The sequence below is a fragment of the Cyanistes caeruleus genome, chromosome 11 (assembly GCF_971803275.1).
Source record: "Cyanistes caeruleus chromosome 11, bCyaCae1.hap1.1, whole genome shotgun sequence".
Classification (NCBI taxonomy): domain Eukaryota; kingdom Metazoa; phylum Chordata; class Aves; order Passeriformes; family Paridae; genus Cyanistes; species Cyanistes caeruleus.
In genome coordinates, this window is record NC_141711.1 from 3461505 (window position 1) to 3693197 (window position 231693).

At 44.1% G+C, this 231693-nt stretch overlaps 4 protein-coding genes and 4 long non-coding RNA genes across 18 annotated transcripts in view; 4 read left to right on the forward strand and 4 right to left on the reverse strand.

The window, feature by feature from the left end:
* Positions 1–13574: 13574 nt before the first annotated feature.
* Positions 13575–47310, reverse strand: LOC111934949 (uncharacterized). Of its 2 annotated transcripts, XR_015275184.1 has the most exons (5): positions 47235–47277; positions 33057–33143; positions 18592–18667; positions 17972–18028; positions 13575–14987 (listed from the first exon to the last, which is right to left on the reverse strand). It is a non-coding gene; the product is annotated as an uncharacterized LOC111934949 (long non-coding RNA). The 2 variants fall into 2 exon arrangements; XR_015275183.1 differs by lacking the exons at positions 17972–18028; positions 18592–18667 and having other exon boundaries at positions 47235–47310.
* Positions 47311–51868: 4558 nt separating this feature from the next.
* PPP4R2 (protein phosphatase 4 regulatory subunit 2) lies at positions 51869–81972 on the reverse strand. Its single transcript, XM_023935110.2, has 9 exons — positions 79372–81972; positions 78598–78679; positions 62017–62187; positions 57438–57531; positions 56574–56611; positions 56183–56257; positions 55665–55808; positions 55116–55384; positions 51869–54198 (listed from the first exon to the last, which is right to left on the reverse strand). The coding sequence occupies exons 1-9, from the start codon at positions 79811–79813 to the stop codon at positions 53885–53887; spliced, it is 1629 nt and encodes a 542-aa protein (XP_023790878.2). The 5' UTR covers positions 79814–81972; the 3' UTR covers positions 51869–53884.
* Positions 81973–82109: 137 nt separating this feature from the next.
* Positions 82110–106633, reverse strand: GXYLT2 (glucoside xylosyltransferase 2). 7 transcript variants are annotated; one of them, XM_086846271.1, is made up of 7 exons: positions 106517–106633; positions 97061–97250; positions 96728–96859; positions 90834–91085; positions 89777–89900; positions 87317–87489; positions 82110–86692 (listed from the first exon to the last, which is right to left on the reverse strand). In XM_086846271.1, exons 2-7 carry the CDS (start codon positions 97199–97201, stop codon positions 86510–86512), a joined length of 1005 nt encoding a protein of 334 aa, XP_086702397.1. In that variant the 5' UTR covers positions 97202–97250; positions 106517–106633; the 3' UTR covers positions 82110–86509. The 7 variants fall into 7 exon arrangements, with proteins under 7 accessions (XP_086702397.1, XP_086702396.1, XP_023790880.2 ...); XM_086846270.1 differs by having other exon boundaries at positions 106497–106598; XM_023935112.2 differs by lacking the exon at positions 106517–106633 and adding an exon at positions 103275–103527.
* A 55-nt stretch (positions 106634–106688) lies between these two features.
* SHQ1 (SHQ1, H/ACA ribonucleoprotein assembly factor) lies at positions 106689–145207 on the forward strand. 4 transcript variants are annotated; one of them, XM_086846274.1, is made up of 12 exons: positions 106689–106786; positions 108945–109127; positions 109584–109648; positions 110092–110214; positions 110991–111133; positions 111838–111950; positions 113796–113923; positions 119248–119402; positions 120648–120701; positions 122527–122650; positions 125396–125516; positions 144033–145207. In XM_086846274.1, exons 2-12 carry the CDS (start codon positions 108985–108987, stop codon positions 144679–144681), a joined length of 1818 nt encoding a protein of 605 aa, XP_086702400.1. In that variant the 5' UTR covers positions 106689–106786; positions 108945–108984; the 3' UTR covers positions 144682–145207. The 4 variants fall into 4 exon arrangements, with proteins under 4 accessions (XP_086702400.1, XP_086702401.1, XP_086702402.1 ...); XM_086846275.1 differs by having other exon boundaries at positions 106704–106927; XM_086846276.1 differs by having other exon boundaries at positions 106715–106931.
* Positions 145208–146668: 1461 nt separating this feature from the next.
* Positions 146669–153875, reverse strand: LOC147650945 (uncharacterized). Its single transcript, XR_015275055.1, has 2 exons — positions 151498–153875; positions 146669–151202 (listed from the first exon to the last, which is right to left on the reverse strand). It is a non-coding gene; the product is annotated as an uncharacterized LOC147650945 (long non-coding RNA).
* Positions 151714–154953, forward strand: LOC147650946 (uncharacterized). Its single transcript, XR_015275056.1, has 2 exons — positions 151714–152874; positions 154213–154953. It is a non-coding gene; the product is annotated as an uncharacterized LOC147650946 (long non-coding RNA).
* Positions 154954–188617: 33664 nt separating this feature from the next.
* Positions 188618–194574, forward strand: LOC147650947 (uncharacterized). Its single transcript, XR_015274909.1, has 3 exons — positions 188618–188777; positions 189427–189524; positions 190058–194574. It is a non-coding gene; the product is annotated as an uncharacterized LOC147650947 (long non-coding RNA).
* Positions 194575–230964: 36390 nt separating this feature from the next.
* RYBP (RING1 and YY1 binding protein) overlaps positions 230965–231693 on the forward strand; it is a 5907-nt gene continuing 5178 nt past the window's right edge. The window contains exon 1 of the mRNA XM_086846669.1: positions 230965–230981. Within this exon, the coding sequence (XP_086702795.1) occupies positions 230965–230981 (17 nt within the window). The remainder of the gene's footprint in view (positions 230982–231693) is intronic.

The following is a 231693-nucleotide window of genomic DNA, read 5'->3' on the forward strand; positions in this document are numbered from 1 at the left end:
AAACCAGACAAAATATAAATTAATGCATATAAAAACTAAAGCAAATAAATATACAAATTAAAGGAGATGGTGAAAAAATAACAGAGCTGTCAATAAGATATCACATTCCTCTTTGTGTTTTTTATTTCTGATTAAGAATTCAGATATAAATTGGAATATTCTTCTGGATTAAGTGATGTAGGTTCATAATTAATAGCTCCCAGATTCTCCATCCCCTCTCCCTTTTTCCTTGAAAACTTAATCCCACACCTTCTAAGTTTTCATTCTGGACTTTTCTGTCATAACTCAAATGAGCAAGAATTGCAATCCTAGTGACAGAAGTGCAAAGTTGGAAGGGGAGAGAGATTAACAGCTTCTTGTGCCTATTTTTTCTGTCATGGAGAAGCAAACAGCAGATTTGTCCATGTTTTTTTTCTGCTCCCTCTGTGGACTAGCACTGAATTCCATGGAATGTGTCTGCCACACTCCACAGTGAGCTTCTGTATACCTGGAAATTCCCCTTCAGCCTGTGTAATCTGGCAACCTTGTCAGTAAGCCTCTGCAAATTTATCTTCAAACCATTATTTTCCTTCAGGATAAAGTGCTAGTCCTACTGTAGTCTGTGAGAGGTTTCTCTGTTGACTTTGTCAGAGCTGGGATTTCTCCTGACGTGCACCAGCTGTTACCATCACCAGTGGTACAGTGGGGAAAACATCAGATTTTTTGCACACTTTTTTCAGTGTAAGGCATTTTCCCATCTCTGTCTCAAATCTGCTTCACCCTGAGTCCATGTTCTGTTCATCCCAACTGCAGGTGTGAGAGCCACAGCAAAATCCTGCCCCTCCTCAAGCCCACACACTCAAATGTGCAGAGCTGTGACTAGTGTGCAGCAACAATCCTTAAACCAGGCATGAGAAGACAGCTCAGCCTCCTTTTGTCTGCCTGGAAATATTAGAGTAAGATTTGAAATGTTCTAATGAGGAATAATTATTATCAAGCTGCTCAAAAAAAAAAAAAAAAACCAGACTCCTTTGGAATAACCTCACATGCAGGGGTTCCTTTGGGCACCAGTGACATCAATGCTGAGCATTCTGTGCATTGGGTAGCAGCAGGAATATGTTTGGGAATTCGGTGTGGTATGCAGGAATTATAACAAAGCATCCACAGTATAAAATTTACATTCGTTAAGATGTTGAAATAAAATTATTGGCCAAGAGTTACTCTCACAGCTTTGAGTTTTTCTTCAATAAGTACTTGCTATTTTGGACAGTTAAAAATCACCTCTCTCCTTTAGCACTAGGATTTATTAATTAGCATCAGTTCACAGAATCCACCAGTTATCCTGGAAATCTGAACAAAAGCTTTTGCAAAACACGGATTTTCCTTCTTCAGTTGTCATCCCACTTCTCATTGCCCTATCAAAGAACTTAATGAGGTGTTGAAAAGGGAGATTTGGGGTCTTTTTACTACTTGCAAGGAAACATTGGAAATTACCATAAAATTAATCCAAACCTGACATTACAGAGCAAAGAATCCAGCTAAAAGCAACCCTGGATACTTAAGAGGAGATATTTCATCCAAAAGTTTTTCTAAAAATGACATTGTAGTACATACCCCAGTGCTTAAAAGATAACACTGGAAATTGTGCTGATATCTAAAGGATATCTCCAGAAATCTCCAGGCTGCAGCAGAGGTTTTGTCCCCTGGGTTACCACAGGTTGTTCCCAAAACCCAGCACCCTCCACCAGGGCCACTCCTGTGGGGCAGCGTGGTGGGTTGGTCCTGGTGGACACAGCTTCAGATACTCAGAGTCCTGCAGGGATCAGCACTGGGGGATGTGCTGGGATTCCACTGGGGACGTTCATTCCAAGTGGTTTTTGAAGTTCTTTTAAACCTGGGAGTATAAAACTTCATATCCAGCTGCCTCCTCAGCCTAATCAAGCGTAATCTCAAGCAAAAGTCATCCCAGGATAAATAAGTATGCAGGGAGAGATGCTAAATACACAAGGAGGGAACATGGAATTGCCAAGCTGAGAGGTTCAACCAGAATCCGTGTGTGCAGCTCCTGGAGATTGTCCCACAGCCCTTGCACATTCCTGCTGCTCCTTGTCCCTGCTCCTGCCATGGCAACACCTCGGTCCCCATCCCTGGGCAGCTCCATCCCAGCAGAGGTGACCAGGGGACACCCTGGGTACAGGCTGGTGCAGAATTTGCCTGCCTCTCTGCAATGCAAACAGGCTCTGTGTCAAACTGGGGTCAGCTTCCCTGAATTGCACACTGTCTCCCAGATGTAAAAAATCTATAAAAATGTAAAATACTTATTTGCAAATAGGGTTTAAAGCGGCATGGAATCGCCCGGTTTAGATGTGCACTGAAATGGGAAAGCCCTGAACCAAACCTAACAGCATTTTTTTGTAAATTAAGAGATCTTGCACAGTAGGGATGGCAAATAAAATGAGGTAAGACTACATATTGCCTAGGGACTACTGGTTGGAGAACTAATTAGGATTATAAACTGAAAGTATGTAAATTAACCAAATATAATTATCTGCTAGTGGCCTTTGGAAATAGGTTACCGGATACTTGTTAGCAAAATTGCTCAAATGCCTGGAAGCCATACAAAGCAAGCCATAAGCAATTTAAATTCCTCTCTTTGTTTTATTTTCAATTGTTTTAAAGCAGTTTTTGTATTAAGGATTTATTGGAACATAAACTAATCAGAAAACTCAAAAACCAAAAGTGAGACAGAGACTGACACAGCAGATGCTGCACCTCCATCCCAAGGCCCTTGCTTTTGTTGAATGTGAATTGTTTGATGTGAGAAAATAGCAAAGATTCTGCTTGGGGTTTCACCAGAACAGCTCTGTGAGCTGCCAGCCAGAGTTCAGCTGGGAGAGTGGAGGTTTCTGCACGAGTTCAGCACCTCAGCCACGCGAGGTTTGTGTGGAGATGTGCTCCCTGCTTGAGTGCAAAAGTGCAGAATTATCCTCCCTTTTCTCCAGGTGTCTGTCATGGCACAAAGCAGCAGCTTCAGGGGTTTCTGTGGGGAGATCTCACCACCAGATCATGTCAGGAACACAGGACTGGCGACTGGAGGAGCTGAGGGTGGTGGAGACAGTGCTATGTATTTAACATTATAAAATATAAGGGGTCACATCTAAAGGGGCTGATTTCATGCTGAAGCATGAGGGCTTTAATGCACAGGCCTGCCACAAAGCCCACTTATGTGAGCTGAACGACTCCAAGCAGTCCCAGGGGATTTAAAGCACTCTATTAACTTACACAGTTAATTACCCTGCACTGTGCCAGTGAGGTATGTGAAGGGACAAGCCATCACAGCACTACTGCATTTCCTGCTGCTCACCACACCTCCCACAGACCTTCTAATGGTCACTGCTTTAAAAAACCCATCCTGCAGCCCTGCTAAAATAAAACACTGCCACCCCAACCTGTGCCCTCCTCCAGAAGCTCACGGGGTTCTGTGTCCCAGCTCATGCTGAAAAATGAATTGTGCAGCTGCTACAGGACTGACTGTAGTAGGCTCACAGTCAGCAAGCATTGCTATGTGTTCTTGGGTCTAAAGCTTCTTGCTGGAATCCTGAAATACCCAGAAACATCCTCATTTCTACAGCATAACAAATGCAATTGCCTACTCTGAGAATTTGGTAGAGAACAAAACCCGGATTTAATTTAAAAGCCTGATGTCTGTTCTACTGGAGTCAATCTGCCTGTTTTGGATGCTGGGAATTAAAACTTTACCTGCTTTCTTTTACTTAAATTTGCACATCAGCATCATGGATCTCAGTGCATAATTGCAATGCTTTTTACTCATCAAAATGAGAACAAGGTTCTACCAGTTTCCTATGAAAAACTGTCATCTTCTGACACAGAATGTTTCTTAGAGGAGATTTAATCAAATCAATTAATAATGACTTGGCAACAATGCTCCAATTAGGGTTTTAATTTACAAAAGTATAATGCCAATAGCATATAAAAAAAAAAAATAAAATCAGTGGAGCCAAATCAGCGGAGCCAGTGCCCAAATAAACATCTGGGCTGATATTATTTCTCCCTTCTATGCAAAATCAAAGTAATTTCAAAAAGATAACTACATTTCTCCAAAATCTTCTTCAATCACCTCTAAGACTAATCAAGTTAAAGCAAGCCCAAACAGCCCATTCCTAATTCTCCCAGCAGATGATGCTGGCTTTAGGTCACATTTCCTGCACCCTGCTCACATCTCTCTCCCCCTTCTGGGAAAACTGAGCCAGCTAAGCCAGAAGGGGATCAGAAAGAATAATCCCCACAGTCTTCCAGAGTTGGGTGTGGGCCCAGCTATGACTGGGGATCAATTACATGTGCAGGAAATCACATACATAACACACAGAACAAGTGCCAAGTCTGCCTCTGTTATGCGTTTTGATTTTGTGTTTTGTTCTTCAGGACCAAAAAAGGAGTTGGTCCATCTCATACACGATATGAGAAGCACGTAATATCCCCAAAGGACTGAAAATGTCTTCATTTCCACAGCATGAACAGATTAAATGCTTGCTCTGGAAGCCAGGAGGTTCTGTTATAAAGCACAAGGCTAAAGAAAGGCCCAGCAACAAAGGCTGGGCTGGAGCTGCTGACAAATCCTGACCTGCACAAGTGCAAAGAGGCACCACAGCTTGTGTGGCTGGGCCAGGGACTGCTCCTCTGGCCAGGACACAACACTTGGGCTGTCCTTTCAAATCAGTTTGCCAGGGAGGAGCTTTAAAGGTAATTTCTTTGACAATCCATCCTTTTTATGTGAAGCAACTGCAGGACCATGCTACGGGGAGCCCCATTAGCCGAGAATAAGAACTTCTGTGTAAAAGTGAACTTTTGGTGACCTTCTCTCAAACAAAATACTTTATCATATTGGAGTGTGGGCCTCCCAGGTGTCATGGCGAGGCTCCATTGTCCCGACTCGGAGAGCTAGCTTTGATTTTCCATAATCCATCCTCCAGCTTAGCTGGGCTTTGTTAGCTTTGAATGCCATAAACAAAGGCTCCCCAAAAGGCAAATCCAGCTATAACTATTTAATAAAACTAAATCAAAAGGCTGAAAATTGAAGGCACCCAAGGTTTATCAAGTTCAGAGTAAGCACCCAACATTTATATTCCTTAGGGCTCGAGGGATCAGCCCAAATAAAAGCAATAAGGTCACATCCAAATAATTTCCACAAGAAACACAACTTGTTTACACCATAAGATCCAGCAATATAACAAAAAACAAAATGTAATAAAACACAAAAGCAAGCTTACAAAGCTATTCCAGAAACACCTCTCTGCTCTGCTGCATCTGAACTCACAAACTGAACTCAAGCACTACATGATTGCTTGGTAATGAACTGATGAGCCTTTTTCAGTATTTCCATCCCAAACTGTCTCTAGTGAGGAAAGACTGACCCTTTCTATACCTGCAGCCACAGAGCTTTCTTTCTCCTGTGTCAGTGTTTTCCAGTGAGGCTGAGAGGTTCTGATTCATTTATTCTTTCCAGGAGTCTTTGTAGACTTTGTAGAATGCACATCTGCATTACAGAGTAATTGAGGCTGGGAGGGACCTCTGGAGATCCTCTGGCCCCATTCACCACTCAAACACATTAGGAAGGATTGCTTAACACAAAATAAACAAACAAGGTGCTGCAGGATGCAGCTTCAGGGCAAATCCCAAAGGGACAATGAACCAGACACTAAAAGGGTTTTTTTAACAGTTTCAACACAGGCTCTCTCCTCCACAAGCATTTTCTGCCAGGCACTCCAGCATGTCCTTCTTGTCCTGCTCTTGCAGGGCTTTTCACTTAAGCCTCCTCAATGCCAGCTTTCCTAAACACTGGCAGAAGCTCAGGTTTTAGTCAGGTGGCCCTTGGCATGTGGGACAGGGCAGTGCCTGTATGGACAGAGCCCCTTGGTCCCAGGTCCCTGTCCCCACTGGTGACCCAGGCACAGCTGGTTCACAAGCACAGGAATGGGAACAAGGCTCTAACCCTACCCTGCAAAAAAGGATGTAGCACAGCCCTAGAAGTGGTCAGGTCAGGTGTGAGAAGAGAAGCAGCTGTACCAGGCTCACACTTGATGCACCAGACTGGGCAGGTGGTTTTGTATTTGCCCCTTAAAATCCCTGCACTGGGTGCAGCACACACCCCACATGCCCAGAGGATGCAGAAGGTTATGCCCCTTTGGGCACGTGCACAGCAGCATCCTTTGAATTATTCAGGCTGGGGGAAAACTCACATTATTAAGAAAAAGTAATAACTACCACATAACACATCTGCCTGTGTTTGCAAGTCCTTGTGCCAACTCTTCTCCTTCCTGAGTTCCAGGGCAGTTTCTAAGTCCTTTATCTGAGCATAAATGACACCAGTCCTGCAGTGGAAGCTTTGCTTGATGCTCTGAGAGAAGGAGCCAAGCCTTGAAGAAAAGTAGCTTCACTCAATCAGCATTAATAGCTCATATATCAAACACTCACAAGTCAGGAACAAAACCAAAGCTAGCAAACCCTCTCACCCTGTTCTACAGTAATGCAGCATCTGTCGTTTCCAAAACTAAGTCAGAATAAATGTGGCAATTTCATTTGCCTGCGTGTGGCTGTTGATGAGCGTGGAGAAATATTTCCAGATTAAATGGGTGAACATCCATGTGGCTAAAGTAGTACAAATAGGTCCAGGCACAGCTGGTACTTTGTCTCCTAACATGGAGATTAGTGCCATCAGCAGGGGCACACGAGCCCAAAATGCAGTAATTCTGCTAAATAACAAGTGCCTGCCAAAGAGATTGCGTATTCCCAGCACAGCCCTAAACCTCAAGTCATCACCAACATCTGAGGCAGCAAGGGTGCCTTAACAATGCAGTTCAGGTTTTCATCTTCTCCAGAGGTGGAGGAGAGGACCTGCTTCTGGCTGGGGCTTCCCATGTGCCACACCAGCAAAGAACTCAGAATATTCCCCTGAAACCCTGCCAGAAACCCCTCAAACATCCCTTCCCCTCTCTCTCTTTCCTAGCTGATCGGTTCAGGTGACAACAACCATTTGTTAAAATAACAGGAGGACAGAGCAACAAGCTCAGAGACCAAGCATATCACTCATCTGAAAAAGTACTACTTTTTTTTAAAAAAACTTATTTGCATCAAATTATAAATTTTCACTCCAGCAGCACTCACAGACATAGGCAGCACTTTTCTGTGTAAGCTAAGGCCATTCTCATAGGAGACAGACATCAGGCAGAGCTCGTGTTCCTGAGGCCTTCGGTCATAAATGATTGTGGCAAGTAAAAGGGAACGCTCTGTTCCCAGGGAGAAGCACCCAGTGCCTCTCTGCAGAGGTGGAAGGATTTTCCAAAGCAATCCATGCCCCATGAGCTACCCCACAATGTAGGCTAAAGGGGAATAGACATGAGTGCTGATGGTGAGAAGGGAGTGAGAAACAGTAACTGCAGGGCTCTCACAGACCCTGGATTTCGGGTTGTGAACCTCCCTTGTCTCAGGCCAGCCTGGAGTTTGTCCTGTGGGAGGTCTCACCCAGAGGGACAAATCCTCAGGACTGGCAGATTGTGCTGAGCTGTGGAGGGGGATCCAGGCAGGACAGGGGGTGAGCAGCTGGGAAAACACCAGCACTGAGTACAGCAGCTGTGCCATCAGCTCTGCTCACTGATTGCTCCTCCCTGCACACACAGGAGCAAAAAAATGCTTCTTTACACACTGACACAAAGCCCTCACTCACACAGACCTCTCTCATTCTCCAACTATTATTTGCCAGAACTAACTCATGAGGGCTGGGCACTCCTCTGTAGCTGGTTCCAGAAGCATCTCCTGAAGGGCGTGGGTAGAGAGAAAACTCTGCCTGTCATGGATTCAGGGTTTGTGCCAGGATTGAGTCATCACACCCTGGTGACAAATACAAATGGGACAAATACAAAAGGACCCCACAGTCAGAGAGAGTCTTAAGGTGCTGCTTCAGGTGAGGAAGCAGCAAATGCACATAGAAAGGGAGGTGGGAAATGCAATCACTCCTGGTTCCTCTCTGAGTTACCACAAGCTTTTAGCAGCTCACAAAGAATTACATTTCACTGGAAATAGAAATCAGACTTGTTCTGAAGCTGCTAAAACGTGCTGCTGCTGCTGCTTTGGAGGGAAATACAATTAGATTTGTATGAAGACTTTCTTTGAAGGATGTTTTATTTTATTTGGTAGTCACATGGAATATTGGAGGCTGAAATAAATCCTAAAATTCTCTGACACAGAATTATGCTATTTAAGGATTAGCCTGGATTATTTGCAGAAAGCTGGGAAAACCCAGCAAAAGCAAGTCTCTGCCAACAGCTGACTGGTTCTGAAGGGGGAGATATGAAAGAGCATTGGTACTCTTTGTAAATTTATATTTTGAAATACGGCATGTAAACAGAAATTTAAACCACTACAGAGTATGGAATGCTTGGGAGGCATCAGAAGTTTGTTCAAAACTCGCCAGAGGCAGTGGGGTTTCGATCAGGCCTCTGTGAACAAGGACCTTTCCCACTATGCCTTTCAGGACCTGGCAACACTACAAGAATCAGCAAAGCTCAAACCAGATCAGAATTTCAACTGGAATGCTGCTGGTTACTTCAAACTGAAGGAAGCCAGACATCCTCTACCAGAAGATGAATGATTTATAGCCATGAAGTCACCATCTCCATCATTCCTATACTGACAAGTCTCAACCAAGGCTTTATTTGCTTATTGGCCATCCTTAAGGGATGAGTTGGTTCCATCAGTTCATTGTCTTCCTACCCACTCACTTGGAAAGATGCCAAAGTATTGACAGGAACGAGGCCTCCCAGTGCAGATGAGGAGCTCAAGGGCAGGGCCCCACTGGGGGAATTTGCCAGGCAAAACCAAACACAGAGAAGGAAAAAGCTTCTCTGCAAAGATTTTCCATTGGAGAAAACTTCCACTGACCTCCTAAACACTTGAGCCAGGGGATGTTTATCCCAGCACATGGAGCTGCAAGCAGAGCCTCGAGTCCTCCCTACTCTAATTCCTGCTCCCAGTGATGCCCTGGCTCAGCACAGGAACAGACTTTCTGTGCTGGCCCATCCCAAACCAAACCTGCACCAGCAGTGGCAAACAGAGGGAGGGAGAGAGGGAGGAAGAAGAGAGGGAGGAAGAAGAGAGAAGAAAAATCATCTACCAAGACTAGAGCTGCTGTTACACGACCAGGGAGAAAATGACCAGTTCTTCCTAATAGCTGATCTCAGTCTATGAGGGTTTTTTTTTTCTTTTATGGCTCTCTCTGCTTCATGCCAGCGTGAGCTGCAAACCATAACTTTAATAGCTTCAACCAAAGAGTTATGATAATATCAGACACTGTGGATGATGAGCAAATAACAGCAAAAATGTAATGAAAAGTATATATTTATGTCCTTGCCATTAAACCCAAAGCTATAAACATTGACAGCCCTAAGAGTAGCAGTTTCTGTTGTCATTGATTAACGCTGTGTTTTGAAGAACAAGGAGAAGGTTAAACCAAGAAAGAAACAAAGAGAATTCTTTTTTGCTTCTCTCAGTCTGAAAAATTGGCTATTTTAGGTGAACCTGCATTCCTGAAACATTTTCATAGAAGGCAAAATGCCTCGCAGTGGAAATGCAGTCAGAGCCATCTTCCAGGGCCTTTGAATCACAGCATAATGCACATGTTCAAGCACTAATTAACAAGGAGTGTGCTCACTAATGTGCACATTTCACATTTGTTCTTGGGCCCTCTCCATTAGCATAACTCTCAGCTGACAGGGCAGCCATAACCACCCTTCACTGCAAAACAGGATTTCTTTTAACTCTTCAGCAACTATTGCCTCAAAAGATTTTCAGGACGGTCAGCCCAGCCAAACCAATGCAAATACTTTGTGATTGATGTAATTAATCCTGATGATTACTGACGCAAAAGAAATCTTCTGCCCATAATGGCATCAGGGATGCAGATTATGGCTCAAATCATGGAAGAATCTTCCATGTCTGCCACAACCTAGAAGACAATGTCTCTGCACCTGGCTCCATCCAGGGTATTGTTTTCCCACCTGGATGGGAATTCTGTTTATCCCCACAGATGGTTCTGAATGGAAAAAATAAGGTCACAGGCTCTGAACATTTCTGCAATGCTACCAGCCTCCTCCAACCTGATAAAGAAGTTTCATTTCTGCTGTTCCTGCTCTGATGAAATGTTCATACCAAACATTTGCACAATTCTCCCCTCCAGCACTGCTCCCCCTCTCTCCTCAGCTCCTCTCATAACCTCCTCTCTTTGGCATCCAACACACCTGATCAGCACACAGGAAATCCAGAAGTGCATCCTCTCGAGAGTTCCGGCACAAAAGAGCCTAGAGGTTCTCTTTTTAATCATTTTAAATTAAAAAAAGAAAGAGAGAGAGAGAGAGAGAGAGGGAGAAAGGAAAGAGAGGGAGAAAGGAAAGACTTAATTGAAGCTGTGGAAGATGGCAAGTCTGAGGCTGACCCAGTGCAGAGGTGAATCTGTGCCATTTCCTGGGACAGACCCTGTGCTCCTAAAATCCAGGCCTGGCACAGCCTGAGTGTTACACACAGCTCATTCATCAATCCTCCTGCCAGCACTGACCCTTCCACCATTAAAAAAGCATCAGCTCTTCCCTCTATTGCCATTCCCTCGCTCCAGGCCCCAAGCCTCTCACTTCAGGTGAGGCAAAGCCCCCATAACATCACTCACTGCTCTTCCCCAGGAAACACACCAGGCATAGCCTGCCTCACTGCAATCCCATAAGTTCTCTCAATGCTTGTTCCAAAGAGATTAAAAAAATTTATTTCATTTTCCTACACAGGCAAAGGTTGAAAAGACAACGTTTCCTGTGAAAAGACTCATATTTTTCCTTCCCTGAAAGGAAGGCTATTTTTCCTGAACATCAGAAATGCTCAAAGTGCTGGAAATTGTTATTTATGTGCACTATTCTCACCCTGGGAGCAAAGATACCCAGTCCTGTGCACCTTCACCACAGCTTTGTGCTGCTCCTTAAGGGAACTGGCTGATGCTTTCTCCTTTCTTCCCTTTTTTTAATAACCTGGATGTTATTATTGCTGCTGTTGTTGCTAAAGAGCTCTAGGGGGAGATGTGAAAATAGTCAGGTCCCTTGTGTAATGCCTGAAATCAAAGCAGAATACATCAGGCTGACAGTGCCTGCCTGTTATTGCCTTAAAGCTTGTTATTAAAAACAAACAAAAACAATTGCTGCACCACCCTGTGTTCCACCTCCCCCAGAAGAGAAGGGGAACTGAGTGGTGAAAGACATCCAGGCTTCAGAAGTCCTTTAGAGAGATTCCAGCCAGGCAAACTCACTGTGTGCTTTTATATCCAAACTTCCTTGGGAGAGAGAAGATGTGGAGAGTGCCCAGGCAAAGAGATTCCCCCTCACTCACACAGCTCTTATGGGCACTGCTGCCTCTGGGGAGAGGAATCACTGAGGAATTAACACAGAACAACCCCAGGAAATGTGCAAACACCTTCTTCCACTGGAACCTTTAAAAAAAAGTGAATTCTGAGCTCTGAAACGTGCTTTTGAAAGGCTGTTAAAGTAAAGCTCTCCTGCAGCATCACAAGGAGAGCTGAACCATTTCTGTGTAAGGCACTGTGATCACCTGAGGATGGGTATCTGCAGAGGGGGATGAACAAAGCCAGATTCCAACTCTGCAATTATTTCTGGACTGTTTAGAAAGTGACAGCCTCACCTCCCACAACATGCAGGTTTCAGCACCACCCCTCCCTCACAAAGCAAATGTCACTCACACTCTGCTCTCTGCCCTCCCAGAGCACCTGGAAAACCTGAGCGAGCACCAGTGCAGAGATTTGCATCAAAGAACTCCACAGTTTGGCCTGTTAAAAGAAAAATCTGAACAATTTCTCTTGGGACCTGACAACAGCTGGCGTTTGCATGAGGGTGCTAAAAGTTCTTTACTTTTACAGCTGTTTATGTAAAGAATTCTTTCTCTCCCCTTGGCTCTCTGGTTTGGGAAGAGGAAAGTCTGAAGAGCTGCATTAATCTCTGTGAATCTCTATCTCAGCTGCAACTACTGTTCAATATTCTTAAAACTGTCAGCACTAAAAATATAGGTTTTCTCCACAATAATTGCTTTTTAAAATATCAGTAAGGCCACTCTGGGGAGAGCTGTTATCATGAAATAATTATGCCCCTTTGGGATGTGAACACATGGTTGTGCTTTACGGATTAGAGCAACACCCCCATGAATTACAGCAGAACAAGGCTCCTGTTGTGCTTTTCTCCCAAAGGCAGGAGGTTTCCTGGCCTCCCCCTCCCTCCCTTGTTTTTAGGTGGTTCAGGCACCTTAGCTAAAAACATGCTCCTAAGAATCATAAGAGAGCAAACAGCTGTGACTTCCTTACTCTACAGCCATCTGTGCTCATGTATTTTTAATGCATCATTTTGGCTATTCCCACCAAAGTTGTGTTTGATTTGTGTTTGTGGCTATCAGACAGGCCCTACACTGCTGAGAGGGCCCTGATGTGACATGAGCTGTGTGTGGCAGGTGAGGAGAGGCACCAGGACAAGGCTGCACTACCCTTAAGGTCCCATAGCTCAGACTCACAAAGATGAGGAATTCAGCATCCCAAGGAATGATCAAAAGAGCCTCAAAGGCATTGTCAGCTGTGTGTGAGGAAAGTACAACACCAAAACCTCATTGGCTGCACATCTTCATCCTGTTCATCGTCTCTAGGAGTTCACATTCATATCCACAAGCACAAGAAAGCCCTGATGTGTGTGCACATACAAATTAATGCACCAGTTATTGTTTGTGATGAAGCAAGGGGAGATGCCACAGCACTGAGAAACCCACAGAAAGACTCAGCTAAATGTCAGACAAGGCATTTACAGACTCAGAAAGAGCTGCACAGACACTGAACAGTTCAATGACAGCAACAGAGGTCACATTTAGGGACCGGGGCCAATTCTAAAGCAGCCCATCCCAGGCAGCTGAGGTCACCTGCATCCATCTCCCACTCTGTGCCAATAACACCATAAAAGATGTGAATGTGTCAAGGTTATTGCTTTTTCCCAATGAAAATGAGGAAAGGTTGCAATGTCTGTAAGGTTTTGGACATGCTCCCAAAAAAGCAGTCATCACCTGGTTTGGAAAACAGCCTAAGCTGAAATACCAGGGGCCTATTTACACATAAAGAGACAAAGAAATTCAGGATGGGACTTGCTGAACACAGCTCAGTGAACAAGACCCCATTTCAATCATGATTTCTTCCACAAAAGGAGAGAAGAAAGTGACAAAATCATGAAAACAACAAATGCATCAATGTGATACAGCAAAACATCTCTGCTACTGTAATAACAGCCATGAGTTTATGAACCATTGGATAGAACAACCAACAGAAAAATTAGACCATTTGGCTGTGGCCACTGGAATGTAATAGATGGCTCTTGAGCAGGGATAACTGAGCACATCCTGCAGTGATTAATGTGAAAAGCTGGGTGGTGAATAAAGTGTTTAACACAAGAGAGCAATACGGCATGCAAACCAAACTAAAACCCCCATAAATAATTCAGGCACTCTTGCAAAGATTTACAAAGATTTATTTCACATATAAATCCCCTTTGTTGTAATATCAGAAAAAAAGGATGAGCACTTCCATGCTTATTTACACAGAACATAATGGAAGCCTCACTTCAGAAAGAGGAATGCTCTGAAGGAATCTTCCTTCCTGTGACATAATGGAGCAGCATCTTGGTTAAAGGTCCCCTGAAAACTTTGGCAGTAAAATCACAAGATGGTTTGGGCTGGAAGGGACCTTCAAGATCATCTCATCATGAGCAGAGAACCTTCCACTAGCCCAAGCTGCTCACATTCATCAAGACTACAGAACTATATATAATCATATTACATATAATCATATAACAGATATATATATTACCTGTTATATAATTATAAAACATTTATTAACAGGGCTGAACTTGACAGAGTGGTGTGGGATTAACACCAAACTGGTCACACTCCTGAGGGCAGTGTCAGCATTTATCAGCGTGCCCCCAGTGCAGGTCAGAGTGGGCTCACATGGCAAGCCCTGAGCAGTGCAGGGTTCTCAGAGCCTCTCACATCCCCACCAAGACTGAGCACAGCCCTTCCTGCTCCAGCAAGCCCAGTTCCATCAGCAGACTGGGTCAAGCAAGGAGCTGTTATTTCTTGGCTGTTCAGACCGTGAGCCAGGGCAGAACTTGCCTGCCATTAACATGACAATACCTGTTCCAGCCTAGGACCCAAATAACACAGCTAAACCCTCCTGTCAGTGCCCCAGTGGTTATGGAAATTCCAGTGATTATGTGGAAATTCAGCTGGCAGGTACCTACAGCTGAGTTTATCTTCCAGCCCTGCACAGCACTGCCAAACCCCACCTACTCCTTAGTCTGAGCTCACAAAGCTTTCAAAGCCCTGATGTAGACAAGAGCAGCAAGCCTGTCATTGCTTCCCCTGGGTGCTCTGAGGCTGATCTGCCACAGTCAGGACAAGTTTTGAGAGAATTATCACAGTGCCCCCCATCTCCTGAACACAGAGGGTGAGAATGGTCTGGAGAGCAGAAGGCACAGCAGAGCCCTCTGCACCTTCAGGTCACAGCCTGGAGCACATCCTGCAGCTGCTGCACATCAGGGTGCAGTTAAAACCCACAAAAGCAGCTTCAGCACCACAGTTGGCCACAGTCACAAGAGCTTGGAAGATAGATTTTAATTCTTTATATGATGGTCTTAGACATTTGTCTCCATTCATCCCCACTGCACGTGTTCTGTGTGGAGTTGATCAGGAGCAGATAATGCCTTCAGCCCCAAGGCAGTGGTGTTCCAGGGCTCACATGCATTTGTAAGAGTTCCCAGCTGTCTCTGAAAGCAGAATAAGCCCAAGTCCCATTTGAGTCTCTTTTAAGTCTTGGTTCAGGAGCAGGAAAACAAAGCCTCAAGATTTTATCCTTTTTATTGCTGCAAATGCCAAGAAAAGTTTAAAATTAATAGCAACCAGAAAAAAGGGGAATAAGAAATAAAAGAAACATTTACTGCCTCAGATACAGGCCTGTGCCCCTGACATCTCCATATCAGGGCAGTATTGTCTCTGCTGCAGCAGCAGGGAAGCATAAAACATGCTCTTATTGCAAACACCATGAATTTTTCTGTCCTTTTAAACTTCATTGGGGAAGGCTGCATACTATAAAAACAAAGAGAATGGAAGACTTTCATTCTACATAAGGCAATTACCAGGCCTGCCAGCAAGAGCAAGATTTACTGCATGGAAAGGGTAAAGAGAAAGGAGTGTGCCAAGCAGTTCAGGAAAATATTGGAAGAGACAGGCTTGCAGGATATTTTTCCAGCCCCAGTTTTGGTAGAGGTCATGTAGCTGTAAGAGCAAGCTCCAAAAATCCCAAACACCCCACAGGTCTTTGTACAAGTGATGCCACCAACACCAGAAAACACCCACAGGAGTTCTCTAACACAGGACATGGGACTACAAACCCACATTCCTGCGTGTTCTGAGGTTATCCCAAGTGTTCCTCTGCAAAGCTGGAAGCTGCGATGGAAAATCAGAGCCAAGACACACCCAGATGGTCCAGGCAAAGCAGGTCACCAAGAGCAGGGGCTCTGAGCCAGTGTTAGTGCCCAGGCAGCTCCAAAGGAAACCTTCCAGAGCATCCCTGGTTCTGGAATTCTGGCTGGGAATGGGACAGTGACACCACTTAGGAGCTTTCTCTGCATCAGTCTCAGCTGTGACCATAGTGCTGCTGTGAGAAGTAACTGAACATCCCCTCACCCAAATCTTGCTGTGTTTGGAATTCAGGAGCTGCTGCTGTTATATGGAAATAATGGCCAAGTTGGGAAGATCCCTTATGCTTGTAAAACTCTTGGATGGAGAAGGCATCTCCAACAGAGCTTCTCTGCTGGGTTAAACCTCGAGAGCTGTGCTGGAGAACAGCTGAGGTTCTGCTCAGCAAACTCAGTCTCAGAGATTGACTGCTGCCATTTGCTCCAAAATGGCAAGAGATAAAAAAAAAATAGACTTTCTTCTTTTAAAGTATAAAAACTACAGCTTTGACATAAAAAGACACCCAATCAGCATTACAACTTGGAGAATGTGATGCAAACTAAAGAATAAGTACAGAAACCTTTGGCAAACTCCCAAAGAAAGCAAATGTGTTCGAAGTCTCAGCCAAACTCTCAAAGGAGTTAAAAAAAGGAATAGCAAGGGATTTATTCCATGCAGCATGTGTTGGTGGCTTTGGATTCTTTTCCCAAAGGATCCTCACTCAGCCACAAGGGGAGATCCTGTGGTGCTGGAAGCTGTGAGGAGTTTTAACACCCAATTTTTGGTTACTGCTGCTGGCACCAATAATTTTGGATGCTTAGCTGCCTCGGGAATGAGTGTCCCCTGCAGGCAAATTGTCATCCTCAGTGTAAAACACACCTGGAGCCCATATGGCCAGTGAGGAAATCCACCTTCTGAAGTGCAGAGAGGAGAGCTCAGCTGAAATCTCTTAAATTGTTAAACTGCTGTTCTGAAAGACTGGGCATAAATATTAACACCACTGCTAAGCACTTGTACTTTGCGTTCCTGCTCGAAGCAACTTTTATTGCTGAGTTTTAAGTGCCTGAAATTAACACCTTCTCCTGGAAATGCTGACAGATATTTCATTGCAATAATGCCACGAGGCACAGAGCACAGCTACAGCACCAAAGCCTATTTAAACCAGAAAGCAAAGCAAAGCTCTGGGGCCAGCACCACCCTGGAGCAGCCCTGTAAACCCTCCCTGGGGCATCTCAGCTGCCAAAGGAGAGCCAAGAACCCTCCAGCTGCCAAAGGAGAGCCAAGAACCCTCCAGCTGCCTGTGCTGGAGAAATCCCTGCCCTGGCAGTGGCTCCTGTGCCTGCTGGGCAGGAGGGTCAGGAAAGGCCAGGATTCAGCTGGGTGCCACAGCCAAACCCATCTGCCAGGGACAGCCTGGCTCCCACTGCTTTGGCTTTTCAGGAATGATATCAACAAGAAGTGACAGGGTCATCCTGACCAGGCACTGGCTGATTATTTTTGGAGGTGATAATTTCTTTCTCCTCGTTCCACAATAGATAAGAGGCATCTTCCAACCCAAAGGAAATGGAAAAATAAAGGGGGCTCAGAAGGGGAGGATACATGGGATCCTGAAGTAATTTTGCTTTCCTTCTAGCTCTCACACTCCCTTTCTACACAAGTACACCTGCAAGGAAATATTGATTAATTCCAAAAATTTATTAGTATATCTTTATAAAAATGGCAGCAGAAATGCCTGAAAATTGAAACAAACACACTGCTTTGAATATGTAAAATTCTGCTTTCTGTGATTCTCTCCAGCAATGTTGTTAACAGACAAAATTTTTAGCTTACTCTGCAGCAAGATGCCCCCAAAGCAATCTGAGCCTTTCCTAGTGATCCCAAGTGAAACCCTCTTGCTGGGACACCATTGCCAACCCCAAATTAAGTTAAGATTTGGGTACAAGAACCCCAGCCACACTTTTGACAAACTATGTTTGTCTCACTGAGCCTGTTTGGATGTGGCCCAAGCCACAGGTCCCATGGGATGACCCTTCTGCTCCATCCTTGACACCTCCAGGCAGAGTTCCAGCATCTCTCACCCTCACTGATCAGCAGGTTCACTTTTTCTCTCCCTTTGCAGCAACAAAGAAACCTCATAATGCATTGGCTGCCTGATTCCTCGCCACAAACCACTCACAAACCCCACAGAACTGCAAGATTGCTGCCCAGAGTTTCATTCTATACTCCCAGGCTGGTTATTTACATCTTTTTGGGGCTTGGAAGAGGCAACACCTGGGATAAAGCCCAGCTTTTCCACAATTTCTGTCTGCCTTTCTTTCAGCAAGTAAACAAATCAAAAGACCTGGTAACATTTACTCCCCTGCTCCCAGAGTCAATTAAAATAACTCACAAAAATTGTCCTGGGAGCAGCAATGCACACCAGCACTGGAATAAGTGGGAATATTTCCTGTAGAAAAGAGAGAACCTACCATCACTTTTCAGCAATGCTGTTCTCTAATACTTTACCCAAAAAATCCCAAGTTTCCTGCCTCTCACAGAGCAGAGTTTCCCTTTCCCAGGCTGGATAGAGGCACCCAGAGTCCAGCAGTTTCCAGAAACCACCTGGCTTTGGCCTCACTCTAACCCCCTCCAGCTTCAGCAGGAGCAGTCAGGTCAGCACTGTGAGCTACTTTGATAACCAAGGCCTAAATTAACTCAGCCAGCAGTGGCAAACTCAGAAGGGTCTCAAAAAGCATTAACCTGTGCAGCTTCTTCCAGTCACAGAGTACCAGCATGCAGAAGAGCTCTTTCATTCTGCACAACTCAAGCTCTATCAGATTTTGGAAAATGCTTGGGTTACTCCTCCTCAATTGCTGTGCTCTAATTGCATCCTAAAACACTGTCTTTAACAAACAAACCTCTGTACACACTTATTTGTTTTACAAAGAACACATTTCCTCCTCAGCAGCTCCTAAAGCTGAATTTCTGGTTTTAACAAAGTCCTTTGTATAAACACAACAAAAAGCACACCAGTGATCTGAAGCAGAGATTTTCAGCTGTACACGTCAAGATCTTAGTTTTAGGATCCATCTGATCTTTCCAGCTTCTGAAAGGAGAGAAGGAAGGAAGAGCTTAAAATTTCAATGAAATACATAATCCATCTTTTGCATAAATCCTCCATGTCCTGGCATGCTCACCACCTGCTTGACTTTCACTCCTGCAGCCTGGGCTCAGCAGGAGCAGTCTGCTGCAGGAGCATTTCCAGGAAATTGCAAGGACAACTCCTACAGCTCCATTTTATAGCAAAGAGGGAGAATTTGAAACAAAATCTACTGAGAGTCAGCCCTGCAACCTTTGACAGTGGCTGCATGAACAGGCACTTGGGCATTTGCAGGCACAGCAAGAGCTCAGGGACTTGACTGGTGACACTGGTTGTAACAGAGGCACCAGCATATTTCAATGTATTTCTGCAACCAAAGATTAATTATATATATTATTACTAATTGTTAATTATACATATAATCATTATATATAAGTAAAGTTAGAGAAAATACATATAAATAGATATAAAGTTAAAGATTTATATATAATTATTGTTAATTATATATAGTTATTAGATACCTTATTATACTTTTTAATATATATATTAAAATATATATATAAAATATATAAGAGGACCATCTAGCAGAATGTCCAGAATAAGCTCCATCACAAAGGCTCAGATGTATGGGTAAAGTACCCATTTAAACAGCTCAGTGATCTTGATTTTAGGAAAATCAAAGTGTTCAGATTTTAGGAAATCTAAACAAAAATACCCCACTTCTCCACCCTCAGCCAGTGAAGCCAGCCCTTCTTTGCCCCCTCACATTGCTGTTAAGGAGTGCAACACCACCCAACTCTTGGGCAATATCCTGATGAAAAACAGTAACCACAAAAATGACAGAATAACCCACGAGGATCTGCAGAAGCTGGTATTTACATGGGAAAGGCTCTGCAGGTGCTGACCTTCCCTCGAGTTCCTCCCCACCCCAATGCAGATAATCCTCTCTGTTGTTATTAACAAAGACAATCCTACAAGCCTGATACACTTCAATGATTTATCACCTCCAGCAGGTGAAACTTTTGTGCTGCATCCTAATTTACTACCCACCAGCAACCCTTCTTTTTTATCAGTCAGAGCAGGAGAGATTAGATGATGCATGCAGATTTTATGTTCTGTCATCCAGGAGATTTACAGCCTCAGTCTCACCCACTGCACTCAGGGAGGTGAAGCTGTGTCAGAGTTGTCCTTCTGCAAGGTGTGAAAATGCAGAGCACCCTGAGGAGCACCAGGCAGGTACTCCCTGGGTTTCTGTGAGCTCAGCAGGTGAACAAGAGACACACTGCAGTGCCCAGGCTGGGGCAGAACCTCCCACCACCCTGAGAAGAGCTGGTCAGGAGTTTCCCACCAAAGCAACTCCCACTGTGGGCCATGCTAGGAGTGAAATCAGAATCTGCTTCCCAAGAGCTTCCAGAGTCACAGAACCCTGGGATGGTCTGGGTAGGAAGGAACCTTAAAGCTGATCCCACAGGCAGGGATCCACTGTGCCAGGCTGCTCCAAGCCCCAGCCAGCTGGATTTCCCAAATGGAACTTTCATGTGCAAGTGAACAATTTCCTCTGTGGTCTTATGAGAGCTTCCAAAGCTCCTTATTTTGAGCTCCCATGCCTTCCCCAAAAGGGTTAAGGAAAGCACTGGAGCTTTCTGTAAGGGATGGAGCCAGGAGAACAGGCAGGTGTGATCACAGGTAACATCCTCACTGCTTGCCAAGGCACACCTGAGCTGCCCACAGAGAGGTGAAGGAAGCAGCAACACAGCATCATTCAGAGGGACAAAACTTTGCTTAATGACAAACTCTGCTTTTAACCAAAATTAACCAGATTATGAGCATTATGGCAGTCTAGTGTGGAATATGTGCTATTAACCACACCTCAAATATACTCTGGAATTTACTATTTTAAAAGTAATCAATATCCACCAGCAAGCTTGTTAGAAATTCAATCAAAATAAAAAGCAAATTTGTAGCTTAATGTGGTACATGAATCATTAAGATTGTGAGCAGCACCTGAAGCACCAACAATTTATGCCCATCAAGTATGATTCAATAAGAGCACACCTTTCAAGAGCACAGATATGGTACATCAAAGTGAAATTTCACATCTGCAAAGTAAAGGAAAAAGGAAATAAACCTATTTTTTCACAGCCAGGACCTAAACTTACACAATTACTTCAAAATCGGGAGTATTCGTATTTGATTTGGAAGTCCAGCACCATTCTGCCCAGGACCTCATCCTAAGCTGATTTTTGAGCTCCACTCTTGATGGATATGTTTCTTTAAAGTATTGTCAGCACCCCAGCTGCTCCAGGGGACTAATGATTTTATTTGGTTTCGCTCAGAAGCGAGATTTGTGTCTATCATTGCTCTGACTAGACAGAAATAAATTAACCTAGCAGAGCACCCAGGAGTGCAAAACCAGCTTCTGTAAAGCTGCTGATTCCTCATTCCACACCTTTTCTGTGTGTCCAGCCACGCTGCTGTGCCTCCTGAGGCTCCTTGGTCCATCCCTGTGTCCCCTCCAGCCCTGAGGACACAGCTCTGCACAGGGACCTTCTGCAACCAATATTGCAAAAACATCGCTGCTCTCTGGCTGCTCTGCTTTATTGTGGGCTTGAAGTTAAATTTGGATTGATCAATAATTGTTGCTGCAAAGCAAGTCAGCTTCACACTCCACTGTCTCAAAACATTTTAAATTTTCAGTTTTGTGTGGCCACAAGGATGCTTCAGGAACTGAGTCAGTGAGATGAGAGAAGCTCTAACTCTGGAAGCAGGAATTTCTTTTAAAAACAGGCTCTGGAATACCCACATTTTTGAAACCTCACCTTGTTAAACTGCTTTCTTTGCCTTAATCCCTGCAACTGATCAAAACTCCCTTTATCCTCAATTCTCATAGACTCTCTGACTATGCCAAGGAACTGTCTTGGTTCTTTCTGCATAACTGAGGATTTGGGTTGTTAATTTAAACATCATCTTCTCCAAAGGATTCCTCAAGAAAAGCTGACTGTAGTTCCCAATGATGGAACACGCACACTCAATGTAGATGCAGGCATAAATGCCAAAGGTTCTGCTCAAACCAAACTCTTGATATAACAGATCCTTTTCAAAAGTGCTTCTGAGAAGTTAAAGAACAAAACTGTCACATGAATTAAGTACACCCCTTGGCAAACATCCAAATGTTTCTAAATTCCACAATTTGATCCTGCTATAAAGCATCAAATACTGCACCTCACTATGAGCAACATGAAGCAAACTACCCCTCAAAGGTATCCCACGTGATTCTAATCTGACTTTATTCTATTACACAGGCAATTCCTTATTAAAACTTACTCCTAAAGTGAACTCAGCAGCTGAAGGAGATAAGCATCTTTTTAATACAGAAATCCTTTTACCAATTCTGTATCTGTGCAAGAGCAGCAAGATGAAAATGCCAATGGATACAAAACATCTCACTGAGACTTTCAACTCAGATGCCAGATTATGCTGCTTTTTCTTCCCTGACAATCTATAAAGGACTGAACTAAAGTCATTGGTTTATTGTATAAATATCATGGAAATTGTTCTTTCAGTCATTATCCCCTGGGATCACATCTCAAGTGAGAGGGGAAAAACTCCAAATTCCTTTAACCATTGCCAGAGATACCACAAGCCCTTTTCACACATGGATTTCTGGTGTTATTTACTTTACAACAGTAGAAATATCCCTTTGCATGTTCCAGAAATAAGAAAGGTAAGGGAGTCATCTGTATGGGTGTAAGATAGGATATTGAACTAGATTCCCTGAAGCAGAAGTCACTGGCATAGAGGTAATATTTCAGAAGCTGGAATTGATTTCTAAGCCAGTCCTTCAGCATCCAGCATTCATGAGAGCTCATACTGGACGAAAACAAGTCGATACAAGAGGCATGAGAGATTTAAAAGGCTTTGAGGTACAGTAGGATAACAATGGATAATTTACACATGATGCTTAATAAGCAACTGCAGAAAAGCTTTTACTTCTGCCAGTGCAGGGTAATTTTTCTTTTTTTTTTTTCACAGTTACACAGTAAACTTTATAAGGTGATTTTGACCAGCTTGAGCCAGGCCAGTGGCTCTTACTCTGGGTTTAATGTGACAGAAGGTGTCCAAGGCCTTTTTATTGCTTGCTGTGGTACTCAAGCCTGCCTCTGGTTCTCCTTCAGTAAATCTTGATCAGCACCAATCTATTCCATTTTATCTCAGCCTTTCAGGATTTATATCCAAGGAAAAGAGCTGGTTTTGGCCTTGTGCCAATCTGTCAAAATAATCAAAAGGCCCTTTCTCTCATGAAAATCTAATAGGACTTTCCTGAATAACTCCAGCTAATATTCAGCACACTTGAAATCAAAATCCCAACCTCACCTAAGAAAAGCTTCCCTTCACCTCTTTAAGCAAGCCCATATACTAACAATGCCAAGTACTGTCAGGTTAAAATATGAGACAAATTAACCTTCATTAAGAAAATGCACCTGCAACACAGCCTACCAACTGTGAAAAAGCAACTGTTCCCTGGATTTGCATTTGTATTGTCTTCACCCCTCATTAAACAGCCCTGCTGAACCTTGCTGAGCAGTCACTGCCTGCTCCATGTTCAGCAGGAGCCAGCTCTCTAGAATCATGGCAATTTTACAAAAATCAAGTTATTTACTCAAAAATAAGTCAGCAGAACTTTTAAAAAAATCATCATTCTTTCATCACACCCAAAGAAAGAAAATATTATGTAAGAAAGTCTGCTTGGTGACAAGGAATAGTTTGAGTAACAAGAGTAACTTTTTATTTTTTTGTTGGGGTTTATTTTTTTGAGTCAGGAGAATCAAAAATGCATAAATACTGGATGAAAGTATTGGCACAAGGGGCTGTAAAAGTAAACAAGGCACAGATCTGAGCCCTAGTCCCGACAAATGGTTTCAGGCAGCTCTCACAAAGGCTGATACGGAAGTTTTTGTTGAATTTGTTGAATTAAACTTTTCATTTCCATCAGTTGCTAGGGGCATAAAGGTAGAAATAATAAAAACAATAGTGAAATAGCCTTGGCTTTGCTTCTTATTTAAGAATATAATTTATAATAAGTATATTAAATTTTATTATATAATACTTATAATTAGTTTATATGCATATAATAGTAAATATACTTATAATATAATTCTTATTTCAGTAGCATAAAAGGATATTCAACCATTTAAACACTCCCAGCTGCTGAGACTGATAGACACAGCCAGGAGGGTTCTCACTGTATCCTCAGTCCAAATGAGGTGGCTTGTCCTTTGTGCCTGATGAGGGACCAGGGCGATCAAACACAGCAATCCTACAGAGACCACAGCCAAAATAACAGAGGGGATGCACTCAGACACTCCCCAAGCCTTCAGATCCAGTTTTTGCAGAGCACAACAGTATTGTTCATCTCCAAGAATCCTCAGTGCTGAGATAAAGCTTGTAGGCAATAAGAGCTCTGAAGCCACGGTAGAGTCAGTGATTATGTAAGAAATACAACACTGGGATGCTTAATGACACTGGCTCCATTCCTGCAGCTGACTCTGCCAAAGAGGGATTAAACCACCTGAAAGGTACAAACCCACTCTGAGGACACAGGCTCATCCCTCCATGACTGAATCCCAGATGATTTTCTACCTTAGCTCATCCATGACCTTCCTGCAGACAGGTGCAACGTGACTCTGAGGCAAAGCCTCCTCAGCACCAGCGGGACTTGCACGTCCCACTCAAATTCCCCAGGGTTTCTCTCCCTCCTCAGCTCTAAAAACTCCTGGAAAACACAAATTGGAGCAAGGACTTGATTGGGAATTTTCACTTAATAACCCAATGTCTGGCTGGGAAAGTGCCTACCAAGAGCAGTGCTCACTCTTCCAACACCAAAATCACACCACAACAACGTGGGGTTTAAAAACCTCACAGCTCACAGATGCAAAGCAACATTTCCCCATGCATTGCAGTCCTTGCAGGAGGAGTGAAAGCACCACGTTCTCTTTGCTTCACAGGGAGCTGGGAATTTCACATTCCAGCTTCCCCACATGCTTCACTCACACAGCAGCAGTGGCTCCAGAGCCTCAGGCACTGCCCCAGCTGGGTTTGCACAGAATGGCCTGGGAAATGCTCCACAGGCTTGTAAACCATTACAATAATTCAAACAGGTGTTCAGTGGGGCATTTCATATTATTAGAAGTCCAACTGGATGCAGAATATTACTTGCTCTGGTAATTCACAACCCAAGCATAGCAGTTATGTAATTTTAAAGTAAGTGTGAGGAAAAACTCAGCTATTCACACATCAGTTCACTCCAGCTTCCAGCAAGCAGGGGTTTGGTGCTTTGGGGGGGGTTTCAATATATAAGATATTTCCACAAACCAGCTCTTAATAGCAAAGAGTTTATCGGCAAATTTGTGTAAGTGTACCCAAAGTTTCAGTGCTCAAGGTGAAGCTGAAATGTTCAGAATAGCAGCTATGTCCAATTTGGATAACAATTCCATACAGACCAGAGGGCAGCATAATTACACACAGACACACCCTTAAGGATCTCTATTAAAAGTTAACAACATGAAAGTATCCAGATGTCCATAAACACAGATATTAACAGCAACCAAAGAGCAGCAGCAATTATCCAATATCCCCAAACAGCTCCCTGTGGTGAGGGGGCTCCAAACAGAACTAACTGTGCTCAGTTCTGAAATCCTGGTAATTTTCTGCAAATTCACATTTCTGCACAAGCTTAAACTCATTGCTGTTTGGGAAAGAGCTTAAACATTAAGTTTTGCTTGTTATCCAAGTCATCCTAACATATATTTAAGATTCTGCAATCTCATTCTCAACATTGGCCAAATTCTGCTACATTTCTCCAAGTCAGAATTAAGTTTTTCCTTGTCCCTACTTTATCTTGCTGCAATTAAGAGGAACAGATACAGTGTACAAATCCCATCCAAATGCCCAATAATTCCATTCATTGAATGCTTTTCAAAACCAAGAAGATCCAGCACAATCTCCCTCTATACAGAGGCATCCAAATCACCACATTAATGAATGTTTGAGAAAAGAGTTTAACCTCATCAGTAAAGAACCATTGCAATTTTGGTTTTAAATTCCTCTGGAAGTCCCCATTTCCCCCTTCCAAGACACAGCATTTAGTCAGGAGTTTAATTAATTCCAAGCAAAGCTGCTAAACCAAAAGAAAATAAAGCTTCAGACAAAAGAAGAGAGACCCTTTGGGAAGTGATTGACACCACAGCCCTGCCATTCTTTACCTCTGCAGAGCTCAGCCAGACCCTCCTGGTGCATCCAATCTTTATTTCCCCTGCCAACAGCACATTGGCAATGCCATGGTGCCACCAAGGAAGTGGCCATGGGGCAGAACTGTCCCCATGACGAGGACATGGGAGAAGGAAATGTCTGGGAAATGGGGAAAATGCCTCCTGCCAAACCTGCTCAGCTCACCTGCAATCTCCTGCAGCAACAATTCCAAGAGTGGTTATCTCAAGGCATCAAGTGATGCCTTGATGTTTTCCTTGATTTTTACCTCTCCTGCTTCTCTTGCTCCCATTTTTGCCATTTTTAAGGCATCTCTGTCAAGTACAAAGAAGTCACAAGAGAGATAAGTGGATTTCATAACTTGGAGGGGAAACAACTCCCAGGACAAGATTTAAGAAACTCCAAGCTCACTTTTTCTAGGGAGTTCAACTTCTCAAAGAGGAACCAAATCATCCAGCTGGTGTTAATCTATTAACAGTGCAGTGGGATGCTGACTGCTGGACATTAAAATAGTGAACCTGTGTCCTGCATCCAAGAAGAGGTTTTTTTATTGTTTTACATGCAGGGAAATAAGTGTCATCCATTGTTTACTTTGAAAAAACAAACACTTGCAGACTTTGGAATGGGTGAAATCCCACAGCATTTTCTATAGACTTAAGTTATTGCTCTTTAAAAGGAAATTCAATACGAGCACAGATACCTAATTACTTGTGAATCAGTCCCATACAAATATTAGACTATAAATTAGACTGCTTGAAAGTAATTCCTCTGCTTCTTGGGGCCTACTGAAAAATAAATTATAATAAAATATCTTCGTGCCACAGCATAAAAAGCCTTCATATTTTACCAGAGCTGAGATAATGAAAGATTCAGACGCTTTAAATTCTCCTTAAGATCCAAGATCTTGGGGAAATCCATATATAGACTCATATACAAACTCCTTTATGCTCTGGTAGCAGCCCTGCTGCCTTCAGAGCATGATTTAAGTGAGTTCAGTACTCAAAGGCTCCTAGCAGAGCACAGAGTCTTTCTCCCCAGCTATTATTATTTTCAGGTAGGTGCTAATTTTAGAACTTAGTCCTGACAAGTTCTAAACTGATCAAAATAGGTGCAGGCCTTGGTTTTAGATGTTTTTGATCCTCACTGCTGCAGCATCAGTGACAGATGGGACAGGGTTAGCACCAGCCCTGCCAGGCTCCAGAGGGAGATTTAGCTCCAGACAGGCCCAGGAGCAGCAGGATGATGATGAATCTTCATCCTGTGATGGATGTGGACAGAGCTGGGCATCGGCCCCTCTGCAAAGGCTGGGTGCTCTCACACACAGCTCCCAGTAAAGAAAGAACATCCTAAATAATTAATTGGGGTTTTCAGGATGGCCTTCAAACATTCAACTGCAAAACATTAAGGGCTGATCAGCAAAGCCACCTCGCTGGCAGGTGATGGAGTGAAGGTGCCTGTGGAATTTGGCAGATTCCATAACAAAGATCCTGTGTCAGGCTCAGGCGAGTTCTGCAGGGCCAGCAGCCAAAATCCTGCCCTGTGCCCTCACCCTGCCAGTGCCACCACAACAGAGAAAGGAACAGGTGACACTTCCTAAAGCACTCATACAAATGTCACGTGTAATTTTAAGTTCACAGACACATCTCTGACACGTAGCTAAACCAAATGACAACCTGGCTATTGCTGAATATTTTCTGCACAGCCTGGGGCAGTGGGATGAGATTCTAACTAAAGCTCCTTCAGGGGGAGCTTCTACAGCACTCACAACATCCAGCTGGTAAAAAGATACAGGCCTGGTTCCCACTGACCACAAATCCAGAATTCATTCTACATTTCCCTGTAGGAACTGGGTAAGTCTAGAGTTTGAGTCATCAGCACCCTGAGCTAGATTGTCACAAACCCGTGTGGGGAATTATTCCCCTCACCATTCACACAGAACCAAGCTCATCTCAAAGGCAACTCCTTTGTCTACAAGGGAAAAAAAATCCTGTTCAAACTTCAAATAAAGATTCCTATGATGTCTTCCAAGCTCTGTCCATAAATTAATGCAAGCTGTGATCTTCTTTATTTCATCCTACCCGAAACTGCATATTAAAGCTCCACTGATACTGGATTTGATCTAAGTGTCCTGTTAGAAGAACAAAAGGTTGAGAAGGCAGGTAAACACACCCCTTTATAGCTGCTCATCAAACCACTGCCAGTTGTTTTAATCACAGTTAATGATGTCTGAGATCAGGAGATATTTTATATAAAGTGTTGCCATCAGGATTAGAAGCATAGCAGCAATTTTATGGTCTTGTTTAGGCTACAGGGAAAAACAGTGTGCAAAGAAATTGTTTAAAATGGGAGTTTGCATAATGCCCAACAGCAGAGAAAAGCCCATCACACAACAAATATCCAAGAAAACTATTAACTTTGTCCATCTCAGTGAAAACCACCATTTCTAAATTAATTTAAATGTGTTCTATACAAACAGCCTCAGTCCAATCATCTTGTTTTGGTTTTATGGACATAACAGCTGAAGTCAGGCACAGCAGCATCTGTGTGCCTGCAATCTGAATAAAACCATTGTGGTAGAGGAGAGAGGATTTAATGCATGTCAGTACTTAATGTACATATTCTTAAAGAAAGTCTGGTACAGGAACTCCTTTCCATTAACTAAATACTCTTCCCCCACCCTTTTTTATTATTTTAAGATTCTTCCACCAGGCTTCTTTCCAAAAACTACTTTTATTTCCCTGGGTTGCCAATCAAGATTCCTGGGCAATGATCACTGTCACTGTTACCCAGTGTCAGTCACAGTCTGCCACATCACACTGAGAGGAAAATCCAAAGTGATTGGTGCACCTGGATACAAATGTGGAGCACAGGGTGCAGCTCCTCTGATTGTGCTGTGACAACTGAGCACATATTTACTGATAATCCACCTTTCTTAAAACATTATCATCAGTACTGGCCTAATAGCAACAACCTTGGGGCATATACAAGCACTCAACCTGCTTGGTTCATTATGATATTGAAATGTTATGAATTTTATGAATATTTCCAGCAAAATTACTCATTATAAAGGTAAGAGCATGCAGGTATTTGCAGCATCAGGACACTGGACTGAACTGATTTTTTTAATTAAGTGTATGAACGGCACAATGAAACCTTAATTAAGATCTCTAGAGGCTACAAGCATCCAAGCAATAAAGCCACAGTGGTGTTGTCACTTGCCATGTGCAGTTGGCACATTAGCTCCCAGCACACCAGTTAATTTTGATTTACAAGAACACACATGCTCACTGTTGGGAAGGGTCCTGAGCTGCTCTCACTCAATGCATGTTGGTCTGTGCACTCTAAAGACTGAAAAGATGCAAATCAAATTCCAAGAGAATCATCACAGCTGTATTTTTGTCTGTCTTTTCCCCACCTCCTCCCATGCCTCATTCACCAGAAGTTCTCAAAACTCTGTCTCTGGAGTAGGTCTCTACTGCTCAAATCTGAACTAGGACCAGGCAGAGTTTGTGATAAATTCTAAATTAGCATAACCAACTTTTGCTAAAGCCACAGGCAAGACAATCCTATGGTTTACGAAATTTTGAGTAAATTACAGCAAGCAAAATAATCTGGATCAAATCTGAAATTCCAATGCTAGGTATTCCAATTCTTGGCACAGAACTGAGGTAGAAGCCACCTTTTTAATGCAGCAATTTTCACCAAATTTTAGTTCCTACAAAAACCTTAAACCCCCCAAAAATAAAGAAAATCTGGAACTGTCTCTCTGGGAGCAGTGATCAAGCAAACATCTGAGGACCTGCTTCCACAAAGCCCCATTAACCAGATTAGAGCAGAAAGCAACAGACCCTCACCGGGTAAATTGCTGCTGACAGTTGGAGCTTTTCCAATGAAAATGTCTTATAAGCAATAGGGACATCTCCAGTGAGGAGGATATTGGAAATCCTGCTCTGAAACAGCTGCTATTTCTCATGTTATCACCCCCCAGGGAGCTGATGTCCTTGCACAAAACAGATTTTGCTGGAGGAGGAGCACTGGGAGCTGCTCCAACATCCCCATCTCAGATGTGCCCCATTTGGCTTCCCCTGAAGCCCCCCCTGGCAGCAGGGCAGGGGCAGGACCCTGCCCAGGGGCTGGCACCAAACCCTGCCATCATTCACGAGGAGAGGACAGTCCCTCTGTCCCAGCCCTCGCTGCTGCTTGTGTGGAATCTGGATAACAGCCTTTGGGAAGCAGACAGGATTTTATCCTTCCTCAGGACGTGATCCCCACCACTGCTGGCACCTCCACCATCCTGCCACCAGCTTTCAGACTCAAGTAGGAAGTTTCCTGTGGCTGCCTGAATATTTTATATTTTGTCCTCCAACTGAGCTGATTCTCCCCTGCTTTCCTGCATTAGTAGCCTAGGAAATAGTATATTTAGCTTTTCTTATTGTAGAGGCACAACAGAAGGGATGCCTCAACCCTGTTTCCTTCTCACCCACAGCTTAAACACAATTAACTTTTCATTTGATGCATTCTTCCTGTCTGCACTCATAATGCTCCCCCAGGAAATGAGAGCCAATAAGTCCTAGCCAGGAGTAGGAGAGCAGGGTACTGACCAAATATTGTATAATGCTGTATTATAGGCCTATGGGAAAAAAGTTAATTAAAGACCACTGATATCCTTTGGGAAAATGTTTAATATATTAGCTCTTGCAGCACAACCATGCAGTGCAAACACATCCCTCCTCTTTGGAAAATGTGAATATATTACACATTTGGGAAAAAAACAGCAAAATCCAGCAGTGTTTTTATTGGTCATTGGCCACAAATACATCCACTAAGATACACAAAGAACACACTTAAAGAATATTAACTTCAACAGATGTGATCTCTGCTGTGGCCTATACATCACCTTCCTGAATTGGGAAGCACCTTTGCACAATTCAGGTGCTAATATATGTTTTTTCCAACAGTAATAACAATTAATAAACATTTCCACATCATTCCTTGGGCTTGGTGAGCACAAAAGAAGACTCAAAGACAAACCCAGGCTTCCAAAATACTGCCAGAATAGGAGCCCTGTAAGCCTAAACATTCTTTATCCAAAAACTAGAGTTGAGAGTGTCTCTCTCCCTGCCTCACTCTCCCCATAGGGATGGACAACATTGACATGCTGCAAGGTATTAATTTGGAAAGCCAAAAACTCAATGCTCCAATAGCCAGACATTTTATGCAGTAGGAGAGTGGAGGTTTATTGAATAGCTTTCTCATTAGCACACATTTCCAGAGGAACAAACCCAGTCTCTGAGGCCACATTAAGCAAGCCTCATGGCTACTTTTTCTTTTACTGGTGTTATTAACCCCCCGGAGCAGGTGCCACATTTCAGCACCTGCAACAGGTTCACACAATTGTTAGATTTGCATTTGAATGCAAATAGGGTGTTTCCTTGAAAACGAGCGAATTTTTCCAGCAACAGGCTCCAAGCTGCACGAATCAGGATCTCAGCTTGCACTGACTTTGATGAGGCACAAGCACACTGGTACCCAGATCCCTTGGATGTCGCAGGAGAGCAGCAGGAAATGCTCAGAATTGCTCTGAGCTGGTGGATCACACAGGAGGGAGTCCCTAAGCCTGCAGGCTCTGTGACTGCCACCATGGTTGACAGGCTGAGAAAAAATTATTTAACCAAACCACAAAACAAGGATAACAGGATTTCTAGTAGGATCTGAGACTCTGCCTGGTGGGAGGGAGTCCCCCCTTCCTGCACAGCCCCAGAGCATCACAGGTAGCTGCTGTCCCAGTGAGCAGTGATGTGTCTGACACACAGATGCCAGCCCCAAAGCTGGCAGCACAGCATCTCCCTGTCAGGCTGGGACCTGCTGCAGGCATCTGCTTCCAGCCCTGGGCAGGGCACACAGCTCAGCAGCAGCCCACAGGGCTTGCATTCCACCTTACACTTCAGAATTTAAGGCAGAAGCATTGATGTGGAAGCTGAACTCCAAAGATGTGCACTCAGTGTAAGTGAGGAGCAAACAGGGATGGAAAACAGCTGCAAGCACCGTTGAACCAGACCTTTCTTTTATTTACACTGCTATTTTAGGTCTGTGTGTGACAAGCAGCTTGCTCTTCTTTAAATAGGACCCTGGCACTGGATCTTGCCATGAAAATTGACTTATATGAACGGTTTCCCCCAACCCACTCACACCCACACTGGTTTTCAGCAGTGCATCTCAGAACACTTCATTCCAGAGGAGGAGGAGGAAGGATGACCTGGCCCACCAGGTGCTGCCATAGCTGTCACCTGCCCAAATCATGTCAGAACTGTATCCTGCAGTTACCACTGCCAGCTCCAACAAAGACATCAGCCCCCTCAGTGGGACACTCATGGCACCACCAGCAGCAACAGCGAGATCAGCTCAAAGGAATGTCCTCTTTGCTACTTCTTTTGAGACATTCTTTTGCTTAAAAAATAAACCTACCCACACACAAATTCATTATAATCACACACATGTTCTTTTTCTGGTTCTTAAAAAAGCACATCTGCGACGAGGCCACCCACAAACTGAAATAAGAGTCATTTGTCTAGCAGGGTTTTCTGGTGGAATACACAACAAGAAAGACACAGTCTCTGTGCTAAAATTAAGTGTGTATATTCACCATGCTTTTAGTTTTGACTTTAAGCTTTAACTACAAGGTGCTTCCTAAACAGAGTTATTGTGTCTATGATTTATCAGGCAACATATTGCTCTTTACTTTTCTAATTACAAACACCTTTTCCCAACACTCAAATAATTGTTTCCACAAAAATAACCTCACGTGAAAGGGGTAATAAGAACAAAATGATGTTTCATTAAGACCATTAACGATTTTTTATTAGCAGTTCCATCAGATTTAAATGGCATCTTTAGTCAGTGCATGTGCATATGTATAATCTGTGTCAGATTTGTCAGCTTTTGATGGATGTTTTCACTCTCACTGCTATTATTACTCTTATATAGTAATAGTGGCAACAGGGACCTAGTTTATTAAACCTTACGTTGCATCTGCCACAACGCCCTGGGGCTGGAGTGCAGTCATCTATTCCAAGCACTATTCCTTGCAATTACACTTGATTGTTAACTGTATATGTTCAGGACCACTTACATTTGAGTGCTGCAGTCCTGAGGTTTTCTTCTGATGGGCCCTGCTCAAGCTCCAGGACAGTTAATGGGATTATCCAGATCATTACAACTGAAACACAAAGTGAAAGTACATTAGCATGGCTAACAGTGGATTAAAATATCAGTGATAGCAGACACCATGGCTTTGGAATCTTTGGGCTGTGTGCTGTAGAGGCAGCAGATTTAAAAACAGAGCTGGCACTGAGGACAGGGAGTGCCAACACCCAGCCAGGCTGTGGCATTGCCAGGGCAGCAACCTCTCTGAGCACTCAGGCTGCACACACTGCCCCAGCCAGCATCCTCCTCATCCTACAGACTGCAAGAACCACAGAAAAGCCTCCTGAGGTTTCCAGTGACACACCAGTGACACTTGTGATCCTTTCCCTCCCTTCCAGGCTGAGCCCATCACATCAGTCACTCCCCTCAGGTGGCAAAGCACCCTGAGCACGCCACTGAAGAGGGAATGCAGTGATTGCTTAGCTGCTGCAGCACTGTTTGAGCAGATACCATAAAGCCAACCTCTTCCAGGAGCAAATTACCTCCAACAGCCTCAGGGAGCACAAAACAAGCCTGCCAAATGCTGCATAAGGCACTGAGTGAAAGCTGCACACTGAGGGATCCTACAAGAATGAAGGTGAGTCAAGAACACCCACTGCTCCCCAGAACAGGGAACTTCAAACACCAGAGAAAAGGGAATGACCAGGAAAGGAACACATCCAAGTGTCTGAACTGCCAGGGCTCTGGGTTTGGGAGCTGCTTTGCAGCAGCAAACACAAGGTGCTCACACCCCACCAGACGCAGCAGCTCAGCCTGAAAGGGTGGGAATGAGAGAAATCTTTGTGTGAGCATCTTCTCCCTGCAGGACTGGGAGCAGGTCCCATTCATCTGCAGCAGAGTTCCTGCCAGCTGAACAGCAGAGTGGAACTAAACATCAATATTTGCTTTCATGTCATCAGAAAGCCCTTCAGCATGAGGCAGGTGAGCCCAGACCTCAGGTACAGCAGAGACACAGGACCAGGAGAGACCTGAAAACATCTTAATCACATTATTTTGTCAAGTTCTGCTTAAGGGTTGATTGATGCACTTTAAACATCAAACAACATCCATCTTGGAAGCTTTGAGATCAAGCCATCATTCATCACTTGAAAAATTTCAGATCAACCGCTGAGAGATTAATTAATACAGAAGCTGCCGAGATGTCTGTAATTACCGTTCTGCAACAATTAGGAAGTTTACATTATTTGCTCAGAGAGACAATTGCTAAGCCTGGTACTAATAATGAATCAAGTTCTCCTTTTAACAAATTGTTAAACTTGAATATAGACACTTCCATGAATGCACTTATTGACATTTTTCTGAATATAATTAAACACAAGTTTTTGTTGAACACAAAGTTTGATGTCATATTCAGAAAAATAAAAAGTGTACTTTGTAGCAGTATCAGAAGGATCACAGTGGCCTCCTAAAATAGAATAATTAAATAATTAAAGTCATACCAGCAGACAAGCAAAGATGGTCTAAAAAATACCAAGAGACTGAAGGCATAAATCAGAGTTACAACCCATATAATCTTTGACCTACACACAAGCTACAGGGTTCAAAGGTGGCATTGCATTATGTATTTATTGCCTGCCCAAGCCATTATTCACCAGCCCTCATTTTAAGGGCTAGGTATGATGGGAGTCCCAGACAGGAAAGAATACATCATAAAACCTCCCCTACAAAGGATGGCACAGCTAATTTATCTTGTGCTTCCTCCTCCTCAATTCATGGCGTGGCAGCTCCCTACAAAACAACCCTTGGACACCAGGAGCAGCTTGACCAGTGCTCCCATCAGCACCTGCCAGAGCCAGCACCCCCAAGCCACATCCAGGTTTTTGACCAGAGTTCTGCCCTGCCTTGCTCCCTCCCCTCTGTGTACTCTGGCAGCCCCCAGGGGCTCCAGCAAGGTGGAAATTTCCAATATATTGATAGGGAATCCATGGGCAGAGCAGAGATTTTAACAGCCCTGCGATGGTTTTACAGAAATAAAATGGATCCCAACCACTCCTGTGCCAATACCCAGGTCTTTCCAGTAATTCAAGGATGCACCAGATATCTTAATGCAAAATGGTCACAAAGAAGCTGAAAAACATCACAGCTTATGTGAGAATGTGCATTCAGCTTGTTCTGTATTCAGCTCCAACAGAGGAAGCAATTTCTGTAAAACCCAGTTTTGCTGCCTGGTTTCTGGCACCGTTATCTAAACAAGCCCTCAGGCAGTTATTTGTAGTATTTACATTTTTTACCAACTTATCACGAGAAAATCCAATTGTTCCTAATGACAGTCACACTGTGTCTCTCCCATTCTCATATCCAGCAAAGTGTTTATTATCCATTTGTAGTAATTAAAGCACTGATGTTCTATGGATCCATAAAGCCAACATCATTAGGCAAACAAAGGCACTTTTTTCACCCCCAACTTATTGCTGCAAAAATATTTAAAAATAAACGCTCATTTATAACACATAGCATAGTCTCAAGAACAAACCCATATTGGCTAATCTCAAACATTCTCAGAACTGGAAAAAAAATAAGAGGTCTAAAAAATAATTATTTTTCCAGCATTTGCTAAAGAATAAAGAAAGAAGTAAAATAATTAGCTAGCCAAAACCAGAGAGGTGGTTTTTGACAATGACTGTCCTTCCATATTTGAGCTTTTCTTTTAAAATGGTCAAGTAAACTCCTGAGCAAGTGAGGGTATGGCAGAAAAGCAGAATGGGAATTAAGTGCCTGCATTAAACAAACTTGATTAAGTCCACCACAGCCAGGGAGAGGCACTGCAAGGCAGCACATCTGTGTCTCAAACCCCAGGAGCAGGACACACATCTCTGCCACAACACTTCCTTCAGCCCTTCAGAGGATTATCAGGATTCATCACAGGCTCCTCAGAGAGCCCAGGTGAAATCCCAGAGTCTGTGAAGTCCTCAAGAACACCCACATTAAAATCTGATTTATTCTGCATCTGCACTCCCCACAGCAGCACTGCTCACCACCTCAGCACTTCACAGAAAACGTGAATTTCATTTCAGTACTTCTTACTCCAGTGGAGAACCACAGCCCACCAGCAACCCCCAGAAGAAACAGCTCTTCATCTCTGGAAATGCTATCTTGCTCTACATCACATCTTGCTGGGCTCTCTCTCTTGGCAGTGCTGCAGTTATCCACTGCAGCACGTTAAATTAGGACTGGAACACTTCACAAGTGTTTTCTTCCCCCAGCCACACAGTGAAACAAATTCTGTTCCTCTGCAAATCCCTCCTGTAACTGCACATACACTTCCAAACACAACAGCCACAGTCTTTTTTTTTTTTTCCTTGCAGAGCTGGAGAAAGTGGGAGCTCACATCTTCTCGTGGTATAAAGTTTAAATGAAGTGTTTGAAAAAAGGTGTCTCGTTGGAGCTGCACAGAGTGTCTGTAAAGGTGATCAAATTGTAGCAAGTTGGGGTTTCAGGGCAAGATGTAAAAATTGGACTGCATTTTCTCAAGCCTGCAAATCTTCTTGGCAGATTTGAGCTTTAGCTCAAACAGATCTGGCCTGATTTATATTTTGTTTGAAATGGTGCCCAAAACTATGGTTAAATAAGGTTTCCACCAAGCCCCTCAATTCAGTTTGATGGAGTGGTCTCATTTTTCCTGGAAGATAGGAGCTCTTCCTCCAAAAGGAGACAGATGTGCAGAAAGCTTCTCCACAGAGCATCAAGATGACCAAAAAAAGAAGTTCCAAAGACAATGACATCTAACACAGCACTCAGCAAAACAGCTTTGTGTGTCTCATGATTAATATCCCAACTGAGGAGCAGCTCATGCTTCATCCACTGGATTTCAGCAAAGTACAGTGGGACAAGGGCCTGGCACTGGGGAAGGCAATTCCACAGCAACATTCCTGTTTCATTTTCCCCTTTGATATCTGAGGGAGCAGCACTTAGAAAACCAGATGCTTTTTTTGGAAAGAGTCAATGCAGCAGTGGAGGGAGCACTGACAGAGCCAGAAGTTCTGGGGAGGGTTTTACCCCACCACTGAGCTGGGCCTGGACCTTAAAAACATCTCAGTGCCAGAGTTAAATCCACAGCTGAGGAGAGCAGTGTGGGACCCTCCAGGCTAAGAGAGGATGGAGGAACCCAACACCTCCTGAGCAGATTTTACCTGGCAGCTTTTTGACACCTTTTGTTATCCCCACCTGCAGCAAAATGAATGCAGGTACCACAGGGCACCCTGGCACAAATAAAAATGGCATTCTGCCTTTATGTTCCATTTCAGCATGCAAATTACAGGTAATCACATGGAAAAAGTTTCCCTATAGCCCAAAAGACTTAAAGACCAACCAGAAAAACTTCAGGAGTGATCATACACAAAACTCAGCTTTTATGACCCACTCTAATGATCATAAAAACTTTTTTAGGATGACTAGGTCTATACATTTAGGTCTTACTATTTCTTCATTGCACTGCTTCACAATGTGATGCCAAAAGTCACAGTTCACATTGAATCCTTTTCAAAATCAGATCTGTTTAGCACTTTAATGTCATAATGCACGTTACACAGCAGAAGCTGAATTGCTAATTATCAATTTATGTGAAATTTTACTTCTATGGAAAAGGTCATTTGCATATATATTAAAGACAGTTTGCATTTAAAACTGCAGGGAAAGTTACATATTAATGTCCTATAACAAAGTTGAAATCTGTATTATCAATACATGGGGGAAAAAGAACTAAACTGAATTTCTGCAATATATAAAGTAACAGGTTATTCAATCCTGGCTGAAAATACAATTACTGAACAGTATTTCAACTTGACATTTTAAAGAATTTTGGTGCATTAAGAGCCTTAAGAATAGAGTCACTTCAACAAAAAGTTTCTGTTTGCATTATCACAATATAAAGGCTAAATCTGGAGTGGGGGGTACGCACTGGGAACTTCCAACAAAGTAATTTTCTGGATAGGAAGGTGACTCAGGACTGGAGCACCTTTAACAGCATCTCAGTTTCAATACTAGCAGGAGTCACAATTCCAGACAAGAATTTCAGCAATGCTTAGAATCACAAAATCTGGTCCCTCAGAACCTCATTATCCCCACAGGTAAGCCAAGATTTCAGTACCAAACTGAGCTCATGGCAGAATCAATGTTACCAAAGGTGTGAAGATACAGCCAGTATAGAAATGAGGATTTATTCCTAATTGCTGTGTGCTTCCTACAGAACAGTCCATGGTTCATGTGGGAAAGAGACTAAACAGCCCTAATATCCCACTGGAGGTGCAGCATCTCTAGCTTCCAGCACAATATTCAGGGAAAAACCTGTTATTTCTACCTGCTCAACTCCTCAGTGGGGACATTCCTCCTTGGAAGAGCCCCACAAGTTGACATTCATGTTCAGAGCCCTTTGCCTCACAGCCATTATCCTTTTTCCACCCTGGGCAGGAGCACTGACCTGCTGCTCACAGAAACATCACATCCCTTTGCCCTTGGCAAACAGACAGCTGAGCTCTGGTTGTTTTTTTTTTTAACCACCACTTCAATACATTCATCCTGATCAAGTCACATCCTTATAAATAGGAAAAGTAACGCTCTTCTTAAACCAGAGTTGAAAATCACACCTGCTTTGCCTCAAATGCTCAGCATGGCATTGCCAGTAGCAGCACGTAGGAGCATAACCACTCCAATTATTTGCTATAAAGGTGCCCCACTATAGTTCCCAGGAGGGCTGGAATTGCTGAATGCTGCAGTCTCCACAAGGAAGGAAATGCTACTGTGGTGCTTATGTGAAAATTCACTAAGTTCCTGCCCTCAAGGGAATAGTTTCCCACTGTGATAATGCTAAACATAAAGCACACTGAAATTTAGGACTGGTGAAAATTTAATTGTTGAGAATAAATTATTATTTATATGAAAATGCACAGTCAGGACAGCGACTACATATGTAAAGCCATAAAATTTAAGCATCTCACTTTGTTGTTTTAGCATACTGGGGAAAGCTATTGTCCATCTGTGGCCACACATTCATCCTCATTGTCTACCAGGCTCACTGCCTGAGCACTGCATTCCATTATTTAATGGAAAATGAGGTAAAACTACTTTAGGAGCCAGCTGTGAGTTGTTGGACGAGCACTGAGAAGACCCACTCAGCCCACAGGGATATTGTTTGTTTCCCCTTTGCATTTGAACACCACATTTCCCAGTCTGTACCTGTACTATTACCAAGAATTCAAAACAAATGGAATATGCTCCACCAGCTAATTGCTTTAGCTTAATTTTCCACCACTGCTCCTCTTCTTCCTCACAGTCTCTGCTTCAGATGAAAATTCTTCAGAGGCAGAGGTCGTGGCAGAGATGATGCAGCTGCATGAGGAGATGCCTTTATAAACATGCAATGACAGGCTGTTGCATCAATGTGACACAAAGGCTTAACATTGTTTTTAATAAAGGTTTCTTGTTATTGTCTAGGAAAACAGTATCAATCTAAAAGTCAGAAGTAGAAAGTAAACTAGAATGGGTTAACTCAGAGTCTACAACTGAAATACACTGTAAACCTTCCTTCAAACTGGGAGTCACTACTAGGAAAACACACTTCCCACAGAAGTTTCTGGAAGGGTTAAGATCACCCAGACAGTTGCATGGGTAGAGGTAAAACACCTCTGCCAAGTTTCTTTGCTGGAACCCGATTCAGCCAAGCAGCTCAGCAGATGCTGCTGTTGGGATGCTGGGTGTGAGAAACCAGGCAGGGAGCACAGTGGCTGTGTCAAACCAAATCACAACTTCCTCACACTGGCCTGAGAAATCATGAGGAGGAATCCAAATAGTCCTTGGAGAGGGAAAACACCCTTTGCAGGTGTTGTTTGTCACCTTGTTGTTTACTTGCAGCAAACAGCCAAGGGGTGTTGTTCCTACCTGTCCAGTGATGGTGATCTATTAATGACCAAAGAGAGGTTTACCTTCTCAGAGCTATAAAAGAAGAGCTGGAAGAATAAAACTGGCTCCTTCTGCAACCAGAGCTCAAGAGCTGGTGTGTTACTTTCTCTGTTCCCAATACAGCACAGCACCACTGAGCTTGGCCACAGCAGAGCCCCGAGGTGCCAGCCCTTGGACAGCCTCCCTGCTGAAACTTCTTCTCCTTTTTGGTTCTGCTGCACTGCATTTCTGGATTTCTCAGTCTCCCCTGAGCTGAGCTCTTTGGAACACTTTGGAGAACTCCACTGTGCTCTCTGCTGCAAGGACACACTCAGAGTTCATCTGGGGGAAAAGGCTCACGAGAATTCGTGGTGTGCCACAGTGCTCAGATGAATCAGCCCCAGTATCTGAATTTTTCATTTAAAAAATCCCCCACTGAGACAAACACTGCCTGTGAACTCTGGGCTGCTCAAGCACGCAGAAAAATTCAAACTTTCCCTATCTCTCGCCTTAGTCTAGATAGATTCAGTGTTTGTAGGTCACAGAAATTCTCAGTCTGCTTCCTAAAGAGGAAACAAACAGGGCTGCTGGAAAACCCTCTTTACACTCCTCAAAGCAAGACTTAAAAACCCTGTCTGTTGATCAAGTAGTTAGCTATCAAATCACACATTGTACAGTCTAGAGAGCTGGGATATAAAGAGATACAACAAAACTGCAAGAGGAAATACTAGAGTGACCTACAGCTGGACACTGGCAAGCCAACACCTTTAATTCTTGTTTAAAACCTCAGCTCAGGGGCTCCTGGCCCAGCCCTGGGCACAGGCTGGAGCCTCATTGCCCACCACCAACCCTTAATACCTGTCCAGATACAGCCCCCTCTTTGTGCCACCATTTTAATTGAACACTAAAAAAAATAATAGTTCACTGAATGCAAGATTTACTGTTAGGCATAAAAATAAAATGACAATAAAGTCATACACATAAATTAAGCAGGAAGCCCTCTAATCTGGTCTGTACCACTGCTGTATTTTTGACTCATGTCTGTCTCATTCCTCACCTTCTTTGAGGTACAATAAGTTACCATTATAGGTAAATATTTATACGCAGTTCTGCAGTGTCAAGATACTGACAGTTAAGATAAGTCTTCCAAAAAACATTCCCATCTTCCCAAGACAAGACAAATATTTATCATAGGTGCCTTACTGAAAGCTTATGCCTTTTTGGGGATGAGTTTTAGGATTATCTTTATTCTTGTGTCTCAGCAACTTTTAGCTAAGGAAACTAGAACAAATTAGGACTCTGCAGCCACATACACACTAGCTAAAATCAATAGCTTTAATTTTCACATTTAAACCTACAATTTTCATCTGACAGGCTCAGCAGGTTTATAATGCACACAACAATTTACTTTTACTGTTTTAATTGTTTTTAGTCAATCACTTTTATTGCTTCTCTGCATCTGACTAAACAAATTAATAGAGCTATGTTCATAAATGATTACTTTGTGAAATGGCTTGAGAGATACATTTGCCAGGTTCACCTTCAATTACTGCCAGCGTTAGTAATATTTATACCAAAATACACATTTATCCAGGTTTTATAATTAAGAGAGGAACAGAAGAAAAAAAAATCTATTTCCTGAGTTCCACAGTATCAAAATTCCATATTTCCAAGTCTTTCCCCAGGCCAAAAGAAAACCACCAAGCCCTGCCTGTATAGCTGACTGAAAAAAAAAAAAAAGCCCTTTCTGGATCACAAAGAACCTTGTCCTGCCATGGACCTGATCTTCTGGGGGAGGAAAACACAGATTGTGCAAGGCACTGGTCAGGATGGCACTGTTAGATCTGGATCAAACTCCGTGTCCTGTCCCTTGGAGAGGGGCAGTGGATCCCAGTGGATCCCAGTGGATCCCAGTGGATCCCAGTGGATCCCAGTGGATCCCAGTGGATCCCAGTGGATCCCAGTGGATCCCTGCTCCCCACCCAGCTCTGCTGGCCAGGGGTGAGCCAGGCACAGGAATATTACCTTGGACACACAGCAGAGGTGTGCACAGCCCAGCCTGGAATATTTACCTACTCACTAAGCAAAAACAAGATATCTTGCCCCAATATCAAGGAATTTCTACTTTTGTGGGATGCTCTAAGAGTCCTTTTTCACTGACTGTGAGCTACAAGGACCTTCACCCCAGAGGCCCCAGACCCTCAATTCTCGATCTTCTTTATAAACTCCAATTTTATTTTACCTAATGAGACAAAACACTATAAAACCAGAATTCCAAGGACCCACCAGATCCAGCCTAATTGAATGTTTGGCTCCCCAGACACACTCCCCCAGCAGATAACCAGGGCTTCACCTACAGCTAGCCTGCCAATTCTTCCAGAACTATTTTATCAGCACTCTTGTGGCATCCTGTGGATTTTGGGAGAGCCTGCCCACCCCTCCCAATGCTTCTGAAGCACCTTGCCCTGGGAGTGACTGAGCACCCCAACAAAGCTCTCCTTCCACCTGCACAGAGCTCATCCTCCTTCCCAAGCAGCCACCAGAGAACCAAACCAGCTGCTGCTTTCCTGCAGAAGCTGAAAACAACCCCATGTTGGTCAAAACTGCTGACATCAAGCCACTTTTTCATTGATATTCCTACAAAACATCACTCATATTTGATTTAAGCCCCCACTGAAGACATGCCCTCAGAAGCTGCAGGAAGCTGATAAACTGCAGAGTGGGGTAGAAGGGCTTTTCACTGTTCTTTTAGAAACCTGCACAATATCTCATTTGAAAGAACCCTGATCTCTAGCTGAGGCTGCTAGGTGCTTCATGAATATAAACTGAATATATGAATTGCATTGCTCCTTAAGCCTACACTCAGCTGTAACAAGAAAAATCATGAAACACTTGTAATACAAAAAAAAAATAATTTATAGAAGCTGCAAAGAACAAACTTATTTCCTGAGGTTTGTGGAAAGTTATAATTAGGATTTGTTTAGCATTTCCATATTTCTTGAATCATTTCCCTAGTCTGAATACACATAATTTTTATTTTTGGTTGCTTGTATTAGACACTTGATCCCCCCAGCAGTTCTCACAAACCCATTCCTTGCACCCCTCCCTGCAATGAGGTAACACAGCTGCTCCAAAATCCGCTCATTTTATCATCAGGCAGGACAGCACTCTCCAAAATGCCAAACTGAGCACATCCACCTTGCTGGGATGGCACATCCCAGAGCATCTCCATTCTTCAGGGCTCTTCAATAAAGAGCTAAGGCTGCAAAAAGGCTAAATCAACAAATCTTCTGTCCCAGAGTGCCCAAGCTGCTGCTGCTAAGGACAGAGAGCAGCAGGAAGAACAGACAGAGCCAGAGGTGAAACAGCCTCTCCACCCACAGACAAATATTTTCATTCTTATCAAAGCCACTCTCCCACCACTGTATTCCATCAGGGAGAAGAGATTCACAGAACCACAGTCACAACACAGCCTGGGCACATCTGCATTCCCACAGAAAACAGGATCCTTGCCCTGTGTGGCAGCTCTGCTCATTTCTCATCTTGCCTAGAAATGGGAACAAGCTCCAAAAAGCCACTTGTGTTTGTGCAGCCCAACCTGAGGGCACACAGAGCCCCGTGCAGAGGAGCTGAACTGGTGTCCTATGTGCCCCTGAATGACTCTGAACAAGACACACAGCACTGCACTGACTCATTGCAGGGTTTCACACAGCCCAGCCACAGCAGACTTCATATTTCTGTCAAGCAATGACATCATTTCCTAATCACTGCTAAAGAATTCATTAAGGAGTGTGATTTCAGGGGCCAGGCTCCAACACAGGCAGGGTACCCTCACTGCCCTCATGGGTTGCAGCAGACACTCAGAGCTGATCACATCACTGGAAGCTTCCACACACCACGTTTTGCTATTTCCCTCCACACACACCAGAGCTTGTTGCTCTCTAATAACTCTGGGGCAAAGTCCTTCACTAACAAGGTCTGTTGAGATGCTGCTCAAGCTCACCTGTTCTGCCACAACACCTGAAGACCCTGAGGACACTCAGGCCTCACTACATTAACCTGAGTATGCAGAAAAAGCCCATAGGTGCCACTCAATACAGCCTAAATAAATAGAACAAGCAGGAAGGAGGCAAATAAAAAGATAAATTACTTCATCCCAGGTCACTTAAAGAGTCTGCATCGGAACCAAAGAAGGACCCTTGATCCCCAGTGTCTTCTTGTCATGACCATCATTTCTCACTCTTAAAATGAGGAAAAAAACCACAAGACATCAGCCTGCAGCATTATTATCAAGACTAATTGGTTTTGGAGGAGGAGGAGCTGCACTAAGGAACAACCCAGCACATGTGGTCATGCTGGAGACAAATCAACACAAACTTGCTGAAGGGTATGAGGAGTTCACTGCCTGGCAAAACCCATCCTCCCCTCTCATGTGCCTTAAATGAAAAAGAACCTGATACCAACTCGATACCATGAGCACCCCACACACATTCCCTGGGCTTTACAGGAGTGTTACAGGGTGTATTCCCAGCACATCCATAAATGTAATGGGAATGAATCCTTTTCTGCCCTTCACTGAACTCATTCACAACACACAGTTCACTTTTACAGCCAAAAGAGATGAAAGAATCACATCCAGGCTGTAAATCATAGCAGCCCATCGCAATTAAACACACTGAAATTCTAAATCCAAAAAAAGGCAGACTTGGTGATGATACAGTTGCCAACTACATCTCCCAAACACTCTCTTGCTGCCCTTCAAACGTGCTTCCCATTTATAAGCTCACAGGAGCAACTTTACTGCCAATTCCTCCATTGATGGCACATTTTATTGACAAAATGCAGCTGAGCCACCTAAAGCAATTTCAGCTACAGAATAACATTTCACACAAGAAGTTAACCAGCTCCTCCATCCATTTGCAGTAGATTTAGATTAGCAAACACCACACAGACACACTCAGATCCTTTGAGCAGCCAGCTGATGGCTAAGGACAGGGGAATGTTAAACAGAATTTCATGCTTTGAGCTCCAGGAAGCTTTGCTTCCCATACTCAAAAGTAAAAGGTCTGAATTCCCACTCTGCCACAGACTGTTCCCTCTCCTTTCTCACCCATCTCCAGTTTATCCTTTCCTCTTTTTTACCCTTCTCCTGCATTACAATTTTCTTGTTACACTTCTACAAAGATTATCTTAGTTTAAACAATTCTGATTTAAAAAAAAAACAAAAAAAAGCTGTCCAGTCTTCCCAGAAGCTTAAAAAGCACCAGATGTGCCCAAGTCTATCCAGAGTGCAGCCACTGGCTCTGGGGTGGTGCTTTTAAGAGGCAGCCAGTCAAAGGGAGGCTGTGCAGCCACAACTGACAAGTTCCCCATCACATAAATACTTTCAAAGCATCAGACTCCAACACAGAATTACGCCTCTCTTTCAAATGCAGTTGTATAAAACAGTCACTCTCTTATGACTTATGGAAGAAATCACGAGTCTCCAAATGTGCCAGGATTTGGAACTCCTATTAAAGAAACTTGCAAGGAAGGGAAAGTTTTAAAAGCCACTTTTATTGTCAGGCTTAATTCTGCATTCCTGTGAAGACTGTCTGCAAGTGGGTTTGCCTGATCAAAGATCCCAGGGCTGCCCACCCCGAGTTTGTCCACAGATCACCCCAAGTGTTCACCCAGCACAGCTGCTCTCAACATCTGTCACAGCCTCCTCAGCCCAGCCCAAATAACCCCGGGTGGGTGGGAGAGGGGAGGAATTTGCTGACCCCTCTGTCCCAGAACAAGTCCCAGGCAGCAATTCCTGCAGCTAAGCTGTGCTAGGAATGGAGCTGCAGCTTTTCAGAGAAACTCCAGACATGCACAAGTGCAAATTCCTGAGACAGGCAAGGACCCAGGGCTCAGCTCCAGCCTCAGCACACACCCAGCAACACTGCAGCTCCAAGGCTGGCCCTGGCTGTGGGCAGAGATGCAGCTGAAATGGGGATTTAACCCCTTGCTACACAGGGAAACTATTGGAGCCATGGGAGGCTGGCTGGCTCTGCTCAGACTCTTTAATTACCCCCATGAAAAGGAATTCAGCACTCCCACCTAGGACCCTTTCACAGCTCACAGACCAAACCCAGTTTGCCTTCAGGTGCACACACACAAATTGAAGCTGCTCCAGTCCCAGATGAGTTTTTCAATAGTTAAGTTGGAAAGTGCAAACCCAGTCATTTATTCCTGCAGGTGAGAACTGACCAGAGACAAAGCAACATTAAAATGAAATCAAAGCCAGACCCAACAACCACACACCACAGGGGAACTCAGAATCAATCCCTTATCAGCCAGAAAAGCACACAGGGCAAGAGAAGTCCTTGTGCTCACAGGCATTTTGCACCACCACACCTGATGGCTGGGGCACTTTCTGCTCCTCAGAACACAGCTGCCCCTGAGAGCTCACCTATTCCTCACTCTGCTCTTTTGGAGAGCACAGCTGCACCAGATGGTCTGGGAGAGGCTTCACCTGTCCATCTTCCTGCACTTTTTAACTCACCTCTACAAGATCAAGGTGTTTTTATGCTCCATAGTTCATATTTTGCATGGGTGTTTCACCTCTTCAAAGAGGTCACCAAATACTTTTTTTCTCCCCTGTGCAACCCAGTGGGAACACAAGAACCCTGTTTCAACCCCAAGAAATCACTACAAAAAAAAGATACTTCTGTGGGAAGGTGAGGTGCAATTAGTGCTTTGCTCATTAACAAGAGCTGATTAAAGCTCTCCATACTGCAGCTTCCTAAGAGAAGATGGTGGCTGAAGTCCAAGCAGCCAGTGTTCAACAGGAGTTGAACAAAAAGAGCAAATACTCTTTTCAGCTCTCTTAAAACAAGGCAGAGCAACCTCTGGTCAATCCAGAATTACTCAGCTAGAGAAGCTTTGGGGCTGGACTCCATCCCCCTTCCCTTCAGAGAGGGGCACACCCCACACACTCCTCATTCCACAACCCCCACTGCCCACAGGGCACAGCAAGGCCCCAAAAGTCCCCCTTTGCCAGCAGCTACCTGGCTCTGTGCCCTGAAATATAAACATTTTTACATAAGGCCCTGCCACCTTCCAAAAACCACATCTTTAATTTTGCTATGCCAGTGTCCCAGCCACTTCATAACACACCAGAGCTCAGCATTTCCCTTCTGCTTAAAACAGAATCCATGCCCTTAAAACAACCAGTTGGAGTTCTGCTAAGAAAAAAACACCTTACCTGCAGAGCAACAGCAACTCCACCATCCCCTCACACCCACAAAGGACTCAGCCTCTTCCCCACCTCTTTTTATCCCACTCCACCACCTGGACTGGAGATTTTTAATTGTCCCCAGCTGACACAAATCTTCCCCTAAAACACATCAGGTGTGAGTGCTGGAGATCCCTCTGGACTGGAGATTTTTAGTTGTCCCCAGCTGACACAAATCTTCCCCTAACACACATCAGGTGTGAGTGCTGGAGATCCCTCTCACCTTCCCATGGCAAGGGTTGTTCTCAGCCCTCGGTTTTTCACTGAGGAATTGTTTTTCACTTCATAGTTTTATTTGCCTTATGACTGAAAACTCACAAGTGCCTTTATAAACACCTGAGGTTTATTGCTAAGCACTACCAGAAATGCATCAATACACAGTCCCTCTTACAAAAATGCAAAGATTAGCTTAATGTTTTCCACAAGGTTCCTAAATTGGAAGTTCCTGTTATTATTTTAAAATGCTGTAAGAATTTAAAATTACATAAAGGTGAAATTCCTACTGCAAGCACTTTAAATGATCAGGAAGAGAATATTTATGTTTAGAAGTTGGTTATTTCAAGTAACTTCACTCCAAAGGGTCACACATGGATACACAAGCCAGTCCCCTGCCTGAGGAAAGCCTGGTGAGGATTAAAAGCCTGATAAAGCCAAACCCTTGTGCTTGGAGAACCCTTTAGGATCACACAGTCAGGACCTGTATTTTCTCTGGGGTGTTTTAGCAGACAGAGAGAGATCTGAAGAGGAGGCCTTTGGTGCACACAGCTCCTCCACAAGTCAAAGAGAATGCAGACAGGAATAAATAATCAAAAGACCAGGAGTAGAAAGAAGCTGGTGAGACTCTGAGATGCACAGATCTGTTCTGAGAGTCCAATAGCACCAGGAATACAGGGCATTTCTTTTGCTGTTTAAAGTGAATTTTATTCTAAATTACACAATTACAGAGAGAGAAGAGCCTAATAATAACAGAATTGTTTTTTTGCACATGACTTTATTCCTTGTACAAGAGAAGAGTCAAAATTGTCTCTTTGGCCCAGGAAAACAAAATAAAAAGCAAGTTTGGGCATCACCCTCTAGCCCAGTCACCTTGTCAAGGAAAACATGTGCCAACCTCCTGCTCCCCAAATTGTGGGGGAATTTACATGAATCACTCCTGGAATCAATGGAGAAGTGCAGCAGTCACTGACCAGGGGCTGATTTATGGGGACTCCCCAGCAACAGAACATCCAAAGGCAAGATCCTGGGTGTGGGAACTGAGAGAGGCCCCTGTGGCAGGGGCTGTCACTCCTTGCTGAGATTGCCAGGGTGATAAGTGACGCCAAGTGCAGGCAGGAGTGTCTGTCTCCCACATAATCAGTCATTCAGCTGATGGAGAACAAAGCACCTCCTTAACTAATGTCTTTCCAAATCAGGACAGGAAAAAAGCAAAAAAAAGCCCACTTGTACCTCCCAGCTCTCAGCTGCTGCTCCTGGAGCATCTCTCGTTTTCCCACTGTGTGATGTTTGTCTGTTCTAAAGCTCCATCTCCTGGAGCCACGGAACCAACACAGGAGCTCAGCTCTCACCGAAATCGCGCTGCAAGTTTGAGAGGAAAGTTTGCAAAGCTGTGAACTTTAAGGGGTTAAAGTTTTTTAAAAAATAATTTTACACATCCCTGGTTTCTGAGGTTGCCCGATCTGTGGGTTTGCTCTCCTGGCAGGGATCTGCGGCAGCTCCTCTGATGTCCCATCACATCCCACGTTCCCGAGGCGGCCTCTGCCGGCAGCGTGTCCTGTCCCTGTCCCTGTCCCTGTCCCTGTCCCTGTCCCTGTCCCTGTCCCTGTCCCGTCCCTGTCCTTGTCCTTGTCCCTGTCCCTGTCCCTGTCCCTGTCCCTGTCCCTGTCCCTGTCCCTGTCCCATCCCTGTCCCTGTCCCTGTCCCTGTCCCTGTCCCATCCCTGTCCCTGTCCCTGTCCCTGTCCCTGTCCCTGTCCCTGTCCTTGTCCCGTCCCTATCCCTGTCCCTATCCCGTCCCTGTCCCTGTCCCTGTCCCTGTCCCTGTCCCTGTCCCATCCCTGTCCCTGTTCCTGTCCCTGTCCCTGTCCCTGTCCCTGTCCCTGTCCCTGTCCCTGTCCCCGGCCCTTCCTGCCCTTGGCACACGAAATGTTGTATCCAACCGAGCCCTGAGCTCCGGCAGCACCGGGACACGTTCGTCACCAGGAATGCCTCTGTCCATCCCCGGGAATGCCTCTGTCCCTGTCCCGGGCTCTCTGTGCCTGTCCCGGGCTCTCTGTGCCTGTCCCCGGCTCTCCGTCCCTGTACCCAGCTCTCTGTCCCTGTCCCGGGCTCTCTGTCCCTGTCCCCGGCTCTCTGTCCCTGTCCCGGGCTCTCTGTCCCTGTCCCGGGCTCTCTGTGCCTGTCCCGGGCTCTCTGTCCCTGTCCCGGGCTCTCTGTGCCTGTCCCGGGCTCTCTGTCCCTGTCCCGGGCTCTCTGTGCCTGTCCCGGGCTCTCTGTCCCTGTCCCGGGCTCTCTGTCCCTGTCCCAGGCTCTCTGTCCCTGTCCCCAGCTCTCTGTCCCTGTCCCGGGCTCTCTGTGCCTGTCCCGGGCTCTCTGTCCCTGTCCCGGGCTCTCTGTGCCTGTCCCGGGCTCTCTGTCCCTGTCCCGGGCTCTCTGTCCCTGTCCCGGGCTCTCTGTGCCTGTCCCGGGCTCTCTGTCCCTGTCCCGGGCTCTCTGTGCCCGTGTCCGTGTTAGCCCAGCGCATCCCCCGTGCTGCTCTGCTTTCCCTTGAACCCTTCTCACACCCCTTGTTCTGCTTCCCACAGGATTACAGAACTACTTCGAGGATGAAAAGTTGATTAAAGGAGTTCACAAGTTACACAGGATGGGTCTCCATTGGTAACAGAGGGATGTAGCTGGATGCCAGCAGTAATCCATAACTTGTCACCTGAGACAGACAGAGATGTAAATAACCTTTAAACTCTTCCTAGCAGTGCACTGGACGCATGAAAAATGCCAAAGAGTGCAGAAGGGTGTTCTGTACAGTTGCAGTCAATAGAAGGCATCCATTATAGGAAAAAAATTCTATTTATTTTTAATAAATCACTGTGTTGCCACTTAACTTTGGCAACAGAAAACTCGTAGAACTAACATTCTATCAGGCTTTTGTTCTGGGTTGGGTTTTTTTCCCCTCACATACATTTAACAAAGAAGCTAAAAATAAAAGCTTGATTCTTTCATACCAGACCCAGGACAGTTGTGATGCAGCTTCTCAGTGCTCAAGCAAAGGACAGCACACACATAAAACAACTCACAGGCTGAAGCAGATAACTTTGTAGCCCATTTCCTGCATCTATCAACTGAAACACAATTCCAATTTACTCTTCCAGCTATGAGTATTTCCTGCTGAAATGTTTAAAGACAATATTTGGTGCTGCAGAGATACCCCAGGCTTGGAAACCTGTATTTTTAAATACAGTTAATAATTAATACAAATAATACAATACAATTTGTTGTATTAAAAAAAAGTTCACTTTGTGGGAGTCCATAATAGATCCAAAAGGATTTTTAAAAGAGATCCCAAGCAGTCCTGGAGCTGGCCAGCAATGCAAAAAGCAGCAATAATCCCAAAGCTTTGTGCTGCCTCAGGCAGCCTCAGGCCCGTGGGCTTTGCTGTCCCGAGCTCCGTTCGGGACACACGAGAATTCCAGGCAAAAGGATTCCAGGATTTATTTGTCCTACAGCAAACCTCCCCCACTGGGAGCAATGCCTTTCATGGTCTCTCAGCAGAAGTTGCTGCCCATAAATTAACCCTGAAATCCAGCAACTTCTACTCCATTCACTCAACTTTTCTTGAATGTTTGAAGTCCAAATCCAGTCCCTACAACCCCAAATCCACGCTGGATTAGAAAGCTCTCCCTAGGGAAAGCTTTCAAGTATTCCCTGAGCTTTAAAAATCAAGGCTGACAGAGAACTTGGGTACCACAAGGAAATAAACTTGTAACTTTTTTTTTTTTTAAAATATCAAGAGCAGAATTAAGTGCTGACTTTCACTTGTACTCTGAAGACTAAATTCCATTTCATTTTATATTCTAGTTCCATGTAATTTTTTATAGGAAATCCACCCCCAAACGCTACCAAGCACCTGCTGCTGGTTTTGTGGGGTTTAACCTCACATTTCCCCCAAGCAGCACATCAATCAGCTGTACACCAACACAGGATCACAGAGCGGTTTGGGCTGGGGAGGATCCTAAAGCCCATCCCGCACCTTCCCCTATCCCAGGGAGTTCCCAGCCCTGCCCAGCCTGGCCTTGGGCACTTCCAGGGATCCAGGGCCAGCCCCAGCACCGTCCATCAGGACTTTCTTCCCCTCATCCAATCTAAATTCTCAGTTTGAAGCCATGTGCTCTGGGGTGTGTAATTAGGGAGTTTAAAGCAGATTTCATTAAATGTAGGGTACACATTTAGGATTAAGATCTTTGCTGTGAGGATGAAGCATTATTTCAATTTTTATTAGCCTTTAAAATAGGTTGCAGATACGAAAATGAATCCATGTCTCAAAATCCCTCTGCAGGTTTCTGCAGGAGTGGCACTAATGCTGCTCAAACAAACATCTGGAAAGGTCACAAGTGCTTAAAGAACAAGTTTATTGACAATATCGTCACAAATAAACAATCTAAAGAAAATTTCAGAAATCTCTAAACTTAGAAATTTTAAAACTTTCTCATTGGCAAAATATTTAAAAAAAAAAAAGTGTAAGATGTCACTATATTCTTAAACTTTCCTAATTTCAACATATTGGTTCAGTCCTTTAATTTGATAACACACATCCAACCCTTCTGCACAATGAAAATGAGTCAAAGTACAATTTTCCTTCTGCAAGGGGATCTCGATTGAGATTTTATTTTTTTGTTTTGCAAGCGTCTCCCTGAATCCTGTCTGCTCACAACTTGATAGGCAACACCAGCAAGAAATAACTTCATAAATAGTCCAACTGAGCCAAATTAATTCTGGTATTAATCAAAACCTAAATTTTCCCCCAAACAATACAAAGCAGACCATGTAGTACAAGAAACTATCAGCATGCATTTTAGAGGTCATTTTTGTACTTCAGGTACATGAACTTAAAACCAAAGAGGGACAAGTGTGATAAAAATGTACTCAGATATTTCATAACATTAATATTTATTGCTTTATATGAATACTGTATTGAAAGCCCAAGCATTCAGTTTACACACAGAAATTATACAATTATATACCGTTTCACAATGGCAGTGAGCACTCATTACAATCTACAAAAAATCTACTTTACAGAAATTTAAAAATTCTAAATATCAAAAAGGTACAGTTGAAGAAACAGGTATAAATTTGGCAGCCAGTAATTGTGACTGGGAGGTTGCAGCTTGCATGTCTTTAAATATGGGAACTGGAAAATATTGAGTTTAAAGCAGTAGTTTGTGCTTTGAGCTGGTTTGAAAAAATGTAACACTGGCTGTCAAAGTAGCATGTTCAAAAATATTTAGTTCACTTGCAAAATGTGATACAAATCGTGGTGATTCCTCTGCACCCCTAACCCTTGTAGCTCAGGAACGTGACCAGGGTCACGTCTCCATCCTTCCCATCCAGTGGTGTGATCAGCCCGATGCCACCTGCAAACCTTGGAGGAACTCTCAGACTTCTCTACAATATTCACAAGCTCCAAGAAGCACTCAAAAAGGCAAATACCTGCTCATTTCTTCCAAGGTATTTTTTATTTTCAAACATTTCTTCTACAAAAGTTTAAGCTAATGTTTTGATTACAACGTTCTCAACATAAAGCACATTTTCTCATAAATAAATGAACTCCTTTCACTCAGGCACCTCAGAAGTATACAAAAATGTTGTCATCGGAACAGTTCTCTTGGAATGTGTTTATTCTGGGGTTTTCAACAATGTTAGTACTTCCAGGGTTTCATATGGGCCAGATTTCACGTGTTTTGTTTTTCCAGAGGCAAAGCAAAGTGCCTCGAGAGGTGAACTCAGTCTTTTCCTATAGAAAAAGTATTTGCTGTGTTTATCTTTTTTTAGAAACAGAAAAATATACCCTTTCCCCCTTAGAACAGTGAGGGTACACGGAGGTGTGCATGCTGTGTGGAGATGTGTGTGTGAAATGGAACACATTTGAAACACACGACAGAAGGTTTCTTGGTGTGTATTTAAATAAAAATCCGGAAACCAGCCTGAAACCCCAAATTTCACGTGTCAAATGTTGAAACTGTAACCAAAATATGAAGTAACTGCTAGAGCTGTCAGAAAAAGACAAGACAAAAAGCTTCCTTGCTTACATACAACTAGGTGTGGTGATCTCCAAAAAAGTTGTCAAAATTATAATTACCTTCCAGTTTAAAAACTTTTATTCTAAATAAAAAAAACTATACACAAACCACTGATTTGACCAAACGAAAGTTCAGCGGTAAGCAGGACCTGAAGGAGCTGGTATTCACAGTTCTTATCATGTACAACTCTTTCAAGGTTCAATCCACGGAGAAGTTTATTTTACAACCTGCTTCTTTTTGTAAAACTAAAGGTCCACTTTATTACATAAAATTATTTATACAGTGTAAAACTGGAGCCTTATGGAAAATACTGCCTCTAAGTTTATTTAAATTAGTCTTGCTCCATAGGTTCATCTGCAGCTTCTGTGGCTTCATCACTGTTTTCCATCGGGGTCTCTGAGGAGTTTTCTGGAGTTTCACTAGCATAGGACCCCAGCTCTTCTGTGTCACTGCAGTCAGCTGCACTGGTGGCAGAGGCACTGATGTCGCTGCCAGCCGAGTGTAAATCCTTCTCTGCCCGCGGCTGCTCAGATTCCTCCATCTGATTGTTCTCCTCAGAGCTCTCTTCAGCCACACTCGAGGAGCCACTGTCTTTTTCTTGATCCTTTCTGTCGGGACCAGCGTTTCTGGGAGACATGAAGGACTCTAGGAACAAAGAAAGTACAGTATTACCTAGGGATTTCCCAACATACTTTAAGCCTGTTACTTTCCACTCTGAGCTGTGCTGAGCAAAACTTCCACAGCAAAGCCAAGGACATGAAAAACAGACAAACCCCAATTTTATTAGAAGATGGAAAGAATTAGAGCCACCTTTGTCAGGATATCCAAACTATCCCAAGATTCAATAAAAAAAAAGTTTAACAGGTAGCTTCACTTAATTAAGCTGTATTGAATAAAGACAAAGTTTAAGAAGTAGCTTTTTCTGGCTTCCCCCCATCCTCCATTTAGCAGTTTTTTGGAAATTATGAAACTATGGCTGTTTCAGGTGTACAGCCATCATGATCTACATGAACATTGTATAAATATATGAGCCACAAAAAATTATTGAAAGGAGGAGACTTTGAAGAATATATTAAAAGAAGATCAGTCTCTTAACAGCAGTTATTTAATTTTTTTAACTTAGGTACAGAGCCTGCCTTACACTGAGATAATTTTTACTGTTCTAATAGGATGGGGAGATATTGTTGCTCAGTCTCCTCAGTGAAAGAACATAAACTTGTATCTGCATTTAAATAAATTCCATAATTAATAAAGACAGTCTAACAGAGCTATGACCCATTCCCATTCTGGAGAAGGGAAGAGATCACCTGATTATAATCTAACACAGGGATTCTTGAATTCTTGGTGCACCCTCATCTAATTCATGGCCTCAGAAGATTTTAAGTACCCTTGCATAAGTTTCAAAATGAGCGTAGGACCAAAGATAAAGAAATAACAGAATTGCTTAATTATGCAAAATTGAAGTACAAACAAGCAGCTCTTCTTTAAGCACAACTGGATCCCAGTAGCACCGGTCTCCAGCAAAGAAAATCCCAACTCCTTGGAAGTGAAATCTGAAATACCTTCCTCCTCTTCCTCTGTACAGTGCTGTCTGGCACAGGTACCATCTTTGTCTTTATCCTGAGATGTAGAGGATGCTTCTGTCTCTTCCCCCATGCCTGAAGAGACTTCACTGGAGGCAGTTTGGTTTGGTGCATCTCTGGCTTCCCCTTCCTTGTCAAATTTAAGTCTTTTTACCTCACGTCCTTCTGCTTCTGCAGGATCATCCTCAGAGTGCTTATTTTTCACCGGGCTGCTCTGAGCACCTTCTGATTCAGACGCTGGTGATTCACTAAAAGCAACAAAACCACATGTAGCTTTTACTGAAGAAAAACATTCTGTATCTTGTCACACTTCAAGAAAAAAGTAGCAACTACTTTGATTTAAACACATGAAGTGATAACAATAAAATTTGCTTCACTTACTACATAACAAATCTCAAAGTCATCACTCCTGATTTTAGACTCCATTAGGCATCCCTTAGAGGGCCAGTCTTTTTTCAACTGTTTTTAAAACATAAATAAAAAAACCTAAGAGTAATAAAAGTTCCAAATACACTCCTCCTGACAAACCTGTGTTTCTTCTCCTCTGTTTGCTGCAAGCTGGGCTCTTTATGCTCTGTGCTGTCTGGCAAACCGTTGGTTGTCATGGGAGTTGACAACGAAACCTTCGTCCGACTCACGGGTCTGGGGGTCCCAGGGCCGTTTACATTCGATCTTTAAAAATAACAATGAAAAGTTAATCCAGCCTTTCAACTAAGTAATTTGTTCCTATTTGGCAGAGAGTAGTTATACCCTCCCTTTAAAAGATCAACAAAACTAAACAAATAGATGAGGGGCTTTGCTGTTTTACAGTGAATAAAACATTGCTCACCTACAATGTGCAAATTTGATAAAAAAATTTAAATAAAATAAAAAAAAACAAAAACAAAAAACCTCAACAATGAGGTTAGAGAAAGCAAAATACAGAGTACCTGGCATGCACTTCTGTCCCCACTCCCCAGGATTCCATGTCACACCTTATTTTCAAGGGTACTTATTCCCAGAACTCCATTGCTTTTATCCAGTAAAACCCCCGGAGCTGAACTCACCTGTCAGAGTACCCTGGTGAATTTCCGGGGAACATAACACCATTCATCCGATTTAAACTACTGGAATTGTTTTTCCTAACAAACAAAACAACAAAATGTTATGAATAAAGGAACTTTAAATCATGTTAAGCTTGTTGGCACAGAATTTCCCAATCCCAAATTTACAAAACCCCCACTGTCAGTCCTCAAGGGCTTTTTATTTATACCCAAATTATGCACTTGCAGACACCATCCCTGCTGCTGACTGAACTATTGATAGCAAAATCTGAGCTCTGCATGTCTGGCTTTTAGATGCAACTACTGACAGCAAGACACATACATCAGACACACATACATCCTCCCTGTTACCAACATAAGCTTGAAGTTTCATGGCAAAGAGGATTATACTCACTCAGAAGATGGATATACACAGCTGACAACCATGACATTCTGTAATATACAAACAACAAACACATCAGGAGTTCAGAAACAGAAGCTTCAGCTCTTGACAACATCCCATTTAAGAGTTACAGGATTTTTGTCGTATCTGTTATAATACCTCTGTTCCATCTTACAAGGTCAGGCCATAATTACACTAAAATTCAGAATTTTATGAAGTTTGTTACTGTCTAAAGAGACCAGCACATTAAGCCTCAGGCCCAAGTGTCTGTAATTTCTAACTGAGGGAATCTCTGGAGTATAAAATGTTCAGAAATGCTAAAGCATGCTATTGTGGAGCCACATTTTCAAAGTCTCTCCCTTGCTTCTGAAGGATCCCACATTTTGTTACAGGCTGTAAAATGGCAGTTAAAACACCTGTGTGCTCTTCTGAAGGCACACTCTGCTACACCACAGGATTTAAATAATGAAACAAGAAACTTTTGGAAGGAAGGGGCCTACCTTCTTCTTTACCTCTGAATCTACTCTGAAACCAAATGTGGGAAGAAATTCCTGATCAAAAGATTCAGGGTACTTAATCTGATAATTTCTAATTAGGACTCCATACAAAATCTGCCAATACACCCTCCACAAACTGCACAGCGATCAGGAAACACAGTAGTTGCAGCCCTGAGATTAACTTTTATGTCTGCAGTTATTTTAAAACTGCTTTTTGCTGCTGAAAGATATGACACAAACTCAGACACTTAAGAGCAGCCATTAGCTGTACTCTGGCTCTGAGCCCCCAGGAAAGCAGCAGACCTTTGGGAGCAATTGGGAAGTTATTAAGTGGTGGCTGTGACTGTGGAGCTGTGTTCTCTCTCAGAGAAATACATACCTTTTCCACACCTCTTAGAAATTTGTCTGTTCCTGTGTAATTCCTCCTAGGATCTGTCAGCAACTCACAGAGTCGCTGGATAGTGAAGGGGATGCTGCAATGAAATAGATTTATAACAATTTAATTTTATTTTAATAAGTACAACTGCTAGGAAGCAACATTATTGCTTCCCCCCCTTACTGAGAAGATAGAATAAAACCAGTACTGCAATTTGGTACCATGATCAACACTGGGTGGCACCTCAAGGCTTTATTTTCCCCTATCTCATATAAAGCTGTTTCCTGTGCTTACCACCACAAAACCCGAGTAGAATCCTAAATGCAACATCCACAACTCAAAGGATTCATTTAAACAATGAAAAGGAAATCATATCAGCAACAGTAAACTTTCTGACTGTACTATTCTGATATACAGAGCAGAAATTTTACGGCATTCAAAACAAATTTGAGTCATACACACTAGAGCTAAAAAAGTCTCCACTTGTAGTTTATTTCAGGTTTTACAAAACACAGTTACAGAAAAAGCAGTAAATGTTGGAACTAGTAGAACCATTATACTTCAGCTGTTACAAATAATCTATTTTGCTACAACTGGACAATGTACTCATCTATCAAGGAATGGATATGGAAAAAGTAATAATAACAACAACAAATATTAGATGTATAAGATCAGAAGAACCACATAAACATGTTTTTGTTTTTTGACAATTCTGCACTCAGTTCCATCCCTGCTGAAATGAGAAACTGACCTTTCAGACAAACAACACTTTACAGACAATTCCCAATTACCTGAGGTGTCACACACTTTTAATCCAAGTTCAGTGTTACATTTTAATAAATTTCTGTCAAAAATATTTCAGTAAAATTATCAAGTACCAGGCATTCTTACAGTTAACTATTGGAAGTTGAAGCCATAAGCATTTAAAAAGTTATCTAGGAATATCTGATACAGTACAATATTCATGAACCATTTTGTGGTTGGGAATACAACTGACACCAAATCCAGAGCTGCATCAATCCAGACTGACATGCATGTGTGTGCATATCCCTGTACTGTGAATTTCTGTCCAAATTCCACGTTTATTATTTTCTCAGGAAGTCAGTACATTTTATCTTCAGCCTGTGTAACGAGCTAACTCAGCAGAGATCTCCAGCTTTGCTCATTAGCTAAAAAGCCACATTAGAGATGCCCAGATCTCAGTGCAGAGGTCAGCACAGCTCCAATTCATCATCCCGCATGACACTTCACTTTAACTAAAAGCCGGTAGTACTCAGAAAGTGACTAAGTATCAACAATTTAATTATGTTTTTCAGAACTGCCTGTACATTACGTTACTAAGGAAGTCCTAATCCTCAACAAACCAGAAAAACCACAGGAACAAGTGCTCCTTCTAATTCAATTTATTACATGAAGGCTCTTAAGCTTGACAATAGTTCTGGCATTATTAATTTCCCTTCCCTTGCTCTTCACTGGTCAACCAGCAATCTTTGACAACCAAATTCTTCATAACATCATCAAGCTTAGAAGTGGCCTTTAAGATCAAATCCATATTTACAATATTCGGCTTCTGCACAAAATTCCCACCTTTAACCCAAAAAGAATTTACTTGATCTATTAATCTTTCCATATAGATAAAATATTAAGTTGATCTTACTATTTCTTGTGATGGTAATTTTGGTTTTGTGTTGGAAATTCATAATCAAAGAGATTTTGCTGTTTTTTTAATAGAATAGGCAATTCATTCAAAAATCCATTTATTCAACAGAAATAAAAATACACAGATTTTTAAATTATTCTCCATCAGCCAGATCTGTAAGACATCCTGGGGAATCAATCAGGACCTGGCTAATTTGGGTTTAGCTGTATTTAACTGGTCCCCTGGAATGCTGACATGAAGTGTTTTAGAACATCAACACAGTGCTAATTCCCCACGTAAGACAGAAAACTCAAGAAATGTGCAGCCTCCAACTAACTCCAGAAGGAAAAGCTGTGTTCCTATTTTACTCTCAGCTATAAGTTAAAAAGGCAAAAGCCAACTCATTTCCCTCCAAATTCTTCACAGCAAAGTGAACTTCGTGCATTGAGCAGCAGATGGCACCCGGTGTCATACAATCACCCTCTGCATGGAACTCCTTCAACATTTACAAATGCTTTTAGCTGGCAGAACCCAAAATTAACTTCACCTCAAGAGCTCTTTCTGGTGCAAAACTATCGTTTTAAAATAGCTCAACAACGTGACTTTAAAACAGAAGCAATTTAAAGTGGTGTAAATCTATAAAGGAACACCAATGGAAAGTTTGTGAGCAGTATGAGAACTGATTGTAGATGCTCAGAAATTTAATTAGTTCAGAACATGAGCTGCATGAATAGTCCTGATCTGCCCACTTAAGGTGACCACTTAAAATTCTATACCAACACACTCAAAACTGCACTTCCAGCACTACAAGAATGATGAGCCCAGAGTGAATTACAAATCAAAAATTTATTTGGACAGGACTGAAGAGGGATCTGGGAAAATTACTTAAAACAGCGATATTAAATTGTACAAAAAAACCACCCCATAAATGAAATTTGGATTACAATCCATTTTATTCATGCTGTGAAAACTTCTCTGTCATCAGAGATCCCCACTCACTTACCTTGGAACTTCCTTATTTCACTAACAAAGGATAAAAATATTTTCAAAATATTGGAAGTTCCTACTCCAAAGCAATTGTTTAAGAGAACTGTAGAGAGAATCTGGCTCTGCAAACCTGTGCAGACACCATGTCAAGTAAGATACAAACAGGTTAGAAGAGTCACTTTGCACTTCCTTTAAAAGGCACTTCAGCTAGAAACACCCCAAAACAGGGTCATTCTTAATGTGTTACTTCTTCAACTCAAATTAAAAGTTTTTACAAATTTCCTACTTTGAATGAACTCTTTTCCTCTCTCTTAAACAAACACTAATAAAAATATCCCAATAATAAAGTCACACCAAGAGGTTCCTTTTGTCTGTCCTGGTATACCCTGAAATGACACCCACAGCTCTATAAAGAAGCCTGAATACACAAATCACACAACCCAAAACCTGCTGCTGCTACTTTTTGGACAGATCTCCACATGATTCAGCTTTTACATTCACATCCTCCCTGTGGGGGTTCAGGGATTTACTAAATGAACCACTCTGCAATCCCAGATCTTGAAACATCCCCAGGCATTATTTCCTTTAAGGTAACTAATGGATGTAGTTTGCTTCCTCAAAGCCTGGGAGTTTCATGGCAAAGTATGAGGAAGTTGAGCACCCTGAAGTGTTACAGCAAAGGATGAAAATAGCACAGGCACAGCCTAAGCTCCAGACTCGTCATCCAGAGGTTTGTTCAGTGCACTTGGGAACAACAGCAGATAACAGCAGCCCATTCATTAGCTGTCCCTGGGAGAACATTACCCATTTTGTGGGCAACGAAGCATTAACAAAAAGCTGGGGGAGGCGGGGAGAGAGGCAGACTTGAGCATAAAGGATAGGTTTGTTTTTAAATTCCTGCAGTGAAGCAGCCTGGTATAAATATTGGGGAGCTGAGAACAAGCTGAATTTCACATTCTTAGAAGTCTCCTACATGAGAGCAATTGTGGAGGGAAGACGCTGATTAAGAAGGCTCCTAAACTGCAAATAAATGAAATAGCATGAACAATGAAAGTATAAATTATAAATACAGCATCAAATACAATACTAAGGACATGCCAGTAGCACCTCTGAACCTGAAATTTCAGAGTATCCAAAAGGCAAGATTTAGAACACGCCCATTTATCAACAAGCTGAGAAAAGTGCTGAAAGTCTCTAAAAAAGCACTGAGCACCCCAACCCGGATGACTCAGCTTATGGCATGTATGTAATCCAGTTTAGAAACAGCACAAATACTATGTAAACTAGTAAAAAGGACACACCAAATAAGACAAAAACATCAGGAGCTTTATTTGAAAGGAAAGAAAAACCTCCAAAATTAAATAACCAGCAAAGGGCACAGATACATTTCAGTCTAGAACACTGTCAGCAACAGATCAAATATCCCATGTCCTCCATCACTTCAGCTCTAAATTTCAATCTGGCATAATTTAGAAATTACAACCCAGGTACACCTTTGCCTCCTGGTCACACCCTGTTTCTCACAGCATGATTTCTTCAAAAGCCAGGGAACAAAACAGCCACAAAACAATCTGGAACTGAACACCAGAAGACCTCTTTCCATTTGGTATTTCAAAATGCACTAAAAGAAATCTGACTTTACTGTCTATTTAACCTCTTAAATGCACACAGTAATATGACACTTCTTTGAACTGCACTGTTTAAAAACTAAGTAAATATTGAAAAAACAAAGTCAATGACAGCATGTCACATGTCACACTTTTCAATCAGTGAAACAATAATAAAGTTCAGAAACTACTGTAAGGTATTTCAAGGGTGCATATTTACTTCTGCTTATCTATTCGAGGAAGCAAATAATGAACAGATCAGACTGTATGTACAACAGTACAAACTAATATGTTAAAAACTGGGGAAATATGTTTGCTATCCTGATTTTAGAAAACAAAAGATACATACCCATTAAATCCAGTGACAATTTTCAGGATTCTTTCTTTCATCTCTTCAAAGGGAATATATTCCACATTTGGATTGGGGGGGCCTCTTGGTTCAGGAGCTGAGGTTCTGAAATCATCCATGACTTTCTCCAGTTTGAAAATAAAATAGCCTTTAAACTGAGACCACTGAACCCTGCATAAAATACAAGCATTGAGACATAAGCAAGTTAGTCCTAAACCCAAAGAACAACAGTGTAAGTTTATGTTTGCATAACAACCTTCAGCCGGGTATGCAAGTCCTAAGATAAACGAGGCCAGTAATGCAGCGCTGTTTTCCTTCCTGAATTTAAAGCATGGTAACTATTTCAACAATTACACTGGAACAATGTAACACAAATCAACTGCTACTAACAGCAGGAGAAGCCATTTCCTTAAAGAACCAATATCCACTGACAATGGCAAACCTAAATGTGAAATATACACATGTCTATACAATGTAAAGGGAGCCTACAGTGCTGCCTATAGTTTCCACTAAGCTCATAAGAGGTGGAAGGGGAAAGAAACCAATCAAATAAAACCAACCAAATGACCCTCCCCCACCAAAAAACACCACAATAAAACCCAAAATGTTTCAAGTTTGGAATCCACAGAGCAACTATACACAGCATTATTTGCTTCCCTCACAAAACCTTACCAAAAGCATTTCACTGTGCCTCTTTTGCTCAAAAAGGCAAGTATTTTCTGTATCACAGTTGGCACTTGTTGACAAATAACCAAACAAAACAACTTAGACTCTCGATAAACATTCCCACAGCAGTAAGCTATTAAGATGTTCCCAATCCTGCCTTACAGCTTCAAGTTTCATCATTTATAAAAGTCTAGATTTTGAAATTTTTAAGCAAACAGGTCCCTCTCACTGGGGTACAACAGACAAATGCTGAGACAGCCCTTCCACACCCATAGCCCCAGAGAGCAGCTGCAGGAGACATTCAGGCCTCCTTGGGATCGTGCATGACTGTGACCGTGCACAGGGAACCACGTGAAAGCAACTGATTTAGCTCAGGATCGATTTGCTTATATTCCTGTTGATGCAGGAGCTTGCACAGCTCCAGGATAGAGAAAAAGAAAAAACAGGGAATAACAAACCACCAATAAAGAAAGATAGAAAATGACATTTATCTGTAACACACACAATCTGGTATGAGCAGGCTCAAACCAAACAAGTGCACAGTGTGAGCCCCTGGACAGCCCTTCAGCTCCTGCTCGAAGCAATATTAAACTACATAGAAAACTATTTAGCCAAAGGCTCTATCTCTACAGGCTGCCTTTGGTAGCCCTGACTATTTCTGACCCCACGCAGCAGCTGCTCCTCTGTGGGGCTGACCCAACTATTTGTGCTGTGAACAACGGATGGTGATGTTTGTTTCTTCAGCACCAGCACCACCAAATCCCAAACCAAAGGCCAAGGAAGCTCTATCAGCCTGCTTGTACCAGAAAAACAGGGCCATGTCATCTTTGCCTTAATTTTCTCCTTTGTCTCAAAGAAGTAATTATGGGATGATAAGGGGGGGAAATACAGCTCAGGTTTATCTATAGAGATCCAAACACAAAGCCCCTGTCTTTTACTAGGAATCATAGATTTACAAGAATAGGGAAAGAGGAAAGCAAACCTCTGTTTTCCTTCACAAGAAACCTTTAGGTACCTCACAACAGGAAGAATCACAGGACTTAATGAATAATAATAATAATAATTAATAAATAAACTTCAAGGTCCCAACAGGGAATGGCATAGATTAAAGAGCACCACTGAGTCTTGCTGGATTGCTTCCAATCAGCATTCTACACCCAAAGCAGAATACTATAATGTTCCAATGTACAATATCAAGCATTACTATCAAAAACATTAAATTAAAAAGCTGTACAATTCTGCAGCATTACCACCATGAAAGCAAACTGTTAGTAACAAATCACAGATTTACTACATAAACACACCAAAACCACAGTAAATAACCCCATGACAGTGCAGGATTACTCCCCACAGAACATCCCCAAGAGCTTTACTTGCCTCATGAAAGGGGATTCCACTACTATTCTAAACATTCTTTGACAACCAAATTTGGATATATTTCCACACTTTAAAACTTGAGATGTTCTTTGTTTTCATTGTTACTTACTTCTTGCTAAATAGTAGCACTTATCTTTTCACAGACTATTAACCCATCATTGTTTGAAATAAATCAACATGAGGTTTAAAATGGCAATCTACTCTGAAAGCAGGACCCACCAGCTCCTTTATGTTGCTGAAACTACAGAAAACAACGATTGTAATATTTTGCCCATATCGAGAAGTTGAGAAAACTATCACTTGGATTTTAAACTAAAAATTTTAATTAGTATTTTTCCCATTATAAAAAAGACTAAGAACTTACATTTGCAACACATTGAACTACTGACATAGAAAGCATCTCTCAACCTGCATTCCAAACCACTTGCTAAATCACTGCTCACTAGGTAACACAGGACAGGTCACATACAGAGGCAGGAGAGTTTAAGGATAAACTCATCTTACAATCACAAGAGTGACCATAGTTAACCCAGACACAGCAACACCAGCTTCAATCAACCCAGCAAGCCATTGCTAGAAGCTGTGAAACCACAGCAGAAGGGGCTCAGCACAGCCTTGCTGCTCAGACACTCACTGTGTTTCTCCAGCAGGTTTTCCCAGCACTGTTGGAAAGCTGAACTGCTCAAAGGCCGCTGATACATTCAGCGCAATCTCAGACAGAACTGTAAGTCCAACAATAAACACAGCTGTTCTGTGCAGCTCCTGACATCAGTGTTGTTGAACTCATTTCTGACCAAATAAATCAAACTTGTTTCTGCAGAGACGGTAAGATTTTCTCAGTTCCCATTTACTTAGTGGAATTGATCAAAAGCATCACAAGAGCCAAGCCACCTTTCCTGTTTTACCAGTCTATGAAAGTGACACGTCCAAGCTGGCATCAGTTGAGCTTTACAAACTCACGTGTCTCATCCATAGAGAAAACCAGTTCCTTCATAACAATGGGTTGAACTGCTTGGCAATATAAAATTAAGATTAGAAGTCACATATCTACTAGCTATCAAAGCAGTCTTTATCTACACCTCTAGAAATTTTAAGTTATTCTCACTCACTGAAACACTGGTTACTTAGACAGACAGACAAAGAAGAGACAAACAAGTGCCAAATATCTGTTTTTCAGGAAAAGAAAAATATTCCACATGTATCACAAGCTTCCTGAGATAAGCCTCTATTTTCTCTGCTTTGTTACACAATGTGAGAACCCAAAACCAAAAGAAAAGTTTGGTCAATGCCTTCTATAGTTAGATCAAGAGCCAAACAGAAGCAAAAGAAAATTCTTCTACTCTCTGCTTTATGTACAATCTTATTAAGTTTTATACACTGGAAAATAACTAATAAATATCTTAAGTTCTGTAAGAATAAGAAATTGAAGAAATTCCATGGAGAAAATACTGTTCATACTTTTTTCAGTGCAGCCTTGTTTATAAATACTTGCTCTTCCCACTCAGCATTACACATAATCAGCCTTTTCTTCCAAATCATGCTCTTCCTGTCCACTACACTAGCTTGGGAATTTGTATCAGCAACTTTGAGAGCTTTTAGAGCTACTCAAAGAAAAAAGTTACTGAGAACGCTGCATGATCTGAAACAACACCTTCAAAAATAATACTTAAAAAAAAATTACCTGATCCCAAGATGTTTTAGTTCAGTGTACTTTCATTCTAGAGAATGATGGCTTTGTAGTTGTATACTTTTTCTGTACATCAAGGCACCTTTCACTACAATATCTGGGTCACCCTGTGTAAATGTACCTGTACAAAGAGCTCTCCTGGGCTAATGAGCCTGGAGTTCCACATATGCTTCAAATCCAATTTTTTAGGAAAAAAATGCCAGCTTACCCTAAGAGTCCTCTGCTTCCCTCCCACCAGCTCCTGCACCATCCTTCCCTTTTATCAACCTAAATTATTTCCTCTGGCATACAAAAAATCAAGAGGAAGAAACTGATTTCAAGTAAAAAGCACCTAACAAGAAGAAAACTTGAAGGCAAAGGAATGGCTGAAGAGAAGCAATCAACCACAGCACTTCAGAACTACAGCCTGTATCCATACAGACACCACCCATTGCAAGTGTTCCCAGGACAGACATAAATGCTGGTAGTTTAACTCAAAAATTTAATTGCTTTCTTAAAAAGCAACTTTAAAAGTCAAGCAACAAATGAGAGTATGGAAGATCACACAGAGTCCAACAATTCAGTCCTTCTACCTCACTTCAACATTTTATACATGCTAATAATGTGCTTCAAGCTATGAGATGATGTTTAACACCCTAATATTGTACCCCAGCGCAGTCCCTGACCGTGCAATTTCATTAAACATAAGAGAAAAATGGATGGAAGAGATTTCAGTGTTTGAAGACACCCAGTTGTGTTTTCAAAGTCAATCAGGAAAGCAGACAGCACCTGACCAAACAGCCAATCCTACAAGGAACATCAGCAAGTTCTGAGAAGATTTACATATAATTAGAGAGACAATGTGACAAAAGGCTAGGAGAGGGTGAGGGAAGACATGAGACATGAAATGAGCACGTAGAAATTAAATTAAATTGCAGACTATGCAAAAAAACACTAATGATTTTTTTTTTTTTCAAAAAATCCCACACAGAACTACATAAAACCCCAGAATGGGATCAAAATTAGTAGGTGAAGATAAGAAATGTAAACTCTAAGAGGAAAGCCACAAAGGAGGGATGGGAAACTCAACAGGCGGAACAGTGCAACAGTAACACACTGAGTCACTGAGAGCTGATGAAGCAGCAAAAATATCTCCCCTGCACAGGGAAGAATAATAAAAAACAGCAACAAAAAGAAGAGATTAATTTAGACACAATCTAACATTGTCAGAGCAGAGCCACAGAAGAACACAATCCTAAATAGCTCCGTTCTTTAATAAAAGCAATCAATCTATTTCACACCTGTACTTGAATTACATGATTTGCTCTTGGAACTAATCCATTACTACAGATCAACAGAATTTGCCAAGCAACATCAACCAAGTTTAGAAATGCACTAATTCTACTTGATGAACAGCATCTTCAGCAGGGAACAGGCCACCTCAGACAGAAAGCAGGGCAAGCAATTTGATTCAATGCCTTGATTTCAAAGAATTAGTAGTACAAAGTTGCTTGCAAAGAATGACTTCATCTCTACTATAATGATTTGCATAGGATTCATCCTTCCAAACATGCATATCCAAACAAAATTGCATTTTACATGGAAATAATCTAATCATATCATTCCCAGAGTGTAAAGACATCCCCCCCCCCCCCATTCCCTTATCTCCTGCTTATGCAAAATGCTTGTCCTGGAGAAACTGTGAAAGCAGCTTTCTCATTTACCACAATGTTATAGGAGAGGAGGAGAACCTGCTCAAGTATCTGTACTATTGTGTGTCAGAGAATTAACTGAGATTTTCTTCTGACCATTGGACAAGTTTTTATATCTCACTCCTTTGCCACATGGTATCGTCACTTTGGGAGATAAGGTGTAAACCAGAAGAACAAAAACCATGAAACATTTAACAGTGCTGTTTGGGCAAGACCTGACAAAAATAAAAATCCCTACTAGTTTTAAGGGAAAATTATCCATGTTGAGCAAATTATATGGTTCCCTCTCACATATTTATTTAGCACTGCAAGGCTTTGGTGTAAGAATGCATCACTACACCAACACATGACTTGGACACGAGGGGAGGTTGGGCTGCCAAGTCCCCAGAAGTGCAGAAGACAACTCCACTGACTTACTCATCTCCCTTTTTAAAAACTGTCATAAAACATCAGAAGAACCCTTAGGGAGTACATATGGCTCATACATTTCAGACAAACTCTAAAGATTTTAAGGTTCAAACTCCAGTAAGACCCATTGAAGCAAAGCAGGACAAAACCTAAAATTGACTGAAGAACTGGAGGAAGAATTCAGAGTGCCTGAAACAAGGCTAACTCCTGAAACGAAAGTACTGCAATTATTCTATAAATCTGTCTGGAATTGCCTTACAGATTACAGGTTTAATTAAGAAAAACATTATATTGAAGAGATGTTAAGCTTCCAGAGACCCAGCTATGTACTTAAAACATGAAGAGTCCCAGGAGTCCTGGTGGGATGTCTGTCTTCAGATTTCACAGTGTTTAAGTTCATTACAAAATTACTTGATTTAAATTTTAAGAGGATGCCATCTGTTTTGGAGAGATGCTGAATACCACACAGAACATAAAATGAAACCAAAGTAGATCTACTATTGATTCTGTTCATTGAACAGGCCATAAAAGAAATATCAAAACTTAGTAAAAGGAAGTATTTCCCTCCCCACACTTCTCCTACTATTGGCTCTATGACAAGCAGAAATAACAAAAAAACCCAAACAACAACAACAACAAATAACAAAACAAACCACAAACAAAAATCAAACATAACACCAAATTATTATGTTTAGGATGCAAACACTATGTCCAGCTAAACTGACTTTAAGGCAATGTCTTCAGAACACACAAGGAAAGAACCAGAGGACAATCTCTGAGGGAGTCACATAACATGGAACAAGAGATGTGAGTCACTGGTATTACCTCTGCTCCCCCAGTTTTTGCTGACTTACATGACACTCACACAGAGACCTGCTAGTAGGAAACAGGTGTAGTGAGCTGAAGTAACTTGCCAACTTTAGTAACTGTTTCTTTTCTCTTGTGCCTTGTTCTAGATCTCACTGGAGATGAAGATATACTCTAAGACACAATAATCTCCCCAGGCTGTCAAAGGCAAAATTAAAGTTTCATCCAAAACAAGTTAATTCCTTTTCTATTCTGGTCTATCAATGGGATCTCCAGAACTATTTGGAAGTGAAAAGGCAGAGAAAATGAAGTGCACTCAGCAATCACATACCCAATTCAAACCCCTGGCAAGGCAGCAAATTTTCCAGCATGCCCTTCCACAGCCTCGATACAAAACATATCCAACAGGAATATTGAGAACTAGATGGAATATGCCTGCTCAAATCCAAGGCCCGTGTCTGCTACCAGGGAGCAGGGAACTCATTCCAGGCATGAGGAGCTCCAGGCTCCCTTCCCCCAGGCTGGGCAAAGAGCAACAACAGGAGGCAGTGCCTGGAACCTGCCCAGACTGCCCATCCTGTCCCCCTGCCTGGACTATCTGTCCTGTCCCTGTGCTTGTCCTGGCCCCCCTGCCTGTCCTGTCCCACTCCCTGGCAGTGCCTCAGCACTCAGAACAGCATCCAGGGATCCTCTCCAGCTCCAAGGGAGCTGCAGCTGCACAGGAAACCCAGGAACTGCAGGCCTGTGGGAGAAGGAGACAGAGGCCACGCTCAGCTCTTCCCTCTGATATCTCTGTTCTACTCTCTCCACCTTTTCTGCCATGGTTTTGTATCAATCCTTACCGTATCTAGCACATCCAAATTTGAGATTTATGCAGTGGCTATAAACAAAGATACCTGGACATAACACAGTTATACAGAAAGGGTGCACAAGCTAAAAACCTGAAGAACTGCCTGTAAGACAATTCCCAGCATTTTTGGACCAGCAAATGAAAAAACCCGAACTTGCTGCCATTTGACACGTTAGCTTTCGTACAGGAATTACTGTTTCATTATTTGTGATATAAACAGATTGCTTCTTAAACAGGTGTGCTCAATGGTAAAGAAATGGATTTCAATTTTTTCAGAAAATAACACTGAAAATTTCTGGCATAAAAAACTGCAGCACTGAACTCCCACTAATAGGAAGGTGAGCCATGCTGAGGTTCCCACAGAGATCTCATCCCAGTGTAGAGCAGGAGGGTGCTGGCCCACCACACACTTAACCTTGTCCTTGGTCTACACCAAAAGAGGCAAGCCTGCTCTGCTGCTCCCACACATTCCTGTGATCCCACTCGCAGGGAGGTGAGGCAGATCACTGATCTAACCACAAAATTAATGCTGCAGATAAGGCAGAGTCAGATGTGACTAGTAGAGGGCTGAGCCATTTCTTTAAGCAGCAACACTCACTTATCAGGTAAAAGAACATTTCTCACCTAATTCCACTCTTGTGCCAAATATTCTTTGCATTTTAAACTGATTTTTCTATTTCTTGTGCTTTAGTTTAACAGTATTTTGATGCAATTCATTTTAGTGTCATGATTTTGCACACTGCTGCTATTTTCACCATTCACACAATGCAGATTAGCAAGGGAAATTCCAAACAATGACAACAGATTTGAACAGTAAAATCCCCTGTACACCAATGGAGGCTGGATTCTCACATGCTTCTGGCAAGCAGAAAAACGCCTCGACCTAACATCAAATCAAAGCCTTAAGCAAGTGCTAGATCCTTTATGAGTGTTTCTAAGTGAGCAATCAATTTTAAAAGCTGAGGTGCTCCAGGTGGGGTGAATTTCCTGGAACACTGTGCCTGGCTACAGAGTGTGCCCCTGTTAGGAAAACACTGGCAAAGCACTCGTCCTGGGGGAGCGTCCTGTTTTCTTTCACCTGATAACTCATGTAAAATTAAACACTCTCACATTTTATCTTCAGTAGGATTTTACCTCGTCTTACCTTTCACTTTAATTAAAAGTATATTGAAGAGTTCAAAGGAGGAAAAACTGGTATTTCCTACAAGCACAGGAGGTGTTTTTCCATTTCCACTCGCTGATCGTTGTCAGCCTAAATCCAGTTTTGCTCTCCTTGGGAGCAATGAGCAATGAGCTCATTCCAGAACCAGGGAAATTGTCAGACCTCAGAACTACATCTACTTCAGTAGTGTGAGTGTTCACCTCTGTTGCTTGCAAATTACTACTGCTCTTGCCAGGAACAACAAAGATTAAGACTGAGTTATGGAAACAGGCAGCTGAAGAAGACATTAAAGCACTATCTGTAATCATCAAGGGACTAATTCTGATCTCTGCTGATAAATATTCAGCTGACTCTAACAGAATACAGCTGTCCCACAGAAAAAAAAAAAAAATCAGTCCAAAATCTTCTAGGAAGTACATTTGTGAATACAGTTATCTAAAACCAAACTCAAGTACCTTTCATTTTCTTTGATTTTGAAGTCAAAAACTGACCACAGAACAAAAAAGTACAAGATTACAATATTCTTCATTCAAAAATTAACTTCCTTATAGCAGAGTAAAAAGCAATATAGGACACCAATGTTGCTTCAGGTATTACCAGTATGCCCAGAATAACCAAATCCACACAAGAAATGTGTCAGCTCCTCTAGCAAGTGTGGTTGTCACTGTCAGAGGAGCTGGTCACCTCAGAGGAGCTGCAGGCCACCCTAAGATAATATGATCAGGTGTTTGCTGTATCAAGCAATAAAGCTGGGAAACCAGATTAGGAAAATGCACCCTGTGCAGCTACTCCTGGATCTCTGCTGCAGCGAGTCCCTGTGCTTGCCACCTGATGCAGCGTCCCAAAAACCCAAAGGCCCCTACTCAGGTCTCACAGCAGGACTACTGGAATCAAAGAAATTGCACTTGTTACTGGTTCCTTCCAAAACCAAAAATAAAAGCCACCCAATTGGCTTCTTCACAAGGCAGTTCACCTGACACATGCTAAGCTTGGGATGACAAGGTGTACCCTACCTCATGGACTTAATTCACAGGCATTAGGTATTTGTGCATCATCACATTCCCCTGCTACTTCCAAACCAAGCATCATCAGGTGATGCCATCATGGAAATCTTGTCATTGTCTCCAAGTAGTTTTATTTCTAAGGCTGAGACCTGCCAGACACATATCAGCTCCGTGGAAAAGCAGCATTAGTCTGGTTTATCCATAAATTGATAATCCACCTTCCCCAAGTCAAACAGACTGCTTTGTATTCCTCCTTCTGTGTGCACTATTGCCTTGTTCCTTCCCCCCACGTGCCATCAAGGCTCACCAATTACAAAGTCAAAATGGAAAAACATCCTTGCCTCTGAGAAGTATAATATGGAGTGAACAATACCCAAATGCCTGGGAAAAGTCCTTCAGATGAAATACTAACAAGCACAGCCCCGACAGAACAGAGATTTGAGGCCCACTGGAAAATATCAGAGGTCACACTGAGGCAGCCACTACAGCAACATCACTGAGAGGTGAAGGTACAAACCAAGAGAAACCCTGAGGATAACAACAAATCCTATCAAGCACGGCAGAGAACTGAGCCTGAGGAGAAGGATGACCACAGAATATAAGTAAAAGTGATCATGAGAAACACACGCAACTGTATTAAGTACCATAGAATACAAGGTGGGGAGGTTTTCTGTGCAAAGTGACATGGACTGGCTGCCAAAAAGATTATCAGGAAATAATCACAAGAACGAACTGTGTATATCAACAGGGAAGGAAGCCACACTAACACTGCAAATCTGAAGGTGCAAAGAGCTACATCTCTGATTAAAATAGTCCAGTCACCCCAAAAACCTCAGTGCTGCAATCAGAGTTTGCCTTTTGCCTTTCCTTACATGTGTATTCTATAGAGAAACTAATGTTTATTATGCTCAGCTCATCACACACATTTTATAATGGCAGATAAAGTCTGACCTTTATACTGTAAGCCCCACTCCCAATAGATATGAAGTGGCAGCACTTAAAATAAAACACTACAACAGTGTGTTTCCCAAAGCAGCAGGTGATTTCATCGATATCACCACTGACTGCTCTGAAGTACTACAGCAACACAATTCACAGGTACAGAAGTATTTGTTTATAATAGAGGTAAAAGAGCAAGGAAGCTAAATTAGTGTTGACAAAGGTACATCAGCAAGCTTTTTGACCAAAGATCGCTGTCCCTTTGAGACATTAGTGGATTATGAAACAGAAAACAGTGTCAGTCGAATGGGAATTAGTGGAGAGTAATTCCTGATGCTGAATGGAGCTGTTGAGGAATAACAGTGGACAACGCAAGGAAGTTTATTCACATGTCTTGCTTTACTGAGAACATGGAAGAGGCTTAAACTATCAAAGGCACACAAACTTCTTTCAGAAAATTATGATCCTTCTTATTATGGAAGAAGTTTGAGAATTGTTTTATTTCATGTTTTTAAAAAATCATAAGGAATTACATTCCCCAAATAGGCACTGAGATTTCCAGAAAGTAAGCTGTCTCCAAATCAGAAAAAATGCTAGCACACACATGTCAAGCAAGAAAATGGCTCGTTGAATAAAAGCAGAGAACATACTTTAGGGAAAAAAAGTAGATTTAAATTTAAGCATGTGAAATAAGCCAGAGAACATATGGCTAAAAAAACCTATACATTTGTAACAAGAGAAAGGATATTATACAAGCCTTCAGAGTATAAAACACTTAAACTGAGATGCAAACTTATTCCTGTAGAAGTTCATGGCTACTGTATCTTCACTTAGCTCTCCTACAGCTGACAAATTATTTCACTGCTGTAATAAACAAACTGAAAAGTTAAACTGATTCAAAAAAAACCTTAAAAGTGTAATAAGAAAAAAGCTCACTGCTACATAAGGTACATGAAACAGCATCAAAAGGTCAAAAGTATTTTTGCCATTATCTTTGGTGGAACTGCAGTTATGTAACTTACATTTACAGTTATGTAATTTACCAAAGGCAAATCATCCCTGATCCACCTGACTGACTGCTGAGGAGGGAAGAGCAGAGAACGCTGTAGTTCAACCTGAGCAAGGCACAGCAGCACAGTCTGCCCTTACAAAGCTGCAGCCCCAGTGCAGCATCAGGCTCCGCTGCAGTGCTCCTGGTGCCGGGGATGCTAAGCCCAAGCACACCCAGTCACAAGCGCTGGTGCTCAGAGCCCACAGCAGGGGAAGCTGAGCGCTGGCAGCCCGTGCTGTCACCAAGGCTGCTGTGGAAGCTAAGGCAGCACGGCTGCCCCCGGAACACAGGCTCTGCTGGTGGAATCCAGCTGCTGACTCTCACCAGTGAAGGGCTAATTGCATCCAGGGACATGGAAACAGGTTCTTTTCCAAATGCACAAGTGCAGGTGAGAGGCACTGGACCCAGGATGCTCCAAGGGACATGTTCTTCCCAGCACACAGGGTTAAACAGTGAAACAGGGAGCCAAACTGAGGCTATGCAATTGTCACAACTGGAGATTTTCAGAAATGCTGCACAAAGCTCTAATCAATTTCATTTAACTTTGGAATTAGCTCCCCTTGAGCACAGGGTCTGCCTGGACCACCTCCAGAAGTCATTTCCAACTATTCTATGATGATAGTACTGATATCCAGATCTGCCCTACAATCACATGAATTAAACTTCTCAAGAAACTCTGAAAAAAAACCCACTTATATTGGCCCTCAAGGAAATATGCAAAGAAACAACTTCTGTTTTCAGGCTCAGATGAGGTTTAAATTAACATTTCAGAGCTTCCAAAAGAATTTCATTACAGGAAGAAATAAAATAGGAATGTATTTTAATGGCTGTTTATGCTGCACTAAGGGGAGGAACCGGTGTAACTGCATCACATCCTGGACAGTGTTCTCTACTTAGGCCTAGAAGGATTTTACAATTCATCACTTCTGCCCATGAACTGCACTGCCCCCAGTTTTGGTACTTCACTACTTTCTGGATTCCTTCACTGTCAGTAAGCCTCTGCATTACACTTTCCACTACAGTAAGCCATTAAACCTACACTTTATAGGTTCCCTGCCTCAGGGCAGGAGTGGGGGAAATTCATAAAAAAACAACAACATAAAATTTTTTATTGCTTTAGTTTTCTAAGTTTTATTTTCCACTTCAGAAAAATCTAGTTTTCCTTTCCAGTCCAACACATCGAATTTTCTTGGTAAAGTACCTAAATAAAAGGGTTTAAAACAATTTTGCTATTGAAGGGGCAGAGTGACTCTACACCCAAGAGAATTTCCTAAGAGGCAAGAGAAAACATTTTAAATACAGGACACAAGATCACAATTGAAAAGTGATCTTCATATCTATTTTTAAGAATTCTTCAGAAACAACAAAAAAATTTCACTGTTGCATTTCACTTCTAGTACTGCAGTGCTCTGATTTCCATCCCATTCCTTAAAACTCTTTCTACTTCAGAAAAAAAATACCTTAAAGCTCTTTCTACTTCAGACAAAAAAAATGCTAAGTGTATTTCTTATGAAAAAAAGGGCACAAAACCTCATCCCGCTCCAGAGGTCTTTCAGATACAGTTAAGTACTAGGACTAACAAATTTTCCCTCTCTTCACTTTCCTCAGTGTTCCAAGTCACATTGATCTGCTACAAACTGGAGACAAGGAGGTTATAACAAACTTCCTTGACTGTACTTGGTCTCACTAATGAAATTCCATGTTAGTATCTCAATAAAAAGTCAGGTTAATTGAGGAGTATGCTACTCCTCTTGAAAAGCAAAAAAAAAATCCTAAGATCCAAGACAACTTTAAAAAAGGTTGAACAACGAACTTTATATTGTATTTGACCTAAGGCTAAGTCTTACCATGGCAACTGCTAAGAAACAAAAATATTTCAAAGCAGCCAAGCAGACTTCTGCTTCTGTCCCCTCTAATACAGGAAGTTTAGATTGGCTTTTGTAAACGTAGGCCATAATCTCACCAGCAATTAAGTGAATGGTTAACTTTGCATGAGAGGTAAACTTCAACTTCATAAAGATGAAGTGAACGCACATTATTGTATGATCAGGATTTTACTGCACAGCACTGATAACACAACTAAGCTTAACACTGATATAAAACCAAAATTAGCAATGTTCTTGTTCCATACCTCCCTTGTAAGAGAAAAAGACCTCTAATTACAATAAAGATACTAAGAGCCTTATCACAGCTGCAGTGGTGGCTTTACCACCTCTCACCCTTTGTTCCTCCCCTTCACCGCCTCTCCAGTTGCACTACAGCTGGAAGTACCAGCTACCAGGGACAAAGCACGTGGATCAGGGAGCTGAGCCTTGTCCAGAAGAGCCAGGACTGTGAGAAGCTCCAGCCCCAGCTTCCTACGGAGTTGCAGAAGCAGCTCAACAGCCCAAGTGAAACAGTGACCCACGGGCTTCACCAGGCGAGGCTGCTGCCAGAGAAATCCCAGAAGATCAGAGCCTCACCTAAACCTGCACCTACCTGCTCCAAACTTCCTCAGATGAATAAGCACTTTGGAACAAGTGGGGGCAGGGAGGTACCCAGTGACCTTAGCTGAGCCTGTGCTTTCCACCTGTTGGGAAAGCTACCTGTGCCATGATCAAGCTTTGAGGAGAACCTAAAAACTCACTTTCATTTACTTCATCACTACCTTTCCAAACTAATTTTACTGAGTCACCAAGATCTGCCCCAACTGTGTCTGGAAACACATGGGGGATGAGAACATTTACTGCAGGACACAGACTGCAGTTTATCCTCTAAAAATCAGTATTCATGATGACATTAAAAAGCTGACAGAACCCCTAAGAAGACCGTATAACTCTCCTAGAACTAACAACTGAAAGCAAAAATATTTCACATTCACTCGCCCTGATTTGCCTCAGTACTTTTTGTTTGTTACATTAGGAACAGGCTGTGACTGAGTAAGATCCATTGTTTTTCAATAATCAAGTCTGCAAACCATGGGTGTAATTACCCCTGACTAAACTATCCTCACTGCTTGTTTTTTTTAAACTATAGTCTGACCTTTGTAAAAATCCTATCAAATGTCACTACAAACTAGTATTTTATCTTCTCATTCTAAAGTACCTATTTATTACAGGTTTAGGTTCTATTACACAAAGTTATTTTTACATAAGTGAAAATAAGGACTATCTAGAGCACTTTAAACTTACATGTATTTGGTAGGTTTGCCTATTCCAGAATATTTGTACAATGGTCAAGCTCTACCAGTTTAAAAATACATTAAGTTCTTAAAAGGCACATTATCAATCTTCATGTAAGTGACTTCCAGGAGATTTTAATTTTCACTTTTTTTCCCTGATATTTTGATACATAACCCACCACTGAACACGCAAGCACGTTTGATCAACAAATACAGACTTCTGTAGATAATCTGAAGCAAAATTAATATTATAAAACAGTATTTCCATGATTATCTCTAGATTATATTAGACACTTCTGATGTTCACATCCAACACTTGTTAAAAAACAATTTAATGCAACTGAAAGGTTCAAGAAGGCTGAAAATAGCTATAAATCTCAAAAAAAGCACAAAGAAAACCCTGGAAACATAGAAGGCAGGACCTGTATATAAGATGACAGAATCCCAGTTCAGGTTTAAGTTCGTAAAAATAACATAAAAATAATAAAAAAATAAACCTGGATTTCCTAAATGAAAATAAAAACAGAGAGGAAATAATTTTCCCAATAACTTGTCCTTACAGAATTGCATTTTAAAAATTACTTTGGAACATACATAATTGTGGCAGAAACTGTAAAAACAACCTGAAGAAATATCTCAGAATAGGAAAAATATTTTAAACATATTTTACTATGGGCTTACTGTGGTGTGTTTTTTCTGTATAATAAGCACTACACCAAAATATTAAGCATTACCACTGTGTATGTCTGCTGAGCATGAGCCTTCTATTCAAAGAGCAAAGTACATTTCAGAACTTGTTTTTCTTTCTAAACCATTAATCCAAGCAGCACTAGCAGGCTACAGAAAAGAAAAAAAAAAAAAAAAAAAAAAAAAAGGAAGAAGAAAAAAAAATGAAAATACCAAAACCTCTTACAAGTTCGAGGGACTCCAGAAACTCAAACAAAGCCCCTGTGGTCACTGGTTGGTCACAAAACACTCGTAAAAGCACATCTCCCCAGCTGGAGCCGTAGTCTGGCACTAGGCCTCAAAAACAAGGAGACGCCTGGGCGCCAGAAAGTGAGCAAACTACGGCAGCACAGCCGGGGAAGCCTTTCCCCTTCCTGCCAAATAGTGATCACCAAGGAAGTCACCAGCCCCGATCCCTGGAAGGAGCGCGGCTCCCTCCACCTCGCACCTCCTGGGAAACCCTCCGGGAAAGCCGCACAGGAAGGGCTGCAGAAGGGAAACTCCCGCGCCAGCTGAGAAACGAGGCCAACTCAGAGCAGTTCCCACACATCTCGTCTGCAAAAGCACCTCCGGATTGTCCCCTCTTCACCAGCAGCGCCCAGATACAATCACAGGATGGTTACAGAGCCCAGAATGAAACAATCTGAGCCACTGGTATCTTTATGTAAATAACACAATTAGATACTGCAAACAGTTATACAACAGCGTATAGCAGACATTGCAACAGCAGCTGAACTTGCCACTTACAAAACCTGAATCTCTCTTACAAATCCAGGAAAAGCAACAGGTTTTTTTTATTGTGCTGAGCAGGATCAGTAAGACCTGACAGACACCCCAGAGCAAAACCTATACGAGAAGTCTCTCCTCTTTAGATCAAACTATCAGGAAACTAAATTAATCCACATAAAATTAAATGGGAACTAAGGAAAGCTTATTTAGCCCACTGAAGCAACCTACAAGCAAAACAAAGATTTCTGGTAGAAATTTCACTGAGGTGAAATTCAAGAATTGTTTTAAGTCACAACTGAGGACCACCAAAACAGTCACACTTACATTGTCTCTCCAGTCTTAGCAACATGACAAAGAAACTGATCCAGTATTGGACACACTTCCTTCTTTCCTCTCTTCTCAAAATCTGTTGGCATGAGAACGACATAAAAAGAATGGTAAAAGAAGACGGGACAGAACAAAAATCCACAATAATTAGCGATTTGCTTCAATTATCAGTACAGCCTCCACACGAACACTGTTGTGCTCTCACAATGCTCCGGCTGTTCCCATGAACTCCACCAGCTTCCCAGCTCTGGGAAACACTTATTATTTTTCCTGCGGAGAAACCGCACGCACCAGAGTAGCAAAAGTTGATTTGCAACTTCTTCTGAGCAGCTACGGCACAGAAAGAGGCTGATTTCCTCAAGCTGAGCCCAGAACAGAGAGGGCTGGGGAGGGAGAAGGGGACAGGTCCGGGCTGGGCCGGAATGCGGGGTAAGGGGCCGGGATGCGGGGGAAAGGGGTGGAATGAGGGAGAAAGGGCGGCCAGAGCGGGGAGTCCAGGGCGGCAGCCGGGGCGACCCGAGATCCCCCCTCACGCAGCCCCGAGGGTCGTTGGGTAGGGAGATCAGGGGCTCTGCCCTCCACTTCCACACAACGATCCCCAGGCTCTCCCCACTCTGCGGGCCCACCCAAGCGAGCAGCCCCCTCCCCACAGCGCGGGGACCCGTCGCCCCCAGCGAGGGGCGCTCCCCCCACAGGGTTTGAGGGACCTCAGTCTTCCCCTCAGCGCGGCGACACCGCTCCCCCACCCCCCGCCGTCAGCTTCGCCGCCACCTTTCAGCGCCTCCTGCAGCCTCTCGACGTCCATGATCCGCCCGGGCGATTCCCCCGCGGCTCCGCGCGGTTCCCCCGCCCCAGTCCCGCGCAGACCGGGCCGCGCTCTCAACAAGACCCCGCGCTCAGCGACGCTCCAACATGGCGCCCGCGCCGTGCCCGTGCGCGGCCCCGCGGCCCCGCCCGCCAGGGGCGGGGCCAATGGGCGGTCCCGTGGCAGGGGCGGGGCTAATGGGGTCCCGCGTGAGGGGGCGGGGCCGGGTGGCCGTGAGGGAGGGGCGGGAAAGGCGCGGGAAAAGCGGCGGGAAAGGCTCGGCCGCAGCGTCCTCTCACTGAGCGGCAGGGACGGTCTGAGGGCGGCTCTGGGCTGCTTTTCCGGCCGCGGGTTATCGTCCTCCTCATGCCTGCCCCGCCATGCAGATCCTCGGGATCGCGGAGCCATCCCCTTTCGCACCTCAGCCCCTCAGGGAACTCGAGTACTTTACTCCCCGCTTTCAGGCAGAGAGCAACCGCGCTCCTCCCGGCCACCCCAAATCCCAGTTTGCGCAGGGACGTGCCTGTCTTTTTATTCTCAAGAAGATCACAGAAGATGCTCCATTGGAAGGGGCCCACGATCCAGTCCAGCTGCTGACCCTGCATGGACACCCCAGCAATCCCACCCAGTGCATCCCTGAGAGCATTGTCCAAACACTCCTGGAGCTCTGGCAGTCTTGGGGCGGTGACCATTCCCTGGGGAACCTGGGCAGTGGTTCCACCACCCCACCCAGTTGCTCCACCACCCTCTTGGGGGACGAATCTTTCCTTAATATTTTGCCCAAACCTCCCCGACAACTTCATGCCATTCCCTCGAGTCCTGTCCCTGGTCATGGGAGTGAAGCGATGGGTACCTGTCCCCTCCGCTTCCCCTCATGAGGATGTTGAAGATCCCAGTGAGGTCTCCTCTCAGACTCCTCAAGGAGACTCGTCCCACCTCTCCCACCCTGGCACACATTCCCTGGGCTCCTGGGATGATCCCCTCGCTCATTCTGTGCCAGCACTTGGCTCTGAGGAGAGAAGCCCTGGCAGACCCATCAGCCAAGGTCACGAAGTGAGGCTAAAAGCAGATGAGAGGCTCTAGCACAGCCCCCTCTACTAACTGGGAAAAACTGCAATTCACAGCAAATCACCTCTTCCTTCCATTTGCAAAACTGAAATATCTAAACGTAATCCTAGAACACAAAAAGCTTGTAGGTAGTTTCATCATCAGTTTGTTGTGAGATCTCAGGCAAAGGGGTGAGGCAATCACACCTGAGCTGCTTCATTAATGAAATATAAATGGTAATTACTCCTTGTAAGGTATTTGACACACCTTGTAATAAAAATGTATACAGAGAGGATGATTTCATTTTGTGTCAGTTCCCAGCCTGTTTGTAGATTATTCACTGAGACCCAACAAGAATAATCACCTCGTTGGGGAAGATGTGGTGGTTTAAACACCTAACTAAAGAACAATGAGAAACTGTTTTACAATCCAGGCTGTTTTTTTGGTTTTTTTCTTGCACTCAACTTACACAAAGCCTTGTTAAGATTTACGTTTTAGATTTAAAAACGTATTTTTGAGACTTATAGGCTGTCCAACCCCTGGACACAGATCAATAATTAAAATTACTTGTGGTATATGACCAGCAGCTACTTCTGCTCTCAAAAATGAAGCTTAGATTAGGTATCTAGAGATCCCTGACCCAACTTGACTTAAAGCAGTTTCTCTTCACTGATGTGTGACAGCAATTTGCAAGGTATTTCCACCCAGTTTGAACAAAAATTGATTGTTGTGCTTTGAAACAATCTGTAGCAATTCAATACAGCATTCAAGCAAGGGAGATGCAGCAGAATCCAGTGAAAACAGTAAGAAAATGAGAACAATCTTACACTTCAAGACCCACTTAGGTCTTCAGAAAATATTGTAGATCAATACACATCAAAGGATTTACAAAAGGAGCATAGAGATTTTGTTTGGTTTGTTTAAATTTATAGCTGCAGAAACCTGAGTATGGGTACAATAATTTGACACTAAAAATCATGTCTCTCTGAACCATCCAGAGTAGGAAAATGTTTTTTTCTTTAAAGTATATCACAGCTGCCTCGAGACAAATTATTTTTCTCCTCTGAGAAAATGACTAAAAATCTTTATTGTGCTTTTAAAAAATCTGGAAGACTTGGGAGTATCGAAAGACAAGAACAGCTCACACACAGTGCTTTAAAAAAAGAGGCTGAAAACAGAAAAATGGTATTTGTGGGAGCTGGTGTTTCTTGTGAAAGATTACCCACAGGAGATACAAAAAAACCCCAAGGAATAGCCAGATGTGACAAACATTCCAGGCTTTACCTGGCTCAGCCACTGACCCCAGCAAATCCTCATGGATTGTCTCTGTTAAGCCAAGAGCCCATGGCAAACTGCCTGGCAGTTTTCTTTCCAAGCTGTATTTAACACCTTCCTCACAGTATCTCCCTGGGACAGGAGCTTCCTGACATCACAAACTACAGAACCAGTCAGACTAAAACCAGCCTTGTTTTCTCACCTGGAGCTCAGGTGTGAGGAACCCTGGTGCCCTTTGGAAGTGTTGAGCAGAATGGGAAGATCTTTCCTTGAAAGTGTGAACCCTGAGAAGGCACCTCAAGTGCACAGTTCAACCCTCGCAGGAGGGAATTAACATTTTCACGAGGATTCAGGAAAAGATTTAAAGAACAGGTCTTTAAAATAAAGAGCCATGTCATGTCTGTGTCATTATTTCAGTATTAGTTACCAAAACTATACATACACACTTTTGGGCTATAACGTAGTTTTCACAAAGTAACAGCAGCAGCAATTAAGGTACATTTACAGAAATGTGAGAGTCAAACTAAAATATTTTACCTCAAAAGAAAACATTAACAAAGCGCTTTGTTCATCTTCAATGCTGAGCCTCAATTTGGTGTTTTGTCTGGATTTTCATTTCAAAGGAAGTGTTGACAGTTTGGTTTGTATTCTCATCCAGAATGAAAGCAAAATTTCCCAACATTGCTCTGTCTTCTGAAGCTCAAATAGCAATTCCTTATCTCTTGCCAGCGGGAGGTGCAGGCTGATCCCAGCACACACAAGCACTTGTCCCAAGAGCAGTGGGGGAATGTTTCCAGCCTCTGCAGGGCTCCTGGTATCCTGGTGACTGTCTCATCCCATCTCACCTCTGGAGGGGTGCTCACAATTTCTTACCATCACAATTTATTGTAGCTGATGGAGAGGAGAAAAGGATTCTCTAGCAGTTGATAAAGTGTCAAGATTTATTTTTTTTTTTTCCAGTTGCTTGTACTTCATTCCCAGCTTGGGAAATCTCTCTTCTCCCCACACCAACACTGGCTGGAGCCACATTTGCAAGTGAAAAACCTTGGATCACCGAGCAGTGATTACACTGTGAGTGTGTACCAACCACAGCCTTTCCAGAACTCACCCACAGGCTGGTGTTCTAAGCTGGCCCACCTCTGCCCATCAAGGTCAATGACAGTTTTATCCTTATTTTGACTTCAGCGAGCTGAGGCTGAGCCCAACACCCAGCTGGAAACAGTCAGCACCACCAGGGTTGTGCTGAACAGGCAGCCCAGGAGATTCTGTCACACAGAGATGGCACAAGCAAGGACAGCACAGCAGTGACCATACAAGAATGTCAAAAAATGCATACAAGAAGGAGGGAGGGGAAATGCTGCTAAATTACCTCCAAGGAGTGAAACATAATGGAGAAACAGTAAAAAGATAAAACTCCAGCTTCCTTTGAGAGAAGGTTTTGATCTATGCTCACTGTAACACAACTGGAGCTGCAGCATGACACACGAGCACTTTGGGGGAAGTTAAATGTATTTGTCTCTTTATATCCAATATCAGACTCTTTCACTACAGTAAAACTGCAAAAGAGGAACATTCATTTGTGTTCCCTGCTGTCAAACCCTGTATATGCACACTATAACAGCACACCTACAAAACTCTATCCCAACCAGACCAACACAAAAGCTTGCATTTAAAAGAAACCTAACAAATTACAGAGCTTGCTTAAAATTTCATTTATTTGTATTGTAAGCCAAAGGACCATCCCCAACCTAGAAATGCACTGCTCAGCCTCCTTGGGAGCTGTAACAATCAGTGCACTTGTCAAAGAAAAATCCACAAGCAATTCAGTGGCAGAGAAAAGGGACATTTTTCACACACATGCTCGTGCTGTGCACACACACACACACACACACTGAGCAGTTTCCAGTTTCCCCTGTAAGCAAAATGCTGGTGAGCTCTATCCATTATACCATTGGAAATAACTAAAACACAGGAGAGGAAGGGGAAATGAGGACATAAAGTCTTTGTAAGTATTTACACATCCTATTATTAAGATAAATGAAGGCTAATTAACATGGAATTAGCCACAAGTATGAAATACAAAATGAATTAAAACTGGTTTCTAAGTAAGATGAATATTACAATCAGCTACTGTTAAAGCTAAAATATAACATAGTTTTGGAAGCTGTAGTGAAATATAAATTAATAATTCTAACAACAACAAAAAACAAACTTACATAATTGTTTTAAAACACTTTGGAGAGCTCAAATTATTGCTTTTTTCCTCAGAAAAAGCCCAGCAGGGGGGAACCTCCCCCATTCTTCCTGCCTGCTGACATTACATTAACAAGAGTCTTCATGTTAAAGCAAGTACTTCATATATTTAATAGCTGTTGAGAACATAACTCAGTTCTTCCTAAACAAAATGTAGCACCTCCTGTGAACATAAAAAGCACTGCTTTAATCTCTAATCAGTTCATATGCAATAATGCCTTTGTTTTGTAATGAATTCCTCTCCTGGATTTGAATGTGCCCGCAGTAGCAGGGTTCCGCTGAATCACAGCTTACACAACCACAGCCTCCCAAACTCCAGAGCCTCAGCACTGGGGCTGCAACTGTCTGGGCACCAAGACTTTGCTCTGCAGCTTTCTGTGGCTTGGAGACACCATGGAAATCAGGAATTCTGCCCAGCATGCAGCTCCACCAGCCTCGCTAGACCTCCATCAGCTTTACCCTGATACTTGAAAATAAAGACCAAAAGCAAGCTAATAATTTATACAAGCTCTCAGAATTGCTGGCCTGAAGGTTTATCTGTCATACATTTTTTTAAATTTTTTACATCAGCAGCTTTACCTTCTTTTCTCTGCCTTCTGGTTCTGAAATCTTCAATGCCCTTTTGGGTTACATTTCAAACTCCTCTCAGTAGGCAAAAGTGTACTCTTGTTTAAATTGGCAACTGAAATTTCAGCTGAAATAGAAAATCCTAAGACAAGTTGGAAAGGCACCTCTGCTCAAGTTTAAATGACTTTCTGTGTCCCAAGTTTTCAATCACAACAGTCCAGCTGCCTCTGTGTCCTTCACATGTCAATTTACACTCAGGTGGCAAACACTGTGAGATAAGGGCTGGAGTCAGAACACATTGTTTAATCAAAGTGTGATTACGATTTGCAGCAGAGGTGCAAACAAGGTTTGTGTTCCTGTCATGCTGTGAGGTCGTTCCTGTCATGCTGTGAGGTCCGGCAGCTCTGCTGTCCCTCACTCCAAAACCCCTGTCCCACCACTCCCCCACTCAGCTGCCTGCAGCCCTGCTCTCTGCCAGGCGGTGTCACAGACACTCTCACACTCCAGGGTTTGGGAAAAGACTGCTGGAACTCCATCCCGTGCACAGGCTCTTATCTGTCAGCCTGGGATGGCACCAAGGTCGTGTTTTCCCTCCTCTCAGGAACTGCCAGATGAGGAGAGAGAAATGTGCAAGCTAAAAGGGAGACTTCTGGAGTCTGTTTTCTTATGAAACCCTGCATTAGTCCTGACTGGATAGGGGAGAATGCCCAAAACTGCAATTCCTCAGAAATCTCATTTTAATTTTGTGAATGTATCCTTTCCCTCATCCACAGTCCCCAGGCATTTCTCTCTAACAAATGCATGATACATGCACAGGATATCCCATTTGTGCCAGTTTCCCTTTCATTAGTGGAAGGCTTCATTATCTCACCCTGCTTACCCCACTCCTACTTTGCCTGTTAAATAAAAAAATGAGCAGTTCCAAGTCATGGCTGATGTTTTCTGCTGAACAGACTTGAAAAGTAACATCATTTTCTCTCCTGCTTCCTTGAAGCACTCCTACACACACCTTTGGGGCTTACACCTAGAAAATGCCCTCTGGGAGTCTGCTCTTGGATCACTGCTCTTCAGGAGTGAGTTTGCTCTTGGATCTGCTCTGTAGGAGTGTCCTCACTTCCAGTTCCCCAGGGACTGGTCCCAAGCACCTTTCAGCTACTGCAATTTAAACAAGCTCTTTGTGATTATCACAAGATAATGATCATACTTTGGAAGTTGAAGCTAAATAAAGTATTTTAAATAAACATCAAAACCATCTTGTATCCTCTTCCACTTTAAGGCTATTCATTATGATCCCAGCATAAAGATCCCAACTTTCCCATCCCTGGAAGTGTTCAAGGTCAGGTTGGATGGGGCTGGAGTAACCTGGTCTAGTGGAAGTTGTCCCTGCCCATGGCAGAGGGTGGAACAAGATACCCATAATGGTACCTTACAGCCCAAACCATTCTAGAATTCTCTGGTTCTGTGATCCCAGAAATGGAAGCATAAGGCAGAAATACATTTCCATGCAGGAGAGGGGAGTCAGGGGCAGCACTGGCCATCTCCCAAGGCAGGGATGGAAAACTGTCTGGCAGTAAAATACTGCTGTTACTGTGCAGGGAATAGCACTTGAAGAGGAAAATGGATCAATAGTACCTGGGTTTGTACTCTTCATTGACAATAGTTCTGGACTGTGCCTAATGCAATTCACATTACCAAGCCAGAGAATACACTCTTAACTGTAAGGGACTAGGGAGACAGGCCACAACTGTACTCCACAAATAAAGGATTCCCCCGCTGTTCTCAGCAACAATCTTAGTAGGCTTCTAGGATTTCCTGCATTTTTTAATTTCAAGGGTTATTAGAAAATTGGAAAAAGAAATATTTTAATTCTGAGTTTCAGTAAAAGAGTTCATATTCTTCATTTATATCCTTCATGAAAAAGAGTATAGGACTTGAAACTTCTGTGTAAGAAGAGAGCTACAGTTAGTATCTGTGGTTGGCCCCCAAGTACACAATGACACGATTTTCATACACCTTCTTCATAGTTTTCTCAATTTGCTTCAAAAATACTTGTGGAATTCTCCCACATAAAGTGTGCACTGTATCCAGAAACTTCGACTGAAGAGGGTAGTACAAGGACTGGAAGAGATTGTCTTCAAATGGAAACTAAGGAAAAGAAAAAAAAAATTGTTTTTATTAGTTGTGAAAGGGCATTTTATAAGTTTCTGTAAAAGAAAACTTTCCATAGGTAGGGAATGTCTTGTCCCTCACCTGCCAAGTGTCACCAACCCCATCACTTCACACCCTGCCTGCCTGAGGGTGTGAATTGACAGGAATTTTATTAATATAAGGATACTGTAAGAAAACAGGAATTTTGGCAAGCAGAGCTGCACACACAACATCCCAAATGGACACTTGGAACTTGTCGGTGGACAAGCTTCTGCCCTCCATGTGCCTGGAGGCTTGAGGTGCTCAGGAAGGAAAGCTCTCTCTGGGAATTTATGGACCAGAGCTGCAGCCCCAGCATGATAAACTCCACTCCAGCATCTTTTTTCTACCTTTAGTATTATAAAAAAGCAATTTATCAGCCTTTTTTATTACTTTAATACAAAAGAGAAATGTTTAAACCATCTCAAATGCATGAGAGACCAAAGCAACCGTGTTCATTTGTGTCTGGTGGGTTTTACACAAACACAACCAGCCAGGCTGCTCGCTGGCAGAGCAATCCAAGCGAAGCAGGAATCCCCCCTGGGACAACACAAGGAGTGGCTGTGTGGAGGCAGCACTTACATCCCGGATCACCTCGTAGAGGGCCTTGAAGGTGGGCTGCTTGTCATCGTGGTACACGCCTCTGTTGCCGTGCAGGATGGAGACCCCCTCCTCCTCCGCCCCCCTGCAGTTGCTGCCGTACATGCAGTGGTCGGGCCGGTAGTTCCACTGGCAGGGGAACACGTACAGACACTCTGTCCTCGACAGCAGGGCACAGGGAAGGAGAAGAGACACGTCAGACAAGAGTTACAACAAATTAAACCAGCCTGGGACTGATGATCAGGGAACATTCAGCTATATCTTTTGCAAGTACCCCCACTTCGGTCCCTCATGCGTGACTCCACTCCCCACCTGTTGGTCCTGAACAGACAGAACACAAAATCTGGGACCAAACACAGCCCAAGGGAGCCCCTTAGGAAGCTGGAGTGGAAGAATCAAAGCAGAGGACACAGCAGGTGACATTGTCCAGCACCCTCTGCCATGGGAAGGAGTTTCTGGAGCAACAGGAACAACTGGGGAAGCACACACTGAAGTGAGGGTCACGAAAGATCCGGACTCCTCCTGGAGCCAGCATGGGAAAACTTGCGAAGTGTCTCCAGTGTTTGCTGCTGAAGCTGTCACAGAGGTCATGACAATTTGTTACACAGCAGAGCATAAGGGGTGGTGTATTTTATCCACAGCCCTCCAAAGAGTCATCATCCATTAATTTCACAGGTCTAGGTTATTTAGAGATGAGCCTAATTTCTCAAAAGGCCTCATAACTCGCTTTCTCCTGGTGATTTTTTTTTTAAACTCTGTGCACACAGTGCTTGCAATCTGCTTGTCATAAATCACTTTAGTCCCTGCAACCTTTCTCCCTCGGCTCTGGGGAACAATGAATCATGGCCGGTGCCAGCTGGGCATGGCAGAAGCACTGAAGATTGAATTCTTCCCTTGGCCTTTTCCAGCTTCCCAGGAAGCCTGCAATTGGTCCTGTGTGGTTCTTGAAAAGCAGGAGAAAAACTTTCTGAACTTTTCTTCCCTTAAGGCCTCTCCAGCAGAGTTCTTCAGAAAGGGAGAGCAGTCTTTGGAGATGGGCAAAGGGAGCAGTTCCTCATGCCTGGGTAGCAGAGCTCTCTGTGGTTTTAACTCACATCTATAAAAAAGCACCTGCAGCAGTCTTGGCCAATTCCCTCCCTGGCCAGTCTCAACAACCCAGAGCCTAAGACCCCAGAAAGTCCAGTTTTCTTTGTTAATCTTATCCAGTTCTTTTGTTTTCTTTTCTTGAGCAGTCTGATATGTAATTCATAAAAATATTCTTTACAGTTCTGAGGAAAGGACAGACTGTGGCGCAGAGGAGTCACCACGTGTAGCTTTGATAGAGAACACTTGTCACAATATTGAAGAATTTTTGCAGCCTTTGTTTTTTTCCTGCACACTCCAGTGAACAGCTTGAGTCTGACTTCACAATTAATCTGGCTCCATCTTTTTCTTTCTCCCAGAGACCATACTCCCATAACACTAATTTCTTTTTGGAAATTAATTCCCACTGTATTTTTCCCTAGGACTGGGGATAATCTATGGTGTACCAGGGACACTGATGTTTGACATCTGCCTGCAGCAAACAGATGTTTGCTTTTTGCTTTGCTTCTCCTCACTCCAGCAGTTTGCCTGGATTTGGGTATATCCAATTACCTACCCTGTGACTCCTCAGAGAAAAAGAAAAGGGAGCAGAATAAATAAAGATAATTCCAAACTTGGTTTAACTTAAGGTGGCAAGGTCACATAGGAAACCAGGAGAAGCAGTAGGGATGGATACTCAGCATCCATTTAGAAGCATGAAATAAGGTTCTCAGCTTCTCTGGGAAGCGTGTGTTATGCTCCAATGTTTAAATCCCTGCATTTCTCACCAGCAGGACATCGATGACATCATCTGCTGCCTGCTGAGACTGGGTCACTTGGCTCAGAGGCTGGAAGCTGCTTTAGATGAGATTTTCCAATGGCTGTGTCCACTTTCTGTCTATACTAACTTTGTTACTTATTTGCATAAGCATCACAAATCAGCTGAATTTCAGAAAAACAGGGATTAGCTTTGCAGAAAGTTTGGCACTTTCACATTCAGATAAATATCTGAAACAAAAACATTTTTTCAGCTACACTCTGCTCCAGTGACACCCTTGAAGCACACACACAACACAAACTTCATCCCTTCACTTCATCATTAATTTTATACCTCATTATTTTCTCAAATCCCCAGAAAACAGATTTACATATCCAAGAGAACCAAGTCCAAGCCCCATTACCTGCAGCAATGTCAGAAATATTTTCATAGGTTATAAATCCTTTAAGGATGCAGTTACACAATAATAAATAAATTCAACTAATAAATACCAGAGTATTTATGCATATTATAAATAACAAATAGCAGTTTAAAAAAATATCAAGCTCAAGATATTTTCTTAACACAGACAGATAATGATGACTCTGAGAATCACTCCTTACCTGGGTTAAAGGAAAAAATGATATTTAGCAAATCCTGGTCTCCCCACGTGATGTAATTTTTGTACTTTTGGTACAATGGATATAACATTTCCTCCCAAGTCAAGCCACCTGGTATCAAGCTGTTCTGCAGGGCAGGAAAACAGAAGCAAGGGGTTAATATCATGATCAGTGCTGTGGTATCTGACCCAGAGTCAGCACACACAAATCTCTAAGTTCTGCTAAGCCATGTTGGACAGCCAGGTGAAAAATGAAAAAGTGCCAGGAAATGTTAGACGTGGACAGGGCTGTAACAGCAGAACTCAGTGTTTATCTAAACAGGAAAACAAGGTCTCCTGGGCCCAGCTCTGATGTCAGCTCCTGCTATTCAAAATCTTCCTATTCCAAGTAACAGGAGGGGAAAAAAGTGGAAAAATGCAGGGACAAGGTGAAAACCAAGGTATAAAAGCAAGGAAAATTACACACTTACAGTAGTAAGATCAACGTTTGGGGTTTTTTCCTCTACCTGTTCCTGTAACAATGCGGGAAACCCCTGGCATTGCCTGAGGAACCACTCAGGGTAAGCAAAATTTTAGTGATTACAGGATATGTGCTCAATGACATGGGCTTGTTGTGAAAATGTTCCCTTCTCACTTACACCAGCTCACAGAGTCACTAATCCGCAGTAGGATGCCAAAGTCTATTCACAACAGATGCAAAAATCACCAATTTCTCTGGGTATTCACATAAAGCTTTCCAATTTTAAAAACAAGACAGCGACTGCACTGAAGATCCTCGAGTTTGTTCTTTCATGTATCTTTTCAGGGAAATGTAAGTTGGGGAAGCCATTTTTAACACTGCTACCAGACTGCTTCAGCTGCAAGTTCTCACTGCTCCAGCCTTGAAGAAGTTTCATTTATTTTAATAATCACGTTCACAATACTTTTAGTATCCCATTATATATATTCTATATTTCTCTGATTCTTCGTGTTACGAACTTTATGTAATTTTACACTGAGCTTTCCAAGATGTGAAAAATACACCAACCCTGAGTTTCTGCAACAGCTGCATTTGTTCTCACCTTGAACTGAGTGCTGCGGATCCGTGTCAAATTCATCAGCATCACCCCGGAGTTGACGCCGGTGGTGCCGTAATAGGGGTGACGGGCGAAGCGGCTGTACCAGCCAATCTTGGGGATCTCGTGCTCGGGGGCCATGGCAGCCAGCTGGGTGGAGTTGAATTCTCTCAGGAGGTGCCAGATGTCATCGATGGGCCTCAGGAACAGCACATCAGTGTCCACGTAAAGCAGGGAATCCACATCCTTTAAAATCACCTTTGGGGTTTGAGCAGCGGGATGAAAAACAAATCAGAGAGACAACAAACACAAAGATTATTGGCAAAAGGCACTTTTACTTTAAACTGATCATTTGGAGGTTATTGATTTATCAGCTATATGTAATTACACAGAGGAACAACAGTTATCAGATTATTGGCTTGTTGTTTGCTGGGGTTTTTTTGAACTGCACAATAAAACAGCTAGCAGAGCACTGAGGTTGGATTAACCTTCTTATGAAGCATCAATTCACAGAGCTCCCAAAATACCTGCAAGGACTGCTTAGAACCCGCTCAGAAATTACATGTAAATAAAATATATTTGCAGAGGTATTTCCAACATCTATAACTGGTGAAGCATAGAGTGTTCTCCACTGGCAGAAAGGATAACCCAGGAGATCAGAATATTTAGACTTACCTTGATATATAACTAATATATACCACGGTTTCACATGAATTAAGACAACCCCATTGATCACCAATATATGTGCATCCCACTGAAGAACAAAACTTGGTTGTTAAACAGAAATATCACATTAAAGCATACCAGGTTGTATTCTGAACTGTTACCAGATTCTGTATGAGGAATAACCACAGTAAAGTGGTCAGGTCAGAAGGGTGAAACTGCAGCTTAAAGCCAGGATATTTCAGTGGTTCCTGCTGACCATGTTCCCCCTTGTGGCTGCCCAAATCCTTACACACTCCTTCATTAATATCAATCCTGTGACAAATGACCTGGTGCTCCAAGTCTTTGTAAAGTAATAAACATCCCTACCTACAGCTGGCCACCAGTTCCAACCGCATTTTTGCTGCTCTTCTTCATTATTTGCTAAATCTGTCCAAAATTTCCTGAAGGACTGAAATCTTTTTACTTTGGTCTAGCCAAAAACCCTATTTACTTCTCTCTCTTTGAAAAACAAACCCAAAAGGCTTTGGATTTTCATCATGTGTAACACAACAATCATTATCACCCAACTGCAATGACATTAATGACAAGCTCTCCTATTTATGCAGGTTACAAGAAATTCTACCAAAGAAATTAGGCTTTACATAAATTCTAATGTATTGTGACTGAGGATTACCTGTGAAATAGAGTGAACAACATTAGGATTTTCAACAAGTGGGTGAAAAATATCACCTCTAAGCGTGCTCAACAGGAATCCACTAAGATGCCAAATCCGTGAGTAAAGACTTAAATGAGATTTTTCACCTGACTGAACACTTTGGCATTCAGACTGACATTTAGTCAAGTTTAACAAATCCCTGACCTGTATTTCTGACAGGATAACTACATGTTCTTCCTACAGAACAGGGCAAGCAGGAGAAGGAACTGTCTCTGCATTTTAAACAAAACTTATGCTCACAACAAACTCTAAGTAAACACATCCAACACGATCCAGATCTCTCTGCTGGATGGAAGATTATAGCAATACAGCATTTTCCCACCCAAACCAGCATGTGGAGGTATCAGCAAATAAGTGACAAAAATAGTTCAGAGTAAGTATTTGCAGATGTTAAGTATCCTCAAATCCAGTACTAAAAAACTAAACCAATAAAAAAAAACAGCTGCTGTAAGAGTAAATCAATAGAAGAAAGACAGTCTGAAAGGAAGAAAAATTTTCTTTTTATTGTGTATTAATTATTCTGCAGCACCCAGGAGCCCTGATTCATAGGGACCTGCTATATGAAGGCACATTAAATCAAAATAAATTAAAAAAAGAAAAATCACCCCCAAATTTAGTCTGATACAGGAGGTAACACTGGAATACAAGCAGAGCAGAAGCTATTAGACTTTGCCTGGGGATTCTGAGCACACTGCAGACCATGTAAGATTTTTGTCTAAGGAGGCCCTGATAAAAAGGCAAATTGAGGCATTTTTCAGCAGGAAAAACCCCAGTTCAGGGAGAAGTTTAACAGGGGCCTACAGACCCTCCTCATCCTTCCCAAGCATAAGCAACAGCCTGGACACTGCTTCTTCCAGCAGAAAAACATTCTTTCAGCAGCTTTCAATACACAGAAAAATTTAAATCTGTGGAAGTCCATGGACTGTAATAACTTTCCTACAGATTCAAGCAGGTATTTCAGTTTTTTGTGCAGTGTGTACCAGCACCTGACCCCACCTTGTACTCCTCCTCTCAGGATTCACATGCTCTTTCTGCTGGTTAAAAAATTCTTCTTTCTCCTGTGTCCAAGGTGCTGCCCTGCAGTGACACCCAGCTGGCTAAAAAAAGCTGTGCTACCTCCTTTAAGCCCTTCCCACTTTCACATATTGAGTATTAAGTCTCCTTTAAAACCTGCAGATGTCAGTTTGAATTGCTCACATCTCTCCTGGCTGTGCCTTGGGTAGGGGGGATTTAATTTCACCAACTGTAGGAGTTCCTGACAGAGCAGGAACCTGCAGTGCAGGCTAAAAGTGACACGCTGTGACCTGGAGCAGGAGCTTTGCCAGGCTGTGTCTGGAGGTCTGAACTCACACAAACCATGCAGACACACCTGACAGCCTGGGATTTTGGAAAGGGATGGCCAGAAATATGGTTTGCCCTGCTTGTCTTCCCCTTGCTCTGCAGGCTCTTACAGCTTAAAAGTGTGATTTTTTTCTCTTTTTTTCACAGCTATATAGAGTATTCTTAGTAAATCTGTCAAAAAGTTCTGCACAGAACTGGCTATATTTAGCCTGGAACTTCTCTTAAATACTCAATTATCTGTAATTTGATTTCACAAATTCTGTCTCCATAGATTCTCCCTGTGCTAGCAAGGTTGGCAAGGAATAACACACTCCTGAGTAAACACACACTGGTGTACTGTGAAGCTGGACTACCTTAGGGTTTGTGAGGGCTCATGTGGCAGCTTAGCACAGCTTTATCCAGAATTAGGGACAAATCATTAAGCTTGATGCTAGAGTAACAGTGCCACAAAGTGGAGTTACTAAACCTCATTGTAGTAAGAGATTAACTCAAGTTACAGCAGAGACTTTTGTCTAGATAAGGCCTTGGCTTCTATTCCCACTGGGCTGGATACCTGAGCATCCCTCAAGAGGAAAGCTGTAACACAGGGATATTGCTAATCTATCTTAAAAGCTCTTAAGTAGATTAAGTGTTTTGAGAAGGGCTCTAAATGTTCATCCAAAAATCATCCAAAAATCCCTTAAGCATTTCAGGATCCTTTAGCTGATTGTTTTTGTAGCTCCAGAAGAGCAGCATGGAGACAGCTGCAGCCAGCCCTGAGGGACCAACATCCCTGGGACCAGAGAATGTTCCTCACCTGCTGTCTTAACACCCATGTCAGGAGTACAAACCAGCTCCCAGTGGCTGCTGAGAGCACTGCTCTCCTAGTTTAATGTTAAAGTTTCTTTCTGTGCTTACCAAAAGATCTCCATCTTCCTCCCTGTGTCTCTGCAAATGCCCTGGATGGTTTTATTGCAGCAGAGTGCAGCAAGAGATTGACTTGTGAGATTACACAGAGGCTTCATCTACATCCCCTGCATGTAAGTGGCAAATGTGATCAGCATGCCTCTGAAAAATGCAGGATGCTGCTGAGTCTTCCTCAATAATTTAGCATCCTGGGTAGAGTCAACAAGCTGGGAATGTGCACCTCAACCTGTTGCCCAGGACAGAACAGTTCAGTACTGCAAACTGCAGGGTCACATCCCACAGCTCTACTTTCATCACTGAGTAAAACCACTGAAAGGTTCTTAACCAATTTTTTCCCGGAACACATTCCTCAAACCCTCCTGTCCACTTTCACACGCCTGCTGGTGCTGCAGAGGAGATTTCTTTGCCAGGAGAGGCACTTGTGAATCAAAGACTCACATTCCACTCGGGCTTAGCATTATCAGGAGCAAGACAATTTGCACAACTGAGAGCTAAACAGCTGATAACTATTGCTCTCCTGGGGTCCTCCCTAAATCCAGGCACATTTCATGCTGCTGCAGGGAAAAACGCTCAGTATGGGAAAGGATTAAAAAAAAATACTGATATTCTGGCGGTATTTATTAAAAATAAAAGTAAAACTAGCTCTCTAAACAGTAACACTTTGAACCCTCAATTCCCACTGTGTGCAGACAGTTCAAGTGGGATATCAGAACCTAGCTATAAAACACCAAAAAACCAAAATAATAGCTGGAATTACCCAGAAACAGCCCAAGGTTGTGTCAGCCTGTGAACTTGAGCATGAAAGCTCGAGGGTCCTACAGGACATCTGCCACCTCAGCTATGACTACAGCTTGTTTATTATACCCACACCAACTCCGTGTCAGCTGCATCTCCTCTTGGACTGCCCCTCCTACAAAGCCATAAACCTCAGCCTGACCACACACAGTATTTTCCAACTGCCCCCAGAGAAACAAACATTTACAGTCCAAGCTGTCCCCTCATTCTGCTAACACAACATTCAACAGTCTAATATTCCTTAAAAGAAGTTACTGGAGAACATCAGCAACATCTGAGTGACAAAAAGGCATCAGTGAAAGCATTGCCCAGCATGAATGCATAACCCCTTCCTGTCATCAGAACAGTGAAGAGAAATAAAAGTTAAGTCATTCCTGTGATTAGTCTCCCAAAGTGACAGAAAGTATCACAGAAGAACAGAGATTTCTGTTTACCCAGGACACCCTGACACTGTATGGAATGAGTGAACGCTTAGGGATTATTTTCCAGGTGATACAAAATATTTACTCAGGGGAGAGAGGATCCCTGCTGCAGTTGGAGTTACTTCCAGCCCATCTGGCCTTTGTGCTGTTGATAGTCCACCCCTAAATGGCAGATCAGCAGAACTGCTGACAGCACATATTTTCTCACATATGTATTCACAGGCTATGTATCTGGACATGCAGCTGTCTCCTGATTGTTTCCATCTGAGAGGGGAAAGATTTCTTTGTGTTCAGCCCCCACACTTCTCCTAAGACAGCAATGAAGAAATCTGGATCATGTGAACAGCTTGTCACTTCACTGGAGTCACCCCAATCAATAGCAACCCACAAGATATTTTTGATAGATGTTCTCAGTTCCACAGAAACTGCTTTATGCAAACGTTCTTTCAACTTCTGATATGCAAAATTGGGATCAACACTTCCCTTCTCTCCAAGTTTACGACACTGAGTATAATACAACTTTTTAGTGAACTTGAAGAGTCCAAGATACACCAAGCTCTTGCACAAAATCCAACTTCAAACACACTGGAGTTACTACCTTAAGGGCAATTCTGACAGTCTTGAAGAAAAGAAGTAAAACTCAAGGAAAAGGGAGTCCTGGGAGCATCAGTTTAAGGGCTGACATATGGAAAGGAGGATGGTGGGTAAAGAGGGCATGTTGTAAAGAATGTTATTTACAAAAGGCACGCAGCATCTACTCCAAAAAATCTGCCCTGAGAGAGCTCTCACACTCTCTCTGGAGCCTGGAGAGTGTGGAGAGCCCGAGAGGCTCATGGAACCGGAGACAAATCAGAAACACACATCCTTTGTTAGCCAGGAAAAAGCCAGGCTGGATTTCTGTGTTGTTTTTTACAGTGTCTTAAAGCACAGACTAAAATTATCTTTAAGCAGATGTTTCAGCCTGAAAATGGGTTTAATATTACACCAGCAAAGCTTCCTTTCTGTGGAATTAACCTTTTCCTGAAGCAACCTACTCAGAAATCCAGGTGCCTTACCGGAAGAAACAGGCGCTGGGCAGCACATGGTTTGAATAACTTTTTCCATTCCTGAGCATTTCCTACTGAGAAGGTTATTGGGTAAAAGTTGGACTCAAACTTCTTTGTATATGAGGAAGGCCACTCCTTTAACTGAAAGACATGGTGGGAAGAAATCAGACACTAAATGTTATAGAGCTTTTGTATAAAAAATGCATGCATAAGGAATTTATAACTGCATACAGTAAACAATGTGCTCAGCTGCTACTTGTTGATGTCAACATAATTTTCCTCAGAGGTTTGCAACTTGTAACTAATTCATTTATTTATTTTCCAAATGACAAAGAAACTCACCTTCTTCTCAAATTCAGGCTTAAGGGAATCCTCGGCAAAGATGTGGAAGCAGAGCCTCCTGTTGCTGAAGAGAACTGCGGATTTCAGCATGATCAGCGTCTCCTCCAGCCGGTCCCCACATGCCACCACTGCCAGATGCATGCACTGCAAGGATGAGGGCTCCTTTGGATGTTTCTGCTCTCCAGGCTTCCTGAAAATTCAGGCATAGGCACATAAAAATTACTGAGGTAGACATGAAGAGAATCCCTCCTTAACAGGCATCAGTGTTGTTTTTTCATCATTTTGCAAGAAATCAGTTTTTTTTCTGGTGAGATATTTACAGAACAAGCAAATAGCATGGTAATTTCTGTCCATGGTACAGATCAACAGTGTTACAATTATAGCATAAAGAAAAAGGCTATTTTCTGTTATTCCTACATTTCTGGGTTTGCAAAAATCACTGGACTACAAACACAGATGAAGGCCATTTCACAGCACCACAAACCAGACACCACCTTGCTCTGTGCAAATGACAGCTCTTTACCCAGCCCAGAGGTCAGGAAGCCAGAAGAGAGTCACAACTACCCAGCCAACTTTCTAACACAATGCAGATCACACACCTGCATCCAGCAACTTCATTTCCAAGCCCATAACGGCTAGACTGGAAGAAGACATCCATACTTTAAAAAAAAAAATACCTCAATCCATATGAAAATTGTTCTAACAGTTAATTAATTTTGCTATTATAGATGCATGCCTTAATCCTGGCCTGGAGGTACTGGCAGAATTTCAAAGGACTGCTCTCCATTTCACCCCATTGAATCCATGAGATTTTGCTAAATAGAGATTTCTGAAAACAAATATAGTCACATATCCCAGATGAATCATATTATATTCCAAGGGCCAAACTGTGGGATTTTCACTTAGCACCCACCTGTGTGGGCTTTAAATACATTTCATCCAGATATAGGGAACACAGTCAGAGGCACAATGAAGCTTCCTGCTAGCCAGAAAAACCAGGTTCTCCTGGGGAGTTGAAGACCTTCTGAAAATAGTCTTTTGATTCTGTTGTTTAGCATGGAGGTAAAAATTGCATCCTCCAGGAATGCTTGTACCATGGTGTATCCACATTCCAACACAGATGGCACTTAGCCTCCATCACAGGGGATGGAGCTGACCAAGCAACTAAATCCCAGACACAGTAATCATTCCTGAAGAGTTCAAAAGGCAACTCATAGATCACTGCCTGCTCTGGACATATCTCTGAGCAGAGGACATCAATCCCAGCCCTGCTCAGCACACACAGCTACACACACACACACAATTAATCACTGAAGTTAATGCTACAAACAGAAGCTCTAAATAAAGAGAAAAATGACAGGTTTAAGCTGTTATTATTTTTTCCAGACATTGAAGTGCTGCTCTGTGTAACAGTAGCATTCTACCCTTCAGAGTAACCTACCTCTGTGTAAAGGAACACCAGGCACTGGCACTTCACTGACTATAGAAAGCAACAGGTTTCCTTAAGGGTTTAAAATCTTCTGCTTTAGTCTTAATTAACCCCCAATTTCATCAGTGTATAAATAATGGAATATTACATCTATGTGAAGTGGTATTTACTTTCCAACCTATTAGTGTAAAAGTCACTGAATTATTGACGTGAATAATTAGCTGCTCACACAGATCACCTTTTCCCCCTTCTCCCTATCTGTGTAATGTTTCCTCTTAATTGAGTCTCTAAATCAAGCCATGCACAGGCTGGGAGCTGCTTTGATGTAGTTTCTGGCAATGGAACTCACTGGGAGAGGGACTAAACCCTGCACTTTTATTGCAACATTTCAAAACCCCACACCAAAGCACTGAGCTTTCCTGGGCAATTTTAGCCACAGTGAGCTCTGCATTCTGCAGCTGTTTTGCAGTGAAAAATCCAGTATGTGTAGACAACACTTCCAGAGCACAGACTCAGCAGAAGCAATCCTTGGTGAAAGCAGAATGCCTGGAAAGCCCATGGGAGTAAGGAAAACAACAGACATCCAACATAGACACCATGGAGGAGAAAGCTGAGCCTTGGAGGTGAGGAATTACCAACAGTGCAGGGGGTTCAAGAGCCTGGAGAGGCCTGAATGATAATAAAAATCCCAGAAAAAGGAGCTATTTGAACTACATCTGAGGGCAATAACCAGTGAGAGAAGTAGCAATGAGGAACAGAAGAATTTTGGGACACAGTATTTTGCATCTTCTTTTTAAGTACATAAAGAAACTTAGAGGACAGTGAAAACAAAGGTGAGCTGCAATGGGAGATAAAACAGTGCCACAGCAGGATGCATTTGTCTGTAATTTTAACTTAGCCTTTAAAAAATAACATTTATCCAGAAGCCTGAGAAGGGGCAGGTGTAGAAGAGGCAAAGTTAAACTGTCTGGAGAGCAAACAATCATGGCAAAGAACACCCCAGCTCCCCTTCCCTGCCCTGTTCATGCATGCACCTCATACAGGGCAAGGAGAATGGAAGGGACAGGGAGGAACAGATGGATGGAAGGACATCCCTTAAAGATATGCAGGACACAGCCAAGTCATCCTACTTGGAAAATAGGAACAGTTGTTACAGCTCTAAGAATTTCCTACCTCAAGAGACTCCCAAAAAGAAATATTAAAAAGCCCATAGATCCACAGAGTAATGCAATTATCATCATTAGCCAATTCTTCCTAACATTTACATTCATTCCTTTACAGTTCAACTTGTCTGTTATGAACAGTCTGTAGTTGGATTTTATAACCTAAATTAAATGTTTAAACACATTGAAAGCAATGCAGAGACCAGGGCCCTAAAGTTTAATGTGTTTGACAAGAACAAATACACAAACTAAGATTAAGCACTCCAGAAAGCATCACAAAATACTTGCAGAACACATCCCTGTGGAGTCACTGAAGACTGAACTTGCTAAGATGGAGCACAATAAAATGTTTACAGCAAAGACCTTCCAACAATACAGAGCAACTCCCATCCAGTTGCTCACTCATATTTTATTTACTGAATAAATTTTTTTCAGAAAGGCACTGACACAGCAGGAGCAGCCTGAGTGCTCAGGCACAACACTGTGCATTCCTAGGTCTTAAAGGTAAGATTACATGTAATTTTCTTATTAGTCACAGCCAAAGTGTCTCAAACATAATTAACCTAAAACCTGTCTAAATCAATCCAAATCCATTCAAAATAATGCATTCCCACCTCATTACAGAGCCTGCTAATCTATTCAAAGCTTCAAATTTATTCCTGAAAGATAATGCGTGCAGACGCTTCCAAAATGCAATATAGTTGTTAATTTTTGAAACCTTCTTCCCATTATGATCTCATTTACTTTTGCAGCACAAACAAGGGTAGATTTAGGCGTTGTATCAAAACTGGTGATTCACTGCACAGGCTCCTTCCCTGACAGCCACCCCTGAGTCAACATCCCAACAACAGCTCCATGATGTGAAACACATTTTCTTGCATGCTTTGAAATACAAATGTTTTTAAATCAACCTTTCTCACTTTGCAGCAGCTGCACAAAACCAAGTGTAGCTGCTGCCAATCCAAAAATGCTTGAAGTTTTAACTTTCTCCTAAAGGGAAAAAAGCCACTCAAAACCAGAATGGATGTTTCTCCTTCCTTGTATGAAGTGGGTTCTTTATGAAACAAGCATGGAATACTTGGGGTTTCAGCATGTTATTATCAAACTCAAGCCAAACTTGCATGTGTGTGCACACAGGCTGCACAGAAAGTATCTTGACAGGTTGCCATGCAAGAGATGTTTTTCACTGAAAAAGTTACTTTCAGGGAACTAAATGTGCTGGCAAAGGTTCATTTCCCCAGCCCTGCCATGCTGGTTTAAGAGAGAGCATGGGCACATCTGCCCTCCAAATGTAAAACAATCCTCCTCCTTTTTGATACTTTGCACACATGCATTTAGCATATACATAAAATTCTTTATATAACAAAGTTTTACCGAAGGCATAGGACTTGATACTTTCAACAGGAATGAGCAGTAAAGCCACCATGAAAAATCAGGTTTTCAAAGCTGATCAGAAACTTACCTAGATTTGTCAAAATTATCTAATGACCAAAGATGGACACATGAATGTCATTGCTAACATTCATGACTGGTGAAGCACCAGTCAGCTAATTATGTGTTTATATTAAGCTTTATATATAGCTTCTTATGCTAAAAGAATGATGCACTTCTTAAAACCTGATATCTTCTTATACTATATGACAACAGAAAGCAATACTACAAATCCCAGTCAAAATACAATTTATCTTCCATGCAAGATGCTGATTCTCATGAAGCAAACACAAATCCTAAGTAACACCCTTGTTTCTGAGCCAAGCCCAAAGCTTTCATCTTCTGACAAACCAACTTGACAAAACTGAATTTAAATGTTTTACACTCACACAGACAGAACTTCACTAAAGTTCTGTTAATCAGTTCTGCAGTCTCATACTAGAAGTATGTACACTGTGATCACCTCATAAGATCTTACACAGTCCTTATCAGATTTGTTATCATCCTGAATGAATCAGTTAGATAAGGTGGGATCCCTCACATCAAATAAAAAAATAATGTTCCTTCGCTCATAAGGAGGAATTAAAATAATAATCATGGCCTGTTTCTTACAACCCAAATTCAAGCCCCCCACATTGCTTTCAGTTTAGCTTGGATCAGGCTTTTTAAGCCCAGCAGATCCCACCACCTGATGCCTTTCCAACCAGGCAAGCATCTCCTCCATTTATGTCACACCCTCCCCACCAATTCTTTCTTTATGGATATCCTCACCTGAATAAATTTTAGTAGTAACTAATGTAACACAGAATCTTTCAGGCAAATGGCTGAACAGGACCCACAGAATTAATTGTGTTTCTCACTTATACAAACTGGTGCTGGGGAAGGATGACAAGGGAAAAAAGCCACCACCAAACGCTACAAACAAAATTCTGAAGAAAATGCTCACTTTGAATACTAAATTCCCCCTTTTTCTTTTTGCTGTTGTGTTGCAGACCTTGCAAAAAGGACTTGCAAAGTCAACAAATAATCAAAAAGTTAGATAACGTCAAATTGTGAAACATGAAGATGCCACTAAAAAGTGCATTGAAGTGGAATGGTTGTTTACACTCTCTGGCAGTTCCATACTTTCTGGGCTCCCTCCTTCAGTGTTCTTCTTGATTTCCATGATAATCACAGAGATATGCCTTAAAGAAAAATGACTTCAGGAGGTACAGTTGCTAGTGGAAATAATCCTGCTTTAATACCGGCATTTGAATTCTGTCCGTGGCCCACTCTCAGCCCCAGAAAACATCTCCTGCATTCAGTGGGGTAACAATGCTGGGGAGAAACCAACTGCTTTAATAAGTTAACGAGTAAGAGCTCAAAAAACAGGAATAGTCTTTCATTCAGAACATCACTGTGAAATCATGAATCAGAGACACAAAGACATACCAAGTTAATTAGATATATGAGGTCACACTGACCATAATATAATTGGAATGCAAAGGGGAAAACAAGTCCTCCACCCACTGAAAGCTGCCCTTTTCTCAACTGATTAGTTTTTTAAAAAATACCCTGCCTGTAAGGTGCTGGGAGAGGAAACACACCACACCACGATTTAAAACACCTTTAAAGTTCTGCTAAATTAATTTACATATTGAAAAAAAACCTCCAACACAAAAAGCTCGAAAGCTTAAAATCTGCCAATGCCTCCTCAGTTTGGAGCCCAGTGGCACCACATTGCAAAGACGAGCCGCCTTCCCTTTTCCCTGGAAAACCCGCAAAGCGCAGCTCCCGAGGTGACAGCAGCCCCTGGTTCCAGACAGCGAGCACCAAGCCCGTCAGCTCCGAAACAAGGCCAGGATAAATGGAAAAGCCGCTACTCCACAAGCTGAGGAGGGAACCCCCCGCTCGGGCACAGGGAAAACCCTTCGTGGCATCTCTGGCAACTACGCTGCCAGGGGAAACACGCAGGGAAAAAAGTTCATACTTGAGACCTCAGCAGTTTGCACAAGGCTCTTTCATCAGCGATCACTAGAAGGGGAAGAACATCTGGCAGAGAGAAGTGTCCGACGCACCGGCACCAAAGCGACACTGCCGAGGGACCGCGGGGCGGGCAGGTCACGCGTGGGGCTGGCCACGGGCATAGGAGATCCCTGAGGGCAGGGGATTCCCGAGGGCAGGGGCCGGAGGACAGAGCCGCCCCCGTTACCTGGCGCTGGCGCTGCCGCCGCCCGCAGCGCTCCTCCTCGGGGGGCTCCGGCCGAGGCGCGGCGGGCGGCGGGCGGGCGCGGAGGGCGCGGGCGGCGGGGCCGCGCTGCCCGCCAGCAGATAGAGCAGCAGCAGCACGGCCAGGCACAGCAGGGCCGCCGCCACCTTGCAGGGCCGCCGCATGGCCGGGTCAGCACGGCCGCATGGCCGGGTGAGCACCGCCGCACGGCCGGGCCAGCAGCGCCGCACGGCCGCGTCCCGCCGGCCGCATCGCCGCAGCCCGGCCCGAGCGGGGACGTGGCCGCACAGCCCGGCCCGAGCGGGGCGGGGCGGCCCGGGCCGCGCCTACCGTGCCGCCCGGAGCAGGGCCCGGCCCCGGGGCCGCCCGGCCTCGCAGGAACACCGCGCTGTGGCACGGGACGGCTGCTTGCTAAGGCGGCACAGCGAGGAGTGCCGGGCACGGAGCGCGGATGCTCAGCGGGACATTTGGTTTCACGGGTGGGCAGTGCTGGGAGAACGTGAGTGTGTGCAGCGAGGTGATCAGGAGGAAAAGGGGAAGCTCCTCTCGACAGCGCGTTTCCTCTGCCTGTGCTAACAGGGAAAGCGAGCCTCTCTCCGCCTCGCAGCCCGTTCATCACTTGCAGACAGACAGTACGCGCTCCTCACTCCATCTGCACCGAAGGCAGGCAAAGGGCACCAGCAAGTGCAATACTTGTAGAACCGTGAAGCAACAGGGCGCTCACTCACTTGTGGGTGGTTTTGTCCCCGTGTGACCCATCCTAGCCGCTCTGCTGTGGAACATCAGTAGGAATCACAACACTGAATTTCACAGAAGTAAATCCTGCTCGGGGTGGTCTGATTTACCACCTTGAAATGTACAGAATGACAGAAATACAAATACAAGGATTATTGCTGCCCCATAGAGCTGGAGTAGACGGCTGTGCAAAGAATGGAGACACCAACGTTGGAAAACGGAGGGAAGGGAAAGTGGAGCCTCGCAAATTCAGTACTGGAGGAGCCTCGTGTGTCCCTCATGGAGCCACTGGATGTGACACTGGCATTCACTTGGCAGTGCAGCCTTTTACACTGCTCAGACCACACACCTTCACCAGTGGAATCCCAAAATGTACCTTGCCTTAGCATCAGTCCAAATGCAATGAACAGCTATTGTTTCAAGAGTTTCATCCAGCTCAGATTGTGGCCAGATATGAAAATGTAAATTACTTCATGCTAAGAGAAAATAGCAACACCAAATGAGAAACTACAGAAAAACCACAGTGCATAAACATATGCTCTTTCCTAAGAATACATGCACTATAATAAAACCCTACCAAATTTTATACTTAATGAAAAAGAGTCCCAGTGGCAACCTGATGAGATCCTCGAGCTGTTCAAATGTGTGATTTTTGTATCATCAATACAATCGCTTCCTTCTCTAGATGTGTCAATTAAGCCCTCTTAGTAATTTTGATTTGGACTACCATTTCCAAAATTGCCAGATTTACTGGTTATTATTAGCAATGTAGATCCAATTCTGCTTACCAATTGCAAAGCTTCATGCTTCTATTTCTCCAGCAAAAACAGCAAGTTGTCCTAATTACTTGCCCAAAACGTTGTAGATAATGCATTTTAATTCTGTGCTCCATTAAATATATACCAGCCATGTTCCCTTCATCAGAAAGATGCACTAAAAGATGAAGTCTTTGTGCAATTCCAAATAAAACTTTTTCATTACAGTTCTAAAAAATTTCAGTATGTACTTTACAGAAGAAAGCAGAACACATTCCTTAGAGATGCTACTTCATTCTTTACTTGGATGGAAAAGCAGAATGGCTGATGCACCACTTTCTTCACTAAAATCAATATAAAAATAGTTCTTTTACAAGGAAAGTATTAGCACAAAAAGAAGGAAAAAAAAAAAAAAAAAAGGCTGGGAGTACTTAGGCTCTAAAAAAAATAATTCTGAGCCAGTCTTGGAAAGTGTCAATTAGACAAGAACAAATTCTCAGATCAAACTTCTTTATCTTTCAAAGGCTTGTCCTGCAAATTTGAACTTATCCAGAGAAGATGGTGCCTACTGGTTCATAAATCAGCTCCCTGTCTAATATACTAATTACAGATTACTTTGTAAGGTCCAAAAGTTAATTAGTGCTGAAGTTCTGTGGAAATGCATCAGAAGTTTCTGAGGACATGACTGAGGCCTTAGTGCAAAACAAATCAGCATCTGAAATTAGATATCATTAACTTCTTAAAATGGAAGAAAGTTTTTTATGTGCCATGCATCTTCAATTTCTGCACTGAAAAACTGGGACACAAGGAAGTTTAGGCTGAATATTAAAACCATCCATCAATTTTAAATCAGTGGGGAGAACTTTCTATTTTGAAGCAAATTATTTAATTTTTGTGCAGTACCTGAACTGCTGGTTCAGTTCAGTGCAAGAGTAAAGATGTTTTCTTAAAAGGAGATGTCATATTCAGTGGATTTCCAGGCTGGAGGATTTTTTGTCTACTTTTTTTTTTTTTAAACAAAACTTTATTATGAAAGGTTATATAATTATGCTTTTTCCCTCCAGGAAAATATTTGAATGCATTTCAGAGGGGGCAGTAAGAGGAAGACAGCAGCATTATAAAATGTAGAGACTTACCTAGAACCAGAATACCTCTCATAGTCCAAAGGCAAAATAATTAGAATAATTCTACATTAGGTGATGTATTTAATAGATGACAGCTTTTTAAACCAACTTGTATGCTCTTGGATCCTCCTGCTCTCCTGTATTTGCTCTCATGCTGTATTTGTTTTGACCCATGAGGTTCTGTCCCCTGTCTATGTTTGCATTAATTAAAGTACCTTGGAAGAGCTTTATATATTTGGAATTCCTACTCTGACAGTGCTCATGGGGTCACTCTTCTTTTACTCGTCTTCTACCTTATCTACAGCAAAGGAAAAGACAGGTGAGTGTAAACGTAACAGGAATAGCACATTTGTTCACAGGAATTAACCAGTGGCTTCACAGAAAAGAAAGAAACTGCCTCCCCAACACACTCAAGTTCAATTCCCACACTTCTTTATGAAAAGCAGCTGCTAAAATAAAATATGTTCAGTCTGAGCAAGACGTTTTATGCAATCGCAGATAAGAATTCATTCTTTTTATTTAAAATCCAGATGACGAATTGTGTTTTTCACCCTAAACGACCCAGCATTACATAGCTACACTGCGCTCACCCATACTGCCCGTTACTCACTCCCTTTCCAACAACTCTTGCAAACACCAGGAAACCTCCCCAAATTGACGGGCAGCAAGAATTTACAGCCGATCTTAAATTGCCGCACGTTTCCAGCAAAGGGGCAGAGCTGTAAACAGCGAGCGTGGGGGCAGAGCCCGCGGGGCGGGGCGGGCGGCGCTGAGGGGCGGCCATGAAGGGGGGGAGCGGCCCCGGCCCGAGTGCGCATGCGCGGCTCCGCCTCGGCGCGGGCGGGCGCGGGAAGCGGCGGCGGGAGCGGCGTGGGGCTCAGTGAGTGACGCGGACGGGCACGGCAGGGGCTCTTCCCGGCGCTCTTCCCGGGGTTCTCCCGCTGGCAGCCGCCTTCCCAGAGGGCTCTGTCCCCTTGCAGGGCCCGCTGCTGGGTGGCTAAGGGAGGTTACAAGGCCGCAGGTCGGTGCGTGGCCCGGTGTGGCGGCACTGGTGGGAGGCTGTGTCCAGTTCTGGGCTCCTCAGTGCAGGAAAGTACAGGAGAGAGTCCAACGGAGGGAACGAAGGTTATGAGGGGTCTGGAGCATCGCTCTGATGAGGAAAAATCCCGGGAGCTGGGCCTGGTTAGGCTGGAGAAGAGAAAACTGAGAGGGGCCCTCATTAATGCGCATAAATATGGCCAAGAGGTGTCAGAGGCCGGGACCAGACGCTGTTCAGGGGTGCCCAGCGACAGGACGAGGAGCCGTGGCCGTAAAATGAAGCACAAAAAGCTCGCCTCAACACGAGGAGGAACTTTTTTTTCCACGGCTAGTGGCAGAACACTGAGCAGGCTGCCTGGGGAGTGTGGAGTCTCCTTCTCTGGGGACATTCCGAGCCCACCGGGGGCTCCTGTGTCACCTGCTCCAGGTGACCCTGCCTTGGAGGGTTCCCCAGGCCCCCCAGCCCCAGGGTTTCTGTGTTTTAAGGCCGAGCTTCTCATGCATCAACCCTGTCCCTGCTTAACCCCTCCCTGCCCTGCTCCCTCTGCCTTGTCGTGATGCACAGGAGAGGCTGGGATGTGATTATTTGGGATAGCTGGGGTTCGAGTGTTGTGTCCCAGTGGTTCCTCAGCTGTGAGATATCAGGGATTTGTGTAGGATTCCCCCCCCACCACCCAAAAGAGGGGTTTGGGGTGATTAGTTTGGATTAGGGATGCTCTGAGTGCAGGGCAGGGAGAGCTGGGCCTGGTTGTGGGGCTGCTGTTTATTTATGAACCTCTGACTGGGAAAATAAAAATGCACACTGTCAGGTCATCCCTGAAGAGTCCAAATAAGCTGTTGGGATTTTGGGAGCTCTTAGCTGTGCTTGTGGTGTTGAGAGAAAAATAAAGTCCACAGGAAAGTGCATCAGGTGTACAGGTGCAGGTGTTCAAGAAGCCAGGTGTTTCCTGTTTAGATACAATTCCAAAAAACATCTGGCAGCTTCTCAGCCTAGAATGGGGGGGATGTTGCTCCTGGAATCATGTGATAGGGTGAAATGGGAAGTTCTGTTATTTTTCATACATGCTAGACGAGGCTCATTACCCATATGAGAAAAGGGTGATCTGTTAATTTAGCCTTGTTAATGGTTAATGATTTATGACTGTTCACAAAATGGTCAGAATGGGGATTTGTTAGTAAAAATAACTGACAGTCAGTGAAAAGTAGTTCTTTCCCAAATATTAGTTCTATTCTGGTTTTACTTGTTAAAATATTTTTGGTTTAGAAAGCTAATTTTCAAAACCATGTGACCTTTTGTAAACACAAAACAAACAAACAAAAAAACAACCACAAAAAACTCAGTTCATAACTGGGTTCCAAATTAAACCTGAGATGAAAAGCTATTAAAAGGTCAGACAGTTGTATATATATGTGAATAGTACTATATAAATACCTTTTCTTGTGCTAGATATGTACACTTGCCAGAGTTTATAACTACATAGGGTTCTGAGGGATGTTGTCTAAACTTTCCTTGAATGTCCTGCTCATATTCTGGCTAATATATGTGTGAATTATAAAACACAGCTCTATTTTTAGAAATATTACATGTTTTTAGGATTTTTTAATAGTGGTTTGTGTTCAGTTCACCAGAGAACTGCAAAGGTCTAAAGTCAGCTATGTGTGAAATTATAAATAACTGTTATGAAAAGCTGAAAAATTTTAGGACTGAATTTTAGTGTGTTTTTCATGTAGAATGTAGCAGGTGCTTTCCTGTACTCCAACTCTACATTCAGTTGTTTCATTAAGGTGCAGAGGGGTGGTATTTTTATGTTTTTGATAGCACTTTGATGTTGTTGCTGTTGACATCAGTGTTTTCTTATTGAGCACATGGAGGATAATTATGTGAGAATCTGAAATGTTCTTACAGAGTTTTGAAGAGACACCACTTGCTCTCATACTCTCATAAACTGGAAGCTACAATTTTTTTTAATTACTTTTTTTTTTTTCCCCTGTTTGTCTAGGGCCACATAACCAGTGTTTGCTTTTCCTGCTGGATTCATCATGATAACTCCAGCTTTCGAACTGACCCAGGATCCGGATTTTCTTACAGTAAAAATCAGAGTGCCTTATGCCAGAGCTTCAGAGTTTGATCTTTATTTTGAAGGGGAAGATTTCAAATTTTATGCTAAGCCATACTTTCTCAGGCAAGTAGTGGAAAAAGTTTTCAAAAATTAGTCTTCATAGTAGGAAATAAAGTTAATTTTGATCCCTTCAGAATGTTCTTCATCTGCAGCTTTTATTCTGTTGACTACAGACAGCTCATTTCATGCAAAGATTTGGTTTTTGGGTCTGGCCTCTTTGTTCCTGGGCATTAAATCATGTTAAAGGGAGTTAGAAGAAATACTTTTCTAAATTTACTGTACAATGGCTTTTTAATTGTAAATGGCCAGACAGCTCTCTGGGTATATTTTGTGAGTGTGTCTTTTCCTGGGAGGAATCCAGAGGGATTGAATTGCATGGATTCCATTACTGTGAAGAGGAATCATGTAGTTAAGTCCTTTGTGCTGCTTTTGGAATGTGCCTTACATTTTTATAGGCTGAGACATTAACTTGCATAATTAGTCAGGCTTTCAGTGAGGCATCTCATTTTTTGCCTGCAGATTGACACTTCCTGGAAGAATTGTAGAGGATGGCAGAGAAAAAGCATCTTACAATACAGATGAAGGTATTGGTATCTGTGTCATAAAAAATGTTGCTATTTCAAATAATTTATACTTCAAAAAAAAAAAGCAATAAACCAATAAATTTGCTGCTTGCAGAACCTTTATTACATGACTTAAGACAATAATCAGGTTGGGGAATGTAGCCTCTGTGGATTGTTTGATGGAAGGATTAAAAACTAAATAAAGCTTGCTTTCTTCTGTTGGTTTGTGTTTATACAATGTAAGTCAGAAGACTCCAAGCAGTTAAATATTCTCTTTCATGTTTTATCATTAAAATCCTTAATTGTTATGAAATAAGGTTAAAAACATGCACAGGGATCAGTGCAAAATAAAATGCTACCTACATGTGTCCTACTTCCTCTGAGCCTTTCTCATAGAGGAAAAATGCATGTTTGTCTGTCACAGCTATTTTAATGGAATAATTGTATTCCTTCTTTCTTTTAAGGTACCTTTACAATTCAGTTGCCCAAGGAGGTTCCTGGCCAATATTTTGAGGGACTGGACATGCTGACATCTCTTTTAGCACCAAAGAAATCAAGATCAGCAAAACCTTTGGTAGAAGAAATAGGTATGACAAAATCAGTCTTGTTTATACAAGATGATACATGTGTGTAATGAAGCAATTACAGATCTATAGTGTTACTTATAGAAAAGTACAGCATTTTTATTATTGACTAGTCGAAGGTGTGAGAAGGATATGAATAAATCAAAGTGTGGATAAGAGTAGAAATAAATATGTTGCAGATGATACACATATCAGCTTTAGAGGTTTAGTTATGTTTAATTTTTTTCCAAAATGTGCTTAAAATGTGCTTTAAAAATATGCTAATGCTCTGTAGGTCTTTGTACCCCTCTAGTGGCTGTAGAACACACACACAGTTGAGTCTTCTGTATGAGCTACAACTGGACTATTAGCTCGAGTGAGAAGCTAATTAAAATCATTAGTGCATGTCTTGCTTAACATCAGTATTTAACAGATAAAAATGTTTGTCTGTCTCTGATTTTTTTAAATCCTGCCTTAAATTATTGATAACATCACTTAGGTTCTGTTAGAGTTCTCCTAGCATCAAATGCTGATCTTGTTGAATTCAGTGGAACACGTATTTCAGTCTGAGGGAATGCAGTTAAAATGTAGAGTTCCTGATGTTCATTTCTGGAAGCTGGAGAGTTTGAAGCAGGACCTGTGAGTTACAGATCTGTATGACCAAGTGTTGAGTGTGATTTCTTAAAAGATGCAGTAAAATGAGAAAACCAAACACCAGTAGCACAATAAACCTTTCAAAGAAGTAATATGTATTTTTTCTATGTAACAATTTTCTATTTCTGACCATGCCATAAATACAGCTGCTTCTGCTGAGCTGTCTGAAGAGAATGAAGAAGATTTTGACTGGGAAATGGAACAAATTCCTTATGAAGAAGTCACTCCACCACTGCAGCACCCTTATGGATTTGGGAACTTGCGCTCAGGGGTGTTCCAGAGGCTGCAGGTAGATGCATTTTGTCTTCTGCTGCCTTGGAAGTTCTGGGTAACTTGCTGTATAGGCTCCCTGGCTTACAAGACAACAACTTTTGAAAAGTGCAACTCAGTTATGTAACTCTAACTTACTATTGTATGACTTGTAGTATTCATAGGTCTTGGAGCAGGATTGCTGTTTATGGAGAAAGCATTTACATTCTATTAGAACATGTATGCTGCTTTATTACCATGAGATTTGTGAAGGAGTACATTTCCCATCAGCATTAATGGGATGGGAAATAACTAATTAATGATGTTTAAAAGAGCACTGCAATTGCCTATTAATTAATGTGCAACCACTTCAGAGGGAGAATATTTTCAGAAGTCAAAAGAATGGTATGTGAGTCTTATCTTGTCTTTGTTGGGCTTGTGTGCTTTTGCTTAACATTGCAGATTTATCATAATGCAAAATAACCTCCCTGCCTTATGATAAAATGACCTGAATAGACTTAATAATATAACGTATACTAAGGAGCTTCAAATAATTGCATTTCCTTGGAATTTTGTTGTTTTATTTGCACAGTGAAGCCTGAATTTGGAAGACTTGAAAGGGAGGTTGAAGTTTATCTAGGGACTTCAGTGCAATGCTGATAAGCATCCTTCTTAAATTCTTCCTGAAGGAATCTTGTGTGCCATACCGTTGGCTTAGTCCTGTAATTTTGTTCCCATTGGCAGGATGAGCTCAGTGATGTTATTGACATTAAGGATCCAGACCAAACTCCTGCACAGGAACGTAGGAGGAAACGTTTGGCAGCTGAGGCTGCCAAGTTTGAGCCTGATCATTACCTGTGAGTACTGATTGACTTCACCTGGACAGGTACCTCTGAAACACAAATGATTGGATTTAAGATCACTTCTGGAAAGAGCAGCTTTACTTTTGGTCTGGTTTTGTCTCTCAGAGCAGGCCTTGGTAGGCTTGCTCTTAGTAGGATACTGACATAAGACATTGCTCATCTGTTGGGGTTACTCAACTGTTTCATTATTGCTTTAGTCTGTGTTTAAAGGGGGCTGCTGTCAGCTGTTGCAGAATGTTGTTTCATACTTCATCTCTTCAGCAGCTGAGCAGCCACTCTCTGCTTGGGATTTTGTGTTGACAAAATTTTGTTTTTGCCTTGTGAAGAAACGATTAATAAGACACACTTGTCTAGGAGGGGGGAATTTGAGTTTTGAAGTTAAAAATTTTGTCTTGGCCACGTTTTTTGCCTTCATCACGTGAAACTTGTTTTACAGCAGAATGAGGAAAATGTCCAAACCGAAACTTGGTGTTTCTTTCATGCCTCTTTCCATGTTGTGAAATGTTTCCAGGTGAAATGATTCTTTGTGCCTTTCAGGTTGGAGAATTTTAGGTCAGGTTAAATTCAGATAAAGGAAAATAAAGGAAAGCCATAAGATTTATTAGTATAGATTGATTCCTGCAAGATGGATCTGGTGGGAGAAGAGAATAGTCCCCAGTGGGAAGGATTAGTACTGTGTGTTTTGTGAGGACAGGAAGGCTTAACCTATTTTGAGTTGTTTCAGAAGGTAACTTTGCAAAGCTGGAATTTTTCCACAATTGACTGTTTTCAGAGGCAGCCTCATGTCTTCCTATAACACACAGAAAAATAGAAGAGCTTTCTTGAACTACATTTCACTAGAACTGAAGTAGTTCCTAACCTCTAATGGGATGCAAATTGCAGTAATTTCAAGTTTCAATTTTAGACTCTGTGTTCTGGCCTGGTAGAGCTATACCATTCAGTTTAATGGCTGTGTCTTGGTTGTTTCAGAACCAGCCTTTCTTCAGCAAAAATTGTTTTCCTGAGGAGAGCAGAAACTCTGTAGAAATGGGGGCAAACAGCTGTTCTGGTGGCCTTGAGGAAAATGTACCCTGATAGCTCTAAGTTACTTTGACATTGAAGTGAGGCAACAAAAAAAATCTGTCAGTGTGAGAGGGAAGCAGATTACATTCTGTGTTCAGGTTATGTGTGGTGATTAAGAAGGTATTGAGAAATTTCCTGTGGTTTTGGGTTTTTTTTCAATTCTCAGTATTTATACCATTGTTTGGCTTGAAGAAAACACTCAAATGCTAAGAGGAGGCTTAGAACTTGAATCCTTTAGGATTACTAGATTGAGATTTTTACCACAGCGGCTTTGTGTTGAGATGGAGGTGATCTCTCTTCCAGAATTCATGTACAACTCTTCTTTTTCCATGCTGCTGCATGTCCTGGCTTAAAGTCCATCCCCATCCCTGCTTCACCTTTATCCTTCAGTTGCATGACTTCCCTCCCACAAATGCCCTGGGTCTTAAGTGGGGGAGCTGCCCAATAAAATCAAGTGATTTGTCTGAGAAGCCTTTAGAAAGTTTTCCTTTAGCTGCATCAGGTTGGTTCAGCTTCATGTGATGCTGCAAGCTCGTGAGATCCCTGGAGTTCTGGGTGGCTCAGGAAAGGTGGAGGAAGTAAGGAAGGAATACTTACTGAAAGATAGGAGAATATTGGGGGTTTTAAAATAATTTTCTGCTTTAAAGTGAACATATTTCTAACATGGATAATAACCTGGAGCCAAGTGAGACATATTCTATGGATGTGTTAATATGTACCCACGTATAATATGAATTGAAATAAATAGCATGTGAAAGTTCTTTCTATTTTCCCTAGAGCTGATTTTTTTGAAGATGAAGCTATTAAGCATCTTTTAAAATACAAACCCTGGTGGATTGATGCTCATAAAAAGATGACAGCCTTGCAGGGAGAAAGTCATCAGGAACATGACAGTCCTGCATTTGGTGAGAATATACATATATATAAGTATAGATATGTATATATATATGCACACATCTGTTGCTTGAATGATAATTGCTGTGGTGCCATTTTATAGGTTATTGTTCTTAAAGGAAATTTATTACTCGATTACATTTAATATTTATTACTTTATTGCATTACTTTATGGGTTTTGGAGACCTTTTTTCATAGACAGCTCTTTGTGTCCATTTAGAAACCTAAAGGGATGTTTCCAGGGTGAGTAGGTGACCTTGTAGAAACACTGGTAACAGATAACTGAGGCTGCCTCCCTGCACACAGTGATTACAGAGAGCACTACGAGTTACTGTTGTGCATTTTCTTCTATTCTTCTTTGTTCATTTCCTATGTAGTATGAAAATCTCATATTCCTAAAGTAGATGATGGTAATCCCTTTACCAGAGGTTTTCAGTGCACTGATAATACCTGAACCTCCACATTTTCTCTGGGAGAACAATAGAATTTGAGTAGATGTTGTGTATTTTACTGTGAATGTAATCTGATCTTCTGTAATCTGATCTGGTCTCTTTTCAGCCTCTGAAGCCAGAAATTGTTAATTATGTCCATCATAACCACTTGATTTAAAAAGCATTGGACAAAGGTACAAGAGGCTTGAAAACACAATAATGAGGGGTTCCTTTGTTTGTTTTTATCCATTCACTCCTTAGTAAATGAAATACTACTCCTGCTTGCTTGGTTTAAGGAATATAATTAAAATGAAGAGCTGCTGGATGATTTTATTGATAAGGGATGTTTCTCCTCCAAATTGAGGTACTGAGGAGAAATATGTCTGTTGGATTTTAGGGGCAGCAACAAACTCCTCAAAAGCCTGGCAAGCCTGCTAATGGAAATTACACAGAAAATGAACGTTATAAAGTCCATTTGCTCCAAACCATTTGTTCTAACAGACACCTATTTAAAAAGAATGATAAAAAAAAAATCTTACCTTCATGGGGCTGAGTGGAGAGGCTGATGCAGTTTTGTGAATCTTTAGGAAATTTAAGTAATATAAGAGGTAATCTGGAGTTTGGGTAATGTTAATGACAACAAACCCACCCTTTTCCTTGGAAGGACCTGAATTTTGGTAACATTTGCGCTGTTTGAGTAAGTGACTGAAATCAGTGGAGGTTCCTAAACCTGAGTGAGCTGTGGTGAAGGAAACCACCATGAGAGGGAGTGCAGGTTCTACTTGAAGGTCTCCTGTGAGCAGCAATGCTGCTGGAGGTGGCTCCAGGCTGTTCCACCTGGGATCTGATCAGCAGCAGGATGTGTCCCCTGTGGTTTTATATTGCTTTACCCAGCCAAAGGAATGCTACAGTTAATCAGGAATTCCTGTCTGTCCTCTGTGAAGGAAGGATTTGTTTTTGAAGAAAGATGTGTTGCTCCTCAAGTTAAACATTAAAGTGAGTTCAGAGTGGGAAAAAGACATAAAAATTAGCAGATTCTTTAGAAGTTTATTTTCTTATCCAGAAACACTAAATAAAGAGAATTACTTTTTTTCCTTCCTTTTCGTGACTTACATTGATGTCTTTTCAGTTGTTATCTTGATTGGTTTCTTGGAACCAAAAATTTGATTACTTTTGTCCTTATAATGTCTTTGGCTGCAAGTAATTAGAAGTACAGATGGCCTTTTTTATTTTTTGCATGACATTGCAATTAACTGAAGATTTTCTTTGGTTGATTACTGCTCTTATATTTATCCCTCGTTATTTTCTCTTTGTTTTTATATTGTCAGGTTCTTCTAATGTCTCATTACCAGATTTTTTTTCTCTTTTTGGTTCATCTCTTCTTATTAACATTTAAAGTTTTCATCTCTTCTGTCCTTACTTTGAATCTATTTTTATTTGACCTTTTTACTTTTTCTCCAGCTTGTGTGCGTGGTTTGTGTATTTTGCCTTTTTAATTTTTTTTTTTAATCCTGAGTGTCTTTTCTTTCTTTTGTCCTTTTTGTGCATCTTACTGTGTATTCTTTTCCAGCCCTTTTTGTTCACACTTACAATGTCTCATTCAAGTCAAGTAATACTCCATAAAGCCTTATTAATTACACAGCCTTTCCCAAGAGGGGATAACATTTTTGGAAAGCTTGCTTTCTGCTGCTGCTGAAGTTTACATTAGTGTCTTCCTTCTACAGATTCCAGATGAAAGGGGTTGTATTTTCTAACAGTCACATTCAGCTTGGTTAAAAGTTCATTTTTATTCTACTTCCAATTGCACAACTGTAAAAAACTCCTCTTTAGGCAGCACAATAATCTTCAAAGGCTCAGGCTGACATATGTATTTAATCTAGCATTTATATGCTCCAAGGATATCTTATTTTGCTCAGGGTAACCTCTCATGCTTACAGTGACTGTTCTTTCTTATTTCTTTATAGAAAGAGAAGCAATTTCCTTTCAGAGTTCCACCTTTCAGTAAGGCTTGGCTCAGATATGTGCCATTACTGGTGGATTCATAAGTTTAAGATGGATTACTTTTCTTTTTTTATCAAATTTCTGCAATTGTGCTGTCTACCTGCTTTGCTCAGTTTTCAGGGCTTTGCATCATATGTTCCTTCCTGACACAGCTCTGCTGCTGAGCAGGTTTTTGTTACGTGAGGAAATTCTGCTTTTTATTCGTGCAAAACTCTTAATGATCAGACTCCACTGTAAAATATCTCAGGCTTTAAAAGGCAAGAGCAGTAGAAAGAAAGAATGATGTATGGTGTTGATATGTTTGTGGAAATGTGGGTTTCTTAAGGAATAGTAAGAAAAATGGGTATAAAGGAAATTGTGAGATCCAGGAAAGGCTGTCCAAATCCAGTGGTTCTGTGGAGAATGCCTGGAGGAAGGAGGTCAGAAGTGATGTGGAGGAAAATGTGCTGAAAATGTTGATTTGAGAGGTGGAGATGGAGGCTTGGGAGGAAAGAAAAGATGAGTGAAGGAGATAACAATTGAATGGAAGAGTGGTGGAGACAGGAGAGGAATGAGCAACCCAGACTAGAATGGCCATAGTTAGCGTGAGTATGGGTGTGCAGAGGGGATAAATCTGTGGGTTTGGCACTTTTGCCTCATTTTCTGGAACACTGAGGCTCTTCTGATCACAGTCTACCTGACAGAGCTTTAGGGAGTCAAAGATGGCCAGAATCTGCAATTTTCCCAAAATGGCCCCATGTACAAGGGACAGAGTTTTTGCTGAGGCTTCAGTGACATCCTTTGAGGGGCAGAGTCTGTACGGGAAAGAAGTGGGAATTTCCACTAACCTCTCATACCTCGACAGGTTGCAACAAGTTCAAGCAATTTAATACAAAATCAGCTTTATTATTTCAGTTATTTGTTTAAATTTACGTTATTACTGAGTATTTTTAAGGCAGTGTCCAGCACTGGGGAAGATGCTGACCCTGCACAAAGGCATCGGGTGCCTCCAGTCAAAGTAGTTCTGCCTTTCATCTCGTAATGGCTTAGGAAGAGCTTGAAAAGAAACTTGGTTGCTACTGATTAATATCAATAACTAACTTTATTCTGACTAATCTGCTCTCTGCTGGCTATTCTCCTTCATCTGATGTTGATGATTCCTTAACCTACAGGGATAGAAGCATGCATTTAAAAACCTTTAAATTGTAGCATAATACTTCAGTTTAAAGGAAAAGAAAAAAAAAAGAGAAGGAGGGGTCAGTTCTGCTCAGCTCTTTCCTTTTGGCAGAGTGGTGGGGTTCAAGACTTGGTCTGACAGGATCATAAACTGAGATTCTGCTCTCACCAGCACATTATCAGAGGTGCTTCCTAACCTGTACTTTCCTGACTGACCACTGAGTCAGCTCTCTGTGTGGGTCCAGCACATTTTATCTAAGTGCCCTAACACATTTAGAGCTGCAAGTGTCATAGTAGTCTCGAGATACAGATCTCCCAGTGATTTAAGTGGTGTTATCACAGTGTAAAATAGCAGTAGGGCTGTAACAAAACACCCTCTGGCTGTCAGACCTCATCCTCCCCTCAGAAATTAAACTCTGCTTCACTGACATTCAGCTGCTGGAGGACAATTTGAAGTATCTTCTTTTTTAACATGAGGAATAGCAAGTTTAAAAAAAGTAAAAGAGGTGATTAAAATGTAAAGGTAATGTCTGCAGTCTCATCTGTTAGAAATTTTGTGAGATGAATGCCTGACTCCTTTAGATGTGGATGTATTAACACACATTTTTCCTCTGGCATGGTTTTGCTACTGGCAAATACACAAAACAGTTCTAAATCAAAGTTACAAAAAACTTGCCTATTTAGCTTACTTGATAAGTAGCAGCAAGTGCTGCTTTGCATTAGATTAATACTGATTGTGGTACAGATTGTTAACTGAAATTTGGCAGTGTAACTGTACAAAAGTGTACAGGCTTCATACAGCAGAAATGTAATTACAATTTTAATTGTTCTGATAATTTCACACCATGTACTTGGAAGTTTTGAACGGGGAAAACAAAATAAGTGGTGGTTTGGAAATACTGAGTTTCAGGCCTGGATAATTAATTGTTCAAAAACTTCAGGCAATGGATAGGTTTTTTTAGCATTAAAGTATTTTCTCAGAGAAAGATACTTTATTTGCAACACCTGACACTTTGTAGCAACTTAATGAACATCTCATAATATTTACCTTTGGGAATTGTCTAGTCTACATCTTGTTTGCTGTTGTTTAATAGACCTGGAATTTCTGTGTTTATGGTCCAGTTGGAGATGTTATGATGCTTCAGAGTTTGAATTTTAAAAGAAGAAAACTTTGCTGCTATATTTCATGAATTTCACTGAGAGTTCCTTTGTTTAAAAGTGAAGTGTGATTCATGTTTACATTTAAGAGTCAACTTATAAAGAAATTTACTGATAGAGATTCTCATCTATAGTTGTGATTCAAGGAGTGATACTGACGTGCTTTGCATGAGGAGAAAAAACAGAGTTAGAACTGCCATAGTCTTTTCTAACTTGTCACTTGCCTCTGGATTTTTGTCCCATACATTTTGGGCTTAAGAATCCTAATTTTACTCAGATCCTGGTTGTGCATTTATCCCTGTATAAAATATCCAGGCATCCGCAGCAATCCTTGGCACCTGGAGAGGTTCAGAATCATCAGTGTGTACATGCAGTGCTGTGCTGGAGCTTGACATTGAAATTAATATACCAGAGCTTAATAAAAGTTAAAAAGGAAAGTAAGAGTGATTGAGGCTTTTTTTTGGGTGATGGGTGACTTGTGATTAGTTACACACTCCTTTTTAAAGACACTGTTGAAGTAGTATTACCACCTATTAAAATGAATGTGCCAGCTTTAAATTCTTAATCAATTATCCTTTTACATTTTATAGTTGTCTTCTCTGAGGAGGAGAGAGAGCAGATGAGAAAGTTCACAAATAAATCTTACCTTCTGGATAAAAGGAGTCGCTGCCACGTGTATCTCGGATTAATTGATATTCTTCTGGCATATTGCTACGAGATCTGTGTCAATGAAGGGGACAAGAATGTAAGTTGAAAAAAGTCAAAAATAGAACATGTTTTAGGAACCTAGTGCTGGACCCTGTACTGCCATTTAGGGAACTTACCTCTAAAAGTGAACTTACTCCCAGGCATTAAAACATACATGACGAAGTTAAAATGAAAGACTTTATATCACTAAATTTGGTGTACATGGGGATTGTAGGATTTTTAAATACTTGTGTTCTTCTACAGCAGCATTGTAATAGGAGAGACATGGAGGAGCAGGAGATTCCAGACAATTCTGTGTAGTTCTGATTTGTGTGTCTTGGTTTATGCAAATTTAACAAAATAATTGTTCTTTTGTGTTCTGTGTGGGTACCTTGCCTTCTCAGAATTGCTTCCCAGATACAACTTTGTGCCTTGCATCTCCTGTGCTGATATGATGGTTTAAAGCATTGAAAAAACAAAATATTGGCACATGTAATCCAAACCATTCTGGCTTAATCAGACTGACACACAGGGCATGGACTGTAGAATGACAAGCAAGACATCCAGACCTGCTGATTCACCAGAATAATCTGGGATTGTTGTTGTGTTGCATGTTGGAGCTGCACAGAACTGCAAATCTGCCAGGACCACAGTTGTACAATTCTTTATTGGTTTTGCAGTAACTGTATGATGTGTGTGGAAAACACACTGGGCTTTTTCTCCTTTTCCCCCATGCCCTTTTTTTATTCCTATTTAATAGGAAAACCAAGACATTGAGGCCACACAAATCTTTACCAGAGCCAGGATTACAGATCAAGGCTTTCTGGCTTTTTGCCCCAATCATCCTGCTGGACCTCACTTCTACTCAAATACTATGAATCTGTCACATATTAAGAATAATGATATTTTACATGTACTGCTGGCTTCAGGATCCTCTCTGCAAGCCAAAAGTCTTGAGCTGATTTCATGAAACAAGGCATTTGAGCTTGGCTTTTGTTGATTCAAGTTTCTACTGCTTTGTGCAAAGGGACAGAATTCCACTAAAACACCATTTCTCTGTGTATTGCTGTTACATTTTAAAGATTTTGTGCATGGACTGGATCATCCTACTATGGAAACCAACTCAGAAATTCAACATCTGCATTGCAATATAATTTTTAATGCTGTCTGTGGCCATTTCGATGCACATAATGTAATTACTGCTCCTTATTCACAAAGGTTCTTAAGTTGCTGCCAGAATGTTATCTTAACCAGTAGTGTTGGATTCGATAATACTTGTTTTACTGTCTTCTCTTAAAATCAGGTTGAATCATCTTGGAACATCAGGAAGCTGAGTGCAACATTGTGCTGGCTGGAGGTAAGGTAAAAATAAAGTTTTGTGTTATGTTTTTGCTGGATTACTTGGGGCAGGGGGGAGGTTTGGTGCTTCGTTTCTGTGCCACATTTGCTCTTTCAGTATTGAAGATCAATTAATTGTATTTTCTGTTTGTAGTGGTACCAGAAATTGATTTGGGGCTCCAGAAGTTAGTGAGCACATGTTGCTTTACCTGCTCCCTTCTTTTCAGCCTCACTCTTGGAATAATAAAGGCTGGAAAAGACTTGTAAGATCCTCAGGTCCAACCATTACCAGCAGAATCACCATGTTCACCATTAATCCACATCCATGTGCCACGTCCCTGTTTTAGTTGCTCCTCGTTCTTTGAACCAACTGAGACCAGAGGAAACCCTGAATTCTGTTCTCTCCACATTCATATTGTTCACTGAAAGCACCCAGGCCTTTGCAGAGAAATTGTTACAGAGCTGGAAGTGGGAAGGACTTGATCTGGCCCAAAATCCATTAATTCCTAAAATGCAGGAAGGTGGAAAGGCCTGTCCCAGCTCAGTCCTGAAATGACTGAGCCAAGTCTCACTTTGCAGGATCAAAACTGAAATTGGACAGGATTTTTGGGTCCAGTCCTTCAAACTTTTCCAGTAGTGGAGAATGTTGCATTCAGTTATAACTTGTCCTGTGACAGCAGGTTTTCTTTTGGGTTCTGCAGTAGCAGGTTACAAAGGGCAAGTTAAAATGCCCTGATTGCCTTAATTCACAATGTATTTTTTTTCCAGGTCCATGATCTATCATAGTGAAGGAGTTTTCTGCAAATGCTTACCCTATGATAGAGTTCTTGGTGCAGTGTATTTCACACCTGGAAAACTCACAGTCCTGGCACCAAGCTGTTAATAACTATCTCTGTTAGATAAATCATTAGGCCTGGGAATTTTCATCATTCTGTAAAATAAAAAAATTGACTCAGCTTTGGTTTGTTGGAGCTGACTGCCATTTTGCTGGCCATGACATGTACACACCTTAGCCTCTAAATATTAAATCACAAACCATAAATGATTTAAATGCTTGCTGGTGATCCATTAAAATGAACAATGGGTTGAAGTAGTCTTTGCACAGCATGCAAAGAAGTGTTGGCTGTCAGCAAAGTGCTTTTATTAATTTTAATAGGTTGAGAGTTCAGGATGAAATAGGTATTTTTTTTTATTTATTAATTAATAAATGGAGCATTTTGTCTTGAAAAGTGAAAGCCGGAAGGGAAATCACTCTTAGGAAAGTCTTTAATAACTCCTTAATGCCTCTGGCCTGGCTAAATTAGAGGTGTTTCTCACTCATGAAGGAGGACAATGAACTGTTCTCCCCAGGCAGGTATATTTATCCCTGTCTTGAATATCTAGAATTTTCATGAAAAGCAGAATCATGTATCATTTTTAAGCATCTTGTATGTACACATGTATTTGGTTAATATCATATGGATTTAATTTTTCTTTATTCTTAAAAGGCTTTTTATAGCTTCTCCTTAATATATATAATAATGTGGGACAGATGTAATTTATTGTTTTAATCTAAAGGATGGCAAAGTCTCGAGTGAGATGTTTTATTCCCGTGTTCTCTACGTTCTTTTTTTAATCCCAAACCACTAAAATGCACAGGACTGCTGTTACCTTGCCATGCAAACTCAATGTGCAATGTCTTGTTTCTATTTAACATGTACATTTCCATATCTATTTAAATACAGATTTTAGAGGCTTAATAAATCAAAATTTTTTTTTTCCTTCTCCCATTCTATGGCTTTTTTCCCTTAAAGGAAAACAAATAAGCACACAGACTAATGCAGATTTTCCACTGATACACACAGAGTTTCTCCAGCATCCATGATGTCCTGGTATCTTTTGGAAGAAGAGTGCTGTGCTATCCCCTGTACAGGCATTTTGAGCTGGTGACACGTGCCTTCAATGACACAGTCATGATTCTGCAGCTGGGTGAGTGTTTAGGGACTGGAAGTTGTACACAACCATCTTTATACCTTGGCTTGCTAAAGTTACCTGCAGCTTTCCTATTTAGCATGAGTTACCTCCCTAAGAAAAGCATTAGATTTATTATTTGGACAGAAGGATCAGTGAGAAGCAGTGCTTCAGTGGTTTATTTTAAATGCTTGTGAGTTGCAGGATTAAAAACCCACACAAATGGCAATATTAATCTTTACTACTGCCAAAAACCGTTGCTGATTGAAAATCCCATTGACATTATAACAGTCAGGGAGTGAAGTTTTAAGGGGGAGATGGATGCTGTCCCTCCTCACTTATCTCCACTGCCTTATGTTGCTGTTCATAAGTGTGATAAAGAAAATTCTGATAACAAAACTGCAGTGATGCAGTGCTGACAGCCTGTGGAGTTTTTTTCTGAGGACACTACACGAGAGGTAAGAAATTTGCTTTTCTTTTAATGTCACGATGGAAAATGGTGTTGCAGTGAACATTGTGATCCAGTGAGATACTGCCTGAGTGGATAAGTTATTACCAGGATGTTTCAGTTTAAAAGTTTATATCATTCTTTTCTTGTGTCTCAGCATACTATTCCAAAAGAGAGAGTAACAGCCAAGTTCAGTTTATCTTCAGGTGAATGCTCCTCCTTGAAAATGTGGAAAAACATAGAAGTCTGCAGGGGAAAAATAATGTAAAATAGAGATAGGACTTAAACTTTCCTTCCAAATACACAGGATTAAAGTTGGTAGAATTTCATGATGGTGTAAAATCAGATTATCATATCAAACAGCACATACAGAGCTGGGGTCAAATTTTATCCTCATTTTGGAGTAGTCTGTGGATTGTAGTGGAAAGAGGAGTGGATTTGTGAATCTGCAGAATTCAGGTTTCAGGCTGTTGTCTGGCAGCTCTCAGCAAGGCACTCCTGAAGGATCCAGTGATCTACAGGACACATTCTCTGATTTTCCTGTTACACACATTGGAACCTTTTTTATTTGTACTTTTAAACACAACTAGCGGGCTTTTTTGAATATTCAAGAAGTAGCATCTGCACATAAAAACCAGTTTATTTATTGATCAGTATAATGCAGAGCTGTAGCTGTGCAAAAATGTAAAATCCCATGGGCCCATGTTCTAAAAGCAGACATTTGATAGTTTGCATGATGCAGGATTCCCTGTTTCAAGTCTGGCAAGACTTGCTGCCTCTCATTAGAGACCCATTAAGCTACTATAATCCAAAACTTTTAATTTATGAAGAAAGACATTTTTAGTTTGGAATTAGTGTAACATTTCCTGATGTACATTGTTACTTGGCAGATGAGTAACAGGAGTGCATGCTGGAAATGGTTTGGGCTGACAGCTTGACAGCTGGAACCTGAAAAAATCAGCAAAATTTTAATTCCACACATCATTTCTTTGTAAAAGAGCACACTTCTTTTTAGTCAAAATAGTGATGTTTGACAAGAATTGATGGGGATACAATTTAAAAGTTATTAGTTATATTGGGGGTTTTAGGTTTTCTTTGCTGACTTGGTTTCCAAAACCAGTGGGGATTTTTATTCTGTTTGCCGTGGCTTTTTGCTCTCCCCATTCCTCCTCCTTATTGCCATCTTCCTCACCCTTAAATTTCATTCTCTGGCTGTGTTTTTTCAGCATGGAATTACTTACAAATACGCAAACAAATTTTGTGCTTGAACAGCAGGGGGAGTTCTGATCTTTTTTGTTTCGGTTTTTTTTTTTTCCCCTTCTCCTCTAAATCTGTAAAATGTAATTTCATCCCTGTTCAGGTTTCATAGCCTAGGAGGAGCCAGCCTCTTGGGAGAGGGTTATTAGATTCCATTTGCAGTGGTGGCTGTTTTCATTTGAATGTGGGTTTTTTTTCCCCACCATTAAACGGTGAAAATAATTTTTTTTTAAGTGTTCCAGCGCTTAACCCTTTAGCAGCTGTCATCAGAAAACTAAGGGGGGAGATTCCAGCTAATTGGAATGTTGCATATGAAGGAAAAGTCAAACTGACAACAGGAAGTTTTCTGGTTATGGAGTGAGAGCACATTTTTAATCTTTCACTGTATTTATTGACTGTGTGTCAAATGGCTCCTTCCTGAACCTGAAGTGAGGTTTTTTTTCTCTTCCATTTTGCCAAGCTATTCTGTGACTAGCAGAAATAGGGAAAGTTCTCCCTAATTCCAGCCCCTGGTCTGCTGTTAGGTGATCATTACATTGCCTCACACAATTCCATGTGCTTGGCCCTGCTGTGAGCTGTGTGTTCCCAACCTTATTATTTCCCAGCACTGGTATTTGTGTAGGCATAAAGGGAAAAATGCTCCTCTTAGGAGAGATGATGGGGCATAGCTTCTTGTTATTTGTGAGCTACTTTTCAGCTTAGTTTGTTTCTTTTTAAATACAGTGCCCTGCTTGTCTGTGCCAAAGATTGGGCCAGCAGAGCTCAGAGCACTGGAGAAGCTGGGGGAAGGGGAAGGGGCTGCTTCAGCTGTGGAGAATTACACGCATGGCTGGGCCTGCAGGCTTTGGTCTTGCAGAGATTCCTGCTGAATCCAGAGGCTCCCCATCCCCAGGGAAGTGGATGCTGAAGGACACAGTGCTGCTGTTCCCAGCCTGGGAATCAACCCCAGTTTTCAGGGTGGTCGTAGATACTGTGGTTATTAAAACCTCAGGTGTGAGATGATAAACGTGATCTGTTAGGATTTCTTGTGAATCACAAAAATAAAAATCTGTTTCCAGGGAAAGCTGCAGTTTTGAAGTGTCTGCTGGACATTCACAAGATTTTTATGGAGAGTGACCCTGCTTACATCCTTAATGATCTCTTCATTACAGACTATTGCATCTGGATCCAGAAAGTCAAGTAAGTTCTTCAGTGGCTACTGATGTGGGAGATGTTTCATCTGTGAACAAATATCAGTGAAATAAATTCTGTCTCCTGTATGTGGGAATATGATCAGTTTTTTCATTTAGCAACTGTGTCCAGCAATTCTTGATACAGAAGGAAAGACATTCAGCAAGACTGTATTAAAATGCAGTGACACCATTGGAGAAGGGAGGGAAGAACTGGATTTTAAATAAAAATGTGTATTTTCATTAATATATTAATAGGTGTTTGGGGGGAAAAAAACAGCTTCTGGGGAATTCTGATTCTATTGTGATCTTTCTTAGGAAGAGAAATGTTTATATAGCACTTATGTAACTTCAGGCTAAAGGCTGGAAGGAGCTTCCAGTTCAAAACTGACAGCACATGCAAAGCATTCCCAGCTGCATGGAACACTGATTTATGGGCTGTAGCAGTTGCACCAATTGATTATTAACACCAGAACAAGTGTCACAAATCCCCATGTGCTCTGTGCTCCTGCAGCTCTCCCTGGCACTGTGGGAAGCTTTGGCTTCCACTACTTGAGAGGAAAGACTATGCCACCTCCAGACAAAACCCCTGCACTTCTGTTTCTCACCTGTGCCCTTTTAATGGAGTCAGCATGGCTTATTTCCAGAGTTTTGGGTAGTTTGCAGCCAGATTGGTTGGAATACCAGCATGTTTTAATGGCTTAAAACCAAAAGTATCTGTAGGAAAACAGTGGGAAGTGGATTAAATGATTAAAGCAAGCTGCATGTTCAAATCTTACTAAGCTTTATATTGTTCTTGTCAGATTTATTCTGTTTTTTGTACAGCTTTTGTACTATTTTTCCTTCCCTTTCATATCTTCACAGCTTTCTCTGAAAGCCCACAAAAGGTGTGAGTTGGAGCAGGCATGACTAATATACACACAAAAAATGTCATTGTTTTATTTGTTAATACAGCAATGCAGACTCCTAAACCAGGCTAAAATAGTCTTTGTATTTAACAAGAGACTGTGGAGGATAAAATATCTGAGGTGCACAAGACAGTGAAGAGGATATAGAGAGAGTTTGGTAGTATTTGTGATCAGGAGGGGGAATGAGGCAGAGAATTGAGGCAGCCTGCACAGGCTGTTGTGTTTAGGTGTGACCTTAGCAGTACTTCTTGGAGAATTAAAGACCCTCTGTTCATAGCTGTTCATGATGGTTTGTAGATGTTGATTCTTATTCTCTGTGTGCTTTCAGTGACTCTGTTCCTATAGGTAACAATATATAAAGTACTTTAAATCAATTACAGGTGTTTCCAAACATTTTGATTCATCAGTCTTGCTTAATTCCTGAAACAGCCAGTTCATTTTACACCCTCATCTTTGAGGAGGCCTTTTTCAACCACACCTTAAATGTGTGGGAAATTCACTAAGTGTGGGGAAATTCAGGTTGAAGTTGAGTAGAAAAAGTGCAGTAAATAAAGGAGAAAGTTATTTCATGGGTCTTTCACAAAGAAATGAGTCATTAAGCAGCAATACCTCTGCTGCCCATATCAATGAATATAATGTCTGGCAAGTCAGTCATAAAACCCAGTTTTCTTTAAATCCAGCCCAGGAAAATGCACAGTAGCTATAAGTGACTAATAGATTAACACATTTCCTCCCAGACTCTCACATTATGTCCCAGTTAAGCAGAACTGACAGCTGCTGGAAAGAGGGCAATTAAGCTATCTTATTGTCAGAGTGACATGGCACAATGGCTGTCTGTCATTAGGAGAGCAAGAGAGAGAGGAGCTGCAGAACCCAGTCCTATTTTTAGGCCTGAATCAGGACAGCATTTAAGCATATGCTGCAGTCATTGCTGTGCAGTTCAGCAGTGTTTGAAGTTCAGCAAGTGCAAAGGGAATGGGAACACTTGGTTTTGTTCCTTTATGTTGAAGGGAACAGCTAAGATCACTTGTCATTCAGGACATTGCTTGACAGGTTGGTGGTTTGTCTGTTCGAGGCAAGGGGTCCCAGCTTCCCAGGGTGAGGCACCTGGAGAGGAGGATGGTGCATCTTCCAGGGGAAGAAGGTTGTGACATCCCTCTGGTAATTTCCTCTGAAGCCCTGGCACAGGGTGCCCAGAGAAACTGTGGCTGTCCCTGGTTCCCTGGAAGTGTCCAAGGGCAGGTTGGAGCACCCTGAATAGTGGAAGGTGTTCTTGCTCATGGCAGGGGATGGGAGATGAACTTCAAGGTCCCTTCCCACTCAAACCATTCTGAGATTCTATAATTGTTGTTGTGGTGGAAGAGTTTTGGGAGGGGAAGGTATTTATAGATGTTATTGTCATGGTCTTTCAGTGTTGTAGTTATTTCCATCACCAGTTAGTCTGGATATTTCCCCTGTTTTGTTTCTTAACTATTATTTGCTTCATTAACTTCCTTTGTCACCATTTCCTCCTGCCTTTTTGTGGCTGAGGATACTCTCAAGATCCATGGAGGATTTTGCTTTTCTTCTCTTTCCCTGTAAGCAGCAAACTCCTGGTGGAGGCTGGGGCGTCTGTTTAAATGGTTAAAACAGACTGCAGGTTCTTTTTAGTGAAGAATCTGGGCACTTTAAAACCAGCTGGAAATAAGCTCTTCAGCTCACCTGTTCTGGCACAGGTCTCTGGGTTTAGGAAGAAAGTTTTGCACAAGCAAGACCATAATGGACATATCCTGTGAAAGAGAGCACACAGTCCCATTCCAAATGAAGAGAAACACCCCTGATAGGTACTGGCTTTTAAATATTCCGTGTGGAAACAAAATCCTTAAAGCCAGCAGTGTGTCAGTAGCTGATTACAAATTTAGTTTGAGATCATAGTTTGGCTGTGGGTAAATTAGATGAATAAGTGAATGTGTCACTGATTTGGCAAAAGCTGATTTATTTTAAGCACAGTGTATCCAGAATTGGAAATGAAGATGCTGAATAAAACACACACAGGTGGCTAATAGTCAATTGGGAATGGGGAGTACAAGCTAGGTCTGGAATTGTACAGATTTTTGTGTTTAGTTGGGTGTTTCTGGTTTTTAGGCTTTTTTTCCAGAAAATTTGATTTATTCAGGTGCCTGTTACTAAGAGAAAAGTAGATTCCCAAATGTGCTAGACAATGGAAGATAGTAGCAAGTGTAGCTAATATTCCATCTTCCTGCTTGCTATCTTAAATCAGTTTCACCTGCTTTCTAGGTTCCTAGTACTTCCCTTCAAGCTGCTTGTGAAGTGACTATTAATAATTCCATCCATTGTATAAAGTGGCATGTAAATCCCTTTAAGTGTTGTTAGGTTTTGAAGAAAGGGAGCATGTTGCTCAGCCAAACTTATCAGAAAAGAGGGAAAAGTAAATGTTAACCTGGATAACAAAAGCTTGACAAAGACCTATGGAGGCAGCTTGTGGTAAATCTCAGCAGGTGGTGTCAACATTTCTGTTGAAAAGCCAGATGCAGCCAGATGGAAAATTGCATCTTTAACCCCTGAGGTCATAATGACATGTCATCACTTCATTTGATCCCCCTGCTAAGTGAGCTTATCATCCACCCTGCTGTCACTTCTGTTATTGCTTTCATTTCCATAATAAAATTAAATTTAATTTGCCTGGTTTGCATGCTTTTGTTCTTTAGGTCCGAGCTTTTACAAGGCACTCTGATACATATGGCAGCCTCTCCGAGGTGAAATTAGAATGGAATTGTGTTCTAAGTCTGGGGTTTTCTCCCATGTTTCACACCTTCCTTTAAGCAGAAGGGCATGAGGGAGAGGAGGAGGATTTTTGGGGAAACCTCTGGTCGGTTGATGGGCAGCTGAGACCAGGGCAATCCAAGTGTGCATTTACTGCAGGAGGGTTTTCTCCCTTCTGTCAGGAGTCTGTGACCCCACAGGAGCTGCGTCCTTTAGAGAAGTCAGAATAGTTTACCCACTGTCTCTTGCTGTGCTGAGGTTCCTTTGTGTGGCCTGATGTCTTTCTCCGGTGTTTTGTGTTCCCCTTTGTGCCAGGCTCTATTCACATGGTGGTTTTTGGCTGCTGTTGTACATACGTGCCTGCTGGCCATGACATGGGTGGGAGGCTGAACAGCTTCCTCCAGTCCTTGGCCAGGCAGGCAGGACAAGCAGTTCTGCACCCCTGATTAAGGGAACAGCTCCAGCAATTTCAAGTATTTTCAGCTAATATTTACATGTATATTTAGCTTTAAGTGTGTACCGCTTTAATATTTGTAAATGTGCATTATCTGTGTTCCTGAATTGGTGGTGAAGCTGTGAGTGTTCCTGGCAGTTTTCCAGGATTTAGTGCTCTCAGAATCACAGAATGGTTTGGATTGGAAGGGATTGTAAAGATCATCCAATTCCAACCCTTTGCCATGGGCAGGGACACTTAAACAAGAGCAGGTTACTCATCCATCCAGCTGCTTGTTGTGCAGTTGTTGTCTTCTCACAGTTTTATGGGTATGAGGTGTGCAGGAGAATGTTTGATCCCATCTATGGTTTTCTACTTTTTAACTTAGCATAAGATTCTAAAGATCATTGTTTGTGTTGTATTTTGTAGTAGCTTCAACACGTGCAGTGAAGGAGAGCTGTGAGCTAGGACAGCTGAGCTGTTAAATTGCCTTGCTGTGTTCTGTGGAACTGTATCTGCAACTTGCTTTATTACCCTTCACAAATGCGTGCTCTGCACCCTGAGACAAATGTGATCTTGCTAATTTTGGTGACTGTAGGTGTAACATGCCAGTTTGAGCATGGACTCCTTGATTTAAAGTAAAAACCAGGATTCCTGGTGTCATTTTTACAGTCTCTGTAGAAGCTGCTGTCTTTGTTGGAACTAACTAAATTAAAATCAGGTATTTGAGTGTGTCATATTTGCTTCTCCTGGTTTGCAGGTGAGACAGCCCCTGAAAGGTGGGTTGGCCTCATAGGTCTGTTTTCCTTTTCATCTCTTCCTTACAATTGAAGCCTTGTCCTTGTTACACTGTAATTACCCAGTCTGAAGCCAGCAGGGAGTTGCTGCTTGATGTGTAGGATGTGAGTTTCTCCTAAATAAATGTAGGATTAATTACATTCACAGCATGTCACGGAGGTGATGAGATCGCCTGTGATTGTTCAGGCCCCCTTTTCTTTTCCCCAGGTTTTCTGAATCCCTTGTTTAATCAATACAGTGCAATGCTGCCCTGAAGTGTTAAGGCCTGATGCTGCAAAGGCATGAAGGAGTCCAGGACTTTGAGGAAGAAAAAGATTTGTGAGATACAGAGGATTTTTACTGACTTGTGTCACATCAGATCCAAAAGCACACAAAGGAGTAAAGAACTGAACTTCAGTTATTGTAGTTTCAGTCCATTGCATTGGTTTTACCTCAGGCTTTTGTTAGATTTGGGAAAATATTTTGTAACATATAAACATCTTTGAGCTTCTGTAGTCAACTATGATCTATCAGTGAATGTAAATAGAATTTTAACATCCATTCTGATGGTGTGTTAAAATAATTTGTGAAATGGATCATTTATCTGCAAACTGAAGAAATTTGATTTAGTTATTATTTGCTAAAATCTGGAAAACTTTGAGAAATGTTTCAAAGTACATAAAACAGATCTTGATTGTGCCACTTCTGCAGCTGTTTCTTCTTGGCATTTTTGTTTTCTTTAGTGTTTTGTGGTTTTGAAAAGCTCAAAATACTTGGAAAGACACAAGCCAGGCTTTAAAAAGTCTTTTAGTATTTGCTTCTTTGCTGCTTGTAGGGCTGATATTCATAGATTGATAGAATGGTCTGGGCTGGAAGGGACCTTAAAGGTTGTCCCATTCCACCCCCTGCCATGGGCAGGGACACCTTCCACTGTCCCAGGTTGTTCCAGCCTGGCCTTGGACAATTCCAGGGGCAGCCCCAGCTTCTCTGGGCACCTGTGCCAGGGCCTCCCCACCCTCACAGGGAGGAATTCCTTCTCCATATTCCATCTAAACCTGCCCACACTCATGAAGTCCTATTTCACCTTCATGGCATTTTCATGTTCCTAGGAAGGGTTTAATTGTAACCTTTCCAAGTCAGGACTGTCCTACCAAATGAGGAATGACTGGAGTTACTCTTGTAGCCTCAGCACCTCTACTGTGAAAGTACCGAGTTCAGATAGGAGCATTCAGGAACAAAACTGTCCTAAAAGGTTTTCAAATGGTGCACTGCTAATGTTTGTTAAATTTCTGATTTGTGATGGGGGGAAGAGGGAATGTGTTAACACATAATAAAAATGAATTGGTGCTTTAAAGCATTCTCAAATGTTAGAGGAATATGCTAATTTTCAGCTGTTAACCTCCTGGATCCAGCAGCCATGATTCCAAAGAACAAAAGCATAAGCAGTAATATATTCTGGATGAGAATCCTGCCTCTTGGCTCTGTGGGATTAATCTGATTTGTGCAGCATGTTGAAAGCACTGCATCCAGTTGAGGCGTGAGGGAAAATGCCCCTCGTGGTGTTGTTCCACGTGTGTTACGGGGCCATGGGCAGCTGTTCCCTGCTCTGGCTGGGTTGGGGCTTGACTTTACCTTCACTGCTGCCCATGGCAGCCTTGGTTCAGTGGAGGCTGCAGTAGTTTCAGGTTTGATAAAAACTCCAGCTTTCAGTGTGGTGCAGAGAAAAGCCAAATTGCTTTCATGGCGCTGCTTTGAAGGCAGCTTTGCCATTAGCAAGTGTTTTTAGCTTATGTTCTGTTGTAGCCAGTTGTGTTCACTTATCAGGAAATGTAACAGCCCCATCACAAAACCCCTTAACTTGGTCTGTTTTGATCTGTTCTGTAGTGAGAGGATTATATTTTTGACGATAGCTTTTTAATGATAATATCATTGTGGATGCACTGAAGCCACATAATTCTCTGCCTAACCCCACTCCCTGCAAAACGAAAAACCTCCTACATTGAGGAGTTTTTATTTAAGGCTATTCTTTCTTTTGCTGTTCTGCTTTGGTAAGAGCCATGCAGGTCCAAGGATAAACCCCAGAACCTTGGTGCTGCTCGTGGTCACACCTGGAACACGGTGAGGCCAGCTGGGGGTTCTCAGGCTGCACCCTGACTGTCCTGTGGGGCTGCAGTAGCCCAGGACTACAATCCCTAATTATTGTAGCTCATGACTACAATCCCCAATTATTGTAATTCCTTCTTAGCAGGTTTTACAAGCTGGCATTACTGCTGCTGGCAGGCAGTTCAGTGTGCAGCACTGTTTGCTGCCTGCTTAGAGTACTCGTGCTGTGCTGGGTTTGCTTCCCATTCACTTCCTTGGTGGCCTGGAGTGCTGAATTAACTTTGAGCTGTCCCAGCTGCTCTTACTAATAATGAGATTGGCTACTTCAGATGGTCTTTGAGATTAATTTAATGCATATTTTAAAATCTGTGAGAAAACACATAATGTGTCCTGTTAGATTTATTTATTTTTTTTTTTTTGTGGCATTAAATGTTATTTATTTAAAGGTATGAAATGAATTATACAGGCTGCCCTAGACTGGTCATAAGTGCTTATTTGAACAATGTGCATTTTAATACAAGCAAGTCTGAAATGACACACTCAGTCAAAGCTTGTAGAGCACAGCTATGGATTGGAGAATAAAAGACAGTCGAGGGCAACAGCTTCAGAAAAATAGGTAGGGTCATGCTTGAGAGCAGTTTGAACCTGAGCAGGTGACAGGGTGAGTGCACTTCAGCTGAAGAAGCAGAGTAGTATCATTTAGAAGAAGGAAGTGGCATGACCTTAAAATGCATCATTTGTAAGACTGTGTTAAAACACTGATTCTAGTGCTTGTTCAAAAAGATTTTGAAAAGTGGAGAGGATTAGGGCTGAAAATACTTCATGAATGTAAATGTCTGAGTGACCTGTGTTAAGCCAAGACATCAAATAAATTCAGGACTGCACTGGTGAGAAAATTAAAGGTTGATTAGGACTTGTCTACAACTATGATGGGACAAAGTTTTCAGGTTTTAGCAATTGAGATGTATAAAAAAATAAAATAAATCATACAGTCAATTTGAACAGGAAAAATTCAGACAGTGATAAATTGTCACATTTTTGTAGTGAAAAGTAATTGAGTTGACTCATTCTCCCTGTGTTGTTGGGTAATTCTGTACAGTCTTACTTGTTTCTATCAAAACTGTGCAGCTCAGATAAACACCTCTTGGTTCAAACCAGAGCTCTGGGTCTGGTGCAGAAAGTATTGGAGATTCTGAGCACTTTATTATGCTACTGAAACAGGAAATGCTATCATTTTCCTTAAAACTTAAGTAGGACTTTACCAGTTTATCAAAGGCTACGTTGGCTGTTGGTGGAACCCCCGAATTCATTTATTTTCATCCCAAGTCATCTGCTCTTACCCCTTACATCACAGTTCTTGGATTTAAACATAGTAACTGATAATTTGCAGGTGCATTCTACGTGTCTCCTCTTTTCAGTGTTTTGATGCATGTTTTTAATACAATTTCTGTTTGTTTGCTGCCAGTGCCTCTCCTTAGGTCTTGCATCTTGTTTAAGGCCTGAGCTGTCATTTCAGGTGTCTGTAAAGCAGGAGGTGCACACAGAGCACTTGTAAATAACAATACCCAGCTAATACAGTACACTGATTTAAGAGCCTTAAGGCAAAACACTGCCCTGAGGGCTCAGAAAGGTGATAGACAGGTGTGTATAATACCAGAAATTCCCCCTCATGTATGTTTTAGCAAGCCCTGTAAAACATGGATTTTTAACAAGGGATTTAATCTCTCCTTCCAGCTGCTAGCTGCAGTTTCCTTTGATGTTTTTGCTCTCCTGCCCTCTGTTGTTTTTTTCTATTTATTCCATCACTTTTCTATAGCTCATATTCCTTCAGGCTGTGTCTGAATGCACCTTGCTGTGGGCAGAGAAGGCAAAGAAGAAAGCCATTTTTTTTCCCCCCCTCAGGCTACTGCTTTGATTTTCCAGAGTTGTTGGGAGGCAGTTCCTGTGTGCCTGCAGAAGGGTCAGTGACCTGTGTCGTGTCTTTTCAGGCAGCACAGCTCAGCTGAGTGGATTTCTGGTTTGATGAGGGGAAGGATGAGCTCGTGCAGTCGTTGCCTTTCTGATCAGGTGGAATGTGCAGCTCTGGTCCAAGGGGGAAGCTGAGCTCCATGCTGGGAGCATCTTCCTGCTTTGTTTCCAACCTACTCAGCAGCTGGATTAATAAAAATAATAATAATTTCTGAGACATGATCAAGGACTCATGGAGTAGTTTGGGTTGAGAGGGACCTTTACAGGCATCCAGTCCAACCCTCCTGCCGTGAGCTGGGACATCTTTGACTCAGTTTGCTCCAAGCCCTGTCCAACCTGGCCTTGAGTATTTCGAGCCACAGCTTCTCTGGGCAAACTTTTCCATTGTTTTATCACCCTCATTGGTAAAAACTGTTCTTCTGTGTAATCTAAGTGGACCCTGCTGCAGTTTCAAACCATCCCCCCTTGCTCAGTCCCAGAGCTGCTGGGAGCAGGTGCCCAAACACAGCAGGGGCTGTGGGAGGAGCTGGGAGTAGGCTGTTCACTTCAGACCCTCACAGAAATCTGCTTTTCTGCCAGGAGTTTGCAAGATGCTGGGTTTGGTGTCTGTTCCTGTTCTGTGTGAGTTGAGAATGGACAGAGTCAGAAGGCTGCAGGAGATGTTTTCCCCTCAAGTATTCAGAGTGTCAGTTGGAAACGATGGAGCAGTGAAAGAGTTAAACTCTGATCAACCCCTCTCAGTTGTTTGGTGGATAAATTCCATTGTGAAGGGGTAGGATCATGTTGGAGTAATGTTTGTAATTGTGCCTTTAAGCCTGTTCCCTGCTATTGTTGTTATTTTTGTAATACAGGACTTTGCTAGCATTATCCTGACACTAGATTTCCCATTTTCTGCCCTGCTGTGAGAGTACCTTTCATTCCCCTACTGTAACACAAATTGTCTGATTTGCAGCATAAGAAGAGCTTTCTCCTAGATCACCAGCAGTGATGGTGAAGACCAAATTTTAGGTAATGGCAGCAAAGAAACTCGAGGGAGATGGGTCTAATACAGAGCAGTTGTCAGTGTTCCATTTCTGTAATGTAGCCAATATTACTATTCTTTTATAAAATCTCTCTGCATCTGTTTTGTGGTGAGTTATCTATTCATCTTTCATTATTTGTGTTTATCATATATGACTTTGGAAGCTGTGCCATTATTAGATGTTTGGACTGGCTGCAACTTACTGGAGCTATTTTGGCAACAGAGCTCCATTAAACTATTCTTAAAATATATAAAAACTCTTCAGTTTCTTTTTATAGTCCAATATTAATTCCAAGTCTGTTTTCTTTTACGAGTATTTTCATAATATCATCTACATAAGTAAGCTGTACTTGATTTCTTTTATATTCCATGATCTGTTTGGTTTCAACTTATCAAAAAGACCAAGTAATGAAAGTAAGATGTTCTATTGGAAAGCTTCATCTTTTTTTTTTAAATATTTATAAATGTGAAGTTCAGCTCATGCAGTATTTAGATCCATTATGAAAGAAGCACTGTGGAATTTCAGAATAAATATGGGGGGAAAGTCACTTGAAGCATTCAGACTTATTAACATAAAAGAAGTCACTTACATTGAAAAGATGGTGCTGTGTTTTATATTTGATTTATTGTTAACAAACTGTAATACTTTAAGCTATGTAGATAGCAGTTCATGTTTACAAGACTGCCAGTTGGATTGCAGTGTAAGTACATCACTCTCTTGGTTTCAGAATCCATGTAATGCCTTTTGAAAGCCAGAATTCCAAGATGAAAGCATTTTATGTTCCCCTTAAGCCCTCTGGATTCTCCCCATCAGCCGTTGTTTATGGGCCAGGGCTGTGTTTTGTCACCTGCACAGAGCAGGGGGTGTCTCCTGTCCAGAGTAGTCTCTTGGTGCTGCATTTCTGCTTTCCTGCTCCTCTCTGTTTGAAGTGGGGGCATCTTGCTCACAGGGAGATGCGTTTTCCAGACTTCCTTTAACACCCAGCATTTTCACTGTGATTTTCCTCTTTGCAATGAAGATTTGCTGTGCAGGGAATGCTTTTCCAGTCTCTGCTTTGCCTGCTCTCTGTGAGGAAAGGAGAAAAAAAGACTTTATAAACTTTCCAAACCAAGCCTCGTGCTCTTATCCCTTCCCCACATCCTTTGACACCTCCACCAAGGCGAATCCACAGCTGGAATTAGCATGGATCAGCTGGCTGGTTGGTGCCTGCCCTGGCCTCCTACCAGGACACAATAGCTGTGTCCTGCCAGCCCTGTCCCAGGAGACTCATTATTCATCATCTCCTTATTTCCATGAAATATGTAGAAATTCAAAGATCTTTAAATCCTAATTTCTCTTAAATTTGATGAAGTTGCCTGCTGTTTCCAGGAGTTGTTAGAAAGGAAATTATTAACAGTCACTAAGGGCATGGACAGTGTAACTGTATAAAGCCAGGTTATTTAGGCTAAAAATTGGAATCTGTCATCTTGAGAGACAGAAAGCATGGATTTCTACCTGGAGTTGCATAAAAGCTCTTGGACAGACCAAGCACTTCTTTTTTTGAGTACTGACTGGAAGTTTAGAAATTAAGTAGTTTTTGATGTGTTTGTTTCTTTCCTATGAAAACAGTGATTAATCCAGGACTAATTCCTGTGAACAAATGTTGTGTTTCTGCTGTTGTGTTTACACTCATCTGTCTTTTGTTGCAGATAAGGGAGAAGATTAGTTAAAGTTTAGGTCAATTTTTACCTAAGTCCTGAAAAAAATGGTCCTGTTCTTCCTTTCCTAACATTCTTCCATTATCTTCTGTACTCATTGATCAGAGCTAATGAGATTTTAATGGAGTTATTTATGGCTTCTCCCTCCTACTATAAAAGTGTATAATAAACTGAGCACATGAAACTGTTGGATGGTGCTGTTTGTTTTTATCTCTGTTAATTGTAGGACCTCTTCTGTGATTCATTCAGATCTCCTAAGCCAGGTAGGGTATGATGAGCTAACCAGCTAATAAAGGCTAGGAAGAAATTTAGTAGATGTTACTTAATCATCTTTCTGATTATTATAAAATATTTTCTGTGCTTTTCTGAGTGAGAGCCTTTTGCTGCCATGAAAGGGTTCAGGTGCTGTGTGTATTTTTCAGTTCCTGCCTTAAACTTCATGGTAGTATTATGATTTAAGTTTTGGCCTGAAAGGAATAGTTATGTTCCCAGATCTGGATGAAATAAAATCCATGCACAGATTGCCCAGACTTGTGGGGAATTGGGGTAGAAGTATCTAGTAAGCTATTTTAGCAAGAAAAACAGTGTAAAGTTAATTGTTGTCATGGTCTGTAATAGAGCAGTGTGCATGACAGGCAAAGTGGCTGGCACTACTAACACTTACCAAGATTACTTTCTAGTCTGAATTTCCTTCAGAACTTCCTTTGGAGTATTTTTGTTCCCTGATCCTGAACTTTTTCAAAGGTATTTCACTATGATTGGAGGTCACTGACTAGTGTATAATTGAAGCACTCATTATAAATAACCTTGAAAGTGAAATAATAAATGGTGAAATATGTGAGATGCTATAAAACACACTCTAAAAAGTGTAATTGAGCCTTACTCTCTTGTCTCCAGGCAGATTCTGAGGCTCAAGTTCTTTTCTAACCCATGACTTATTAAAGAGTGGTTTGGGCAAATGAATGGTGCCTTTAGTGTGATGAGTTTCTTATTATTGCACCTAAATGTCCATTTATAAGAATTCTTTTCCTGAGCTGGAGGGGTTTTGTGATCTAGCCCCATGGTTGGACCATTTATGCAATTTTGTGCCTGTTGACTGGAGCTGTTTCTGCATTAATGAATTCTGCTTTAGTATTCAACGCCATCATCGTTATTGCTCCTGTGTCTTACCAGTCAGGGCTGATCAAACCTAGACTCTTTCATGTCTTGAATATTTTATTAAAATCAAATTGTCTGTCAATTCTGTATCATAAGAATTCAATTTTTTTTTTCTTCCTTTCAAGCTGCCTGAAAGTGCATATCAGGTGTGCAGGGATGTTTCTCATTGTTAGTTGCCTTCCTGACGGAATTGTGCTACTCTTGGACTAAACCCCTGAAGTTTAAGTTCTGTTCAGCCAATTGAGAAAGTGCCTTTCCTCTGCTTTATCCTCCATCCCTGGCTCTCAGAATATTCTGATCATTGACCAGGGTGATCTCAATATTCAGCTTTAAGCTTTCCCCAAAGATGACCAGTTTGGTTGCCCCAATAGCTGATCAGGACTAGATAGAAATTGCATCCAATTTTTAGAGCAAAGAAAAATTTATTTCCTTCTTGATGGACTATTTGGGTGCTTTGCCAGCTGTGTCATTCTTGTATGAGCTCACTTTCTTCTGCTTTTGTGTTTGGCTGTAACTTGTTGGTCCTTCTGTTTAGAGAGAACTTGGGATGTAGACTTGTGCCATAGGGATATTAATTTCCATCAGGATTGTGACAGAGTTCCTGTGGGAAGTTCATTTTGGAATTATCTGGAGGCTGGACATTGAACAATGTCTCTTCCATACCCCTGATGTCTGGGCAGATGAGGGTGATGGAAGAAGGTGATGGGTGAAATCCATCAAGAACCACGGTGGGCAGGAGGGAAATGAGACCATCTGAAGGGTGTGGAGAGCCTGTCCCTTTGCAGGTGGCCTTTTGTTCACTAGTGACAGACCCTGCAGAAACACCACTGCTTTCCTATTGCAGCCTGTCCTCAGCCAGTCCTGCTGGCAAGGCAGAAAATGTCATTATTCTGTGTAGTTTAAGTGACATTTCAATGTCTCGCAGATAGTAAATTTGCACACCCTCTGTATCTGAACTGCTGAGACTCCAGGATAATATCTGGTGATGGCTGAGATAATATTAACTCTAGAATTGTCTTAATACTTGCAGTGCCTCTGGCTAAATGAATAATTGTGGGAAATTGTAAGCAGTGCTGCCAGGTATGTAATTTGGAACACATTTAAAGTGGGAATACTGGTCTGGTTGTATCACTTGTTATCTTATCTGGTTTATCAAAGAAAGAGGCTGTCTGTGAAACTTTCTCTCCTAAGTCTGAGTTTTGCCAGGTCTTGTGGAGAAAGGTAGTGTAAATTTAGCCTGATGCTTTCTCTTTAACATACAAGAAGTTACCAAGTTGAAAGATATAAAATAAAGGCTCCTGTGATGCAGCAGACAGAGGAAGCCTTTTGCTTAATGCAGCAGCTTTGCTATGAGATAGATTCTGTGTGTCCAGAGCTCCTGCTGAGTGGAGATAAGTTAAATAACTGCTCTTTCTGTATGTGTCAGCCCTGCTGAGTGGCACAGCACGCTGCTGGTTTGTGTTTGAATGCATCCTGAGGAGCTGCAGGGCTGCTGGCAGGGGCACAGCCCCACCTTCGTACCTGAGCTGCTCCAGAGGCACGGCTGCGCTTGGCGTCTCCGCCGCCTCTGAGACTGCTTCTCTTGCCTGCAAGGCTTCAAGATATTAATGCAAAGTGTTTCACACTCTTAAGCAGGGCTTGTCAGCTCTGTGGAGCAGAGTCCAGCCAGCATGGAGAACGGATTCCCACTGAAACACAGAGTGGGCCCTAACCACATGTGAGCAATGTAGTCTTTAGTTAATTCCGAGATCAGTTAGGTCCCGTTCAAACACCAGGCTGGCCAGCAGAGCTGCTGCCAGTGTTTGTGATACTCAGGGTCCTGTGCTTGGTTCCTTCCCTGCTGTGCTGGGGCAGGAGCAGCTTGATGTGCCCTGCCTGGAGCAGGAATCAGAACTGGAGCTCGGAGGAGTTTGGCATTACTTGGAATCGTGTCCTGCTCTGCTCCCACCCTGATTGTCGCTTGTGTCCCAGTCCTGCAGTCAGTCCCATCAATCTCTTCTCTTCATGCTGCCACAGGTGGCCTTTGCTGTAAACCTCTAATGATTTCCCTTTCCCATTGCCATAATCCTCTTTTTATTCTTCTCTGAGTTCTATCCATCTCCCTTTATTTGCTAAATCTCCTTTGATTCTTTGTTCTTTTCAGCCCAGTTTCACTTCTTTATAATCTAAGATCTGTAGAACAAGATTTTTTTTCTTCTTCTAGCACCTGAAGAAACTCTCCTGTGCCCAGACAAGGATTACTGTAGTTCTGTCTTGGAATTTTAATTCCAGGCTACATGGACAAGCCCCGAGATGCTTCTCTTATCTGTTCCTCAGAGCTATGCATTAAACAAAACATGCATCTGATCAGTTTAACCTGTAATTAAACATTTTCCTTAAGCAACTGACATCGTGATAACTAATAATTATCATGTGTAGCACCTTTAAAACCTATTATGCATGTTTATGTAAGAACACTATTACCATAATAATAAGATATCATTACCACAAATGTGCATACTGAATGAGCATGTCTTAAAGTAATCATGGATTCCATTAATCATACTTGAAAAATTAAAGTATTTGCTGTCTAATCTCTCAAACACTACTCGAAAGATTTTGGAAACAGCAGGGCCTGTTTACTGCAGGTCTCTCATACACATTGATCTCATTTCTGGTGTCTCATTCTTGGTTTCCTGCATTGTTGCTTATCTTTCACCTTGGGAAACCATCAGTTCAGTGACCCACAGTCTCCTTTGAAAGCATTTTTGTGCTGATTTTTAGGCTGTCTGCCTTGTTTTTTGTCCAGGGAGTGCTGCCACCTTTTCTTAAGGCTGATGTGAAATGCACTCCTGAAACTTCAAATTAGATAATTGCCTTAAAGGAGATGAAGTGATGGCTAATTGTAATTCTTAGTCCCTTGCACAGGGCCAGAAAAGAAACAACCCTGTTCTTTGAGTGTTCTTTGTTGTTTTTTTTTAAATACAAAATTGCAGAGTTGGAGAGTGGAGTTTTTTGGGTTTATGTGTAAAATTGTCAAGAGGTGAAAGTTTTGAGTTTGTCTCATATTGAAAAGTGGAGCTCTTTATATTCTGCTTGAGACTGATGAGCAGAGTGAAAGTCGGGAAGAAGCATTTGACCCACTGAGAAAACTGAAATGAGACTTTTTGTAGTCAGAATATTTGTGGTTGGAAGGGGCCTTTAAAGGCCATCTAGTCCAACCCCCCCTGCAATGAACAGGGACATCAAATATCTGACATGGCCAAGAGTTAAAAAAAAACTTAATTGGTTTAGGGAAAGCATTCTTGTATCTGTCAGCAGGACCAGTTTGAATTGAGAAGCATAATGTGTGAGTTGAACCAGTTTATCACTGTGTATTTTCTTCCTTAACATTTGGCATTAGGTAGCCTGGACACAGCAAAGAATTAATGCCAAAAAAGCACATTAGGTCATACATCTCCTTAACACTTGATGCAGTTCTGTGATGTGTTTCTGTGTCTTAAGATATAAGCTGCATTATAAGAGAATAATGAAAGAGGGGGGAGAGGGTTATGAGGACTGAGAGTCTGGAGCAGGGAAAATAGACAGGAGAAGGTAGAAAAAATAGGAAAAAGGGAAAAAAAATATGCATGTAGAATTAGGAAACAAATTGACAGGCACGATGGCAATGTGAGGAGAAAGAGGACTTGGAAAATTGCTTTTCTGTCCTTGTGGCAGCAGTAAAACAGGGGGATGAGACAGGCAGTAGGAACTGGGGGGGAATTGTTGTGCCAGAGGGTGTGTGGTGAGCTGCTGGTGGTGTCAGTGGAATTGAAGGGAAGCACATCAAATGGGCCAAAGCAGGGTTCTGTGGCAGGGCACAGGCAGCCTCTGGAGCTCCTGTGGCTGTGCTCAGTCAGGGAACGGGAGAGCAAAAGGAATTGAACCTTCGTGTTCTGAGCAGCTCTCGCGGGGGAAGGGGGCACGTGCACAGAGTTAGAAGGAAAGAGGCTGTTTGAAAAGCAGAGCAAAATGCTTTCTGAAAGGGATATAAACTCTTGTGACTCAGGGTATAAATCAGCTTCTCCCCAGTGTGCTCAGGGAGCAGATTTCCCTGCAGCCACTTGTTCTGTTCCCACCTACCTGCAAGGCTCCATGAACCTCTCAATGTATCACTTGGCTTCTTTTCCTTTCTCTTTACTGATGGAGCAGGGAGAATGCTTGCTTTGTTCCCAATTAAGTTGGCAATTTCTGAAATCCCCCATAACTTTTTAAGAAAAATGCAAGTCCTTGACAAAATATGGAAATAAATTGCGAGAAAGAAAACATTATTTTAACATGTTTATAAAATTTGGTACCCATTTTTTTTAACAGAAGCTGGTAGAATCATGTTGCATTTAATTCTTAGCTTTAAATTTTAAAATTCTAGAAATATAAATTGTTTTCTGTTGCATTACTTCTGGGAAAGTTATTTCTCAGTTTCCTTGTCTGTGGATTGAATTAAGAAAGCCTAGTGTGTTTTAGTCAAAGTTTTTAAAGCATTTAAATGTCTGTAATATGTATAAGAAGCCGCACTGAATTTCCCTTCCCCCACTTAGAAATACAATTCCTTTAGGAGCAAAGGAAAAAGTGGAAGCATCTATGTTATACTGAGTAATTATGCCCCCTGGGAAACAGAATATAAAGATCTTTAAAATCATTCAAGTGAGAGACCAAGCACTTTAACTTCTGCCTCGCAGGAGCCGTGTATTACATCCCCAGCTCCTTGCTCCAGTGTCAGTGTGTCGTGCCTTGCAGGTTCACAGCCCTGGCAGAGGAAATGAAACCCAGTCAGTTAGTGCAGGATTTATTGCAGACCTGCTGCTGCAGGAAGTGGTGAAAGGCTGATTGATAGTCTGAGGCAAAACTCCACAACAAGAAACAGGATGTATGTTTGGGTTTTTATACCCATTTTCCCCTCTGCCCTCACCCCCTCTTTCCATTTCAAGACACTCTCTTACTTTTTAGTCTCTGTTTATAAATTCATGGTGCCCTTTTCTGGTAAAGCACGTGCTGGCTTCCAACACTCGAGGAAATGGATGGGGCTGGACCAGAGGTTTGAAGCCAATGTGGTGTGTCTGCTTTATTAGGGGCATTTATCTAAATGGTCCTGTTACTCCTGCTGAATTATATTTCAGCTGAATTCCAGCTGAAGGGTGAAGTGCAGCCAGAGTTACTGAACATCTCCTGTGATTGTGGGTGCACCAGGCTGGGTGGGAGACAAGGAGCATGGATCACTAATCAGCTCTATTTTCTTGCTTCATATGCATTTCACAGATGTATCTGGGGGGGTAGGAAACCAAAATGATCTTTTCTGCTCATAAAGTTCAGCCAGCCAGCCCTGTGCTGCAGAGTGTGCTGCTAAAGACTGCAAACCTGAAAAGGTTTGTTGTGAAATCTCTTCTCCCTCTGTGTGCACTGCTGAAGCATCCAGCAGCAGGATCTTTTGGGAAGGTATCCTCAAAGCCTTTCAGTGGGATATTGTCTAACCTTGTGGGAAAAGTTACCCTAAATCACTGTAATTACAAAACCTTTTGATTTTTTTTCCTCCTGTAACATCCACTTTTACAGTCAGGGTCGAAGAAGAAAGTTGTTTGCATACCAGGCCTACGGAAGAAATGTTTAAGATTTGTGTTCCTGTTATCAAATGGCAGAGTTCTGTTTGTGAGGTTCAGTAACATATCTTGTTCTTTGTTAAAGGTCAAGAAAGTTGGCTGCACTCTGTGAGTCCTTGCAGAAAGCCACACTCAGCAAGTCCCACTTGGGGCTGGAGCTGGAGGAGCTGGAAGCAGCAGCAGTGCTGGTACAGGAGGAAGAGAAGGCGTTAAAAGCTGCTGGCACAGTTTCCAAGCAACAGCTGCTTTGCTCCGAGTCGGAGACAAGTGACTCTGAAGAATCCAGCAGCACTTCATCATCTGAGACAGAAGGCTCTGATTCAGATGAGCAGGAGTCCTCGACCAGCGAAGATGGGGAAATAAATTCCTTCCAAGGCACGCTCCAGGAGGAGAGGACAGCTCCACTTATTGACTGTAATGGATTAAGGCAGGGCACAAACACTTCGGCGATGGAGGTCAGTGATGGAAAATCAAAGGTTTCCTTCCAATCTACGACTCCTCCTGGAAAACTGATAGAAGAATTAGAAATGCAAATCCACTCTGCAATGAGACTTTCAGAGCAGCCTGAAGGATTGGCTACTGCAGGCTGCATTTCACAGGAACAAGAAGAAAACCCTGTACCCGAGCCTGACAGATTTTCAGAAGATGTTGCTGGGAAGGGAAATTTCTTGGAGGTGTCTCCCAAGCCAAACCCATTGCTTTTTCTCTGCAGCACAAATGAAGATGAAGACTAAAAGACCGTGCAGGAGCACAGTGTGACCCACAAACTCACAGCTTGTTCTCTAATGAGCTGTCCCAAGGCTGTCCTGTGCTGCACAAAGATATTTTTCTTTTTTGCTGGAGGACAAGACTGCTTTGAAAAGAATTGATAGGACTGTGTGATACTTTCAAAGTTAATTTTTATTTTTCTCCAATCCAACAGTCTCATATTTTATGTGAGAATGTATAATTTCAATAAACTCATAGAAACAGTTTTCATTAAGCTTATTCAGTGGTAGAATGATGTCCTAATCAAATACAACTGAAATGACTCATTTTAATTTTCTTTAGCTGTTGGGATTTACTTGAAAAATATCCTCATTATGTTTGTATAAACTTGTTTATGACATTGTACTGTTATTTTAAAATGCTTCATAGCAAATCACTTCAAATAATGGTTATAAGTTTAAAAGTTTAAATAGTGATGACAAATTATTCAAAATTATATAAATTCTATGCTTTTTGTATAAAATAAAGGAAATTCCTATGTCATCAATACAAGATCTAATGGTTGTGTCTTTTATGTCTAAGAGATAGAAGATCATATTTCTGCAGTTCTTCCATAAGTTCTTTCAGCAATTTTGTCACATATTCATTCTTTTGTGCTGTTTTTTAAGTGTTTCTACACGTGGACACTTCTGTTGCTGTTTAAAGAGCAGAAATCCCAATTATTTAATGTTTTTCTGCAGATACTCTCAGTTCCACCACAGCAGTGTTAACCAGAGTGAAGGAACAACACATTTGTGGATCCTGGAACAGAACTGAGAGCAAACCAGGCCTGGGTAGTCCTGGTTTTGTTAGGCTGGCTCACAGCTTTGGCCAACATATTTATCCTTTTTTTGCCTTTAAGATATTCAAATAATCCAGTCAGGTTAATACAGTTTGTTAGCCAGTTTATGTTATTGAAATCAGGTGCCTGCTCTCACTCATCTGTGTTTTTTCAGCTGGTATCTGCAGAGGGATTTGGGAAGATGGAACGTGGGCCACCACGTTTGGCTCAGCAGGAGCACAGAGCCAACAGGAGCATCTGATTCACTCCTCTGGAGAAGCAAGTTTTGATTACTTCTCAACCTTTTTTCTATTTAAAAGGGTATAAAATTCCTAAGCTAAAGGACTTACTCTTCACCAGTGCTGTTCCCTGCTGGAAATCAGCAGGTGAGCTCTGTTCCTGCACCAGCTCCTGCTCAGTGAGAGCTGCAGCTCTCACCTGCCAATATTTTTTATGTTCTTAAATACCTGCTGGTTGCTTAATCAGTCTCTGTGTTCTGTTCCCTGGGGGAGAAACCTTTCCTATCCTGTGTGGCAGGGAGCACTTATTCTTCTAAATGCCAGCAATAAAATCCACACTGGAGCTGCCAAAGTCTGAGAGAGCAGGGGAAATGCACTTCAGGAGAAAAGAGCAGTGGTCCTGCTCTCCCCAAATTCCAGGGGTGAACTCAGTCACACCTGCAGCTGCCCAGGGGCTGGAGAAAGCTGTGTAAAATTCAGTGTTTTCTGATTGTGGAGCTGATAAGGGATGCTGATTGTTGTGGGTTGATTGATGGCAGTGTGATGTGACCTCTGTAGGGGAGAGGTGTGAAGTTTTTGCATGTGGGGTGATTGGAATTTCACCTGAGGCCGGAATACCCAGCACAGCACTCAGTGGAGTGCTGAGGATGAGCCCAGTCTGTGTGAAAAGGAAGCTTTGCTTCTCCAGAAAGAACACACAGAGACCCTTCTAAAAGAAAAACAGAACTTTAATACCCTTTAGCCAAAATTGAGGCTTGCTGTGGCCATGAAATATCAACACTTGAGAAAACAAAACAAAAAACCACAAAAACCCTCCAAACACAAACACACACAAAAAAAGAAACTCCTAAGAAGTCACATTTATTAGAGGGGAGGGAGGGAGGTCTTTGCATCCAGGAATTGGCTGGAAAAGGATGGAGATGTTTTAGGGACATGCTTGTTCATGTAGTACTTTAAAACTAAGGAGTTAAAAGCAACAAGTGAAATACTGGGAAGCATCAGAAGCGCATTTTGATTTTTATTCCTTTTTCTCATGGGAACAGCGCCACATTTTCCTCTTTCCCCAAATTAAAAAATTAAAGCTGAATTGATTAAACATATTTTTTTTTTTTCCCCTGGCTTTTCTTAATTCCAAACAGATTTGTGAAAAGCTTGTAAAGGCTTTGCTGCACGTCAAAACAAGAAAGCATCGATTAGTCTCGATTTACTGCAATAAATGATAAATACGGCAAAGGCATTGATTCAGAGCCCCAAGTGAGGCTGGGTGACCCTCCACCAGTGCCACAGCTGAGTGTTGTCACAGCCCAGCCGATGGCTCAAGGCTGCAGAAAACAAACAGGGAAACACATGTCAGGCAGATAAATTGCTCTGCTGTTTAGAGCTCTCCGTGGAGGCCATTTGTCTCCAAGATAAGGAAGAATGCACTCCAAAGCCGGGGGGAGATAAGCTGGGAGAAGAAAATGAATGTGGAGCCGCTGTGGTGGCGCTTGGGTGGTGGCACAGGGAGCAGGGAGGGTCCCCCAGGCCGGGGGGAGCTGCAGGGAGCAGGGGGAGCACCAGGGAAGTGTCCAAGGGAGATGCAGACCCTTCCCAGGCATTTCAGCAGTGGGTGATATTTTTACCTTCACAGGAAACAAACACTGCCGGTTGTCTGAGTCACCCAAGTGTTTCCTGAGCCTGTCGAGGACCTGTTCCTCCCCTTTGTCATGGTACTTGGGCACATGTGAGACATGATTTTGCATTGACACAGCTCTGGGTTTGTAGTATTGTGGTACCCATAAATCAGGCTATTTTTATATCTTTATGTTTTGGAGAAGTAACAGTCCTGCTTTGACAAATGCTGAATTTGTGACCTGACTCAGATCAGATCCAAAATGCTCTTGGTAATGCTGGTTTGCATTTCTTCAAATGTTTTCTTGTATCATAAGCCACCATACAGCAGCAACTTAGCACAGTTGGTGGCACTGTGAGGATGCTTGGAGACAAAAACAAGATCTGTGTCCCTTAGGTGAGGACTGAGATGTTGGCAGAGCTCCGTGAAGGACAGCCCTGACCCCAGAGCATCTCATTCCTGTGGGAGAAGGGATAAGCATGGAAAAGGACAAAAAGTTTCAGGTCTAGAAAGCAGCAAGGTGATAGTGTTACTGTGGTCTGTCCCTCTCTTTAATGTCACTCTGCTGAGTGACTTTGGAAATAATTTTCCCAGGTTTCACAAAGGTACCAGGCCTATCTCAGGAAGGTCCAGACTGGAAGGAGAGCACAGAAATAGAGTAAAAAGGAGTAAAACTCACATCTGATACTGGAGATTTCTCTGTCTGCTACTGATTTGTGCAGAGTAAGGGCAAGAAACTAAAATCTGCAATTTCTGGTGTATTCTTAAATACCTTTCTGTGTATCAGTATCCAAGTGACTCCAGGCCACCGGTGCCTTGGCAGCTGTGGCACTCACCCACACCAGCTGCAGTCACTGCTCCTCTGAATCCCTGGAAATTTGACAAAGCAGGCCAAAATTACATCCCAGAAACCTCTCAGAAAATGTAATGTGTCTGGAGGCTTGGCCTCTGCTCCCTGTGTATCAGTACCTCCATGGAACAGCTCTGAGCCCTCTGTCCAGGGCAGCTGTGAGGCCTCAGCACCACCTGAACAAGACTCTGGTGGCTCTCTGGGACGGGTCCTTTCCTCAGGCAGTCCTGGGGCACGGCTGACTTTGAGTCCATAACCCAGGATAAAACCCACTGGCTGTGTGCAAGACCTGGAAACAGATCCCTGATGTTCCCTCCTGGCAGGAGATCACCTTCCTTCAAGAGCCCAGCAGTGGAAAAGCCTCTCACTCATCACTGATTCGGCTTGTACCCCTCTTCTCCACGCAGAACCGCCTTCCTGAGGTTATCCTGCTCCACCAGGTCCCATCACTGCTCACAGGATGCTCATCCGCAGCACAGCCGCTCTTTATGTCAATATATTTTATTTTTTATTATTTTTTATTTTCTCATTCTGCCGCTGGGACACAGTGAGACCTCACCATGTCCTGCTTTCCACGGGGTGGGAGCTGCCGAGCAGGGAGCACCGAGCTGGCGCTGACCTTAAACAAAGCTGTGCCTGGGGAGCTCAGCAGCCACTTTAGTCAGGAGCCAGCAGCTGTGTGTGCCTGGCCCTGCAGCCCTTGGCATTCCAGGGAGGGCAGCTTTTATAGGGATGGCTGCTCCTTGCCTTCTGCAACCTTCAGTTTGTGCTTTCTGCACCCAGCGGAGGGCTGGATGGCTGCAAACATCCCTCTCTCTAATTATGGACGTGTGAGAGATTTGGGAGCGTAACTCACAAACGGTAATGAGATATTTAAAGCATAAATCAACAGAATATCAAGATGAGACCGAGTTGCCCTCAGCTATGCTCCAAACAATCCAGGTAAGTGACCTGCTGGCTGCCAGGGCTGTGATTACATTTCATCTCCTGCCCGCAATTCTTGGCAATTATGTAGAAACGTCCCGTTTCCTGCAGCAAATAAAGAGGGATCCGTGTTTTGCCTTGATGTAACTCCACCTCCTCTAATATGCTGCATTGTCCATTGATTTGCCTAATTATGTGTATTACAAGTGCAGGAGGCGCTGGGTAGCAGCAGGGGTCTGTGCTGGGGAGAGGAGGAGGGTGATTGCTCCATCTGTTCCTCCGAGCTGCCGGAGAAGCGTCGGGAGTGGAGTGGGAAATGGAGGGAAGGAATTACCATTTAGTGCAGGTGCCTCTGGAAGGGGAATCCCACTGCCAGGTGCTGGCAGGCGGCTCTCCTGAGCTCCCCACGTGCTTAATTACCCTACAGCGAGTCTTCCCATCTCGAATTAGCGCAGGCACTTGCTACCGAAGCCTTGAAACAAGACGGGGAGCGTAGCAGGGCTTCATCCATCTGACTGCAGAGACCTGCATTTCCCACCCAGCAAGATTCATGCCCCATTCAGCCGAATTTTAAAGCACTTACCTGGAATTAGATGATTAATTTTAAAATCTGAATGTAGGAGTGCAGCAGACAAGGTCAGAGCATCCGAGCTGTGAATTTGGGTTCGGGTGATGGCTTTACAGAAAAGCTAGCTGCTTTGTGCTGTGCATTTTGGAAGAAGTTGCTCAGGACTGTGGGAGCAGCAGGAGAACATGGGATGGGCTGTCAGCAGTGGCTGTCCTGGACAAGGAGCTCTATTCCTGCCCAGCTGCTTCTCCCTGTCACGCTCCCGGATCGCTGATGGATCAGGGTGGCAATAGGGTAATGTGCTCCTGCTGCTGCCAGCAGGTAACTCAGCAAATCAGTCTGTTAATCTGACTGGAAAATATCTGAGGGATAAAAACTGCCCAGAACCTGCTGTGTGCCATCTAACAAACGACACACAGGGGCTGTAACATCCTGGGAATAACACACCTGGATGGGGGAGCACTACAGGAGTAAAAGTCATGGTGTGTGGTGTTTTAAACTGCCTTAGCACTTTCCTGTGGGATTCTGCACGGTGGGGCAGTGCTGTGAGGAGTTACACACAATCTGTGCAATTGTGTGTCCAGGTGATGCTGCAGCTCCCTGTGGGAGGATCCCAGCATCAAAGAGGTGTCACTACAGGAGCTGTGAACTGAACCGAGGTGCCTGGCACTGCTCCAGTCCTTTACCCATGGTGTGAAGGATTAGACAAGGGTTTGGCATGGGGCACCGGTGGAAAGTTGCCTTTTACCTTCAGATGTCTGACAGCAAAGCCCATCGGTCTCGGTGGTGGAGGGTGTGGAGTAGGGGGAATAGCACTGCCTCAAAACTGGGACAAGTCTCTGTTCCAAGAAGATACCTGGTGCTAACTCGATGATGCTCTGAAATCCTGAAGGTTTGGGCTATGAATGATTGCAGGGATGTGCCTTTCCTGAGTCTATTACACAGCAGGTTTGGTCAGTGCTCTCAGGCACAGGGTGGGACTCTTGGGGTGTCCTGTGCAGGGCCAGCTGCTGGGTTTGGATGATGTGTACAGGTCCCTTCCAACTCAGGATATTCCAGGATTCTGAGAGCTGAAACAGCTCGTGGAACCTTAAAACCCTGCTCTTAATGACCGTAAATTCCACTTTAATTATGAACTGCAAAGCTGTTGGGGGTCAGTGCAGAGCCAGTAGGGGTGGGGAAGGGCGTGTGTGTGTGTGTGTGTGTGTGTGTTAATCAATTTGCTTTTCTGAGTGGCTAAAAACAGAAGCCTGAGGAGTTCCCCTGCGAGGTGATTTCCCTGGATGCTGCTCCTTGCGCTAATGGTATCCTCTCACCAGAGAAAACATCCCACTCCAGAGCTGAAGTGGTTGGCAGGAGCTGTAATTAAGGTGTGAAGAGACTTTCCACACAAGAACCTGCCTTCCCGAGTTGGGCTCCTCGCTTGAGAACAGAGACTCTTTGGCAGTTGGCTTTTACACATGAGCTTGGAAGAGTGTTTGTATTCCTGCTATTCTGTTTGGATTGCTAATCCTCCAATTTGCACCTTAAATCCCTTAAAATAAAACAAGGGCAGAAAAGTTATCACACTGATTTACAGTAATAAGTGTAAAAACCCAAAATATTTATAATATAAATATTTATAATATTTCTGGACCCAACTTTATCAAAACCTCTTTCTCAAACTGCAATTAATATATTTTTTTTAATACTGCTAGTTGCTAGAACAGTAATTCTGAGGGTTAGAAATATGGTTTAGATATGTTTTTCTTAAAGAATCGTTTGCTTTGTTAATTAAGTAGAGATTTATATAGGGAAAGGAGAAATTAAAGAAAATAATGATGTATTACCTCGATAGGAGAAGTGATTCAGTGCAAGGAAAGTCACAGCCCAGTCCATTAAGAGAATCTGCTGGATTTTGGCAAGTCATGGGAAGATATTTTCATTGATAATGTGAAGCAGGCCCTGGTGCACGTGTCTGTGGGAATGCAGGAGGCTTCGTGCTGGGAATGCCCAGCCCTGAGCGTGTGGTTCCTTCCCCATGGGCTCTGACCCAGCTAGGCCCTGCAGGAAGGCCTGGAGCTGCAGTATCAGCTTTTCCTGGCTGCTAATGCTGCTTCAAACAGCCCCAAGTTCCTTGAATTTGTCTGGGTATTTCCACTGGATCCCACCCCAGGCACAATGAGGGACGAGGATGGATAATTTTGACTCATTGCTCTGTTTTCATGAGTGACCATGGGCACCTCCCTTACACTCCTGGCCCCTCACACCCCTTAGGACTCCAGCAGTAAAATTCCCTTGCCAGGCAGTGGTGCTCCGCAGCCACGAGCAGGAAAGAGGTGAAATCTGTGTTCATATTCTATTTTTCTCTTCAATTTACGTTTTGCTGGCAAGTTACTGAGATTACAGGTGAATCAATGGTGCAGAGAAACTGGGTGATCTGGTGTAAGTGGGCCTGAACGCTGCAGCAAAGCAGAGGCAGCTCCAGCTGTCAGGGCCCTGCTGGGATATCAATATTAGATGGATGTTTTATAGATTAGGGAAATCGGGCCGGATGAGTGGCAGCGGTGGGGAAAGTGCAAATACCCGGAGACATCCAACGCTGGGAATGTGGTTTGAGTGCTGAACTGCCCCTCGCATTACACACACAATTACAAGCTGTGTGGTGAGCAGATGGGAGCTCCAGGGAGGCTTTAAGCTGGCGGAACGTGCGTGAGGGAAGGCAGGAGAAGATATCCAAACCTCCCCTGGAGAGCGCGAGCCGCGCGCGCCGCAGTCCCGGCTGGATCCGCTCCACGGCCGTGCTGCTGTAACTCCACTCTGGGGAGCTGGATGCTGCTGCTGAGTTGAATCCATCCTAAAGATGCCACGAGAAGTGGCTGTGGAGGCTGGCTCTGTGCTCAGGAGATGCCATGAGCCCACAGGCGGTGCTGGCCTTTCCTCAGCGTTCCCTGAGCTCCAGGACTTTCAGGCTGTGATGGAATCACAGGTCTGGATGGTTCCAGACCTCTGGGAGCTCTCAGGTGCTGGAGGGAAACCCCCTGTGAGGACAAGGACATCATGACTGGAGAGTTCTTTGCTTTTCCATCTCACTTGTGGCTGCTGCTCTTCTGTCCCAAGCTTGACTTCGTGTCCTTCCAGCAGCCTGGCACAGCGGAGTCCACGGGGAAAGGCTGGGAGCCGGGCCAGAGGTGAGACCACAGCTTTCCCGGCCTCTTCCCTCGCTGGTAAGTTTGCATCTTGCTTTGGGGAACATAGACAGGAAAAAATGGACACATCTGGCTTAAAAATAAGCTGCTGAATTGCAATTTCTGTCAGCTCCAAGAGCGAGGTGCCCAGCAGTGGCCTCTGCCCGCTGCGGGTGGGGTGGGAAATGGAAACCCGGAGATTTCACAGGCCACAGAGGAGCTCCATGCAAAACACACTGCACAACTCGAGGAAAAACGTCGCCAGCCTGAATTTTCACTCCACCCTAGTCCAAAACCAGCCCCTGGCAATTCTTTGCTGTCTGAGATTAATCCGTGGGCGTCTTTAATCTCAAATGCTGAGTCGGAGCAGAGTCTCAGCCTGTGCAAGGCCGCCCGCCTGCGCCGCCAGTTCTGATTCTCTTTTCCCGTTACTTTTTCCCTATTGCTACAACAATTAATTAAGAATGGTTCTGCTGAACCCTGTTGATTCATTTGGCACTTGGAAGCTTAATGAGGTGTGAACCTGCAGACTGCGGCATCGGTGTAGCTGACACGGTAATTTATATCAATTGCTGTGATTAGTCCAGGCCCTCAATCACCGCGCTGTTTATCCCAGCAATCTGTCACAGCCCGGACGGGGGGACCTCAGCGCTGGGCTTCTCTTACACTGCCAGCAATGTCCTAGAGGTGCTGCTAACAGGGAAAATACAGCTCATGGGATGCTCATATGCTCGGTAGTAATGTGCTTTTTCTCTCCTGAGATGACTGAGATGCAGCCCTGGTTTGCAGTTAGAGCAGCTGCGGGGTTGGGGTGCAGGTACCTGCCCCAGCAGCGTTTTTGGGAGGGTGTTCTTTCGAGGTCAAAAGGTCTTGTTGCTTCAGCCTGGCAGGAGCTGGCTGTGAAAATCGCTCTGTGGGTTGTCATGTTCGCTGTGCCGTGACGAGATTATTCATCAGTAGCTTCAACTTCTGCAAACTCAGCCCAGGGCCGTTGGAGCCACCCCGGATCTCTTTGCCCATAGCATGGGGTCGAGTAGAGCACAGCAAGGGTTGTGTGACCTGTCTGCAATCACACCCCCCAGTTGTGTCCTTGGTGATGGCACTGCATCCTATCAACTTCCATATTCTAACAAAAATCATGGAATCGTGGAATGGGTTGGGAAGGATCCTAAAGACCATCCTGTTCTATCTCTGCTGCCATGGCAGGGACACCTCTCCCTATCCCAGGCTGCTCCAAGCCCCATCCAACCTGGCCTTGAGCACTTCCAGGGATCCAGGGGCAGCCACAGCTTCTCTGGGTACTCTGTGCCAGGGCCTCCCCACCCTCACAGGGAAGAATTTCTTCTTAGTGTTTAATCTAAACCTTCCTTCCTTCAGGTTGTCACTACAATCTTTGTGAAAACTCCCTTTTCAGCCTTTTAAGCCCCTACAATCACACAAATTCGACTGTTTCGAGTTTTGGAAACAGCTCGGTGTTGAGGCATAGCAAGAAAGAGAAGGACAAGCTCCCTTTTGGCAGCTTGGGCTCAGCAAAGCCGCCACAACTTAAATCGTCATCTCTGCTCTTCAAAATCACCTGCTCTATGGATGGAAGGTCTATTGCTGCTGCTGCATCATCTCCAGGCATCCCTGCACACACCCACCCGGCTGGCTGTGTGAGGATGGAGCTTTGTGGGCCACCAGGAGCCCGTTGCCACAGCCTGGCTGGGCACAAGGGCTGGGACAAGCACAATTCAAGACAAGACAATTCCCTTGGTGGCAGCTGCTGGAGGCACAGGAGCGTCGAGCCCAGCGGGACACGGGAGCGGCGCCGGGCAGGGGCTGTAAATCAGCCCCGCTGATGGGGAGTGGTTTAAATCAGCCTAATTGAGCTGCTGTGGTCTCAATGGAGCTGGGGCTACTTTTGTTTATTTTATGCCTGGTTAATGGGAAAATAAACAAACCACCCCCCCTCCCCCTGAACTGAAACCAGAAATGGGAGAAACTGACCTGCACCGAAATAAACCCACTTGGAATTATTCCCTTAAAGCTGGGTTTCCGAACAGGAGAAATGGATACATGAATAAATCTAAAAAGATTAACAATAAAGGTAAAGATCTTTAAAGTGTTCACAGAACCAGCAGGAAATCTTTAAGTCGATTTTTATGGAAAGTTCTGCATATGCAATGTTAACGCTTTTAAAGTGATCAGTGAGGCACGGGCACATCATTTCTGAACCACTGCAGATGTGTAAACTAATTTTAACACCCTTTCTATTTTCAGCACAGAGTCCTCAGAGTAAGTGAGCATTTGACCTGTAACTGCTGAGAGTAGTGTTCACTTTGGGGCCTATGTGTAGAGAAATATAATTTATTTTAATGATATTTAAGCTAATGAGCTTGGCTAATAGATATTTTTGAAGCCCTTTATAGGGGTTCAGTCATGGGACAACACGCCACTGGGCACAAATGCTCATTTACTCTGAGAAATGTCAGAGAATGGCCCAGCTATTAGTAAAGTGCATTCTGTTTGATTTTTAAGAATATATTTCCATAAATTACTGGCCCTAGAAATGAAATAAATCAGCCAGCTATTCAGTGAAATCTTAAATGTTAATGGAGAGTCGTGGGAGCGGCTGGAACCAAAGGAGAGAAGGACGTGGGGATCTCCCTGGGTGAGGCTCAGAGGCTGCCTCACCCCATGGCTTGACCAATGTGTTCATCCCAGCTCTGGATTCACTTCTGCTGCTGGGGATCCTGGCAGGAGACCCTGGCTGGGACATTGTCCTGCCATCCTGGCTGCCACCACCGAGCAGGCTGGGGTCAGCTGGGCAGGCTGGGGCTGCTCTCCTGAGCTACTTGGGCAGCCTGGAAGTGAAAAGTGAGCCCTGAGGGGGGAGGAGGAGGATTGAGAAACTGTCAGGGGACCACAAGGGTGATGGTCAAATGAGTCAGCCGGTCTGGGTGTGGGCACTTGAATTACACCATGTGTAGGCTCAACTTCTTCCCTATAGACCTGCATGAATTTGGGGTATCAGGATGGTTCCTTTTTCATTTATTTTGCTCAGTCCCAGCTAACCAGTGTTTCCCATTGAGGGAAGATGTTTATTCCACTGGCACTAGCTTGGGCTGGTCACATTTTTAGTAACCCCAGAACTTTGCAGGACCAGGCAGGAAAAAACTTATCTGTGATGTCATTGCATCAGGGAACACCAGAAGGGAACAGACCTTGCAAGGTATGTTTTCCTGCCCTCAGGCAGGTTGATCTGTGTCAAAATCATTCCCAGAAACTGTTTAGTTAACCCTTTCCTGAGTTTTGCCAGCACTGGAGGTCCCACAGCATTCCCTGCCAGCACAGTTAGAGTTCTGGTTGCAGCCTGTGGTGTGGATGTGTTGTTACACAAGGGCTTCATAACAAGGACAGCGGGTTTCTCTTCTTTCCCTATCAGCAGCAGTGATGTGAAGCTCCTTCATGCCCCAGAACAGCAATAGCAGAGGGAGAGGGCAAGGGTAGCAACTAAATCTGTGTCAGTGCTCTCCATGGGCAAACCCTGAGGCTGCTCAGGACTCTGGATCTGAGCCCCCCACCTCCTTTCCTCTTCCTTCTGTCAGGTGGAACAGTCTGGGTTTGTGCTGTGCATCCTCCTCCCAGTCTGACTCCAGGGGCTCCTCTCCTCTGGACACTCTGATCCTCAGGGAAAGCTGTGGCACCTCCACGTGCCAGCAGCCCAGGCCTGCGCTGAGCAGATGAAAGATTATAGTGATCAATTTGGTGAGAAGGGAGATTTTTCTCCATCTGTCCACCCTCAAGGCTCTATTTCCTCATAAACCATTCCCCGAGACATCAGGAAAATTGAAGCTGTTCAGAAATGGAAAAGATAGTTAACCCAAAATGAATGAACATCCGACACACTGGCTGGCTCTGGTGCAGGAGGGGAGCTGCCAGCTGAGCCCGTGGCCCTCCTGCACCTCGCTGGTTTTACAAAGAGGAAAGTGCCTCAGATGCTGATGTTTTCACCCAGCATCGCTCCTCTCTGAGCTGCTCTGCTCAGCCAAGCACATCCAAACCCTCCTGCCCTCTGCTGAAGGATGCCCCTGCCCTGATCCAGGCAGGAGGAGGGCTGGGATGAACCCCCCAGCTGAGCTGCTCCTGTAGCCTGGCTGTGTGGGCAGTGCTCCTCAGGGCTCACAGCCTGGTCCTGGCTGCCCACAGCCATCTCCTCATCTGGAATACGGACTCCGTGCCCCAGGGCTCTCTGCTCATTCAGCAATTCCCTGACAAATGTGGCTTGATTGCTTCGTATTTTAAGGGAACAGAAAAAGGTGAAGAACACACTTTACAGGATCTATGTGCAGCTTTCATGTCCGTGATTCCAATCCTCTCGGTTTCATTAGCACTCACTGCAAAAATGTGTGGAAGTGGGAAGGTCAGCTCTGGAGTCTGGGGCAGGTTTCCAGCTGGGACTCCAGGACACAGCAGGGCACCTGCCTCCATTTTCCTCTTGGGGCTGGATGAACTGAAGGGATAAAATCCATGTCCTTATCCAAGTGTGCCTCCTTCCCCACCCTGGTTCTTGCAAGGAATTTTACTCTCTGCCTCCTCCATCCTTTTTTTTTTTTTTTTTTTCCCCCTTTCCTTACTGCTACAATGGAGAACATTTGTTACAACCCCAGGTAAACTTCTTGCCAGCCAAAGATCTTCAGGCCATTCCCCAAACAGACCAGAAGAAAAGGGGTGAGCCACTGGGTTTGGAAACATCCTGCACTGAAAATGCTGTGGATGAATTTGCAGGTGAGCCTGCTGAAGGAGAAATCCAAGGGTTTTCTGTAGGTGCATGGGGAGGCTTTTCCTGAGGGCCAGGGATCAGGAGTGGGAAGGTGCTCCTTGGAGAAGCTGGGAGCTGCAGGGCAGACCTCAGCCTTCCTCTGAATCCTGTTCATCCTACAGATGCTCCAAAGCCATGAGGAAATGATGGCACTACATGATTTTATTTTTGCCTAAAGCCAAGTTTCTGCCAGGAAAATTTCTCCCACGTATCCTGAGCTGAGCCTGCGTGGGCAGCCCCCAGCAGCTGGTGCCGTCTCCCACCAGAGCCCAGTGGCAGCAAGTGTGGCAGAGAGGCCAGAGCTGCATCCCAAAATAATTGGGGTACTCACGAGATGGAGAGCAGTGAGCTCAGCCTGGAGGAATGAAAACCATTTACCCTACAAAGATGTCCCTGGAGCTGTGGGTGATGCTGGGGGATGATGGTCTGAGGGAGAACCTTGTGAGAGCGCCTCAGCCCACTGATGCTGCAGGAAAGAGCTCAACTCTTCCCACAGCCACCATCCTCCTGCCATCCCTGTGTCCCTGTCATCCCTGTGCCCATCTTCCTGCCATCCCTGTGCCCATCCTCCTGCCATCCCTGTGTCCCTGCCATCCCTGTGTCCCTGCCATCCCTGTGTCCCTGCCAGCCCTGACCCGCAGCTCCCTCTGGGCTTTCAGATGCTTCTACAATGCCAGCAAGGCTTGGGAGCAGCATGCTATTGTAAGCATGAATGCAGAATCAGTCCCTTTCCTACCAGCTGTCAAAAAGTATTATTTAATCTCAAATAGCTCTCAGTAGCTTTTTGTTGTTGTTGTTGTTTCCTCTAGTTTGTTTTAAGAAGGTTGTTGAGTGTGAGAAAGCAGGAAGCAGTGTCAATAACACAGTGGGTTTTTTTCTTTTCACAGACACCCTTTGAACTCCCTTTACTCTGCCTCCCCTCCCGTTACATTTACACACCCTATAAATACCCTTCCAGGGCTTTGAAATGCTTTTATTAAAGCTAAGAGTGGAGATTTTTTTTTTCCAAATCTAGTGTTATTTGCTGCATTATCTGTCGACAACCTTCAGCATAATTACTATAAATGGCTTTAGGTTTTAACCCATCCCTGTGAGTGCTGAATGAGAAGGAAAACCGGGCAGAAAAGTGTCAGAAGCTTGGGAAGGAGATGATGGATGTGCTGGGAACCCATGGCCTCAGGTCTCTGGGGTCTGTGGGGTGAGGGGAGCTGAGGCCAAGCCTGACCCAATTCAGTGCCCATGGTCATTCTTTGGGACAGCTGCCCTGGACACCTGCAAGGTCCTGCATGAGCACTGGATGTCTGAATCCTCCAGTCCCTGCAGCACCAGCTCTGCAGGGAGGCACTGGGACCAGTGTTTGGGATGTGAAGTGGGTCCATGAGCAGCTCCCCAAGGCCAGCCTGCCCTGCCCAAAACCCCTGCAGGTGCAAATGTGTCACCTCTGCACCCAGGGAGGGAACCTGGACCAACATCCTCATGTTTGGGGTCAGTTCTGCACAATCTGGCTCTCTGGGATGGATATTTCTGTTACTTAGTTGGGAATTACTAAGGCTTTACCTTGGTAATTCCCAATTTTCACTGATTTTCACCAGAAAATGATGGTCTTTTGTAATAATTCTCTGCTGACCTGCAGCACTCTGTTCCTTGGTTTCCTATGCCAGAAGCATTGCAGATCTGGCAATAAGATTTTGGGATTTCTCTGCTCCTTCCTTCACACTGTCCTTTGTGGTGCAGCAAATTGAGGAGAACCACCTGTACAGTTCTACTGACCCACATTTTGCTCCTCTATCCTTTAATTTATTTTTCCTATTAGTCAGCACTTAGGCTGTGGCTTAGAGAGTGCTTGGGTTAAGTTTTCCTGTCTTCTGGAGCCACATCCCTGGAAAAGCACCACGTCCCTTTGTGTAACCCTCAGTGACAGCAGATGGAGCTTTCTGGAAACTTAACTCCCCCCTGGCCTTGCAGCCCCCAGGAGTGCTTATCTCTGCCTCTTACTTTACTAAATGATGAGAATCTCCTTCACCATCATCAATCTTCAATTTTCTGTGCCACCAGGCTGATGCAGGGAACTCCTGCAGCCCACCTGGGCTGGGGTGGCTCTGCTCTGATGAATGTCCCTTGCAGCCACCTGCCACCAGAGCTGGATCTAGATGGCCTTTAAGGTACCCACTAACCCAAACCATTCTCTAATTCTATGATTCTATGAATTTGAAAGTCAGGAAATGGCAAAACCAACCTGTGATATTTTGAATTAATTGAAATATTTCTGTTTGTGAACACTTTTTTCTTGTTTTAATAACTACAGAGTTCACTATTAAAAAAAATAGCTCCTTAATATGACATTAACTAGGAAGTTAAGTCTTTGTCATAATATTAAATAGAATAAAATATCGTGACTGTGGTGGATTAAACAGTCTTTAATGCATTTATTCCTCCACAGTGGATTTCACTGTTTGGAGGTAGACATTTTTTGTAAGGGGAATGAAAAACAGAAAAAAAAAAAAAAGACTCTTAGAAAAATATTATAACTGCCTAAAAATAAACCCACTAGTCCTGAAATATTTATAAATACATTGTTGGTATTTTTGGGATGATGCATTTTGGAGGAACTGAAGGAAGGAGGAATTCTCCTGACCAGTGTGCTGGGAGCCTGGCAGGTAATTTTCTATTCTGGATGTAGCTTTTGCAGGTGCGTGCGAGCGATGAAGGGCATTAGCTAAATAAGAGATGATTTAGTGGTGATGGCACTGTTGGTCCACAGATCCCACAGCTGCTAAATTTCAATATAAACTCTGTAACTCTGGAGGCAGAAAGAACTGAACACGCACAAGAGACTGTTTCTGAATATATTTTTCCCCCTTTCTCCAATAAAAGGCACAAATAATAGCGTATTTTTCAAAGTGCAAAGCACTTTACATTGCAAATAGTAACATTAAATTTACATTTCATGGGTGAGTGGCCATAGCTGCTGCTTGCCACATCCTTGCTGGTGACACTCCAGCAGTTGTACATGATCTAGTGCCCTCTGGGCTGTGTGTGCCTGGATTGTCCAGCAGCAGAGGGGGCTGGGGACAGAGCACTCCTGAGCTCCACCAGCACCTCCCTCAACCTTGTCCTCAAAGTCAGAAGGGAAAGGAGTGGGAGCACAGGGGAGCGGGTGCTTGTGCAGCAAGGTAGTGAATTCTGGGCAAAGCCAAGGGGAAATGCATTCTTCCAGAACTGGAGGGACATGATTCCTGTACCCTCGGGGCCAGGGGGAGCCAGACAAATCCTTTCCCCCGGGTAACAGCCAAGGCGTGCGTTCCAGCTCGGCAGCGTCCGGCCTGCAGATGCGCGGTGCTTCCCTGGAAAGGTCAGCACGCTCGCCGCCCCTGTTTTCTCCAGAGCTGATCGATGGGATGCAAACACTGTGCTGACAGTTGTTGTGGCCATGGAAAACTCATTTTCTGCTGCTCCTCACTGGGAGGTGCAGGATGGCTGCCGTTTCCTCGATAGCGGCTGTCCCCTCCTGCCATGCGCTGTTTTCTGGTTTGTGTTGGCGGAGACAATTTTCATGGAATCACAGAATCATTTAGGTTGGAAAAGACCTCTAAGACCGTCAAGTCCAACTGTTAACCCACCACTGCCAGTGCCAGTCTCCAAGTGCCACATCCACATGTCTTAAATCCCATGTCTCCAATTGCCACATCCACGGCTTTTAAATCCCTCCAGGGATGACAACTCCACCACTGCCCTGAGTAGCCTGTTCCAGGGCTTGACAACCCTTCAAGTGAAGAACATTTTCCTAATAGCCAATCTCAGATAATTTCCTGTATAATATCCAATCTAAGATTGATTTTCACGCCTTCCTTTGAGGAGCTCCCTGTCGGAGCCTCCCTGGCAGTTACAGGCTCCTTGCTTTTCCTGCTAATCAGGAAAGGTTGCCCTCCCCTCCGTGTCCCTGCAGACCATTGCTGCTGTGCTTGAAGCCACTGACCAAAACCTGGGTGTTCCCTGGGGCTGGTGGGTCATAGGGATGAGTGTGAAACCCCCTGCCATGGCCATGTCCTTCTGCAAAATCCCTCTGCCAGCAGCACATCGTGTCACACAGGAGCCCAGCGCTCCTTCAGTGCCATAAGAAAATGTGGGCATTTTTTTTCTCCTTTCTTTATCTGCAACATCCTTGATGACTTTTGATCAGCCCATACCGTGACCTTCTCACTCAGTCCATTGTTTCATTTCTAGTCTCAAGCTTTACTGTTTGTCATTTAGCTGTATTGGCTTTGGCACCTGCGAGCCCGGGGTCTGCACCTGAGTCACTCCTCACCTGCAGGGATGATTCCTCATTAGCTGCTGTGCTGGCATTTACCATCCTGGCAGCCTCTAGAGCCTGCCCGGTGCGTGAGGCCAGGCTGAGTCACAGCTGGGTTTGCATCCATGGAAAATTAGTGCAGCTCTGAGCAGGCACAGTGGGGTCTGATCCCATCTCCAGAGAGCTCAGCAGGGCAGGGGTGCTGGCACAGGGAGCCCTGGTGGGATTGTCTCCATTCCAGGCACAGAACAAGCATTTATTTCCTGTGGGATTTATCCTACTGTGGTTTTTGCCCACCAGTGCCCACACTCACAGATTCAAAACCCACGTGGGTTTGCCAGCCTGTGCTGCAGCCATGACTTTGCCGATGTGTAACTGTAGCTGCCTGTTGGGATTTGCTCTTCTGGATTTGCTTGCAGGCTCCTGGGAGAGATCTCCTGTTTTGTGAATCTTTTTGCTGCACACTGTGCTCCTGTTCCCAGGCAGCAGCAGCAGCACAGCAGCACTGTGTCACCGAGCCTCACCGTGTCACAGCCTGTGCCACATCGTGGGGCCAGCTCCTGCTCGCAGCATCATCATTTCCAGAACGGTCTCTCTATGAAAAAATCTCAAGCAGTTCCTTAATAAACTAGTTCAGCGTATAAAGTATTTAACTGTTGTGTAATTTCCTGGCAAGCCAGCAGGTCCCCTAATAAATGCAGGAGCGTCGTGCTGGCTCCCGGCCAGCGCTCAGGCGTCCCTGGCCACTTGCCCTGTGCCAGCTCGTAAAATCCTCCCTTGCTGGCTCCCCTTCCCTTCCCACTCCCCACACCAGATCCCTGTGGTGGCACAGCCAGGTAGGGGGGGTCTCTGTCAGCCCCCCAAGTCCTAGGCAAGGCTCATTGGCCTGTCCTCTGCAGGACAGTGTCACCCGGCCACCACGGCCCCAGCTTGTGTGACAGATCCGCTTTTCTCCTCCCGTTTGCACACACTGAGCCCTTTCCCCGGGGGTCAGATGGTTTCTGGCGCCTGCAGCAAAGCCACAGGAAATATCACCGACTTCAGGGGTTTCTCTGGGTTTTAGCAGTTTCTCACCTTTCCAGGCAGGAGGAAGAGAGTGGAGAAGTGATTCATTCCACCCCTGAAAACCAAGCCAAAACCCGCCAGGGAACCAGCCGGGCCTCGGGCAGCGAGTCAAACCTCCCCGTGCTCCAACCCAAGGTCACGGCTGTGGGGCCTGGCTCACATACCTCAACCTTTAGGGTCCGATCCCAGGGGCCTTATGCCTCACCACAGTGACCCATCCCTTCTTTCTGTTTATTAATTCCCTGCAATGGCCTCCAGCTGCTGCCTTCCCCACAGCTTTCTCTCTCGAGGCACAGCTCCTTGCTCATGCTGCCGAGTGCTCGGGGGTCTCTTGGGGTGCTGGTGCATCTGCTGGGGTGTTGCTGGGTCTGCTGAAGTGCTGGTGGGGTTTTTAGGGTCTGTTGTGGTGCTGGTGGTCTGCCAGGGCGCTGCAGCCGCCCATCCATGTGTTGTCCCGATGTGCTGGCCAGCTGAGGGAGGCCTTTGAACCAGGAGGGAGGTGGGAGCGGGATGCAGCTTCAAAGGCTCTGAACCAGTTGCCAAGAAGTTCAAAGTGGCAGATTTGGGGTTTGTTTCGGGTCTTGATACCTTATTTTCTGAGCTTGTTGGGGTGCTGTGGTGGGGTTTGGGAGGCTCTGGTGGCCTGGCTGGGTGTGTGGCTGGGAAACAGGTCCCGTGTTTGCTGCTGACCCCTCCGGGCAGGGGATGATGCTGGACCTGGTGCTGCAGCCCCCAGCAAGCCTGGAGGAGAGAGGAGGAGACCAGATGCCTTTATGTGTGAAGTGAACCCATCTGGCCACAGACAGACAGACAGACATCCCACACTGGGCTGGGTGGGCCTGGGTGAGTGGCAGGAGCTCTCCAAGGAGAAGGATGGGGAGAAGAGGACATGGAGCTGGGCTGCCTGAAAACCCCTGGGCTGCAATGTGAGAAGATTATTATTCACCTGGCTGTGGGACTGGGCACACTGGGCACACTGGGCACAGTGGGCACACTGGGTTCCTGTGACACCACCACAGAGGACAATACCTGACCTGGGCTGTCTGGGTCTACTGGAAGCCCTCCCTCTGCCTGGAATCAGCTAGGATTGTCCTAGAGGATCTCTAGGGTGCCTTCTAAGCCCTCTAATGATTCTTTGATTCTACATTTTGCATTTTTATTCTTCAGATCCTCCATGTCTCTACAGAAACATCCATCTGGGTGTGAGCAAAGGTTAAGCTCCCACAGCCGTGCGTGGGCCTCCCGTGTTCAAGCCCATTAAAACAAAGAGTGAAGGAGATCTGCTGGCACCAGGCCCTGTGCAAAGCTCACTGAGGCTGATGAGTTTTCCTGATAACTTTGAGGACTTTGGACCCTGCCCTTTGGCACTTGTGGCTGAGTGCCCTCAGAAGGGATTTATGCCCTGTGGGTAAGAAAGGGAGCTGCTGGGGAGCCCTTTCCATTTTCTCATCCACAGAGGGTTTTTGTATTAAAAGATGTGTTTTGGGTAGGGCAGATAAAACTTGTGCAACATCATTATCTGTGTTTCTGCAGGAGAATCACTTACAGGCTCTCTCACAGTGTATGGAGGGATGTGCTGGCCTGAATCTGCTTCAGGATGCATTTGTGCTGGGGATGGTTTGGATCTGTTTGGATCATCTGTGCCGAGCCAGAGAAACAGCAAAATCATCATGCTCTGAATGCTCATTGGAAGGATTTTGCTCTTGTGAGATTTCTGTTAATTGCCTTAGTAGGGGGTGGCATGTTTGAATTTGGCAATTCCTACACTACATACACAAGAAGGCAAAACCTACAGGCAGGCCTTCCTCTAGAAATGCTCCCAAACACTCACCTTGAACCCATTCCTCATCAGTCCAGGTGATTATGGTCACACTTTAGTCCTGTGTGTGTAAGTTAGTGTTTGATTATGGTCACACTTTAGTCCTGTGTGTTAGTAAGTGACATGTACATTCTCCCCACAGGGAAGACCCAAGCAGCTGCTCAGTACTCTGCAGAATCACAGCTTCAGAGCACAACTTGAGGCCATGATACAAATTAGGATTTTATTCACTATTTTATACCAGTCCTATCTGTATCTTGCTACCTAATGTGGGGTTTTTATCTCTTTCCAGGCCAATTTCAGACTAGTTTCTTTGCTTGCATGTCCTGTATCTATTTGCTCCAACCAGCTTCTGCCATGGAAGGTTTTGTTTGGAAGCACCATTCCACAAGGAAATCAATTGTGTTTTTGCTTGAAATTGCACAGTTCTCCATATTTCCTTATCTTTAGCTAAGTGGCCATCACCTCCTAATTATAGTTTCCTCTTTTTTTAACTACTGTGCTCAATTTACAGCCTAATTACTCTTACCTTGTTTGTTTAATGAAGCTTATATAATGATTCCTGTGATCTTCATGAAACGTTACGCTGGGATTTTACTTTTCACTTTATAAACTGCGATTTTATATTAATGTTTTTAACCTCAGGTTTCTAATCATAAAGTCATAAGGAGTTTAATTGATTTGAAACTAGCCATGCCCTGAAGTGTGTACATGTCAGATTGATTCAAATTGATCCAACGTGTTTAAATAAAACTCGTGCCAAAAGCCCGTCGCACCTTATGCTACCAGATATTTGCCCAAAGCCCTCCGGTTACTTAATTATGCTGCCACCTCAGTGTAATAAATTATTGATTAGGATGTGTTTTCATGTGTGTTTGTCGTAGTTTGGGGAGCCAGAGAAGCCCCCCAGTCCCACAGGCAGCACAGGCACATCGTGTTGGAGGGAACTGATGCAAATCTATGTGGGGCTTGTACTGGAGGCTCCAGTCACTGCTCACTGCAGCAATTTGCAAATGTCTGGTCACATCCTTGTGTCTTCTCACAGTCTGGGTCAGTTTGGGTGCTCTGAGAAGCTACTCCTGCAGTTTAAAGAAAGGAATGGGTGGCCAGAGGGAGAATACAAGGTGTGGACCCAAACTGACACAGCTGCAGCCTCTGACTTCAAACCGAGTGGTCAGCCTGGAAATCCTCAGTGTCTGATCTGCTGGGTCTGCTTTGCACATGGACCTGCACAATTTGTTGAGGTCTGACAGACCCAAATGTTCCCAGCTCGCAAACACTCAGCTCTCTCGTGACAGACACAGAGGCTGCAGCCCCCAAGGCAGCCCTGCAAGCTGTGACCAGCTGCCTCCCACAAGATTCTAAATTTGGTACCTCTGGCTGAGGGATGCAGCAGCCATTCCTGCTGTTGAAAATACCCAAAAAATACCAAAAGTCACTGTTTCATGGTGAACACCCTGAAGCCACAGAAATGCCTTTTGGAAAGTAAAAGATTGTCACAAGATCACAAAAGATTTGATTCAAATTCTGCATTTTTACCTGAACCTGCCTGAGCAGTGCTCAGGTCATGTCACCATCACCAGGGTGTCTTCCCAGGGCCCCCATCCCTCCCCTGGAATTGTCTATGTGCCTAGGAAAGCCTGATGAGCTGACTGACATGAGTACAAATTTGTGAAGTAAAACAAAGACAGCTCAATCTAGAAAGATGGCGACAGATTTTTATCTTTAATTAGACCTCAGTATTACTGTTGGACTTTTTATTTATTCTGTAGTTGGATTAGATTTTAATGAAATAGCTACATGTGTCAGTACAGATGAGCAGAGACAAAACTGCTGAGTGGCCTAAAACATGGCAAAGTCGATTACAGTGACTGGTACAGTCAGAAGTAATTAAGTCAGTTTTGGTTTTAACCATCTTGGATTATTTTATTATAAATTTATGCCAAAAAGCATTGTCCGACCTATGATATATACTAATGCAAAGTTACATGAATAAATAAATACCCAACAGGTAGATGCTGAGCCCCAGTAAATATTTCCTGGCACAGCCCTCTGTCACAGCTGTGTCTCCCAGTTCCAGAGGTGAGAGGTTGTGCCTGGGGTGAAGAGTTTGAGCTGGGTGAGGAGAATCCCATGGAAAAGCTTCCTTGGAGTCCTGGGCTTTGCTGATCTGCCAGAAGCAGCAGACAGGGGCAGACAACAGGGCTGTAGTGAAATACAAAAATGCTGTTATCAGTCAAGCACCTGATTTCCAAGTTTCAGGGTAGATGTCCTGTGAGTTTCAAGTTTGTGCACCAGAGTTTGAGCTTCAGAATGCTGATTTCCATGCAGATGACACTAATTAACTAAATGAGCTCTGTTCCTCACAGAAAGGACTTGTGGATTGAGAGAAACCAGAAACTCAGAGCTCAGAAAAATCATGTTTGTTTGCTTTTATTTAACTGTTCGTGCCCTTGAGACCACAGGTAAGGGGGGGCTTTGTGAACACAGAAAGTGCACTGGAGGTGTGACTACACCACTCGTGTGCTCCATGTGCCACCTTGGCCCACAAGAGACACCCACAAAAGTCCTGGCTTAGGCTGTCACTTCTCCACAGGCCAAAGAGAGGCGTTGTGCCTTGATTCCAGGGGAGAATTCCCCACGGAGCTCTTGTGCTTGTGTTGCCCATGCTGGGGCAGCCTTCTGCACACGGTGTGTAAATCACACATCTCTACATTGCCTCGCTAGTAAAATACTGGAGCTCTAGAAATAATGTGCATTGCTCTCATGAGAATATTTTTTATCAATTGGCCCATAAAATCCACCAAGGAATTATGTGAGTACCAATATATCTCTACCATCCTCCCACTGATGAGAGCATTTATTTGGTATAGACGAAATTGAATTTTAATTTGTTCTCCTTCAAGCGGGCAGTTTTCTTCTCCGGGTGTAAATACGGTGCTTAAACAAACCCAATGAGTCTTTTGGGACGTGGGTTATGTGCATCACTGCTTTCCATGCCTTGGTGGCACTGGCTGATGGCAAACACGACAGCCCAGCATGTCTGTGGCCAGCCAGCTCTGTTGGAGCCTCCTGAGCAGCAAGTGCCTCGTTACCACTGCGGGACACATTGGAAGGGACAGATTTCTTTCCCTGGCTGGCCATGGCAGCCCTGAGTGCCCTCAGCACGGTCTGTGCCCACACTCAGGAGTTACAGGCGCTGCAGGCAGAGGCTGTCTCTCTCTGTGTGCACATCCTGAGATTTGCAGCAGGTTCTGGCACCTGAGGACATCTCCCTGCTGCTTTCATGGCTCTGACATTCCCCAAGTGCTGGCAGTGACCCAAGTGCAGGCACACGCAGGGCCTGGGCTGTTCTGACAGCCCAGACGGGCACTGCTGTCCCCCAGCACAATAGTCACTACTGTCCACCCTCCACACTGACCACAGTGCCAACCCTGCCAGCAGTGTTTTGGGCTGGAGAAAACCCTCTTTGCCACAGCAACAGGGGAGGATCACGGAATCACAGAACTGTTTTGGTTGGAAAAGCTCTCTGAGATCACCTAGCCCAGCTGTCAGCTCAGCCACCACCGTGTTCACCACTAACCAGTGTCCCCAAGTGCTCGTGCACACATCTTCTGAACACTTCCAGAGATGATGAATCCACCCCCTCCCTGGGCAGCCCGTTCTAGTGCCCAGCTCCTCTGAAGAAATTATCCCAGATATCCAACCTAAACCTCCCCATACAATCATTTGGCCCATGTGGTTTTCTGCATCTCAGGGTGGGTCTGGGGCTGTCAGAGGTCCTGGGGGGAAATGTGTGTGGTGGAGCCGAATGTTTCCGTGGTGTCCAGTGGCACAGTGGAGCAGCAGCAGGTGCTGGGGGGCTGATGGATGTGGGATCTGTGGGACCTGATGGGCAGCCAGGTTGAAGCCAAAAGGGGACAGTGACACCCATGGAGCTGGTGATGGCTGTCTGCAGAAAAACTGGTATTGCCCAGCCAGCCCCTGGTCCCCAGCTGCCCCTCAGACTCCAGCCAGGGGATGCAGCCTGGATCCAGCTGATCCAAACACTAGTTTTCCTGGTGCAGATATTTCAGCTGCAGTCCCCAGGGCTCTGTAGAACAAGGCATTCCCAGCTGCGCTGTAAATTGAGCACTCCCTGCTTTCCCTCACTGCAGGGAGAGCCCCAGGGTGACGGAAACAGCCCCAGCCACGCTCCGTGGCCCTGGCTGTGGCAGCTCAGTGGTGTGAGGGCTGGCAGGGGCCAGGCAGGGGTTAGGCCTAATGGCAGTGTGAGGACAGGATGATTTATCCCGAGTCACTGCTGGGCAGGGGAATATCTTTATCTCTGCCGAGCCCCACAGCTGGCTGATAGAGCACAGCTCGCTCTCCTTGATAAGCGTGTGGGCAGCATATATAATTCTTGCAGAGCTTTCCTGCTAACCTAAACAGAGATTCTGCAAACTTTATGTGCTCGGAAGATAAAAGGTAATGAGACTCCATACATTTCCTGGCTGAGCCCCTTTACCAACCTTTCAATTGCTTCCAAAATGCCCTGTCGTAACCTCTCCATTAGAAATAGATTGGCGGTCTTAATTCTCCTCTTATCACAGACAGCGCCCAGGGGAAGGAGTCATGTCCTTCCCCTGCTGCTCTCCGGGAGAGCTTTGCTTCCCGATCCGCCTGCAACCCCGAGCAGCTCCTGTGCTGCCGGCTGTGCCACACAGATGGGGAGGCGGCAGGGATTGGTGGCAGTTCACATATCTGCACTGATGGAGAAGAATTAAAGGAACAGGGGAGCGTTGAAAACAGACAATTGTATTCCTGAGGTCAGGCCATTACATTTTATTTATCTTTTAAAAATACCGTGTCTGCTGCCCTTTGAAACCTGCTGAAATCCAGCCCTGCTGGTGCTGTCCTGGATTTGCAGAAAAGAGCAATTTCTGTTCTTCATTAAACAAAGATGCCATCCGCTCCATCAGCTTTTGGGTTTGGTTCCAAGCAGCTCACAGCTATTTTTTGCTTCCTGATTTTTTTAAACCGTGGCTGATGCCCACTTTTCTTTGCTCCTGGCTCCCTGGTCAAGCCAGCAAACAGAATCACATTGCTTTAGCCTGCTCCCGTGCTGCCTCAGGAATCCAGGGGCTCTTCCCAGCCCTGAAACAGGGATCCTGTTTCTAGCACTGAATTCTGTAATTCCTGTTCTGTTTCTGGAGGTAAATAAACCAAGGTGAGGTAAATAAGCTGGTACCTGTGTTTTGTGCCCTGTAGTCTTTCTGGGTCAGCCTGTGGCTGATCCATGAGCTGGTCCTGCTCCTGGGATGCTCCTGGGATGCTCCCTGCCTGCTCTCCTGCCCCAGAGGCTCCAGGTACCCAAGCTCCACACCAGGGCCACCTGTTGCTGGTTTAGGCTGGGATGTGTTTCCTATCAACCTGACATATAAACCCCTCTGGGCTCTAGTGAGGCTGATGCAAGCTGTGCTCCCTGTTTTCCAGGACTTTCAGGATGGGTGTTTTGGGAGCAGTGGATGTGCTCTGCCCTGATGGGGAGGACGTGGAGAGCCCAGGGGATGTTTCCAAGCTGCTCTCTGCTTTGTAGGCTGGGGCAGTCCCTTGGACAGGCACAAAATGAGACTCCTGAAGGTTTGGATGGATTTATCAGGCCGTGCTGCTCAAATGGCTCCAGAGTATCTTCCCAAGGCCACTCTGACCCTTGCTGGTTTCTGCTGGCTTGGGAGACTGGCGAACAGGAGCTGCTCCTCCCAAGGCATTGCAGTGCAGCCAGCCAAGTGCCAGAGTATCACCAAATGACTATTGATTTTCTAGCAGGGCGTCTGAGCTGTAAGCAAGAGAGCTGCTCTTTAGCCTGGCTGCGTGTGGTGAAGAAGAGAAAATCAGCAAAGTGTCGCTTGCAGACTCCAGTATGCCTTGCTGACCCCACACACCCTGGGTGCCAAAGACACCTCCCAGGGGCGGCAGCAGGCATTGGAGTTGTTCTCTATTATGTGGAATGAACACTCTGAGGCCTGTGCAGGCACATGGTGTTTGCTTTTTTGAGGGGTTGTGCCCACAGGTGACAGTGTGAAAGTGGCTGGGGAGCTCTGAAGGCTCCTGAGGCAGGTGAGCTGCAGGCAGGGAGCTCATGCCAGCCAGAATCACAGAATGGTTTGGGTTGGAAGGGACCACCTCATTCCAACCCCCTGCCACAAGCAGGGACACTTTCCACTGGACCAGGCTGCTCCCAGCCCTGTCCAGCCTGGCCTTGGCCACTTCCAGGGATGCCCAAGCCCTCCCTGGGGGTTTTTGGTGGCGGCTGCTCCTCAGAGGTTTGTGCAGCGAGTCGCACTCTGAGGAGCAGCTGGGAGTTGTGTAACTGCTGCCATCAGGACAGTGCCTGTTGCTATAACTACAGTGCTCAGGATCCTGCCTGGCCAGCAGCACTCCCAGTGTGGAGGGAGCAGGAGGGCTTGTTTCATTCCATGTTTGTGCTATCAGTTATGGTGGGATTGCATCCTGAAATCAAATTCTAGCAGATTTGTATCTGTGCTTCAGAGACCCCAGGAGGAGATTGGATCTGCAGTGTTTGGCTGCTGGCTGGCACAGCTGGGGGTGTCCCACAGCCACTGTCACAGTGTTGGCAGCTCTGGTGCTGGTACAGTGCCTGCCTGAGCTGCAGGGCTGGCCTCCAGCAACAGGCAGGTTCATCCAGCAGGAGAGATGTTTGTCTGGGTCAGGGCACTGGAGTGATGCTCCTCCAGCACCTGGGGAGCTGTTTGTGTTGCAGAGACTGCTGCCTCAGTTTCCCTCCATCTCTCCAGTAATCCCACAGCTACCCCCGGTACAAACACAGCTCCTGCCCCCATCTCTCAGGAGAATGTGATAAGGGCCACTCTGACCTGTGCAGACAGTCCTGTCCTTGCTCCTCCATCCCCACAGCCCCCAAACATCCTGGAGAGCCCTGCCTGTCCCTGCTGTGGCTGCTCCTGCTCAGGAATCTCGGCAGTGGGTCAGAGTTCTGTCCCCCCCAGGCTGGAGGGGTTTCCCTGAAAGCCACGCTCCCAGAACAGTCTGATCACAATGCTCTGGCCCAAACTGGTATCTCTTGTGTATCCTCAATCCCAGGCATCGTACAAGGGATGTTTTCCAGCAGAAAGAACCTTGTGGCAGAAGGAAAAAATCAGTTCTGCCTTGGAAAATTCCCCATCAAGAGTGAAGGCCAAAATCCACCACCATTTCTTCCCACTCATTCTCGAAGCTGCAGAACTGGGGCATGATGGAGGCAGCAGGCAAAGCCCCCCCAGGGCTGCTGCCCCCCAAAGTGTATCCCTTGCTTTATTCCCATCTGCCCCAGAGCTGTCAGTGGGCTGTGAGGGAGGTCAGAGGGCAAGAAACCCTCAGCAGAATGTGGCCAGGCTGGGTCAGTGGGGTTTGGAACAAGGTTTGTCTGCTCCCATCAGCTCCTGCAGGGCTGCAGCAGGACGAGGTGGCCGCTCTGCAGGGCCAGTGGTTTGCAGCTGTGCTTCATTTGGGGCACTGGGGGTTTCCTGGGATAGATAAAGCCTCCTGGCAGACTCCTGTGTAGCTCGAGAAGATGTGTGTGCATCCTCTGCTGCCTTGCAGTGAAGATCTCAGGCGGGTAATGACTTTGCTTGGCTAATTTAGCCCCTGCCCAACTCTGACTAATTACAAGCCCTTTTAGCTTTATTCTTGCATAACCCTTTAAGTGTTTCCTTTGGAAAAGGAGCTGCTTGTGCTAAATGCAGAGCCTGTGAGCTTCTCAGAGCCTTTTTTCCAGGATAACATCAAATGCAGGCTGCCAAGAAACCAGGCTGCAACACGTGTGGAAGTGCTGCTGAGCCAGCTCGGGAGTGCCCGGGGCAGGGATGGGGCCAACAGCAGCCAGCAACTTAATTTTCCTCCTCTCCTTTATATGGAGGGAGGGAGGAGGAGGAAATGTGTTGGACATCTTCTGACTGCACTTTGAACTGAGTAATAAAACTGTACCGAGGGATTGATTTTTGGTGCCTCAAGGCGCCTCTTTGCAGGAGAGGTGTGGGATGTAAATTTTTCTGTTGGGTCAGGCTTTGCAGGCAGGCGAGGAGGGAGTGTGGGGCTGCTGCCCTGGTCCCTGCTCCAGCCCTGCTCCCACATCTGTGGGGTGATGTGCCCAGGGCAGTTGTTGGTCATGGACCAGGTGAAGGAGTCACCAGCAGCCTGAGAAGCTTCTTCTCCCCCTGCTCTGCTCAAGTAGGGCTGCTCCATATGCAGAGGTGGGTGTTGCAGATGTGCATCCTGCATTTGGCACTGTTTGATGAGCTGGGGGTCATTTAGATTAATTTTATAAATGAGATGGAGCAGGAAAGGCTCTCCCTGGTAGATATTCCCTGGAGGGAGCAGATCTCGACTGTGGGTCCCTAAAACCAGCAGCCTCAGCAGCAGAGGCTGGTGCTGCCTCTTGCCCAGCACCCTGGCACGGGTTGGGCAGCTCATGCCCACATCTGGCCTGATTTGGCAGCCTGGGGAGGCAAAGGCTGGGCAGGGAGGGGAGCTGACAGTGCCCTCCTGCCTGGGCATCTGCAGGCTGTGATCCATGTATAGCCCAGGAAGTACATGGGCAGGGATGGTGTTAAAATAAAACCAAATTCCGTGGCATGGGCAAAGGTAATTTATGGCAGTAAGCAGCTACCAGAGTTATGAAATTGGCCTGACAATGGCTTGGTGTAACAAGCTGCAAGGGGAAGACACAGGGGAACACGTGGCGGAGTTGTGCAAGGATCAGTAACCCCTTCAAAATTCATTAACAGCAAAGATTCAGTCTTGATGTTTTAATTATCTTCTAGACACAATGCCCTGGACAACCACTGGCTTATTTTCTCTCCTGGGCTCTAAACCAGGAATGATTCTCTACCCCCCAGCTTAAGAAGGGATGGAACACTGTTGGAAAAAGCCAGCATGCAGGCTGGGGAGATGGAGAAGGACCTGGGTGTGTTCCCAGCATCACAGTGTAGCTTCTCCTGCAGCCCCATGGAATATCTGGCACCCACCACACTTCCAGGACAAGGAGGTGTGTGTGGCATGGCCGTGACACACAGATGTGTTTGTGAATGTAAAAGAGTTATTTAGCAAACCGCCAGAACTGGAGGCTAAGCGATGGTAAATGGAGCAGCTGTTGGCTTCTATTTTCCTCCAGCAGCTTATCAGAGATCATCTCTTCAATCAAAGGCACTTAAAAAATCTTTGACAATCAATTCATATTCTCCTCTGTGCCGGGGAGAGAAGAAATACTAATAAAAGACCTCCCATGATTGCCTCTGTAATTTCCTTTGTACAAGATAAGTTTAGGTCCCAGTTCATAAAGTACAACACGTAGGACATTAAGTTGTTGTTTTATTCAGAAAAATGCTGCCAACCCCTAAAGAATTCAATTTTGTGATTCATAAAACCTTTATTCCACATCTCTGTATCACACTCTTTGAATACATAATCCCAGACAGACTTGATTGGTAAAAAGATAGTCCTATTTTTAGCTTGGAAAAACATCTATACAACAGCAAGGAAAACTTTCCTAGCAGAGCAAGGAAAAAAATAAGATCCTGAAACATTAGGTAACAACAAAACATTCATTAAAACTGATGGCTTTATAGAAGCAACCTGGAGCCAGGGAAAAGCCTGTTCATAAATACTTGAATGGCACTTTGTTGTGTCGTTATCCCTTGTTATCCATGTCCTTGAAGTGTCTCCTGCAGGAAACAAGGTGCATGTTGGGATCCCCTGGAGATGTGTGAGACTGTGCCAGGGAAGGATCTGCCTGGCATGGGAGGGGAGGAGCTGCTCTGCTGCTGCCCTGGGACAGCCAGGCACTGCTCTGCCCAAGGAGTGCAGGGGCCACCACCCGAGGGGCTTCAAGGTTAAGATGTGGCTGTGCTGCTGCTGTGGCTCGTTTTACCCTTTACACCCCATTGAAACTGGTTTGCAGACTTTGTGCTGCTCAGGGATCTGAGCTTTCCTCTTGAAGAATGAGCTGGGGTCTGTATTTTTATTGCCTTTTCCTTTTAGTTAAGGCTGCACAAGAGGCTGGCTGCCCCAGAGCGCTGGAATTGGGATGCTTGGGATGCTTCAGAAAGCAGCTCCACTCAGTTGGAGAAACAAGCCTAATAGGAAAATGCAAATGCACCAGAGAGCAGGTATCAAGTGGAGATATTCTCCCTGCCCAGGTGTTTGTGCTTAGGATACAGGCATTTGGATGTGCCAGCTTGGATTTTGCTCTTTCTCCTAATTGTAAGTAAAGGGAAAGCAGATGTTTAGGGCCATATTCAACAAGGCACTGAGGTATCTAATGGCCACTGAAGGGTTTGTGAGCCCCAAACACACATATTCCACTCCCTTCTCCAAAACCTCAAATCCCAAAATGTTGGGGTTTTATTTAACACGATGCTCTTTCATCAATTTGAGATCAAATGAATGAACAGATGGCAAACCTACACCTGCAACACCTCTGCCAAAGCCTCCCCTGGACCCAGCTCCCAAACCTCCCCAGCTCCTCCTGACAGATTTGGGGTTTTACTTTGTGATTTGAATTTTTCAACTGGGCAGCTTTGGGCAGACAGGTACAAAGGTGTCCAGCATTCCCACCTTGACCGGGACCCCCCATAAATCCCCAGGATCCCTGTGCACCCACTTCTGCCTCGCTTTCTGCCAGTCCTGCTGGGAACAGAGCTGTTTGTGTCTCCTGATTGATGGCAGGCATAAAACGCTGCCGCTGAGACGAGCGTGGTTTATTGCTCTGTAATTCATCCCCGGGGGGAGGTGGCTGCCCTGCGCCCTGGCGGTGATACCCGGCTGTGCTGATGGATGGCTCGAAGGCCACCGTGTGCCCCGCGGTCCCCAGCTGTGGCCCGGGGTGGGAAGGGGCTGGCAGGGGGGGAAGAAACCCCTGGGACTGCAGGAAGGGTTTGGTTCAGGCTGGAGCTCTGCCGTGCCACGGGGTGTAATATGCATTTTTTATTTATTTATGTGTACACTTACATCTAAAGACACTCTCCTCGGGTTGGGGGGTCGAATATCTCCCAATTAGCTGGAAATTAGCCACCGGGCCAAGCAGGGAGCAGCAGCCTGTGGGCATCCTCAGCTGTCTCAGGGCAACAGGTAGCAGAGGCAGTGTGGTGGAGGAGCATCCCATCGCCTGACCTTTATCTGCCCGAGGAAGGAGAGTGATAACTCACCGGCAGCCCTGCCACCACCGGCTTAATTGGTCTCATCTCACAAGTGAAGATAAAGGTCGGAGCTGAACTCGTAGCTGAGTTCAGCCAATATGTTCTCCATATGGACAAGAAACGTTGCTTTTGTGTTAGCCATGTGCTGAAGTAGGGCTTTCTTTTCTTTGGGTTTTTTTTTCTCCACGGGGTTTAAAACTTCGATGTAGCTAAGCACCAGTCGTTAAAAGTAGCTCCAGCTATGAGAAGAACTTATGGTATTTATTGGCAGTTAAAAGAAATCACTGCTTCCCATTTAATGCTCCAGTTCAGCAAATCACTTAAGTGCAGGGTTAAATTGCAGCGTGTGATGTCCCCACAGTGGGGATGTGTGCACCTTCCCGTGCCCTCCGAGGGACTTAAGTGTGCTCTTAAGAAGGGAAGAGCAATATTTATGGGCTTTACTCAGGGCTGGGCTGAATAGAGGCCATTTTATTACGAGAAAACGTAGCGATATTACATCAAAGCTCTTGTTATTTATAAAGAGCTACAGTCTTCTTCTGATGACAAGACAATTGTGGGGAGTGATCAAAGAAGGTTTGAAAGCTACGGCGAAGGCATTGTTTGTGGCACATGGCACATGGGAGAGGACTCCTCGCCTCTCCTGCTTATCTGCTGCTCCCAAGCCAATATTGACACGGGCTGGCTGAAGGGCACCGCGTGTTTAACTAGTGGTATTTAACATAACAAACACGCTAATCATTGTATCAACACTCCTGGCTGGGAGATCTTGCATATCTGAGGAGGGTTGCAGTCCCCTGGAGCTGGCTTTGTCACAGTGAAGGGGGATAGCAGGGGCAGGGGGAGCATCCTCTCCTGGCCCGGCTCTTGCAAGGAGAGGTGGGGAGCAGAGGTGCCCAGCAGGTTTCCATCCTCCACCACGCTTCTCCAGCAAGCCCTGGGTGAGCAGGGCAGGGGCACAGAGGGGGACACACTGGTTTGTGATTCCTGACACTGAGCACCGTGTCCCTGCCCTCTGAGGGGCATTGCTCCTCCGAGCTGGTGCCAGCAGGAGGGGACTGGAGGGTCCTGGGATGCTCATGCCCAGTACAAGTGGCTGTGGGACATCTCTCAGATCCTCCTGCCTCTGGGCACAGCTGAAACCTGGGCTCAAAAGCTGAAGTCCAAATTCTAAAGCCAGTTCTGGAGTAGGGTGGCAGGAACAGGGTGAGGCAGGGAGATGTGGGGTCCCTGGAGCCCAGCCTGGCAGGGACATTGCCAGGGGAGCCCCAGCTGCATGGGCCTGCTGGGACAGCAGCTGGGAAGGGGTGGGAGAAGGCAGGGAGGGAAGCCAGCATCTCCCTGTGCTGAGGAGCTCCCCTTCCATGTCCCAGTGTGTAGGCAAAGCACATTTCTGAAGGCTGTGTTGTGAGCCTACCTGCTCTGACTTCCTCAATCCTTTGAAGGAGGGTTGACAATAAAAAAGGAACATTTCCTTTTCTGGATTTTTCCCTGCCTTTTTTAGGATTTTTCTTCTTTTCTTGGAGTGCTAGCTTTCTGCAGAATATAAATGCCTGAATAATCTTAGCTGATCTTTCTTTACTCTCCTCTTGGGACTGAGGTGTGGAAGATAAAATTCCTCCCCCTCCTTCCTGGAGACACAGTTTATCCAAAGAAATCCTGTTGTTCTCTGAAGAAATGCTGTCCAGGAGAGCTCAGCACTGGTGCCCAGAGCAGGAGCCAGCCCTGGGCAGCCCAGGGAGGTGGGAGCAGGGCAGCATCCTGCAGGGATGGCCCCGGCGCCAGCCTGGGCTTCACGAGGGTTGAGGTGAAATTCGATTGCTTCCTTTGCAGATGGCAGTAAGGCTGTGACCCAAGGGCTGGGGAACATCTCCGGTTCCTGAATTTGCTTCCCTTTGAATTCTCAATGCCAAAAACACACACAAAAAAAAAAAAAAAAAAGGAAAAGAAAAAAAAAAGGAAGAAGTAGCAAGATCCCAAGATGTTTTGGTCTCACAGCACTGGGAGTCAGAACCATTTATGTGGGAGGTGGTGAGGGCAGCCCTGCCCCAAAACAGGGGTGGTGGGGCAGACCCACTTTGAGCTGCCTGGGAGGAAAAGCCTGCATCCAGGACCACTCCTCCTTCAGATATTTGTGAAGGCTTTGAGCCCTTGAAATCCATTATTAAAAACTCTCTTTGACTTCAGCAGGAGCAGGATTTCATCTTTAGTCCGAGTTTTGAGCAGAGAAGGGATTTCAGCTTGGGGAAGCTGGGCTGGATTAATCTTTTGTGTATAGGCTTCAAACATCTTTCACATTCACTTTAGCTTTACCTGTGTTGAACCAGGAAATAAATAATGGATATGGGAAGTAGGGTAATGCATTGTGGCACTGAAACCCTGGAGATGGCTGAATAATAAATAAAAGCCTTTTATCAGTGGCTTATGTCCTCGCTGGCTGAGTATCAAGCTGGGCAGCGAGAAGAGCAGTGCAAGGGTGAAGGGAGAGGAGAGGAAAAGGCAGCAGGAGCACAGCAGCTCTGGGGGAAACCCCCTGAGACAAACCAGGAGCAGCAGCAGGCTGCCAGTGCACTGGTGAGGATGGGGTTTTGTGCCACAAAGCAGTGTCCCCCTCTCAGGGGGCTGTGACCTGTTTACAGACCAGCACAGAGACAGGATTTGGGGAGTTTTGTTCATTGCCTGGCTCGGAGGTCCCACCGTGCCCTGCCAGGGGAACATCAGCACCTCCAAAATTAAGAGGGGAATTGATTTCAGAGGGGCTAGTTCAGAGAAAACTCCTGACCTCCATCAAGCCTGGAGTCATGAATTGCAGGAAATGCTGGGAGGGACCATGGGGAAAGGGAGGGCTGAGGGGGGAGCCTGAAGCTGAACTGAATCCCAGGAGGAGAATGTGGTGTAAAGACCCTGGGCCAGGACCCTTTTCCAGGGAAGGAGAACCCAGCCTGTGGTCCCAGCCCATGCTGCTGGGAGCTGTGTGTGTATCCCAAGAGCCACTCAGCTGCTTCACACAGAGATGCCTTGGAGCTGAAACGAGGCGTTGGCATGGATTGCTTTTCTCTCTGCACATCTGTCTCCAAACCCTCTAACTGCCTTGTTGATACTTGCAGCAAAAACCTCCTGTTTTCTACTTCATGTTTGTCTCTGAGGAGTGATCCCAGGGGGGCTGGTGGGTTTCTGGGGCCTCTTGCCCCTGTGCTCCTGGAAGGTTTGGGACATCTGAGAGAGGGAGCAGATGGGGAACCACCCCACAGCACTGCTCGGGGGAGGAGGCACAGGGGGATGAAACCACTTCCCTACGGAGAGAAACACGTGGAGGAGTTTGTCTCTGTGAGACCTGCTGAATCCCAGATAATTCCTGCAAGTCTCCATGGCCGCTGGAGTTAATCGATGCCATTTGTTTGCCTTGGGGGCAGAGGGTATCAATCCCTTTGTCTCCCTCCCTCCTTGCGTGATGCCAGGTGTCTGAAACACGTCCAAGTTGTGCAGGTGCCAGGCCGAGTGGCAGCTGAATTATCACCTGGGTCACTCGGTTGTTGTTGGAAATGCACAATAAGCTCGCAGCCATGAAAGAGAAAGAAGAAAAAGCCAAACAAAACCCCCAGCAGCTGCAAGCCCTCTGTGCCGGCTGGAGAAAAGCGTGGCTGGAACAATGCCCTGACCCGTGTGCTGGGCCTGCTGCAGAGGGTGTCCCCATTCCTTCGGGACAGGGACTCTGTCCATGAGGGCTGCTGGCAGGGCTGGCTCCATGTGGCTGCTGCAGCCCTGGGAGCTGCCTGTGGCTCCTGGCTGTGGCTCCCCAGCTGCCCCTCGGGATGGCTTTCCCTGCTCGACAAGCAGCGGTGGCTGCGGCACAGCTCTCCCCCTCCTCCCCCTCCTTCTCCTCCTCCTTCTTCTCCTCCTCCTCCCTGCAGCTCTGCTCTCATCCATAAACAGCCTAATGCAATTCCCTCCAGCCTGGCTGAGCAACAGGTACCATCTCTAATGAGGATAACTCGAGGGGCTGTGTGCTGGCTCGTGAGCAGACTGAGCCTTCTCATTGCTGGGCTACTGGAAGGTCCCTGCCCATGGCACGGGGCTGGAACTGAAGCACTTTTAAGGTCCCTTCAATCCAAACCATCCAGTGAGTCTGTGGTTCTCCTGGCTCCCAGCATGACAGCTTCCCTGGCAAGGTTTGTGCAGCTGGAGGGATCCATGGGCCACCCTGCCAGCAGTGGGATTCCAGCCTGTCCATCGGGGCTGGCCCCATCAGTGTCAGCGCTGTCTGTGATGTGTGTGGCCAGCCATGTACGTCAATGCATCTCTCCATATATGTGCTCTACACTCTGTGTGTGCTGAGGGCAAAGAGCAGCAGCAGCCTCCCCTCTCGGGCTGTTGGATCCAGCATGGTGAATTTTCCTCTGACAGCCAGGACTTTGACAACTGCTTAAAACTATAGAGTGGGTGCTAGTAATGATCTAAGAATGGGATTCCAAAAAAATAATTACTGCTGCTACAATCTTCTGTGCCGTGGTCATTGAGGGTCCACATGGACCAGGCTTTTTGGAGCAATTTGGAGAAGCAGAAGAGAACTCTATAGAGACAGCGACAGTCACAAAACTGCTGGAGATGGAGGTTTGGTGCAAGGTGATTAGCATTAATTTCTCAATCAGCTGACAGGAGGCAATGTTGCCAGTACCTTTTGGATGCTAGCAGAGCTGGTAAGAACCAGGTCTGGTGGTTCCTCTGGTGCCAGCCAAGCCTGAGTGACCAGAAAGGCTCAGCCCACATTAACTGCAGCTGGAGTCTCCCTCCTGTATGAGCACAGGGATGGCCTGGCAGCACCCCAAAGCACCCAGCCTTTGGATGCTGGCACCTCTCAAACTGGCTAAGGCACCCACAAGAGTGCTCAGAAACCCTTCCCTTGAACAGCCTGGGTTCAGTGGGAGTTGCCCGCGCAGCTCCGGGAGCACAAACGAGCACTGAAGTAGCAAAGCGTGTTATTCCAGCAGAGCAGAAACCATCAGGAGTGCCCCTGCTAGGGCTGCAGAGGCAGGTTTAATGCCTCTTGTGATACACAGCAGAAGCATTAATAGGAAGCAAGGAGCATTTATCAAACACCTGAAGCATTCGCCTCTGTGTGGCTGATGGGAGCCAGCTGCAAATGTTTCTATGTGTGCCCTTGCCAGGGAGCAACGAGGAGTTTCTCTTCTGCTGCAAGGAAATGGTGTCAAAACTGCGAGTGAGTGTGCTTGGGCTGGGGCTGCTGGGCTCACTGATCTGTGGCTCTTGGGCTGGGCAGTGTGATGGGATGTTACAGAGAGTCAGTGCTGGACTGAACAAATGGGCAAAGAAAGCTGAGTGCAGGCTGGTTCTGGAGCCCCACAGGGCAGAGAGCAGCTCTCCTCAGGTGTTACACCAGGCTGACTCCATCACCCCCGCCAGCAAGGGGAAATCCCAACCCAGGGAAGAATTTTCACCGCAGCAGCTGGAATGCTTGCACTCACATTCCTTTATCGCTCCTTTTCATTTTCCTGTGGGAAATTGTAGAAAACGCCTTCCTCCTGTGCCATGTGCCACTGGGGAGTTCCCAATTTCCCTCTGCAGCTGGGAATGTCTCTTAGCAGTGCCAGGCATCTCACCCCCAGAGCGTGGCCCTTGGGTACCCGTGCTGTGTGAGACAGGAGCTGCAGGGCCCCTGGGAGTTTCAGGGCTCTTCAGGAAGAAGCATCTTGCAGATGTCATGATACCAGCCTGATCTGCACTGCCAGCTGTCGTGTCCCCAGGCACCTTCCCTGTAAGAGGACGTGGAGGGGATGAGTGCCACAGGAGCAGCATCACCCACGAGTGCTGGGGGTGGTCACCACGTCTGTGCTCTTGCTGTTCAGCCAAGCATCGAGTTCCAGCCGCTCTCTAGACGTGATTTAAAATCCTGTGCACACGTTATTGCCATTCACCAAGAGGTATTTTGACAGGGATCTGTGATACACTAATTAGAAACAGTCACTTAAAATCCACATCTGAAATGCATTGTGGAATTGAGGTTCAAGGAGTACAGGTTTGCTACAGACACCAGATTCCTAAAGAACAATTTCCCACACCTAAATAATGATGTTTTCCATCATGTAACATCCATTAGCTATAACTTGGCAGTTGCATCCATCATAATATGGTATTTCGGGGAAATAAATGAGTGTATTTTTCTCTGTGAGAACCGAGGCAAAAATATCTCGCTGCTGAAATATTGAGCAGGTTTATACTGTGAGACCAAGTGCAGATTCCTGCTCTAATACATTGATTCAGCCATTAACATACAGCATAGAATAGTCTGCTTTCCTCTAATCCTGTAACTTCAAAACTAACATTTTCATAGTTACTTCTTATTAAGGTTGCTTTAAATGATGCAATCAGCTTTCCAGCAATGTTATTAAACAATAAAATGACTGCCAGAGCCAGCCTGTATTTGTGGCTGTTCCCAGTAGCTGAAACGCTTTTTAGTCTCCTTGTCTTGGGAGGGTGTTGGCTTTCCCTTTGCTTTTTAAAAGCATTTAAATTGAATTTTCCAAGTTCTTTCCCACCATACGTATGTGCCAGCAGGTCCCTGATTTTCTATTTCCAGAATGGGGACTGGGGTGGTGCATTTCAGGGAGAAGAGTGACACAGTGCCACACACATATGCTTTCCCTGTTTTCCCCGTGCTGTTGATGGGAAGAGCATTGACATTCCCGTCGTACTCCGTCAGCGTCACTTCTGCTCTGCGTTGGAGCGGGACGTGCTGCTCCGCTGGGATGAGCCAAGGAGGAGGAGGAAGAGCAGAGGAATGTTTTGCTGTGGCCCGAGCAGCACCCCTTACGTGTGCTGCCCGGGTGTCCCTGGGTGTCTGTCCTCTCGTGTTTTTCCTGCTGCAAACTGGGAATGAAGGCAGTCCACGGCCGGAGGGGTTAACCAGCAGCTGGCAGGGCTGGCAGCACAGGGAGGGCCAGGTAAAAGCTGCATCTTGCCAGGCTGAGGGCCTTCCCCAACACCTCCGAGGTCAGTGGGATTTGAAGGGGATTTACCACCCCTTGGAAGAAGGAGAGGGCTCATCTGGGCTTGGTTTAAAACTGGCCCAGGCTGTAGTTTAACAGCATCCATGAGACTGGTGATGTGAAACTGCTCCTCATCTGGGAAGGGGAAGAGGAGGAAGCAGCTGCCAGATGGGCACTGCCTGTCCCCTGCAAGCCCCTGGCCCTTCGAGGGACGGTGCATCATCTGCTGGGGTGCAACTGAGTTGTGGGTGAGGTGAACAACACTGAACTGGAATGAGCAATTGAATATAGCACTCCTTCCATGCTCCAGCCCCAGAATTTGCCAGCTGGGAATCCTTTCCCTGAACAACAGCAGGGAAAAAGTGCATTGGGGACTGGGGATTGTAATGGGGTGTCACTCTTATCTTGCTCTGGGGCTGACACCCAGGAAATGTTATATGGAAACAAGTGTGCTGAGGGATGGAGAACCCTGGGATGGTTGATAAACAAACCACATACAAACAGCACACACTTTGGCAAATGTGCCAGTTAAAGATTCCCAGTGATATAATCACAGGATATTTAAAAAGCTTGATTCTCAGCAAGTCTAATAAAAGGGCAGTTCCTGAACCTCAGCTACAAAGCGAGACCACATGCTGGAACAACATGAGCACTAATCTCAGGCTTTAATAGACTACAAGAGCTAAAAAATGCTCCTGGGACGACAGCAGCAGACACCTCATGGAGCAGTGAGCAGCAGAGAGAAACAGGCTCTGGAATCAGCACCTTCTTCTCTTCCACCGGGTGCTGATACAGGAGATGTGGAAACACCAATGGGATCTTCTGCTTCCAACAGTGTGGCCCCCACTGATTGCTAAAGCAATAAAATCGGCCTTTAGTCAAGCACTGCAAAGTTGCATAAAGCATATTTGATGGATTACACCTATCAAAACTTTTAGTGAGAGGAACAGTTACAATTAACAGGCTGCGAACAGGATCTTCTCTGCAATTTTTTCCTTGACATCATCAGTAATTACCTGCACTAAACGTGCTGCTGCTGCTTGGCGGGGGCTTGTCAATCAAGAGGCAGCTCAGACCCAGAACATCATAAATTTGCTGTCATAAACTTTGCTGCCGTACTGAGGGAGAAGCACTGACAGAAGGGTTTGAAGCATCAGCAGGGCTTCACATCCCTCCCCGTGCCCTTGTGGTTGAGGATGAGGAGGGAGATTACTCCAGGGCTGTGCCACACACACCAGCTGAAAATGCCAGTACTTCCAGCTCTCCAGAAGAGCCATCCCACAATTACCTTATGTGAGCCTGGCAGTTCCCTCCGCTGGAGAGATACAAGGTTATTAAGCAAATATGATTAATGAATAAAAGAACCTCTGGCATGCTGGAACGAGGCTCTGAGGCCTGTTAGGCTCCAGGAGGATTCATCGGCTTGTGCTTTGGGAACTGCGTCAGATTTCTGCAGTAATATGATTAACACGCTGTGTAATGGGCTAAATCCATCCCAAGTGTCCCTCCAGTTAAGCCTCTGTGTGGACACCTGGGATGAATTTGGCCCTTTTACAGTGTGTGCACTTGACAGAGCTGGAAGAAAGAAGGGTACCGAGTTCCTACTGCAGCTGGGAAGAGGGATGGCAAAAAGGATGGAGAGGAGGGATGGGTCTGGCAGGGATCCAGAGCAGCCCCTGCCCTCAGCACCCTCCTGAAGCACAGGAGGGCTGTGTGCCAGAGCAGATGTGCGTGGAGCCCGCATGCCCACTGTGCCATGCCTGCCATGCCCATGGACAGCTGCCACACCACGGCACCTTCCAGCCAAAGCCGAGGCGCTTGGCCATGCTCTCCCTGCCACGTGGAGCTGCCATCCCCAGCTCCAGAGAACGCAGAGCTGCCAGACCTCACCGGCTGGAGGAACGGGAAGGATGGGGAGCGCTGCCTTCCTTATCTGCGGGGCCAGATTGCGAGCAGCTGCGGGCAGATAAAGAGCGATGGAGATCGGCTGGAGGAAGGCGTTTGCTTCCCTTGCTAAGCAAACTCGCTCTCCCTTTTCCCAGCGTACTCTGGCAGCAGCCAGGCTGCCTTCTGGGCAGGGAATCTTCTGTGCCGCAGGGGTAAAAGCAAGAGGGTGGATGGTGTAAGAGCTGGAACCTGAGTGACTGATTTCAGTTTATTTGCAGAGTACTGCTTTATCTCAGCCTGTCGGGGTTGCTGCTGCTTCCTATCTGTCCCAGCCCAGGATGGGTGTCCCCAGCACGCTTGCCAGGCTTGGCCACAGGTTTTGCTCCAGTACTGGAAAGCTCTTTCATAGGTAGGCTCTGTCTTGCTCTCATGTCCTGTACCATATTAATTGCAATATCATATTTCTTACTCATTCCAATATACCTTCCATTTTGGGTAAGTTCTATGTTTTTGTGCTGTTTTAATAATTTCCAGCGAGAACCTTTGTTTTTCATCCTTGGATGGTTTCATCTGTGTGTTCACTGTGGTCCCTTACAGTTCACTTTAGTCTCGTAATTCCCGAGCAAGGAATCGAGTCTTTAGTGGAACTGCCTAGAAAGGGATGAATGGCAGCCAGACCTTGTTAAAATCCCGTTGCCACACCAATTCCCCACACTTACAGAACCTGACCACAGTGTGAAAATTGATATTTATGCTGAGGAGTGTCAATTCACTGCCTGTGCACCGTTCCCTGATTTACTGTCCTCTGGGGGTGTGAGCTCTGGGGATGCCAGTAAGACGTACTGGTCCATGTCCAAGCCCCCAAAAATGAAATAACTACCCACCTGGGCCTTTCAGCACCAAATGTGATCAGCACATTAATGCTGCTGGATTCTGTGGATGATCAGCCTCCAGCTTTATTGCCTGACTTCTTGCAGCCTGGTTCCTGCATCTTGTTGAACTGGAAGAAAACAGTAGCAGAACAGCCAGATTTTGTGATAGGGATTGAAAATCTGCTTTAAATTAATTTCTCTCAGTCTGTGGTCTCCCTCTGTCCTGCTGGATAATGGGGGACAGCCTTGGTACACTGGTGACAGATTTCCAAGAGGACCCAAACCATTGGGGAAAGTTTTTCCAGAGGGGAAATGATTCTCTGGGATTCCTGGGGACCTGTCTTTTCCCTGAGCAGCACATCCCACAGCTGGCTGAAGAGTGTTCCTTCCCCAAAGTCTGCAATGGGTTTCAGAGTTTGTTGAAACTGATAAAAATCTCTCTTAGCTACCAGGATTATGACACAACAAAATAGAAATTTTTGTGATTTTCTCTACAGTGGAAAAACTCTGCAAAATAAGTGTCTGTTGGCTTTGAAAGTCCCTTGCTCCAATACTCTTACCAGATGGCCGCCGGCTCACAGGGATGTGGCTGGTCTGTGCTTGAAACCCTTTAACTCCCGTGGAGATGTGGCTGTTTTGTCAGGAAATAGCAAGTTCTGCATGAGATCGTGGCTGTGGCCTCTGCAGCTTATTTTGGGGTGCAGGAAGAGAGAGTGGGAATCCCACATCCCACACCTGGCAGGGCAGAGCCTGAACAGCCCCATGAGACACCTGAGGCACTGCTGTGGCAGTGACACCCTGCAGCTTTTCCATGGGATGCTGCTGTGGCCTGGAAGAGCATCTTGCCAAAAAGGATACCAAGGCACGTGCACTGGAGCAGGGACAATGGGTGCTGAGACTTCCAATGGTCCTGGTGTGACCAATGATGGATCTGTTAACGTGGTGTGTGCAACTAGGAAAGACAGGCTTATTTCTGAACCTCCCAGGAGACAGGCTGAAGCTATTATAAAGTTATTAAGCTATTATTATACACAGGTATTAAGGCTGAATGAAGAAGTTAAGTGATAGGAGGGCACACAAAACAGAAACCTCAGAAGTATGCAGCAGAAGTCAGGGAAAGAGATGAGGAGGCATTTGTTGTGGGAAGGGGCTGGTGTGTCTGTGGGATCAACCAGAGCCAGAGGAGATAAACCATAAGTCATCTCTGAGCTCTTGACAAGGTGTGTAAACCATTTTCTTCTGCCATATGGCTGATTTGTGAGGAGTCCTGCAGGGAGCTGAGCCAAAGAGACCTTGTGCTGAGGACATCCTACTTACCAGGTCACTAAATGCTGTTGTGCTCTGCAGGGAGCACAAGGACCAGCCAAGCTCCAAAACCCAGGGGAAAGCCCACCTGGGATTGCATTTTTTATGGGCCTCTGCAAAGATTATATCATAACGTGCAAAGCTTGTGTTTTTGGTGTGAGCAAGTGTGCAAAGCCTGTAAGGTCTGAATTCAAGCAGCCAGCTGGAGCAGAGAAGCTCAGTGAGAAGGGAAGATGCCTCAAAACCCAGTGTGGGTTGTGTCCTGGATCCACTCAGAGCTTAGAAGCTCTAAACACAGTGGGATACAGCAGCTGGATCTTTTTCCAACAATCTGAGCATCCACCACAGGGAGCAGAGCCAGGGCTGTGACACATGAGTGCAAAACGTTATTCAGAAAGGACAAATGGAATGTGAAAAACCACCAGAAACTCCCAAAGTGGGTCAAATTCCTTGATGCATCTAACAATAGATGTAGGACGGGAAGGACAGGGTGGATTCAGTTGTGTGCCCTCCTGTGCCTCCTAAAATTTGGGCTGCACTGTGGGCCTGAGCCCGTGGTGATGAAATTCAAAGCAGGTGGCTGAAATTGTGGAAGCCAGAGGCTCCAGCTCTGCCTCCTCCACCCGGGCCTGCCTGGCATAATATTATCTTCACGCCTGAGCGAGGAGGACTTGGCTTATTAAACTTGCAAACCTGCCTTGCGCTCGCCCTTGGGTATCCAGGACTGCCGGGTCTCTGGGGCAGGATGTTCTAATGCTCCTTTTATGCCACGTCTACCGCAACGAGGCCTCCTTAATTGGCTTGTGGTTCCCACCAGCACTGCCAGCACAGAGCGAGCGATGGAGGAAAAGCTGCCAGCCACAGCTCCTGCTCGGTGTTGGTGCATCATTAGCTCACATGTTGTCTCTCTCCCCGAAGACAAACACACTGTGCAGCCAAAAAGGTCTGTGGGGAGGATGCACAGCAAGATCCAAGCACAAGAAGTAGGGGGAGCACAGGCAGTTCTCATTCCCCTGCCCGACTTGGTTTCCCTGCTCTGCCAAATCCCAGATTTTCAGTTGTATGGGGGAAAGTTGCAATGAAATATCCTTTTTCTCTTTCTCTCTGTTTTAAAAAGAACATCCTCCCCCTTCCTTGTTTTAATCACTTTAAAACAACCCTAGAGGAGCAAGACTTGGGTAAATAAATGTGGGAACCAGGGGAGTTCTTGAACTGTTAAAGAAATCAATATAAATCAGAGTAACCTTGCCCTGATGTCTTCCTTATCACCTCTGAAGCTCTACCTGCCTTTGTCTAACAACAATCTCAGTTAATTAGATAATTAATCTAATTATCTAATTAGGTGGAATCACTAATAGCTATTCCACCTAATTAGGCCAGTGGCTGTATCTCAGCAGTGGTGGTTCTCTCTTTCTGGCTAACCCTCCACCTTCTGCCATGCCTTGAAACCAGGCTCTGACACAATTCACAGCTCTTTGTTTGCTTTAACCAAAACCACCTGGAAGCAGTTTTACATTTTTTACTCAGGCTTTCCTTGAATGAAAGCAAGGTGGCCAGTTGGAAAGTAGAAAAGGAAGCTCTCAGAAGATTAATTTTTTTAGCAATGAATGCAGGAAGCTTTTTATTGTTTTAATTCATTCTCCTGGTGTAAGATTAATTTTAGCTCTGAACACAACAACCTGTTATGAATTGATCCTAGGGAAGTATATTTCTCTGAGGCTGGGGAAACAACATAAGTAGCATTTTCCCCCCCTTTATTTGGACAAGTTTAGCTAACTCATGGCTGCAGTCCTAACTACAGTATCTTCCCTGCGGAAATGCGGATTGTGCTCCCGCTGCAGCTTTCCCAATCTGTCCTCTGTGTGACAGCACGGGGGAGCTGGCAAGAATTAAAACCAGCCTAAGGCCGTTGGTCCCCTGGCAGCAGAGTCCCACTGCTCCTCTCTGCAGGGATGCTGTGGTTGGCAGCACCACCATGCTTGCTTTGGATCAGCACCTCTGTCCCTTCATGAGCTGTAGGTGCTTTTGGGGCTGCAAAGCTGCCATACAGCACTCGTGGGCCTTTTTCCCTTTAATGCCTAAATTGGATTTAAGAGCATTTTTGTACATTCCAAAACAAATCCACATCTGTCTGCAAAGCAGGCAGACTTGGCCCTGAGAAGAGATGGATGTGCTCACCCCTCACACCCAGAGCTCTGCTTCCCTGGGATTCCACCTTATACACCAGGAAAAGCAGTTCAGCCTTTGAGTGCTCAGGAATTGAGACTCTTGCAGCCCCAGGAATGTTTAATGGTTCATTCCATCCCTGCCTGTCACTGGAGAGCACTGCTGGATCCCCTCTGACACCTACAGGTTCAGTGGGTACAACTTGGAGCACCACTCTGGTTGGGCTCAGAGTCACAGAGACCACAGGAACCCTGGCTGGAGTCTGGATGAGGTAAAAGGTCTGGGTAGGTTCTGCAAGAGCATTTCTGCAGTGAACCCCTTCTCTCACCTGGAAATGCTTCTTTTCCTGTAGTGCTCTCAGGTTAACCTGCTGCAATAGCTTCCACATCTGTGGTCTGGTTCTGGGGAGAGTCCTGCTCCTGCCTGACTGGAATGATGGGCAACTCACAGATCCACAGCTTTTCATTTTGTTTTTTTCTGTGTTTGGTTGGGGATTTTTTTCTATATGTATATATAAAACTGAAACACCATAAAATGTTTCCTTGGGGTAGTTGGATTTTTCTTTTAAAAAAACAAGTTATGTATTTTATATTTATATATATATTTATATTTGAGCTGCTTGGAGCAAAGTTGTCTCATCATTCTCATTTTGAAACCCCCATATTGAGGTGTTTATTACAGAGTCATGAAAATCCACATGTAGTTGAAACTTGGCAAATGTTTTTTGGCTTGAAGCAAGTTTTCTTTTGAAGGAGTTTACTATTGAGTGTTTAAGGGTTTTTTTCTTTCCTTTCTCTCTATTTTTCTTTTGAAAAAGCAACACCTACCAGAACTGGGTTGAGAAGCAGAAGGCCAGCTCTGCAGCAAGTGTGAAAGCTGTGAGTTGAGCACAGAGCTGCAGCCATTCATGCTTTTTTCTGACATCTGTTAAGAGAATGGGAGGAAGGGAAATCAGCTGTACTCTACAAGAAAAGAGGCTTTTTTGTTGTTTTGGTGAGTCCTGAGTAGCTGCACTCCCCCAGATGCTGGTGATCCCAATGCCAGCTGTGCAGAGCACAGCATCTCTGCCTGCCTGGAGCTGGTGCCTTCACACACCCCAGAGCAAGCCAGATTTGCTGTACCTGGGAGAAAACTGAGCATGCAGCAGGCTTGTTGCTGTTGTGTGACTTAGATGTGTATTGAACAACAACATTCCTGACAGGGGCTGGGATCCTGTTGTTACACTTCCACTGGAGTAACACAGCTACTGCTGCTCTGGTTTGCGCTATGGCCTCAATATTGATGACAGGCCATGCTTTGCTTTATACTCTCAAGCTTCTCTGCTTTTTCAGGTGTGCAGACCCACTGTTTCCAAAGTGTGCAGGTAGATAACCAGGTTTATGCAACCCCTGCTTGCAAACTGCACACCCCACAGAGCCAGGAGCAGGGGTCACTGGGGGGAAATGGCTGTTGCTGTCTGGGGAGCCCAGCCAAACTCCTCTGCCCATTTTCAGCCTGCAAGCTGGGAGATGGGGGAGGATGAGGATGGCTAGAGCAGGTAGCCAGATCTCAGGCTGCACATCAGCAGGACCAGCCTTGGTGACCTTGTATTTGCTAATGGAGGTGGACAAACATCTCCATAGAGAGCCAGGACCTCTCTGCTGCCTGAGCTGGTTCCTGAACTTGAACCCAAATGGGATGGCTTCTGAGATTCTGAAATACTGTAGACAAAGCTGATTGGGGTTTTTCCCCACTTCCAGTTTCTGGCAGCAGCTAGAAGCAGGAGTACCAAAGTCTCCAGAGTGAGCCTGATTTCTCTGGCTCTACCTTGCAAACTCAGGAAGTTTGAGGAGGTCTGATAATCACCCTTACCTTGCTTATTTATCGGCTTAGTCTCCACCCGAGGGCGTTCCCAGTGCCCTACCTGAGCTGGCTTTGCTCACACCACCGTGCTGGCTGGCTGCCACTGCAGTGCTCACTGTGGGAGGGACACACAGCATTGGTACTTCTGGTCCCATCCTCCTGTGCTTTTCCCATTTTTGCTCTCCTGTTGAAGATGCTTTGACAAAATGGTGTTTGTGTTGTGGAGATAGCGATGGACTGCCACCACGTTGTGCCACAGATAGACAATTTCACTGTGGTATTTAAGAGGCCTGGCTGGAATACCTGTGCTTGGAAGAGTGTGAATTTGACTTTATCTGTACTGGGGCTTTTCAGCTCCTTCCACAACACAAAATTTGCTTAGGTGATTGAATTGCAATGCTGACTTCCTCTTTCCTCACTTACGTTATCCTAATATTTTTTAATGTATTTTATTAGGAGTTATTTTTTGACACTGTGCTCCCACATATCATTGCTATGCAGATGTTACACAGATCTACCGACCATTTTCCACTTGCTGGGTTTCACCAGTCTGTCCAGCAACTTTGTCTGTTTCCTTATCACAGACTTCAGTGTTCTACAAACAACCTGGACCTAGGAGATCAAGGTGCTTTTTCCTGGTTTCCACCATCTAGCCCAAAGGGAGAGGCAGATTTGGAGATGTTGCTTGTTTCTATGGATAATAATCAATAAGACCCATTAGGGAGACAAGTACATACATCACTAAACTTTGACCTCTGCTCTCCAGATCAGTCCCAAGATGCCTATTCATATGCTGGTGACATCCAGATTGCGCTATTGCAAAAGCCTCTTTGCTTGGGAAGGGATTACAGATTTAAATTGCACAGCCTTTGCTGTCTGTAGAGTACAGCATGAAGGATGCTTAGCTAGAGCCTCTAGTTTTTGTTTGGTTTCTTTACTACTCAGCCGAGTTTTATATTTAACGCTGTTGCATGCAGAGTGTTTTATGTCTCTCTACCTTTCAGGCTGTTTTCCACTCCAGTCTGTCTGGCATTTTAAGGGTTTACAGACCCTGGAGATTCCTGGCACTGGCTGTTGCTTGCATATTGCTCCTCATCTTTCAGATCCTTTTTCTACTACGTTCCTCTTCGGCAGGCTGTTTCTGATAGAAAGTTTTTGGCTTGCTGTTTGAAGTTCCTGATAGTCGGCATTTGATCACTTGCTAATTCAGTTCTACAACTTTTTTCCAAAGAAACTATGAAAGACTGTCTAAAAATAGATTTAAAAATAGAAAAAGAATACTTTAAAAATACCCTTATTTTGCTGAATACAGGAAGTTTTAAGTTTTCTGGGAGGAAAAAACCCACATACCAAATTTAGCAAACCAGAGATCCCAGGATATTTGAGAAATCCATTTCTAGGCACAAAAGCTGGATGAAGTTTTCTTCTCCCTGTATGTCTTCCCTTCCCTTGAGAGAACATCTACTGAAATCTGTTGGCTGGGAACAAGCCAGATGAGATTCTTTGGTGTGGGTGGGTGAGAAGGGAGAGACAGGACTCCAGTGACAGCATCGGGGTCCGACCTCAGCGGGATCACAGGGGCAGAGGGATTGGGAGCTGCTCCACCGGGTGATTCCTTCTGCAAGTGATCAAGGTCCATCTTTGCATTGACTGCCTCTGCTCCTCCTACTGCAAAGCTGTTTCTGTTCTGTGTTCCTCTGAAGGTTAGAAACAGATGTCTTGTTTCCATCCCACATGTCCAGCATGGATCAGATGTGCTCTCCATTCTTGTCTAGGAGCTCTTTCATTGCTGCAATGTGCTGCCTCCTTCCCCAGCGTATTTCACAGAGGTCATAACTCCTTTGTTTCCCCAGGTTGTGCAAGTTGAGTTTGTAGAGACTCCTTTCATAAAATAGGTTTTCCATTCTCCTGACCATCCTAGAAACTCTTCTCCATGCTTCTCCCTACTTCAATGCATTTTTGTCTTATGCTGGAGAATTGTCTGAAGAATTCCAACAAGATCTTGCCTGTGCACTGTTCAGTGGCATTAAATGCTTCCCTGTCTCTATTCATTGGTATTTCTGACACTCCTGCTTCACACTGGCCTTTCCAAGAGCTAAGTCACACCAGTGGCACTCAAATACCTGAGACAGGTCTTCTCCCTCCTGCGTGCCATGCCAGTGAGCTTCTGCTCTGGGTGAGAAAGGCTGATTACAAGCAGCCAGCTGTCAAAGTCAGTAACAGCCTAATTCACCCCATTTCCATTTTGCTCTCTTCTTCCAGTGTGACATTCTGCTTCTCATTCTCAGGGTATAAGCACAATCCTTCCTTTTCCTAATGGAGTCACTAAAGGAAATATCAAGTAATGTTCATCCCCAGGCAGTTTTATGAGGACCTCTACCAATAACCTCTCCAGCTCCCCCTTGCTTCATCCCTTGCCCACTTTGCTATGCTCATACTCCAGCACAACTAAAAATATCCCATCTGACCTTGCATCCAACTCATTCCTGAAGTCTGGAAAATGGAACACTGTGTGGTAACTTCTGCTTATCATTTCCCCCCCTCCCAATTATCAGTAAAGTCTCTGAGTGTCCCTGTATTAATCCAAATGGTTGTTAATTCAGTAAGTTTTTGCTGGAGAGTGCATATATCTCTGTGTTGCACCAGGGCCATCCATCAGCCAGCTCTGTGTTTATACAATCCCTAGCTTTTCCCTAGAAGCTTATGAACTCAGTCTGGGACACATATTCAAAGATGTGGTCAAGTGCTAAGTGAGATTTCCAAGAGTAGTTTCCTCCTGCCTTCTCTCTGGCATTGGCACCCCAAGCCGATGGCAGTTAACGCTGTGCTGAGAAAGCAAGAGAGGGTGCAGTTTGTTGGCCACCAGTGCCTCTGGGCAATGCTTGTTTTCTGGTTTGGTATTTTATTTTGTGGTGAAGACTTCCAGGATTCTGAGCACAGGCTCCTACCTGCCTTGCCAAGGATGCACCTATGTATAGGAAACATTATGCTGCTTTGTGTGAAGTGTGCTGGCTTTCACACAGCCTCTTTCTTCCACCCCTGGGCAGTTTCTCCTCATGCTGGAAACCTGTGGAGGCTAAACACATTTAACCCTCTTCAGGATGGCACAGCTAAATGAATTCTGGCTGTTAAGGTACTCTTGTGTAGCTGGTTCACCATTTCTACCCTCAATTACAAATTTCCCTTTCTACCCACTTCCACTAAAAGGTGTTAATTGTGTGGTGATACGCAACTTCCCTGCCCCTGAGAGCGGAGAGCGGCAGCATCACTTCTGATCCTTTTAGGTCTGGCTAAACTAATAGAGAGATCTGTGTCCTGAGCCTGATTCCAACTCCTATATAACAAATTCCTTATTAAATCCACAGAAAAGTCATTTACTAGTGGTTAGACTTTGGGCTGTTCAGGGCTGCAGTCACTTCTGAGAAGTTACGCATGTCTGATGCAAAATTACAAAAATGTGTGTTTACCACAGTGACCAAGGGGGCTGAGAAGCTCAAGTTAATATTTATATTTGGCATTGAACCCTATGCACAAATAATGACTTTGGCTGCGTGCAACGTCCACGTTTATTTTTAAATCCTTTTATACCAATGGTCCAGGTGCAAGGAATTACCCCTGTGATCTTGGCACCCCAGGTTTTGGAGGTCTCACTGTGTTGAAGAAGCTGCTAACAGGGTGTTTATCTCGGGAGTGCATCCTGGAGCATCCCTGGACAGCTGCTGCAGGAGGGTGGGGAGTGTCACACTGTGGGTTTGGACTGTTGCCTGTTTTCAGGGCTGAAGCAGAGAAGCGGGAGTGGTTGCAATGCCATTGGGGTGAGGGGGATGCCGAGCTGCAGAGGGGGAATGATGCTCCTTCTGTCTCATCCCAGTATCTCTGTATTGATACAAGGATGTACTGAAGTAATTTGCTCTGGACCTCCCAGCACAGGCTGTGGCTCCCAGGTTGGCCCAAGAGGTTTGTGGCCTGTGCTGTGAACTTGCCTTCCCCACTGCCGTGTCTCTCATGCCCTGGAAATACCCGCAGCCAGTGTCTTTTTACAAGGTTTTTGTTGTTAAAAATCCATGTGGTGAAGGAAGGGTGGGAAGATGTGGGTTAACAGGACCCTCTCGCAGAGGAGAGTACTCAAACAAGCACACATTTGGCATCAATGAGAAAGTGGCATCTTCTGGAGGCAAGGGTGGGAATTCCTTCCAGTGGATTTAGCAGTTGCTGAGCATCACTGTGAAGTTCAAACCATTTAGCTGGAATGAATTTGGTTTGAAAACTTGTGCCATGTGGGAGCCTAGGAAATTTACTCTTTACAGTTTTGAAATCCAGAATACTGGAGTTAAGGAGAAGTGTTAAATAACTTGCCCAAGGCAGCCTTGTGAAGACACGAGAGCCCAAACTCCATAAAAAAATCCTCAAATGCTCAGAGGGGTGCACTACCTGTGCCACCTCAGTGAATTTTGAGGCTGGCAGGATAACTCTTTGTGCTAATACCACAGTGTGAAAGAAATACCCACACCAAGGCACCTGCCCTTTAGTTTGACTGTATTTTCAGCCCTGACTTCTGCCAGTGGTTCGTGTGTTGGTGTCTGAAGAGGTCAACAGGGAACTGCAGGACACAGCATCCCAAAAGCTCTGGCTGGACCAGCCCACCAGTGGCCATGGCACTCTTCCAGGACACTCCATGAAGGAAGAGACCCCAAACTGTGGTCTGAAGGGTGTTTAACAAACTGGGAATGATCACCTCCTGATGGATGTATGGGATGGAATGAAGTCATGCTGTGTTTGGCTTGCCAAGCTTCTAACACGTGACGTTGAAAGCATTATTTGTTGAGGAAGGAAGGTTTCCAGGGGAATTGATAACGAAGGATGTAGTAGGGTTTTGGAGAGAAAACAACTTTTGCTGTGAAAACAGCAACCCTGAAACTTTTTTGAGGACATAAACTGCTTTCTAAAAATGTGCCACAGCTCCCTGCTGTTTCCACAAAAAATTACTGTATGCCTGTGGTGGCTGTCACTGCTTAACACAACGTAAAGCTAAGGGAAACACCTGTGGCAGAAAATGGGAGTCAGGCCATGCCTAAGTCTCTTGCAAGTCAAGATTTCAGTGCTTTCTGCCTTTCTGCTTCTCAGGTTCTTCACTGACCTCGTCCCCGAGAGAGGTGCTGTTCTTGTCCCCACACTCTCCATTGCCACGAAGGTCTGGTAGCGATTGCACATCAGGTCTCTGCTTACCAGACCCCACAAGCATTGCTGAGCTCCTGTTCCCACACACATTCCCAAAGCAAACGTTACAGCTATAATCTAAAAGAGCAAAAATGTTTGGAAAACAGCAGATGCAATGGGAAAATGACACTTCCTACATGTGATAATTGTGCAACCTTAACTCTGCCCTTGGAGTATGTCTGCGTCTTGCTGTATTGTTCAGGAACATGTGTGGTGAAGAAAAAAGCCATTGGAAGTCTCTCTGGAAATTAAAGTGGTTGGTGGAGGTGCCAGCAAGGGTTAAAATACCTGGGTGGGGATGGGGGGAGGCTAGGTAGGGTAAGTGGATTACACACAGCTCTTAAATACAGGAGGTGACTCTGCCAGCATGATTTGACTGTTAAAATGGGCATTGGTGGAGGGAAAAACCCTCTGTGGCTCGTGAGTCCAGATTTCTAGGGCTGTAATGCACAGGACACGGTTATGTTGCCTCCTGCCATGTAGGTGCCTATCCTGCTTTAAGCCACTTACATTGGTTTGCTTTTAAGCAATAGTTTTTTATTTTTTTTTCCCTTGTACTCAGCCATAGATTAACTTTGCTCAGGCAGTCTCTGCACTCTCCCTGCAGCCCCACTCACCACTCTCTCAGGTACAGCTCTGTGCAGCCCACGTCCCTCTTGTCGGCCCTGCGCCTTGCCTGGGGATGAAGATCTCCCTGATGGGAGATGTTTGCTTGGCTTAGTCACCACTGAGAAAGCACAGTGGAAGAGCACAGCGAAAGAATGTCTTCACTGCAAGACGTGTGGCTGTACCAACTTTTTTGCCTTCACTCATCGCCCCTGGCGCCATCCCTCCTCAGCTGCTCATGGCCCCCATCCCCTGTGGCTGCTGCAGAGGGAACAGCCCCGTGTGAAAGGGGCTCAGCAATGGCAGGGACAGCTCATCCTTGGCGTGTCCCCATCCCAGCCCGCCCTGCCAGCACTTCCACAGGCCCCAGGGGGCCGCGGGGAATCTCAGGGCAGGACTGCTGCTTTTCGAGAATGCCACTTTTTGGGAACGCCACGTTCTGCTACCTCAGGAGTTTTGCAGAACCACAGCTCGTCCTTGCTGGAGCCGATAGATCACTGAGCGATTGATGGGAGCATTTCTGGAAGCAGCACTACAGCAGCGCTGTCGAAACACCTTGGCCTCTGGGCGGGCCGCTGCCCTGACCCCGAGCCTGAAGCCAACTCACGGAGGTGGCAGCCGAGGCATCCGTGAGGGCACCGGGAGCCCGGCCCCGAGGTCAGGGCACACAGCAGGAGTTGCCTCCAGCTGCCCAGCCCCTCCGGTACTCCCAGCGCAGCCACCGGGCGGGCGGGCCGGCTCTGGCCGCCCTTCCCCTCACGGAGCGGGCCTGCCGTCCCCCGAGCGCCGCCGTCCCGCCCGCGGCAGCCCCGCTCCCCGGGGGACAGGCAGGCGACGAACCCTCCGAGGGGGCAGGGACGGGAAGGGGCCAGCCGCGGGCAGCGCGGAGCCCGAGCCCTCCCGGCACGGAGGAGACCCGGCGCGGAGGGGCGGCCCGCGGGGGCTCCGTGCGGGCGGGGGTGGGACCCGGCGGGGCGGCGCAGGGGGCGCTCCCGGCTCCCCCCCGCTCCCTCCCCGGCAGGGCCGGCGGCGGGGCCGCCCCCATTGGCCGCGGCGCGGCAGCAGCTCCGCCCGCCGGAGCGGCGCGGCGCGGGGAGGGAGAGAGGGAGGAGGAGGAGGAGGAGGAGGGAGGGCGCCGGGCTGCGCTGCGCTGCTAGTCCGGAGCGGAGCCTGGCAGCGGCAGGAGCGGCGGCGCGGGGTGCGCAGCAGCCGGAGCCTGCTGGACGGAGGCAGCCCCGTCCCCCCGCCCTCCCTCCCCTCGCCTCTTTCTTTGTGCGCAGGGCAGGGGCGGCCCCGATCCATGGTCATGGGCGACAAGAAGAGCCCGACCAGGTGAGCGGGGGCGCGGGGGCGGGCTGGGAGAGGCGGTAAGATGGAGGGAGCGCGGCGCGGCCGCCTCTGCCCCGGCCCCGGCCGAGGGGATGGCGGCGGGTAGGCCCTGGCTGGCAGCCGCCGGCGTGTGCTCGGCCCCGGCGGGGGGAGGCGGCGAGGGGCGCCTAAGATGGAGGGAGCGAACGGGGAGGGGGCGGCGAGCCCGCGCCGCCCCGCCAGGTACACGGGGGGCCGGGGCGGGGGGGGCCGCGGGCGGGGAGGGAGTGAGGGAGGCTCCTAAGATGGAGGGAGCGTGGAAGGGCAGCAGGAGGAGGAGGAGTGCCGGTGTCTCCCAGCCTGCCGCCGGTGCCAGGGCTGGTGCGGTGCGAGCGCAGCCATGGCGGCTCCGCTCGCTCGCACTCCCCGCTCCGCGCACTCGCCGCTCCCAGACAAAGGGAGGTTTAACAAGGTGGAGGAGGGAACGCGCCTCCCAGCCCGCAAACTCGCCCACCCACCCTCCCACCCTCCCGCCGCGGGCGGGGGGACGCGGGCGGCCCGGCCCGGCGGGTTCGGCCCGGCGGGGCCGGGGCGGAGCTCGGCGCCCCCCGCACCTCTCCGGGCCCGGCCCCGGTCGGGGTTTGTCGGCTGCTCCCGGCCCCGCGGGAGAGCGGCGGTGCGAGCAGGCGCTGGGTTTCGGGGCTCTGTAACATGGTTTCTCATGTGTGTGTTTTCTTTCTCTCCTCCTCCTCCTCCTCTCTCTCTCCTCCTCCCGCCGCCTCTCTCCTCCTCCCCAAACACACACGTACACACACACGCTTTCCCTCTCCCTCCCCCTCCTCAAGGCCGAAAAGGCAAGCCAAACCTGCAGCCGACGAAGGCTTTTGGGATTGTAGCGTGTGCACCTTCAGGAACAGCGCGGAAGCCTTCAAATGCAGCATCTGCGATGTCAGGAAAGGCACCTCCACAAGGTACGTCCGCACCTTTCAACGCGGCTCGTGCTCCGCGCTGGGCTGCGCCGACTTGTTGATTTTTTTTGCTGTTGCCTGGATATCGTCTGGTTGCATCCCTTCTCTCCCCCGATGCCGTCCCTTCTGTCCCCGTTCAAAAGCCTGTGGATTTTAAAAATTCTCTTTCAAGCGTTTAATTGGAGCTGGAAGACATGTTTCGTGGATGTGGCAGCAACCCGAATCTTTTTGTTGTTCTGTGCTTTTTTGTGTTGCTGGTGTTCAGAGAGCCTTTTGGAGATGCACAGCCAGCCAGAAACGTGCTGACTGTGGTTTGGGGCAGATGGTTTTCTGTGGTTTGGGTGGAGGTTTACCTGTGTTCTCTGCAGGAGTAGAAATGATTTAGGATTAGGGAGCGAGAAAGGAAACGGCTGAGAAACTAAAGATGCCGTAAGAACAGCTCCCTCCCTGAGATGTTGATCTCTCGGTGACTGTTGTCATCAGAAAGGAATCGGCTTTGTGTTCAGTGTGGGAATGGTGCGGGATTTTGAAAGCTTTAGCTGTCAGGTCTCTCTGATTGCCTTGCTCTGAGAAACTGTGGAGGTCTTTGTGAGGTGGTGAGTCTGACATGCAGTAGTTAATTTAATCTCAAAAAAGCCCCCAAAGTTGCTATTTTTCAGTTAGAGGGTTTGGAAAGTTTGTCCTGGAGGTATCAGCTGATGCTAAAGCAGGCATGCGGCGCTCTGCTTTCCCTTTTTTTTGTGTTTTGTTCTACCATGTTGATTTCAGATTTTGTTCATATTGTGCCTTCCAAATTTGGGTTCCCATTGCTGTGCTTTGCCAAAGAAATAGTCTGTGAGGTTTCCATTGTGAAAGGCTCGTTTTCCTTGAGTGCAGCTGTGTATTGAGGTGCTCTCATCAGCAGGCTGTTTGCATGACTTGGCTGTCTTAGCTTGATTGACAAAGGAGGTGAAAGCGTGTTGGATTGTTATTGTTCGCACTGTGCTTTAGACAATGTGAAGTGCCTACATTTTTAATGGGGAGCATGTTTTCGGGCCATTGAAACTCTGAGTTACAGTAACAGAGCACTGAAGTGCTTCACTCTGTGTTTTGTGATGCACGTCAGCTACAAGTATCTGTGCTTTTTACAAAATGTACAGAGGTGTTGAACTTAAACCAGTTGTAAATAGCATGGTTAGAGCATTGAGTAATGTCCAGCTTTGGGACAGCAGTGTTCCGTGTGCACCTGGAGTTGATTCTTGACTCGTTCAGTCTTAGTTGTGCAGCTGAACTTTCCCAGCACGTTTCATTCCTGTGGGTTTCTGCTTCCTTGGCTTCCCCGTTGGCTCAGGTGGAACATGTTGCTCCTCCGGAGCGTGGCCGTGCAATCCCCACACGCTCCCAGTGTCACCAGTGCCTGGGTGTCAGTGGGAGCAGAGCCCCAAGGAAATGCAGGAGCCCAGATGGGATCTGTCCTGTATCAGACACTGTTATTTTCATTGGCCACCATGCTGCTGTTCATTTGGAGAGCAGCAGCCTGCTCTCACATGCCCTTGCGTTTTTATTTTTTTTAAAGATAACTTTCAAACTGTTTGTTGCGGTAGTAGGATGGTTTGTCTTTTAAAGGGCCATTAGGAGTGAAAGCAGTCGATGATTTCAGGTTAAGAGCTGTAGCCTTACTTGCAGATGTGATCCTCGGGTCTAGAACATTGTAATTCTGTTTAGCTTTTAATGGACCCTTATGAATGGCTTCTAATTTTAATTCATTTAATTCATCAGCTTTCTATTCATTTTTTGCTGCTTTTAAAATTGCTTTTGTTTGTAGAATTTGAGAAAGTATTTAAAATATTCAATGGCCCATCATGTCTTCTTGCATATTTGTATAATTTATGAATAAATATAACAGAAAGCAGGAGTGATTGAGTGTTGTGAGAGAGCATTGTGTGTTGGGAAGTTCTGGGAGGTCAGAGCTATTTGTGGTGTTACTTTGAATTTTATACTATGTGGTGTACGAATCAGTGCTGGGAAATTATTCAGATTTTTTTAAATAAATGACTGATGTAAAGATACTTAATGAGTTATGATTGATAATTTATTACTTGAAATATAAGGTGTCTGATGAGCTTGACTTTTAAGTTGCAATTTGACAAGTTGATGACACTTTTCTACAGTTAAAACTGCCTTGCTTCCTTGTGACTTACTTCAGTAACACTTACAGAAATTTATCAAACTCACTTTTAAAAAAAAACACAACCAAGTAGTGAAAGACATGGTGAGGCAACTGTTTTTCATCAAATTGTTGTATGCAGTCACAGCATGCCCAGGGATTTTTTTAAGATCTGGTATGACCTACTTCCCCCCTCCCTGTACTGTGAAGCCAGTTATTTGTTGTGGAATTTACTTTGGCTGATAAATATTCTCTTATTTAAGAACTGGTGAGGCCCTTAGCTAGTTCTCACCGTGTGTATATTTTTTCAGAGTCAATATAATCTGTTGGTGTGTGGGAGGGGTGGCTGGCAGCAGTTAGAAGTTTTATCTTCTCAGATCCAACTATCCCCTTTCCCTAGGATCTCATAAAAGGAGTTTCAAACAACAGTGAGTTTTAGAGCTGACCTGCCAAGTCAAAATCATTGTAGAGGCTGAACAGTTAAATTGCACTCGACTGCTTTTTCAAGGAGCTGTTTATAAATATTTCAGGTGCACTTTTAAATAAAAATTAGGTCAAATCCATCTCTGAAGAATTGTTGTGCAAAGATTATGTTAAACCTGTAGCACTTGTATACTGGATTTGTTACAGTATGTCACTAACTTCCTTTCCTCACCTGGATTCTTGCTATTTTATGGTTAAACTTTTATTACTTTCTATTTAGGCAAGTATGATGAGTTTTTTTTTTACTGTTTTCCTTCTGTGAGGATGATGGCAAAGACACCATCTCTGTTCAACACACAGCTCAGCTGGGTGAGATGATGATTTAGCTGGCTGCAGAGTGAGCAGTGGGGAGCTGTTTGCTGGGGTTTACAGAGCCTTATTCCTTTCCTGGAGATTTTTATTGGTGTCACAGCACAGGGAACTGGTGCTTTTCACCACTTAACTTGTGTCCTCTGTCTCTTCTGGTGGTTTGCTCTGGTGTAGCAACACCAGCTCCTGCACTCAGGAGAAGACTGGAATTGAAACTTCTGCCAGGAAGTTTGCTCCACAGACTCATGTTCCTTTCCAATATCCATTACTTCTTCAAACACGGAAGGAAAGTTTACTTTGGATTTCCTAAGAATGTGAGGGCAGGATTTGGCCTCATATTTCCTGTGAGTTCCTATTTGGGGGTGGGTGATGGCTCTCTGCCCCTATTTGTTTTTCCTAATGGCATTCTTGCTCCTCTTCTTGCTCCTTTGGTTCTCTGATCGTTTACATATATTGTGTTCCCGTACACCTCTTGTAACTTCCTCTCTCCTCCCAGGCAGGGATGTGAAGTGTTTCTACATGGGATTGTTTTTAGACTTCATTGTGAAGGAGAATATTTGCTCCCTTCCTTATGATTTTAGGGAAACTGTTTTTTAAAACTTTCATTTTGGATGAATAGGCAAGTGGTGCAATGTGGTGGAGTTTCTCTGATGTTGTTTTTTTTTCTCTAAATTTGGGATGAATGCTTTTCTTGTCCAAACTCCACATCCTCTTATCATCAATGTGCCTTGAGTACAGAGAAATTCACTTAAAGTCAGTGGAAAATGTGAAAGCAACAAATGTATGTCTGATACACAAATTAACAAAACAATGGGAGCTTTTAGTATAAAACTGAGTTGAAATGTATGTGTCCTCTGCAAGGTATAAATTGAGCAAGAATTTCTGTTTTATTTGTTGCTAATACCTGTATGCCTGAAGTTGAAGCAGGGTTTGGAGTTTATACCAAGTGATGTGAATGTACACTTAATTGTGGAGTGCTTAAGGAGTGATGACAGTAGTGTTTCACCTTCTTGCCATCTTTATTTTTGAGGGGAGACCAAGCTAAAACTGTTTATATTTTATAAACTGAATTCTCTTCTGTGGAACAGATGTCTCAGATACTGGCCTTTGTTTCTCTTTAGTTCTGCAGAAAGTTCTCATGTTTGCAGGGTCTGAATTACCACCTTGAAGGATGCAAGCTACTGTCCATGTCACCATGGAAAAGTATTCTCTTCTGCATCCAGGCTGGGCTGACCAGAATAGGCACCAGATAGTCCTGCTATTCCTGGAATGAGGAATCAGGCTTATGATCCTGACCTTCATACAAATAATATGTGCCCTGCTTATTTGCCATGTGTTTGCAGGACTGTTCTGAAAACTCTTGCAGTGATGTGTGGCTATGGTGTAGGTTGGAAGCCAAGTGGTTTCATTTTGTTCTCTCAAGTTAGTTAGCTTTCACTTGCATTAAGGTGGGTTTTATTTAGCATCATAGCTGGCTTTTAAGTGGCTTTATTTCTATAAAAATGGAATATATAACTTGTCTTAAAAGAAAGCTGCTATGGAAGCAATGTTAGTGCTTTTATTCTGGAATATTTGTTTTACTGTTTGGCTGTTTAAATCTATTGTCAAATCATCCCTGTTTTTCCTGTTGATTGCCGAATTTAAATGGCTGTTGGATTAGGAGAGGAATGAAGCATGGGGCTGTACCAGGCTGGAGTTGTGGCAGTGTTCCACTGGACCATTCACATCCTGAGGGTGTATCCCCTCAGGGACTGCTGTTCTGGTGCTGGAGGGTGCAGTGTAACCCTGCCTGGATACTGCTGAGTGCTGCAGTGCACAATCCTATGTGCAAAATGTTTGCCCACGTGCCAGGAGTTCTTGAGATCTCTGTTGTCTCATCCCTTATTTGCCAGCACTGCCTAAGAGTAAGTGGCTGTTACTTTGTGGATTTGGGGAGTGCTTCTGCTAGGTCTGGCAAACCCACCAGGGCAGAGGAGCCAAGGGCAGGAGCAAACACCATCTGACAAGCAGACAATGCTGATGGTTCGCAGCAAGCCCTGAATTCTGGGGCTGTGGTTTGACAACGCACCAAGTTTGAATCTGTGACTTGTCTTGCAGAACCACATGTGTCTCAGCCACATGGCTTGGAGTATTGATCCGTTATGAACTGACTTCTGGTACAGATTCATGCTGCACTTACTTTTTAGACTAGCATGAAGTTGGTCTGTGTGGCTTCAATTGAGCAGATGAAGCTGTTCAGCTTCAGATCAGCTATTATCTGTCAGCCTGGTGCAAGCATAACCCTGGCATAAGATCTGTGTCTTGTACTTTGGCTGTTTGAAAGAAGTGAGAATTGTGTCCTGATTTGCTCTTTGCGGTGTTTGGCTCTGGCATTAATGATCTCATTACCATCACCCCAGGATTTCTCTTAGATCTCAGCACCTCTGGGAAATCATTCTCAGCAGGGAGAATCCTCAGTGTTGACGTGCAGCACCAAGGCAATACCCCTTTGCTATGGTTGTCAAATTTGGGTACCTGAGAAGCTGTGGGTGGCAAATTCAGTTTGGGAGTATGGTGGTTCCTGTGACTCACTTTGCTTCTACCACTTTTTTTTTTTTCTGAATGTCCTACTAAGGAATAATAGCTATACCTGTTTTCCTTTTTTTCATTAGGATAAAAAGATCTTTTGGCTAAAATAAGTAATAAAATCCTACATGCATAAGGGGTGTTGATAATATTTATGTGGATTCCCCGTTTGGGTTAATTGTGGGTGGTAGAGTTTAATGTCAATCTCTGATTTCTCGTGGAGACTCTCTGCAGATCTAATGGATAAACTGCGACACTGAGCGTGTTAATACATCACTGATAATATTCAGTGTGGATATTATTCATTTTTCCCTTCCTCCATAGGCTGCTTTTCTGGGAGATGGGAATCTAAATCAAAGTGTGTATGTGTGTGTAGGAGGAGAGGGCATGCAACTCTCTTTTATTGCTGTGAACAGACGTTGCGTCCACTGGGATGCTGACCCCTGGCTCCCAACAGGTCCTCGTGGGGAACTGGTAGGCAGAGGAATGCAGAGCAACTTTCTCTGCATGCCTTTCTTAATTGGCCTGATTGTTTCATGTTCCCATCAGCTGCTGCTGCGGAGGGGCTGCTGCCTTTGCACGGCTGGTGGGTGTGTTTGCACCCTGATGTGGGGTTTGTCTGGTAAGGGGAATTGGCTGCACTGGAAATAAGACAGTGTGCAGTGTTGCCTGGAATGATAGTTGAGAGGAGGGAAGTGGTGGGTGAAAAGTGTGGTTCCCTGTGGCCGTCCTCTGCTTTTGTGGCACCCTGGCTGAGTGTCCTGTGGTCAGTGTTGGTGTTCCCCAGCAGGGTACAGCGCTCTGGGGCTCTGTTCTGGCTGAATTTTTAGGTCCCTGAAGAAAATGCATGAGACCCAAGACACTCATGAGAGGTGAAAGGAGTCAAGAAAGGTGCTGTGGGCTGGATGGATTGTTTTGGCTGGCTACACCTGGTTTTTGTGCTGTAACTTGGACACCACAGCCACAATTCCAGACGAGTTCACTGGTGATCTTGAATTGGGTGTCACTCGTACTCCAGCTGGTTTGAATTATTGGTAGGCTTACTGTTCCTTGCTGTGGCACTGCTCCTTTTCTTCCTGCTCCATTGGGCTTGAACAAACAGGTCCTTCCAGGGTCCCTCAGTGAGGAGCACAGAAGTTCACAGCACTTCTAGGGAGTCCTGCTGGTCTGCAGGAATATGGCAGCAGAGTGACACACGTGGCTCCTGCATCAGGCAAAGCATGTGCTCTGCTTGTCCTTTATTTCATGTGCATCTCTTCTTGTGTGGGGAATTCTTCTTAGGAGGAAACCCACTGACCTATTTTGTGGGATTTCAGGTGGTTCTGTAGGTTAGTGGGTTCCAGTCCTGCAATGTAGGTCACTCGCAAGGTGTGCTAGAGTTTCGTAATGCGTAGCTCTGACCTGAAATGAGATTCATACAAAATCTCTGTGGCTGTGTCTTGCAGCTGTACTTTGTCTCTTTGCACTGGGCTATTTCTTCACAAGGAGAAAAGGAGAAATTTGACCATTTCCAGAGGGAAGGGAAGTTTATGAGTTATTTAAAGTTGTTTCAGACAGGTACGGGCAAACTTCCCTTATGGCCTTATGTTAAGGGCACAGCAAAAAAAGCAGACCAGGAACACTGAGCAGCCCATCCAGGCTACCCTAAGCAGATGTCCAGGATTACAGGATACAAGAGAAATAATGTGGAAATGCCTTCATTACATTTCTCTAAGTTCCTTTTAGAGCTGACATATGCTAAATACATTGATTGTCTCTTTGTGCAGACAGATTTCCTTTACATCAAGCAGAGCTCCTTTTGCACTCTTTTGGTACATCTGGAGGTACAGCCAGATCCTTAACATTGCTCTTCCCATAACCCAGCTATTAATTAGGAGCATGTTCTTTGTAGCAGAGTGCTAATTGGTACACCAACAAAATCACTGCCTGTTAAACATGGGAAAGATAGTAATTCTGACTGGCTCAAATATAAGTGAGAGAGAAAAGTGTCACTTCTCTTTGCTGACCCACTGGGTTTTGTTTGACTGTTCAGTAACTCATTGTATCCCAAATAACATCAATCTCAAGTTCTCCCTACAAAACTCAAAATTAATTGCTTAAAACTGGGTGTTGCTTTGATAATATTTTGTTCCTAAAGTTTTTTCAGTGTTTCTGAAAGTTCAAAGTACACCCACAGCCTATCTGCTGTTAAGTAATACTGGAAATCCACAAGGAAAAAGGCTTGTAGGGATCTAAAATACGGATCATGAAACCAGGAGACCTGATTTGAACTGTATGTGGTCTTTCCTGAGGCACTGGCCTGGGATTGTGGAGCACACCCTTATGCCACAAGGATCAGGACACTAGAAATTTGGAGAGGGAATTTTTACAGGGGCATGAAGGGACAGGACAAGGGGAATGGCTTCAAACTGGGCAGAGGACAGGGTTAAATGAGGTATTAGGAAGAAATTCTTCATTGTGAGGGTGGTAAGGCCCTGGCACAGGTTGCCCAGAGAAGCTGTGGCTGCCCCATCCCTGGGGCTGTTCCAGACCAGGTTGGACAGGGCTTGGAGCACCCTGGGATAGTGGAAGGTGTCCCTGCCCCTGGCAAAGTCGTTGGAACAAGATGATCTTTAGAATCCATTCAAACCCAGGCCATTCTATGATTCTCCGTTCAGAAGTTCCAAAAACTATAGTTTTAGGATCTTACCAGATTGGTTGTCTTTAAATAAAATGGAAGCAAAACAAATCAGTTTTGGATTTTGTTTAGGGCTAAACAAGGAATAAATGTTTAAACATGTTTTCTTGAGCAGATTGTTCATGGGGATTTCTGAGTTGTAATGAATTGTTTGTAACATGCAGAGGTGCTAAGCAAGACAAAATATCTTTCCTGAGATAAAGCTGCCTTCTTCAGATTTATATTTTTGAGTAGACAGAAGTGAGACTGATCATAATCTAAAATATTTTATCTGAACCAAATTATTTTTGTGCACTTGGAGCCGTGTCTGGGTAATTTGTGTGCAGCTTCATGTGGCCGATTTGGGGAGGTGGACAGAGGATGCAGAACTGCTGGGATTTGGTGGCTTCAGTGATGTAAAGTTGATCAGAAAACTGCTTGATGAGTGGTGAGTGTGGATTACTCCCTGCACCCTGGTCCCATATGTGCAGCATTTTATAAATTATAGGGGTATTTATTAATAGAATAGGACTGCTCTCTTTTTTTTTGTTGTTTTTTTTTCTTTTTGTTACCTATGTAGTAAATAAATACATGGAAGGATTTCTATTTTCTTCTGTTTGAAGATGACAGTGGGGCTTGTATGGTATTAATGTGATTTCAGTCTGTGTAAGAGATGCTGGAATTCACCCTTTAGCAAGTCAGCTAACTAAATATCCTCAGGATGCCATTTTTAATCTGTATTATTATATTCACTGTCTGTGTTATAATTTGATCAAGAAATTTATGTCTGCAGTACGTGTTTCATTGCTTTGTTTAATTAAAAAGAAAAAAGATCTAGTTTAGCAGAAGGATGTAAATCTTACTTGTCCTGGGTGGACAAAGCATGGTGATCTGTTCAGGTTGCTGGGAATGTGTGTCTCTGCTGAAATATTTGGCTCTCATTATATATCTTGGAGCTCTTATTCTGAAAGTGCTTTCACTGTTTTTTTCGGAAGTGGCACAGAGCACTTTCTCTTCCTGAGATGAGATTTCAATAAGAGAGGCAATACATTGATGGATGATGGCCCTGTGATGGAGTCAATCAGCCAGTGCAGTCATTTGTCTCCTGGGGATACAGGGTAGAGCACATCATTAGCAGCAGAAGGGGAGGCTTTCCTCTGTAATGCTAATAGGGCCAGGGAGCTGTTTGCTGCCTGTTTGCTACCATTGCTCCGTTATTACAGGTGCCTTGAAGAGAAATAAAACTGTTTTCATTTGTTCCCTATGGGTGTGGAACAATTTAACAGAAATATTTAACAAGCTTTAGGAAATGTTTGCGATTCAGCATACTATTAGCAATTTGGAAACCTGCACCCTGTAAAAATGCTGCCCATAAAAATGGTGAATTATTCTGGGGGAATTGTGTGTCTTATTGGTTTTTCACACAAGTTGCTTGACTGGTGGAGAGAAGACAGGCAGCTGTCTGATTTGAAGGGCGGTGGGTCTTAATTGGAGGAGAAGTGTTGAAAGGGAAGCCCTTGGGTTGCAGAAGTTACTGCAGCAGAGTCTGGTGGCGCTGGGTTTCTGTCAGAGCACAAGGCAAAGCGTGAGGCAGTGAGGGAGGGTGGCTTGTCTGGGCTGTGCTGGTGTGTGGCAGCAGCACTGGGCTGGAGTCAAGGTAGCTTGGTGTGCTGGGCATCATCCAGCTTTGCCTGAGGAGGGTGAGTTAACCTGCAAACTGCTGCTCCTCCGTGGCTGCTTTGCTCCCTTCTGGGCTCTTGGGAGCCACAGCAGTGATCCCATCAGGAGCAAGCATGGGCTTCCCTCAAGGTGGGCAGGAGTTTTGGGATACAGTGCTGCAAACCTTGTGTAAGCAGGCAGAATCTGTGTCCAGAGATGGTCAGTTCCAACAGGGCACAAATGGAAGCTGTACATGTTGGGAGGAAAGGGCTGCTCTGAGTGGCTGGTAGGTGTTTCTGTACCCTCCAGCACTGAGTAGGGGGCTGGCAGCTCTGATGTGACTTCTTGGGGGGTGGGGGGGGAAGCTTTAACTTGCTGTGAATCTGGACATTTAGGTAACTCACCTGCATGCTTTTACCTATCTGTAAAGTAAATGCACTGTGAAGTCCACATACAGCTTGTAGGGAGACCCTTTAGCTTCTGAAATGTCTTGTCAAAACTGCACGTGAAGTCAGAATTAACAAACAATGTTTAACTTCCTTTGTCTGAGCTGTATAGATAAAAAAAAAAGAGCAAGGGCAACCAGAAAGCAAATGATGTTGAGGTGCTGGAATGGTGTGGGGGGTACTTTTTATACACTTTTCTCTCTTATACAGTGATGTCTCTATTACTCCTGAAGTACGGGAGGAATGGCTCAGCTGTGTGGTACTACAGGCACGGGGCTGTCAGAGCTGTGCAGTTTTACATAGGGGTTAGCAGAGCCAGGAACATGCTTTGTCATGGGTGTGGGAATACAGGGCTCTGGCAGCAATTAAGACTCATTAATTAGGAGAACTCATTGCCAGATGTGAGTCAAGTTAGTTGTAAGTTGTTTAACTTCTGAGGTCAAGAAGATCTGATGCATTTGAGATATGCTTTGTTAGCAGCCATGGGACTGTGGGGCTGTCCACAGGGACGGGCTGGAATAGCAGAGCTCAAACTGAAATTTTGAGCTTCATTAGATGACTTATTGACAGTGACAGTTTGGCAGTACCTCTGCCAGCTGGGACCACATATTTGCATTCAGTACTGTAGACCTGTGAAGGATTCCTTGAGGCTCCTGGGTTGCATCAGCTGGGAACATACAAGTGCACGCCAGGAATTTACACTGCTGGGCTGAGACACACTGAATCAGCATTCAAAAAAGCAACAGTGAAACTTGTAAGGAAAAGCTATCCCATCTATGAAGGGGATGATTTTTTTTCCAATTACAAATTAACAAATTGGTAGAAAAATCAATGACAAATAGAATATCATGCCCATGTGCTTCATAGCTGCTCTGTGAATGCATGGGAGATCACATCTTCATGTTCAGCCTGTGCACTTACAAGGATGTAGAACATCAGGACAGTCTCACTTCTTGTGGCTGAAAGAGGCACTCATGCTGCCAATGGCCCAGCATGTCAAGCAAGTAATGGAAAAAGATCCGTAATAATGTACCTATTATAGTTCTCAGGGTTTTCCCTAATGTGCATGGACAGTGAAGAATAACACTGAGCAGTAGTTTGGTTTTATTTCCATCTCTCTAGTTTTTCCTCTCTTGCAATTTTTGAGTTTTAAGCCAAACTGACTTTCCCACTGGCACTCTGAATTCAGAACTCTTAAGTTGTACAGCTGTGTACTGCACTTACTTGTTTATAAAAGCTGTCACAAGCATGAGTAGTTTATTTTTATTTTTTTTTTTCCAACAAAGGTGTAGTGTGAGGAGCAGGTTTACTTAGTCACAGGTGTGGGAATACAGACATTGTGCTTAGAAATGAGTTTGATAACTGTTGGTTGCTTTATTTCTGAGTGTGCCAGCATCTGCATGTCTGCCTTGGTTCAACAGGTAGTTGATACTTGGGGAGAATGTGACCTTTTGCTCCTTGCATTGAATTTTTGAGTCATGTCCAGAGGCTGCAGAAGTCAGCACAGCACTTTGCTGTCAGCTGCAAGGGCTGGATCAGGCCTCTGGGATTGATGCACTGAGAAGAAAGGGAATAAGTTGACATGAAACTTAACATGGTTGTCTTTTGTGATCTTGCTTTTTTTTTCCCAAGACTGTTTGTTCAAGTAGATGTTTTTAATAGATAAAAAAGATTTGAGAAATGTGTTGAATAAAGCCCTAAACAAAGACTTCAGGGAATAGCATAGTCTGTGTGTGTAAGCAGAGGACTCCTCAGACTGCTCTTTGCTCTTGGTCTTCCTAGATCCTCTAAAGTCTGAACAGGGCCTGAGACTGCTACATCTGGTTCTTTTCTGTTTGTTTTTTTTTTTAAGGAGAGCACCTTGGTGACCAAACATTTTCTTGTTTTCAAGCAGAATGAAACAAAATACCCAGAAAAACCCAAGAGATTCACCAAATTTTGCAGAGCTGCAGTTTTCAATGAGCCTCATCTATGTGCTCACTTGTATCAAAAAGATTACATTCCTTTTCCCTGGAGTTGTATCCATGTCTTTGCTTGTATAGCCAGCAGATTATTAGTAGGTAAGACAGGTCGATTATCGTGACTTACTGCTTTCCCTGCTTGTGCCAGTTCAGGGTATTATCCTTAACAGCTTTTAAAGTAAAGTTCCTCCTGGAAGAATTGCTGGCTCCAGGCAGAAAAAGTTTTCCAACCAGTTCTGAACTACTGGGACTGTTGAATTTTTGGAAATGCTGTTCATCGCTCCACAAAACTGCTGCGAGTACACCTTGAATCATGCATAGCCTGAAGAGCATCCTGGGGGGAGGGAGACATAAATAATTGTTTAATTGCTCTGCTGTGTAGCTTACATCATGTTGAGTATATAGAAAAAGCTGATTCTAAACAGTGTTTTAAAGTAACAATTCTCTGAGTCTGAGGATGAGCATTTTTCCCAGTAAAGTTTAATGTGGTGGTAAGCACGGCATGCAAATGTGTCTTGACTTGAGTTTGAGTTTGTTAATAAAAATCAGTCTCTCAGCTTTCAGATATTTGGTAATTATGCTAACCAAAGTCTTGAAGAGTTTTAAAAGGAAAATGTCATTCTTGTGGAAGGAAAAACTTTGTCATTAACATGTACAAATTGTTAATAACTATTTTCATATTTCATTAGATTAATGAAAAAACACGTCTTCTGTGGTTGTTAGCACATACAGTAGAAATCAAATAATATACTAACATTTTTTTGATTAAGAATATCTTGATAATTCTAAAAATTCCCTTTTGACATTCAGCTCTTAGGCTTGAAATGAATGTCAAACTTAGGCTTTCTTACACTCCAGGAAAATATGCTCTTTTCTCAAAACAAGCAAGCTCATGAAAATCAGTATAACAGAGTACAGCCATTGCAAAATATCATTACAATAGTTAAGTAATTAGCCCACTGCATGACTTAGCAGGAGGGATAAATAATGCATGTAGAATTGTGTTGGAGCTTGCAGAGAAGGTCCTGGCTGGCAGTGGCTGGGAAGAGCATGTGGCTGAGAAGGAGGGTGTCTGCTGGGTCCAGGAGCTGGTGGCTGAAACCTTTCCTGTGAGGAAATGCAAACCAGACCAAATTTTCTCTTTTCCCTATAAATTTGAAGGTGGCCATTGGGAAGTCTTCCTTTGCTGTGTTAGAACAACTTGACTCCTGCTGCTTCCCAGAGCTGTCCCATGGACAGTGTGTCCCAGCCCCTGATGGAGCTGTGGGTCTGGTCAGCAGGAATATTGGCTCTTTTTGCAGCAGATGAGGGGTTTGATTTGTCTTCCTTTCAGCTAGAACTGAATATTCTGAATCTGTCAGTTGCTGTCAAGAGGATTGTACTTTGGATTAGTGAGCTCCTGGAAGCAGTTTGAGTCATTGCAGTTAAAAGCACGCCGAACAGCGGTGTAATTAATAGTTATATAATGTACCCAACAAGCTTAGGAAGCCAGGATGTAACTTGGAAAGAAACACAGCCCTGTGCAACCCCTGCATTGCCTGAGGACCACTGTGCATTTAAAGGATGATGTTTTTTGTCCCAGGGCCATTATGGTCTGGGCAGGTTTGTTGCTGATGTGTCAGTTCCATCATGAGACTTATGGAGGCATCTTTCTGTACCTTTCCCTTTTCTCTGATGTCTTTCTCATCAGGCCCTGCTCAAACTAAGAGCATTGCTGATGTTAAGCTTGTTGGAACTATTCTTTGCTTCTGTGTTTGCAGAAATCTTTGGCTACTGTGTAATTGTGGATGCTACATGAAAAAACTCCCCAGCTCCTGAGAATAATATGCATTAATACACACACTCTGTTGTGGAGTTTTTGAATAGACATTTCAGGGCAATTATGCAATACCTTTCTGCTGTGCAGTACCTGTCAGCCCTTAACCACTTGTGTTTTTAGAGGAGCTGAAATGGCTATTGAGCCTTCCAGAGTAGTTTCTGCTTTATGACAAGCTCGAGCCTGTCAGGCAAAGCTGTGTTTTTCAGCAAGGCAGCAGGTGAGTCTGTGGCATCTCAGGCCTCCTGTCTTGTAGGGATTGGATTGGAGGTGTAACACTTTCAAGTATTTTATATTAATGTCTGTGAATATCTTATGCACACAGAGATGGTGATCAAAATTCTGAGTTGTTGCTCTATCTAATTCTGGGTGAGTTTGATAAAAAATTAATGTAATTTTCTTCCTTTAGCTGACTGCTGAACACTTCAGTTGTCTTAAAACCTTTGCACTCCAATGTCTAAAAAGGTTTTTTTTTCTCTTAGCTGATGTGTAGGTGGGGTGTTTGGAGACATGGTTTAATGGTGGACCTGGCAGTGCAGGGTTGGACTGGGTCTTAAAGGTGTATACCAAGCTATGTGATTCTGTGAAAAAGGGAGAATTTTGCTGGTACAGAACTTAGTATTTCTGTTTCTAAAAAGGCACAGGTTATAAAATGTGATTGGTTGGTTGGTGATTGATTAGAAAGTAATTCTCATCTCTAAAAGGAGCTACTTTATTTTAAAATGGGATGCTACTGCTAAGCAAATGTAAGGCTGCCTGCCCTCCTGGTTTCTATCTATATTGCTTCCCCAAGTCAGTTTGCTCAGTATTCACTGCCACTGACCTTGGATAATTAAGAAAAAAGTCTGCTGTTCTGAGAAGATAAATGCAGCTTCTGTTTGGAATGAGGCTGATTAGCTGAGTTGTGAAAGTGTAATTTAATGTCTGTAGTTTCTGGTGGGATGGATCCTGCCTCTGCTAGGCTTGATGTCCCTCTTCTGCTCCCTGATACCCAGCTGAAGCTGTTGCTGAAAATCCCCTGGGCTTCCAAGATCTAAAACTTGCAGTGGACCTCTTCAATTTCCAACAAAAATGAATTGAAGACTTCTTTTTCCTTTCTGAATCACTGACACTTTCAGCATATTCCCAGTGCAGCTACAAGGCTGCAGTTGTGCTCCAGAAGAGGGTTTGAGATTCCTGCTTGGAGCAGGGGCTGGTACACGAGGCTGTTGCTGTTCCACATCAGGGCTGATGTCACTGCCAGCCCTGTGCACAGGGGCTGGGTGGAGACCAGAGAAACACCAGTGGAGAGGAAAGGCCAAGTCACAAAAACAACTAAAAAACCAGGCAGAAGAAAAATTTGTTCAGACCTGTGAAAATACTTGTCAAAATTCATCTGTTGGACAAGTCCCCTGCTCTCTCTATTTTTCTCTATGCTGCTGCTTGGGCTTCATTTTTTACTTCTGTTTCTGCTCTCTGAGTTACTTGGATTGTTTGTGGCTTAAAATTACCTGCTTGTTTACAGTGTGAAGGCTGTTTGTTTTTTAAACATCTTCATGATGATCATGCAGTTGCGTGTTATTTTAGTGGGCTTTTTTCTTAGTCTAGGTTTTCCACATGAGATGCTTACTACTGTATTTGCTCTGGCAAAGTACTCCGGGCTGAAGATGGTTCATAAAGTTAAAGTTGTATTTTAGTGATCTTTTCTGGTTTTGTTTTTCTTTAGCTGGTGTTAGGCTTTTCTTTAGAGAATATACTTTGGTAATAAAATGTGTATTTTGTCAGGTTGTCTTTTGTTATTACACAGTGGGGAACTGTTCCTGATGGGATTTTTGGGTGCTGATGTAGTGGCAATAATTATCAATAAGATTTTGAATGGCATGTGGATACTTAGCTTTTGAAGCCGAATCTGCAGCCTGAAAATCTTCAAGTCATCATAATCTTCCCCCCCCTACAAAAGGTAGAAATTTATTTGGGAAATTGCATAAGGCTTGTTATGCAAGCTGTCTCTTTTTAGCCTCTGTGTAAAGTGTATTATAGAAAAAAGTGTTATTTTTTTTCAAATTCAGGCAGCAAGTGGCACAAAAATCTCACAACTGAGAGGTTTTAATGAAGGTTTTGTTGTGTTTGGAGCAGAGGTAAAGCAGAACTGCCCACAGCTCCAGCAAATGCTCACACCTGTTCCCACCAAGAGATTCAATTCCCACCATGCATCCAGTTCCAAGGAACAGTGATTGAGTGGACAGACTGTGGATAAAATCAACGTAGGTCTGTTAATTGCAATACATTTTTCCTGGAATGTTGCTAGTAAACAACTTCTTAAATGAAATCTATCCGTCCAATCTTACTTTACATCTCATTTAAGGATTTGCTGCTTACCCTAAGTTCTAGGTCATTTTTCACATGTCTATGCATGTCCTGAAGTAACTTATTTTCTGGACATCTCTCCCTTTCCTCTGCAGGCTGGCTTTGTTTTTGAGTTTCTCTGAGAATCTGGTTTGAAACAGAATGAGCTGATACAGTGAAGTATTGCTGTGGTTGTAGGAGGACACCAGACCCCTGGTCCACTTTGCACCTTTAACTCCACAGCATTAAAACACCGTGTGGCTGCTTCCCAACATCAAGGCCTTATGGGTTTTGCATTCAGGTTGTAGCTGTGTGCCTTGAATAAATCTGTTTAGTTGGGGAAGGGTTGTTTCATGTAATATGTCTGAGTGGAAGAGTTACTTGAACAAAAGAGACTTAAAATGAAGCTGTTAATTGTCACAGCCGGTGACTTTTTCTGTGCATTGCTGCCAGCTGAGAGCACTTAAAGCTCCCATCTGAGGTATGAGAAGGCCCATGCCTCTTATCTGCACCTCCCTGAGTAAGGAAAGCAGTCGTTCAATTATTCTCTATAATTAGTGTGCTTCAGTGGGTAGGCAGGTATTAGTTATTCACAGCCTCTTTCACTGTCTCCTGCTTTTCCAGGAGTGTTTGCTTACCCCAGTCTTCCTTCTCTGTCCTGAGGCATCTGGGTGAACCTTACCTGCCAAGATCTGGGTAGTGGATGGGCTGTTCCTAACAGTTGTGAAAAGGGGGAAGTTTACACCAGTACAAAAATCAGTCCAGCTGATATAAGAATGTCTTACCTAGGTTGAAAGAATTTGAGAGATGATGTGATTTCAATAATGAATGAAGTATTTAGAATAACTTCTGCAGTTTTCTGTGGTTCCCATGAAAGGAGGCTTGCAAGTCTGAGGGCCTGTTTTTCAATCACATGAGGTTGATTTAGACTAAGCTTATGTCTTCCTGTAGATATTACTGAACTTAAACCAGCAGGTAATCACAACCTCAGTACTACTGTTAATGCTGCTTTCTATAGTATTGCAGGATCCAAAAGGTTTCTCGTCACTTATAACCCAGACAGGTTTGTTGTGCACCTGTGTGTAGTGTGGAGGGTATGTGCCTGTAGGTTTAGCATAGTTTATCTGGACAGAGAGCTTTGTGGTCTGTAAAACTCTTGACAGAATACTTAGACCCTGTGTTACGGGAATTACACTGTCCTGGGAGTGGACCAAAGGGGAATATATGATCTGATCTTTTTGCTGTTATGGAAAAAGAAATACAGAAGATTTTGTTGCTGAAACCTGTGTTATAAAAGAAGGTGAGTCTGAAGCTGTTGTGGGGATTTTTTGTTTTTTAAGCAGTGAAAAAATAGCTTGTCGAAGGCTTTGTGTCCTGGTTTTGCAGTGGGCATTGTAGGTGCTGCCCATTATCAGGTCAGCTTCTTTAGACTTTATCATTTAAGGTTCTTTTATAAGCTTATCAGGTATTTTATGTCACTACATGTCAGTCATTGAGATGGTAGCCTTTGAAACCACATCTGCTTAGATTAAAAATCAACTTTCCTGAGAAAAAGCTTTTCTTTGAGACTTCTTTTGCCAAGTACTTTGATGGGAGTCTATCTGCTTTGGTGAAACCCGTGTTTCAGCTCCTACTGCAAAGAAAAGGGGACTGTTGGGGTAGAACAGTGATGGAAAAGCACACTGCCTTTTTGCTGGCTGGGTGTACCTGAGATTAGGAGAATGAGAGTCCTGGATTTATACCTTAATGCAAGAACGCTGCTCCCAGAGGAAGTAGAGCAGAGAAGAGCACTGCTGCGGGTGTCAAAGTGAGCAGAAGATATTTAGTATTCAGGTTTTCTGCTATAAAATGTATTTAAAAGGTTCATGTTACTCTTCCTTCAGCCCTGATCCCTCAGTCAGTCCACAGCCTGTGTAAGGCAAAGAAGTTTGCTTGAACCTGGTGGAATTGGTGTCACTGAGGTTAAACTTCATTGTAGGATGTATTGTCTGAAACACCAGCGAAGTGCATTTGTCTGTGAGCAGAGAAGCCAGATGCTTCCCAAGCATTTGGTATCCGCAGCAGCATCTCTGGGAAATGCCTGCAGCCTCCAGGGAAGGAGCAAAGGATTCTCTTCTGACTCACACTGGGAGTTTTTTAACCACTGTGTAAGTAGCATTTAAGCTACATCAAGCTTGACTGTGTAACTTGTTGGCTTTTCCCTCTTCACCTCCACCACCTTCTTTGAGCTTAATGTGACACTTGGGGTCAAAACCAGGAATTCTTTTCAAGGAGGCTCTGAGGTGATTTGTTACCTTTTCCTTTGGAGAAGACTTGAAGCTTTTTCCAGGTTCACAAGGACACGGCTATCTGTGTTTCAAAGAGCAGCATGGAGTGGCTGTCAGGATCAAGGGCTGCTTGTTGGTTTTGGATGGAGCTTCCTGCCCGTGCTGCCCTGGCTGCCACCGGGAGAGGGAAGAAGCTGAATAAACAGGGAAACCGTGAAATAAACAGAAACAAAAGCAAACCAAGCCCCTGCCTCGGGGTGTGGGCTCAAGTCAGTCAAGTGGACTTTCTTTTGTTAAAAGGAGGCACATAAAAGCTTTTCTGCTTTTGGTTTTTTTTGCCATAATGATAATTTCCATGTGTTTTTCTGTGGTATTTGATTGCATTCAATTTCTTCCGAGGAAACTTAGTGGAAAAGAAAAAGTTTGTGTTAATGCAGATGAAGGGGTTGCTTCAACCTTTCCTGCCACACATACCCCAGTGTTTGTAGTAGAAATGATCCATTTCAGGTAGTCAGCTTAAGCCTGCATGTTTTTCCAAGTTACTACCCAGCTTTTAAAGATGTTATTAGGCGTTTTGGATTCCAGGTCAGGCTGTAAATACTCATTCTGAGACTTCAGTACTCAGAACCTTCCTCAGTGAATGACAAAGCTGCCAATGCACGGGTGCCAACCTCTCTGGCTTTGTGGGTTAATCAGTGGGGAATAGGTGGGTTTGGGAAGCAGGAATGGCAGGAACAGGCAGGGCTGTCTCATGTAGGCAGTGCAGACAGATGGGGGAGGTTTGTTTGGTTTGAATCCTGGCACTTGCTGCTGCTCTAAAGTGATGCTGGAGATTACGAAAAGAGATGGTGATGAAAAATATTTTCTTGTTTTTCCTCTAGACGGTTCATATGTGTGTAATTGCTCACAAAGTTATGCTAACCCCAAAGCTTGTGCTCTTTTACTCCCCAGTTTTGGTGCAGAGTGCGGGTAGGAGCTCCTTAGGAAGTGGTTGCTCAACTCCTTTTTCCGCAATGCGTTCGAGTAAAAACAAGGTTCTGTTTTTAGCTTGCTTTAACTTGGAAATTCTAGTGATAAGCATTTAGCTGCACAAATCCAGTAACAAATTAGAGGAAGAAGCAGCATAACATAGTAGAATCCCACTGAGTCATTTTTGTAAATCTCCAGAAGCAAGTAATTTCTCTAAACTGGTAGATGTGTATCATCAGTGGGGTGTAGTCCCAGAGCTCAAAAAAAACTTCCCCCGTAGTTAAATGGAAATAAACCCTAACCAAGGGGTATCTTAATAAATATACCTGAGATTGAAGTGCCTGGGTATTGTGATGCTGGGAACTGGATGATTCTCTTAAACCAGAACCCAACCCAATGTAGCTTAGTGTAGTGTCTTTCCTTAAGTTGTTTAGTTACCATGTTTGCTAATCTAAAATAATTTGTGTGTGTTTATTAGCACCAAAAAGTTGTAATATGTTGTCTAAAAATACCTGTATTTAGTTAGATAGTTGGTAGTTTTATCTTTCTCTGCTCATATAATTCACAAAATCTCTGTTACATGACATCAGATATAAAGTAGAAAATCTTGGTGTGTCAGGGCAGTGTGTGTTGTCTGAGGAGGTTGTAGAGGATGTGCCATGTGCTGTTCTTGAGCTTTCTGTTCTCTTTTGTTGTACAGAGGAAGTGAAACTTCAGCTGTATTCTGAGTATTCTTTTCTTCAATTTTCAAGTAAGATCTCTGCCAGCTTCTGTATTTCATTCATCTACAAACCAGTTTCACTTTTGTGACACTTGTTAGTTACACATGATGGTAAATTTGCATTTATTTGCTATTTGCACGTTGTGTGGTATTTCCTGCTGTATATTCATCCTGTCAGAATTTACAGTGGGATTTACAGGGCTGATGCATTGTCTCATACCTAAAAATACCTCAGTATATCTTTTATACAGAAAAATACCCAAGCCTCATTTCTTTCTGCCCTGACTAATTGCCAGGCATAGAGACAGTTTAACAACAACCCCTTAAATCCAAGAGTGACAACTGCCTTGGTCACAAATAATTTTTGAGTCCATATCTCTGAATTTTCACTGTCATTAATTAGTTTAACAGAAGGTAGGTTATCTAAAAAGAAATTACTCAGAATCTATGCATTCTTGATGGGCAGATTTTGAGTCATTGCAAGACAACAGTCAAGTGAGGACGGATGTTTTGTACGAGAAAGCTTCGAGTTGACTCTCCAGCCTTTGGTTAAAGGATCGTGCTGTGGATGCTGCTGTTCTTACCTCACGTCTTTGCCTCTCGGAAATCAGACGGTGGCAAACACCCAGACACTCACTTCTGTACCTCCTTTTCCACCAGGGCTGGGAAGTGAAGTAGCTGGAAGTGTTGGGAGCCGTGGGGGCCCGTTTTGCCCCGAGCCTGTGCAGATGACAGAGTGCATTAGGCTGACAAACCCACACGTGTTGCGGGTCAGGCAGGCTGCCAAGAGCTCCGCGCTCGGCCAGCGGGGAGAGAAGCATTAGGAATCCAAATAATCCGCACATCAGTCTCTGTGTGCTGCCTGGTCAGTGGAGACCGAGCGAGCGAGCTGTGGAGAGATTGTGGGTATTAAGTGGGATGGGTAATGAAAGGCTGTGCTGGCACTGATGTGAGAGTCTTTAAATGGAAAATGACTTTAAATGATGGTGCCAGGGCAGTTGGAGTGATTTGCCGCTGGCGCGGGATCACAGTGTAACTGGTAGCTTTCAGTGAGACTAACCACTTCTCCAGGGTGGAACACCAGAGTTGTTTGAAGAATTAAGAAGCAGGGGGGAAAAACAACTCTGCACTGAATTTACTTGCTTTCCCTCCTTGGGACTTGTACCAGACTGATGGCAATTCAGGATTTTGGTTGGGTGTGTTCGTGTACATACAAATAAACACAAGTCATGAGAATATATGCAAAGCTGCAAAGTAGAAGTCATCAGGACGAAAACTGGTAGGACAATAAAATCAGAATTTAGGCTCAAGACTATCTTCTCTGAGAACTTTCTTGAAAAATCATAGTTTGTCTGGACAAGTAGTTATCATTGTTATCTGCAGATCAGAAGTTGGCTTGCAGAGAACTCGGAAATGTTTCTGTTGTTGTAATTAGTTGTTCCTGGCTTTTTGTTGTGTAGGAGAGCACTCTCTGCAGTTTTCTTTACAGAAGTAGCTGTGTTGCCCTGTCCTACATTATGCTAGACACATACAGGTAACTCACGCTGGTATTCCAAGCAGGAGCCTAAGCTTACTAAGTAGCTTCTCCTAAGGCTTTCTAGCTAGTGGGAGGAAGAGCTTTCAAACTGAGTATTGTAATATTGTTTCCTGGCAAATTTTGAAACCATCTGGGTCAGTTCCTCACGCCCAGGAGTAATAATTCTGAAAGCAAAAGTTTCAGTGCTCTGGGGCTGTGTTGTTCCCACGGTGCCTGCACAGCAGCTATCGACAGCAGCCTGACTCTCCCTGTGGCTTTCCCGGGCAGCAGCAGCGTGTGCAGGATTGCTGGAGCTGGACACCCCCAAATGTCACTGGTACATCTGTGTTCACTTATCACATTGTGTTCAGAGAACACAATAGAGAAAAAGAGCTCCTCTGAGCACATGGTGGCCTTTTGAAAACGCATGTCTGCCTGCCCCGTCCTTCAGAGCGGCTTTTATTTCTTGGCGTGTTTAGAAAAGCAAGCTGGGTTATTGAACAGTGAGGTTTTCTCTAAACCTCTGGCAGTGACCTTTTCACTGCTGATGGGGCTGGGACAGTGGTGTGAAGGGGTAGGTAGGGTACCACTTACTGGTACCAGTGGGACCAGCTCCCTGAGCTGCTTCCCGGGCAGTGTCTGCTCCACCTTGGAGCAGCCCTGATGTCTCTCTGAGTGCAGGCTGCTGCAGGCTGGGGCTTTGTCATGGAGCTGCATTCCTGGCTGTTCAAGGGCTCTTGAAATGCTGCTTTCATATGAAAGGAAATCCTATCATTGATGTTCTTTTAATAAAAAGGAGGTTTGGCTTGCTGGAAAAGCTCAGTTCTTGCTCTTTTAGGTAAAGCCTCCAGTGTCTGATGTAGCTGAATTAAAATTACTACCTTGCTCAATTGGTGGTTTTTTGGGTTTTTTTTTTCTTTTTTTAATGGCATCCCTAGAGATTTAGGGTCTATTAAGTCTATTCAGAATCTGTTGTAGAAATGGTAGTTTGTCATTTTGCTTCTCTCTGGACTTATTCTGCTAGGTAAATGATAGAGAAGTCTTAATTTTTAAGTGTACAGTATTCCAGTGCCATGCAAGCATAGCAGAATTTTGCTCTGATGAACTAGGCCATATTTTGAGGGCACTTTGCATGAGTTGCTTGAAGAAATTCTTCCATTGTTTTTAAGGAAAGCCATTGTGCCTTTCTACCCACTGGCTGGGTATTCAAGTGATTTGAATTTCTCAAACAGTAAATATGATGTGTATTTAAGCACTATTCTCTAAGTTCTGGACTAGTGATAGGGGGTCAGCTTGAGAATTTAACAGACGTTTTTTTGGTAAGGACATATTTTCTCTGCATCTCTCCTTTTTCTTCCTTGTTGTCCAAGTTTGTTCTCTCTCCTGCTGTGATTTTGAAGCGTGAGACTCAAGTATCCCAAAACCTGGAGGCAGATGCTCACAGATGGGACATGTCAAGCTGGATTATATGTGACAATTTCCATTATTGGTCAGGATTTCGGTGTCTGAAACAGAAATGCATATATTGGCTGCAGTAATAAGGTACTTTTATAACACCAAGCCTGGTATTCCTAGTTTCTAGCTTTAGCACTAAAAACTATTATTTTCTTCATATTTTTGTTATTTGAATTTATAATACAATAACCATAAGCAGTTGCTTTGGGGAATCAACATGTTAAATTTTTATCAGAATAATTTATCCCCTCATGCTGCTCAACTGCACTCTGTTTCCAGAAAGTTTTGAGCCAGTGTGCTTTTCTCGGGATTACACATAACTTAATAAACAGTGAAATAAGAAGTATTTTAAGTAATTGTTTTTGTTGTAAATCTGTGTATTTTATTATACACATCTTGCTTGCTGCCAGCTTTATGAACTGTTTTCAAATTTTTGCTAGTGAGAGCAGCTTATTTTTGTCAAGCAAGTAAAATGGCCTTAGTTTTATCATCATTCTGGTGCTTGTAGGCAAGTAAATTTTGTGCTGAGATCAGTGATTTTCCATAACAACTTTGTAAGTCCCTGTAAATCATGGAACATTTGGTATTTTGCAGTAAGGTATGGCCATAGATGAAAACACCAGAAGCAGCTGCATGATAAATTTTCCTCTTTGCGAGTAAGAAGTAGTGATTGGAATTTTTAGTGATGGATTAAACTGAAGCTCCAAGTGGATCTGTGATGGGTCAATAGCACAATCAGGGCAGTTGCAGTAAGTTTCCAGAAATTAAGCTTGTGCAGCACTTGCAACATAGAACTAAAATTATTGGTGACCAAGGAAATTGGCATACCTAAACGGAATGATTTTGGAATCTCAAGGCTATCTTTTTAAGTTTGGGCTCAGGATGATCTTTACATTTCCACTTGCATCTCATTTCAGTTGTGGTTTTTGTGTATACTCACACAATTTTTCTGTTGCTGTAGAACTTCTTCCCTATAAATGCAGTAAATGAATAGGAAGCAATGCTCTTTCTGGAATTCATAGCCTGGACCTAACTACTGCTGGTGGTAGAGGGCAAGAAGGGGAGTTGTAAAGTTGTTTTTGTTCAGCTGGAATTTAGGGTGATGTTGCAACTGGGAGTTGATGCCATTTTAATCTATTACATATTGCAAGTTTTGTTTTAAGCGGAAGAGATGTATTGTGCTGTATTTTCTTAATTTATGATTTTTGTAAAGTGTGCCATTAAAAAATCTTAATAGAAACTTTTTTTTTAAAAAAAAAAAAAAAAATACTGGAGGAAGAAATCATCTGAAAATCTGTTTTTCTGGCTATACTTTAGTCTTAGGGAGTCACATAATCCTGGAATAGTTTGGGTGGGAATGTACCTTAAAAATCATCTTGTTTCACCCCCCTGCCATGGGCAGGGACACCTTTCACTAGACCAGGTTGTTTAAAGCATCATCCAGCTTGGCCTTGAGCACTCCCAGGGAGAGAATAGTTTGTATATAGTCATGAATCAGAAGTAGTAATCTTATAGTATTTGTAAGCATAATGAAGTTGTGATCACTTGGACAGTTCTGCTTCCCCATCAAATGAGACAAAAATGGTCTTAAAACATGGTAAAATTGGTGTTTTGCCAATTCTTTACTAATTTTACACTTAGTTAATTAAGCGTGTTGAACCCCTTATTTAAGGAAACGTTGCTTTTTTAATGAAAGCAGAAAAAGCTATTTCACACATTTCCCCACTCTAGTCCTTAAAAGATGTTCCTATTGGAAGTTAATCCCAGCAGATGAACGCAGAACAATCCTTAGTTAGAGTACACAGCTCTTCAGCACTGCCCTGCTGGGTGTGGTGTGTAAATATATTTATTTATACACACCCAGAGCTCCTGCTGACAGGGATCTGGGGGACTGCAGCTCCAGGGATGGAGCTGGGACAGGCTGGGAGCATCCAAGCAAGTGTTTTCCAGGGATTTGGGCTAGTCAGAGACAGCAGTTGTGGGATGAGCATCTGCTGGGCAGCCTCGGGGCTTTCGCTGGCACTCATTAGTACAGATTAGATATGAAATGATCTGCTTAGATGGGTGCTACAGGTGAGCAGGCAGGTGAGGCTGCCAGCACCAATTGTGCTTCCAGGCAGGCTTTTCCTCTGAAAGGAGGAACAGCAGCCTTTCTTCCAGAGCTTCAGCATGACTTTTGTTTTGCCTCCTGCAGACACAGTAAGTTAAATTTCATGGTATTAGCACTTAAGTAAACGTCAGGCTCTGTTCCAATAACTGATACTCAGTGTTGTTACTCATCATCACTGCTATTTTCAATCTTCACTCTAGTAGCAAAGAAGCCTGAAGAACAACTTCTGTTTAACTCTTGCTTTTGGCTCTCTTTTCTCCAGAGTGTACAGCAGCTGCTGTTGGCTGCTGTCTTGAAACCGCTCGGTATCAGGAACTCTCCACAGAGTCACATCAGAATAAACCCGTGGTCCAAAACACATGCACTATACAGTGTTAGCTGTCTCTTTCTGCATGATTTTAGTGTTGTGTGATAGGCATGCACAAGGAGCAGAGCCCATGGGACTTGGCAGAACAGACCCAGGTTTGTGGTCACTCAGGTTCAGCCCTTTTTAACCAGAAAACCTGCTGTGTGATTTAACAGTTTCCCTGTGGGTAAAAAAAAACCCCAAAACAAACCAAAAGAGAGGCCAAATGCTTGCAAAAATGCAAACAGTGATGCTTCTTTACTGAAAATTTTCCAAGAAAATCCCAAATAGCCCCATTTTCTGGCTCAGGGCTCCTTTCTTGCTGGCAGCCCCCCACCGTGTCCGAAGTCCAGCTGTGCAAGAAGCACCATATAAGATGTTTCTTAATTTGATAGGAAGTGAATGGTCCAGATTCACTTTCATGACTGCATTTCATTTGCAGTTTCTAGTTTTGTACTGTATTAGAATGGGTGTTTTGAGGAATTCTGTGACTTCTCCATTTTGGGGTGGCAAAATTTTGGTCCAACTGCTTCCAAAAACATCTTACGGCTCTGACTTCAGAGTTTTGTAATAGGATTACATGGAACAATGTACATTAAAAAAAGAACTGCAAAGGTACTGAAAAACCTATAACATTGTGCTGTTGAGAAGTCATAGTGAAATAGTTTATAGAGCAGTTCTGGTACTCTCTTAGAACTGTTTTTGCATGTTTTTACTGAAAAGAAATCAGAAACATGAGCTGCAGAATCTGTGCAGTGACAACACTGGGAATAAATCTCTTTTATTTATATGCTTTGATTTGTAAACATGCCCAGATATTTTTAAAAAAGTAATGCTGAGGCTCCTGTAACAAGCAAGAATGGAGTATTCTTTTTACAGGCATCATTCAGAGTCTCAGCTCTCCTGTGGTGGCACTGACCAGACACTTCCCAGCAACCAGGAATGCTTTTCCTGTTCTGTAGATGGAGGTGACAGCTTGCATTTAATTTAATAATGTTCTCACTCTTATTTGATCCAGAAGAAGAATGAGAAAAAACAGAAGAAAAGTATGTTTACATCCAGAAAGACAAAGAACTGGCAGCTTTATGTGAGCCCAGTAAATACTAACTGCTGCAAATAATTTTGAACTTTATAAAGTTTATAAATTTAAGTATGGGATGGCGTGGGGACGAGGGAAGATTGTTCAATCTGTGAGAAGTGACCTGAAGTCTAAAAACTTCTGGTGGACAAACAAAAAGTTTAAAACACTCTTCAGAAATGTGAACAACTCAAGGTTTGTTGTCATGGCTGGGAATAGTTATCAGCAAAGCTGAGGCTTCTTTATCTTTGTTGCCTGTTCTTGACTCCTCCAAGGAGGTACAAGACAGGAACTGGATGGTCAAGAAGGATTAAACAGCTGAGCAGTGTTTGGAGGTGGAGGTACACTTTTAAATGTACTTGGTTTATTTTGTGACAAATAGTTGCTTTCTTTGGGTGAAGCTATTGTTTTGTTGTTTTTTTCTAAAATATTCAGACTTGCACTCTGAATCTTTCAAACTTGTTGCTGTGCCCAACACCTGGGGCCCACAAGTGGGTGTTCCTTAGATGGTCTTTTGTATTTTTAAACATCTGTCTTCTAAATAAAAATACAGTGCTAGCACATCAGTGTTAAAGGAAAAATCTGTTCTTCCACCAAAATATTGCTCAGTCACATATTTCTCGCAGTTTGTCCTTCTAGTGTTCTTTTCCTGTTGTTTTGTTTCCTTGGCCATGTGGAGAACTTGAGATGAATGTATACTGCTGCCATAGTGCTTTGCAGTTCTACTCTAACGACAATGTGTCCATTCATCCTTGTTCTTGTTGCTAAAAAGGACCATGTGGTCATCACAAATGAGCTGGAAAATATTCATGTAGGAATGGGGGCTCATCCCATCATGTTTATAGCTTAATTTTTCCAAAGCTTTGGTTCTTCTGGATGTAAAATTCTTTTGAGGAGATGTTAATTTAGTTTGTGCTCATGGGTTAGTTTCTAATCCTGCTTCATGCTCAGAAGGATGCTTGTTGTATAAGTGTTTTGGCACTAACTGTTTTATAAACACTGTAAATACTTTTAGTCTTGTTTTCTTGTTTTTCTTTGAGCAAAGATATATTCATGTGTGACTGGGGTTATTAAAATAATCATGTGCTTCACACTGCACAGTGCATGAAACACATTTTCTCAAAGCACCGCGGAGCCGCGGAGAGGTCGGCTGGTATCACCGGGCGCATCAAAGCCAGAGCAGCATGAAATTATCCAAATCCTCTCTACTTCACGTTACATGAGGCTTTTGACTCTGAAATCCCACCCCATGCCGCTTTCATTCTCCTGGTAACATAGTTTTAGGGAAGTCAGAGCAGTTGTAATTAGAGCCACGTTCCTGGGGATTGCAGGGGTCCCTCCAGGTCTGTGTTTCCTTAGGGATAAAGCCCAGTCGTTCCCTGGTGTCTGCAGGAGACAGGTGCCTTCCCTTTTCTCAAGGCAGAGGGGCCAGAGAAATCCCAAACAGACAGAGAAATTTAAGTCACATGAAAAATGAGGTGCAACTTATCCTCCTATATCCCTCTTGAAATCCAGGTCTGAGTAACTCCCGTGTTGGATGTGTGGTGACTTGTGCTGCTGTACTCCTAAGCTTCCTTGCAGAGGGGTTATGAGTGGAGCAGCAGAATTCCTGGGTGTCCATGCTCTGGATTTGGTTCTGAGGCATGCTTTAAAGGGAAGCTTTGAGATAGAGAAGGAAATGCAGGTAGTGAAACACTTATAGCCAGAACCTTAAAGTTACACTTTGCTTTTTAATTTATTAAAATAGCCCAGCAATGTATGCAATGAGCCCTTCAGAAAAGTCTTGCATTTATTCCACTTCCCATGAGTGAAACATTCCAGTGTCACTTCATGGCAATCTGAGGGTATGATATTTACATATATATGTATAATATATTTGCATATAGTATATATTTGTTTCTGTGAAGTCTGTTACTAAAAGGTAGTAAGGATTATTTCTGTGCATCATTTACAGGAGTTGATGGTGAAGAGACCCAGGTGCCACAGCCATTCTTAGAGCAGACAAATATATTTCAGCTTTTTTATGCAGGAGTGTGTCCTTGCTGCAGAGGTCGTGAGTTGTTGTGCAAAATGTCTGCTCCTGGGATGTAAACTACAGTTCAATTAATATGAAACAATTTAATTGTCTGTACATAACTTTGAAAGCACAGTTTAATTTTGTTTAATTGCTCTTAGTTTTAGAGGGGAAGAAGACAGTCCTCTTCATGTTGTAAAAAGAAAAATGGTGTGCATTTGTTTGTCACAGCAGTGTTGGATCTTTATTTAGTCTGTACTCAGATTGTCACCTAAATTAGGGCAAAATTGCCTAAGCAAAGCATAATTTTACTACCATAAAGAAATTCAGGTAGGAGAAAACACACCTATTTCAGATACTTACATTGAAAATTCAAGAACTATGTCTAAAACTGAGTATTACATCTCTTCAATTTTTGGGAAGTTGAGGCCTTTTAGCTGTGAGTAGTGTTGGTACTTCAACCTTCTAGTAGGTTACAACATAGTTGTTCCTTAAGCATGAGTGCTGGTTAGAAAGGCTGAAGAGGCTGAACTAGGGTTTGATTTTTGTCACATAAATATATTCTCTGTGTATCTGAACATGTCAATGTTGCAGAAAGTAAACCAATGAGAAGATTTTGAGATGAAAAATGGTTAATATTGTTTCTGTAGTTGTTTATTCTTACATACAAAGTTTAGAAATAGTTGCAACTTTCTGTTCAGATTGTTCTACTTAAGTGATAACTACTTTAATATAATAGTTATGTATTTGTGTTGAAGCATTCACTTTGGAGGTGGCCAAATAAATCATTTTTGGTAGGCAGGGAAACTTGGAGTAAGTTTTGGGAGTTGCAACTGCTATACTCAATTGTGGTTCCTATGGTTATAGTTTGCTGTGGTTAAAAATGTGCTGTTCAACTTGCTTTTCTTGGCTTTTTAGTAAAGGGCTTTTAACCAGTGTGTCCTGGCTGTAGTGGCAGTGTGGGCCTTACTTAAAGGATTTTATTACTCCTATTATTACTACTATTACTATGCCAGTTACTTAAATTCCTGGTTTTGACCCTTTTCCTAAGCTTGTTGCTGGCATGGGTGAAACAGTCAGATTAGGAACTGGAAAGTTGTTGGGTTATTTGCATTATTTTTAAAAAAATCTTTCCTGGTAGTGCAGCAAATCTTGAAAGATGCTCAGTGTTGACCAAAGGCTCAGCAGCTTTGTGCTCCCTCCCTTGTGGCAGGGCTGGTTCTCCTTCCCACAGGTCCCTGGCTGCTTCCACTGTTGTTTTCCCTTCCAGTTCTGGCTTTGCCCTCACTAGCAAACCATCCTGGTGGGTAAGAGGAATATGTAAACATGGATTTTGGAGAAGTTGTGCTGATTAGGTCAGTGACTGGCCAGAAAATGATTAAAGTTAATAAATGCAGTGTGCTGTCACAGGCACAGATAAGGAGCAGAAGAGCGTGGGGCAGTGTCTCCACAGGAGTGCTTTAAGGCTGGTCCTTTTGCCATTCCAGCCTCTAGGAAAATATGGTGGGACATATTTATGTGGGTTTGGTTTTTATTTTAGTTTGCATTTTAAAATTTGTATCTCTGTTCAAGGAGTGCAGCACTCCTGCAACAGGAAGGGCAGCTGGGCAGCTGCACAGGTTGGGTGCAAGGCTTGGAAATCACATCACAAGGAGCACATCAGAGTTGTGCAAAGTGGGAAAAACTCTCAGATTCATGAATTGGGATTTCCCGTGAGTGGCTCAGGTTTCTGACTTAGCTGGTTGTGTAAACAGCAAATGACTCTAAGTCTGGGCAGAAGTGGCAGCTTCAAGCAGTGAGGTTAATCATGTATAATCATGCAGGGAGATGGTATCTGCCCTCTCTTTGAAGATTTCTTGACATTTTATCTTTTTTTCAGTAGGCGGTGAGCAGGTTGCTTGACACAAGTTACTGTTGTCAGCTTTTAGTGTGGTTGAATCAATCTGAAAATCTTTTCCATGTAACCAAACCGCTTCTTTTTACGTGTTTATTCTCAGTCACACAGACAGAAATTGCTGTGTACTGGATTTCAAGGATGCTAAATATCTTCACTGTTCTGTGGAACAGGTAACTGCTTGATCTGATCTACAAAATGTTTCAGCATCACAGTTATTTAAGGCTGAAGACCAGATCATTGTTCACTCAGATGTGTATGCAGATCGTAGCATCAGCTGAGTTACAGTTTCCATGTTGGGTGAAAAATCCAAATGCCAGAGGTGTGAGATGGATCAGGGGCCTGATTACAACCTGGTGCATAGACTTTATAATAATCTGTGGTGGAGAAATGAAATACTTGGGTGTATCTGGCTTTAGTAGGAACATCTTGGTACTGTTACACAGGAAACCAGTACCAAGAGAGACTTAGCAGATACTTGGATTTTCCCATGACAGGGAGTAGAAATTCTCTGGGTGTTCCCTTGTGTTTATCAACTCTCAGTGCAAATGTTATGTGTGAGCAATTAATGTTTTATACTTTTTTTCAACACATCACACCACTAAGTAGATACTTGAAGCCTCTTTAGATGTTTGTAGTAAAAGCTGGGTGCAGGCACAGAGCTCTGCAGCACAAACCCCTGGGGTTCTGTGTGCCAGCTGTAGAGCTGATGGTACTTGGGTGCAGCTTTCACTGACAATTTGCTGTAGTCTGATCTATGTGCAAAACTTGAATTGTATTTATGAACAATTTAGCAACCCTGGACAAGCCTGGGCAACTGTTGCAATTAGTATTTGGATTATTATAGATGACTAAGGGAGTTGATTACCTGATTTAGTTCCTCTCCCCCGAGTGTGTGGTCACAGGAAGTATAGATCTTTCTGGAGTGTTGAAGGGATTGAATCAATCATGAATAACCAAAATATTCAGAGTATAAATTGCTCTGTGATATGCCAGGAGAGAAAGTATTTGAATTGTCAAGAGAGGACATTAGAGTTTGGGTAAGGAATGCAGGAGAGACAGAGGTACCAGTTCCTGTGGGATGTGAGGATCAATAACCAAAATATTGGTTACATGCAGAGCTCCTCTCTGCATTAGCCATGATTTGCAGTGGAAGCAGTGTTTGAAAGGCAGTTTGGGTCTGTTTTTTGTCTGAGCACACTGGGGACTGGGGACAATGGTGTGAGGACGGTGTGTCGGAGGCTGGCACGGCCCTTCCCAGCACAAGTGTGAATGCCCACTTGTCTCCTGTGCTCCTGCCAGCCTGGCCCTTAGGACAAAGTCATCTCAGTTACCTTCTCTTGTTCTTTGTTATTTGTGCAGCTTTGGTTTGCTGCTGCTGAACCAGAAGCTGATTTGAGAAATTGAACTGAAGGATATGAAGGAGGCTGATGTTTATCAGGAAACTTTTTTGTCACATTCTGTTCCTTTTCTTAAAGTGCAGCCACAGTGTATGGCTGGCAGCTTCTTGAAAGCTGCTTTTTCACTATTGTTCCCCCCCTAAAATTGGCTGTGATTTCATGACATAGATGAAGGAAGGGAGCATTATACTTAATAATCTTAGATGCTAAAACCTGATGAAACAGCAGTTTAAAGTATTTCTTTCTTTTAAGGTTTCTGTCTTGTTTGGTTACAGCAGTAGTGCTTCACATCAAATAAGGACATCCATTTGGTTCTTTAAGTGGAGTGTTCTTTCTCTGGTTGCTGAAATAAATCTTCATACTGCTCTCAGTGTAG

Coding starts and splice junctions, on each gene's coding strand:
- PPP4R2 (XM_023935110.2), bottom strand. CDS start 79,813: ATGGCTCCGCGATCCCGAGGATCTGCATGGCGGGGCAGGCATGAGGAG. Junction 62,188..78,597: donor GCTAAGACTGGAGAGACAAT/GTAAGTGTGACT, acceptor TATTTTATGCAG/GGTTCAGTGGTCTCAGTTTA. Junction 57,532..62,016: donor ATTGTCACTGGATTTAATGG/GTATGTATCTTT, acceptor ATTTCATTGCAG/CATCCCCTTCACTATCCAGC.
- GXYLT2 (XM_023935112.2), bottom strand. CDS start 103,456: ATGCGGCGGCCCTGCAAGGTGGCGGCGGCCCTGCTGTGCCTGGCCGTG. Junction 97,251..103,274: donor GGCGGCAGCGCCAGCGCCAG/GTAACGGGGGCG, acceptor CTGAATTTTCAG/GAAGCCTGGAGAGCAGAAAC. Junction 89,901..90,833: donor TCCGCAGCACTCAGTTCAAG/GTGAGAACAAAT, acceptor CCTGCCCTGCAG/AACAGCTTGATACCAGGTGG.
- SHQ1 (XM_086846274.1), top strand. CDS start 108,985: ATGATAACTCCAGCTTTCGAACTGACCCAGGATCCGGATTTTCTTACA. Junction 111,951..113,795: donor TTTGAGCCTGATCATTACCT/GTGAGTACTGAT, acceptor TATTTTCCCTAG/AGCTGATTTTTTTGAAGATG. Junction 122,651..125,395: donor AGTCATGATTCTGCAGCTGG/GTGAGTGTTTAG, acceptor ATCTGTTTCCAG/GGAAAGCTGCAGTTTTGAAG.